This window comes from Prionailurus viverrinus, chromosome C1 (assembly GCF_022837055.1).
Source record: "Prionailurus viverrinus isolate Anna chromosome C1, UM_Priviv_1.0, whole genome shotgun sequence".
In the NCBI taxonomy this organism is placed as follows: domain Eukaryota; kingdom Metazoa; phylum Chordata; class Mammalia; order Carnivora; family Felidae; genus Prionailurus; species Prionailurus viverrinus.
The window spans coordinates 202,138,988-202,418,036 of NC_062568.1; the positions used below are offsets into that span (position 1 = coordinate 202,138,988).

Below are 279,049 nucleotides of genomic sequence, written 5' to 3' on the forward strand. Positions count from 1 at the left end.
CAGTCGGAACCCACGCCTCCACAGCTCCTTGCGTGTCCTGCTTGTAACCCGGTGCCGGCCACCTAGGAAGTGCCCGGAGAACCTTCTTCGTTCCTCCTCTTCGAGTTTTGCACCAAACCGGCCTGTCCCCAGAGCACCGGCTCCATTAAAGTGAGATACGATGCAGAGCACGTCTGGGAGGAGGAAGTGTCACTTCCAGCTCGCCTGGCGGGTGCACCTCCCTGGGTCACAATCATTACATAAGCGGTGGGTCCAGCCCCGAAAGCCACGCCGGCTTTCCCCAGGAGAGTGGTGTGGAACCGAGGCATGTGCGTGCAGAAATGGCTTTTGCCATCCGACGAGTCGGGCCAGTTCTCGGGTGTTATCCCCAAAGTGCTTTTCTAGCGCAGCGCGACCTCAAGAAAAACCAGTTTCACCCACACCACACCTAGGATCACATGACGCAACCCGATCTCAGCATCTGGTTGCATCAGTGTTTTCTGACGCCTCTGTCTTCTGCGCTGGCAGAAAGCTTTATAATGGGGAAGGAGAAAAAAAAGAAAAAAAGAAAAAAGAAAAAGGCTCGCGGGCTGAAATCTAAAAGTACTATGAGTATTTCTCCTAATTGGCCACACAGGGTGCTTGGAGAATAAACACCCAACCGACCACGGAGGCCTGGCAAGCATCAGCACGCCATTTCCTGAAGGGGACTTGATGGCATATTTGGGCAAAATGCTTTTCTGGTTCGTTCTACTCCTGTTTTATCTGAAAGCATCAAGGTGGAATCTCCGAAATCTTTTCTTAATGCGGGTCTATTAAGAAGAGGTTGGGTGGCGCAGTCGGTTAAGCGTCCGACTTCAGCCAGGTCACCATCTCGCGGTCCGTGAGTTCGAGCCCCGCGTCGGGCTCTGGGCTGATGGCTCAGAGCCTGGAGCCTGTTTCCGATTCTGTGTCTCCCTCTCTCTCTGCCCCTCCTTCGTTCATGCTCTGTCTCTCTCTGTCCCAAAAATAAATAAACGTTAAAAAAAAAATGTTTAAAAAAAAAAAAGAAGAGGCTTTCAAAGGGTGTTTGTGTTCCCTGTCTTGACCTATCTGAAAAATCTCTGGAAAGTACCAGTTGGTTTCTCATTCCTAAAGTCGCTCCTGGCTCCCCGGACACAGAGACTTTTGACGGATCAAACCCCTTAGATTTGGGCCCCTTGGTTTCTCTGCTTTGCTTTAGACATTTGTTGCCTCCTGACTCCTGCTTCTTGCTCTGAGGATTAAAGAAGGAATTAATTGCAAAAATCCTAGAACTTTTATCCATCTTTGGGAAGTTGTCTAAAGACGAAACTTCCTGGTAACAGTCTCTGCCTAAGACAAAAGGAAGCAGAGTTGAAAATCCTCAGTAGGAGACCCTGTGCTATTCAGATCATATCATAGGAGGGGAGACTAGGACATCATCCCCCTCCCGGGATGAGCAAACAGAGCTTCTAAGAAAAATCAACCCTTAGTATGGCTCACCAGGTGCTACAGGATCTAGCTCTTGCCTACTTCCTCCTCTCTGGCTACACTGCCTTTTCTTGTCCAGCTCCACTCTCCCTCCACATGGTCTCTCAAGGTCCCCGGACTTTTGTCTACACTGTTCCTCCTCGTGCCCTGGTCTTCGCATCACTGTTTGTCTGGCGAATCTTACCCACCCTCAAAGTCACTCGGCTTAACCTTCTAAAGGAGGCTTTCCCTGAACTCAGAAGAGGATGAATTTCCTTGCCATGAAGTTCCCACACGGGTGTTACTCTGCAATGCTTACGTTGGAGAGGAGAGAGCTTTCCTCGACCTTCTTTAGGGTTCTAGGCTGGGTCCGAAAATCATGCCGACAAAGGCAGCTTCACGGGAGAAAAGCATACGAGTTTATTTTTGCTTTGAGTTTATTGAAGTCATCTCTACACCTAATGTGGGGCTTGAACCCACCATCCCAAGATGAAGAGTCGCACGCTCTACCGACTGAGCCAGTCGGGTGCCCCGTGAGTTTAAGTTTTATGTGACATGAGAGCCTTCATGAGGATATGAAGACCGAGAGAAACAGACCCGTGCATTTCCCGTCATGTTTGATGGCGAGTGGACAGTGTTGGAGGACCAGCGTAGGTCAAAGAGTATGACGCACGTGTAGGTGACTGGGGACACTAAGCAAAGGTCACTTATTGGGACTCTCCCTGGCGTTCTTTTGTCTTCAGAGAGGCTGGCTGTTCCTTTCCTTCTGGGATGTGGAGGGCACTTCTCACCTGAGGGCTTTCTGACCTGTTTTAGGCAAGAGGGGTTTGGGAGGGAGGGGGTTGGTGGGGGCTAGGGGGGGTTCTCAGTGACTTTCTGGCTTCTGCAGGTTTTCTTAAAACTCGTTTAGCTGACAATATTCAACACACCGAGGTACCATGTTTCGGGGTAGCGTGTCCTGAACACCTTAACTTATCACACATGTGATTACTTGTTTAATGGTCTATGTGTCCTGTTCGACACCATGTTTCGCTAGGACAGGACTCTTGTCTTCTAGCTTTATATCCCCAGCACCTAGCACCGTGTGCCTTACGTGCCCCGGGGACTTAGCAAATATTTATGAAAAATTTCCATCAACACTAGCGTCCTTGGCCTGCATACCAATCACTGGCTAATTCACTCATAGGGCAAGTCTTCACGTAACTCTACCAGGTAACGGCAGCTTGCTACATACTGGGGACGCATCCGTAGGCAGCCAAAGCGCAGCTTCTCTCTGCACAAGAGATTATTCAAATTGTATTCATCCTTCATTCCAATCACTCAATTAGGGCACGTCCCTTGTTGGCTGATGCGTGAGCAAAGTAACTATTTTCCAGCGAGTGTCCTCAGGTGACCCGTCTAGACGTGCTCGGGGAAAAACAATCCAACATGTTCCTAAACCCCAAGGAAACCTCTGGCGCGCAGAGGACGCGCCGCGGAGAGGGCCCGGGGCCCGCGGCGCGGCCTGCGTTAGGCGCAGGACCCGAGCGGGTGAAGGGTGGCCGCGTGGCGCCCGGCGCAGGCTCGGGTGGGCCGGCAGTCCCCCCGGCGCGGGCGCGGGCGGGGGCGGAACCGGGCCGCCGCGGGGTCCGCCGGCCGGCAGGGGGCGCGCGCGCCCCGGGCCCCGCGCCGCCCGCTCGGTCGCGCGCTCGCTTGCCGCCCGGCAGCACATGTGTTTCTGTTTTGTGTTGTAGCATTTGTTCTGGAAGCTCGTATTTACATTTTAAGTGTATCTGGTGAGTGGGCTGGAGCCCTGATCTGGGCCGGGGGGGAAAAAAAAGCCCTCCGGTACGTCTTTTAGTTGCTCCTCTTCCGTTTTCTCTCCGGTTTCTCATCACTCCAACCAGGTAGGGACTGAAAATCAAAATCGACAACGTTCAGTTTGCGGGATCTGGGAAAGTTTTCCCCCCTCCCTTCCCCCCCCCTTTTTTTTTTAAAGGAGAAAAGGTAAAAAAAAAAAAAAAACCCTGAGAAGGGGGGTTGGGGGATTGAATGAATAAAAAGGGAAGGAAGGCGGATCCACGTGGTTTAATCGGAGACAGACAGAGATCCCATTGTTCAAAATCAATAAAAAAAAAAAAAAAAGCAGACAGGGCGAAAGCGCAGGGACGCTGGGGGAAAGTAGCGGCGGAGCGGGGCACTTTGCAGCCGGGATCGGAGGGACCGGCTGGGCCGCACGGTCGGGGAGGGGCCGGGAGAGTTGAGCACCATTAAAGTTTTTATTTTTCGTGTCTGTGCGAGCAGGTGTTTGGGGCTGGGGGCCGGCTTTATTCGCCCCCCTCTCGCCGGGGGCAGCCCACCCCGAGGGATTAGGCTAATTAGAGCCAGAGGTCGGAACCCCCGGGCTGGCGCGGAATTGGGGGCTCGGGCGGGGGAGGGGGACGGCAGAGAGAATTGCATTTAATTGAGTGGGCTTGGGGAGGGGGGCGCGGAGACAAAAGCAGCAGGTGGGGCGGCCCGGGGGGGGGGGAGCGCTTTCAAAGGGGGATCTTTGAAGTATCCCGGAGCCTTCTCTAATTAGAACGTAGAGGATCGGAGGCTGCTTTTTCTTTCCCTTTACTTTTTCGGGGACCAGGCTGCAATTGTGATGCGTTTGTAGGCAAACCTAACTTGAGGATGGGCCGGGGGGGGGGGGGTCTCCATTTTTTTTCTTTCCCTACACGGATTGCAGTCGGAGACCTGGGCTCCCGTGCGGGATTCCCCGGAGGAGGCGCGCCGGGGCCCGGGAGGGGCGCGATTTCCTCCCGGCTCGCCCCCTCTCCGCCCACCCCGCGGCCGCCACTTTGGGGAGGGCAGGGGAGGAAGTGGAGGCCGGTGGCTCGGCTGCGCTCCCCTCCCCCCGCGCAGTTTATAACCCGTCCATTGTGCGCCGCTGCCCCGTGTCTCCTCCAGCGCGACCATGCCCAGGAAGAAGGCGGCGGCGGCGGCGGCCTGGGAGGAGCCGAGCTCGGGCAACGGCACGGCCCGCGCCGGGCCCAGGAAGCGCGGCGGCCCGGCCGGCAGGAAGCGCGAGCGGCCCGAGCGCTGCAGCAGCAGCAGCGGCGGCGGCAGCAGCGGCGACGAGGACGGCCTGGAGCTCGACGGGGCCCCCGGCGGGGGCAAGCGCGCGGCGCGGCCGGCGGCGGCCAAGGCGGGCGGCGCGGCCGTGATCATCACCGAGCCCGAGCACACCAAGGAGCGCGTCGTGAGTGCGGGGCCGGGGGGCCCGGGGGGCCGCGGCGCGTCACTGCGCGTCCTGGCCGGGGGCGGCGGGGCCGGCGCAGGCCGCGGGCTGAATCATCGCCGCCGCCGCCGCACAACAAAAGGGCGCGGGCCGGGGGCGGGCGCGGGCCGCGGCCTAGCCGACCCCGCCGCCCCCGCCCGCGCGGCAGTTGGCCGTTGGGGCGCGCGCCCCCGGGCCCCCGCCGGGGGAGGGGCGGCCGGAGCCCGCGCCCGCCCGCCCGCGCGAGGGGGTCATGGCCCCGCCCCCGGCGCCGCGCGAGCCGACTCCCTCCGCCTCCCCTCCCCCTCCCGCCCCGGGAAGGGAGACTTTTGCAAGTTGTCTCGGGCCGGAGGAGGGGACGCGCGCGCGCGCCGGGTGCGGCCCGCGACGCGGCGGGCCCTCGCCGCTCCCAGCCCCCTCTCCCCCCACCGCGGCTGCCGCTCGGCCAGGGCGCCGCCGCGGGAGGGGGCCGCCGGGGCGCTGCGGGGAGCGGCGGTTTGCGCCGGGGCTTTGAGGTTCCCGCCGCCTCGGCTCCGGCGCTCCGGGGGGGCGGGGCCTGGCGGCCGCCGCGCATGCCTCGTGTGGCCCTGCGCCGTCTCGCGCCGCCGGGGAGGCGGGGGCGGTCGGCGCCGGGGCGGGGTGCGAGGGCGCATGCTCGGGAGAGCCCCCCCCCGCCCCAACCCCCGCCGTCGGGGTCGGGAAGCCCCCGGGGCTGAGAGGTGTTTGGGCTTTGTTCGCCGCTCGTAGTCCGAGGGCGCGGGGGCTCCGGGTGGCGCTCCCCCTTCCCCCGGGAGGAAGCATCTCCAGTGCCCTGAGCGGGGCTGAATTCGCTGGTTAGCGTGGGGCCTGTAAGATCTTAGTTGAGGTCGTGACCAACTCAACTCCTACGCCTGCAAGACCCTGCGGAGCCGGAGATCTCAGCCCGGGGCCTGCGATCCTCGAAACCCACAGGCTTCTTGTGGGACGTGTGTTTGGGAGAGTCTCAGAGCTGACACCGGATTTCAGATAACCTCCAAAGAGTCAGAACTTCCGCTTAGGGTGTAGACGCTCTGGAGAGGCCTTTCGATGTCCCCAAAGGGCGTGTAAGGGTTAACAGTACCGGAGTGCTTTCCCCCAAAGGCGCTCAGTGTTTAAACGGTTAAAAATGATGCATTTCTTCATCCACTTAACTGATGAGGAAACTGGGGCGCAGAGTTTCAAAGAGCCTCTCCCAGCATCACAAGAAGGTGGATTTCCACATGGGCTCCGGTGTTTTCTGATGGCATCCTTAACCCCTGTGCAAAGGGGTCCCTTGAAAATGTTTTATGACTGCCCTCTCATTGAAAGGGTCAGCCATCAGATGGTAGGGGAGAGCCCGTGTCAGTGGAATGTCTCACCTGGCGTCTGGGACCGGGACGGTGCCAGGAACTAGCCACAGCATTGAGAAACTGGGGCACAGGAACGGCTTTCCCTTGACAGATCTCATTCTCTGTGTGGGACTGTAGCCATTGGCCGCTCCAGTCCTGGTGTATGAGGAGGAGACTGAACAAAAAGGCCAGCTGAGCTCTGCCTCTGCTGCGTTCTCTGTGCCTGAGTTCCTTCAGCTGCAGGGCTCCACTCCGCCTGACTGAGCGCGAGCTTTCTGGTCCTGAAGGAAGAGATTCTGACCCCAACACCAAGGTTCGCCCAAGAGTGTGGTCCCAGAGGCTCAGTCCTCAGAGGACCTGGCTCAGTCGGTCAAGGGTCTGACTTCCCCTCAGGTTGTGATCTCTCAGTTCATGAGTTTGAGCCTCGTGTGGGGCTCCGGCTGGGCTGACAGCTCGGAGCCTGGAGCCTGCTTCGTATTCTGTGTCTCCCGCTCTGTCTCTCTCTTTCTCAAAAATCAATAAACATTAAACAAACAGAAAAAGAGTGTAGTTCCAGGGAGAGTGTGTGCAAGGCACACATGACTCTCCACCAGCACTGTGCGTGGCTGGCTTGTCTGGTGGGAACGGCACTTTCTCAGTCTCACTGAGCGACTCCTTTGATCCCTGGGGGTAGACAGACCGGACAGTCCCCCGCAGCTTGCATTTGCTTTGTATTTACATCTCTAGGATCTTTCAAATTCTTGGTTCTTCTGTACAGATCTACGTGTACCTTCCCCCATCCCCTTAAAAAACAAGGGGCCTGTTAAGCATTAGAGCAGTTTCCTTTGGGCCAGTCCGCACCCTCCTAGGCTCAGCGCGTCTAGGATACTGAGAGTTCAGATGCCTCATGGAAAGTGAGTACGCCGAGGTTTAAGTTCTTGTTAGCATCTTTTGGGTTGGGTCCGGAGTCCAGGCCAGGCCCTGGTGGGTCTCCTGCTTGGCCCCAGGTTCCTGGGTTCCAGGGGAAGCATAAGGTCGCCTTCTGCTAAGCTGTCCCGCCCCAGGCTGCCAGCAGCCCCTAGCTTGTTTCAGAGAAGGTTTTCAACCGCTGTTGAGGGCTTCCTGAAGGAGGTGTGTGTGAGAGCAGCTGCCAGGAGTGGTCTGGAACCGTAAGCTGCATAAGTTGGACTCCTGAAAGGTGAACCCAGGTGCTTGTGTGGTCGAGGGGCAAGGTTGCCGTGAGTAAGTAAAGGTGTTGTGTTTTTGTAAAACATCTCATAGGATTTCAGTGTCAGGAAATGCTCTCTTCGGGGTTTGTGTGCAGTGCTGTGAGGTGAGCGTTTTATGATGGTCTAGGGTCGATGGCTTGTGAGCTCCACAAGCCCGTAGGTGACTCAAACAGCCTTGGCAGAATCCTGGAAAACAAGTGAGTGTCCCAAGCCGTCCGGGTCTTTGTAGTTCCTTCAGTGTTGGTTTGCTAAGGTTTTGTAGACCCTGAGACAGGTCTGCTCCATCTGAAAGGGCCTGATAAATACGACTGAAAAGCGAGCTTGAAGTCTGTTTCAGTTGATAGCCCGTTAGGAAATTTGTCATTGCTGCCATTTCTCTGAACCATCTTCTCTCTGCCAAGGGTAGCGCTTTTTTAGAAGGATGTATGTGAAAAGGTTGACTCTCAGCCTCATGAACATGCTCCCTGCACTTGGGCAGTAATTCAAAAATCGCTTTGAACCGGAAACCCCATTTTGTTGATCAGAGAAACTGTGCGTTTTGCTGCCATGGCCATTCATCTCGGCCCAGCTTATGGGAGGCAGCAAGGTGAAGTGAAATTCACTCATCCTGTTGGGGAGACTGTTTGACTGGCTTCATAGCCACCTGGCCTTTAGACGCAAAAAGCAATCTCTTGGCCCATCAGGGAGGGTTGGATCATACCTTGCAGGGTCACCTAGCCTCCGGCTCGCAGCCCTGACAGCCATGGGGGGGTCCTCTGGCTGGGAGCCAGCAGGCTTTGGGGTCTTTCCTACCTGATGGCCTGGCTCAGGTCTGTGACCAGGAGGGACATGGGCTGTGATCTAAAGGGCATTAGGAGTTGTCATTTTAATTTTTTATTTCTTGGAAGGTAAAGGGGAGAATTAAATTATGGACAAAGTTGGCGACGGATGGCAAACAACTGTGTGGATAATAGCAGTGAAATCAAGTCTGTTACTTTGACCTCATGTGTGAGGACGTAAGGCCCGTGATGTAAAAACCTGAGTAAGATGGCAGTCTCTCTGTAGGAATCAGACCACAGAGACTGGAGTAGACTCCACTGACCGAGGCTTTGCACACACCTCGTATCGGGAAGGTGGGAGTTTTGTGTGAGCACGTAGCTGGCTTGGTGAGCCAGTATCCATGGGCACCTGCTCATCCGTGCAGTTGCTGGCAGGTGCGGGTCACAGAGGAAACCCGTCCCTTCCCCCGGCCAGGGCAGAAGGTCCGGCCATCTGATGGAGTGGCAGAGGTCCGCAGGGGCCACCTGCGAGCTATTGCTCTAGCAAATGCCTCTCGATGTCACGGGTTGATGGTCACATTGTTCCCCCCCCCCCGGGGCTCCTCTGCCCGCCTGGCCCGGCAGCTCGTCCCACCGTGCTTTAGTGCCCTCCTTGGTCTCTGCTCCCCTCTCCACGCACACCTGAGAAGTGGTGGGGAGCTGGCCGGTGACCTGGGCAGAGACCCAGGGCCGCCCCTTCCTTGGGGAGCTTGACGAAACCCACTGGCTGCTGCTCATCCTCTGCTGTTGTAGATCTGTAGAATGTTCCAGCCAGGCCCGCCAGCTAAACAAAGAAGGGGAGATAACCAAGGGAAACTAGGCTCCCATTCAAGTAATCCGAGTCTGTGGGTGCCGTGGGGTGGGACTGCCCTGCGATTAAGGTCGTTCTCTAAATAATTTAAGCCTGGTGAAGCCCTTCTCCATTCATGGCTGTTTGGCTCCCCTTCGCGTGCTTTCTCTGCCCGCAGGACATGTCCTGTAGACGGGCTGGTTTTCTCCAGCCCCGTAAACGTGGGTGAGCATGGCGGGGTCTGTTCTGTGGCGTGTCCGAGGCCTCGGGTTTGGGTCACGCTGAGTCCCCGCGAAGGTGCGTTCCTCTTAAAAACGCATGCATCGTGTGGCCAAATGTCCCGCCAGGGCCACCACCGCCTAGACGTTATGATGACTGGAACCGGGTGGCTTTTTTTCATCAGGCCTTCCACGAACAGCTCTGTAAATAGGAAGAAACTGTTCTCTTCAGTGTTCTGGGCTTGGTGCGGTAGGGAATGAGAGGGACGTCCCCTTCCCCGGCCCGTAAGGAACCGACCAAGGCGTGGTTCAGAAGTGAGTCTTTACCTGACTGCTGTTTGAAAACGTGCAGCAGACTGCTGAGGATATTCTAACGAGGGCCACCCCAAACTGGATAGTGGCCTTTTAAAGCAGTGCGTATTCCCATCGACGGCCCAAGGGCCGCACACGCTCTGTGTTGGGCAGCTGAGGGTCTGGACCGGAGTACCAGGGTCTGGAACCCTCCCTGTCCCATTCGCTGCCGCTCCCCAGGCTCCCAGGCCAGCAGTGGGGACAAACCCAGCCCCATCGAAGCCAGGTTCTCCCATGTCACACGGTGCTCTGATGATTTCCCCACAGAAAGGCGCCTGGCACCGCGGGGCAGCACCCGGAGGGAGGGTCCGACATCACCGGTGACTCGGGGCTCCCAAGGCTTGGAGTCACGTGCAACACCGTGTTGGCCGTGGGCAAAGCAGACCTAGCCCCAAGGTCATCCATTGTAATTCTTCCTGTGTGCCACCGTAGGCCTCCCGCGAATACCCGTATAGGCAGTTGGCAGGGTGGAGGGGAATGCCATTTGGTTGATTTTTTTTTTTTTTTTAATGTTTTTTTTACGTTTTTTTGCGAAAGATCGTTCTCAAGAGAAATCAAAGGGTAACAGTGAGCCTGGGCATAAGGAACGAGCTGCCGTGGGCAGGTTTGGGGTTATGCACACTGATGAGGCAGTGACCACCTGAAGCCACCGTTCGCTGTGCGAGCTGCGGGGGTGGGGGGCGGCGGGGGGGGGGGCATGCGAATAACGAATTCCTATTTTTTTCTTTTGTTTCTGGCTGTCATTGGACAGACTTAGAAAGCTAGAAGCCACGTTGCAAGCTAATACTTTTTCTCTCTCCCTGTCTCTGTAGAAACTCGAAGGGTCTAAGTGCAAAGGGCAGCTTTTGATTTTTGGGGCAACCAACTGGGACTTGATTGGTCGAAAAGAAGTGCCTAAGCAACAAGGTAGGAGGCGTGGTTTCCGAGTTCTCCCGCGTGATTCTGTGATTCTGGGTGATTCTGGCGGGCGTCTGCCAGGTGGGTCTCCTTTTCATTTACAGAAGCGATCAGAGAGACCAAGCAACCTGCCCGAGGCCACAGAACCCCCCTGGGGGCTCCCAGAGAACCCTGGTCTCCCGCTTCGCAATTCTGTGCTAACAAACCCGATTGCATTTAGGATTAAACGGGAAGATTATAAATAGCCACCAATAACATTGACCCCTTCTTTTCATTCTCCTTCTCACGTCAGTTATTTTCATGAAAACAGAGAGGCTGGTCAGACATCCAAGACATTTGTCACGTACCGCATGTCAGACTCCTTAGATGTTACAGAACTGAGTTCAGTTCTTTGTTAGCCGTCAAATTATTGCAGGAGCTGGTCGGACAGAGCAAGTGACAGTGTGTGGAGTGGAGGGAGCAGAGGAGTCCCAAGAAAGCAGCTTTTGGTCCCCAGTGGCTTTTAGTGAGTTGGTATCTTTCCTCAGGCAGCTACTGGCCCGTCGTGAAGCTGGCACATCGCCACATTTTATGGCTTCTTGATTTCATTTGGAAAGATTCCCAAAGTGCTTCCCAGCATCGCCCAGTGAACAAATATTTGCACACTGACACTCCCTGGTGCCTCAGGACGGCCAGAGAGGCCAGAGAAGGTCGTCTTATTCCGTGAAAACGGCAGGGGTTCCCGACGGGCAGGGCCCGCCTCCACCCCGCGGCTGGGGGGCCAGGAAGCCCCTCCTGAGGGGTAGCTGATGCCTCTGCAGCCCTGCCAGTGGGCCACGTCCCTTCGCAGTGCTCTTCCGGCCGGTGGCCCGCTCACGGTTCCACATCAGGCCCAGGGAGGGGAAGTAGCCGCCGGAGGAGAGCAGAGCTTGGGCTGTCGTGTGGGGCGGGATTGCCGGGCCCGGCTCGACTCCCCGCACCCCTGTGAGGCAGAGAAGGTAGGGAAACCAGCCTGTGGTTGGAGATCCGCTTTCACGGCCTGGTTCAAGGCACTCTGGGCCTGTTTTTAGGCGTGCCTTTGTGTCCTTTCCCTTTCCGGCTTTTGCTTCCCTGATGGGTCTCCCTTAAAATGGAGTTTTATGTAATTAGATTGACCAGTGTCGGACCTTTGTAAGTATCTTAAAATACCTCTTGGCCCTCCGTGACCTTGCCGGGGCACTAAATGCAAGGGCAGGGCGTTTGTTTTACCACTGGTGCAAAAGCCGGAGGAAGGAGGGCCTCCCTTCTGTGTCTCCTGGCCTCCTCGGAAGGCGAGCTCGCCAACCCCCGTGTGCAGGCTGCCCAGATCCCGTTGGATCGGCACGACGCCCACTTCATTTACAGATTGACACGGCGACTTGTGCTCCCTCTCCTGACCGCCAAGGGCCTGGCCGAAGAGCCGGGACTGCGGCGGGCCACTGACTGTGGCTTGGATCGCCCTCCCAGGCTTCTCCGGAGGCTGGGCCCCCGGCGTCTTGGGCACAGGTTGCCCCGCAGCTGCCGTAGGGAAGATGCTTTGGCGAACCCGAGCCATCTGGCCGCCTGTGAGGCAGGTCCACTCAGCGACGCCGGGGCAGCTGCCGTACCGCTCACCTCCGCGGTGTCCCCGCGCGCTGTGTCTTGTTCCCAGAGGTGACACACGTCAGTCGTGCCCCCAATTCATTTTGCCTTCACGATAGACAGACTTGAACATAACCCGCGAAGGCTGTCATTTTCGGTCTGCTCTGTCGCAGGGAATTGTTGGGTTTTCTTCCCCCTTTGAGTAGCAGGAGTGTCTCAGGGCGGAGAAGCTCAGGGACTTTGCTGTGTGCCTTTATGACCCCAGGGCCCCGCTGCCTGATGGGGGAGGGACTTCAGCGTCCCTTTGCCTAGGCGGCCTCTGCAACTCGTGAGGATACGCTTGGCGCCCTCTGCTGGTGGGGCACGGGCAGCGTAGGTTCGCAGATGCTTTTCCTCCGGTGCCTGATAACTGATCAGCCTCCTAATCAGCTCGGACATCGAGATGAGTGTGACGGTTGACGTGGCAGCGGCTAGCGTTTCATAATGGCCCCCACGGGCCTAGAAACGTGTTCATGTCTCTGTCCTTGAGAACCCCAAATTAAAAATACTAAGCACAAAATTGGCCACACCCTGTCTGTCAAAAGGGAAAAGAGAGGGTTTTGAAGGAGGCAGCTGTTTTCTCCTGCCCACACACCCTCCAGTGTTCCTGGGTGCTCCCTGGGTGCCAGGCACTGGTGAGGCCCTCAGGTTACTAGGACCGTGGAAGGCACATGAGTTCAGTAGGCTGAGTGCTGCGATCAGCCTCACGGTTCTCGGGGAACCACAAACTGTAGGGGGATGTGGTCAGGGAGGGCTTCCCAGAGGAGAGGGTGCTTGATATGAGGTTTTAAAGAACAAGTGGGGGGAGGGGAGGGCGCCTGGGTGGCTCAGTTGGTGAACGTCTGACTTTGGCTCAAGTCATGATCTCGTGATTTGTGAGTTTGAGCCCCGCATCGGGCTCTGTGCTGGCAGCTTGGAGCCTGGAGCCCGCTTCAGATTCTGTGTCTCCCGCTCTCTGCCCCTCCCCCACTCACACTCTGTCTCTGTCTCTCTCAAAAATAAATAAGCATTAAAAATTTTTTTTTATTTTAAATAAAAAAAAAAAAATAAAGAACAAGCAGGGGACAGGGAAGGGCATTCTGTGGGAGGGAGTACACGGCAAAGGCAGGGGGCCATGACCTGGCCACTGCGGTGGGACCCCTGAGGCAGGAAGCCACGTAGGGGGAGGGGTGTCAGCCGTTCCCCCTGCACAGAGCCTGGTAGGTGTGCGAGGAGGGCAGGTTGTTCTGGGGAGGATGGGGACACTCAGACCCCAAATGGAGCCTCTGGCTGCAGGCGGGGAGGCCGAGGTGGAGAGCAGACGAGGGAGGGTGACGCTGGGGATTGGGGGGAGGAGACCGGGGGTCCACCGCCAGCTTTCCTGGGTTGGGCTCCCAACAGGAGGGAGAGCACCGTGCCTTTCTGGCCAGTTGCACGTGGACGTGCTCGGTAGCCGGTGCGCGAGGGTCTGAGGTCCCTGTGGTTTGGGGGCCCAGACGCAGGTGGAGCAGCACCAGTTCTGGCGCCGGTTGGAGTTGCAAACTTTCTCCTTGAGCGGCCTCCCGGCGCCGGGGGGGATGCCGCGCCCCCAGGGTTCTGTGTCCCAGGAGACCGAGCCCTCGGTGGCTGGCGACGTGTCTCGGGGTGCTTTCCGCCAGCCAGTCCCCGCGGGCGTCTGATTTGCCTTCCTCCCTTTGCAGCTGCCTACCGCAATCTCGGTCAGAATTTGTGGGGGCCCCATAGATACGGCTGCCTGTCGGGGGTCCGGGTGCGGACGGTGGTGTCGGGTTCGTGTGCTGCCCATAGTCTCCTCATCACCACGGAAGGGACGCTGTGGAGCTGGGGTAAGTCCGGGCAGGGGCGGGGGCGGGTCAGGGTGGCTCATGGAGGCGGCCCCCCACGGGGCTGACTTCCTCCCCCTCCGTCTGGTCCGCCTGGAAGGGTGGCCTTCTTGCAGCCGCATTTGCTCCGTCTGATTTCCAGCCGGTCCCTCCTGTTTCCCGCCAGTGAGTGCAGCCCCTTCCTCCACTGCCCTGTCATGCGCTTGTACACGGCCACCTAATTCTCGGAATCCTCTTTTTTAAGCAACCTTTTCCTGAACGTTCTGGCTGAATCTGGATCTTTCTGATCTTGAGGCACCTAGAATTGAATTCCTATTTTAGGCACGTCGTCCCCTGGGCAGACAGCCCCCCCTCCCCCCCCTTGCTTTGTGGCTCAGTGTTGACGTAAGACCTGTGTTCTTGCCACTTGAAATGCCATGGGCCGCGTCACGGCATCGGCCACTGTGTCCCTGCAGTCCTGTGCCTCTGTTTCCGGGGATCACAGGCCCACAGGCTGGGTTGCTCGGTGCCTGTTTCTTACTGGATTTCCCGACAGCTGAGCGTGCTTTTTCTCAGCCGGGCCGATTTCCGGCTGCTGGACCCCCTCGTGTGCGCCCCTCGGCGGTGGTGTCCTTGCCGTCCTCCGGTGTCCCCTCGGGAAGGCTTCCACGCGCTGCCACCCCTTTCCTCTTCCAGATTGTTGATCCAGGTACCGACTAAGGCTCAGTTTAGCCCCACGCCCTGTGGTAGTTCCTGGAGTCTTCTTCCAGCTGGGTGTGTTGGCAGTGGTCCCCACCCTTTGTTTCTGGTCCTTTGGCTAGCTTTTAGTCCATATGACTCCTTTTTTATTTCGGTCTGTTTGAACGATTTTTTGCAATTTCATGAGCTGCTGTACCAAAGTCCAAATATATTAACATCTGTTGTCTTCGCTGCACTCTGCTAATTTTGTGATTCTGTTGGGGAAAAAAAAAAAAACCAGCTAACAAGGGTGTCTGGCCCAAATTTAAACTTTAGTCTCTGGATGCCGTGCTGACACGGCCGAGGTTTTCATTTTCTCCGACTGGCACAGCGGCGTGTCCTCTCCACCCCCCACCCCACCCCACCCCCAGGACCCCTCCTGCCTGGTGTTCTGACACCGAAACACAGCGGTCTGTCAGAGTTCCAAACTTGAAATAGCGGATTTCTGATCTCTTCACTGAATTTCACTTACGTGGTGCTTCTAAAACTGTCCCCTGTGCTGACCCTGCGGGCGGGGCATGATGCTGGAGGCTGGCCACTTAACTTGGCCCCAGAGCAAGGACCCGTGTCCCGGTGAGCGGACTTGGTTGCCGCCGAGGGTGAGGGGCCGGCCGGGGGGGGGGGGGGGGGGCACCCGGTTCCGCAGTCAGCCACAGCCAAAGGCACGGGGCGTTGTCCAGTGTCTGTAAGCGTCAGGGCTCAGCCCGTCGTTCTCGAGGGGTCCACGCCTGCCAGCCCCCCAAGCGTCTCGGGTGGCCGAGAAGCCGCACCCAGCACCCGTGCTGGGTAGAGTGCCCTTCCCGGTGAACTTGGACTGTTCCCGGTAGAAGCGGGGTTCTGCCGCTCCTGCTGGGGGGTGGGGGGGGTGCTGGGATCTGTGCGGGTTTGAGGGTGGAGTTTCTCATAGCCGGCCATTAACTTCCTTCTCAGGCCCTTAGGAGGCTTGGGCCTCACCTTCGTGGCTCTGCTCTCCGTGTTTCCTGTGACAGAGGTCACGTTCGTCGTCAGGGAGGGTGTGAACTGCCCCTCCCTCCCAGTGCCCTGACTCTGGCCCCGTAAAATCTCCCCGATACGTGGCTCCCACCGTATGGCTCTCTTGGCCAGGGGGACGACCCGTGAGGGGCCCGCAGAGTTGTTTGATTTGGAAGCTGTCGTAGCCCGTGTTGGAAACGAGGGCAGGTGTAGGGGCCGGAGCCGAAGAGCTTGGAGCCGAAGAGCCTTGCCAGGGGCGGGGGTGTCTTGTGGAAGGTTCTGGCAGGGTCCGGCCCCCTCGGCCCTGCCTCCCCGCTGGTTCACAGCCTGCGGGGCTCCAGAGGCAGAGGCAGCCCCGTTGGCAGGAGGGGCTTGTGGTCCGCACAGTCCTGTCCTTTGTCCGAAACCGAGGTTCCCGCGGCTCCACGGCTAAGGGCCCTGTGGAGGGCGGTCCGTACGAGGTGGGCTTGGCGCTGTTTGGTGGCCATCGTTTCCAGGGCAGATAAAAGGAGAGAAACGGCGGGCAGAAATGCTCCAAATGGCCCATGGAAGATGCCCAGGGCACTGAGGTAATTAAACTCTTGTGAGGCAGGTGTCGAAAATGGTTCCTCTTAAAATCCATCTCGGAGAGAAGGGGACGAGGGAATTGTTGTCTGGCAGGTGGAGCGAGGACTGAGTTTCCGTGAGCTCATCTGCTTGTGTTGGACGCCCAGGGCGAACCGAGCAGCAGAGCCTCAGAAAGTGCTTCGGGGGCGGGGGGGGCAGCTGCCGTCACAGAAAAGGGGGTCAGAGAAGGTGAAGTAGATGGCAGCGGCCCGAGGAGAGGTCCCTGGGGAAGGCACCGTGGTCACCCGACCGCATCCGAGCGGGTCTCGAAAGGCCGGCCGTTGACAGAGGAGCCGGACCCGGACCTTTCCTCCGCCTCGATCTCCGCCACTGAGTGGAGGGCACCTTCTAGGGGACCCACACGTGCCTGCCCCTTCCGTGACGCTGCTCTGGCCACCCTCTCTTCCCTCTGCGTCTCGCTCTTGATCTGCAGGTCGAAATGAGAAGGGGCAGCTGGGCCACGGTGACACCAAGAGGGTTGAGGCCCCCAAACTCATTGAGGGTCTCAGCCACGAAGTGATTGTGTCTGCGGCATGTGGGCGGAACCACACCCTGGCGTTGACGGGTAAGGAACGGCGGGCTCCTTCTGCATTTGGCACGAGGCCACAGGATCCACCTTGGGCACGGGGACAGAGCTGCCTCTGTGGCTCTCGGTCAGGATCAGAAAAGTGCCCAGAGTGCCCCAGGGGTGGGCCTCTTGAAGCCGCTGGCCGCCTCAGCTGCCTGCCTGCCTGCCTGCCGGTGTAGGAAACCCGTCCGGGAGGCGGAGGCCGGGGCCGTGCCCTGTGTGCCTCTGCACTCTCATCCCCGGCTGTGCAGGGGTTTTGCTCCGAGCTCGTCCGCTCCACCGCTCAGGACACCGTCTCAGTTGTGCGCTCTTCCTGGCAAAGGAGCTCTTTTTATTGTTTTGGAGCCCTTGGCTCCAAATCCAGTTCAAAACCTTCAGTGTTCTTTGGCCCTTTAGTGATACTGTTCTCTCCTTCCAGAAACAGGCTCCGTGTTTGCATTTGGAGAGAATAAGATGGGGCAGCTAGGCCTCGGCAACCAGACAGATGCTGTTCCAAGCCCGGCACAGGTACCCGCTCCGGTCTTGCGGCCTTTCTCTTTGCTGTTGTGCAGAAATTTCTGGGGTGGGACCAAATACGTCTCCCTGCAGTGTAACTGATGTCTCGTAGAAACCGAGCCTAGAGTCTTTGAGTGGAATGCACACGTTACGGGCTTTAAAGCAGATTTAATATATGCTCACGGTTGAAACACACACCGAGAACGATTTTTCTCTCTCACGGAGAGAGTTTGTTACAGAGGCCTTGTTCTTCAGCCTGTACTATTCCAAAGAAGGTGGGAGATGTTCTAGGGATGGGATTTGTCGGTATCTGCAAAGACTTGTTGAGTTTTGACCTTGTGCGAAGTCCCCTGCCAGGTGCCTAGAGCACAGACCGGAGTCCGTCTTTTCTTCCTCAGGAACGGAGGGTTAAGTTGGGGAGGGAGGAATCGCACCTAAAACGTGACTATGAACATAAAACAGCCAAGTGCTAGTGAGTGTCTGGTTTAATGATGAAGGCAGGGACTCAGATCGCTCGTCCCTTAAAAAGAGACCGTGGGCAAACTTAACCTGTGGTTTGAACGATTTGTGGAACGTCTCCGTTTCATCTGCCACCCGCTCCGAGGAGGAACAGTTTCTAAAGGAAGCCAGGACCGACGGGCAGGGCCCAGGGCTCACGCTTCTTGGCGAGGGCTCTCCCTGACTGATGAGTGCAGTAACACAGTTTCCAAGTACTGTCTTAGATGTGTTTCCCGAGCCCACGCTAAGTTCCTCGGGCCTTGGCTGTCTTCGTATTGGCTGTCTTTGAGCCATTTTATGTCTCCTCCACACGGTGGAGACCAGTCAGGCCATTATCCCTGCGGAGGGTGAGGGAAGTGTGAGAAAGTTCCTCTCGAAAGTTGAGGCTGAGCTGCTAGTGAGTAGGTGAGGTCTGGGGGTCACGTGTGGGTAAGTTTCTGTCGCTTTCACCCTCCTGCCCGTGCTGGCCGGCTGAGGAGTGAGTGCGTTGACTGGGCACAGTGTTGGGCATCAGGAGGGATACAGGGATCGGGGCACCATCAACCCTGTCTTGGGATTCAACTCTGCTGGGAAGGTGGGGGTCACAAGGGTGTTTCTTAACCTGCATCCTAAGCTTTCGCCTTCAGAATTGCTGAGTCCATTAAATTTCCTTTGTAATCTAGTAATTGTTTCACACTGACCTACGAGAGGTGGAGGCTTTTTATCAGTCTTTTAAAAAATGTCTGAGAGTCTCCTGTCTTGTCTTTTCAGATAATGTACAACGGCCAGCCAATTACCAAAATGGCCTGTGGGGCTGAATTCAGTATGATAATGGACTGCAAAGGGAACCTCTATTCCTTTGGGTGCCCTGAATATGGCCAGCTGGGTATGGAAACATTTTTTTTAAAAGCTCTGTAATCTAACTGCGTATCTGGAGCCAGAAGTCGGTGTGGGCCTGCACACACATGTTGGAAATGTGGGTAATTGATCGCAGATAATAGCCTTGATCCATTAAGTGGATCTCCCATTTACTGGGACAGCATGTCCTAACACACAGGGTTGTGGAGCATCACAGTGGCTTGGCCTTAATGAGTAAGTCAGGCTCAGTCTGACAAAGGATTCTTTTTTCTGATAATGGGAATTCATTTATATGTAAAAGGATTTCAGAGTTGTAAAAAAAAAGGCGCCTTCATTCGGTTTCATATTTTAAAGATTTGCCTTTATTGAAAGTGAGAAAATTACACAAGATTAAGTCTGCTCTGCAAACCCTGGTCTGGGCGATTCTTTCAGGTACACACATGAGCCCCATTCCGGGTAAAGTGCCTGGGATCCCTCCTGTTTTCGTCCCTAAACAGAACGTACTCCTCCAGAAACACATTCACTTCTATCTCATTGAGTAGAAAGGGAGAACTCAGAAAGCGGTTCTCAGTAAGTGGAAAATGTCTCTCGATCCTGATTTTACAAGGTCTCCATTTTCTTCTCCCATCTGACACCAAAGTGTTTTTTTCCTTCTGGCGCCTTCCCACACCCCAGCCCTTTGCGAGTAGGAGGTGAGGAGTGGGCGCCCTCTGCTGGCTCCCTAGCTGCATGCCACCCCGGATCCGCCGCGGCCCCCGGATCTGGGTTGCTGGGTCCCCACGTCATTAAAAGCAGGCAGATGGAAGAAGGTATAAATAGAACAAGGAGCATCTCGCTGGCCTTAGACTTTAGGGAACAGTGACTTTGTGAAACTAAATATACCTCAAGTCAGAAGTGAATAAGAAAGAACAGCCCCTTACGCACATTCAGTGTTGGTTGCCAGGGAGTTGCCAGAGGCTGTTGGAGAAACCGTTTCCATGGCCACAGGCCCCGGTGCCATCCCCAACCCCGGGCAAAACACCGGAAGTGTGGTTCCGTTCGGCTTCCGGAAATGTGTCTGCTCCCCTGCTGCCTCTGGCTGCCCCAGGTCTGCAAGCAAGCAGGTGGATTTTCCTTCAGGGAGAGCCACACGATCTCGATGACCATGATAATGGCTGATCGCTGAGCAGTTGCTGTGGGCAGGCCGCTCTTGGAGCACTTTGTACGGACTCCCCTTTCCCTGGGACATCCTTCTTCAAAAGTAGTTTGAGATACTGGCTTTACGTGTATCTGTGGAATCCGCTATACCTCTCAGCTTTCTTTGAAGCCCGCTTGGAATCTCCTTGTCCAAATCCAGAGAGATCCCTTTTAGAATTAGAACATACGAGTGTAACCTTGGAGAAGTGCATCCCGGCACATCCGCTCACCCCCCCCACCCCCACCCCCCATGACGCGTTTACTGGGTCAGGCAAGGCAAAGACGAGAACGTGCCATTAACTATGTTGTAACATCGTAGTGCTAGATCTAGGTTACTAGTAAGTCATAGAACCTCAAGTCTCAGGTTGTGTGTTGAACTTTTTCTGTCCGTCCCCCCCCCCCCACCCCGGGGCCAAGTGGGGCACAGACCATACTCAGTAGACCATTCCTTCGAATTGGGAGCTTCTGACTTTGACCACAGCTGACATTAAGGTCTGTGTTACAGCCCCTTCACGTTAGAGCACGAGCAAAGAACTTTTACAAAACAACGTCCTTGTGTGGACAGTGTCCTTGGGTGTTCCCTATTCTGTCCTACTCGTTTTTTTTTTTTAATTTTTTTTTTAACATTTATTTTTGACACAGAGACAGAGCATGAACGGGGGAGGGCCAGAGAGAGAGGGAGACACAGAATCCGAAACAGGCTCCAGGCTCTGAGCTGTCAGCACAGAGCCCGATGTGTGGCTCGAACCCACGGACTGGGAGATCATGACCTGGGCTGAAATCGGACGCTTAACCGACTGAGCCACCCAGGCGCCCCTCTGTCCTATTCATTTTTAAAAAATAATTGGTTTCAACCTCTTAGAATCGATTTCATGATACTGAGTGGGTTGTGCCCCAGATGGAAAAGCATTACCTTGGTGGGCAGCCTTGTCCCGTGAGGCCCCAGTGCCGGGTTGGGGCGGGGTGCCGTCAACTGCTGCTTGACCCCTGGCTCTGGTCGCCCCAGGACACAACTCGGACGGGAAGTTCATCGCCAGGGCGCAGCGGATAGAGTATGACTGTGAGCTGGTGCCCCGGCGGGTGGCCATCTTCATCGAGAAGACGAAAGATGGGCAGATTCTGCCAGTCCCAAACGTGGTTGTACGAGATGTGGCCTGTGGCGCTAACCACACGGTAAGACTTGGGGGTTTCTGGCTTTTCCTCTGCTTCCCGAGCCTCACCTCCGTGGGGAGGCTGTGTGTGTGCTGTGGTGTCCCAGCACTTGGCTTCGGCTGGGACTTCCTTCATCCTGGGAGTCCGAGACCTCCTGCCCTTCTCCCCGGGCTTTGTACCACTCAGGTGGCTCCGGGGTGGATTTTCCTTTTTTCTCTTTTCTCTTTTTTAAATTTGTTTTGAGAGAGAGAGCATGAGCGGGGAAGGGTCTGAGATGGAGAGAGAGAGAGAGAGAGAGAGAATGAATCCCAAGCAGACTCCACACTGTCAGCACAGTGGGGCTCGAAGTCACGAACCCTGAGATCACGACCTGAGCCGAAATCGATTCAGACGCCCAGCCGACTGAGCCACCCAGGCACTCACCCCCCCGCCCCCCCACCCCCACGCCACGGGGTGTAGCTCTTCATAGTCTCTCCGTAACTTCTGTAGACGTAAAGGACAGACTTTTTGGTCGGACTCATGGTGTCTTTCTGGTTTTGGCCTTTGTCCGACAGCTTCACAGACTTCTTTTTCTGATCCCCCGTATGGAGGGTGTTGAATGGTTTTTAACCGTGAAGGCTGTGTCCTTGCAGATCACTTGGGATAGACGGCGATACAGTTTTTGGATATGCGTCTTTCTGTCTGTACTGCCTTCTCACGGTGGTTTTGCCCAAGGATGCCTGCGAGTCAAAAGTTGGCTCTCTCCTCTGTTGAGAGAGCACTGGGCTGGGAGTCCGGAGACCAAGCTGGTCTCCTGCTGTGTGCGGCTGACTGGCGAGTGACCCTCGGGCACGGCCTCTGGGATGCTTTGTCTGCTGCTCAGTGATGTGGACCGCGAGATTTCGGTCCCCTGGAGTCGAAAATCCGTGGTTCTCTTCTGCCCAGTGTCGTCTGGGGAAGCAAAGGTGGATCCCGTGTTGGCCTCTTCCGTCACATGGTTTTGATGGGCTGTCCGTTTTGAACGTTGAAGGTGCCGCGAAGGAAGGAAGTTCGGCCTTCAGTCGTTTCAATGAAATTAAGTCCATGTGGTCCCGGCACCAGTGACCAGATGGAGACCACCTGCGAACGGGGCGTCCAAACCAGAGTCCCCGCAGGCAGGCCGGCCTTGCCTCTCGGTTTTGTGCGGTTCTGTCTCCACCGTGGAAGGAAACAAGCCTGCTCTCTGGAGACCCACCCACCCTTTCGCTTTTGATGAGGCGTGAAGGGGACTTGAGACTTAAAGTAGGAATAATTACGGATGAGAAAAAGAGCAAATGCCCTGTTGCCTCCGCCCCCTCTCCGCCCCCACCGTGGGGGCAGCTTCAGATTATCCTGCCTTTTATACCACCAGGCGCAGCAACAGGCTCTCTGGAACGGAGTGATGGCCCCCTCGGCCCCTCGGGTGGTTAGGAGGCCCGCTCCGAGCCTGCGTTTTCTCTCCGCCCGCAGCTGGTCCTGGACTCTCAGAAGCGCGTCTTCTCCTGGGGCTTCGGCGGCTACGGCCGGCTGGGCCACGCGGAACAGAAGGACGAGATGGTGCCGCGCCTGGTGAAGCTGTTCGACTTCCCCGGGCGCGGGGCGGCCCAGATCTACGCCGGCTACACCTGCTCCTTTGCCGTCAGCGAAGTGGGTGAGTGACTCCCCCCCGCCCCCCCCCCCCCCCCCCCCGCCCTGTTCCCCCATCGGGGCCTCGAGAGGAGAGCGTGGAACCAAGTCACGGCTTTCCGTGGCGTGGCGGGTGGGCAGCCCCGTAGTCCTTGGCACGTTCCCGGGCCGAAACCCCCGCGTTCTTCCGGCCAGAACGCCCCTCTGTTGCCAGCGGCGTGCAGTGTTCTTGCCTTGCTGATGTTGCTGGAGAGGGGAGTTCAGTTCTTGGTATGTGTGCCTCTCCCCAGGCGGTCTGTTCTTCTGGGGGGCCACCAACACGTCCCGTGAATCCACCATGTACCCGAAGGCCGTGCAGGACCTGTGCGGCTGGAGAATCCGGAGCCTGGCTTGTGGGTACGTGGCAGTGTCTCCTGGTGGGCGGGACGTGTGTCCCCTTCCTGTCCCCTTCCTGGGCCCAGAGGACACAGTGGGAGGGCGCCTCTTCCTTTGAGCCCCCCCCCCCCCCCCCCCCCCCGTCCCCCAATCAGGGCATCAGACACACCAGGGTTCGGGGCGGGAGGGGCTGTTTTCAGGCTCCGGGGGTTGGTAGGTCCTAGAACAGAGGCTTTGTCTTGCTGCACCCACAGAAAGTTCCCTCGTAGGGTTTTACTCCTCAGGGGCTTGGTGTGCTTCGCTCGTCTGTGCAGGTTAATGGGATTTTAGCTGGATGTAGTGGTAGGATTTTGGTTACCCCGGCGCACGGAGAAGAAACCGTCTTTTAAGCCCGTGCTTTTCGGTTTATTTTGAGGACACCTCAGACGCCGTTGAGTGAGGCAGCGCTTCTTGGTGAGGAGTCCGATTATGTTAATAAGCTGCCGGGTCGTTGGACGGGAGCCGTGTCTCTCGGGGCTATGGCTTTAATCTGCCCGGATGTCTAGCCCCGCCCACGTCAGTTTTTGTGGCGTTCTACCCGCTTTAGAGTCAGCTCTCTGCCCTGATCTGATGACCTCTTTTCCCGGTGTGTTTTCCCCGCCCCAGCCCTCGAACCAGGCCGGGGTGAGGTGGGGGGAAGGCCTGGGGCCCCGGTTCCTGGCACCCTCTCGGGCCTTTGCTCTGGGGCCCGCACGGGACGCTGTGGAGGGCCTAGAAGCCCGTTGGCCCGGCGCGTGTTGCCGGGAAATGAGTACCTCTCGGTGTTTAATGGGGGGACTGGACTCTGATGCTCACGGGCCACACCCTGCTGTTGAGCGGGCAGCCTGCAGGGAGGGTCCGTGGCGGCTGGGGCTGCCGGCCGCGCTGGCGACATCCTCTGCCTTTTCGCAGGAAGAGCAGCATCATCGTGGCCGCCGACGAGAGCACCATCAGCTGGGGCCCGTCGCCGACCTTCGGGGAGCTGGTAAGCGGGGGGATCCGGTCTGGGCTCTCTGGGGCTGCCTCCCGCAAACACGCAAGAGGAAAACGGGCATCTGCGTGAAAGGCCGAGACGCTCCCTAGTCTTTGGTCACGTCGGCTTTCAGAGACCCTTCGGTGCCTCTCAAGTAATTGTGAAAGTCTTTCGCATCCCCGTCGTAAATGTGGAAATAGGGAAGTTTCGGGTCCCATTTCCCCCTCGGTTTTGCAAGCCGTGGTTGCATATGCCGGTGATGGGGGAGAGGGGTGGTTTCTCTCGCTCCCTCCAGGAGGGTTTAAGTCAGCAGGCTCAGCGGGTCGTTGGGCCCCACGCGGGCGGTGGTGAGCAGGCGTCCTGTCTTCCTGGTTTTCTCCTGCAGCCACGGGGCCAGCCTCGCAGGTCATTTGGGGACGTTCTTCTCTCGTTTTTCCTAAAAAAGTCAAAGTCTGTGTTGCCTGCTTTTAATCTCCGTTGCCTGCCTGATGAGAACTGATAGCCCTCGGTTTCTCACACGTACTTGGCCTTCCCCAACCAACTGTCTGATTCTTAGGTTCTGGTGCCTGATGAGTCTTTAACTTTTAATTTCTTCATCAGGAACAGCTTGGCTGTGGAGCTCGGCTGGCGGTCTGCCCGTTCTAGCTGCGATTTGATCCTCAGCCTGACTCTTTGTTATTTCCTGCGGGGAAGGCGGTCTGTTTCCCTTCCCGCCTCGCTCGTGGGAGGGAGAGGAGGGAAGGCAGGGCTCCTTGGTCCCTAAAGCCGTCTCCGGGGCTCGGTGGCCCGGTCCTCGGTGTTCTGCACCTACTTTGGGTCTGGGGCTCCCTGGGGGCCCATGTGCAGCTGCCCCTCAGAGTCAGCCCCGGGCGGAGCCTCGAAATCAGGACACTGAACCTGGCCCGGGTTTCACGGCTCATTCTTAGAACAGGACAGATGTCTCTAGGGCCTGTCAGAGATGGAACCCGTATACCGATTCAGCCACCAGAGGGGACTGAGGGGGACTTTGGGGCAGCTTCTCGGGGTTGAGGAGGTGGCCTGGCATCTCGGAGGCAAGCCTTCACTGAACGGGAAGGTGTGAGAGGGAGCCTGGTGGCAGAGATGCAGCCGGGAAGGGAGGCCCTTCCTCCCCAGCCCGGTCAGCCTCTCGGTTTGACCTGAGGGGTCTGCTTGGCCCTTAAAGGCCCCCGTGTCCACGCTCTCTGCGTGACGCCCTCTGCGTGGTCCTCAGGCAGAGCCTTCTGTCTCTGGTGTCCTGGAGTCTGGCGGCGGGTGGGGGTGATTCAGTCTCCAGTCTGCGGGGCGAGGGTGGGGACGGCCAGTGTTGTTGTGACCTCATAGCCCGAGGGCCACAGCAGCCGACTCTTCCTGTGCTCGTGACGGTGCTGTCTCCTCAGTGACAACCCCCCGAAGGTGCTCACGATAGCATAAACCCCCAGAGGTTGTCAGGGTCCTCAAGTGGGGAATCAGCCCCCTGTGCACAGCACTCTTGTGGGAAGCTGTCCTCCCCTCGTGTCACGCGTGGCGGGGCTCTGGTGTGGGGTCCCCCAGCAAGGTCGCCGTCGTCCCCTTTGTGGACCGTGCCGCAGCGAGCCCAGTCCTGTGTCTCTCCGCTTTGCCAGGGCTACGGGGACCACAAGCCTAAGTCCTCCACCGCGGCTCAGGAGGTGAAGACGCTGGACGGCATTTTCACGGAGCAGGTGAGCACGCACTCCCGGGCCAGGGGGACGCGAAAGGCGCCCGTGGAGAAAGTGCCGCCAGCTGGCACCCGACTTTCCCGCTCCCGGTCTCGTTAGCCTGGCCGAGGCTTGTCTGATGGCTCCTCGAGCGTCTTTTCTGCTGCTTTGTGCTAGAGGCCAGCAGTAGGAGGCACGGGGGTGTGCCAGCCAGGCTCAGTGGCTGTTCTCGCCCTGAATGACTCTGGCCACAGGCCAGCCCCGGCAGACTTGTTCTGGGGACGAGGGCATCGCTCACGTCAGCTTTGTACCTTCGGCGGAGCCTGCGCCCCATCGGGCCTTAGGGCAGATGGCGGGGCAAGTCCCCTGCTGTTCTGTCCACCGGCCTGCCCGCCCTTGTCTGCCGATACACAGATGGGGCGGGTGCCCTCACACAAGGCGGGATTGTGGTCCAGAGAGGCCCGGGAGCAGGATCCCCGTGTCCCCGCCAGTCTCTGCTGACCGCATTGAATCCCTGCCTGGTGGCAGGCTGGAAGGCTTTGGTTTTGGCCAGGGCTCTTTAGCAAAGGGCTTTTGTGCGGCCCAGGGTGGCCGGCCCAGCTTACGGACGGCCTGTCGTCCGCTCCCCCCTCCACGACGAGCCGGCGGGCTCCGCTTACACCCCAGCCCCGATCTCTTCCCCCAGGTGGCCATGGGCTACGCCCACTCCCTGGTGATAGCACGAGACGAAAGCGAGGCCGAGAAAGAGAAGATCAAGAAGCTGCCAGAGTACAACCCCCGGACCCTCTGATCGTCCCGGAGCCTTCTGCAGCCCCACACCTCTCGCGGCAGCTGTCGGTTCCACGTGCACTGGGACGGGACGTCGAACAAGGAATTTTCAGAAAGCAAAAGTTGACCGAAGGTGCATTTTTGTTAGACTCCCTGCGGTTCCGTTTTATAAGCGATTCAACGTCAACTACCTTTTCTGTATGCTTTCCAAAGTGGTTTTTTTTTTTTTTTTTTTTCCTTTTCATGTTGAATTAAAATATCTGCTCATAGTTGACTTACCATTCCTACAAAAGAGGCAGAAACTTTGAGCAATCTAGGGGTTTTGTTTTTGTTTTTGTTTTTCTTCCTCCCCTGAATCCACTTCTCAGAACACCCCTTTCCAGCTGTAACTAGCGTTGCGATCCGGGCGGGTGTTCCCTGAGAGGAGTCCCCGTGGACTCAAAGAAACGTCCCTTCTGGGAACCGGCGGCTGCAGCTGGGCATAGACAGTCCTGGTGGCGGATCTCCATCCAGAATCACGGCCGCCCGCTTCGGGAGCATCGGGTCACTATTCCTGCTTCTTGTAGACCGGCTGAGGCTGGCGTTCTGTTTCTGTCCTTGGCTGCTTGTAAGCCCCATCGCCTTTTGGCTGCAACATTAGTAGAATCTGCCGTTTCCCCCCTGGAGGGGGCTTTGGGGTCTGTGTTTAGCCATTTTTATCTACTTTAGCTGTAAAAGAAGTCCAAATGAAAATCAGGTGATTGTGGACCCAGTGGGGACTTGGGGGGGGGGGGTGGGCAGACGCGGGGACAACGTCTCTGGTTCAAGGGCGGCTTCCAGGCTCCTTAGACGAGCCGGGGCCGCCTCGCCAGCACTCGCCATTAGAGATTGATCAGCCAGCAGTGAAAAGTGCATTCTGGAGTCCTTGCAAGGAAGGCTCAGCCCTTTGTGTACCAGCCTTTACCACCTTCGTGCTTCTGTCTTTCTCCCCTGCCGGATCCTGCCGGAACGGGCCCCGTTTCTGAGACTCGGGCTCCTGTTCCACTAACCCAGCTCTCTGGTCGCATTGCTTGGCCGTGGTACCAAATAGTTGGGATTCCTGAAGAAGTCCCCCTTCCCCGCGTGTCTGCGCAGACCTGTGACTGCCACCCCCGTTCCCGCCAAGTGCCCTCTGCCCGAGCTCGTCACCGGTGTTGCGCTGCTCTGCGTGAGTTACGAGGTGCCTTTCCCGGAACCCCTCCTCTCACTTGGACCCAGGAGAGGCGACAGCTCTGGCTGGGGCTCTTGTTTTCGAGAGGGTCTGGACTGGTTTGGGTGCTTTAAAATAGATTTTTTAGTTCCGTGGTGCTTCTGGGGGGAGATGGGGGTAGAACTTCAGTGTGAGACTTGGGTGGATGGGGAAAGTTACATATTGGTCTTTTTTTATTCTTTGCTTTGCCGTTGTTACCACTTGTCGGTGTCTCGATGTTAAAATGCCAAAAATGATCTAGTCGTCGTTGCTTTCTTCCCCTGCCCGTCCCCCGTCACGCCTTACGGCGGCCTCTGCCTTTTCCAGGGCGCGTGACAGGCTCTGTCCCGGCCGGTCCCACCGCCTCGCGCGAAGAGACCGGCCTGCATCCTCCTTAGTCTGACTTCACGCTCATCACTGGCGTCCCGTGTCCGTAGTCCAGGGGAGAAGCTTCTGCACCCTTAGAGCTTTTGCCACACCGACCTGATTTGTCCAAATCACCCCAAAAGTACCATCTCTCTCGCTTCCGTGCGTAGAACCCGTCCGTTTTCCTAAACACCAGTCTCCTTCCTGGAGTGGGGCTTAGGCGCCTCGCCCCTGGTACCCGCATACCTGCCCCCACCCCCGGGTCGGGTCGTGCGGTCCCTTTGCAGGAGCCGCCCTTGGCGAGGCAGGGCTCCGATCTTCCAGGGGACTAGTCTGAAACCTGCCACCAGCCTATTTAGGGCCCCCGGCCAGGGACAGAGCAGCCTACACATACCTTCAAGTGGAGACGGCCCCATTCTCTGCCACAATCACTCCTTTGGGCTTAGAATTTTAAAATGAACTTCCTACTGGCGGAAAAAATCATGACAAGTGCGAGGGGGTGGTCCTGCACCCCAAGAGAAAGAGGGGCCCGGTCTGGGCACGGACTCTGCACCAACCCCTCGGGCATCTGACCTGTCTTCCAGCTCAGGAAGGAGCCTTTTGGGAGAAGGGGTTTAGGGCGAAGGGGGAGAACCCGAGAAGAGGTTGTGATTTGGTCGAAGGTGCCTGGTTTAGTGCTGTAATTGTCTTATTTTTTTTTTTTATATATATTTCTTGGAGTAAACATTTTAAATAAACGACATCATTGTTTACTCTGTTTTGGCTTTCGTGCTTCTTTTTCGGACACAGCAGCTCCGTTTTTCTCTGCTCCCTGCAGGTGCAGCCCCAAGGCTGAGGCGCGCACGAGAAAGATGGGCTTCAGGGGAGGTCGGGGTCGAAGGGGAGCAGAGCTCCCCACTCTCCCTGGAAACCCGTGCCCTTCAGGGAGGGGTCCGCCCTGCACTTGCCCGACTCAACAATGGCATTTGTATCGGCCCCGCTCGAGCGTTGGGGAGGAGAGACCGGGCGTGGAAAGCACCGGAACAGTGGTAGGTTTCATAGACCAAGAAACACGTGTTCTCCTTTCCCACCACCCATGGGAGCCTGAGCTCCCGTGGGAGCCTGAGCCCTAGTGTCCCACAAACCCTGGTTGAAAACGTGCCCCTCCGGGCCCCACGTGGGCCCCTGGCTGGCAGCCAAGTGTCCACCAGGGGGCACTGAGGAGCCAGGCAGGTCTGCAGAAGCCCCAGGCACCTCCTGGTGTGCCCAGGCTGATCCTGTGTCCTGAGAGCGGCACCCCCAACACACACACACACACACACACACACACGCGCGCGCACACATACAGGCATTGCCCCCTTTCCAGTGGAGCTTCCCCTCAGCACGAGGAGGGGCAGAGCGGGAGCAGCAGTGGTTGGTAAAGCAAACGCTCCTCTGAGGTTTAATAGCATCTTTGTGCCATCAACCCAGGGGGCTTTGGAGGCCAGGGTAGGCATTTTCTGTCTCCCGGACACTTCAGGCGTCATGGGAGGTCCCCCAGGCCTGCCCCTGCTGTAGCCTGTCCCTCAGGCCCCAGCGATCCCCGCTGAAGCCAGCTGCCCACAAGGCCCAATCCCTCCCCACACCCCACAGCTCACGGCTCAAGCAGGTAGATTAGCTGGTCTGAGAAAACTCCCAATAGTTTGCGTCCGGCCCTGGCCCACTGCAAAGACAGGGATGGGGGAGAAGGGGCGGGGAGGAGGGAGAGGGCAGCCTTGTCCCTGCCCCCCCCCCCTCCCAGGTGGGAGAGCCTGCCCCAGGAGTCCCTTCGCTGTTACCCCTTCCTCAACACAAGGCAGCTGCTGCCAAAATGCATTCAGAACAGCTCGAACTTTAATGGGTTCTCAGCTCAAGACCGTTTTCTGAGGGGTTCAGGCTGGCAGTGTTGGCCATCGCTCTGGATACTGAGGGACAGGGTGAACAGGTAAGGAAGGGGTGCAGTACCTCCCAAAGAGGCAGGGGATCCTAACGCTGGTGAACGGTAATGGGCCGTTCCTGCTGGGGCAGGGCTGGCACGCTAGGCCTGGGGCTCCGGTACCATCCTCCACCATTTGAAGGCAAAGGGCACCCGGCGGATGTTGGCACAGGCACAGAAGTCCCCGACTTCAGTCAGGTAGCAGTCAAAGTCATCAATGAAGGTGCACTTGAAGCCCAGGGGCTCTAGCAACTGGCAGATCTTTTTTTCCAGGCAGCAGGTACCCTTGATCTGGGGCCCAAAAGGCTTGGGGATGCCCAGATTTTTGCCCATCACCATCATCTGCAGCTGTCAGACAGGATGGACAAGGCCTGGGTAGGGTGTCAGAGCCATGGAAGAAAGCCCCACCCCCACCCCCACCCCCATGCAGGGGGAAACGCAGCTGCCTCTGTGGTCAGGGCTAGACCTCCAGCAGCCCACACAGGGCACCTCACTATAGGCTCTGCCCCCTGCAGACATCACCAATCACCCTCCGCAAAATCCAACTCCCCTTTGCCTAACCCTCCTAGGGCCCAGCCGTGTTTCGGCGAAACCGAAATCCTGGCTAGCCAAGGCCTGCCTCTGCAAACCTCCCCGGTTCCTTCCTCTGTTGTATTTCTCTTACACCGGGCGTGAGGTCTCCTTCACACCGTAGTCTTGGTGCCTCTCCTGGAATGCCCTCCCCGACCACCTCTGGCGGTTGACTTCTGTCCACTTCTCATTTCCTCAATCGCAGCCTCTTTTCCCCAAAGGCACTCCCCCCACCTTCACCCCTGCCTGCTCCCAGGAGCCCTGTGTCATGCCCAGAGGGCCACACTGATGTGGTGAAATTAAAAGCTACCCGTGTGTGACTGATGAACGCAGGGCCCGTGTCCCTGAGACTTGAGGGGGGGGGGGGGGAAACACAACTCCCTTCTTCCAAGTTTGGGGACCAGCCCAGGGCCTGGCCTATAGTCACTGCTTAGCCAGTCACCCGGTCTGGGACCTGCGCACGTCAGGGGCGTTCCCTACCTGAGGAGGGAGAGAGGAGCTCCCACCTCCCTTCCTCTCAGGCACCACTGTCTGCCGTGCCCGTGCCTCTGGTCCAGCACCACGGACGTCAGGAGACCAGCCAGAGCGGGCGGAACGGACCCCCTCCCCAGCCCACCCCTGACGCTCCTCACCAGGTCAGGGAAGTACGGCCTCGCGAAGAACTTCCCCGTCTGCTGGTCGGAGGGGACGTTCGTCAGCTGCTCCAGGCAGAAGAGCTGTGGGATGTCGATGATGTCCCTCTCGGCCAGGCCCAGCTCCTTCTTCACGATGTCACGGTTCAGGTTAATGCACTTCTGCGGGTCGGCAGAGGGCAGTTCGTGGGGAATTGAGGAGCCCGGGGTATTGGCCTGATGGCCGCCATCTTGTCTTCATCGCTCACCCTGTGCTGGGAGCCTTTCGTGGCCTGCCCGCCCTCTGATAACCGTGCACACGGTTCCCTTTCTGAGGGGCGGTGGGGCTCAGAGGAAAGGCCAGGATCCAACGGCTGGGCTGGGCTGGGCTGGGCTGGGCTGGGCTGGGCGGGACAGCCACCGGTCCTAATTCTGTAGCATGAAGGCCAAAGGGCCTACAGTCCTGGCCAGAGTGGAGGCTCCGGGCAAGGTCAGGCGAAGAGGAAGTCCTGCCTTGGCAGGAACCCTGCTTCTTCCTTAAGGGATGGGAGCAATTGCGCTGCCCCCGTCCTTGGGGGCACTTCCTCTCTCTGACCACCTGTTTCCCAGGTCTAGGCATAGGGTTCGTGACCTCCACCCTCAGGATAGGAGTCCCCAGGGCTGAGATGCGGTTCCCACCCCGCTGTACCAAGAGGCCTTCCCTGTTTAGCAAAGGTCGGCCCCTGTCGCATGGAGGCTCAGAATACCCCCCCACTAGGAGCCGTGAGGAGCCAGTGGGCAACGCTGTTTGGGCTGATCCTGTGACCTTGGGCAAGCCCGTGGCCTCCCCCAGGCCTCTGCTTCCCCCCCCCCCCCCAGACAGTTGGATGATCTCTTCTGGGAAATTCTTCTCCCCACAGCCAGGGGTTCACACCTTGAGACCCGAGGTGCTGAGTGACCCAGAACAGCGCTCATGGGCCACTTGAAGCATGGAGATGGCCCTCAGTCCAAATCTCTTGAATTTGGAGCTAAGTTCTTAGGGGATTCGGGGATGGGGTCTCCTTCATTTTCTGGTCAGACACGGGGCAACTTGAGTGGCAGAGAGAACAGGCCTTGGGATCAAATCCAGTCCCCCAACTCATGGCTTAGGTTTGCACCTGGCCTCTTATGCCTCGCTCTCCTCAGTTGCTCGGTGATCTCCGGGATCATAGTGTCTTTCTTGATGCTTGGGCTAGAGTAGCTGCTCAGTTAGGACCTGGTCTACCTCCCCCCGCTTTTTGGGGAGGGGCCTTCACACCCTTGGCCCGTACCTCCACATATTCGTTCTGCTTTCTCATGTTTTCATCAGCTAGAAGTTGATGGATGGTATTGGCCTCCCTCCCTGTAGGAAAAAGGAGCGGGTGGGCAGGCTGTAGGCCAGGGAACGATGCCTTCAGGGACAGGCCGACCCCCCGGGCCCAGCTATCTGGGTACATCGTTGCCCCGGTGACCATGACAGATGGCCTGGCCAGTCTCCGAAGACCAATCTAAGGCCACATGTCCCGTCTGGGGACTGACATCAGGTCACTGCCACCAGCCCCTCGGGCCCTGGGGAGGCAGCCGGAGCAGGTGAGCAGGTGACTTGAGCCCCCACTCACCCCTCACCCGGGCAGCTCCATGCATCACTTGGCCTGAACAACCCATGACCTTGACCAGATTATTTACTCTGCGCCCCCACGGCTTTGTCTTTAGGAAAGGGATGCCCAGTTCCAGTCCCCAGCTGAGGGAACACAAAGTCATTGCATGTGGTGTGTGATTCGTGGTTCACCCTTCCCGGATGTCACCTTCTAGAAGTGCTTCTAGGACCGTGTGATTCCTGGGCCCCACCCCAAAGGTTGATTCACCAGATCTGGGCGGGGGAGGGCGGGGCTGAAATTCTGCATTTCTAGAACGAGTTCCCCCCCGTGACACTAAAGCTGCACTTAGGGTAGCAAAGGTCTAGAGAACCTCCCAGCAACCCCCTCTCCGGGTTCCCTCAGCATTTAGAACAGAAATGCTGTGCACCAGTGACGCTATCTCTGTCCACTGAGGTTTTCCACAGGGGTGACCAGGGGACCCCTGAACTCCCAACGCCCAGGCACCTAACTCCACATTCCCTGAGTGGATCCAGACAGGAGCGTTGGTAGCGCCTGGTTTTGCCTCCCCCCCCCCCCCGTCCCCCAGAGCCCTCTTTGCATATACTCCAGCCACCCCTCAGCCACCTTAGGACTTCTGCCTGCCTGGTCTGTATGCCCCAAGACAGAACCAGATGTCCCGCGGTACAGGTTAGGCTTTTACGCTTTCCTGAGGCTCTTTCAAGCAGGAGGAACAGAGGAAAACCAGCCCTCTGGGAAGGACCCCTGGGAGAGAAGGAGCTGGCCTCTGCCCCAGTGCCAAGAGGCTCTCCTTACCGTTGGAGAGGAGCTGATCCTCTCTGACCTCCTCAAACAGAGTCACGTCTCCATAGCCCTCTCTCTGTTTCTCCTCAAACAGCCTGTAGCAGGAGCTGGGGCTGGCCAGGAGCAGCCGGAAGCCCTGGAAAGAGAACTAGGGTCAGATGCGAGCTAGCTTCCTCTCCAGAAGCTTCCAAGGGGCTTTAAAAGGTGGGAGGCCCCCCTCTCCACCCCTACCCCCACCCCCACCAGACCTTTTCGCCCTCACTCTTGTCCTGTGTGGGGATAAAGCACATGAACTCGTCTATGTGGCCGACCATCAGCCAATCCGAGAAGAGCTCCACCGGGGCCTGGACTCGCTGGGCGTAGAGGAAGTCCCGGAGGGCCTTACTCATGTCTCGGCCCTCCTTGCTGAGGGGAAGACGGAAGGAACGGCCCCTGAGCCAACGTGGTGTGGTTTAGGCCACCACCTACTCCCCTTGGGCTATGGTAGTTGCTCAGTGAGGACCTGGTCTACATCCCCCCCCCCACCCCTCTTTTGGGGGAGGGGCCTTCACACCCTTGGCCCATACCTCTACATGGTCATTCTGCTTTCTCAGGTTCTCATCAGCCATCAGGCTCCCCTTCTGCTAACTGGCTGCTCTAACCATTGGGCTCAAGTGACCGGTCCATAAACAATGGGCTAAGAATCTCTTACTCCGGCCCAACTCAGGACCGACGCCAGAGGTTTCAAGCTCGAGAAATTCTGACCCCTGGGACACAAGCATCTCCTGGATGTCGATTAACGGCCACCAAGAAGTCCACACCTCTTGTGGGAGGAAGCTCCTAGAGGTCACTAGGCCAACCAAATTCAGCATCCTAATCTAAACCCTGGAGTCAAAAGGATGAAGTTTGTCTGCCTTTTCTACCCGGGGTCTCCTGGGACAACCAAAGGCTCAAAAGTCCTTTCTGGGCAGTGTTAAGAATGTCCCCGAGCAGATGATCTGCTGAGTCGTGTGGAAGTTCCCTGCCAAGAGGCCACCGCCTGGCCTCGTGCCTCACCTGGGGTAAAAGCAGCTGCCAATGAGGATCCTGCCTAGGGGGTATTCTATCCCTCCCACCTTGACCGGCGGGGACACCATCAGGTTCCCAATGGAATCCATGCTGGCCACCCTGTGGTCCTGGGTGCACTGGATCACGTAACCGACCCCTGGGCTCTGGAAGGAGACCCAGTGGGGCAGGGGTGTTAGGAAGGACGGGCTTTAGGCCCCAGTCTTGCCCCTAATCCAGACTTCCGGGTAGGTTCCCACCTCCCCACCCCTTCCCCAGGAGGCCACTTGGGACCTCCCCCTCGGCACCGCATCACTTCCCGGCAGCCGCCAGGTCCGACAGGTGGGACCGAGTTCAGATCAGCCAAACTGAGCCCCACACCAGTGAGTATTTCATGGGGAAGTCTTCCAGCGTGAGGGCCCGAGGGGTGTCGAGGACAAAGGAGAGCGTCTTGTGGGGAGCCTGGGTATAACAGAAGGCCATCTCGTCCTGGAGGAGACGGGAAAAGGAGTTGAAGATTGGCCCGCCAATCACAATGCTTCCTGCACCCAGGCCACCTCTAAGAAGGGGCACAACGGGAACCCCTTCCACCCACTCCTGCTTGGCCCTCGACACCCAGCTCAGGCATCCCCTTCTCTGGGGCTGGCCCAGACCCGTTCTCCTACTCGTCACGTTTAAAGCCAGAGTCACCTCAGATCCCTCCTCCCACCTTCCGCACCCCGTCCACGAACAAGCCTCGTTTCATGTCATGGGGACGGGGCGGGGGGGGGGGGGGGGGGAGCTCCTCTCTGGCACCCGTCAGGGGAAACCGCCACGTTCTTGTCCCCAAGCCCTGCAGCCAGTTCTCTTTGATTCTTGCCCCTTCCTAAGACCAGTTCTGTATTTCTCAGCCAGAAGGGACTTTTCAAAACCTAAATCAGAACACTTCACTCTCGATGCCCTCCCATCTCATTGTGAACTTGTTTCTACCCCTTAACCTTGGCTTTAAAAAAAAGGTCCCTAATATAGGATCTGGCTCTTCCCTACTTCGGACCTTGTCGCTTTGATCCAGCCCCCACCCCCGCCACCCCAGCCCTTCTGTTCTCCAAACCCTCCAAGTACATGTCCACGTTCAGACCTTCACATCAGCTGTGCCTCTGCCCAAAGAGCCCTGATGTCTAATCTAGCACCTACCCCCAATCTTTGTCTGGCCAGCTCAGTTTCCTGAATTTGAAGATTTTCCCGACTGTCTAGAGACTCCCTATGGCATCATCTTCACAAGGCTTAGAGAGTCCTGTGTCCTTGCTAGAGCCGGGCACGATCTGGCCCATTCTGCTTTATCTCCAGCACTCAGATCGATGCCCAGCCTAGGGTCATCACTCAGCTGCTCGTGGGGAGCAGAGCACCGGACCTCGGGTCCTGCCAGGTCGAGCTGGACGCTGAAGCGGGGAGCCCTGCTCTAACCACCAACATGTGAACGTGCCAGACCCATTAGCACCTGGGTGTTCTGTGGTCTCGAACATGTGCGTTCTCGAATGGGAAGAGAGTGGGTTGCCCCGGGGGGGGGGGGGGGATTACCTGGAGCCACCTGCCCAGGCGATTGGGGTCCTCGTAGACAGATGCCACTTGGCTGTTACTCTTCTCGCTCAGCTCCATCACTGTGTTCACAAAACCTTGGACCTGCAGCTCTCTGCCACGGGAGAGAAGCCAACCCTGGGGGATGCCTTCAAGACTCCATCACGGCCTCACTGCCCCAGGGCCGGGGGTGGGGCACCTCTTTCTGGTCAGAAGAGAGGACGCCTCCGGCCACAAGGTGAGCAGAGCGGCCCTCTCCTGCCTCCTGGAGCACCAGCCGGTGCTTACTGCGCGTCTCGCTTAGCAGCACTCGGCGCATGGTGGAGTCGGGTCAGAAACTGCCAGCGTTGGTCCCTGCTCTGGTTCCCTAGGACCCTGCTTTGTCCCTGCCCTGCAGTCACACCCTGCGCGTGCCTTCGACCCCTGCCCCAGGCTCTCTCACCTCAGTCTACCCAGAGGAGGCTGGATTTTTCTCCCAAGAAGCCAAGCAGCTCAGCGCCCCCTTGGGAGGGCCAACGAGGTGGTCACATTAGCATGGTGGGTGGGGGTGGGGGTAGACCCTGGGGTCTTAGCGCTGTCGTGCACAGCAGCAGGCTTACGGGACCATGAAGTTCCTCGTTGGAGATGCCCAGTGATGTCTGAGGCACGCATTAAGACCACTCATTTTATAGACAGATCCTCAGGAGTTGAACACCAGCAAGGTCATACTGTCGGAACTGGACCAGAGTCTCAATTCTGACGCTTCCCAAGCCCAAGACTTGCTTTGTTCTTCCATGCTCCCCAAGAACCGATTTCTTAGGTCAACACAGACAAGGCTGCAGGGAGCTCAGAAGCCCGACGGGCGCCCCTGGCAAGGCCCGGAACAGTCTGCGGATGCATGCTGGGGGGAAGAGGTGTAATCGCAGGCCGGCGGCTAAGCTGGATCACGCTGTGCCTGCATACCTCCTCCGTGGGAGAGTCCTAGGAGACCAGGCTTTCAGCAGATGCCTCTTATGTAGTGAACGTCAATCTCCAAAGACAAAGTAGAAGGGTCTAGGGTCTGGGGTCTGGGGTCTGGGGTCTGGGGGTCTGTCGTCAGCAAGATTCCTTAAGCTCTTCCTTTTTTATTCTGAAGGGCATTCCTCTGGAGAGCCCTACTCCGTGGAAGCACCCCCACCCCCACAGAAGGGCTATCTGCTATCCCCCCCTGGGCGCAGAGGAGGTAGAGATCCCCCTCGCCACGAGGTATCGCACTGGGGCACGTGTACCACCTCCAAGATCTCACTCCGGCATCCGCCAGGTTTTGCCGCCTCCATTTCCGGCTCACCCTCGCCGGGACCTCTGGTCCTCAGCGGCTGTCTGAGGTTCTTGACCTTTCTCCTCCGTTGGCTTGGAGTCTAGGATCGTCATCATTAAACCCTCGCCCCTGTGCTTGGGGCTGACTCACGCAGCAGAACCCCACCCCCCAACCCCCCCAGTTAGCCCAGTTCCGTATTTCTTCTTCCCTAGAACTCCAGTCACTGAAGACAGCTGGAGCAAAGCCTCTGGTGACAACCTAACCTGGTCCTTAGCACCGGACGGCCATCCTAGGACATCCCCAGTCCCTTTGGTCTGTTCTCCCTCCTGGAGCTGCGGGCGAGCGGTCCTTGTACCAGACCTGTGGACACGTCCTGCCGGCTTGGTTCCTGGAGCTGCCTTTTCCCTCCTGGTAGACCCTTCTCTGCTGGATCATTCCATCCGTATTGCTCTTGGTTTCCCACCTTAAAAAAAAAATGGCCTTCCCTTGCCCCTCCCCCCCCCCTTCTTGCTTTCCCCGTTCAGACCATTTCCTTTGGAGTTTTGCTAAGTCCTCCCTTCCCAGTGTCCTTCAGTCCTTCCGCACCCACCGTTCAGGGGTTCTTGCTGCACAGCAGGTGCCCTGCCTCTTGCCAAACCCGATGGCATCTCCTCTCTTCCTCTTGGGGTTTCACCCGGTATCCCCGCCTCCCTTAACGCCTGGGTCTCCACCCTCTGGGCTTTTAATCGAGCTTCTCTTCCTTCTCGGTTGCCTTTGCTAGATTCTTGTCCAGAGCGAAGTGTTCGATCCGTCCAGAGCTCACTGCTCAGCCAGCTCTCCTGTGCGCACTTGCTCCTCAGCTGGGCGTGGCCAGTCCCGTGGCTTTGAACATCCTCCACCTGCCAGGCCCGCCCGGACTGGTCTCGAGCTTCCAAGACGGTCCCTTGAGCTCCAGAAGCTTAGAAACTCAACAGGTGCCTCCAGGTTCAAGTCACCTGAACCAAAGCACCCATTCCACCCCATGTCACAGCAAGGACGCCACCATTCACCTTACTGCAGACCCCAAACTCAGGGCACAGTCTCCTTTCTCTGTAGCCTGTGCATCAGCTAACCTGGTCGGGGCAGGGATGGGGTGGGATGGGGTGGGGTGGGATGGGGTGGGATGGGATGGGGAGGTCTACCTTCAGTACACCCCTGAGTCAACCACTGTGCTCCCACCCGCTGGCCTGAGCCACTGCTGTGTCCTATGTCCGGCCTGTGCCATTGCAGTGGCTGTACTCGTCCCTGCCTTCTGCTGGGACCCCTGGTTTTCCATATGGCCGGAGCGATTATACACACAGGACCGTTGATGGTTTCCCATCCGTTTTACCAGCCGGGGTCCTTGGCCCCTTTCTCCCTGTCCTGGCTTCCCCATGGTCAGGCGCGGCCCTCTGCAGGCCAATGAGCACACGAGAAGCGGGTCAGGAGACTTCCAGGCCTCAGCAGCGACAAGTGACAGCTTTGCCTGGGCTTTGTCTCTTCTGCTCTCCTGGAGGATGGAGCTCGGAAGTGCCCGGCAGGCGGGGGAAGGGGTCACCGCAAGACTGAACGGAGCTGGGGCCCCTGAGAAACCGCGAGCACGCTGTTGCCCTCCTACCCGTGGGCATCCAGGTGGGAGAAAGTGGACTTCAAACCACCGCATTTGGGGTCTGTCACAGCCCACGAGGCCCTGCTGCCTTGGCCGGGTCCTCTCCTACCTGCTCTCTCCTGGCCCTCCAGGTCCCCTGGCTGTCCCCGGAGCACATGCCTGTCCTTACCTCTCTGCGTCCTTCACCCTGCTTGCCAACCCAGGACACCACCTGAAGTCGTGCCGCTGTCTCCCCAGGACGGGGGAGGGACTGTCACATCCACTGCTCTAGCATCACGCGCATTTAAACGGGACTTTTGGTAGGACCGTCCTGGGGAGAGGACTGGGCAGTTCAGGCAGAAGGATCTCACTTGGCCGGGGAGAAGTCTCTAGTCCTTTTTACCCCCCTCAGCACGCAGACACAGAAAAGAGTACCACTTACGGCAAGGACAGGACACAGGCACCCAAGGGCCTCTTACCTGCACAGGTAGACCTCTAGAGGCATCTGCGTGCTGGGAACGAAGACGCAAGGGGCCACCCGGAATACCACGGTGTCTCTGTATACCAGGGTCTCTGGAATGGACTGAAACATCCGACACGGTCCCGTCGGTGACCTTGTTCGGCATCCACCCTCCCCCAGCACCCCTGCAGGCCGCCAGCCGCCCAGCTCAACCCGCCTCCGGCCCTCACCCGTCCCCCGCTGCTTTCTCCCAAAGGCGGCAGGAAACCCGCGCCCTCCCTTGCCGAGCCTGGCCTTCCCCTGTCCCTGCCCACCTTGAGGGAGGTCTACCTTCCCCCATAGTCCCCGGTGCGGGGGCTGCTGGTCTACACCGGGGGGACGTACCGGGTCTGGAGATTCTTGCACCAGGGAGACGGAGTAGGAAATCAGGCCCGAGAAGTCGGCAGACGGGAATTCCGCAGCTTCGACGTAGAAGGTTTCCTTCAGGTGGTTCTCGAGGGGGGCAAAGGTGTAGGTGTGCTGGCCAGGCCCCAGCAGTACCTCAAAGGTGCTCGAGCTGTCTTCTGAGGAGGAGAGAAGGGACAGGCCAGCTGCTGACGTAGCCTAGTGCCGGTCTCCACATCCGACGGTCAGGGTACCGGCTCGTTCCTCTGGTGGGAGGGACAAGGCGCTCCCAGCCCCAGGAGAACGGGAGCCGAGCCGGCTTTTCTGTGCCCGCAGTTCTGGCGACCGTGCAGGAGGTCGCAAACGAGCATTTGTTCGCGAACGAGGGCCCCCCCAGACGCTGCTCTCAAAGCCCTGTCACACCTCGAGGGCTGGGGCTCAGAGGAGGACGGCTGTCTTCGAGGCGCTCGGTCCAGGGTAAAGGCTCACGGGAGGTGGTTCTCCCCTTTGACCCCCTTCAGGGAAGATATCCTAAAAAGCCTTAAAGGGGCAAAGGTGAGCCTGGCAGCCTCGTCTGCAAAGTCGGACGCTGCTTAAGTGAGCGCTAGGAAGGCGTCCGTGAGAACGGCCTGTTGGCTGGCCTCCGAGGGTTTCCTGAGAAGCCAAGGAAAGTTCCCATCAGCGGTGTGGAGCCCACCTCCTCCCGGCTTCTCAGGTTGTGAAATAAGCCACGCACGGGAGAGAGAGAGAGAGAGAGAGAAGTTGACCGCACCCTGTGGTTGTCTCTGGTTAACTCGATCCCCGATCTGTACAGCAGGTGCCGGCTGCCTTGGCCTCCGGTTCCAACGTGCCAGCAGAGGGCCGCTGCGGCCACTGCCATCCCCCGGGGCACAGGCACGGCTCCGGCTCACTGGCCTCTCGCTCTGGGTCACGGCACTGCCGTGGCCTGCGTAGGGGCCGTGCTCCTCCAGACGCGGCCCAGCTACTGGTAGGTCTGCAAGAAAACCTTACGGGCACTGACCGCAGCCGCCGGCCCCGGGTGCTCCGGCTTCTCCTGCCGCCGGCCACTTACGAGCTGTGCCGGCCGGACAGCTCGGCTGGGAACGCTCCCGGGGACCCCTGCCTCTCTGGTCCGCCCGAAGGCTCCTTGGCTGGCCCGGAGCCAGGCCTGGAGGCGGCCAGCCTAGACAGGGTGGGTGGGACCCCCGAAGCTGCCCAGCACAGCCCTTTTGACTGGATGCAGAGGTTCACAGCTGGTGCGCTCGAGCCCCACGGGGTTCCCAACCGCACACACCGGATTGTTCCGGCCACCACGTGGCACCCGACAGCCGCCTCTGCGGGCCCGGCCCCTCCTGCTGCACCAGGGCCCTGGGCTCCCCATGGCCGCTGCACCCAAAGGGGACTCCCCACGGAGTGCTGGAGCGAGAGGGTCCACCGTAGGTGCCCGTGGACGCCCACGCACCCTCCTACCCTTTGAGGCAGGTGCTGTGACCACCACCCTTGTGAGGAGGGAGAAAAGGTGCCTCACGACCCAGACAGGTGCCTTCCTGCCCTGTTCCCACTCCGTTCTCCGCTCCACTACCCTTGACCTCAAGCCACCCCCCCCCCCAGCCCCTGCTTGGCCTCTGGCTGTCTACCCCCAGCAGGCTTCGAGAGCAGGGAGCGAACACGTCCTTCCAGAGCAAGAGCCCCAGCACGCAGAGTCAACGCTGATCTGAGCTGTGCTTGCTCTGTCTTCCATGTACCACGGGGTCTGTTCTTCGAACCTTCCAGCCCATTTCTTCATCCCGCAAGAATCCTCGTCCCGTGGAAGGACACGATCGCAGATGAGGCCCCCGGCTCCTTCCTTTCCACGCCCAACTGCCCCCCTCAGCCTCCTCCGTGGACTATTTTAAGCACAGACTCGTCGCCACCACTATAGTGGCCATGGCTGGTCACACCCTAGACCAGCCCATCCAGCCAGTCTGCTCTCTCCTTTGACCTCACTTGCAAGGAGCCAAGGCTCTGTGCCGCCCCAGATGCCAGTCTCCACGCTCACGGCCCGGACATCACCTCCACACAGCTCGTTGGCACCTTCCTGTCTTTTTAGCTCACCTAGACCCCGACCTCTGCAATCCTTCAACCCAGCCCCCACCCTGCCTACCGCCGACTCCTCTTTTCAACCCCCCACACACACATTCCGGGAACCATGGCTAAACCCACTCCCTTGCACACGCCATCCGCTCCCACACCAAGACCTCAACTCTGGTTAAGCCAGATCCATCAAGCTCTCTTGGGGGCGCCTCGGTGACTCCGTCGGTTAAGCACCTGACTCTCGATTCCTGTGTCTCCCTCTCTCTCTCTGCCCCTCCCTCTGCTTGCACTCTTCTCGTGCTCAAAAATAAAGAGAAAAATAAAGCTCTCTTGCATCCACGCAGCCAGAGGAGCCACCATGCTGAAAAGACCCCCCACTGGGAGAGAACCAAACCTGAGTCACCCTGGACACTACCCACTAGACACTGGTGTCCCCCTCCCGTCCAGGAGGGCTCCCGATTCTCATAGTCTCATCCTTAGATGCGCTCCCTCCCCTCCGCTGGGTCAGTGCTACCCGCACGGGTGTGCCGCGTTCTACGGTCTTCAGACATCCCCCCACCCCAGCCTCCCAGGCACTACTTCCACAAGGTCCCCTTTATGGTGGAGTCCGCGGCCGTAGACCCACGGCCTGCCCACTTTGCCTTGGCTCCTGGCCCCACGGCTCTTAGCAGATCGCGAATGACGGTCGTTTTAAAAACAGATTTTGTACCATTGATTTGATCAGCGACACCATCAGCCATGGTGGATCATGGCCCCCACGCAAGGCTTCCTTCCCTTGGTTTCTAGAACTTCAGCTCTGGCTGTTGATTTTCTCCAGAAGTTCCTCCTCGGACTCCTTTGCTCTAGCGTATAGAGAGAGCCGTGGTTCTCCCACTGGAGCCTGCTGCAGAATCCCCTAAGGGTTTGTGAAAACGCCACATGCTGGGTACCCCTGCCCGGTAGGTTTTAAATGCATTTTTAAAAAACTGAGCTCCGCTCCCAGGGTGGGGCTCAGACTCGCAACCCCGCAATCACGAGTCACACGCTCCACTGACTGAGCCAGCCTCGCGCCCGGTTCCCCTGGATTCGTGAATGCTTTAAAAACAAGACAAAACGCCTTCATCTCTCCCCCCGACCTGGGGCTCCAACGCCTGACCACAAGATCGAGGGTCGTATGCTCTACCAACCTGGCCAGCCAGGTGTCCTTCGACAACCAAACAGAAACTTCAGTAAGACCCTGACAGCCTGATACAGGGGATGGAGTCCATCTCCTCGGGCTAGACAGATCACTGCCTCCGTCATCCACATGCGGCGGGCAGCCCCGGGCAGAGCAGTCCTCATGGCCCAAACCAGGCTTACACCCACGGGTCTACGGCTCACTCCCAGCCCACGTGGGGAAGGACCGCGTACAACCGACGTGGGCGGCCTTTTCTGGCCACTCCCACGCCACTTCCAAGTTCAGCTGCGGTCTACAGAAGAGACGGAGCAGAAGACCGCGCCAGGGCCCCTGCGCGCAGGGGAGGAAGCGGCCGAGACCTGCTCTCCAGAGCCGGACGCCGAGGGATGCACGTTGTACAGAGAGCAGAGCCCTGCCCGGTCGCCCAGCCGAGCGAAACTTGGCTTTAAGAGAATGAAACACACCGGTACAGGCCTCCAGAAGCAGCGTGAAACCTCAGCTTGAGGAAGCTGGAGGCACGGAATGCCAAACCGGTGTAGGTAGACCAGAAGGCTGGTTTGTTCTAGGAGGTCCTGCTGGAGGTGGACGCGTCCCCTTTCTAAGCAACAGTCTGTGTGCCTTTACCTATAGGACAGGGATGTGCCACCCGCCTTCCAGGCTGCAAGGGCTCCGGCTGGGTGGGGTGGGGCGTGGTGCCTGGGGCAAACATGCTAGCACATGCTACTCTGCTCCTTGGGCTCTGAGTTCTGGAAACTTCATACGGTGGGCTCTTGGAAGAGGAGGGAAGACAGACTCTTCCGGAAGAAGTAGCTGGGGGAAGAGCTTATCTGATCTGAGGACATGAGGCCCGTACGCATTGCTCCCCTCCAGCTGTGGAAACCCCATGGGGTGGGCACTATCGTCACCCCTACTGGGGGAAGGTGGCTTGGGGGCCACGTGGGTGACTCACCCACGTGTACAGACTTAGTCTTTGGAAGTGGCAGCCAGAGAGTCCCCGGGACACACGTGTGGCCACACCAGGCCCCGACCAGCAGCCCTGGGTCCCAGCAGCCCTGGGTCCCAGCAGGCCTGCTGGGAGCGACGTGGCTGCGGCTGCCCCCGGCACGATGGAGGCATGGGCGAAGCCAGAGCTGGTGCAAGAACACTCACTTTGGGGCCGGTAGACTCTTGCCTTCTCTGCCTCTTCCTTGGAAGTGTGGAGAACCAGCCGGTATTTCTTTAAAGTGCAGCTGGGCCCTTGAACATTCAGGGTCATCTGGGACAGACTCTTGATCTCTGGGCAAAAAGACAAAGTAAAAGGTGGAGGGGCCTCTGCAGGCCAGCGCTCCAGAGGCGGAGGGAGGCGTGGTAAGGCCCGCGGTTGGGGCTTGTGGATCGGAGCGCTGGGGACCTCGGGGCTCCCGCTCTGGCCCGGGCCTGCCGTAGGTCTCGGCTACCTGCTCCCCGCGTGGCCACAGGCAACCGGCCAGCCTTGGGGTCCGCTTTGAGTTAGGACAGCACTCACCCCACGCGGTTGGGGGGAGTGCACGGCCCCCGCAAACACCAAGAATAGGGTCTGGCACGGCCAGTTCCGTGTGGGTTCCCCTCCAGCCTTGGTGAGAACCAGGGCACCCCTTTATACCGCCAAGACCTAGAACGTTGGCCCCGACCTCAGGTGAGGACCAGATCCAAGACTGCTTTTGCGTAAGGCAGGCAGGGATCCTTCCCCAGGTCACGAGAGGGTTTTTAGGGAGATGCTCGCATACCCCTCGTGTGTGTTCACTTAGACTCAACTACTTCGTGAAGCCATTTTACAGATAGGGAGAATGAGACCAGGGAAGTTAACACGCTCAAGTCTGTGGCCAGGAAATAGCAGTTTGTTATCCAGTATCAGGACCCACGGGGCCAGGTGGCCTCTTTCTTCCTCGCTACAAACTTCAAGCCTCTGGCAAGTCAAGACTAGGCGCAGGGCGTCTGGGTGGCTCAGTTAAGCGTCCTGCTTGGGCTCAGGTCACGATCTCCTGGTTCGTGAGTTCAAGCCCCGTGTCAGGCTCTACGTGGATGTCTCAGGGCCTGGAGCCTGTTACAGATTCTGTGTCTCCCTCTCTCTCTCTCTCTCTGCCCCTTCCCTGCTTGTGCCCTCGCTCTCAAGAACAAACATTAAAAGAGAGACAGACAGACAGACACGGTTTAGGCTCAGAGGGGGACCTCAACCTAGAATCTGCGTTTGCTGAGGGCTGTGGCAATGAAACCCCAGGGAAAGCTGGGTGCCACGAAGCAAAGGTGGCAGGGGTCCCAGGACAGCGAGAGGCCAGCTCTTACCCTCGGGAAAGAACACCTTCGTGGTCTTCTTGTCCATGCTCTGGCCCTTGTCGGTAGGGCTGCAGTTCACAAGCAGGATGGCGCCCCAGCCACTGGGTCCCCAGACCCAGTTTTTCTGCAAACGTAACAGGAATGCTGATTCAGGAGGAAGCCGGGTAAATCCTGCTTCCCAGACACGCCCCCACACATCAGGAGCAGAGCCAAGACTTTCTCCAGGGGGACAGGGACCTCTTTGCCAACGCAAGTGCCTAATAGGAGAGGGTGAGGTCAGGGGAGTGAGTCGAGAGGGAGGGAGGAAGCTGGATGTGTGTCACAGCTCCCTGCCTGGTCTCAGTGCCAGGGGAGCAGGGATACAGGCAAACGAGAGGAGACCCGTCCCGTGCAGAGGGGCCGGTCCCAGGTAACCGCACAACCAGGCTAGGATGGGGGGCCAGCGTCCCCAGACGTTTTCGTTTTGGGGGCAGAGCTAGAAATGGACAGGATCAGCTCTGACTATATTGCAGGAACGGGACTTCAGAGGCGTTAGGAAATCCAGAGAGAGTCTGTGGGCCCACGCCCTTCCCCCGGCAGCCTCACCTTAGCCTGCTTGTCACTGGCCACCTCGACTTGCCCGCTGCGGTAGATGTCCACGTCTAGGGAGACCACTGAAACGAGAGGGAAATTCACCACCACCCCCTAGACCTGCCGGATGGAGCCTCGAGGCGGTAGGTGATCCCAGCGCTGCCTGAAGCTGGCGTCAGGGGTCAGGGATGCCCCACCTTCCGGGCATGCCGCCAGCTTCAAAGAAGAAAGCTCCTCAGAGGCCGACCGCCTCCCGTGAGCAAGCCTGGAGAGGACCGGTATCTGGGCGTCTCCCCCAACCTCCCGGCAACCCCCAGAACGATTCCACCCTGGTCCTGATGCGATCTCACACCACTTGGCCTCTACCCAGGTGATGCCTACCTAGAGGGCCCACTCTCCAGCCTTCTGGAAAGCTCTTGACACTCTCAGACTTAGGAAAGGCTCCATACGTGGCGATTCCAAGCCCCTCAGAACTTAAAGATCCAGGCTCTGCCCAAAGATCACCACCGAGGCTCGTACAGTTTCTGCGTTCTCCACCTTGTACGCCTCCCGCCACACCCTGGCCACCGTGTGCCTTTACCCTGGCTGTTTTTATTCATAGCTCCCATCTGATGTGCTAGGTCCCGACCGGAACGTCAGGGCCACGAAAACAGACCACGATGGCCGCATACACTTAGCGCCTGGTATGGATGCTCAGGGACCAGACACTATGAACCTCGTCATCTTCAGTCTTAGGGAAGAGCGTGTGAGCGTGTGCATACACAACTACCCCCCCCCCCCCCCGCCCCAACAAGGGGTGAAGACGGAAGTAAAATGCACATCCTGCCCGATGGTAGAAATGCCATAGGAAACGGGAGCAGGTGGAGGGATAGGTTTTAGTTTTAGGTCATCAGAGGAGTCTCCCAAATTGAAACGTGAACAGAGGCCTGAAGGAGGCATAAAAGTGATCAGTGTCCATATTTAGGGAAAAGCAATTAGAAGAGGAAGTGCCAAGTGGCAAGGTCAAAAGTCAAGCGGCCAGGGTGCTCTGGGCACCCACAAGACCTGGGTGGGAGGGAGGCCAGCTCTGACCGGGGTATGCAGAAGCAACAGAAGGCTTTGATCCACGGAGACCTTATCAGATAGCCTTCTGGAGACGCACCGCTCTGGGGGCCAGGTCAGGAGTGGACCTGTAGAATGGGAAGGATGAGGCAGGGAACCCACGCAGGGACCCAAGCAAGAGGAGGGTGGCTTGGACCAGCCAACAACATCCAAGTGGCCTGTGGCCGGATTCCAGCCAGCTTTGAGGAAACGGCAGCAAGGTACGGGGATTGACGTGGGCACAGGGGAGAAGGAAGGGGGACATCCAGGGTTGGGGCCTGACCAGCTAGAAGCACGGACCATGGTCCACGGTGATGGGAAGACCGTCAGCAAGGTAGGCACTGGAGGGAGAGAGAACGAGTTCAGTTGGGGTCCTCCTACTCCGCCATCTTCCCCAGAAGTAGAACCAGTTCCATTTGGGATAGATTAGGTTGGAGACCTTGGTTAGACACTCAGGAAGGAACACTGGGTCAGCAGATACAGGGGTCAAGTTGGCGGGAGATGCCTGGCCGGAAGAGTTTGAGGGGGGGCGGGGGGGGGGGGGGGGAGTCCTGACCGCAGAGCCACGTGACCTGCTGCCTGAGCCTGAGGCACTCCCACCAGGCTGGGGTGGGCGGCTGGGTGATAAAGGATCCAGCAAACAGGACCCGAGAAGGAACAGCCGGCTGGGTAGGAAGGAAACAGAGGGCAGGGTCCCCGAAAAGGTTTCAAGTACAAAGTGTCAAAGGGTAACCGGTTGTATTAAGGCTTCTGTCAGGTCAAGGCAGGGGAAGACAGAGCAGACTATTGGGCTTAGTGAAGCAGAGGTCGTTCAGGTCCTTCCTAAGGGCAGTGGGGGGTCGGACTTGACAAAGACAGACAGGGGGTGCAGAGTTAGGGGAGTGGAGCTCGAAGAGGACACAGAATCAGATCTCAGAGAGCACAGGTTAGTTACATCTTGTTTCTTAAGGAGAATAGGCATCACAGCCTGCTCCCATTAAATGAATGGATGGGATGGGCGGGGCGCCTGGGTGGCTCAGTCGGTGAAGCATCCGACTTCAGCTCAGGTCATGACCTTGAGGTTCAGGAGTTCGAGCCCCACGTCGGGCTCTGTGCCGACAGCTCAGAGCCTGGAGCCTGCTTTGGATTCTGGGTCTCCCTCTTTCTTCACCCCTCCCCTGCTGGTGCTCAGTCTCTCCCTCTCTCTCAAAAATAGATATTTAAAAAAAAGGGGGGGGTAGCATAGCTTGTTCTGGAATGATCCAGAAGAGTGGAGAAAGGGGAGTGGCTTCCTATGGCAGCAAGTTGCTGAAGGAAGGTTCTGAATGAGAGGGGGAAGGATCAAATGTGAGCATTAACCAATCACCAGACCTACCACCAGTGGTACCCGGGGAGGTGGGAGGCAGGCGCCGGCCACGAGTAGGTATGGAAAACGAGGAAGCCCAGGGAAACCCCCAGGTCTGCTCTCCGAGAACGAGGTCAGCAGTGACTGAGCTCTGAGGGACCGTGCGAACAGGCATGTCGAGTGAACCCCTCCAGGACCCACGGGAGACACCTTGTTGCCGGGAGAGCCCCACTGCTCCCTGTCTGGGGTGGGAACATACTCACCAATGCCAGTGAGGCAGAGCACAGCCGTGGCCACTGGGACTTCCCCATCAGGCAGATAGTAGGAGACCAGAACCTGTGGAGACAGCAGCCAGAACCCACGGGAGGGGAGGGGACAGGAACAGGACTTCGGCTAAGTACCCAAGTCCAGCCACTCGACTTTGCTCTCCTTACAGCTTCTGACATCTGGGAGCTGGGGCAGGGTCACAGTCCCGTCTAAAACCTGCCACGACCCCACCAGGCACTTCCACACGGCGGCCCCACCACACCCCATGCAGGTGGGCTCTACCCCAAGGTCAGAGAGACCAAGGCACTCGGCCCTACATCGCTCCACTAAGAAGGGGCAGCACAAGGTTGAAGTTCCAGGCAGCCTGGCTCCAGAGGTCAAGATTTAGGGGATACTCCCCGTCCTCCCCACTTTCCACCCACATGCCTAGTAGCAGTGGGCCAGCATCCCCCAACCATCAAACTATTCACTCAAAAGGAAGCAGGACACCCAGGGTGGGGACTGGAATCGGAACTTGGTCTTTCCCACGTCCTGCACCAGACTGTTTCCGGGGGGGGCCTTTCTACTTTAGACAAAGACCTGCCCTTTGGCCACCGGTGGCCTGGGCCACAGAGCTTCGTGACAAACCAGAGAACGAACCAGTAGCTGGGGCCATGCTTTCGTGCCTGTGACCCATCACCTGTTCCCAAATGGAAATTTAGGTCCTCCAAGGTCTAGCGTCTCCCCAGCGGGCCACTCCTGATGGTTCTGGAGGCTGAGCCCCGGGCAGAGAACGCTTCTCAGGTCCTCCGGGCTCAGCCAGGATAGATCGCGGCCCTGGAGGTCACCTGTGAGCCATGCTGCGCTCAAGCATGCCACCTGCTTCCTAGGGAGTCGCCAGCCCTGGGCACAGAGCACGGAAGCGGGTGTGTACCACCCTCCTGTCATCTGTCAATTACCAGCGGACCACTCCAGCAGGTTCTGCTGGCCGAGCGCCCTAGTCCTGAGCGGGCCTCACCTGTGTTCTCACCCTCACCTCACATTGGAGTCACCTGGAGGGAACTGTGACCCACAGAAGCCAGGGGCTCTCCCCCAGAGGCTGACTTAATTGGCAGGGGGTGTGGTCTGGGTGGGGTTTCCAATCACCCTGCAGTGCCATCAGCTGCCGTTCCAGAACCATGGCCAGTGCCAAATCTGTGAGGAGCCTGCCCTACAAGGAACTGATCCCCCCCCCACCTGACACCACCGGGGCATTAGGGAGACAGCACGCCCAGGAGAAAGAGCACGGTCTTGGGCTCACATTCTAGATCTGCCCCACTCGGGTTCTGTCATGTAGGTCGAGAGCAGTCCTTCTGTGCCTCAGTTTCCTCGTGTGGAAGAGGGGGGGGGCAGGCCGACCTCTCGAAACGTGATTCAAGATACCCATTACACATCATGCACTTAACACACATTAGCTCTTACGTTCCACTAAGATCTGCACACCCAGCAGAGCAGCCTTAGCCAGAAAGCCCATCTGAGTTTTGCTGCTAGAACCTTTGAGCCGGACTTTAAAAGCAGCTAGCTGGGAAGCTAGCCGGGTGTCTGGTCAGGAGCACACAGGGTGGAGACAGACGTGCTTGAGCTTGAATCCCGGTTCTGCGGGTCACTGGCTTGGGCAGGGTGCTTCCTCACACCCAGTGAGTCTGTTTGCCTGTCTGTATAATGGGGTCACCGAGGGCCCACCTCGCAGGTTTGGCACAGGCATCGAATGTCATGCCGAACACCTGCACTGCGTTTGTCACGGACTCCGGGCCCAGGAAACACCAGCTTTCAGGAGGGAGACCCCCGGGGGGGGGGGGGGCTGTGTCAGCTCCCTCCCCTGGGAGATTCCCCTCCCCCGCCTCCCACCCCCAGACTTACCTTGTCACCATCGGGGGCAGAGCTGGGGGAGATCATGTTCACCAGGACATCCATGGGATCAGACAGAGGCCACCGGGTCGTGGCCGTCTCCTCCTTGGTCATTAACGGGGACGTGTTGTGGATGTCAACCAAGACCCCCGGAGAGCCACTGATGGTAAATGACTTGCATTTCTCCGGGGCACACCTGCTGGGCCCGACCAGGAGACAGACTCTAGGGCATAAGAACCTCAGGGGACGGCCCCTCACCCTCTCTCTCCTTAGGGCACCTTTGTGGTCCTCACACAACTTCAGCCCCACTCCCACCGCCCCCCACTGCAAGGAGCCCTGTTCTCCCACGGAGGCTCTAGTCTGGATCCCACCCTCCCACGGAGGCTCCAGAAGTTACCAAAGCTGCATCTTATTTATAAACCCATGGAGGGAGGAGCGGCTTAAGCTGGAAGGGATCCCTACAGGGGAAGAAACATGACCTAGTCCTGGGGATGGGGTGGGGAGGCCACCCCTAACTAAGTCACCGCCCCCCAACTAAGGCTCCAGGTCACAGGAGCCCCCCTCACTCAATCCTTACGGCCTCCTGGAGAGCCAGCCCCACCCCTGTTTCACGGGCAAGAGGACAGAAGAGGCAAGGTGCTTGTTTCGCTAAGGTCCCAGAGCCCACACGGGGCAGACGCAGGAATGGGGTCAGAACCCCGCAGCGTCAGGACCGGGGGGGCCCTTCGACACCCACACCTGGCTCCCTGAGATGAGGCAGGACCCGAAGACGCAGGGAAGGGAGGTGACCCCCGACCCCCACGCAGCCTAGGGCCAACCCCAGCGTGGGACGGGGTGGGCGGGGGGCGGGGGGGCAGGCACCAGCCTCCCTGCTCAGACCCACCCCCGGAGCCAGTTCCTCACCCACTGAGATCCAAGCAGATGTCCACACCCAGCACGCAGAGGGCATGGACGGGGCCGTCCAGGGACAGGTGGACGAGGCTCTGGAAGGACATGCCAAAGGCCTCCAAGGTGGCCGCCCGTTCGACAACCCTCCCTCAACACAGCGGCCTCAGATAACCCCGGGGTCTCCCCCCACCCCCTGCCCTCCCCTCTTAAGGGCTCAGGGCCTCTCCGGCCCACCCCCTCCCCCCCACCCCTGCCTTGTTAAGGCTTCAGCAGCTGCCCAGGTGTGACTGATTTGCTCCACTGGGACTTGCCGATGGGGGGTGGGGGTGGGGTGGGGTCTGAGCCCCGTCGTCACTAACCCATCAGGCAGCCAGTTCCCACAGATCCAGGGCATCTGGGGCTGGCTGCTCAGGTCTCTGGCCTTCAGCTGGGAGCAAGGGGGGCGCTGGGAGGCTGGCGTGGGGTGTGGGGGGGGGTGGGCAGGCTGGCAGCGCGTGGCGACATCGCCCGGCTCTGGGGCCTCTCGGGCGTGTGTCTGTCCTGGCAAACGAGGAGCGGAGCCCGGCCAAGCGCTGGACCAGCGTTTCCCAGGCCACACGCTGGTTGCAAAAATGATCGGGGGAGGCTTGTTAACGTTCTAGATGCCTGGGCCCGGCAGGTCTGGGGTGCGGCCCATCCCCAGGTGGTGAGGGGGTGGCGGCGGCAGGGGGGGGGGCCGGTGCTCCTTGTCCACAGCGGTGTCAGCCGCTCCCAGAGGGAACACAGCGAGGGCCTGGATGGCACGCGCGAGTGGAGGGGCCCCTGTGGAGCCCAGGTCGCCAGCCGCTCTCCATCTTCCCTGAGCTCACTGGGCAAAGAGCTCCTCCCCCGGCCCAAGGGACTCACCAGCTGACTTGAAAGCTGTGTGTTCGTTCCACGTTTGACGTTTCATGTTACGGGTTATTTTTTTTTTTTTTAACATTTATTTTTGAGACAGAGAGAGACAGAGCATGAACAGGGGAGGGTCAGAGAGAGGGAGACACAGAATCTGAAACAGGCTCCGGGCTCTGAGCCGTCAGCACAGAGCCCGACGCGGGGCTCCAACTCACGGACCGCGAGATCGTGACCTGAGCCGAAGTCGGCTGCTTAACCGACTGAGCCACCCAGGTGCCCCTGTTACGGGTTATTCTTAAACAGCTACCTCGTTCACACGGGCCCGAGTTCAAAGAGGCTTGCAACAGAGGGTGCCTCCTGGGCGGGACCAAGCGCACACGTGTCCGTATCCTCCCCCTCCCTCTTATTTTTATGTAAACGGCAGTGGGTGCTCCGCAGGGTCCGTATCCCGCTGTTTGCACTGGATGGTGGAACTCGGAGGGAAGCGCTTCCTAGCAGCACGTGAAAAGCATCCTCACCCTTGCTCGTGGCTCCGTAGTACTCCGAGCAGGGCCACACCGTTCTCTGCAGACGTATTTGGGTTCGGGCTTTTGCCCTGACGCACAACGCTGTGATGCGTGACCCGTGTGTCACAGCCCAGGGGGCGCAGGCTGGGTCCTGAGTGGAGACTGCTCGGTCAGCCAGGCTTGTTAGATTCAGGACTGAGAAGGAGAAACCTCCCTCTTTGGAAGCCGGAAGCTTGCAGCGTAGCTCTCAGGGGTGGCTTTGTTTAGGGGGCTCTCGGAGGCAGCGGGTGGGCCAGGAAGACCCCCCCAAGGCTCTTCTGGTTGGGCTGAAAGCGGCAAAGTTAAACAGGCAGGGTGTGCGCGGCCCATGTATGCACTCACCCCCACCCACGCACCTCCCCGCCCTTCTGCTCACACACACGCTGGCCGGGAGGGGGGCTGGAGGGAGGGGGTGGTCGGACGAGGGAGGGGTCGCTGAGGGCTGGGCTCTGGGTTCTGGAGCCAGACAGCCTGGGAGCTCTGCCCTCCTCGCTGCCCTGGGGTAGCCCAGCCTTGTGCGGGGGTTCTGAGCACCGTGAGGACGAGCGCTCCCGGCCTGGAGGATGGAGACCCCTCTGGGCATGGAAGGGGCTCGGAGAGATCTAGAGTGGACCCTGCTTCCTCTCCAGGGGCTCCCTGTTCACCACTGAATCTCCAGCACCCGCAGAAGCGTCCTGGACATAGCAGGTGCTCAATAAATTCTTGCGATGTGCACGACTGCGTGACCCCTGCGGCCCTCGAGAAGATAACCGAGTGGGCTTCTGACCAAACCGAGCCTAGTTTACCTGGACTCCCACGGCTCCCTACACGCTTGCTCAGTGTAGACGGTCTAGGTGTCAGCTGCCAGCTGCTCACAGCAGCCCCCACCCCCGAAATCGTCCACGCCAGGGCCCAAGGCCGTGTCCCCTCTCTGGGGGGAGCTTCCTCCAATGGGAGGGGGGACAAAGGGCAGGCTGCTTGTCTTAATTCAGGCCAACCCCGAGGGCCTCTCCCAGCCCCAGAGCATCTCGTGTTTTACCCCCAATCTTTGTGGCCACCACATCCCTGTGCATTGGCTCCTGCTGCCCCCGCCCCCTCCCTCCCCTGTCCCCTGTGGTTCCTGAGGGCACCCCCTCCCGGTCCCCATCCACCACCTGCGGGCACATCTCCCTCTCCGAATCCGTTTCCGGAAACCAGACGTAAAACCGGGCCCCGGACAATTTCAACGCAGAAGTTCAAAAGCCGAACCCCACACAAAAGGAAGCCCTCCGCCGTGGTTTTACAAGATGAAATCTGCCCCCACAAAGAAGAAATGATAATCACGTGCCGTGATGGAGGCCCTGGCTGACACCACGGTGGTGATCATTCTGCTGTATAGATCAAATCAACACGTTGCACACCTTAGCCTTACACAAAGTTACGTGTCCTTTAGCTCTCAATTTTTCCAAAGCGAAGTCTTGTCCCTTTCCCGTCAAGGTTTAACGCACGCGCAGAGCTGCAAGCTGTGGGCAAGGGATGCCCTGCTTCTCTCCGCCTCTTCCGCCTCCGCCTCCGGAAACAGCGGTTCCTAACCTGCGGGAGGTTAACACGGCCCCCAAAAGATGTCGGGTCCTGATCCCCGGAGTCTGTGACCACGAGACTTTGAGATGGGGAGATTGTTCCTGGCTCTTCTGGGAGGACCCCAAATGCAATAAGTGTGTTTGTAAGAGAGAGGCAGGGGGAGATTCGACGCACGCAGAAAAGAAGGCAGGCTGACCACGGGCAGGGACCGGAAGCATGCTAGAGGCCACCAGGAGCCAGACGAGGAACTGACTCCTCCCAGAGCCCCCGGAGGGGACACGGCCCTGCCCACCCCTTGATTTCAGCCCGGTGAAACCGATTTTCGACCCCGGGCCTCCAGACCCGTGAGGATAAATTTCTGTGGTCTTAAGACGCCCAGTTTGTGGTAATCGGTTACAGCAGCCGCAGGAAAGTAGCTGGGGGAGGGAGGGGAGACGGCCCGAAAGTTCTGGCTTCCCGGGTACTGCCCTAGGACGGCTCCGTGCTCTGTGGGGCCGGCAGGACTCCCAGCCGGTGCCTTCTCTCACGTGGGCTTCCCTGGTCCTTCGCAGAGGTTCTCACCCCCCAAGGGTGGCCGGGGGACGCTCCCCTGCACCTGTCTTGGTGCCAAGGTCTGCTTCAGCCACCTGCTTGTCCCTCGGTCCTTCTGCAGCCCCAGCAATGCAGCCAAACATTTCCCTTCCGTCTGCTGAGGTGGGTGGCAGCTCCAGGCTGCTCTAAGGTGTGGGGACAACCTCATACGGGACTCCCCCTTGTGCACGGTCCTCTTTCTGGTCCACAGAAAACACGTGCATTTTTGCCCCAGCCATTCTGGAGGGGAAGCAGCTGACTCTTGTCAGAGGAGCACATTTTGACCCGGGTGTTTTTGGGGTCCCTTTCCGCATAGTCTGAGGGAAGAGGCTTTGGACGCCCTCCTCTTCCACCGTCACACGTCCGCCACGAGCACATGAAAACTCTGGCGTTTTCTTAGTATCTCGGACGCTAAGGAGCCAAGACCTGGCCTTAATTTTTATTTATTTTATTATTATTTTTAAGCTCATTCATTTATTTTTGAGAGACAGAGAGTTGGGGAAGGGGCAGAGCGAAAGGGAGAGAGAGAGAATCCCAAACAGGCCCTGTGCCGTCAGCTCAGAGCCCGATGCGAGGCTCGAACTCCTGAACCGCGAGACGACGGCCCCGCAGGGCACAGCGGAAGGAAGCAAGCCGCTGTCTTGGAAGGCTGCCACGCCCAGGGGGCCAAAATGTCCCTAAGAGCTCTCGCGATGCCACACTGCAGGGGATCAGAGTGTCCGGCCGGGAGCTTCGGAAGGAAAGGATGGGCGGGGGGGGGGGATGGGCTCAGGGCACAGGATGGGGTGGGGGGGATGGGCTCAGGGCACCATGTTCCACCACTTGAAGGAGAAGGGCCGCCGGCGCACGTTGGTGCCGCAGTGCACCTCCCCGTGCCGCAGGTGGTACGCGTAGAAGTCGTCGATGAAGGTGCAGCGGAGGCCCAGCGGCTCCAGCAGGGACCGCACCTTCTCCTCCAGGCAGCATTGGCCGTCGATGATGGGCCCGAAGGGCTTGGGGATGCCCAGGTGCTTCCCCAGCACCAACATGTTCACCTGCAAAGACGCGGGGTCCCCGGGTCAGGGGCGACGGCGTGCAGCCCGCCATCACCCTCCGAGGGGCCCCCTTTTCTTCTGACCTTCAGCAACAGCAGCCCCACTTCGCAGAGGGGGAAACTGAGGCCCAGGCCTCATACCCAAGTCTGGCAGACTCCAGGACCCGTGCTCTCGCCCATCTGCCACCTTCTGGAAAACTCTCTGCGACTCAAGGGCCAGCTCAAATGCCACCCGCTTTGGGAAGCCGCCCACGAGTCCCTGAACTGCGGCACTCGATGCTCCCCCTCTGTGCTCCCACAGCGGCCGGCATGGCGCCTGGCATAACAAAGGCACTTGGGAAATACCTGTCGAACGGACGCATAAATGACCACCTTTTTGGTAGCGCTCTCTGTATATTGCAGTTTATGGAAATGACTGTTTCCTCCACTATCTTGGGAGGTGAGACAGGACAAAGGTGTTGACTCCAGGCCAACAGAGGTTCGACTCCCAGCCCTGTTACTCAATAGCTGTGTGACCTTAGGCAAGTCACTTTCCCTCTCTGAGACGCAGCAGCAAAAGGAGCCCAAACACACTGCCGCTGCCGTGACAATCAGACGTCAGGCTCACGGGGCACCGTGCTGGCACGGAGCAGGTGCAGAGTCGGTCTCCAGGGCTCAGGAGTCGTGGAAAGGCATCTCACTCCTTGGCACCACTCAGACACAGCCCGTGCTGGGGGTCTCGCACTCTGAGTTTCTCTGCCTGTTCCACACCCACGCCCTCCCCGCTCCCACCGTGGGCTCCCGGGGCGGCGGGGGGGGGAATCACGACTCTTGCTCGGGGCCTCGAACAGCGAAGGCACCCACGGTCGCCGGTCTCACTTCATTTGCGATGCCTCGCCCCCCGGCTGGTGGCATCCACCCTCTTTCCTGCCTGGGGAACCTGGCTGGAGTGACAGGCAGAAACAAATGCTCGGGGCCAAGGGCTTTTATTCAAGGTGCCCCTTCCTGCCTTGTTGGTTTAGCCACGGAACCTCTTCTTCTAAATAAAATCTTCTGTAGTACCTCAATGCCTAGGACGGAAAAAAATCCCAACCGCTGCCTTGGAACCCCAGGGACCCGGGGAAACCAGTCTGACGTCCACTGTGCCGGGACTGGCCCAGCCCCAGCAGGACAGGGTAGCTGAGGGCCCCAGCTGGGGTTTCTGCCCGGCCCTCGGGTATCCTTTGGAGAGACAGAGGAAGGGCACGGGGATAGTAGAAATACCGTGGATGGCTTTAAGATGGTCTTGGGGTGGGCAAGGAGGGGGTCACAGTTAAAAGTTCTTGACCAGGGTGGGATCCCCCCCGCCCCGAGTTCACCCGTCAGAGGAGTGAATCCACCCAGCCCAGGCAGTGCTAGCCTCATGGCCTGCCTGGACCACCCAGTCTGAAATGGTGCCCCCGACTTTTCCCCTTCCCAATGGGACTTGAAATGGAGAGCAGCTTGTAAGTTGCCTGCTCAAGGGCACACCTACACCGGCCCCCCGCCCCCCTGCCCCCGCCGGGAAATCCGTAGCCGGCAGTGCCTCAGGGGTCAGGGTGTGGGCTCTGCAGCCAGACCCCTGGTTCGAATTCCAGCTGTGTGTCCTTGTGCCGGAGGCCCGACCTCTCTGTGCCTCATCTGTGAAGCAGGAGCCCCACACCGTCATGGCTGTGAGACGCCCAGAGCCGCCCTGGGAGCGGCACACGGCCACGCCAGCCCCGAGCGGACAGCCAAGCCCCCTGGACCCACACCCGGGGGTCCTGACTTGAGGCCACTGGCAGAGGCGAGCCCAGCCAAAGCCCCCCTCCTCACCATGTTTGGGAAATAGGCTTCGGCCTTGAGTCTCCCTTGGAGGTCATCCTGGAGCTTGAAGAGCTGGGGGATGTCCACGATGTCCCGCTCGGTCAAGCCCAGCTCCCGCTTTAGCACCTCCCGGTTCCAGTCGATGCATTTCTAGGGGGGCGGGGGGGCCGACTCAGGCAGGGGTGGGGCGGGCAACGAGGGGGTGGAGGGGTGGTGAGGGGGCGGTGGGCACGGCGGGGTGGGGAGTGAAGGAGGGGTGGGGACCGCCGCGGAGGAGGACAGTCTGGGGCTGAGGCCTGGCCAAGGGGAGGACTAGGGACGAAGTCGGGGAGGCAGTGATGGGCCCCTCCTTTTCGTCGCTCCCTTCCTGCTCTGCTCTGCTCAGTCCCTCTGCCTCCTGCTTCGGCTTGTGCGTCCCTGTCTTTCCGGTCACTCTAGCACTTGGCCTCTCTCCTGCCTCTGTCCCTGTTTCTGAGAGCTCCCGCCCCCGTCTTTCTCTGGTTCCAGCTTTCCCGATTTTGCTTCCCCTCTTTTCCATGCATCACTCGTGTGTGTTCCTGCAGTGGTGACTGAAGTCTCTCTCTCTCTGTCCCCCACACATTTACCCGAATCCCGGAGCCACCTGCCACCAAGCCTACAGGCAGCTGGTGGAAGGCTCCGCCCTTGTGCCTCTGAGGTTAGGGAAGGTGGTGGGGGCGGGTGGGTAGGTCTGCCTGGACTGTGGCGTCTCCGGCACCCAGGCTGCTACCTGCACGTACGAATTATCTTCTCTCAATTTCTCGTTGGACAGAACGTCCTTTATTTTCTGTTTTTTTTCTGGCATGGAGAAAAAGAAAAAACAAAAGCAGGTGAACTCGGAGGTCAATTTCCGTCCTCCTGGTGGGCACGGTGGGGACTCAGTTTTCCCATCTACAAAATGGGGGCGGCTAGAATTCCTAACAGGTAGGTTTGTTGTGCGCAGCCGGGAGGCACGCGCCTTAACGAACGTATTTTCTCAGCGCGACTTCTCCTTAAAGGTGTGGCTCTCACCCCCTTAAATTATCTCCAAAAAATTCCCATCCAGCGAACGGCAAACAGAGGTCTCACCGTTGCCTGATGCAACACGACATACTACGGACACGACGTAAAAACTCTCAGCCGTGACTTACTGACCTCTGACACCAGCCCCTATCTGTGGACTTTGAGATTACCTCCAGCCAGACTGAACTTTCATGCGGGTCCTCAAACACATTTCACTTTCTCCTGCCTCTGAGCCTTCGCATTGACGGTTCCCTCTGTCTGAGCTACCTCTCTTCCTCTCATCCCGCCACCCCACTGGGTGAACTCCTGCTCATTCGTCATGCTCCTGCCTGGTCTTTGTCTCCTCCAGGAAGCCTCCCTCGGACTCCTCCCAGATACCCTCCAGCCCCCGTGCTGCGGCTGTTTTCTTGACTCGCTTCCCCAGGACTGCGGGCCGTTGCAGCAGCAGCAGGGAGCTCGTCTGCCCTGTTCACACAGCACCCCTGGCCCGGAGCACAATGTCTGGCGCACAGCGGGTGCTCAGAGGACAGGTGTTCTAGGTGCCCCCACCTGGCAACAGGAGGCCACGCAAAGGCAGAGAAAGGACCCCGGGTGGAAACGCAAGGCCCAGCCAACTTACTCTTGACCCCTTCAAATAGCAGAGCCTCGCCGTGGCCCTCCTTCAGCTGCTCCTGGAACAGCCTGTAGCAGGACCTGGGGCTGGCGAGGAGCAGCCGGAAGCCCTGGAGGCATGAAACGCTGGGGTCAGAGGTCAGCTTTGCCCCTGGGGCTCCCAGAAGGGCGGGCTTGGACCCCGGCTGGCCCCCTCCTGGGGTTGAGGGAAAGCTAGTCCGGCACGTGAGGCCAGGCGCCCCCCCCCCCACCCATCCCAGGCAAAGCACGGAGCAAAACCTGGGAGCCCAGGGCGGAGGTGTGTGCCTTCCTCCAGGCAGCCCCCCACATTGCACCTTGTGCACCGGGACGAAGCTCAGGAACTCGTCCACGTGGCCCACAAACAGCCAGTCGGAGTAGAGCTTCACGGGCGCCTGCACCTGCTGGGCACTGAGGAAGTCCTGCAAGGCCTGGTGCATCTCCTGGCTCTCGTTGCTGCCGACACAGGATGAAGGGGGCGTTATGGGGGGCGGGGGGCAACAGGGAGATCTCCGAGGGCCTGGAGGCTGGGCAAAGGGGTCGGGGGTCTTCTTCAGCTAGGGAAGGGATTCAGAAGCCTGGACGCCTTTAACTGTCTCCTCAAACACTGGGGGACTTTACGAATTGCCATCCCGGTTGTGTTGGGGGAAACTGAGGCACCGAGTCAGTACGGCAAATAAGACCAGAGCTTAGCCTCGGGAAGCAAAACCCACTGGCTCAGCCCAGATGCTGGCGTTGTGGGTAAACATGGCTCACAGCTCCGTGGAGAGCCGGCCCCGTCTGAGCGGATGATCTCTGATTAGCTGTGTGGCCTTGGGGACATTCCTTCACCTCTCTGGGCTTCAGTTTCCTCCTCGCTCTGGCCTCCATGGTCCTTCCTGATCTAGCCCTTTGCTCTCTCTCAATCTGCTCTAGCCCCTCTGGCCTTCTTGAACACACCCAGTTCAGTCCTGCCTCAGGGCCTTGGCACATGCTCTTTCAGCTGCCAGGAGCCCTCTGTCCCAGATCTCCACGCAGCCATGTCCTTACTGTCGTCAGGCCTTCGCTCAAGAGCTGCCTTCTCAGCGAGGCCTTCCCCGACGACCCCCACAGTTCCCAAGTCCCTGGAGTCTGTCGAGGCCCTGGGGTCGGAAGCAAGTAGGGAGGGCTTCCACCGTGGCCCTGGGGCCACCCCTCGCCGCCCCTCCCCTCCTCACCTGGGGTAGCAGCTGCTCCCAATGAGGATCCTGCCCAGAGGGTATTTCTTCCTCCCAACCTTGACCGGGGGGCTCACTTCCAGATTTCCAAAGGAGTCGAGGTCAGAAACCTCTCCTGTTTGGGGCCCTCGAGTCACGTAGCCAAAATCGGGACCCTGGGATGGGAGAAGCATGTACCAAGCGTTAGAGAACACGGTCCCCGCGTGAGGAGAGGGCGGGAGCTGAGTCACGGGAAGGATTCGGGAACGGTCAGCGGCCGGTACAGCCCAGGCACCGCTGTCGCTTGAAGATGCAGAAGGGGTTCAAACCAGCTGGTTAAGAAAAGGGACCGGCGTTTGTCGAGTGCCTCATACGCGCCCGCTGCTTTTGCAAACCTTAACTCGGCCGTAACAACGTGATCTGCAAAGTATCATTTTTGCCCTCGTTCTGCAGAGAAGAAACGCAGCTCAGAGCAGCGTGTGGCTTCATCAGGTGCCACGGCCCGTCGGTGGAGGGACGCAGATTCGAGCTGTCTCTACAGCAAGCCCTCTTGCACCACGCCACACTGCATCCTGACCTCGGGCTGGAGCGGGCCTCGCCGAATGGCCGCGACGTCCCCGCGCGGGTCTCTGCGGGAACAATCTCCTGCCCCGTGCGAGTTCACTGTGGCTGCTGTAACACATCTAGTGGCTTAAAACAACACGCGTTTATCCTCTGTCGGCTCTGGGGGTCAGAGGTCTGAAACCGGTCTCACCAGGCTAATATCAAGGTGTGGCAGGGCCAGTTCCTTCCAGAGGCTCTGAGGGGAGAACCTGTCTCCTTGCCCCTTTCGGCCCCTAGTAGCCGCCGTGGCTGGTGGGCTCTCCCCCCAGCTTCAAGGCGCATTGCTACATCCTCTGCTTCCATCATCAAGGGCCTTCTCCCACTCCGTCCTCCCTCTTCCAAGGAGCACCACGATGGCACAGAGCCCGCCAGATAACTCAGGGGCACCTCCCCCATCCCAGAGTCCCCAACTTCATCACATCTGCAAAGTGCCTTTTGCCACAAGATAGCATCAGGTCCTGGGGATTCGCACGGGGCCGTGTTCGAGGGCCGCCATTCTGTCTACTGCACTAGCCCTAGCTTTTTACAAATTCACGGGGGCCACCGACTCCCTGCAGGTAGGTTCCAAATTGTGAGCTTCCGTGCATTTCTCTGGGAAGAAGAGTCCTCTCAAGGAGGTCTATGACGCTCCCAGTTTAAAAGCCGTCATTCCTGGGGCGTCTGGGTGGCTCAGTTGGTTCAGTGCCTGAATCTTAATTTCTAGCTCAGGTCACGATCTCCTGGTTCGGGAGCTCGAGCCCCATGTCAGGCTCTGTACTGACAGCACGGAGCCTGCTTGACATTCTCTCTTTCCCTCTCTTTCTGCGCCTCCCCTGCGCACATGCACCCTCTCCCTCTCTCTCCCCCTCTCTCCCAAAAATAAACAAACGTCAAAAAAAGGAACCCACAACAACTCCCCAGTTTCCCAGAGCTTAAACCAACAGCCCCCGCGTCATCCCCATCACCTCCCTAACAGCCAGCCTCTCCTTCCTCGCTCACTTCTTCCCCGCACCCCCACCCGCCCAAATCAATACGCCTTTTAGTGCATCTTTAAAATATGCCAAGTAGGTCTGAAAAATTATCTGGCATCTTGTAGTTTCTGTAGCTGGACAACTTAGTCCTTATTCATCAGCCTGCCGAACCGTTCCTTTTTTCAGAAACCTCGCCACCATCCCCAGATTTCCTGATGTCCTTATTTTTAATGCTTGTGGCCTGCTGAATCAAAAGCAGCTGAGTTTCGATACAAGTTCAATGTCATTTCCTTCAAGAATGAACTCATCTTTCTGGGCCTGAGATACCGAACAAGCGAACGCCTGGCCTCATCCGCACCCTGCGGGGGGGGGGGGGGGTGTTTTTCACCCGAGAGATTTTGGATCTCGACGAGAGCGCCATTCTCCCGAACGATGACGTCGGTGGAGGAGCGAGCGGGCACGGGCCTCGTCTTGTAACGGAAGCCCCGCGTGACGCCCTTGACCATGTTCTGCACACGACTACAGATGGTGCGAACGGTAGCCAGCTCTCCAGTTTCCCACCATGCGTCAACTCAGAGCTCTTCGTTTTCCTTCCAGGGAGACTGAGCTCTACACTGATGTGGTTGAAGTCCCTCCGCAGGGTTCCTCTGGGGCCCTTCGCAAATAACAGTGCCTCTCTTCAGAGTGATGGCGACATCTTCCGGAATGTTGACGGTCTCATTGCTGAGAAAGGCCTTCGTTCTCCCACCAGATGGGGCCAAGAGCTCCCACCCTTCCTCTTGCCCACTCTGCTTCACCCCTTCTGGCCTCTTCACGCTTCCCTGAACATGCCAGGCATGCTCGTGCCTCAGGACCTTTGCACTGGCTGTTTCTTCTGCCTAGAACACTCTTCACCCAGACACCCACATAGCCGACTCTCTTACCTCTTTTGAGTTTTTGTGCGTGTGTCTGTTTCTCAGAGGCCCTACCTGACCATCCTGTTTAAAATTGCAGTGTAATCTTCCCACTACTCTGGCGCCTGGGAGCCTCTCGATTCTGTTCTGTTTTGTTTTTTTCACCTATAGCACTAGGTCCCACCTCCCAACATACAACATAATTTATTTATTGTTGTGCTTAGCTTATCGTCTGTCTTTCCGGGCTAGAATGTCACCTCCATGAGGGTGGGGGCCTCTGCAGTGCTCACTGATATACTCCAAGAGCCCAGAACAAGGCTGGGCACGGAGAATGGGCTCAAAGAATGTCTGATGAGCGAATGATAAATTCATACAAGTCATTGCCTTGGCCGTTGCCATGAGAGGGGCTCAGTGTCACAGGCTGCAGGTTTGGATTCCTTTCTTCTTTATTGATTTTAGAGAGAGAGCAAGGGTAAGCAGGGGAGAGGCAGAGAGAGAGGGCGCGAGAGAGAATCCCAAGCAGGCTCCCCACTGCCAGCACACAGCCTGATTGATGTGGGACTCGAACTCATGAATCACAAGATCATGACCCGAGCTGAAATCAGAGTCTGACGCTTAACAGACTGAGCCGCCCCGGTGCCCCGTGGGTCAAGGCTTGGATTTCTGAAGGCCAGTGAAGGCGTGCCCAAGGTCTGCAGAAGTACCCCCCCCCCACCCCCAGGGAGTGGGATGGGCAGGGGAAGCTCACACGTGTGACCCCAGCTGATCCGGCTTCTAGCACAGACTTAGAAACATGTCGCCCGCTTAACTCTCCTCTAGTCTTTCTGGTTCATCAAAGACCCAGAGTGTGCAAATCTGTCCTCAAAACCAGCCCATCTCCCCCTTTAACAGCCAGAGAACCCATCTGGGCTTCCTGCTTGTACTCCTTGGTACCGAGCTGGCTTTAGTAACATTATTTGCTTTAATCCTATTTACTTTCACGGTTGCCTTTCTATTTACAGTAAGCGCTGCTGGTTTCCCACGGATGGGTGTCCAAAATTTACTGGCGTTGTCTTTTGGGAAGAACACCCACCACATGTGGAGCTGTGTGCTAACTGGCCTGTGCACAGTGATGGGCACCCCGGCCTCAGGCTCCGCCCTCCTGCGGCTGCCTGTCTAGCAGGGAAACAGACAATAAAACGGAAGTAACAGACAATAAAACGGAAGTAACGAGTCAGTGACTTGTAACAAAACACTCCGGAAGAAACCAACAAGGTGAAACCAACAAGAATGCGAGGGGCTGGGTGGGGGGGGGAGTCCTGCAGGGTCAGGGATGGCCTCACCGAGGAGGGCACTGAAGCAGACCCAGCCAGACGTGTGAAGCGGGAAGAACATTACAGGCAGAGGGAACAGCATATGCAAACGAGGTGAGTACAAGTTGGGTGCATTGGAAGAACAGGAAGGAGGCCGGTGAGGTTGGAGCTGGCTGGGGGACAGGGAGAGTGGCTCGTGATGAGTCTGGAAAAGCAGATGGGGTTGTTGCCTGGTGACAAGTTTGACTTTTATCCCAATTCTTTTCCTGAGTGATGGGAGTCGGAATACCGCAGATGTGCTTGCCTAAGAAAACATCACAGCCCATGGGGCGCCTGGGTGGCGCAGTCGGTTAAGCGTCCGACTTCAGCCAGGTCACGATCTCGCAGTCCGTGAGTTCGAGCCCCGCGTCAGGCTCTGGGCTGATGGCTCGGAGCCTGGAGCCTGTTTCCGATTCTGTGTCTCCCTCTCTCTCTGCCCCTCCCCCGTTCATGCTCTGTCTCTCTCTGTCCCAAAAATAAATAAAAAAACGTTGGAAAAAAAAAAAACATCGCAGCCCCTTGTTCAAGGCCGGGTGTGGGAAAGGATGAGGTCACCCGTGCTGAGGGGTCTGTCTGCCCAACAGGACTCTGGAGATTTCGCTTGTGGCATCAGAGAATCTGACCTTTGTCACACTCAGATTACCAAAGTGAGAGGCCCCTGAGCAGAGCGGAGCAGGGCTGAAAACAGACAGAGGGACGAAGGTCCCAGTGGCAGCTGGCTCGTCTGTCCCCAGGGTCCTGAAATAGGATTAGCCTGATGCCACACAGACAGACACCGTGGACCCACAAAATCTCTGCATCAGCCCCACTCAGCCCAGGAGAGCGAGAGGGACTCAGACGAGGTGCTGAGTTGAACTCAGATTCCCTTTCAAAGCTTCCTGTGTGGGCAGACCCGCTTCCCCTTCCCTGGGGTTCAGGGTGCTCCCGGGAAAGCCATTCATCAGAGCAAACCTTACACCCCACACTCCTTCCTCCATCCCTGGAATCCTGGAATCAGCCTGGAATGAGGGCCTGGTGGCCACAGAGCTCCCGGAGCCGGACCCACCAGCCTCTCCTCTCTCCTTGTGTGACCTTGGAAAAGCTGCTTCACCTCTCTGAGCCTCAATTTCTCCATCTATATAATGGGCCTAGTGACAGCATCCACGGGCTTGATAAATGTAACTATTGTTATCATTATAAGTCTCTGCTGAGTTTACACAAACCTGCCAGGCTAGTCCGGCATGATTCACCAATATGTCACCCCCACCCCCACCCCCAAACACACACACGGTCACATCTAGGAAACGACCGCCCTGATCCCCAAACCCACCCCACACCCCAGATGGAACACCCCCCGAGGCCAGACCCCACCCAAAAGACAGATCCTCCAGACAGACACCGGGGAAGGTTCCAGTCCTGGCTCCACCCCCCCCACCTTGCCACAAGAGCATCTTCAGAGGACCAAGGATGCCCAAGCCTGACCTACGTCCTTGGCAGGGTTATTCTGAGGACAGGCTGAGCTCATGGCTGGAAAGAGCTTTGGGAAAGGAAGGGCCAGATCCCGTCTCGGCAATGACAAAAATAACACGGTCCACCTGCGTGATGGCGGCTCAAGCAGGAGCTGCGTCTACGGAGCGGGTGTGCTCAGCCACGGGGGCTGGCGGGGGAGGGGAGGGGGGGACGGGCAGTGAGGAGGGAGACCTGGGGCAAGGGGGTCTCAGCACTGCCGGCCCCCCCAGCACGTACCAGCATGCACTTGATGGGGAACTCCTTCAAGCCTCTGTTCCTTGGAGAGTCAAAGACCACGGGCAGTGTCTTGTGCGGGGCTTGGATGTAGCCAACCTCTATCTCGTCCTGTGTGTGAGTGAGTGGAAGGAAGGCTGAAACGCGTGCTCTCTGGGTTGTGACACCCGGTGCAGGGATCGGGGGGTGGGGGTGGGCGCAGAACCATCCGTCCCCCTCCCACGCCGTGGTCAAGGGCAAATTCCACCCCAGAGAAGGGGCTCTGAGGAAGCGGAGTTTATTATCCTGTGTTTGCCCCAACAAGTTCACCCCCACTCCTGGTGAGTGCTGGGACCGAGTGCTACAGGTGCCGGGGACCTGGCGAGCGAGCCTCAGACCCTGCCCTCAGGAAGCCGGGCACCTCGCACCCAGTGTGAGGTGCTGGGCGGGGAGGTGAGGGTCTGTGGGGACACCCAGGAGGGGCTCCTGATGCTCTGCTAAGCTGAGGCCTGAGGTGGGAGCACGAGATCCCGCCCCCCAAAAGGGGGCAGGTCGGACCCAGCCCCGCCCGTGGGGCAGAAGCAGAAAGGGCTTGGCAATGAACCCAAGTCCTGCCCGCGTTCTGGCGGACGGATGAGACTACTTTTAGGCTGAACCCCCCGGAATTACCACTCCTGTAGGTCAAAAATGTGCCATCAGCAATTTCGTGCCGTTGGATCCGACTCAACACAGAACGACACAAGAGGAAGGGAGGGTTTATGCGTGGGGTTGGGAGAGGGATGGGGAAATTGGGTGAGGGGAAGCTTTCAAGCCGAGATGGTGCGAGTGTGACCCGGACGCGGGGGATGGGGACGGGGAGGACAGTGGCAAGGGGCCGCGGCAAGAGCAAAGGCACTGAGGCCAGAGCAGGGCGACCGACCGGCATGGCAGGGCAAGGAGCCTGAGAAAGCAAGGGAGGGGCAAGGAGGTTCGGTCCAGCCCGCCGGCTGCCCACAGCCACTGCCCCGTGCCACGCGCTGGGTGCTGAGCTGAGTGAGACTCAGTCCCTGAGCTCGGGGAGCTCACGGCATGAGCGGGGAGCCTGGCACAGAAGCAGAATGGAGATACGGTGCGGCCGGCAGGCTGGCACCAGGTAAGGGGCGGCCAGGCTGGGAGGCCAGGCTGGCGACTGCGTCCAGAAACCTGGCTTGGAGGGAGGGCCACTGGAGGGACCCGCTGAGCTCCAGCCCCCTGAGCTTCGCGTCATTTCCAGACGCCATCTGAGTTTTCGGGCAGGCAGGTGGTTTTCATCTTGGTGAGCACGGCAGTTTAATCGCTGGCCTGGGCCCCCGTATGCGGGGACCCTCAGGGGCTCCTCACTTCCTGCCTCTCTGAGGGACGGTAGCCAGTGAGCCGCCGGGCCCAGCCCCAGGAGCCTGGGTCCCCCAGTGTCGCTTGACCCTCAGGAGCACCCACCCCGCGTGTCCCAGCTCCCCTGGCCCACAGGGCTGCACACCTGCATCCACCGGTCCCCCACACTCTGTTCCCTGGTGCACACGGTCAGCTGGCACTTGGCTTCCTGGGTCAGCACCGTCACGGCCTTAAGGAAGTCCTCATTTTCAAGCATCCTAGAAGGAGCAGAAAAGAAGCCCCTCAGGGCTCTGGATTCAGCAGCCGGTGGCCTTGGCCAGGCTCTGAGGGGGCAAGCTGGGCCCCCGGAGGGTCCCCAGGGGTGGAGCAGGAGCTCGGGCCCGGATGGAGTTGGGAACAGGCACAGTGGCTGCTGGGGAGATGCCTGGGGCCTGGACGGACATGCCCGGCTCGCCGGGTCTCCCTGCTCCTAGCAAACATCTCACTGAACTCTTGCAACAATCCCTGAGAGGAGCCAACAGGTACCCCCTTCCCTTGAGGAGACGCCAGAATGAGGAGGTCAAGGCCCAAGGTCATGCCATCCGGGGGCGAGCACCCAATCTGAACCCAGGCCTCGCTGGCTTCCAGCCCGCGTCCTGCCCACGAGGTTACTCCCTCACCCCTTCTGCCTGGAAACGACTGGAAGAGGAGAGGGGAGGGTCCCCTGAGACCCCAGGATGCTTAACAGGTGCGCTCAGATGGCAGGGTGGATGCTGGGGGGGGGGGGGACACCCAGAGCAGCTTGTTAAAAGGCAGATGGGCCCCATCCCCAGACCCAAGACCCCGCGGTTCTGGGGTTGGCCCGGAACATGCATTTGAAACGGTTTCTGGTTCGGCAGAAGGTCCGCAGGCCGCACTCTCAGCAGCCCGGGAAGCCTGGCTCGCCGACTGAGGGTTTTCATCTGCCGGGCCTAGCGAATTCTGCAGTCCTTCAGGAGAGAAAGCCGCACTCGGCGTGCATTAGGGCAGGACAGCGAGGACAAAACAGTAGCCACGGTAATTCCCAACCAGCCGGGAGCCCTCAGCACGCTGTGATAAGGGTCTTTTCCCCCCATTGGCACAGCGGAGATGCGGGGCGGGGGGGGGGGGCCCTGCAGCCAGAACCCAGGGCCCCTCCTGGCGTACCTGTGCCCCGCCCGCTGGCACCCCAGAGCCCTCACCTGCACACGTACACCTCCTCAGGGGGCTGAGTATTGGGGGTCATGATCCAGGGGGCCACACGGAAGACCACACTGTCTTGGAAAACCAGGGTCTTGGGGAGCTCCTGCGAGGTGTGGGTGGGGGAAGGGCTATTGCAGCAGCCAGTGCCTCCTTCCTCGCAGACACCTGCTTCCTCCCAGAGGCTGTGTGAGCCTCCTCCCCGGCTGGCTCTGCACCCCCACCCCCCGCCTGGTGACTCAGCTTCCCCCTTGGGCTGCTCTCTTGGCCTACCGGGTTGGATGTGTCCAGTAGGGAGACGGCGAGAGAAATGAGCCCCGGGAAGTTGGCGTCTGGGAAAGCGAGGCCCTCCACATAGAAGTCTGTGCTGTGCTGGCCCCCCGGGAGTTCCAGGGGGTGACAGGGCTGCTTTGGCCCCAGGACCTCCCTGTACCTGGAGATCTGATTGCCTCCTAGAAGAGAGAAGGGAGGCCCAGGTCTGCCTCTCCCCGGTGCTGCGATGCCTTCTCGGGGCCACCGCTGCCATGAAGACATGTCACAGCCACTCAGAGAAAGAAACCTAAAGTGTCAGCTGGGACATCGCCCCCTGGCTGGGGCTCCAGGGATGGAGTGACCGGGGCGGGGGTCCCTGAGCCATTCCCGAACATATACATGCAGGTCCACTATACATTATGGTTCGTTCATTCATTCATTCATTCATTCCTGAGCCCCAGCTCTCGGCTGACACTGGAGGAGACCAGGGAGGTGGTCACAGTCTCCTGGGTGAGTGACGAGGAGCAGAGACGGTCAAAATCACAGATGGTAGTAAGTGCTGTGATGGGGGGGAAACCCAGAGGGCCAGGGAAGGCTTCCTGGAGGAGGTGACGCCTCAGCAGAGGCAAAGAATTGGTTTGTCACCAAGTCAACGTCAGTCTGATCACCTTGGTCTAGAATGGAAGCAAGTCAGATCAGGCTGTGCCTCTGCCGAGAGCCCTCAGATGGCCTCGGCCGCCTCCCTCAGACTAGAAGGCAGAGTCATTCCCCGCCTGCCTGAGCCGGCCCTTCCCCTTCCTTCACCCTCCTCTGCCACGTTAACCCCGAGTCCTGCACTCCAGCCTCACTGGCCTCCCTGCCTTCCTCAAGCCCACGGGCACCATCCGGCCTCACCCGGGGCCTTTGCTCCTGCGGTTCCCTCTGCCTGGAGTGCCCTTCCCCTGAGTGTCTGTGTGGCTGTTCCCGCCCCTGCTGCTCGAGTGACACCTTACGGAGGAAGCGTTCCCTAACCTCCACTCCTCACACCCCCAGACCCTACCCCTCATCTACACCCCCTTCCTGGTGGCGTTCTCCTGCACAGCCCTCACACACCAGCTGCTTCACTTACTTATTTTATACGTTGTCTCTCAACCCACCAAGAGGAAAGCGACCTGGGGGCAGAGGTGTTTTTATGTGCTTTGCTCCGGGCCCCGGGCCTCAAACAAGCCCGGCGCTCAGGAGCAGGTGCGAGCTGCTGCGAAGCTAATGCTGTCTTTGGTCAGGAGGATGCCGGAGGACCAAGTTTGATGCCGTCAGCTTGGGCTCGACGGTCCCCGTAAACCAGAGTCCTCTGTGTGCGTGCGTGTGTGCACGCGTGTGTGCACGCGGCAGAGGGGAGGAGACAGACACAAACACAGCAGGCCTCGGAGAGGGGGTTACTTCCTCAGTGCTCCCCAGCACCAGACATCATGTTAGTGTTTGTCTGCACATCATCTGTGTGTCCTTTCTAGAAGGTAGCGGCATGGACGTCCACCTTGCTCGCTGCTGCATCCTTGGCCCTAAGAACGTGCTACCTAATAGGGGCTCAGGAATCAGTCGTCAAAGGGGGGTGCGAAGGGGCTGTCCCGGGGGGGGGAGGGGACACCAAGGTGACAGCCAAGGGTGACTCACGGCTGGCTTGGAACACCCTGACTTTGTCCATCTCCGACTTGGCCACATGGAGCAGCAGCTGGTGCCTGGCGAAGAAGTCCCTGGGGGTGTTCGTGTTCAGGGTCACCAGGGACATGTCCTGTAGGTCTGGACCGAGAAGGGAGGGGCCTGAGACGCAGGCCCCTGAGACCCTCTTCTCCCCCGCTGCTCCCCTCAGGCCCCCCTCTACCTGGTCGCCTGGTTTCCTTTTCCTTATGCTCTTTCCAGAATTTAAAAGATGATTTTCATTTTGGAATGAAAGCTAATTAAGTTTTTGGTCTTCTCCCGCAATAGTAAGCTTAGCGTATAAGCTCCGTGAAGCAGGGGCCACAGCTATCTTGTTTAAAATTTTTTTTTAATGTTGGGGCACCTGGGTGGCTCAGTCGGTTGAGCGTCCGACTTCGGCTCAGGTCATGATCTCACGGTTGACGAGTTCGAGCCCCGTGTCGGGCTCTGTGCCGACAGCTCAGAGCCTGGAGCCTGTTTCAGATTCTGTGTCTCCCCCTTTCTCTGCCCCTCCCCCATTCATGCTCTGTCTCTCTCTCAAAAATAAGTAAACGTTAAAAATAAATAAATACTTTTTTGATGTTTATTTTAAGAGAGAGAGAGAGAGAGAAAGAGAGAGAACAAGTGGGGGAGGGGCAGAGAGAGAGGGAGAGAGAGAAAATCCCAAGCAGGCTCCTGCTGCCAGCTCAGACCCCAACATGGGGCTTGAACTCACCAACCATGAGGTCATGACCTGAGCCGAAATCAAGAGTTGGACGCTTAACCGACTGAGCCACCCAGGCGCCCCAACACAGCTATCTTGTTCGCCGCTCTGTCCCCAGCTCCTAAAGCCTAGGAGCACCTAGAAGCACCTAGAACAATGACGAGTACATGGCAGGTTGCTCGATAACTATTTGTGGAATGAAGGAGCAGCTAGGTTTCTCCCCTGGGCCCGAGTGGAAAGTGGACCAACCTGAAGAGTGGGCGAACAAAGGCATGGGGAGAGCGCGAAGCTAGACGGTAGTCACCACTGGGCAACAGTCAGCGGGTTACGAGAATAGGAGTCGGTGGGTTTGAGCCCCGGATCTGTGTGAGCCTGGGAGTTATTTCAGCTCTCACTGCTTCCTTATCGGTAAACAGAGCTGAGGGCCGTGCCCACGAGCAGGGAAGGGTGAGGTCACACGTGCAAAGTGCTTACTGTAGCAGCCGGGGTCCTGGGAGTGTCCACAAGGGGTACTGGCTATTTTGATTATTACTCTGTGCCAGGCACGGCATAGACGCCGCCCCTTGGCATCAGGCCGAGACAAGTGCACGCAACTTTAAAATGCATCTGTTTCTGGGGCGCCTGCGTGGCTCAGTCGGTTAAGCATCCTGACTTCGGCTCAGGTCACGATCTCGCGGTTCGTGGGTTCGAGCCCCGCGTCGGGCTCTGTGCTGACAGCTCGGAGCCCGGAGCCTGCTTCGGATTCTGGGTCTCCTCCTGTCTCTGCCCCTCCCCTGCTCATGCTCTGTGTCTCTCTGTCTCTCAATAATAAAGAAACGTGAAGATGCGTCTGTTTCTGTGCTCTCCTAGCCGCTCCCTCGGAAGGCCACCCCCTTAGCGCCCTCCTCCCACCCCAGCCACCTCAGAGGGGTGCCAGCAGAGACCCCGTGCCCACCTCCATGCTTGTGCCCTGCTGTTGGGATGTCTGGGTTCAGATCCTGAACCTGTGACTCACTGGCTGTGTGACCTTAAGCAAACTGCTTAACTTCCCCATCTGTAGAATGGGGTGAGGACAGCATGTACCTCCAAGCCTCAAACTGAAGGATGAAACGAGTTAATGATTCTGAAGTGGTCACAGCGGTGTCCAGTGGGCGGCAGGGGCTCGGGGCTGCTCTGACGTGAGTTTGGGGGCGGTGGGCTTTCATTCTGAATGATTTCAGGTCCCAGGTTTGACCCAAGAGCAGAAATTTGGGTTGGGCAGCGGACCCGAGCATGGGGCCCGGAGGAGGCACGGGGAGACGCAGCACTGGTCCCAGGGGTTATCTGGCTGCTGTGTGACCGTGGGTGCGTGGCCTGCCCTCTCAGGACCCCTGTCCACTCCTTTTATTCAATGGACAAGCTAACAAGAACGTGCTTCCAATAACCCATTTCTGAGGGCCGTTCCAAAGCTTAGGCTGCATAGACAGAAGGGCTTGACACACAGACAAAGCTCTATTTCCATTAGCTCTCTGGGCAGGGGGGAGGCTGGGGGGGGGGTCCTTACCTTGGCTGTCAAGCACCCTATCATCCCTGCAGTCTATGGTGGAAGATTTGGGGTTGTCCTTGTCACAGTTCACCAGCAGGATGGCGCCTTGCCCGCGGGGGCCCCAGGTCCAGGCCCTCTGTCGACGCCAGCAGAGATGGGGCACGTTTAGAAAACCTGTGCGTGTCCCTCCACCTCGTGGGGGAAGCAGAGCCACCTTTCCCCAGCACCCCAATAGGCTTGTGCAGTTTCCACATCTCGCTCCCACATCAGGTCAACTCTTTAGTCCCAAGAGGGGATTTTTCCTGCTCCAAAAATCCTAAACAAATTCCCTCCAAATGCAATGCATCCACCTATGGAAAGGAGCCCAAGAGGGGCGCCTGGGTGGCTCAGTCAGTTAAGCGTCTGACTCTTGACTTTGGCTCAGGTCATGATCTCACGGTTCGTGGGTTCAAGCCCTGCATGGGGCTCTGCGCTGACAGCGTGGAAGCCTGCTTGGGATTCTCTCTCTCCCTCTCTCTCTGCCCCTTCCCTGCTCTCCCTCTCTCTCTCAAATAAATAAACTTTAAAAAAGGAGCCCAAGACAGTAAAATTGATTTCGATGGCTCTAAGAAACTGTCTGATTGGCAAACCAAACTGAGCTAAATATTTGTGCCAAGATTCGAATGTAAATGGTTACTCTTATGTGAACTTTTTTTTTTAAATATGAAATGTATTGTCCAATTGCTTTCCATACAACACCCAGTGTTCACCCCAACAGGTGCCCTCCTCGATGCCCATCGTGAACTCTTTACTCCTTCACCAAAGTGTGGGTACAATTCTTAGCAGCTCGTTGCTGCCTGTCCAAAGATGAAAGCCAATTAAGCAGCCCCTCCCGGGAGGGACCTATTGGCGATGACGTCTTCTGTTTGCAGGTCCCACCCCCAGGGAGTGACTGGGTTGGGATGGGACAGAAGCACGAGTCCACTGCTCAGATGGTAATTTTTCCCTCTGCCTTTGGCTGACCCCACAGAGGGATCTTCATCTTTGGACAGGTCCTATCCTTCTAAAGGGCTCACCAGCATTAAATCGGGCAGGCAGCTTTGGGATTTCAGTTGCTCCCTGAGCTTTATCCTCTGCAGACCCCAGTTAGGACAGCCTGCGTGCCTCGCTCGGGCTTTCAGCATCACACTTTCCCCACCCCCACTTGGCTCCTTCCCTCTCCTCCCCCCTGCCAGTCCTTCCTTTCTCTATTCATCACTCCCCACCAGCAGCACCATGGGAATCTCTCCCACCAGTCCAGAGAGCCCCCAGTGGGAGGGTTTTGTTTGTTTGTTTGTTTTTTTGTTTTTTGTTTTTGCCAGAGTTAAGAACTGCCCGCATTCACTGGATGACTCTGTCGTTTCCAATTTGTAGGACAACACATGCTCTGAACGCACAACGGGTGAACATCTAGCTTTGCAAAAGAGACGGGGAACATATGCATCAAAATGGACATGGGGATTGTCGTTTTCTTCTCTCCCTGGTTCTTGCTAGAGGGACAGGCGGCCATTCGTGCCATCACCAGCAGGGGGCGCCAGAGGAGAACCCAACGGAGTCAGGGCGCAGCTGGAGCGTCCAGAGGCTTGAGCCTACCTGGCCTTTCTGGGCTCCGGCAGGCTTCACTTTGCCAGTGCGGGTGATGTCCGCGCTCAAGGAGATTTCTGAAATCCCACCAAGAGGAGAGGGTTGGTGAAGGGACAAGGTCAAGGCACTCAGCCTGGCCCGGCGGGGGGGGGGGGGGGGGGGGCGGGGCAATAATCCTTTCCCCGGGAGATTGTCTGCATTGCACGGCTTCAGAGGAGACACAAGTTCAAAGACGCCCCCATGTCCCCCAGGAAGACGTCTGACTGCAATTCAGACAGCAAAGCTGGAGCTTCTGACCGCACGTACTTTCCTTTTGCAGGGGAACTTGTCACAGCTGCGATGCTACCCAGACCCTACACATCTAGCCACCTTCAGGGGTTCAGAAAGAATTGCCAGCCACCCCCAATGGGATGCTTGGTGCAAAGACACCTCGCCGGGCTCCCAGAGACCTCTGGCCTCAACTCCAGTCCACAGTGACCTTGGGGTGGGGGACCCAGCCTCACCAGGCTCTTCTTTATGTGCATTATGACTGTGCTGGGGACAAATCGTGGCCCCAGACATACCCCTCTCTATGCAAATGCCAAGTCCGAGAAAGCATACACCTGTTTCTAAATCCCTCCCACCCTCTCATCAGCACGTGTGGTCACATCTGCAAGGTGTTACATAGAGTGTATGTAGTGACCTTGTGAGCTCACAGTGTGAAGTTGACCTGGATGACCTCTTAAACACATCCACGGCCATGTGGTAGTCGGGTCAGAGCAGCATAGAGTTGAATGCTCTGCATTTCCCGGCTCCTTCACTAACCGGCTGCAGGAACTTAGGCAGCTCTGTCCGCCTCTTGTGCCTCAGTTTCCTCATCTGTCAAATGGGCTATAACAGTACCAATTTCATGGATTGTTATATGGTTTAAATGTAAAGTCTCAGCACAGCGCCCGGTATAGAATTAGTGCTATATCGTTCATATTATTAAAATGCATACTCATGAAATAAGTGTATGTCAATGCATGAAATTGATTTGTTAATGAATGAAACCCATTAATGAAATGAAACGTGACGTTTCACATGCCGTTCATATATTTAATGCGCGTTTAAATGGCAACAACAATCTTATAAAATTATCGTTTATGATGAGGTCAAGTTAGAAAATATACTTTATTTAAAGAAGACTATTAAATAAATATGAGTCTAGGCAGATCATCGGTACGGCAGAATGGCAAAGATGGGACGTAAGTCGTGGCATTTGGGGGACATTGGTCTATCTATTATTGTATAAGACTGTCATCATCTGCTTTTCTTATAAATATTTGAAGTATCAAAAGGTATAGAGGCTCATATATGGAAAATATATGTAGCACTTCCTAAGTTGAGAAAATATTAACGTGTCATTGCACACTCTGTAAATGCCTTCCCTCCCCTACCCCTCGGTGAATTTCTTTATGGTTCACTGATGGGGGAGGGGATATTTATGAACCACCAGATGCACAACTAGCCAGAGATTGTCCCTTTTTTTCTGCTCAGTCTAAAGTAAGATCCAGTGTGTAGTTTCTCCCGGAGAGATGCCTTGCAAGGGTGGTGTGTGTGTGTGTGTGTGTGTGTGTGTGTGTGGAGGGGGGCAGTGGGACCCCAGGATCCTGGTGTTCACTTACCGACACCAGTAACATAGAGCAGGGCTTGGATCGGGCTGGTCTTCGATCCATAGTATGAAATCTGGACCTAAAAGGCAGAGCAAACCATGAATGTCTTCTCTTAGTCATTCAACAAACACTAACTAGACCCCTGCTCTGTGCCAGCTCAGGGTGGGATGTTGCAGAGACCAGGATGAACAAGAAGGGATCCCAGCCTGGAAGGAGCACCCCAACTGATGGGAGGAGAGGGGGCAGCAAAGTACTCAGATGACCACAATGCTTAGAAGTGGGCCCTATGGGGGGGGGGGTGGCGCCTGGGGGGCTCAGTCGGTCAAGCGACCGACTTCAGCGCAGGTCATGATTTTGCAGTTGGTGGCTTCCAGCCCGGCGTCGGGCTCTGTGCTAATGGCTCAGAGCCGGAGCCTGCTTCAGATTCGGTGTCTCCCTCTCTCTCTGCCCCTCCCCTGCTCTCGCCCTCGCTCTCCTCTCTGAAAAATGGATAAACCTTTAAAAAAATTGTTTTTAAAAGAAGGGGGCCCTATGGGATCCCAGAAATGGAAGGGCTGAGCCTGCGGAGGCCATATGGGGGGGGGGTACCCTGTAAGGTGGACCCTGGAAGAGGAGTAGGGGCTCCGCAGCTGGAGACGTGGTGGAGACGGCATCGGAGAGAGAGCGCTGGCTGTAAGCCACTCAGGGATGCGAAGAGCCAGACCTTGGAAAGGCTGGAGCCCGACCCTCGACCCTCGGAGGATCTGAGAGGGGGGAGTTTTAGATGGGAGCCGGTCTCTTCCATCCACCCCGCCCCCCCTCCCCACAACGTGCCCAGGATTCAAAAATCCAGGAAGAGTGGATCTGATTGACTCACCCTGGCCATGGGGGGGCGGAGCGTCAAGATTGACACTTTTGAGCAAAATGGCAGAGGGTTTGCTCCCCAAAGCAAACCCGCAGAGCTGTGACCCCAAGAAGCAGTGCTCTGAGGGGATGGCCTGAGGTGTTTGGGTCTGTCCTGTAGATAGTGGGGATCCAGGGAGGGGTCACAGCCGCCATCACCTCGCGTCTAGACCGGGGCATCAGCCTCCAGTCTACTGCCTGGATCCAATCTACTCTGGACGCGGCAGCCAGTGGGGACTTTCTAAGACAAATGCAGACTTGTTACTGCCTGGATGACAGGTTGTCACTGGCTTCCTGTTGCCCTCAGAAAATGAGGTGCCTGATGCCAAGCCCTCTGACGCTGGCTCCCTCTCTCCCCCGCTTTCCTCCTCACCCTCTTTTCTTGCCATGTGTATCTTCCTCAGTTTCCCCAACACACGCCTGACCATCTCCTCATCTAGAGGGTGCACACAGGCCGCGTATCCCGTGTAGAGTTCCCACTCCGCTTTCCCTCTCTTAGGCAGGTCATTTCTACCATCCGTCAGCTTGCCACTTCTTCCAGGAAGTTTTCCCTGATTGCACCCTCACCGACCTACTTTAGGGCCCAAACTCTCTGCTCCGACGGCAGGCAACAACGCTCCATCCCAAGGGGACGACCGCTTGGCCTGTCCTTCTGGAAACAAGTGCTCATTGGCCCAGATCTCTTGGGGAACCCCGGAGGCTCCTCCTGAGCTCATCTACGGTTAAAGGGGCGTGCAGTGGGTTGAATGGCCGTCCCCACAAAGATACGTCTTGGAACTTGCGAACGTGACCTTATGTGGAGAAAAGGTCTTTGCAGAGGCAATTAAGTGAAGGGTCTTGAGAGGAGATCCACGTGGATTATCCGGGGAGCTCTTAAATCCAGTGACAAGCGTCCTTCTTAAGAGTGAGGCAGAGGGAGATTTGACAGCCTGAGGAGGGGGGGACGAGACCACGGAGGCAGGGACTGGAGTGACAGGGCCACAGGTCTAGGAAGCTGGAGGAAGCAAAGAACGGGGTCTCCCCTAGAGCCTCCGGCCGGAGGGCAGCTGTACGGACACCTTGATTTTGGACTTCTGTCCTCCAGAGGGAATAGATTTCCGTTGACTTGAGCTGATACAGTGCGCGGTCATTGGTTCAGCAGCCACAGGAAATGAGTGGGCACGGATCAGAGCTTCCTAGGGCTGCCTGGCCGTGGCCTCCCAGCACACGCTACCGTTCCCAATTGCTTACCTGTGTTTGATCTAGCTTGTAAGCCCCGTGCGGTCTGCAGCCTCGCCTATCTTAATCCTTTCTGTGTCTCCAGTGCCCGGCAGTGCCTGGCATGTAGTAGGTGAACAGTAAACATTTGCTGAACAGACGGATCGAATAAAAACCCTGGCCTCCACAACCCCCTGGCACCCGTACGTTGTGAGGCTGCCGTGGCCGGGGCGGTCATCATAGACACCCGGGGAGGAGGAGGATGGAGACGCCTGCCGGGGCGGGGGCTGGGGGTCAATGCGGGACAGCCTGTGAGTAGCAGACCTGATGCCACTGGCTGGCCTCCTCCCACACGTCCCACCCCCGCCCCTGCCACACTCACCTTTTGGTCGCCTGTGCTGCTGCTGGCATCTCTCACCCTCAGGCTCACCTCCAGCCTCGGGTCCAGGGACCACTTGGAGGAGCCCTTGGGTTTCTTCTTGGCTGGAGGGCCGTGGGCAACGTCCACGATCACTCCTGGGGAGGCACTGATGCTGAAGGACGTGCAGCCCGTGGGGGCAGAGCTGTGGAAGAGACCGTTGGGGAGGACAGGGGGGTACAGTGAGGCGGGCCTGGGTCACCAATGATGCCCCAGCATTCTCCCTTTCCCCCAACAGGCGTAAACGCCAGGTGGCAGCCAGTCGGCCCTGACCACGGGGCAGGGCGGTGGCGGGGGGCGTGGGGTGGGCACCGTGAGCTTGCCGGGAGGTGGTGAGAAACAGAAAAGCCCCTGAGCCGAAGGGCTTACACTTGAACTAGGAGAATCGCAGAGGGATGTGCCCACCAAAGGCACACACACGGATGTGTGCGCACAGGGGTTTACACCACGCAAGCGCGCACACGTGGGCTTGTGCGTAGATAAACGATCACGCGGACTCCTGCTTCTGGAATACGGCCGACCGGTACTCGGAAGGACCTTCCTCTCACGAAACAAACGGATCACGATTGAGATATGCTTTGTAGAGGGGCGCCTGGGTGGCTCAGTCGGTTAAGCGCCCGTCTTCGGCTCAGGTCATGATCTCGCGGTCCGTGAGTTCGAGCCCCGCATCGGGCTCTGTGCTGACCGCTCAGCACAGATTCTGTGTCTCCCTCTCTCTCTGACCCTCCCCCGTTCATGCTCTGTCTCTCTCTGTCTCAAATAAATGTTAAAAAAAAGTTAAAAAAAAAGATATGCTTCGCAGAGCATCGCTGAGACATAAGGGAGATCTCCAAGGACTCCCTTCTCTGTGTGCACGTGCACACACATACACACCACGTGCTTAAATTGAGGAACACCCAAACCAAGGAGAAGATGTGAAAGGTATCCAGAAAGAAAAGTCAGATCATCTACAAAGGAATAATTATTAGATTGAAAGCCGGCTTCCCGGTCGCAACAATAAAGTCCGGAGGACAGTTGAATAACAGCTTCAAAGTACTTTGAAGAAATAACCGTTAACGTAGAATTGTGTGCCCCACAAAACTATATTTGATTTATTATTTTTTTACATTTCTTTAATGTTTATTTATTTCTGAGAGAGAGAGAAACAGGGTGCAAGCTAGGGAGGGGCAGAGAGAGAGGGAGACACAGAATCCGAAGCAGGCTCCAGGCTCTGAGCTGTCAGCACAGAGCCTGACATGGGGTTCAAACGCGTGAACCATGAGATCGTGACCTGAGCCAAAGTCAGATGCTTAACTGACTGAGCCACCCGGGCGCCCCAAAATTATATTTTAATAAAGACATTTTCAGATGAAGAAAACAATTATTTAAAAATACTTTCATCGGGGCGCCTGGGTGGCGCAGTCGGTTAAGCGTCCGACTTCAGCCAGGTCACGATCTCGCGGTCCGTGAGTTCGAGCCCCGCGTCAGGCTCTGGGCTGACGGCTCAGAGCCTGGAGCCTGTTTCCGATTCTGTGTCTCCCTCTGTCTCTGCCCCTCCCCCGTTCATGCTCTGTCTCTCTCTGTCCCAAAAAAATAAATAAACGTTGAAATAAAATAAAATAAAATAAAATAAAATAAAAATTCTTTCACCAATGCCGCTTCTAAAGATGTACTTTAAGAAAAATAGGTCTGATCCCAGAAAACTGGTCTGAGATGCAAGAAACAATGGTAAGCAAATAAAATGGTAACTATTTTGGTAAATTGAAACAAATATTGTCTGTATTTTAAAAAGGTTATGAAAACATACAAGTTGTGGGCTTAAAAAAAAGCAGGATGTAAATTGGGAGGGTTGATGGGAGTTTAAGCATTCTGAGGTACTTGATTAAAGATGGAATTAAGAGAGTGTTCAATTCTAGATTTTATAGAGTTAAAACTTTGTGATTAAAATGTAAAGGTATTCACCAAAATAAGATAAATGGAGTTCATAAATTTCTACATGTGCAGAAAAAGTGTTACTAAAAAATGAACAGAAAAAATCCATTCAAAAAGGAAACGAAAGAGTAAAAAGGCAACAGAAAAAAATCATACAAATAAAAATGCAAAAAAGGCAAAAATAAATCCAGATATATAAATAATCAAAAGAAATGTCAAGGTATCAATGCTACTAGTTAAAAGAGAGTTGAGTTAAAGAAACAAAACTCAGTTATGTTACATTTGTAAGAGATACACCTAAAATATAAGGAGCCAGAAAAGATGAAATTTAAAGAAAAGGAAAAAACATACATTAAGCCAATACTGACCAAAAGAGAACTTGGGGTGAGTATATTAGTATCGGGCTAAATTAATTTTTATTGATTTATTTGTTTATTTTATTGTTTTTATTTTTATTTATATATTTACTTGCTTTTTTAATGTTTATTTATTTTTGAGAGAGAGAGACAGAGTGTGAGCGGAGAAGGGGCAGAGAGAGAGGGAGACACAGAATCCGAAGCGGGCTCCAGGCTCTGAGCTGTCAGCACAGAGCCTGATATGGGGCTCAAACCCATGAACCTTGAGATCATGACCTGAGCCGAAGTTAAGTGACTGAGCCACCCAAGCATTCCTATTTGTTTATTTGAGAGAGAGAGAGAGAGAGAGCGAGAGAGAGAGAGCATGAGCAGGGGAGAGGGGCGGGGGGGGGGGGGAGAGAATCTCAAGCAGGCTCCAGGCTCAGTACAGAGCTTGAGGCAGGGTTTGATCCCACAACCTTGGGATCATACCTGAGCTGAAATCAAGAGTCAAATGCTCAACCCAGTGAGCCACCCAGGCACCCCTAGATGAAAAGCACACTATTAGCAATAGAGAGGATCACAGCCTATTAATTTAAGGTTCAACTCACTTAGAAGATATCTTTTTTTTTTTAATTTTTTTTTTCAACGTTTATTTATTTTTTTTGGGACACAGAGAGAGACAGAGCATGAACGGGGGAGGGTCAGAGAGAGAGGGAGACACAGAATCGGAAACAGGCTCCAGGCTCTGAGCCATCAGCCCAGAGCCCGATGCGGGGCTCGAACTCACGGACCGCGAGATCGTGACCTGGCTGAAGTCGGACGCTTAACCGATTGCGCCACCCAGGCGCCCCATGATATTCTAAAGTTATATGCACCTAACAACATAGCCCCAATATACATATAAGGCAAAATTTGATAGAAATACAGGGAGAAGCTGACAAACCCATCATCATAGTTAAAAACTTCAAGTCTTTCTCAGTTAACAATGGATTAAGCAGACAAAAAATTAGTAACATGATTAACAAGCTTGATTTGGTAGACATACCTAGAATTCTTTGCTCCACAAATAGTGAATATACATTTTCCCAAACAAAGCACACATGGAACACCAAAAAAACATTAATCACATCATTGGCCACCAAAATAAGGGCAACAAATGTTAAAGGATAGGTCACATACGGGGTAGGTAGCATATTCTTTGATCAGAACGTAACTAGGTTAGGAGTCACTAACATAAAGTCCATTGTTAAAAGTCCCATACATTTGAGGGGTACCTGGGTGGCTCAGTCAGTTGAGCTTCCTACTTCGACTCAGGTCATGATCTCACAGTTTGTGGGATCGAGCCCCACATTGGGCTCTGTACTGGCAGCTCAGAGCCTGGAGCCTGCTTCCGATTCTGTGTCTCCCTCTCTCTCTGCCCCGCCCCTGCTCGTACTCTGTCTCTCTCGCTCTCAAAAATAAATAAAATATTTAAAAACTTACCAAAAAAGTCCCATGCATATGGAAATTTAAAAACCAGACTTCTAGATAACTTACAAGTCAAAGGACAATTAACAGAAATTCAATTATAATACTTACAGCAACAGTTAACATGCCATATTTCAAAACTTTTGGGGGAACGGAAGGTGTTGCTTTGTGCCTTACAGGCCTATATCTCCAAAAAGAAGAGAAAAGCTAATAAGTAAGTATTTAGAAAAAAAATAGACAAATAAAGTAGAATGTAATTTCCCAAAATAAAGAAAATAAAGATGGTGGAAATCTGAAATATAAAACAAGTAAATCAACAAAGCCAAAATAGACTAAAACAACCGATAAACCTCTGGCAAGATTGATCAAGGAGAAAAAAAAAATTTGAAAACTAAGAAAGAAACATCACGACAGGAAAAACAGATTATTTTGTAGATAGTTAATAAAAGGTAACAAAAACTTCACGGCATGATTATCTGAAGCCTCCCCCAAACGTTTTAAAATTTAAATTCAAAAGAAATACAAAGAATGTAATAAGATAGTGAGGTAGAGAGGCAAAATTCAGTTGCATTTCTGGACACCAGCAATAAATAGTTAGAAAAAAATAATTAAAAAAATAATTTTAAATAATTTTATGGAGAAAAACAAGCCTATTGAAAGCTTTAGAGAAGACCCAAATTAATAGAAAGAAGTACCACAAACATGGGTAGGAAGGCCTAATATCATTACGATTTGAATTTGCTCCAAATGAATTTATATATTCAATGGAATTGCAGGGCTTTTCATAGAACTTGACAAGTTGATTCCAAGATTTATGCAGAAAACCAAGGGGTTAAGGTAATCAAAATATTCCTCACAGACAAGAAGCAAAATGTGAGGAACTTTCTCTACCAGATATGAATTTACCAGAAAGCCAAGGATGGCACTATAACAGCTCAGGCAGGGACAAATGACAGTTGCAACTTGAGAGAGATTCTACTTGACCTGTGACACAGTGGTCTTGCAGACAAGTGGGCAAGGTAAGATTTTGTAAGATTATGTAAGGTTGTGCAAATGGTGCTGGGACAACTGAATGCCCATATGGAAAATAGTTAAATGGGATGAATAATGCAGTCGATCCCATCCTCACACCATATACAAAAACAAGCTGCAGGGGGATTTAAGACTTACATACGAAAGGCAAAAATTTGAATTTTTTTAAAAATAGATTTTGTTTTTTAGAGAAGTTTTAGGTTCACAGCAAAATTGAGAGGAAGGTACAGAGATTTCCCATATAGCTCCTGCTCCCTACCCCTACATACAGTCTCCCCCATTATCAACATCATCCACTGGAGTGGTACATTCATTAAAATTGATAGGCCTCCATTGATACATCATAATCACCCAAAGTCTACAGTTTAAATTACATTTCACTCTTGGTGTTGTACATTCCATGGTCTTAAACAAATGTATGCACAATGACATGTATCCCCCATGATGGTATCATACAGAGTAGTGTTGTTGCCCTAAAAATCCTCTGTGCTCTGACCAATCCTCTGTGCTTCCTCCCAACCCCTGGCAACCACTGAGTTTTTACTGCTGCCGTAGTTTTCTCTTTTCCAGAATGTTACATAGTCGGGATCGTATGGTAGGCTTCTTTTAGATTGGCTTCTTTCTTAGTAACATGAATTTAAGTTTCCTCCATGTCTTTTCATGATTTGAGAGCTCACCTCTTTTTAGCACTGGATAATATTCCATTGTCTGGATGTACCATTGGTTTATCCATTCACCTACTGAAAGACTTCTTGGTTGCTTCCGAGTTTGGGCAATTATGAATAAATCTCCTATAAACGTCTGTGTGCAAATTTTGTGTGGACGTAAGTTTTCAACCCCTTTGTGTAAATACCAAGGAGCGCAGTTACTGGTCTGTATGGTTAAGCGTATGTTTAGTGTTGTAGGAAAACACCAAACTGTCTTCCAAAGTGGCTGTACCATTTTGCATTATCACCAGCAATGAAATGAGAGTTCCTGTCCTTCCACATCCTCTCCAGCATTTGGTGTTCTCCGTGTTCTGGATTTTGGCCATTCTAATGGAGTGGCATTAGTGGAGTGGCATCTCATGATTGCTTTATTTTTCATTTCCCCGATGACATATCACGTGGAGCATCTTTTCACACACTTACCTGCCATCTTTGTATCTTTTTTTTGGCCAGGTGTCTGTTAAGAGCTTTAGCCCATTTTCAACCAGGTTGTTTGTTATTAAGAGTTCTTTGTATGTTTTGCGGGGCGCCTGGGTGGCGCAGTCAGTTGAGCGTCCGACTTCAGCCAGGTCACGATCTCGCGGTCCGTGAGTTCGAGCCCCGCGTCAGGCTCTGGGCTGATGGCTCGGAGCCTGGAGCCTGTTTCCGGTTCTGTGTCTCCCTCTCTCTGTGCCCCTACCCCGTTCATGCTCTGTCTCTCTCTGTCCCAAAAATAAATAAAAACGTTAAAAAAAAAAAAAAGAGTTCTTTGTATGTTTTGGATAACAATCCTTTACCAGATATATCTTTTGTAAATATTTTCTCCCAGCCTGTGGTTTGTCTTTCAATCCACTTGACAGTCTTTTTTAGAGCAGAACTTTTCAATTTTAATGAAGTCCAACGTGTCAATTCTTTCTTTCCTGGATTACGCCCTTGGGGTTGTATCTAAAAAGCCATTGCCAAACCCAAATTCATCTAGATTTTCTCTTATGTTACCTTCTGAGAATTTTATAATTCTCTGTTTTACATTTAGGTCTATGGCCTGTTCTGAGTTTATTTTTGTGAATGATATAAGGTCTGTGTCTAGATTCCTTTTTTTGGAGGTGGATGTCCAGTTGTACCATTTGTTGAAAAAACTACCTTTTTTCCCCTGTTGTGTTGCCTTTGCTTTTTTGCCAAAGGTCAGTTGATGTATTTATGTGGGTCCATTTCTGGGCTCTCTATTCTTTCCATTTATTTATTTCTCTGTTCCTTTGCCAATACCACACTGACTTGATCACTGTAGCTTTATAAGAAGTCTTTATAATATAGTGTCAGTCCTCCAACTTTATTCTTCTCCTTTAATACTCTTTTGGCTATTCTGATTTTTTTTACCTCTTCATATCAACTTTAGAATCAGTTTGTTGATATCCACAAAATGGGATTGCATTGAATCTATAGATCAAGTTGGGAAGGACTCACATCTTGCCAATATTGAATCTTCCTATCCATGAACATGGACTATCTCTCCATTTATTTACTTCTTTGATTTCTTTCATCAGAGTTTTGTAGTTTCCTCATATAGGTTTTATTAGATTTATAGCTAAGTATTAAATTTGGGGGGGAGTGAAAATACAGATGGTATCATGTTTTTAAATTTCAAATTTCACTTGTTTGTTGGCAGTATGTAGGAACATGATGGACTTTTCCTCATTAACACTGTATCCTACAGCCTTGTCATAGTTCTAGAAGGTTTGTTTTTTGTTGTTATTGTTAATGTGTTTGGATTTTCTACAAAGACGATCATGTGACCTGCAAATGAAGAGAGGCTTATTTCTTTCTTTCCAATTTGTATCTCTCTTCTTTCCCTTTCTAGTCTCATTGCACTTGTTAGGAATTTTAGTATGATGTTGAAAAGCGGTGGTAAGAGGGGACATCTTCACCTTGCTCCTGATTTTGGTGGGAAAGCTGCAAATTTCTTACCAATAGGTGTGATGTTAGCTGTAGGTTTTTTTGTAAATAGTCTTTATCAAGCTGAGGAAATTCCCCTCTAAGTTTACTGAGAGTCTTGTCATAAACAGGTGTTTGATCTTTTAAAAAGAGATGTTGCAGCATTTTTATACCATTTCTCAAACAAAACACAAAACTAATACATATTAAAGATTGTAAGTTCAACTAAATGAGAATAACTGTCTTCTGTTTACCAAAAGACACCATGAAGTGAAAAGACTAGCATAATCTAAGGAGAAGCTATTCATGACATAAAACCAAAAAGGCTTAGCACCCACAATATGTAAAGAACTCGGGCTAATCAATATGAAAAAGATAACGCAATAGAAAAAAAATGGCCAAAGACATAAACAGGCATTCACAGAGGTTGAAACAGAAAAGGATGATAAACATGTGAAGACTCACTCCATCTCACTAATAAGTAAGGAAACAAAAATATCCAGGCCGTAGTAACACAGGAGTATACACCCACCTGACTGGCGAAAAATAATGCCATAGACAATATGGTTCAAAGTCCACTCTAACACACTGCTTATGGGGGTGTGAAGTTAACCACTCTGTCAAACAACTGGGTGTTCTCCTATGAAGTCAGACATTGGCCCCTCAAACCCAACGATCCCACCGCTAGACAGACACCCCACGGCATCCCTGGAGCATGTACCCCAGGAGATATGTCTGAGAGTGTTCTGAGAGGGTACTTTCTGTACCAGTGAGTGACCCACAGACCATGGAAGGACTAGTAATGGCAGCAGATTCAAACTATGGAAGGCTCCCTGGGGAGCCTGGGGAGGGAAAGCTGCCTCCACAAGGTCACAAGGATATGAGTGTTATGATTGCATTTTCCATTTTTATTTTTGTCATAAAGTTCTCCTTCTCTGTATCAAAAGCTGCATGTATTCCTTATAGAGAATTAGGAAAAGTACGTGATAGGCAGTCTTTGAACATGGCCCCCAATAATTCCACCTCTGGTGCTCACGCCCTCCTGTAAATCCCTCCTCCTGAGGGTGGGAAGGGCCTAGTGACGGCCTTCTAACCAATGGAAAATGGCAAAAGCAATGGGTTGTCACTTCTGTGGTTGAGGTTACAAAAGACTTTCTCTCTGCCTCTCTCCCTCACCCCTCTCTCCTTGGCTTCCTCACCTTGAGAAGTCAGCTGCCATGTTGTGAGCTATGGAGAGGCCCAGATGGCAAACAACCGAGGGAGGCGTCCAGCCCACGGGGAACCGAGTCCTGCCAACATCTATGTGAACAGGCTTGCTAACATGACTATGGCTCCACTGACACCTGGACAGTGTCTCTGTGTCCCCCACTGGTGCCCCAAAGCGGAGGACCCAGGAAGCCACACAGGAGTCCTGCCCCACAGACAAGGCGAGAGAATAGACGATAGTGTTTCAAGCCACTGGGTTTGGGGCAATTTGTCCCACAGTGATAAATCATTAATATGAGGCTAACAAGGAAGAAAGTAGGGGAGAGACAGACAGAGGAAGGAAGGGAGGAAGGGAGGAAGGAAGGGAGGGAGGAAGGAAGGAAGAAAGGAAGGAAGGAAGGGAGGAAGGAAGGGAGGAAGGGAGGAAGGGAGGAGGTGGGGAGGGAGGGAAGGAGGGAGGGATGAAGGGAGGAAGGAAGGAAGGAAGGGAGGAAGGAAGGGAGGAAAGGAGGAAGGAAGGGAGGGAGGAAGGGAGGGAGGAAGGGAGGGAGGGAGGGAGGAGTTGCCTAGAAGAGAATGGAATCTTACCAACTTAGAGACAATCATTGACATTTTGATATTTTCTTTCAGGAGATTATTTTTTTTAATGTTTATGTGTGCATGTATTTTGAGAGACAGTGCACGTGCACGCAAGCAGGGGAGGGGCTGCGAGACAGGGAGGGAGGGAGAATCCCAAGCAGGCTCCACGCTGTCAGCACAGAGCCCAACCCAGGGCTGGATCCCACAAACAGTGAGATCACGACCTGAGCCGAAACCAAGAGTCGGACCCCTAACCGACTGAGCCACCCAGGCGCCCCAGGAGGAGGTCAATTTTTGAAGTAAGTTTCGCAGGACCGAGAAGCAGCAGATGAAAAAGAAACTCATCTTTCCCCCAACGCTCCCCTGGTCTCTGTTCCCCAGTTTCCTTCTGTGGGCTGTTCACCCTGCGCGGGCCCTTATGCCACCCCCGCAAAGTCAACCTCAAGTTCTTAGCCTCCAAGGACGGCGAGCTGGTCATCTCAGCCGCAGGACAGGAGAGGGGCACACTGGGCGTTCGGAACAGCAGGAACACGAACAAGGGACTCAAACGACAACGGGCAGGCAGAGCCGGGGGGCCAAGCGGGGGGTGCACGCAGCCCCCGGCCTGCGGCGGGTTCCCCTCGGCTCGCTCTGCCCCACGTGGCTTCCTCGCCAGGGGCAGGAAGATGGGCGCAGACAGGGAGGTCTGTGGCCTAACAGTCACCCTCTGTGCCAGATGGGGAAACGGAGGCTCAGGGCAGTGAGGCCCAGCTGGGAAGTGGCACCACTGGGATTGGACCTGGGATGTACGTCCTTTCCTTCGGCTGTGTTTCAGACCCTCTCGGGTCCCTGACCGAGGGGCTTCCATAAACACAGAGGGGTTTTCACTGTGAGTGGGGGGGGGGGGAGCCGCCGTGTGTGTTGCTTTAAGACAACCCAGAGCTGATCTCCGTGCGATTTCTACCAGCCTCTGCGGAGACAGCGCTGAGAGCTGGAGCCCCAGACAAGCGACCTCTGGATCCAGCTCCCGCATCCGGCATTTGCTTCCCAACGACCCCCGGGCCACACAGCGCTCAGTGTCTGCAAGTCTTGAATTCGGGAGATCACGCAGTCTTTGCGGGAAGGGGGACCAAATTACTTGTGTCATTTGTAATCCTCGCCACGCGCCGGCAGGGTGGATGTTAACGTTCCCATTTGACAGACGGGTACACCGAGGCTCAGACAGAGACTCGCCCGTGTTCCCCGCTGTCACACTGAGTGGTCACCCGTTGAGAAGGAGACGCTGGGGGGACAGTGGAATTTTGTTGGAATACCATCAGTGTATTTCCCATTTTACAGGAAAACAGCTTTTCCAAATGCAGAACAGAAATTGCAAACAGCGTTTGTTAAGAGCAGCTCTGGAATATGGGGCCTACGGCCCCGGGTCTGCTCCTGCCTCTACAACCCTGTCTTTTTTTTTTAATTTTTGTAAGTATTTATTTTGAGAGAGACAGAACAAGCCAGGGAGGGGTAGAGAGAGAGAGAGGGATGGAGAGAACCCCAAGCAGGCTCCCCACTGTCGGCACAGAGCCCACCGTGGGGCTCGAACTCATGAGCCGTGAGATCGTGACCTGAGCCGAAACCAAGAGTCAGATGCTTAGCCCGCTGAGCCACCCAGGCGCCCCCCCGGCCCTGTTTTTCTCACCCCGGGAGCTCTGAGCCCAGTGGCAGAGGGCTCGGCTTGAGCTAAGGGGTGGAGGCATGCACGCGGCAGGGGGAGGACCAGGGGGCTGGGCTGGGGAGGAGGGCGTGTCTCAAGAAGAGAATTCACCTCCTCTTTCCCCTCCCCCCCAACCCCCATCCACCCCCAGTTTGTTCTCAGGGGGAGGCGGGGGTGGGCATCGAGGAGGGCGCACCTGTTGGAATGAGCCTTGGGTGTTGTATGGAAACCAATTTGACAATAAATTATATATCTATTTATACACATATGAAGAGAATTCAGACTGCAGTCGGTGCGGCGGCTGCCCAGGAGATGGGAAGAAGGTCCTCGTGAGGCAGGGCTGGGCGGGGGTGGGGGGGGCTGCGGTCAAGGGCAGGTAAGAAGGGAGAGGGAGGAGTCCCCAAGCCAGGCTGCCTGGGTCTGAATCCCAACTCCCTCACCTCTGGGCTGTGTGGCTTCAGGGGGGTTACTTAACCCCTCAGAGCCTCAGCTTCCTCTTCTGTGAAATGGGAATAGCAGCACCGCCTGCCTTCCTAAGGCCGTTGAGTGAGTTGTGTGTGGACAGTGGGAGGGAAATCTGGGGCATCACTGTGTGAGACGTCCGGGGGGAGGGGGGCGGTTGGTAAATGACAGGGCTCTGTGTCTCAGAAGGAGCTCACTCTCAGAGGGGGCAGGTGGCCTCAGGTGACACCAGCCTCTCTTTTCCCTTTCTCCCTCGGCCTCTCGGTCTCCGGCTTCCCCTCCACGTCTCCGGGAGGCTCCCCCTTTGGTGCTGCTCTACCGCGGTCCAGGTTGAGGCAGCGGTGCCACTTTGAAGGAAATGTCCCAGACAGTCCCGTGGGCACCATCGAGGACCACAGATGTCCGGCCTGGGAGGGAGGAAGCCGGGGGAGGCCGCTACCTCTACTGACGACAACGACACCGACCACGAGCACTGAGCGTCCCTAGACCGTATCTTGTTTAACCAGAGCCTGGGGCCGGCTTGGCACATAGTAGGTGTTCAGTAGGTATTTGTTGGATGGATGGATGGATGGATGAAAACCACTAACAGTATGTCCAGCTCTATGCTGAGTTCTTACACACTTTCATCTTTAATCCCTCTACCCGCCATGTGAAGTGGATCTCATCCCCATTTCACAGATGAGGAACCTGAGGCTCAGTTGGCCTTGGCCTCAGCCTCTCCCACGCCACAGCCTGTCCCATCGCAGATGTGTTCTTACGCACACCTGGAGGGAGGCTCGGCTGAGAGGTGGGGGGCTGGCAAACGGCCCCTTGAACCAGGTGTGGGTTGTGAAGTCCAGGGCCTTCCTTCCAGGGCCGTGGGCCTGCTGTGTGCCGTGAGGCAAGTCACAGACCCTCTCTGAGCTCCGTTGCCTCAACGGCGAAAGGAGAGGGTCCTGTTGGCCCTGTGGTCATTCATTTGCGGTGAGGCCCTAGGGAACCCTCGCCTCGAGTCCAGGCACATCCCGGGGCCACGCAGCTCTTCCCCTCTGGCTTCTCCCTTGGGCCAGAAGCCCCAGCCAACCACACATCCTGCGTCGGCAGAACCTGCTCATCCAGCATCACTGGGCCCGTCCCCGCCCCCGGCCCCGAATGTCCCCGCTCACCTGTAGACATCCAGCTGACTTTCGGTGCCCAGGACACACACGGCATAGGTGGGCTCCTCCGGGGCCACATGGATCACCGTGCCCTGGGCCATAGTCCCTCCCGCCAGCCCGTCCCTCCAGCTGCAGGGAGCCCCTCGGCTGGTTCCTTTATAAGGCCCGGCCGGGCTGAGCCATGAGTCAGCACCTGTGGTTTGCGGGCCGGTGGCTTAGCCCTCCCCACGCAGGCCCCGGGGCGTGTCCTCTCCACCCTCCCCAGCCCAGGAGCTGCCCCTCAGGCCTGTATGAGTGACGATGCCAGAATCAGGGCACTGACGCCCGCGGTCTCCTGGGAAGGGCCAGGGGCTCAGGAAGCCTGGGGGTGGGGAGCGTAGGTCTGAATCTTCACATAACAGCCCCGTGCACACCTGGGGCCCTCCCACCTTGCCTCCCCGTGCCCAACACCTGTATCAGGAAGAGGCGAGAAACGCAGGGGGCTCGGGAGATCGTCTCCAGGAGGTCACGGCTGGCTCGGGACGGGTCGCCCCGGGCTGGTCACCCACGTGATGGCCCACTTGCTATGTTCCGTGCGTCTGGCAGCCGTCTCTGCCCCTCGCATGGAATGACCCGCTGAGGCAGGCCCGTGGGGGGAAACACAATCGTGATTCCCTCGCTTTGTTCTCACGGCACCTCTCGGAAGTCAGTGTCGTTATGATTTTACGGAAGAAACTGAGGCACAGGGAAGCTAAATAATACTCCCGGGGCTCCGCCGGCCATAAGGAGGAGACTTCTTGGGGCTCAAAGCCCATTTCCTGAGCCAAAAGCAGATGCGGCCGGACCTGATGCTCTGACCCGTCCACACTGCTACTTGCACACGGCAGGTCTTAATAAACCCAATTTCCCTGGCTGGTCATAGGGTTAGGACTAGTTTGAGTTTTGGAGGGAAGCCGAGGGAGGGGGCTGTCAACTGTCAGACTCGAGAAGGCCCTCGTCACCAGACCCGGTCATCCTGTGGACGGGAGACTAGGCACGGAGAGGGCTATGACATGCCCACTCTCACACAGCAAGTCGGTGGCAGGGTTGGGCTCTACCCCCGAGCCTTAGGTCTCCTGGCGTAGTTTTCTTCTTTATCCTTCTCCCCCTTTTTGCTTCAGGATTTTAGGGTTTACATTTGCTATGAATAAGCTACAGAGAGAACAAGCCCAGAGCACTTGTGTTAATTCAACAAACATTTATTGATTGCTTCCTGTTTGCCAGGCCCTGCTCTGGGCACTGAGGATACAAAGAGAACAAAACAGACAAAAGTCTTGCTTTCATGGAACTTTCTTGTAATAGAAAGAGAGAGCCAGTAGGCAATAAATATAATAAGTGAATTATATAACATGTGAGTGTTATGGAGAAATGAAACAATAGGGCAGGGCAAGGGGTAGATTGCAGTTTCCAAAACGGTGATCGGAGGAGGTGACATCTCAGCCGACTGGAGGGAGGTGACAATGAGAATACCTGGGGGGAGAACATTCCAGGTTGAGGGACCAGCCAGTGCAGCTAGTGCAAAGGCCCTGAGGCAGGGACGTGCCTGGAGGGTTCAAGAAAGGGCAAGGAGACCCGTGCGGCTGGAAGGCAGCAAAATGGGAGGAGGGCTGGAGGGCAGTGATAAGAGGCCGGTGTGGAGCACAGAGAGCCTTGCGGGTGTTGTGAGGACTTTGGCTTCTACCCCAAGTGACTTGGGGAGACAGGGGGACATTTTGAGCAGGGCAGGCCCATGGTCTCATCTCTCTGGCTGCTGGGGGGAGTCAATCACAGGGAGAGCAGCGAGGAGGCTGCTGCTGTCCGGGAGGTGGTGGATGATCGGTGCTGGCAGTGGAGGAGGTGAGAAGCAGTCAGATTCTGGACATAGCCTGAGAGTACAGCCAATAGGATTTGCAGATGGGCCAGAAGGGGGGCAGCAAGAAAAGTGAGGAGTCTAGAAATCCAAGGTCCAGGGGGTGGGGGGGTGGGGATGAGCCCCTGGAGGGATAGACCTGGCACCCACTGCGGGGGGAGGGCTGGGAAGGGGCAGCTGCAGGCGGTGTGGCCGTCGTCGGGAGTTTGGTCCCGGCCATGCCGAGTGGGAGCTGTCTGTCCGAGTCTGTGTGAGGACGTCCCGTGGGCCTTGGGACACATGATCCCGGAGTTTGAGAGGATCGGGCTTAGAAATGACAAGTCTGCCAGCGTCTAGAGCGTCCCCAGGGAATGAGTGTGGACGGAGAAGGGAGAAGCCTCAGGACCCTGCACCAGAGGCTGAGAGGGGCTACCAGCAGGACGGGAAACAAAAGAGGGTGTGTTTTGCTATTTCACAGGGTTGCGGTGAGCAACCAGCCTTGTGACACACACACACGCGTTTCCACACGCTCACACGGGGAAAGCAGCCGTACTTGGGCGCGATGCCCTTTTGCAGACTCCCGTGCCCTCGTGTGGCAGAGTAGGGATGAAAGGCTCTGCAGTGGGCAGGTGGCCTGAGGGCAGAAAGACCTGGGGGTCGTTGGGGCACCACCCGCCCCAGCTGCGCTATTGCCCGGCTGCTCCCTGTCTTAGCTTGGCTGCCATAACAAAAATATCCTGGGCCGAGGGCCTTAAACAACAGAGATTTATTTTCTCACAGTTCTGGAGACTGTAAGTCCTGGATCATGGCATCAGTTCAGGTGCGGACCCTCCTCCTGGCTCACACACAGCCGTCTTCTTACTGTGCATGTGGCTCAGAGAGAGAGAAGGAGGGAGAGACAGAGAGAGACCCAGACCGTTAGTTCTCTGATGTCTCTACCCTCATGATTCATCTAACCCCGATTACCTACCAAAAGCCGCCTGTGCAAATACCACACTGGGGGTGAGGCCTTCAACTTACGGATTTGGGGGGAGCCATGTGGGACGTGAAGGCTGTTTGCCGATTTCTGGTGTAAAAACCATGTTATGATACACAATTGCATCCAGGTCTGTGGCTCCTTGCAGGGATTTTGTGGATTGATCTTTCCTTCTCTTCATTCTCCTACAGGGCATTTTGGTTTTTCCTGAAATTTGTTACAGCTTATTATTAGGTGTGTGTGTTCAAATGTCTATCCCCCAATCAGCCATGAGAGCAGGGCCTCTATAGGTGTTGGCTGCACCACCGGCACCTAGAATAGCTTCCAATTCATCGTAGGTGCCCACTAAGCCCTGTGGCTGAAGACTGCAGTGTTCTCCAGCACCCAGCCCGGCACCGGACCCTGGGGTGGGGCCGCTGAGGACAGCTTCCTATGAGGATCCTTCAGAACCCAGCCTGTTATCTCCAAAATGGCATCGACCTTGGGAAGTTTGGGAAGTAAACGGTCTGGCACAAGAGAGCAGCTGACTCAAAGCCCAGACCAGAACCGCTACAGGAAGGGGCCCCTCTCCCCACTGAAAGGCAGAATCACCAGCGGGGCTGCTCACAGCTTACAGGAAGTAAGGCGACGTTCAGAGTTGCCTGACGCCCCCTGGCACCTGAGCTGATGCCCCAGCAACTGGCCTGGATATATGCCCTTTCTCCCGGTGGTTGTGATGATGTTGTTTGGGGAAGAGGCCCTGGCATCAGGGACTCTCCAAGACGCAGGGACGGGTGTAGGGCAACGTTATGTTCGGGGTGGATGGCCGAGCCATTTCTCCAGGGTCGTTCGTTCACAGATAGAGTTCAGATTCACTTACTCGGTTCTTGACTCAATAAATACTTATCAGATGCTTCCTAAGTGCCCAGCACTCTCTTAGAGGCTGTTAAGCTTTGTTGAAAATAGATTTACAAGGACCCAGGGTGATAACAGAGACCGCAGTCTATTACACGTGCACTATGTTCCACACTTGCCTCCAGGTCCTTGGGTATATTATTTCCAATTTGCACCCTAACCCAGCAGGCAGGACTTAGGATCTCGTTTCTACAGAGGAGTGAAGCCCCGTGCTCAAGGTCACCGGGCCCCTGCATGGGTTTCAAACCCCGCTTTGCCCAACATGCTCTGCTCTCTGGTGCGGCCCCTGCCCAGGCCAGGCCACTGACATGACCTCATCTCAGATCCCCACATCAACCTTAATGTCTGAGTTATGCTCTCCCCACTTTCCAGATGAGGAAACTGAGTCTTGGAAGGTTTAGGTAACTCGCCCAAGGTTATGCAGACAGCAAGTGGGGACACTTGGGCTTACCTTCGCCCCTTGTCCCACTCTGCCCACCACACAGCTGCCTCCTGGTCAGGTCCCTCAGCCGATGAGCTCTGAAGCCCGGGTGTCCAGATCTTCCAGATTGGCCTGACGAAGGGAAGACCCCTACTAGTCATCGATGGGTGAGCATTACGTCTGGGCAGAGCTGGGAGATGGGACACAGGTCTGCCTGCATCGAAAGCCTGTGACCTTCCACTATTCCATCTTTGAGGAAAGAGGGGGATCCAGCCAGGTGCAAGTCTTTTCTGGAGCCGCCTTCTACCCTGTCTTCGACCCCAGGTGCCCACATCCCTTCTCCAACACCCAGAATTTCTCTTGGGGACCATGACCACGAGAATGTCAACGCCCCCAAAGCAGGGGCTTGCCTTTGTGATCATTGCTGTATCCTTAGTACTGGTACCGAGCAGGTGCACAAGAAATTCTGTATTTTGTTGAACTGAAAACTGTTTAAGATACATCCTTGCTCCATCAACCGTTTGTTGAAATGACGATCCTTCCTCCGTCGAATCACCTTTGCATCGTTGCCCAAAAATCAGTTGGCCATCCTTGTGTGGGCTGTTTCTGGGTTCTCTGTTCTGTTCTGTCAATCGACGCGTCTATCCCCCAACCCCCAAGCACAGTCTTGATTACTACAGCCGTGTCTTGAAATTGGGTAGACTAAAGGCTCCCACTTGATTCTTTTCCAAAAATGTTTTAGCTATTCCAGTTTCTTTGTCTTTCCATATAATTTTAGAAGAACCTTGCTTATCTCTACAGACAATCTTGCTGGGATTCTGACTGCAACTACATTAAAACCCGGGCATCAGTTTGCTGAGGACTAACACTTCACTATGCCAAGCTTTCCGACCCACGAACACAGCATCTCTCCACTTATTTAGAGCTTCTTTCGCCAGCCTTTTGGAGCTTCTAGAATACAAGTCTTGCGCACGTTTGTTAGACTTCTATCTAGGGATTTCATTTTGGTGGGGCGGTCGTAGATAGATGGTCTTGTACTTTTAATTCCAGTATCCACGTGTTCATTGCTAGTATATTAAAACACAAGTGATTTTTATGTGTTGGTCTCGTATTCTGTGACCTCACTGAACTCACTTATTAGTTCTAGGAGGGCTTTTTTTTTTTTTTTTGGTAGATTCCTTGGGCATTTTCTACATAGATAATTATGGCATTTGCGAACAGAGGTAGGAGGTAGTTTTATTTCTTCCTTCCTCGTTTGTACATCTTTCTTTTCTTGCTTTGTCACCCACTGGCTAGAACTTTCAGTGCTAGGTTGGATAACAGTGGTGAGACTGGTCATCCTTATCTTTCTCTCAATCTTGTGGGGGAAGCGTGCAGTCTTTCACCATGAAGTATGTTGATAACTGCAGATGTGGTTTTGTGTTTTTTTTTGTACATGCTCTTTCTAGTTGAGGAAGTGCCTCTCTACTTCCTTTTTTTTTTTAATGTTTATTTATTTTTGAGAGAGAGGGAGAGAGAGACAGAGTATGAGCGGGGGCGGAGCAGAGAGAGAGGGAGGCCCAGAATCCGAAGCAGTCTCCGGGCTCCGAGCTGTGAGCCCAGATCTCGACGCGGGGCTCGAACCCACGAGCCGTGAGATCACGACCTGAGCCGAAGTCGGAGGCTCAACTGACTGAGCCCCCCGGGCGCCCCTGTGCCTCTCTCTAATTTGTGGAGAGTTTGAATCATGAATGTCTATTGGATTTTTTTCAAATGCTCTTTTGGAACCCATTGAATACGACGGTATGAGTTTTCTTCTCTAGCCTGTTACATGGCGGATTCCGTTGGGTTTTGTCCAGAACACCAGGCACCGATAACCAACGCCGGGGGAGGACACCCACTAGATGGAGGACAGCAAGATCATCGCAACGCCAGTCTCTGCGAATACAAGTCCAAACGCTTCTGCCCAAGGCGGCTGACCTCGCTCGCCTGCCCCACAACACTTTCGGGCCAGGCGGCGGGGTGGGGGAGCGCTTCTGCCATTTTGACGGTGGCATTTCGTGTTTCTTTCGCGCCTAATGAGGTGGCTACACGTGCCAGATGTCTGCCATCCAGGTGCCAACGTTGTCGATGAGCAATACCGTTCAGGAGAGACCTTAGGAGCCAGGGGCTGGAGCCCCGCAGGCGCCTTATGTCCTCACAAACCCCTCACCTTGCGCTTTCTGGTTCGACCGCGATTGCTTCTCTCCAGCAGCGACTTGGAGGTTGCACCTGGAGCTACGTTAAAATAACACGGCCGTAAAAACTTGAACCCAAGCGCTGGTTTAAAATAACACTGACACCTCACATTCTTCTCAGCCAGGCTTGGGTGATGATCTTCTGCGGAATTTGTTTGCTCAGTGGACTCACACCCAACGGGGAAGCCAAAAGGCAGGGCCGGGTGACTCTGTCACAGAGGTCTTGGCCAGGCCAGCCAAGACCTCTTCCTCCTGGTGCTCTAGACCCCTTATGCGTCCCTCCTCACTAAGGACTGTCCAGGCATCTTCAGCTGCCACTCGGGGGCCTTGTGGGTTTAGCCTGAACGTGCCTCTCGGTCCTATAAACGGAGCCGTAATGGAGCCCAGGATGACTCCACCGGGAAGGCATTTTGCAGGCAAGGAAGTTGAGGCTCAAAGAACTTGACCGACCGGCACAAGAGCACCTGGTGGTAAAAGAAGTTAGGATTTGAATCCAGGTTGAGCGGATGGCAAAGCCGTAAGCACAAGGCTTTACTGGCCACTTGGGGGGAGAATAAAAGCCCCCAGACTTTTGGGTCTTCTGATTTCTGTTTATTTTTCTTAAAAAAATGTTTCTTTTAATCTTTATTTATTTTTGAGAGAGAGAGAGAGAGAGAGCCAGAGTGAGAGCGGGGGAGGAACAGAGAGAGAGAGACACAGAATCGAAAGCAGGCTCCAGGCTCCGAACTGTCAGCACAGAGCCGGACGTGGGGCTTGAACCCACGAACTGTGAGATCGTGACCTGAGCTGAAGTCGGACGCTCAACCGACTGAGCCACCCAGGTGCCCCTAAACCTTCTTATTCTTATAGCGTGCAGATTCTTTTGGATTTTTCTATATCTGTAATCATTCCTTTCTGGTCCTTAAAACCTGCACCTGTACTGCATGAACTTTCTGCTCAATGCTGAATAGACGTGATGACCATAGTGCTCTTGTCTCGCCCTGATCCTCTGATCCTAGGAGGGTGGTTTCAACATTCCCTCATTAAGTGTAATTGTTGACGTGGGTTTCTTGTAGACCGGTGGTTCTTGAAGTCCAGCCACACTAGAGTTACCCGAAGGGCCCATGCAGACACAGCCCACTGCCCCTGTCCACACCCTGACCCCAGAGTTTCTGACTCAGTAGGTCCGGGGGAGGCCCGAAGGCTTCGTTTGGGAGGAGTTCCCTCTCAGTGCTGCTGCTGCTGGTCTGGGGACCACACCGTGAGACCATCTGCTGTCGATATTCCTCATCAGGTTAAAGCAGCTCCTTCCTGGGGACCCTGGGTGGCTCAGTCAGATAAGCGTCCGACTTCGGCTCGGGTCATGATCTCACGGGCTCTGGGCTGACGGCTGGGAGCCTGGAGCCTGCTTCGGATTCTGTGTCTCCCTCTCTCTCTGCCCCTCCCCCACTCATGCTCTGTCTGTCTCTCCCTCCCTCTCTCTCAAAAAATAAACATTTTTTTAAAAAAAGCAGCTCCTTCCTTTGCTTAGCTTAAGTTTTATTTTAAGCTAAAATAAATATTAAAATAAAACTTTCCATTTTAATGGAAGTTTTGTCAACTGTCTTTGTCTGATTTATTGAGATCACTGTGTAAATCGTCTTTGATTTATGAGGCCATCGGACTGATTTTCTAAGGCGATCTGGGATCGGCCTAATTTGATCCGATATTGTATCCTCTTTGCATTTAGTTTGCTGAAGTTTTGCTTACAATTTTCGTATTTATGAATTCACTGCTGTGCCTACAGGCTTCCTTTTCCATGCTGCTCTCATCGAAGCCGGGACCTAGCTCAGATTCAGGGCTAACAAACGGACGTTCCCATTACGACCTGATCGTTGTATATATCCTGCCATGCTGCCGTTGCCCAGTGGCCTTGCTTCGCTCCTCACCTGTGAGCTTCGTAAAGGCGGGGTCCACATCTGCGCATTCGCTTGCCCGGAATCTACCACGAGGCTGGACACGCCGCACGGATGATTGCGCCCGTATAAAACAGGGGTGAGGATTAAGTGGCTGCTACGGAGAGGATGAATGAGGCACTGGTCCTGCAGGGTTGGAGAACGGAAAGTCAAGAAACGAACGTTTGCCAGCTGCTCCCAGTCTGCCAGGCCTGGGTCTAGTCCTCCTCGAAGGATCCGGGAAGACAAGCATCGTCCACACTTTACAGATGAGAAACGGAGGCTCATATGTAGGAGATCTCTCGTCACATTTGCCGCCACAGAGGGTTGAAGGCAGCGACCTCTCCACGTCCTTTTATAAGGGCCCACGTGTGGCGGGGATCACCTGGCACGTTGCCTTCCTTCCAATAATGAGAACAAGATGGCTGATTCTGCTTCCTGTTTTTGCACGGTCTGCCGGGAAGCTCAGATCCCAAATCTGAGCTTAACCACACTTTGATATCTTTGTTTGTCCTTTCTTCCTGTGGCCTCTATTTCTTAAAATTTTCCTGCTTTGGTGTCTCTCCCTTCCTCTATTTTTTAATCATCAATTTGCTGACTGTTTCCTTACGACAAATGGTCTCAAATCCCTTGAAAAATCATTCCCATCAAGGGAATTAAAAAAAAGAAAAGAAAATATGTAACTATAAGGGCTGAGTGGCCCTGTACCTTCCTGGGTAGTGTTACATAAAAACTCATCTCTGAGTCATGCCCTGCCCAGCCCTGCTCAGGCCCCTGCTTGCCGGAGCCCTGGGAATTACCCGGGGCGGCCGTCATTTCTGTGATTGAGATGTTTCCGATTAAGATAATTACCGCTGAGATGCAGCTTGGCAGGATGCCGAGGCACTTAAAGGCCCAGAGAGAGTTCAAAGAAGCAAGTGCAGAATGAACTTTAATTCTGGCCTCGAACTCTTCAAAGACAGCATTGCTTCAGGAGTCGGCTTAACGGCCGCTTCTTTTCATCTGCTGGGTGAGGACACCCACACGTCTGCGGGGCGCTCACACCAGCACCGCGCACCCTGTGTTTTCGAGCGCGCGGTCCTTTCTAGGAACTCCGAGGGGGACTCCCGGCCCCCCTCCCCCCGCCCCGGCATCCCACCAAAAGCCGTCTCAAATCCTCGCCACCGACGTAACGAGAAAACGCTTGGAACCAGGAGGCCCCAGCCTTGGTGCCCCGACGGAGGAACGGGGAGCCAGCCCCTCGGGACCCTGGCCTTGTGACAACTTGCCCACTACTTACTGACTTCAGCTTCAAGTCAGAGGGGAGTGGCCGTGGGCACATCGTTGTGGGCACAGGGGACCCTCCACAGCCCGTCCCCCGGTGGGCGGAGGGTGTTTGCATCTACTCTGCCCATCACAGCGTTGGCTGTAGCCAGACTTCTTAAGCATTAAAAAAAAAAAAAAAAAGCTTATTATCAGGAGAAAGCGGGTAAGGGACTCCTTAGGTGGCAGTGCAGACAAATCGGGGCTTCTGAGCTAAACCACACCTGTCTTTCCGATGACCTCAAGTTACGGCTCCCGTTTACCGAGCACCAGGCACCATGCCAAGCACCTTAGACCATCTCTTACTCTGCTCACAGCACCAGCCCGAGATGGGGACTATTACCATCCCCGCCTTACCAATGAGGAAAGTCAGGCGCAGAGAGGTTAAGCGACCTGCCCAAGGTCACAGAGCTGGAAGAGCCAAGCCAGGAAGCGCACCCTGGCGGCCTGGCTCCCGATGGGCTCCTCGCCGGGCTACGGCCATTGCCGCATATTGCCTGGGCACATAGCACGTGCTCAGGAAACATCTAACAGGCGAGACGGAAGTGTCTCTCTCTCTCCGTCGGCGGAGCTCTCGCCCAGGAGCAACGGGCAGGTACAGGCGGGCGGATGAGCCTCAGTCCGCTCCCGTGTTGGCACACCAGTCGCTCGAGCACCGCAAACAGGGAGGCAGGAAACACAGAGGCACTGCACGCCTCCATCGGTCACCGGGTCCTCAACGCGGGACTTTGGCCTGCTTGCACTGAAGGTACCCTTGACCCCTTCATCTCTGTCCAGGAAGCTATCAGGAGGGCCCGGTGTCCCAAGGCGGGGGGAGGGAGGGAGGTGTAGGAAGGAACAGGTTGAAAGCTCACCGCTGGGACCTGGGATGTCCCTTCCCTGAGGGATCTTTCTCCCGGACCACTCTCTTTCTCCTCTGGGCTCGGGAAGCCTAGCGAGCAGCCTCTTCCCTCATCTGTAACGTGGATGTGACTCGGCAGGCCACCTGCCCTGGCAAGGACCACGTTCCCAGAGTCCCTGGCACCCACACGCGGCACTGAGTTCCCACGGTGATGTGTGTCCCCTCCGGCCTGATGTCGTTTCTCCTCTCTCTCTCCTCTTTTCTGCCGGCTCGAGGCCATCGCCCAGGGGGACCTTGGACATCACGGCGGCAGGGCCTCCGCCAGCCTGGGCCCCCGAGCGACTGGGTGGAGCAGAACTCTCTAGTCCACCCGGCGCACCACACATGGGGCACACAACGCCCACCTCAGACTGTGGGCACGAGCAGGAAACAAACACGCGCTGCGTCTGAGCCGCGACCCGTGTTACCGTCTATTCGCTGGAACCGCGAGCCTCCCCGAAACGAACGCTTCCCCACGTCCCCCAAAGGACCCATTTCCCTTTCTCCTCCACCGCATCACCATTTCCCCAGTCAAGGAGGCTAGAGACCGTCTAGAGGCTTCATCTAGAGAGACTCGTGAATGTGCACACCCGGGATCATCCTGACAATAACCCCGTCGTTGGTCACAGCAAAAAATTTTTTTAAAAAATGGAAAGGACCCAAGACCCCTTGACAGAAAGACATAACCGAACCCCATTCACGACACGGAATACTACGTAGCCGTGCAAAGGGACGGTGGCGATAGGCAGCGGGAAGGAATCTCACCAACACGGTGTTGCATGAAAAGAGCAAGACACGGAGTAACGGGAACGAATGTGGTTGGAAGCATCTAAACTCTAAAAACGGGCAGCGCTGAACAGCAGGTGGTTCCGAGATGCCGCCGCGAGTGGTGAAATCGTAACGAGGGGCGGAGTGATGACAAACACAACGCTCAGGGTAGCGAGAGGCCCCGGGTGTGGGAGGCGGGCGGGAAGGGTCACCCGCAGGACCGCGGAGGGGTCTGCAATGTTCTCTTTTGCAAAGAAAACAGGGCCGCGTAGACCCGGGTCCTGTCGTAATGAATCCCTTAAATCCTCCAGGAACATTATAAAGACTTTTTTGTAGCCGCGATCGGCTGCGTAGTAAATCGGTGAGTTAACAAGCCTGGAAAGCTGGCAGTTGCCCCTGACCCGCCTTGTTGCCTCGGTTCTCACACAAACGGGGAGTTGAACGAGGTCCTGCTCTCCGGCTGACGGCGGCGGCCCTTTGACCCCGTCTTCGAGCCCGCCTCAGTTCTTACCGCCAAGCCGGTTCCCCGTCTAGAACGTTCTCTTAAAAAATCTAGACCAAAGCACATCGCACCCTGCTCAGAGGGCTCCCCCTGCTTCAGAGCCACAGCGAAGCTCGTCCCTGTGAGAGCGATGGGGACCCGCCTTCTCTCCCAGGACATTCCCTTGCGCCAGCTCCCTCCATTCCGACACCGGGAGGCCTTTGGCCAGGTTCTAGAACACACAGAGTCAGCCCCCCATTCGGGGCTCTGGCCCCCGCTGCGCTCTCCACTGTGGCCCCTTCCCACTCTTTCTATCCAGTCTGAGATACCACCTCCTGGAAGGCCTCCCTGACCACTTGTCTGAGGTAGGTCCCCTGGGGCTCCCAGCCGCACGCCCCCGTTTGTTTCCTTCGTGCCCCGAGTGTTATTTGGGGCTGGGTTACCGCCTTGTCTGCTTGGGACATCAGACTATGAGCTCCGTGGAGGAGGAACCTCCATTGTGGTCTCAGTGGTGGGGGGCGCCATTTTCCCCCGTCCACTCTCCAGAAACTTCAACTTGTACTTTGACTCCCCAGCGTGGCCACAGTCTTTGGCCCAAAGCTCAGCTCATTTTCACTAAAAAAAAAAAAAAAAAAGGGAAAAGAGTTTGAATATACACACACCATGTGCAATTCTAATACATAAATCACGCAGGTAGTCGAATCATACCCACCTCGTAGCGTATTTTTTTTTAATGGGCACATTTTTTTTAAGGGTTTGTTGGTTTATTTATTTCTACAGAGAGACACAGGGAGAGAGAAATCCCAAGCAGCCTCCATGCTGACAGAAGACGCAGAGCCTGATGTGGGGCTTGAACCCACACACCGTAAGATCATGACCTGAGCTGAGACCGAGAGTTGGCCGCTCGGCCGACGGAGCCACCCAGGTGTCCCCGCGTGGTGTCTTTTTTATCCCTTATGTATCTGCTTGCCTCCTTCCTCCTCCCTGCCACCATGGTAGTCAGTCTGTGCTTTCTCCATGGTTGTACAATCATAAAGCAATGCACACACACGCACGCACAGCGGGGGCACTTTTGAGGGCACCGTGCCCCTGCTGACCACAGCGTGTGCACGCCATTTTGGGCTTCGGGTTTCTCACTCGCTGCCTTATGGAAACCCCTCCACGTCAGTCGGGATCATTCCCATTCATTCTTATTAAATGACATATAACAGTCCCAGGTATGGACGACCACAGAATTCAAAGACACCTTCTTGGCGCCTGGGTGGCTCAGTCGGTTGAGCACCTGACTCTGGATTGGGGCTCAGGTCATGATCCCAGGGTCATGGAATCGAGCCCCGCATCGGGCTCCATGCTGAGTGCGGAGCATGCTTAAGATTCTCTCTCTCTCTCCCTCTGCCCCTCTCCCCCACTCACTCTGTCTCTGTCTCTCTCTCTTTCTCAAAATTAAAAAAATAATAACATCCAAAGACCCTTCTTGATAAACGTCCACACTATGTCCAGATGTTCTGTCATGATGAACAGGAAATCATTGGAATTTTTAACCCAGAACCATCAGAACCATCTGGGAAGTTTACAACATCCCGATAGCCAGGCCCAGGGATTTGGCTCAGGGGGCCTGGCCTGACGGGTGAGCGTGGCCAGAAATCTGTATTTTTAATGACTCTTCCGGGAAATCCTGTGTGCACGCTAAGAGCCACTGGCCCTGCAAGACAATTTGAAAGTAGCAGGAGCTGTCTGGTTGTTGGAGGTGCCACCACAGCCTGGGTGATGTGGGGTCCCACAGCCCCCCGAACTTGCCGATTCTAGGTGGCGGAGATGGCGACCAGGCAGGGGCAGGGGCGGGCAGGCTTGGGAAGGCGGTATGGCCTGGGCCACTGATGCTCTGCTCTGGCTGCCCGTCAGAATCACCAGGCAGCTTCGTGCAACATCCCAAGGTCCAGACCGACCTTCCAAGGGCGGAGACTTTGCCCGGCTAGTTTCCAGCCTCCCCGGGTGACTCTTAACGTGCGGATGGGGTGAGGATCTGTACCGTGGCTGCATAAGAACCCAGGCTACGGAGGTCCCCCATCTGGACTCAAACCTGTCCTCTCCACCTAAGGGCTCTGTGACCTGGGCAAGTTCCTGCATGTCTCTGTGCCTCGGTTTCCTTGCCTATAAAGTGAGGGTGATAATAGTAACCACCTGCCAGCCTGCTGTGCAGAGCAAACGAGACGGTTATGTGGCAGGTGCACGGCACCTGCTGGCACACGGGTCACACTCGCCGACCTTAGGCCGTGGGAGACGCGCCATGACGCCGATGGTTTAGGAAACGGTGGCTTCTACTGACTGCACCCAGTCGACCAGAATTCCTTCCGGGCCATCCCGGAGCCCCAGCTGCCCCAGCCTGACGCTCCGTCCTCCGGGGCTGCCGGCCGAGGCGTAGGAGACCACGGAGTTGGGCAACCTCCTGCCAAGGCCCTGCAGTTACCGATTCGTAATTCTGAAGAAAGCACGAGTCAGGCGGGTCCAGTGCCACGGAGCGTTGCCAGTTCCCACAGGAAAGACAGGCCCTCGCTTCCCGTCTGGGCCGGAGCCTGGTCAATCCCACGCAGCTGGGACCAGCGGGCTATCATGTAAAAGTTGCTGGGCCAGCCCTCCCGTCCCTTCCTCCCAAATCTGACCTCGGGGCCTCAAAGGGTCTCCGTCCCCAAGACGAAGGCAGGAGTTAGGAGCTCTATACCCAGCGGTGGCCTGAGGAGGGTCTGTTGTACCACAGCAGGCATTATTTATTGAGCACTTACTATGTTCCAGGAGGTGTGCTGCCGAGCATCTTACTGAAACCACGTGTGAACTCTCTGAGGCGGGCACAATCATTACGCCCATTTCACAGAGAAGAAAACAGACTCCGAGAGGTTCAGAGCCGAGAAGCGCCAAGTTCAGCATCGGATCGTCCGACTCCGAGGCACTTGGCCTTTCCGCTGCCCCACGCTGCTTCACCCGAGGCCTGATGTGCGTGGGCAGAGCGTCTGGACACACTCTTCCCCCATCCTGTCTACACCCGGGTCTAGACCCTGGGGTGGGGGGAGGGGCAGTGTGCTTTGAGATGGCGCCGTAGGGCTCTGGGAAAACGGGCCTCGTCCCCACTCACCCCACTCCATACCCTTACCCCGTCCTGGTCTTCTTTTGGTCCTGCTATGCCATGGACGCTCCCCTCCCTTCCCTGCCTCCGGGCTTCGTCCTGTCCCCACGCCCGGAAGCTTGTTCCCTCGCTGGCCGATCCGTGACATTCTTCAGCCTCAGCCCAAAATAGCTCCTCTGCTGGGAGGAGTCTGTCACCTTGCAAAAGCAGCCCCCGCCTCGCTTCTCTGCTCCTCATGCTCCGCTGCATGGCACTCGCCATCATTTCTAGTGATCTCTGTCTCTTTACTTGCTGCCTCCCTAGATGTGAACTCCCGAGGTTGGAGATTTTGCCTGGCAAACAGTAGATCCTCCCTGAATAGATTTTGAGTGAAGGGATGAGGGATACAGAAGGGTGCTGGGAAGACTTTTGCTGGGGCATAAATAACTGGCCCAACCTAGCAGCCTTCAGCCTGCCTTAGAGCACCCAACCTCACCTTCCCAGGGTCAAGGCTAACCTCTGTGTCGGAGAAAACATAGCGCGTTCTGGGGGAAATGGCCCGGGGGCCCCATCCTCCTGGGGGTTTCCAGGCCCTGGAAGGGAACACGCAGTGCAGCACAGGCAGCTGTCTGGGGCGGGAGGCAGGGGCTGGTCCTCAGGCTGGATGAAGCAACCCCTGGTGCTCTTAGGAACCACCAGCCTGAACTCAGGGGATCCCGGGTCTCAGCCTAGTGCCCCCAATGGTCCAGGACTGAGCACCAGCCCTGAAGGGAGGGTCCACAGGTAACATCTTTCTCCTGCTGACCCCGTGACTCTCATGGAGCAGCCGAGCTAGATTTCAGAGGGGACATGTGTGGCCCAGCTCACGGAGTCCAGAAAGCCCAGTCGGGGAGGGGGGTGGTGGCTAGCTGGCCGTGGTAGGCATTAGAATCATGCCTCCACCCCCCAAAGATGTCCACATCCAGGACTTTGTCTTGTGTCCAACCTGAGGGCATCCGGCAATGGGGGGGGGGGGCGGAGTGGTGAGAAAAGCCTGCTTGCAAACTCACCCCAGTTCTCCCAATTCTAAGCACTTGCCTTCTAGAAAAGCCGCATTCCCCACCTTTCACAAAACGGGATTTTCTCAGCAGAATCTGTGCCAGCTTCCCTTGGAGGTGGGCTTATTCTGATAAAAATCTGGCCACACAGGGGCACTGGAAGTCTGTTCAAGAGATTCTAAGTAAATCGTGGCGAGGAGGGGGCTTGGAGGGGGCTTGGAGGGGGAGGCTGAGCACCTTCTCTAACCACCCAGAAGCAACCCAGCCCTGGGGCCAGCCTGGGTGTGTTTCTGTTCTGCACCTTGCGGGGGTGGGGGGCGGTTGGAAGGGTGCTGAGCAGAGGGAGTGATTTCCTGGGGCTCCAGAACAAGGCCACCTGGCCTTTTGTGGGGCAGGAAGGACGCTGGTAAGGGCACACACCTCAGCTTCCCCCATTGCCACACTCACAACGCAACCTTCCGGCCACAGCCCAGACCCTTGCCCTGCTGCACTCGCTTGGCCCCAGCAGCCTAGCACTTGACCCCTGGGCTTGCATGTATGTGGCTGGATCACTGCCCGTGGCAGCCCTAACTCATCCTGTGGCCAAGACGGAGCAAACTCACCGCCTTACCAAACTTTGGGCCTGGCAGCCCCAAATTCTGCAGGGGCCAGGCAAGCAAATGCTTCGGCTGCAAGCAACTTCTCTGTTCTTACCGACAGGCTCTAATCCCGAAGAAGGACCCAAATTGGACTCAAACCATTCGTGTTGCTGCAGATTTATTAGCCAGTGGTAGAAACCCAGCTGGGCCCATATGGGACACACGTGTAACTGGCACACATCTGGAGAAAACCTCCCACCCCTCGCCCCTCCCCTCGCGCTCAGAGCCGTTCATTCCCAGAGTGTCCCGCTGTGAGCTATGTTGGTGGATCTGCCCCTTTGGGCTCCCTCTCCTGAGGCACAGCAGGACATGGAAACGTTGACCAGAGGGCAACAGAAAGCCTAGGACCTATTCTACCAGGGGTCTCCCCTCCTGCAGAACAAGGTGCAAGGCCAAGGAAGCAGCCTATGCACCGTGGAGGACATCTCACCCTTGCGCGTGCAGGCTTCCCAATCTCTGGGAATTCCCAACATACTTTCTCTTTTAAAATTTATTTCTAAGTAATCTTTACACCCTATGTGGGGCTCAAACCCACAACCCCGGCACACTCCACCGACTGAGCCAGCCAAGTGCCCCCAACTCACACTATCACCTCCAAGAAATTCCAGGAGGTCTTTGGACAAAGCCAGATTTCTGGATTCAGATGATGGGGCAATGATAAGGCTAAGGGCCAACATTCATTCCTTCGAGACACATCTGGAAAGGACCAACTATGTGAAAGCTCATGCCGGGCACTGTGTGGGGTGTAGAGTTCAACATCTGGTCAGAAGCTTGGCAGGTAGACGGATGATCCCACCTTGATCCAAATGGGCCCCACCTCCTTCCCTCTGGGGGAAGCTATGGGTAGACTCTCTCCTGCGTGGAGGGATCTAACGTTAGGGCTGCTCCCCTGCAGGATGAGAGGCAATCACACCAAAGCAGAAGTGTGGGTCCTTCCTCCATTAGGACACGCAGGCCAAGATGGCAGATGAGATGCACGGATGTTTCTAGACCCCAAAGTGCATGAGATCTCAAACAGAGGATTTGGGGGTGAGAAGGGGTAAGTTTGGAGGAGTCCCCATGGGTCTTGTCCACATGAGAGGCTTTCAAGAAATGAGAACTTTCTTCTTGAGAGGCCAACAAGAATCAAGCCTGAAAACCAAATGGGTTGCAACACTACTAGGGAAAAGGCTTCCGAGAGAGACAGTCACGCTCGGCATGCTATCTGGAACCTTGGGGTCTCTTGACGCTTATTGTTCAGGGCCCCCCGATGTCCCACCCCAGGGGGAGACGACAGTGGGGCGGGGGATGGGCTCAGGGCACCATGTTCCACCACTTGAAGGAGAAGGGCTGCCGGCGCACGTTGGTGCCGCAGTGCACCTCCCCGTGCAGCATGTGGTACGGGGTGAAGTCGTCGATGAAGGTGCAGTGGAGGCCCAACGGCTCCAGCAGGGACCGCACCTTCTCCTCCAGGCAGCATTGGCCGTCGATGATGGGCCCGAAGGGCTTGGGGATGCCCAGGTGCTTCCCCAGCACCAACATGTTCACCTGCAAAGAATAGGGGTCCCGGGTCAGGGGCGACACTTCCTCATCAGCTCCACGTCAACACCTGCACCATACCTGGCCGGACCTGCGTCTGTCTTCCAGGCAACCCTGAAAACAGCTCCTCACTCTTGCACGCAGGGGAGAGGCACCGCGGCGGGGGAGAACTCTGGCCAGCTGTGCATTGCCAAGGGAGCAACCGCTGAGCTCCCAGGGACAGCTTATTTCCCCAGCGACCACCCTCCTCACTGGTGGATCGTGGCCGCGGCCATGTTTGTGCCGCAGAAGCCCAGCTTCCTACGTTGGAGCTGATTGGACCAGGGCAGACATCTGACCCACGCTGGACCAATCAGATTCTCTCTCTCTCTCTCTCTCTCTCTCTCTCTCTCTCTCTCTGGTGTTTGAAGATGACCCGAGTGGCCGGCCTGGTAGATCTCTGCCTACCTCTGTATCCGTGTGTATGTTTATATTCCTCCCCAGGAACAGAGAAGCAAAGGAAGCCAAGCTGGGGCAAGGGAGGGGGGAGGGAGCGGATGATGGAGAAGCAGAGATGAGAGATGGTCCCAGGCCCTCCTGAAGCCGCCACTGCAGCCATCCCTGCCCTCAGCTTTCATGGCATCCTTGCATTAGACCTCCTGCTCTGGCCGAAGCCGGCTCCCGTGGCCCCGTGTCTTGCAAGCACCAGAGGCACTTGCATAATTGCAAGCCTGCCTTAAACATGAGAGGAGGGGAAACTGAGTTTTGCAAATGGGGAAATCGAGGAGGGAGAAAGGTCAGCCAGAAAGGGGAAGGGAGATGGGGGAGATGTAGCAAGGGTGGTGTGGACAGGCCCCCTGTGAGGCCCTGATGATGGGAGAGCTGAGTTCCTCTGTGGGGGGATGGAGGTGGATGGGGGCTGGAGGAGGGGAGTGACAGGAGGGGAGGGGAGGGGAGGGGAGCTGGGTCATCTACAGCCACGCTACTCAAAGTGTGGTCCCCGGAGAGCAGCCTGAGCGCCACCTGGGTGCTGATTAGAGGAGCAGCAGTGTCTCAGGCCCTGCCTCGGACCTGCTCAATCAGAACACATGGGGTGGGGCCCCAGCAGTCTACCTAGTCCAGAGGCAAAGCCCTCAGGACTCAACGGAAGACCACTGCTCCCACGAAGCCTTCTTGGATTGCCAGTCCTACCTCTCAGGCTGGAAGTGCTTTGTCCCACCTCTCAACTGCCACTTGGTTTTATTATACAAAAGACATCATTGGGATATGCCCTAAGAGAGGTGGAGAGAGTTTCTCTCTCACTAGATCAGACTCCCTCCTTGAAAGCAGCAAGCAGCCTTAATCATTTCTGTGTCTCTAACAGTGTACCCTAAATATATGGGGGACGGGGGTACAGCTGCGGGCTCAGAGAGAGAACACAAGGGACATCTGAGCTTTCAGCTGACCTGCACTGTGGGGCACACACGACCTCATGCAATCATTGGTTCACTCCACAAATATCATGTAGGTCCCTGGGGGAAGTGAAGGGCCCTTCCCTGATGGCCCCTGAACAAAGGGCTTCGCCAATGAACATCCCATAGTGGCCAGGACAGTCAGCCAACTAGAGCCCTTCTGGGGCCCATCATGGGACCCCTGATTCTCTCTGCCACCCCCATCAGTCACCGTAATCCCAAACACGGCAGCAACCAAATGTCTTGCCCCTCTGGGGAGCAGAAGCGTGGAGCCTAATCTGATGAAGCAGATTTAAGTCATGAACAGGGGCCTCACCAAGTCAGGGAAGAAGGCCACTGCCTTTCTCCTCTCAATCTTGAAGAGCTGAGGGATGTCAATGATGTCCTGCTCGGTCAGGCCCAGCTCCCGCTTGAGTACCTCCCGGTTCCAGTCGATGCAGCTCTAAGGGGGGTGGGTAGAGTTGGAGAGACCTTGCCAGCATGCGTCGGGGGGAACCCAAGAGGTCATGTCTGGTTAAGGAGACAGGCTTCCCAGTTGCCCGTAGACCAGCTCTCCACACAAAACGTACCTGTCCTTGGGTCCCACCCCTCACAGGCCCAGCCGACTCGCTGGGTCAGCTCCAGAGTTTTCCAGAGCGTTCCATCTTTGGCCCTCTTCCCTTCTCTAGATCTTTCACGCTTTAGGGGCTCTCCTTCAACCTCATGCTTGAAAATACCACCTAGACACAGACAACTCCCAAATGTCTGTGTCCCAGCCACTCTCTAGAGCTCTCTAGAGTTCTCTTTCCGGAACTCAGATTTACACATACAACCACCACTTGGCATCTTTGCCTGGATGTCTAATTGGCACATCAGATAGAACGCATCCAAAGACAAACTCTTCATTTCCACTCCCCTCTCCAGGCACCGCCCCCCCCCCCCCCGGGGGGGGTCCTTCCTTGCTGTCGTGCCAGTGACTCCTTTCCCCTCTGGTCACACCCATCTTCAACAGGTGCCGCGGGCTCCACCTCTAGAATCTGTCCCCAGTGTGACCTCTTCACATCCCCTCCACCGCATCCACCTGGTGACAGCCACCCCAACCGCTGCCTGGTTGACAACAGTGGCTTCCTAATTGGTCTCCTTGCTGCATCTGCTTTGGGGCCGCGTGGCAACCATCATAATGACCTCCAGCTGCGTTAGTAGACTTGACCAAGGGCCTTGCTGCCCCTCTGAAACCCTTCCTTTGTTCCCGCCCGAGGCCACACCTCCCTCCAGTTGCTAACAGCCAATGGCGAGTACAACAAGGACACTAAGGCAAACCTATTTCTGGGAGACAGGGGACTCCTCTGCTGGCCAACAGCGGCTTGGGGAAACCTCCACGGCTTTGCTAAACTTGTCTGAGACTGCATGGCAGGGATGCCCCCCTCGGCCTTCCTCCCCTCCGCACCACCCCCCCCCCCCCCACTCAGGGTCTGCTTTCCCAGGTCCCTCCAGCTCCCTTCCTCTTTCTCGGGGACAGGCACTGTCCCTAATAGGATCTCTGCATGTTGAACCCCGTCTTGGCATTTGCTTCTTAGAAGAGAGTGTGTTGGTATTCTGTTTGTCCTTCCGGAACCCCTACGTACCCTTCTCCCCTGCTCTGTGCCTTGGGAGGCTGGTCCTTGGCAATCAGGGGCTCCCATGCCCTCTGGCTTCTGGTCGGATTCAGCCAATGGGGCACTGACAGGAGGTGGGGGTGATAGAGTGCAGTTGGGATATTTGCTCCTGCACCGACCTCACTGCCAGGTCACTGCAGGCTGGCCAGGACGGTCACAGCTCCTGTCTCACAGCCCTCTTTTCATGGTGACCCATCCCAGTTCCAGTAACATGATACCCCCCCCCCAACTAATTCCTTCAGGTCTAGTTGGCACCACAGCTCCCCTCCCCTTAGCCTGGGGACACTGCACAGTCCCCTAATGACTTCCTCCAATCCTGCCTGTGCCTTTGTAAATATTCCCTTGGTAAAGCTGTTCCACCGTTATCCAGCTTGAAGCATTTCCTGCCGGGATCTGATGTCACCCCACCCACCCCTGCTATGAAATATTGCTATATTGTCAACACAGCAGCAGAGAGATCCTTTCAAAGCATAAATCAGATCGGGTCCCTCCTCTGCCCAAATCCCCTGGCGGCCTCATATCTCTGAGCCATAGCCAAAGTCCTTGTGGTCCCCTCCATCACTTGATGACCCAGCCTCCCCTCACTCCACAACCCCCCGGCTTGTCCCCAGACAGTCCATGCCCCTGCATTCTACCTCAAGGCCATCGTGTGGGCTGTTCCCTCTGCCTGAATGCACATCCTTCCCACATGCACACAGCTTACCCTTCATTTCTCCAGGGGCAGAGGAGGGATTGGAGCCCCTCTGTCTGGGCCAGTTCCAGCCTGGGCTTCCACAGACCCCGAGCCTCAGACTCTGTCCCTGTTGCTGTCCCCAGCCACGCCCACCTTCCGCTCACAGCCCTTGGCCCTGTACCTGCACAAACTTGTTGTAGCTGATGAGGTTTGCATTGGAGAGGACCTGGTTGATGGAGACGGTGCTGATCTGCTTGTCACCTGTGAGGGAGAGACCGACACTTGACGAGGGGCAGGAACAGTGCCAGCAGTGAGGGTCACCTGCTCTGGGAGGCAGCCGGGCAGAGGCCAAGTTCACAGCTACTGGTCTTGTGAGACCAGCTCTCTGGTCTTTCTGGACACTGGGTAGGCACCACCCAGCAGAGCTCAGCCTGGCCACTGTGCAAGCCTGGGCGTGGGAGGGGTGGGAGGGACAGGTGACCACAGCACCGTGCACTTTAGACCTTTCTTTGAGTGCATGGGAAGTGGTGATGACTTTTACTGGAAATGCCCACCTGTTCCAGGGCACTGGGTGGCGACTCCTTTCGCCGAGGGGTGGTAGTGGGGCTGGTCACCCACCTGCCCATCAGTGCCAGCCCCGATGGACACCACTGGACCCTGTCCCTGCCCTCCACAAGGCAACCGCCTGGCAAAGGGGCTTCCCGGAGGCCCAGCTTGGGGTCAGCCCGCTGGGGTCCGGTCCCAGCTCCGTTGCGTTCTTGCTGAGCCCCCTGGGCCAGTGACTTCCCCGGCTTCCCCATGTTCTTGGGTATGGAGCGGGAGGGGACAGTAATCTGTGAGGTCAGCACGGGAAAGGGCATGGAGCGTGGCCTGGGGCGTGGCACACGGCGGGGGGTGACTGATGAGCTGTGCTGGGCCTCCACGGCCACTGCTCCACAGGATGGGGCAGCACGGTGGCTGCGGGTAGCCTGACGACTGTGAACGGCCACCGTCTCCTTCCTAGCTGGGCGGCTGGAGTAACCGCTCGGCCTGTTCCTGGGTCTCGTTCACGGTCAGTGTGGTCCTTCCAGGAAAGATAAACATGATCTTGCCTCCACCTGGTACATAACACCTGGATTTGAGGCTTTTTAAGGTTTGGGCTCAGAGGCATTAACCATGGTCCCTATGGGAACAACGGGGCGGGGAAGACTATTCCTTTCGTCTTACAGCTGGGGCTCCAGGGTGGTGGCGGGAAGGGGATGAGGATCTTAAAGTGCAAACAAAGGGACTGGAAAGTTCTACCTGAGCGCTTCTGAGTTCTGCAGAAGCTTTTCTCTTGGAGGTAGGTTTGGCCCAGGATATCATTTACCACCTACGAGGCCAAGAAAATCTATGATCCACCCCTGCCCCCCAGCCAAAGGTTTTTGCCCCGAGACCCCCAGGGACCCTGTCAGAGAGGGAGGTCCCTCTAGGAGCCACGCGGTCTTGGTGGGGAAAGGAATTTGAGCCAACAAGCTTGCCCATCCACTGTGGCCCACGCCAGCAAGCTCTCTCAGAGCTCCTTCTAAGCAAAATGAAAATGCAGGGCCCTTTGCTCAAAGAGCAGAGGAAAAAAAGCATCACCAAAAGTACTAAAAATATAACTTTGGCTTTCCTCCGCGGTCTCCCTCCTGCCCTAGCAGGTGGTGTGTTTTTTTTTTTTTTAATTTTTTATCTTTATTTACTTTTGAGAGAGAGACAGAATATGAGCAGGGGAGGAGCAGAGAGGGAGACACAGAATCCGAAGCGGGCTCCAGGCTCCCAGCTGTCAGCACAGAGCCCAACGCGGGGCTCGAACTCACGAACCGCGAGATCGTGACCCGAGCCGAAGTCGGACGCTCCACCGACGGAGCCACCCAGGCGCCCCGCGTGTTGGTTTTTTACTTGCTATCGGATATGGCGCTCCCTCGGCTATGGGATGCCTGCGTGGTGGGCACGGACCCTCGCAGCAGCACTGGGACCCCCACCTGGAACTTCACACGTGCTGCCACACATCCCAGCCCGTAAGCCACAGACAGGGCCAGACAGCTTCCCTTCCCACAGGCCCACCATCCCGAGCCATGGCCAACAGGTGCTCTCCAAGGGCCAGGGCAGCCTCTGCCCGGTGGACAGGAGGCTCACCCTTCCAAGCTGCCCACCACTTCCCCTGTGGCACTGCTAGTCCAGGACAGGGACAGTTAATGCCAGCACCCCCCTCCCAGATGCCAAGGGGCGTGTGCATCCAGGCCTGCCCACTCCCGGCCTCCTGCTGCAGCCATCAGTGGGCAGGGGCAGGGAGGGGGAGGCCCGGTAGGCTGGGGCTCCGGGGAGCGAGGGGGGTACAGAGGGATCTCATCCCTGGGAGGCAGCAGGAGGATTCACACACAAGGCACAGATTATTAAGAATTTCAAGAGAGTGAGAGCAGAGCATTAAACCTTCTGCGGGGAGGGCCCTGTCCGGTGACACTGGTGACGCACCCACGAAGCTGGCCACATCTCCGCCCCAGCCCCAGGCAGTGGGGGCTGGGGGGGCAAGGCGCGCGGTGGCAGTAAGGCTCTTGAGTTTTAGGGGACGGCCCTGCTCTAGAATTTTCCATCCCTATCTCAAGCCCGATGACGTGTCCTGCTTTAGGTGAGGGGGCAGGAAGGCTGGGCTGAGGGACACGGCCCTGGTGCTTACCGACAACCCCTTTGAACAGGAGGGCCCTGCCGTGGCCCCACTTCTGCTTTTCCTGGAAGAGCTTGAAGCAGGCGCCAGGACTGGCCAGGAGCATCCGGAAGCCCTGCGTGGAGAGGGCAGACCCGCCTGAGCTCCCCTGGCCTCCTGGAGCTCATCCTTTGACTCAGACCCCCGGGGACAGGCCGGCAACCCCGCTCCTTACCTTCCCGTCGGGGGCAGGGACAAAGCTCAGAAACTCATCCACGTGGCCCACGGCCAACCAGTCCACAAAGAGCTCCACTGGGGGCTGCACCCTCTGCGCGTGGAGGAAGTCCCGCACCACCTGCGTGACCCGGCGGCCACTGGACCTGCGGCCCGAGGGGTTAAAAAGAGTTGTTTCACTTTAAAAAGTCCATGCAGAAATGGAATGAAAGAGTTCAAGGTTTCTGCAATATCTGAGCTTTTAAAATTGTATTTATTTTGAGAGAGAGAGAGAGAGAGCGAGCGAGCAGGGGAAGGGTGGAGAGAGAGAGAGAGTCCCAAGCAGACCACGCTGCCAACAGAGCCCGATGCGGGGGCTCGAACTGATGAACCGTATGATCATGACCTGAGCCGGAGCCAAGAGCCGGACGTTTAGCCAACTGAGCCACCCAGGTGGCCCGCAAGGTCTGATTGTTGTTTGAAACGAAAAGACACGCACCGTTTTGTAAGCGGGAGAGACAACAAGCACGTACTCTTTCAATTCTGCTCGGGGTGAGCTCTTGTGCAGGGGCGGGACAGCTCGGTCCCAGTCACCCGGCGGGTGACCCGCCAGGTCTTGCCATCCAGGCACATGCTCCGAGCCGCCCTCAGACCCACGCTCACGTTCTCCAAGGGCCTGATACTCAACCCTACCCCGCGCCCCGTGGCCAGGCGGCTCTTCTTTGAGTTTAACTTGGGTCTCTCTTGCTGGGGCCTCACCTTCCTGCACATCAGTGGGAAGAGAGGTGGACAAGGTCACCCCAAGAGGCCCCGCAGCCCCGGCCTCTTATGCTCGCGAACGTAAGCCCCGTTCTTCGTTTGCCCTTCTGCAGAGGTAGCTACTGGCATGGCCCAAACTTCCTCTTTCCGTGGGATCCCGTGCTGAGGACAGTTAGTCCCCTCCAAAGCCTCTTGCTTCGCCTGTTATTTGACCTCAAGTCTGTCCTAACTGCCTTGTTGAATTTGGTTGGCCCGATGTCTTGGTCAATGCCGCAGCCAATAACCATTACCACATCATTCCTTTTCTTTCGCATCCGTATCTCTGTCACATGTGGAACAACAAATAATCTGTTATTCTGTGTGTGTGTGTGTGTGTGTGTGTGTGTGTGTGTGGTATGACATCTCATTTTCTTTTCTTTTCTTGCTTTTTTTTTTTTTTTTGGACATCTCATTTTCCATGTCTTATTCCTTCCTTCTCCTGTTCTCAGGAAAATACCTGATAGTAGTCATTTACATCATAGTATGAACAAGCTCTTGAAATAGAATTTCCCCAGGACTGTTGAGACTTGAGGCTTCTTCTTCCATAACTATTCATTAATAGGTTGTATTAGCAGTATCGTTTATTTTCGGAATCAGAAGACCTAAGTTACATCCTAACTGTGCATTCTGTGTGGCCTGTACCAGGTCATTCACCCTCTCTGGGCTCACTTATGAAATGAAAAAGCTGGACTGAATGGTCTCTTCGGTCTATGCCAGTTTGGCCTTTTCAAACTCCCCAGGGGGAAGTACAGTGTCTGGTGAACAGCCCGCTGTACCACCATCCCCACATCTAGAACTGGAATTTTATCTGTCCATTCCGGTTCTCTCCCAGGAACAGAATGGTCCCTCACCACCCCAGCCACCGTCGCCGCCCTCTACCCCCCACCCCAGGAACACCTCTCCCTGCTCCTCTCTCACCCAGGCAGGTTGCCCCCGATGAGGATCCGCCCCAGGGGGTACTCTTTCCCATTGGCCACCACTGGGGGGCTGACCTCCAGGTTCCCGAAGGAGTCCAGGCCACTCACAGAGCTGTCTTGTGGTTCCCGCGTCACATAGCCGAAATCTGGACCCTGGCGAGGGGAACGGAGTCAGGCTAGCGGGGGGGGGGGGGGTCACCAGAAAGAGCTTGAACCACCTTGCTGGGCTCTGAGCTCCTTGAGGATGGGGCAGGAAGTGGCTGCCCATTCTTCAGATGGAAATACTGAGTCTAAGACTCAGTCTGACCTATTCAATATATTTTTTTAATGTTTTTATTTATTTTTGAGAGCTAGAGAGACAGAGCATGAGCTGGGGAGGGACAGAGGGAGAGGGAGACACAGAATCGGAAGCAGGCTCCAGGCTCTGAGCTGTCAGCACGGAGCCCGACATGGGGCTCGAACTCACGAACTGCGAGATCATGACCTGGGCCGAAGTCGGACGCTCAACCGACGGAGCCACCCAGGCGCCCCCTGACCTGTTCAATATTTCACATGTACGCAGGGTCCTATGTTGGGAAACCTGTGAGGCCAGGGCTATAAGATCATTTTTGCTGATGAAGAAACTGAGGCTCGGCGCGGGGAGGTGACTCATGAAAAGTCACATGCATATGAGTAACCGAGCCGGGTTGTTCTGATTGCAGAGCCTGTGTTCTTAACAGCGGCACTGACCACCCCCCACTCCCTTACCTAGGGCCACCGGATTTAGGAAATAAAAATACGGGATGCCCAGTTACATTTGAATTTCCGATAAACAAATATACTTTTAGTATAACTAGGTCCCGTGCGATGCTTGGTACGTGCCTATACCAAAAGGTTACTCGTTGCTTATCTGAAATTCAAATGTAACTGGGCATCTCTCATATTTTTTTTCTGGTCACTCCTGTCCCTAAAGAACGTGGTTCCCAGTGCAGCCCGCTAGACCCTATGCCCTACACCCCAGTGTGGCTCTCGGGTAATGTCCCTCGGCCCTCAGAGCCGGGCAGCAGCCTGCGGCCTGGACACTCACCAGGATCCTTTTGTAAGGGAAGTCCTGTAGTTCTCCGTTCCTGGGGGAGTCAAAGACCACCGGGAAGGTCTTGTGTGGCGCCTGAACATAGCCCAGTTCCATCTCGTCCTGCGAACAAGAGAGACGCCGTGTGGAACCCACGCTCGTTTGGCACTGAGAACCTTGGAGAAGACTGTTCATGCGGGTCCTTCGTCTCAGGCCGGCCTTGCCCTTTGGGGTGAGGAGGGTAGGGGTGTATGATGCCTGCTGGCTGGAGGAGGGGCTGGAGGCTCAGAGAGGGCACGCTTTTGCTCCGGTCACACAGCAAGACAGGAGGGAATGAATGAGAAGGTGGATGTGACCCTGGGGGTGTCCCTGTGCCAGATCGGGGCAGAGTGGACACAGAGAGGGGCTCAGGGTGGCCCGACTTGCACAAATAAGTCACTGGACATCAGCCAGCACCTCTGGCCTCCACATGTGGTCGTGAAGGAAGGGCTGGCAGCTGGACAGGGCTGAGGGGACCCAAGGAGGTAGAGATCTGCCTCCTTCTCGATCGCTCAACATTCAACCCAGTTCAATCCTAAGCCCTCTGGTCCTGGAGGCAGAGGTGGCTCAGCACCGATGAACTCTATATCTGATGGGAAGCTCACTGGTACGTGCCTGGCCCTGCTCTAAGCTCCTTATAAATATTAATTCCAGGAATCCTCATCATACACCTGCACAGAGGCACTATTGTTACCCATGTGACAGATGAGGAAAGCGAGGACCAGAGAGGTCTAATTTTTGTCCAAGGGCACACAGCTAGTCAGTGGCACAGCCAGGCTCCAAACCCAGCCCATCTTGCTCCAGACTCCTGCCCTGAGCTTCCACCTCACTGGAGGACCCTCCAGCCACGAAAGCTTCTGAGCTTGGCATTCAGGGTCTCCAGCTTCAGCGCCTCCCTTCATAGGACCTTGGCCCTGGCCAACAAGAGTGCAAGACATTCTTTCTCGTGCCTCCCCTCTCTGGGCCTTTGCACATGCTGGTCCTCGCAGAGGACCAGCATCGCGGAACCCTGACACGGCCCTTACCAGCTCTGTGGCTCTGGGCATTTGCCCCCCGAGGGCTCCTCAGGTGGGTGACAGCAGGGAGGTGTCGAGAAGGTGAAAAGGATACCACGCATGACCCCCCCATAAGCGCTTGATAAACGGCAGCACTCATCGCCCATCCGGTCCCGCCCAGGTGTCCCTCCTCCGGGAGGTCTTTACCCATCCCCCAGACAGAGGTGATGCCACCATCCCCCAAACCCTCGGGCACTTTGCCGACCCTGCCCTGCCCTCCACCCCCCCCCCCCCCCCCGTCTCCGCTGCACCTTCAGCTACGGGAGCGGGGGCTTTGTTGCAATAATTCACCACATCAGGGCTTCTCAGCCGCGGCACAATTGACACTCGAGGCCGGATCATTCTTTCTTGTGTATTCCCTGCAGGATGCTTAACAGCATCTCTGAGCTGCACCCACTAGAAGCCAGTAGCACCTCCGCCCTGGGTGTGACAGCCCCACAGTTGCCCAGATGCTGCCAAATGTCCCTAGGGGGACAGAGCTGCCTCTCGTGGGGAACCACAGGCCCAGGCTGCTGAGGGCAGGGAGTGTGTCCCACACCACCGCCATCCCCTTCAGCGCCAGCCCCGTGCCTAGCCCACATCCTGTGGGCGAATGGGAGTTCAATCTAGTGTCAGGGTGTGCCTGGGTCTCCGGAAAGTTCTGGAGAGAAGGAGAGAGCTCTAGTTCTAGCAGGAGAAAAAGGAGCACCCTGGGGAGGACACTCAGAGCCCCCAGGTCCTTCTAAGAATTCGTAAGTGACCTCCTCCCACCCGCGCTTGGGATGCGCCAGCCTCGCCCTCCAAGACGCTGTCCATGGTACCTGGATCCAGCGGTCATTGCGGTTCTCATTCTGCGGGCAGATGGTCAGCTTGCAGCCAGCCTTCCTGGCCAGCTCCGCCACGGCGTCCACAAAACACGTGTTGTTCCTCACGCTGCAGACAAGCCCAGGGAGAGGGGCTCAGGACACAGCCACGTCTGGAGACCAGAGGGGCCTCCGGGGTCAGAAGGACACCTGCTGCCCCCCCACCCCCCACCCCACACACACACTCACCGGCACACGTAAACCTCCAGGGGCGGCAGGGTGCTGGGCGTCATAATCCAGGGCGCCACACGGAACACCACGGTGTCAGTGAAGATCGGGGACTCGGAGAAATCCTGCAGGGGGGAGGAGCAGAAGGGGAAGAGCGCTGGCCTCGGAATCCAGAGGCCCGGCTGAGTCAAGGACCACGTGGACCCTGGGCAAGCCGCTGGCACCTCTTAGTCTAGAGAGGCACCGCGGGGTGGTGGAGAGGTCTGGGACCCTTCATGCCAGCGGAGCCCCTCCCCCCAAGGACGGAGCCCTGGTCCCCCCCCCATCGGCCACCCCTACCTCGTTGGAGTCGTCCAGCAGGGTGACGTGGAAGGACACGAGCCCCGTGAAGCTGGCGTCAGGGAAGGAGAGCCCCTCCACGAAGAAGCGCTCCTCGTCACCGTGGAAGTGGGGCACCTCGTACGACACCTTGTTCTGGCCCAGCACGTGCCTGTAGGCCTCGCACGAGTCCTCAGGACCTGGGCGGGGACGGAAGGGATGGCCGTGACTCCCAGGTGGGCCCACAGAGCACCGGGGGTGCAAGAAGAAGCCGCCACACCAACCTCCCCAAAGAGCCTCAAGCCAGACCGCAGCCCCCACCTCTGCCCTCCCGCCGGCAAAGGAGCAACAGGGGCTCGATACCCAGTGTGGGCACGGCCCGGGGAGAGGCCGTTCCTCCCTGAGATGGCTGTTCAGACCTTCCGCAGGACGATCTGGCAACATCTCACACAGTCCCGTCTACTCCTAAGAGAGCAACCCCGTGGCCAGGAGTTGATGGAAATCTGTACGTACAAATACACGTACAAGGGGGTCCGCTGGTTCTTTATCCGGTCATTGAACAAATATTTACAGGGCACCTCCTCGGCACCGACAGGGCACGGTTCTAGACTCAGGAGCAAACCGGGAGCAAGGCCCGTGCCCTCGAGGCGCCTGTACTGTTGCAAAATCAGAACACTGCCAACAACGGGATGTGCAGGGCACTAGATGTGTTATGGCACATCCACGCTTTGGAATACCACGCAGCTGTGGGCAAGAACGAGGAGGAGCCGGATAAATACAGAAAGGGGTGTCGGGTATATGATTCCGTGGGAGAAACCGCTGGGAAAGCAGAAGACGCGCACGCCGCGCACAGAGACAAGTGACGAAGAACACAGAGCAAATTGTTAACGATGAACACGCGTTAAGAGTCAGGTTTAGGGGTGAGGATAGGGAACTCTCATTTTTATTTTATCAACGTTTATTTATTTTTGGGACAGAGAGAGACAGAGCATGAACAGGGGAGGGGCAGAGAGAGAGGGAGACACAGAATCGGAAACAGGCTCCAGGCTCCGAGTCATCAGCCCAGAGCCCGACGCGGGGCTCGAACTCATGGACCGCGAGATCGTGACCTGGCTGAAGTCGGACGCTTAACCGACTGCGCCACCCAGGCGCCCCTCATTTTTATTTTTAAAAAATGTTAAAATTTATTTTTGAGAGAGAGAGAGAGAGAGAGAGAGAGAGAGAGAGAGAGCGCGCGAGCGGGCGGGGGAGGGGCAGAGAGAGAGGGAGACACAGAATCCGAAGCAGGCTCCAGGCTCCGAGCCATCAGCCCAGAGCCCGACGTGGGGCTCAAACTCACAAACCGTGAGATCATAACCTGAGCCGAATTCGGATGGGAGCTCAACCTACTGAGTCACCAGGCGCCCCAGGGAACTCTCATTTTTTTAGCCACATATACTTCTATAGTGTTTGATCTTGTTAACAATGAGCATTTTATTATTTGCATGCGTGTGTATCTTTAAAAGATATTTTATGTCCTTGTTCGTACGTGTGATAAGAGCATCGTGGCTGTGTGAAGAAAGTCATTTTTTTGTGGGGGGGGGGAAGATGCACGCTGAATTATGCAGGGGCACTAGCCATAGTGTCTAGGAGTGGCTTTAAAATACTTCAGCAGGGGCACCTGGGTGGCTCAGTCAGTTGAGCGTCTGACTTCGGCTCAGGTCATGATCTCACGGCCCGTGAGTTCCAGCCCCGCATCAGGCTCTGGGCTGATGGCTCAGAGCCTGGAGCCTGTTTCCGATTCTGTGTCTCCCTCTCTCTGACCCTTCCCTGTTCATGCTCTGTCTCTCTCTGTCTCAAAAATAAATAAACGTTAAAAAAAATTTTTTTTAATAAAATAAAATAAAATAAAATAAAATAAAATAAAATACTTCAGCAGGGGCACCTGGGTGACTCAGTCAGTTGAGCATCTGACTTTGGCTCAGGTCATGATCTCATGGTCCATGAGTTCGAGCCCCGCATCAGGCTCTGTGCTGACAGCTCAGAGCCTGAAGCCCGTTTCAGATTCTGTCTCTCTCTCTCTCTCTCTCTCTCTCTCTCTCTCTCTCAAATAAACAAATAAGGATGCTTGGGCGGCTCAGTCCGTTAACTTCGGCTCAGGTCACGATCTCACGGTTCATGGGTTCGAGCCCCGCCTCAGGCTCCATGCTGATAGGTCAGAGCCTGAAGCCTGCTTTGGATTCTGCGTCTCCCTCTCTCTCCGCCCCTCCCCTGCTCCCTCATTCTCTCTCTCTCTCTCTCTCTCAAAAATAAAACAAACATTGGGGCACCTGGGTGGCTCAGTCGGTTAAGCATCTGACTTCAGCTCAGGTCATGATCTCACAGTTCGTGGGTTCGAGCCCTGCACCGGGCTCTGTGCTAACAACTCGGAGCCTGGAGCCTGCTTCTGATTCTGTGTCTCCCTCTCTCTCTGCCCCTCCCCATTCACGTTCTGTCTCCCTCTATCTCTCAAAAAATGAATAAACATGAAAAATAATAAAATAAAATAAAAACACTTGAGCAAACAGGATCAACGGAGTGAGAGAGGCAAGACAGCGGTAATTGTTGAATCTGAGTGGTTGGCCTGTGAAGGTCCATTACTATTCTCTCTACTTTTGTGTATGTTTGAAAGTTTGGGTAATAAAAATCTCTGAACGTGCTTGAAATACATTTTTTAAATTGATCCATCCAATCAAATGGCCTTGGGCCACAGCTGCCCGGGGACCCCAGCAGACCTGCTTTGAAGTTCCCACACCTGACTGCTTCCTCTGACCCCCAAGGCAGGCTGGAAGCCAGAGCAGGGGCTGCCCTCTGGCCCAAGGTGGGGAAACTGAGGCCCCCGTCCCCAGCAGTGGGGGTGTGGGGGATGGGCATGAACTCACCGCAGGTGTGGAAGACCCGGGCCCACTTGGCATCATAGCTGGAGGTGTGGAGGATAAGTCTGTGGTCGTTGAAGAGGGCGGCGGGGCCTTGGGTCCGCAGGACCATGACTGACATGTCTTCCAGGTCTGTGGAGCCAGACAGGGGCAGCAGCTCAGGGGGCCTGTGACACTCTGTCTTCTCCTCCTGCCCACCGCGCCCCCTAAGGGCAGAGGGTGCCAGGACCTGGGTGTCCGAGCCCCAGCTCCGCCCACCCTGCGAAAACACTGGAAACCATGAAGACGCCTCCATTTCCTCACCTGCCCAGAACTCTAGAAAATGCAGAGGGGCCAGCCCAGTGCCTGGCACGTGACAGGTGAGAAGGTGTGGGGTGGGCAGGTCACCTGGCCAGGTGCAGGGGAGGGTTCTGGTCTCAGTGCCCCAGCCCGTCACTCCCTGCTGGCACAGACAGGCCCCTCCCTCCCTGAGTCTCAGAGCTCCCCTCTCTGAAAGGAGGGACAGATGCGTCCACTTTCAGAGAGGCTGTGTGCACCCATGTGTAAGGCGCCTGGCCCGCACCCCAGACAATCGCCGAGGCCTTCCTCACGGGGCTGTGGCACGCGGCGTGGGACAGACTTGGAACTCGGGACGTCCTAAAATGCAGGCCAGGGATAGACGCCCGGTGGGGAGGCCGGCCTTGGGGTCGGGAAGCTTCGGACCTGCCACAGGCGGGAATCCCGGCAGGGAGGCGGAGCGGTGACCCTGGGCTCCCCCTCACCTTGCAGGCAGTGCACGTGCTGGTCACAGTTGTCCTGGTCGTAACAGTTCGCATCGTCCTTGTCACAGTTCACCAGCAAGATGGCTCCATAGCCACTGGGCCCCCAGACCCACTGCCGCTGTCCATAGCAAAGCATAGCTGGTGATGGGGCTCAGACCAGACCTGAGCCCCCGCCCCGCAACTCCTAACCCCACCTCTTCCTCTTCACCCTCCCTGTGAGGGTAGGTCCACTCTCACTGAAGCGCTTCCTGCACCTGATGTGGCAATGGCTCCCTATTGCCCACACCCCCAAGTCCAAACCACGCAGTGGTCTTTCATGGCCAACTGTGATGTGTCCCCAGCCAACGTCCCCTTCCTCAACAGGCAACCTCCTGATGACAGATCCATTCCTGGCTCCAGGCCTTGGCTCCTTCTATTCCCTCCACCCGGAATGCCCTCCCTCTTGTATTGCTTTAGAGCCTAGCTCACATGGGCTTCCTTGCTGATACGGCCCACCTGGACCTCCTGCTTTGACCTCCCAAGGCATTGAGTGCCACCACAGTCCAGCCCCAAGTCCTTGAACAGTTTCATTCTTGTCAGAGTTCCCTTCTCACCTAGATCAGAAGGCTGGCACGCCATGGCCCGTGGGTCCCAGCTAGCCCACTGCCTGTTTTTGTAAATAAAGCTTTATTGGAACAGTCACACCCGTTTGTTCGATGTTAACTATAGCTCTTTGACACTACAATGACAGAATCGAATAGTTGCAACAGAGACCCTTTGCAATGCCTAAAATATTTAGTATCTCATGTTGCAGAAAAAGTTTGCTGATCCCTGACCTGGATTGAAATTCCCAAAGGACTTTTTGCCACTAAGCGAGGCCCAGCCCAGGCCTGGGCATCTATATAACCTGATAATTCTCGGTAACGTTTTTGTTCTCCTGGTAAAAGAAAATCCCCAGTCATGCCTGGCTCCCATTTGGCTCTCGTGACCTTGGCAGCAGCAGGGAGGCAAGGGGGATACCTGTCATGACCTCGCCCCTCTTAACCCAACCTAGGTCAACTCCAAACTCCAGGCCCCTTTCTGGGCCCAGATCGAGATGCCCTACCTTGTCCACGAAGCTCCTGTTCTGTCTGCCCTCACAGTTCAGGTCACAATCCAGAGCGATGTCTGCAAGGGGAGGGCGGAGATTAAGTTACTAGGGGGTGCCCAGGAGTCCAGCACAGGTCTGTGGCCTCTGTTTCTCAGCCTCAATCTCAGGACCCATCTGGAACTGGGCAAAGAAAGTCATTTCTAAGAAGACACTGTCCAGAGGTAGAAGCATCTGAATGAAGCCCCTTTCCTTGAGCTGGGGAACGAGGCCTTGGGGAAGAAGGAGGGTAAGAGGAAAGGGTCAGGTCAAAGGGTGCCCCCCTCCGGGAAGCCTTCCCCGACTCCTCCCTCTTCTGCATCCATACAGCCCTCACTGTCTGGGGCCCACCCTATACTGAGCCCAGGTTCTCCTGGACATTCTTGGTCTCTATGAAGCTGGGGATGGGGCAGTGAGCCTGGTCGTTGGTGTTAGACGATGAAGATGTGAATCCGGGCTCTGGCACCTACTGGCTCTGTGGCCTCTCTGAACCTCAGCTTTATCCTATACTCCCCAGTCCCAGCCCCCATCCCACATTCTCAATGTTTCTCCCTAGAAAGCAGGGAGATCTTACAGCACAAATGGAGCATTCGAAGGAGAGAAAGAGAGAGAAGGAAAACTCAAAACGATTTTTAAATATGCAAAAAGATACCCACTCACCATGCAACAGGTGGGTGAATCTCATAAACATAGTGGAGGCGAAAGAAGCCCAACCCCAAAGAATATGTTCAATATGGTTCCATCCACGGAAAACTCAAAGACGCAAAAATAGACTATATTCCTTATATATGCATATCCAAGTGAGAAAACCATAAAGAAAAACATGGAAATACTTATCACAAGATAGTGGTTAGCTTCAGGGGAAGGAGGGAGTTATAATCAGATTTGGGGACTTTGGGGTGCCGGTCATGTTCTAGTTCTTGACCAGGGTGATGGTTGTTCAAGTGTTTCCTCTGTAATTATTCACCAGCTACACGCGTGCACATGCATCCACCCCCCCCCCCCCCACACACACAGAGGTTTATGCACTTTTGTGTGTGTATATTTTCCAGGGGATAAGGGTGTGGGTTTGGGGAGGGATAGGCAGGGAGATACCCAACCTCAGTCCTAACTAAAGGAAGGCAAACTAAAGCCAAACAGGGTAACTAACTTCTCAGCCCGGGCAAAATGGAAAAGGCTGACAATGCAGTGTTGGCGAAGGCAATCTCACATGCTGTTGGCAGCTGTGTGAGGTGAGATGGTCTGTTTGGAGAGCAGCTTGGCGGCCTCTACCAAAATTCACAAGCCCTAGTCCCAGCGTAAACCCCCCAAATTTACAAGGCACATTCTGCTTCTAACAGCACCTCCTGCAGACAGAGCATTTTCAACTTTCTTGCAAAGTGCTCTGCAGGGACTTGGACCCACACCAACTCCCACCCACCGCCAAGGAGCTCCCTGGTTCCATATCCTTGGCAACACTGAGTTAAGCATCTTTCCATCTGGGTTCTGATCACTGAGGCTTTCTCTTCTGCGAATTGCTTGTTCATATTTTTTTGCCTGTTTCCATTAGGTTGTCTTTCTTTTTCTTAGGGATTGGAGTTCTCCGTAATCTATATGCACCGAATCAGCCATATGCTTTGCAAATTTCTTCTCTTGGTCCAGAGTTTGATTTCTTTTTCTTTTTTTCTTTTTTTTTTTTTTTAAGTAAGTTTAAGCCCAATGTGGGGCTTGAACTCATGACCCCAAGATCAAGAGTCTCATTCTCTACGGACTGAGCCAGCCAGGCGCCACCATATTTTGACTTTTTACTTGTCCTCTGTTATATACAAGTTTTCAATTTTAATAGAGTCTAATGTATCAATCTTCTCCCTTATGGTCTGTGCCTTTGTTTTGTCTTGTTAAAAAAACACCTTGCCTACCCTGAGGTGGGAAAGATATTCTCTTCTAAAAGCTTTACAATTTTGATTTTCATTTTAGGATTTTCATTCCATCTGAAATTTATTTTTGAGTATGGCGTGAAGTAGGGCTTCATGTCCATTTTATTCACATGTGATCACCATCTGAACACAGCTCTATGTCCAAGTGCTCCTCTGTCCCACTGGTTTGCATTTAACCCTGCATAAATTTCATACCACCTCAAGTACTATGGCTTGAACAAAGTCCTGATATCTGGTACCATGAATACCTCCACCTTGTTCTTTCTCAAAAACATCTTGGCCACTCTTGCCCTTTGCTCATTCCTATGCCTTTTAGGATCAGCTCTATGAAGATCTATAAAAAAGTCATGTTGGAATTTGGGGCCACCTGGTTGGCTCAGTTGGTTAAGCGTCCAACTTTGGCTCAGGTCATGATCTCGGGGTTCGTGGGTTCGAGCCCTGCGTCGGGCTCTGTGCTGACAGCTCAGAGCCTGGAGCCTGCTTCCGATTCTGTGTCTCCCCCTCTCTCTGCCCTTTCCCTGCTCATTCTCTCTCTCTCTTTCTCTCTCTCTCTCAGAAATAAACATTAAAAAAAAAGTCATGTTGGAATTTTAATGGGCACCTAATTGAGTTTAGATTGTTTGATACTGTTCCAGGGCTCTTACATCTGTTCTAATGTTTTGTTTGTTACACTCTTCTTTCCCCTCTCTTTTTGTTTCAGTTTAAGTAATTTTTGTTGCGCTGTCTTCAAGTTCACTGATTCTCTCTTCGGCTGTGTCAGGTCTACCAACAAACTCACCAAAAACAATTTTTTAATCTCTGTTACCATGATTTTTAGTTCTAGCATTTCCATTTGACTCCTTTTTATAGTTTTTCTCTCTCTGTTGAAATTCCCCATCTATTCATTCATGTTACTCATCTTTGCCTCTAGAGCCTTTAATGCATTCATCAAAATGAGTTCTCTTGTATGGAATTTATATATCCATCTGTGGATAATCAGCACAAAAAAATTTAAGGTGGAAAAAGCAAAGTCCAGTTCCATATCCACAGTATGCCTCCCTTTGCTTACAAAAGGGGGAATGTACAGATATGTGTGCGTCCACTTGTATGAGCACAGCAGATCTCTGGAAGGATGCTAGGCTTGGGAATTAGAAGCCTTAGGTTGGAGGGAAGGAGGTTTACTTTTCAATATATACTCTTTTGTACCATTTGAGTTTTCTAAATGTAACTGTCGTGTTTTAATTTTTATTTATTTTTTATTTATTTTTTAACGTTTTTATTTCTTTTTTGAGACAGAGAGAGACAGAGCATGAACAGGGAAGGGTCAGAGAGAGGGAGACATAGAATCTGAAACAGCCTCCAGGCTCTGAGCCGTCAGCACAGAGCCCGACGCGGGGCTCGAACTCACGGACCGCGAGATCATGACCTGAGCTGAAGTCGGCCGCTCAACCGACTGAGCCACCCAGGCGCCCCTTAATTTTTAAAAGAAAATGAGTTGATTTTTATAAAAAGACTCTCGCTCAATGTCATTCCCAACCATTCTCACTCTCGGCCGAGGCCCCAGCATGGCCCCCAACTTACCAACACAGGTGAGGTAGAGCACCGCATAGGCCAGGGGAAGGGGTTCGTGGCTGGAGTGGTAGGAAATCTGAACCTGTAGAGAAATGGGCCCGGAGTCAAGCCAGCTGAAGCCAACAGCCCCACCCCAAAGGACAGGTCTTGGGGAACCTAGCAAAGAAGAGAGGGAGTCTCGGGAACCTCTGTGCCCTGAAGTTGCGTTCACCAACCCAGCTCTTCCTTTAGCCTTCTCTGTGCCATTTATTCTTCCATGCCTTGGTTGGCCCATCTGCAAAATGGGAACCGTCTGTGAGGGAGTCCCTGGAGACCTGGGTCCCGGTGCTACCGGTGACTACCGTGTGATTTTCGGCAGGCCCCTCCTCCCCTTTGGATCTATGTCCTGCCATGTGCAAAATGAGGAGTTCTGACTGGGCAGGGTTTATGGATCCTCTCTTATCTGTGGGATTCAGACAGCCTTGGACTTGAGCCCAGCCCCTCTGGGTTCTGTGACCTTGGCCAAGGCCTTTCACCTTTCTGAGCTGTCTCGTTTCTTCATCTGCAGAACAGCGGCCATACGGGTCCCTACCATAGACGATCGTAGTGCCGCTTAGAAACAATACACGTACAAGACTCGCCCCGTAGGTAGTGCCCAAGAAATGCCAGCTATTGTTAATAGCGGCCAGGCGGCATTGTGTGAGATGGTGCGGGGCTCTGGGCTCAGATTCTGAAGCACCACTTGTGAGTATCCCCGGAAGAGTCACTTGTCCTCGGGCCTCAATGTCCCCTGCTGTCAAGTGGGGATAATGATAGTTCCCACCCCAGAGGGTTGATTGCAGGGTGTGACCATCAAGGAAGGAAGGCGTGTGATGTGCTCAGCAGCAGCCTTGCCTGCAGCAAGGGCCCAGTAGCTAAAAGGCCAGGCTGACAATGGCTGAGGATAACACAATTCAAGGCCCATGGATCAAAGCCCCTTCCACCCACAGCCCTCCACTTGCACGTTCCCTCCTGATGTGGGTCCCTCAGCTCAGCCAGAAGGTTCAGCATCTTATAGAAGCCATTCACTCCTCAGTGCTGGGAGCCCCTAAATCCTGCAATTGCTGACCCCACGTGTCAAGCCAGAGCAACGATGCTGGCCTCAGCCATACAATTATCTGGCTCCAGGCCAAAGGTGCGGGAAGGGGAAGGACAGGACGCTCCGACCCTCCGCGATCCCTCTTGTCCTTTGCATCTACACAGCCCCCCAGCTCAGCCCCTCTTAGGCGCCCTCTCAGGCTGGCTGGTCCTCTGGCCCTGCCCCAGGGCCTCTGTCCTGACCCTCACCAACTCTGCTCCCCACTAGATCAGGCGCCTTCAGGTAAGCCGCACCTCGTTCTCAGTTTCTTACACAAATGGGAAAAGACGTGGGGGTGATGAAGGGAAATTTCTGGCAGGTCTGTGTCGAATACTCGCTCTCTTACTGATGGGCTATGTGGCCCGGACAGAGTTACTCTGAGCCTTGGTGGCCCCACCTGTGAAACGGGGATCAGACCCCGCCTCTCCGAGCTGTCCTGAGGGCTGGATGAGGTCATGGTGCCCAGTATGTGGCGTATGGTCAATGGTCTTAAAAGGATCCTTCCCTGAAACACTGCTCCTGACATGGGGTGGGAACCTGCCACCCCCACGCCACAAGACCTGTCTCCCGTCACCCCTTTATGGGGGCATCAGCTGTGCCAAGCTCAAGGGCCACCCCATTTCTCCCATCTCTTATTCATTTTTTTAAGTTTATTTATTTTAGAGAGAGAGTGAGAGCAAGGGGAGGAGGGACAGAGAGAGAGAGAATCCTAAGCAGGCTCCCCACTGCTAGTCGGGAGCCCGAAGTAGGGCTCGGACTCACAAATCGGGAGATGGTGACCTGAGCCGAAATCAAGAGTCAGACGCTTAACCAACTGAGCCTCCCAGGCGTCCCTCTCCCATCTTGTAAATGCCCCCTGCCCCAGCCAGAGCACTGCCTACAGTCAGGGCTTGTTGAACTCGCCGTTGGTGGCTAAATGAGCCGAGAGGAGACAAAGGGAGGTTACGTGTCTCTGAGAAAGGGAACGGAGTCAGGAAAAGAACGGATTAGGAAAGATGAGGCACCCCGGAGAAGGGGGTCTCCCCAGGCGCCAGCATCCTCCTCCCATCTCTGCTCTCTCTCCTTCATCCAGAGTGACAGAGATCACCTACTCAGCCCTCAGCCTGCAGGTAGGGAAACTGAGGCCCGACCCAGAAAAGCTGGGACATCTCCCTTCACAGGGGTCTCGGGAAACAAGAAAGGAAACCAACGTTGGCTCGTGTTCTGCCCCAGACCAACACCACGAGGAAGGTGCGGTGATCATTCCCATTTTACAGATGGGGAAACCGAGGCCCAGAGGGCTGATGCGACTTGCCAGGAGACACATAGCTTATGCCTGTAAGTCGCAGAGCTGCCTGGTTCCAGGGCCGGGGCTTACCCATCATGCTACCCCGGCATCTGGGTAAGCAGAGGGTGCTGGCCCTTGTGGAGCTAGCTCAGCGCCCCACCCCCACCCCAGCCCAGGGGACCTGCTCACATGACTGTCATTGAGGTCATTGCTGGGCGAGTTCATGACCACGATGATCTCCAACCCCGTATCAAAGTGCCACCGTCTGGCGTCTGCACGCTCCCGGCCCCTCTCCACACTAGGAGAGATGTAGACGTCCACACCGGGGGTCCCGTAGACCTCGAACATCTCTGTGCCCTCAGGTACCGACCTGGGAAAGACAAGAAGCCATGGGAAGGGCCAGAGGGGGCAATACTCGCTCAGATGCTTGAGCTTTGGCACAAACTCTTGCTTCCTCCGGGAAGCCTTCCCTGACCACCCCAGGCCTCACATCCCCACAGCAAGTTCCTGGGAGTGAAGCCTGGACCCCACACAAGTGCATACACATTCCCACATTCTGTGTTCATTAACACTTCTCTCGGGAGCTTCTTTGCCTCCCAACAAAACTGCAAGCTCTTTGCAAGTTAGGACCAGTTAGGGAGCTCAGCGGACACCAGCCTGCAAACGGACCCCCTGCAATTCTGAGACCGTGGCTCCCTCCCCTCAGTCCCATTGCAGCCCTCTTTAGCAGGCAGGAAGATGCCCCTGGGCTCTTCTCCAGGGAAGGGCATCCAATTTTGTGCAGTGCCCGCTGCGTGCAGCACCTTGTTTCCTAGCTCCTTGTATTCTTCCAAGTCGGCCAAGTGAGCGGGTGGTATCATCTCTACTGGAAAGGTGAGAAAGCGAGGCTCAGAGAGATCAAGCCCAAGGTCGCACAGCAGCAAACGGCATGGGCGGCTTTGCACTCAGGGCTCCGACACAGAGCCCGAGTGCTTCCACGGCTCGGCAGGGTCACCGGGAAAACTTGGCCAGATCCAGTCAAGCAGGAGGGTCAAAAAGCCTATGTCGTCTGGCCCTGGGACGTGTTTCCCCCACTCCAGCTAGTCTGGTGGTCCTGTTCGAAATCATCCGTTCACCTTCTTACTGTCTATGGGGGGGTCTGGGGGCGCCCACTGTGCTCCGAAGCGTTGCCAGGCTGTAGGCAGGTACATTCACTACCCTCCCCACCGTCCCGGAACCTTCGATCCCGCCAAGGAGTTAAGGACAGCACTGCCCAGGGCAGCCAGAGGGGGCTCAGGCTCATGAAGTCATTGGTCAGTGGGATCCCAGGTAGGGAGAGGCCACTGTGAGCCAGAGGGAACAGAGTGCTTCCTGGAGGACGCAGCACGTGGGGGCACTGGGGGATAGCAGTAGCTGACCCTTGTTGAGCTCTTGCTATACAGCCGGCTCTGCGGAAGGTTCTTACGTGCGTGACATCACGCAATCCTCTCAATAAACCCAGGAGAGTTTATTGAGTACCATCACTGTCTCCCATTTGACAGATGGGGAAACTGAGGCTAAGTAACCTGTCCCAGGTCATGGAGCTAGTAAATGGCCGGACTGGGGTCCCAGCCCAGGCCTTCCGGCTCCTGAGCGCATATCCTCACCTACCACCTCCCCAGGAGTAACGTCAATAATCGTAGCCCCGGAGGCTGCACGGTGGCCAAGGCAGGTCTCGGCTAGGCTTTTCCAAACAGGATTTGAGTCGCCACCGTGGCCCTGGGAGGAGGGGATGATTGCTCTCACGTGCATGTGAGGGAACGGAGGCTCAGGATGGGCCAGAGACTTCCCCAAGGTTGCACAGCTGGCCGTTCGACTCCAGGCCCTTTCCTTGCCCCACTCCGCTTGGAGGAGAGCAGGCCTGCCCCAAGACAGCCTCTTTGCTCCTCTACCGGCAGGAGCCGGCTACTTCCCAAGGCGGCTTTTTGAGAAAAAGAGAAACAAGGCGAGCCCAAGCTCTTCTTCATCAGGCGGGTCCAGTGCATGACCCTGCCAGGCGTCCTCACCAGCCGACACACCTGCCTCTCCTCCCAGGCAGGGCAGCTACGTTGAGCAAATAAAAATAGAGAACACCCAGGTGGACTGGAATTTCAGATGAGCAACAAATAATTGTTTTAGTATGAGGATGGCCCGTGCGATATTTGGGACATGCTAAAAAAAATATATTAACTGCTTATCTGGGTTTCAAACTTAACTAGGCATCCTGGGTTGTATCTGACAACCATAGTTCCAAAGCCTGTAATTTCTGGGGCTGGTGATGCCCTCTGCCCTGTGATGCCCCCGGGTGTGTGGGCCAGCCCGTCGTGGGACATAGAGAAGCTGGACAGAGAGGCACAGGGACACAGAGACAGAGAGAGACAAAGAGATATGGAAAAACCCAGAAAAACAGAGAGCCACCAGGAGACACATGGAGACAGACCGGGTGTGAAGGGACTCGGCCACCCCAAGATGTACCCTGAGCCCCACAGCCCACGGCGCCTCGCCTCCAGCTCCCCGGGAGGCCCGTAAACTCTTTAGGGAAATTCTCCTGCCCGTCAGCTGCTGTTTGGACCCCAGGGGCCCACGAGCTGCAGCTGAGCACCTTTGATGGTCCTTCTGGTGTGGAACCCCACCCAGCTCCCTGGCCCCAGGCCCTGGGCTTGGGGTGTCTCAGCCCAGCCCCCTTGCACCTCCCTGGGTGGGACACCAGGGGATCCCTGATGAAGATCCCTTCTGGCCCGGGGGGGAAGAAGCTGGGAGCTCAGCGGTGCCAGGACCAGAGTCAAGAGTCAGGTCCTAGACCGGGCTGGGTCGCGTGTAAGCCAAGTGACTCTGAACAAATCACCTCGCCTCCCTATAAAGTGGGATAATGACACCGACTTGGTCGACCTTATGGGCAATTGCAAAGCTCAGACACGATGATGGGAAGGGCTTGGAAAACCGCCCACCCAGGACGCGGGAAGGGGTTCTTAAAGTAAATTAGGAAGCAGGAAATGGGCAAATGGAGGCAGTTTGAGAGGGTGGGCTGGGGGTGGGGGGTGGTTCTGGGGACAGCTTCCTGGAGGGAGGCAGGGGAACCAAAGACAAGGAGGAGACGTGTCTGAGGGGAAGGCATTTTCCCGGTGGAGCCTTAGGAGGTCAAGGGTAAGTGCGGGCTGTGAGGAGCTCCTTTCATTTCATTCCTTTGTAACGAGGATCCAGCGAAGGTTCTTGGTCAGGAGGGACTAAGCCTGCAGTTGCTGAACGTTCAAACCCCAGCCCCACTACTCGCCAGGTGTGTGACCGTGAGGGAGAGGCTCGGCCTCCCCCTGCCTCAGCGTCTCCATCTATAAAGCGGAGAAGATGAAAGGAGTCAGTGTGCATCCAAGATCAGCGAAAGTTGGGGGCGCCTGACCAATGCCTCACTTCACTCCGGAGAAACTGAGGCCCAAGAGAGAAGGGACTAGAAGGTAGGGCTCCAGACTCCTGGTCCAGTGCTCAGGCCCCATCAGGGAAGCTGTTAGGACGATCAAGGGGTGGCTGCTGGGAGAAGAGCCTGCATCAGACATGGGAGAGTCTGGATTTCCCATCGCGCGGAGGACAGGAGAAGCCCGAGGCTCACCCGGACGGAGTTCTTCCTCCGGTCGGGCCCCCTGCGCTGCCAGCATGCTGCTCTAGACAGTGCCCCAGCCCAGCCCTGGGGGCTTCGGGCTCGCCCCCGCAGAGGCCGTCCATGCCCAGAACATTCCAAGGCCTTTCCTCGCACACGGCGGTCCCGGCCAGCCCGAGGGCCCAACGACTCCGCCCGCACTGCCAGCCTGGGAGGTGGCGAATGGTGGGTAAAACGTTGTAGGGTGACCCGGGACCAGGTGCTTCCTGGGGCGCGGGACTTCCAGTGCTAAAATCTAGAAGGTTTGGGGCAAACCGGGACAGCTGGTCAGCCTCACGGTGGCCAACCTCAGACCCACCCTGTTGGAAATGCAGATTCCAGAACCAGATATGCTGTAGGCAGGGCCCTGGAACCTGCGCTTTAAGCCATGCCGATGCCCAGTGACGTCTGAGAACCACGGCTAAGGGTGGGCTGTGTCCCCACGCGTCGTGGGAATCACAGCGCGAGCCCACCCCCTCCTGGGAGTCAAGTCAGGTCTCCCTTGAGGCTGTGTGTCACCCCTTCAATGCTGAGGACACGGATGGTGACAGAGGCAGTCCCCACAGGCACACAACATCGGTACTATTATCCCCACTTTACAGATGAGGAAACAGGCTCAGAGATGACAGGTGATCTGCCCAACGTCACACAGCTGGCAGGTGACAGAGCCAGGACTCACATCCGACTCTGCCACCACCCCCTCGCCCCCACCGCTCCCCTGCAAACCCAAGCCCATCCTCTCCTTTCATGGGCCCAGGAGCCTTGGGCTCTGCGAAAACAAAACCAGACACTGCAGAGCCGAGAAACGGATGGGAGAGGACTTTGGGGCTGGAAACAGGTGGACAAGATGACCGCCACGGTCCCCACCGACACGGCCCATGGGGGCAGAGGAGACCAAGGCTCGGACGGCTCAGACGCTGGTGGCGGCACCAGCTGCCTCGCCCTGCTCAGCGGGGTCCCCAGATCCCACCTCCGTCGGCCTCGCCACCACCAGGGTCAAGAAGACCACCTCCCCTCCTTAGTCCCAAGTCCGTGCCGCCCCTGGGGAATGGCGGCCACATGAACCCTCTTCCCGAAGCCCAGCCTCCCGGGGCCCGGCTCTGCCCGGGCAGGTCAGCGCGCTCACCTAACACGAGCCAGTCGAAGGAGGAGAGCCGCTTTGTCAAACCAGGGGGTGGGGCGCTCAGACGCCTCCACGAGTAGAGCTCGAAACCCACTGATCTGTGCCAGCCTCTTCAGGGCACATGTGGGGAAACTGAGGCCCAGGAAGGAGCAGAAAGTTGCTCAAGGTGACTTCGCAAAGGGCGGCAGAGCTGGGACGAAAACTCGGGGTACCTGGCCCCCGGGTGCCCTTTGCCTTTTCACTCCATTGAACTGCCTCTGCTGAGCCAGAGGTGACACGAGTTGTTGGCTGGTCCAACTAGGGCAGCGGTTTGCCACCCTGGCTGCACATTTATCCCCGGGGCACGACTCACCACACCCATGTGTCAGTCTTCCTTCCCTTTCCCCACTGCCCTCCCCCCGCCCCCGTGCCGTGAAACCCTGCTCGGGAAAGCAAAGCCCCCCTTATGGAGTCTGGGCCACCTCCAACTCAATGGAAGGCAAGAAGACAGAGTTTTGTCCATTGCCACAGACAGAGTGCCCCAATGAGTCTTGCCTGTGTTCATCCTTCAAGGCTCTGGTTGGGACCCTTCCTCCGGGAAGCCTGCCCTGACCACTCAGTTTATGTTCATTCCTCTTGTCTCATCTCCCAGTTTGGTTCAGAGGTGGCTCCCTTGTCTATGGCACGTCTGGGGACACTTGAGGCTGTCCAAAGGGCCAGGACAGAGCCTCAAAATGATGATGGTGATAGCGGTGGCAGTTACCATGAATGAGTGTCCCCCACATGCCAGGCATCCCCAACATGCTCTACACACACGATCTCATCCCATCTCCCCACTCCCTTGAAGTGAAGGCCTAAGTGTTTGGGTTGCATCCTGGCTCGGCCGCTCCTCACAGGCTGTGTGACACGGGGCAAGTTACTTAACCTCTCTGTGCCTCCGTTTCCTCATCTCTGAAATGGGGATGATGATAGAGCATCCACCTGGCAGAATCGTGAGAATGTTACTATATATAAAGCGCTTGGGGCAGTGGCTGCTATGGAGCAGTCTGTAAGGATCTTCACTGATAACATTGTCTCTGTCCTCCGGAGGAGGATACAGAGAGGTTAAGTGATGCTCCCCAAGTCAGACAGCTGCTAGGTCCCAGAGCCAGGGCTGAGCCAGCACACCCACCGCCCCTTCCCTGGTTGGCCCACGGTGCGGGCACCCAGGAGGGCTGAGTCACGACATCTCCAAGCCGGAAGGGACATAGAGCTAAGCTGGTCCTGCTCCCCCTGCAAGACAGGAATCCGTCCGGGAGCGGTCCAGCCTCTGCAAGAACTCTGAAGGGACAGATTCTCAGCCAGCGGGGACCGTGCCTCCTTGCTCAGTATTGTGTCCCCGTGCCCGGCCCACACCAGACGCCAAAGAAGTACTTGATGAATGTGTGAGCGAGTGAACTGACAGCTCTCCGCCTGTCCCCCAAGGTGGCCCAGGCATAGAGGACCAAGAATCCTTCCTTTGAGGGTGCCTGAGGCACGCACCCTGGGGCCGTCCCCCCCACAGCCTCCTCTCCGAAGCCCAACACGGCCCGTCCATTCACAGAACCCCAAGACACTGCTGCCTTTGCCTCCTGGCCCTGATTCGTCCCCCCTCCTCGAAGGAGGCCCTGCAGGGGAGGAGCCAGCCCTGGCCTTTCCAGAGCAGGTCAAACCGGGGGCACATCTGCCCGATGGGCATGAGGCTGCCAACACAGGTGAGTCACCCCCATGGGCACACGGCGCTGGAGGAGGGGGTGGCGCCAGGCAGCGTGGATGCCCATCCTCCCATGTCACTCCTGACACGGCCCCTGTGGCTGTCCCTCCTCCAAATCCCCTTCCTAATTCTCACCCTCCACCCACACCCAACCAGGCTTCAACTCCTGGTACCTAGCTGTGCTGGGCCTGCTCCGGACTTGGTTCCCTCCCCTGACCAGCCCCTCACCCCTTTACATCTAATGTCCTGGGACCGCCCCCGTCTCTGCTTTCAACTAAGTCCGCTCCAATTCGTACAGTCTTGTTCTGGGATACTGGTCCTCAACTGGGATCGGTTCCCCCCCCCCCCCCCCCCACACACACACACCGGGCACTTTTGGCAACGCCTGGAGACATTTTTGGCCATCGAAGGTCAAGGTGTGCTTCTGGCATCTAGTGAGTAGAAGCCAAGGGCACTGCTCGACGGCTCACAGGGCAGGGTGGGAGACCTGAGACAAGGGAACAGTGACACGCTTCTGCCTCCTCCCCTCCCAGCCCCCTGACTACCTGTGTCCCCAGCTCAGCCTTGGAGCTGGGACCCCTGGAGACTCCCCAAAAAGCTAAGTAGCCAGCTCCCTGGGGGTTCCCAGAACCCAGCTCCTGAAACCCTGCCCAAACTCTCCTTTTCTGCCTGAGAGAGAGAGAGAGAGAGAGAGAGAGAGAGAGAAGGTGGGGCCTCACCTCCAGCCACTGGCTCTAAGGACACGGCCATGGCACACAGTAGGAGCCTAACGTGTGGGCTCTGAATGGCTGGAGGAAACCAGATCCTTCCTCTCCAAGTGGCAGACAGCTAAAAGCATAAGACACTTGACCATGGGAGTGGGGGGGAGGGGGTGTTAAATCCTGGCGTTGACGCTTAGTAACTGTTTGACTTGAGCAAATGGCTCGCCCTCGCTGTGCCGTAGTTTCCCCATCTGTCAAATGAGAAGCTAGTAACGAACGTAGCTCATGGGGTGTCGTGAAGGCTAGATTCAAGCGTTAAAGTTCGAGAAGATTGCCAAGCTTAAAACAGTGCTCGGCACATAGGAAATGCTACGTAAGCATAAATGATTTCTTAAAAAAATGACACTCGCTGTTTGCAGAGCTCCTAGGCTGGGGACCAGGACCAGGGGAATACACCTCTTCCTATTTGTATGTATCCAGCCTGCAGGGTCCTCCAACGTGCCCAGCACCCTCAAAGGCCCTTGGACCAGAGCTCAAACACTGCAAACCTCTCTGTCCCCCATGCAGTCTCCCACACTCAACTCCCCTGGCTTGGGGGAGGGAAGCCGAGCCAGGCCTGAGCCCTGAGGAAACCCTGCACAGCGCACCAGACGAGCCCAAGGGGCTCAGCACCAAGGGCCTGCAGACCCCCAGGCCTCTGGCTCTTACCCATAAATGTCCACGAGGGTCTCCACGCCAGCCACACACACGGCGCTGGTGGGATGCTCCAGGGACACACGCACAATCCTCTTCATTGACATGCTGGCCTTGGACCCGGACTTGAGCCACCAAAACCAACACTGCCTCCCAGAGCCCTTGGAGTGCGGGTTTAAAAGACCTTGGCCCCGCCTCTCCAGCCCGGGGTGCTAGCTCATTGGCTCCAGTCCTGGAAGCCCAGCCCCTTCCCAGAGCTAGGAGCACAGGATTGGCCAGGAAGAAGCCATCGTTTGCATATGAACCTGTTGCTCCGCCCCCAGCACGGAGGCAGTTAGTTTCTCTAAGGGAGCGTGTCCCAACAGGCACCTGGCCGGGGCACCGGGGCACTGGGGGGGGGTGGGGAAGGCAGAGAGGTGGAGATGACCTGGGCCTCTTTCTCGACTTTCCACGCTCTTCCTCCTCACCCCCTTTCCTGCCTTTTCCGAGATGATACGGTTTAGAGGGGAGCTTCTCTACCCTGCTGGAGGAGCCGGTGCAAACGCAGATTCCCAGGCCCCGCCTCCAGGTCTGACGCCGCAGGTTAGGGGTGCGGCCTGACAACTGGATTTTTTGTATAAACACCCCAAAGCATTTTGAGAAACTGAGAAACACCGGCTTTTTTCTTACGAGCATGGAGTGTATTAGCAGGACTGGATTTCAGCCCTAGGTCAACCACACATCCTTGCTGTGCGGCTGCGGACAGGTCACTTCATTGCTCTGTGCCTCACTTGTTGCTTCTGAAAATGGCTCTTGCGAGGCTTAAATGGACGACGTGGGTAGAGCTCTGGTGTGGAGCTTGGCATGATTCTTTTACCGGCGTTGTCATTATTTTCACATGCCAAACACTTGTGGAAGGGGTGGGTGGTGAGGGTTAAATCCCTCCCCGGCCAGGAAGAGCTTAGAATGTGGGCGTAGGAAGGCTCATTTGTCAGGTGGGGAAACGGAGGCCAGAAGGGGGCATTCGGCCACCTGAAACAGCCGGAGCAAGGGCTCTGGGGAGAGGAGCCTTGGGTTCGGATCCAGACTCCACCATGCACCGGCTCTGTGGCCTGGGGGGTGGGGGGAGGGTTACGTTCCCTCTTAAGCCTTGGTTTGCTCATCTGTAGAGAATGAGGCTGATCACTAGCCTGCTAGAGATAATGGCGGGGACACACCCTGCCCGGCCAGGCTCCAAAGGTGCTGAATAGAAACTTCCTCCCTTCTCTCTGGACATGCTGCCGGTCTGAGACAGGGCGGGGACCAGGACCTGCTCCCCAGGGTCCCCAGTGGGTGCAGTCCTAGCAGTTCACGGATCTCAGCGGGACTCTAAGCCTGGTGCTCTTTTACCCAAGAGTCTGGGAAGGACGTTCTCAAGAAAAGCTGTTGGGCTGCTGGCTTCAGTCACTGCGTTACTTTTTCGGCTACAAAATGGCTTGCTGGCCAACTCACCTCTGGGTAAGAGTCAGGGCTCAGGAGGAAGCCCCAGTCTCCCTACCTGCTTATGAACCTAGTTGGGAAATAGATCCAGAAAGTGGAGGCTTCCCCCTGGCCACTGGACCACTGTGCTGGGGGCCGGACCAGCCTCTGGCTCGGGGCCCTGTCTCTCCCTTTGGAAATAGACCCGTGCCTTCACCTCCCCCCAGTTAATACCAGCGTTTAGAAACACATCTGGCATTCATTCAGACTAAAGTGTCAGGGGCTGATAGGCAGCATCTTTTTGCCTGAGTCCACAACAAAAGGTAAAAGAAAGTGACTGAGTGAGTGAGTGAGTGAGCGCCCGCAAAGGGTTCAATCGAGGCAGGAGCCAGCGTGTAGGATGCGGGGGATAATACTTTCAGGCCCCTGAGATCAGACCGCCGGGTAGCTTGGTAACTTTGGAGGCAGGAATGAAAGGCAATCAGAGTGGCCTTTGGCCCTGGACACGGGTCCCGCTGGAGAATCTCCCACCTCTGCCAGTAGGGCCCAGCACACCTGTCCTCTGAGGGCTGGAAGAGATAGCCCAAGGAAGGGAGAAGAGGTGACGAGGTAGGACCCGCCCCTCGCCTGATGCCCATCTCAGCGGGGCAGTTGGCCTCAGAGCCACGGGCCTGTGTCAGCCATCCTGCTGAATCAGCCCGCCTGGCCGGCACTGGCCCCGGGGGTTGTCCCAGCCAGCAGAAGCTAAGCCAAGGAGCTGGCGGCTTGGGGGGGGGGGGGTAGGTAGAGCTAGGATAGGGCTCCCCTCCCCTCCCCACTCCTCCCCACAGCCCGACAAACAGAAGCTGAGGAGGCAGCCACTTGAAGAAACGCACGTTGACATTTTTATTAATCAGGTAGGAGGCGATCCATCACCCGGAACATTCTCAGAGGGGACATCGGGCTCTCCAACAGCTCCAGAAGCAATTCCAGGGCTTCCCACGCTCAGCGCAGGTCCAGAAGGCTTGCTCCCCACCCTCCCCATCTCTCTGCAACCTCCCTCCACCCACAGCCTTTCCCTGGGGAACCTCAACCCTGGCCGCATGCCCGTGGGCCCCGAAGGGCCTCCTTGCTGTCTTGGGTCATGGTTACGAGCAGAAAGTGCAAAGGTTAGACAAGGAGTTGGCATGTGGGGTCCCACAGAGTCTTCTGGAAGGGGAGGAACCCGGGTATACCCCCCGCCCCCCGCCAGCCACCTGAAACCAGAGCAGCTCTGTCTTATCCATCTCACGCGTCGGGTGTCCACGGCAGCCTGGCCAAGTGTTCCGTGGCTAACAGAGTTTGACCGTGGTGGGCTGGCTCAGTCTCGGTCTTCCCAGGGGCCACTGAAAATCTAGGAGGCGGAGGCCAAGGGCTGATAGCCACCGCGATGGCCGCAGGGGCAATGGCAGGGAGAGGGCAGGCTGGCCACCTCGCGCCCCTGCGTGCCTGGGACAGGGGTCACCTCTCACCCGGCACTGGCCAAGCCCGGCACGTCCCCGTGACCCCACCTGGGGCCAGGCTATTAACGTCCCCTCACCCCCATGGCAGCTCTGTGCCCTGTATGGGAGGGGACACAGGCCTGCCGTGGGGGTTTCCTCACAGGCGAAACCCAGGCTACGGGCAGGGTCTCCGGGTTGCTGAGAGCGACTGGGCGAGCCGTCCCTCCCACGGCCTGCAGGGCGAAGGGGAATAATTAAAGACTATTAAAGGAAATTAAACCCCACCCTCCGAGATAACCTAATGGCTCCCCCCCCCCACCCTCTTCTAACATCTGGGCTCCTATCCCCTGTGACATCTGGAACGGCCAGCCCCCTTCACATCCAGAGTCCAGAATCGGAAGCGGGGAGACCTAAGACACAGGGGCCAGGCCCCGCCGTTTGTCCTCATGCCTCGGCCCCCTCCACAATCCTGGCCTCCCGCCTGCCAGCCTTCCTCGCGTGTGCCCTCCTGAGGCCTCTCTCTGGCCTCTCAGCGTTTCGGGGCGGAAGCAGCCAGCACTCGTAATTAAAGGCCTTCTAAACAGGTAACAAGCACCCTTCTGAGGACGGAGTCAGGTATTAAAGGGTTTTTGTTGCCTTTTCTTTTGAAAGCAGGCCCCCAGATGCTAGGTTTTCCCGTCCTTATTTGCCTCTATAAATATGGCTGAGGGGTGCTGGGAGGTCACATCTTGAGGGTCCCCTACAGGAAAGGACAGCTGGTCGGGAAAAGAGGCTGCCTCGCCTCCCTGCGCCTGCTCTTACAAGAACCACAGACCGGGCCCCTGCCTCTGAGCCCAGGCCCCATGGATGCCGTTCCCGGTGCAGACCCGCGAGAGGAATATCAGAACAGAGGGAGAGCGACTCCAAGTGGGGCACAGCTGCGGCCACACGCGGCTGCCCTTGAACGTGCTGAGGCCGTCGCTCTTTTCCAGAACCTCTGGGAGTGGCGGATCGGGAAGAGGGAGGGAGGAATGAGGACGGTCCCTCTCGGGCTGTGCAGGCCACTCCAGAGGTGAGGGTGTGGGCGTCCGTCGCTGCGTCCCGGGGCCTGCGGTGGCCAGCACATTCGCAGGCACTCGAGGAGAAGTGCCCGAGGCTCCCCCACGAGGACAGGGGCCGGGTGGAAGTTCCTCGCCCCCTTCCCTGGTGGGGCTCCCTGGCAGGTGGGCAGAGGACGGCGGGTGGAGGGGGTCTCAGGGCACCATGTTCCACCACTTGAAGGAGAAGGGCTGCCGGCGCACGTTGGTGCCACAGTGGATCTCCCCCAGCAGCTCGTGGTAGGACAAATAGTCGTCGATGAAGGTGCAGCGGAGGCCCAGCGGCTCCAGCAGGGACCGCACCTTCTCCTCCAGGCAGCAGCGGCCGTCAACGATGGGCCCGAAGGGCTTGGGGATGCCCAGGTGCTTGCCTAAGACCACCATGTTGACCTGTAGACGAGAGAAGGCAAGAGGGAGACAAGAGGGGACCCATCCCCAGGTCCGACCCACCCTCCCCAGCATGCCCGGGCCACCAGGACCGGCGCTGCGTCAAAAACTAGGGTCCATGAAGAGAAGAAATGGATTGACGGTTGGAAGAGAGGATTCACACCAGGTAGGGCTGCCAGTAACATGCATGGCGACTCTGTACGAATGAAAGTCACCCCTTCCTCCCACGCTGTCTTCCACCCATCAGAAAGTTGTCGGGACAATTCAGGGCAAGATTTTACCTTCCTCTGCCAGAAACCTTGTACAGCAGCTATCTACAAGGTCGATGGTGTGAATGTCTTTCTAGGTTTGGTGCACTTGTACAGTGCACAGCCTGCTTCACTCTCCCCGGAAGCCCTGATCGTCGTTACGGTTTACCGAACATCTCCTGCGTGCCAGATACGTCATCACTATGCCTCACAGCCTCCCTGCGAGTCGGTGGCAGGGAAAGGTTAAGTGACATAATCCAGGCCACACAATCAGAGAATGGGGAGACTGAACTTTGACGTGGGGCCAACTCACGTCCAAACCCATGCTCTTCATATGCTGCCAGAGCGTGGCACGGTGGCTGCCTGGGGAGCTGAGGAGTTGGGACAAGGGGCTGGGAGCCCTTGGGGGCGCCTGTGTCTCCAGTGGCACGTCTGCTTCCCCGGCTGGGGGGCCCTAACACTGGGGAAGGGACGTCTCCCCGGGGCAGGGTATGGAAGTGTCTTAGAGAAAACCTCGGCCCCAGATGGGTGGCCAGAGGAGCTGTCCTTGGTGTTCAAAGGGGATACGCTGAACCTGCTGTCTGGAGGGGAGGGCTGGGTCATCTCAGCATGGGGTGGCCTGCCCTGGGCTCTGTGCCCTCACGCTCTCCATGCTCTGGCCCCTCGCCCTCCAGACTGCCCTGCAGGGCCATCCACTGCTGGGATCAACATGACCCTGGAGGGTCCTCTGGGGTCAGTCCCATGGGCTCTGCCCTGAGCTACCCAGTTGCCCCTAAGGGGCCAGAACGTGCTGGGTAGTAGTGGGACAAAGGGCAGGGAGGGGAGCCAGGTCCGTTTCTTCCCACATGAGGACTCAGGAGCCTGGAGGCCACTCACTTGCTGGATGACCTCAGGGGAGTCAACCACTCTCCTCTGAGGGCCCGTTTCTTCATCTGACAAACGGGTTAACTGAGTTCCCTGTGGGCTCTTCCAGTGAGGACATACCGGGCTCCTTCAGCAGGGTCTGGGTGGGAGCTGAGAGATTCCCACAGAGGGGGGCTTCCAGCCGGTGTGGGCAAGGCCACCGCCCAGAGAGGGCCGGCCAAGGTCATGGGCTCTGGCCAGAACAAGAGCCAGGCCGCCCCCTCAGCGCCTCCCTGTCCAATGGGGCAGCCACTGGCCACACGTGGCTGTCGAAATTTAAATTAAACAGAAGTATAAAGTTCATCCTTCGGCCACACTAGCCACATGTGAAGCCCCCCATCGCCACATGTGGCTTGGTGGCTCCCCTGTCCCATCGTGCAGACGGAGAACGTTTCCATCGTCCGAAAAAGTTCTCACAGGCAGCACCGCCTTGGAGGGTCGGTTCTCAACCAGGGCGATTCGGGCCCCAGGGCATTTCGGTTGTCACAGTGAGAGGAGAGCGGCTGACACCCAGCGGGTAGTGGACAGTGATGCCACCGCCATCCTGCGATGCACAGGACGGGGCCCCCACGACAAAGGAGTCAGGCCCAGACATCAGTAGAGCCGAGGTCCTGCCTTAGGGACCTCTACCAAGACCCCGCAGTGAGGAGTCAGGAGTGCGGGGTCCCGGCAGGGAAACCCTGCCCTGTCACCGTGCCTCCAATCAGGACCTCGGGACCCGCTCCCAACCCTTCGCTTGGCCGGTGCTGGTGCTGGGAGGGGGCAGGGGGGGCTCCAGTTACAGCCCCCAGGCTGAAGAGGGAGGGTCTCCCATCCTGGGCAACCAAGCCACGAGGGGCCAACAGCCTGACATCCCTTCCCAAAGGCGTTAATGGTCGTGCAGCCGATAGCATCACCAGGCCCCTCCCAGAGGCCACACGGGTGACATCATAGCTGTGCATCGGCTGTCAGCTGCCTGACTTAATGACAGCCAGGGAGGCAGCCACCGTGGGCCCGCCTGCCCGCCTCAGGAGCCGCACCGGGGAGCAGCCGGTGGGGTGCGGAGCAGAGCAGGAGGCTGGGGCCCCCCCCGCAGTGAGAGCTGGAAACACTGAAACCGAAACAGGCTTCCCGTCTCGACTTGGGAGGGAAACAAAAAGCCCTCAGTGGTGGGGGCCGCCCTGGGCACTGACCCATGTTCAACGGCATCCCCGGCCTCCACCCGCTGATGCCAGTAGCCACCTCCCTCCTTGTGGCAAGAAAAACAAAACAAGCAAGAAAACCTGGAAGGCAAAATCGCCCCAGTGGAGACCCCCCGGCGGAGATGTCCTGTACCTGCACAAAAAGCAAACACACACCGGGGCGCCTGGGTGGCTCAGTCAGTTAAGCGTCCAACTCTCGATTTCGACCCAGGTCGTGATCTCACGGTTCGTGAGTTTGAGCCCCGCATCGTGCCCTGTGCCGTGTCAGCAAGAAGCCTGCTTGGAATTCTCTCTCTCTCTCTCTCTCTCTCTCTGCCCGTCCCCTGCTTGTGCTTGCTCTCCCGATCTCCCTCTCAAACTAAATAAACTTAAAAAAAAAAAAAAAAAAAAAAAGGAAACACACACCTAGAGATCCGGCAGGCCCGCCCCGGTCTCTGTGCTTGTCTCTGCCCTCGGACAGGAAGCGCTTCTCCTCTGGAACCCCAAGTGACACCCCTGCGGACCCTGCCAGGGGGCCCCGGGGACAGCAAGTGCCCCGTCCTGCTTCTGCGCTCTCACCATGTCTGGGAAGAAGGCTTCCGCATGGGAGCCCTTCAGGAAGAAGAGCTGGGGGATGTCCACGATGTCCCGCTCGGTCAGGCCCAGCTCCCGCTTCAGCACCTCCCGGTTCCAGTCGATGCATTTCTGGGGGGGCACGAGGAGAGGCAGCGGACGCGCCCAGTGAGCCAGGGAGGCTCTCTGAACGCTCGCTGAACGCCGGCTGCGTGCCGGGCCCCGTGCAGAGCCCTCTCGCCCTCGTGCTCCTCAGGTCCTCCAACAGCTGGGTGCCACCGCCCACCCGCAGATGGGGAAACTGAGGCTCCGGTGACCTGCCCGAGGGCACAGAGCTAGGAAGCTGCACAGCTGGGATTTGGACCCAGGCAGCTTCCGGTTCCAAAAGTGTTTGTGGCCGCCCCCCCCTCCCCACACCCCAGCCACAACGCGGCTCACATGTCTGTCCATCTCAGCCGTCTCGGAGAAGGTGCCAGGCTCCACGCAGGAGACGTGAGGGGCCACTGCGCCGGGCCCTGCACCCCGCCCGTGGCGGGCGTCAGCCCTGCCCCTTCCGGAGACCTCCTCCCACCCGGTCTCCTCCTTGCCGGATCCCCTTGACTCCCACCCACCCCACCCCTCACCCCCACGGGGCCCCAATTTCTCATCTCACTCAGCTTCTCCGGAAATTCATCATTTCCCCCAGACCAGAGCTGGATCTCCCCTCATCAGACCGGGAGCTCCCTGGGGGCTCCTTTGTGCCTCCTCCGTCAGACTGTGCGTTCACGGCCGAGGCCTGGAGCTGAGCCCCGTACTCCCACTCCACCCCAGCGAGTCCTGGGGCTGCTTCCCCTGGGAGGACGGGGACCCCCCCCCCAAAAGCAAGCAGCATGGCCATATATCCTCACCTGTGTGTAGAGGCTGTCCCTCCTGAGGCGACTGTCGGCCAGCATCTCATTAATGCTTCTGTTCACTCGGTGTCTTAACCCTGCGAGAGAAGGAAGACAGTATGAGGGCTCAGGAAGGACCGCCCAGGGCCGCCTCAGGGCCAGGGGGCTGAAGGATAGAGAAAGCCGGAGACCCAAGACCCTGCTGGGCCAGGGTCTGGCTGCCGGTACGGCCAGGAATTCCTGGTGATGGAGCCCAGACTCTTCGGGAAGGGACTCCCGACTCGGGGCCTAATGATCACGGTACAGCTGCCATTACTGAGCACCCACCATGCTCTGGGCACCCTCCTAAATTATCGTTCATCTTTAAAACAACGCCAGGTGGGGTAATTATCACCCCCCCCTCCATTCAGAGAAGAGGAAACTGAGGCACTGAGAGGTTTAGAACGCGACCTTGATCTCCCAGCCATGAGTAGCGAGATCAAGATTTGAATGCAGGTCTTGAAGCTCTGCCACGTCCCTTCCAGCGCTCCAGTTCTCAGATGAGAACACTGAGGTCCGTGGTGGGGAAGGCGGAGGTGCTCAGGGGGGCCAGCCAGGTCCTGGGAAGGTCTGGCAAGCCCCAGAGGCAGGTCCGCAGAGGGGCCCCGAACACCCACCTGGCTTCTCACCCCTGCCACTCTCGAGCCCCCGGCCCTGCCGCATCCTGGTGACAGCCCTGGGCACGCCACCCCTCTCTGAGCCTCTGGGGAAAGGGGTTAGGGTGCGGGGGCGAGATCCCGCGGGGTGTGCACTGTTTCCAGTTGTCTTCCTCTCCTGGGGTGTGGCCAGGAGCCGCCCGCTCTTCCTGAGAATGTCACCTTCTGTGGGCGCCTGGGGCCATCCACCGGCCTCTTGGCCTCCCGGCCTTGGCCCAGTAAAGGGACAGCGCTCAACCTTAGCTCCCAGGTGAGCGTGTTGGGAGAATTAGTGATGGCCGGTCCTGAGCGGAGGGATCCAAGCGAGGCGAAGGGCCCGTAAACAGAGCACAGCCACGAAAGGCATGAGAGTTGCTCAGGGCTGGCGATCAGAGGGCAGAGGCCCCACGCACGGGGTGACTGGGTCATAGGCACTCACCGTCAAACTGGGCCGCCTCCCCGTACCCCTCCTCTTTCTTCTGTTGGAACAGTTTGAGGCAAGCGATGGGGCTCGCCAGAAGCAGCCGGAAGCCCTGGCACAGAGGAAGGGAGAATGGCTCGGTGGACGGGTTCTCCCCGAGATGCAGGAGACCCCAAACTCGGGAGGAGGCCAGAGCACGCAGGCGGCTCCCCTCTCCTGCTCAGTCCCACCCGCCAGCCACAAAGCACCCCCGGGGCAGCATCCCCTAATCCCCCAAGCTGGTTCACACTCCTGGGGCCTTTGTCCGAGATAATCTCTTTGCCTGGATGCCCTTCCTCACTTGCCTTCCGGGGAACTCGGTCACTGGTCACTGGGAGGCCGCCCCTCCCGGGCTGCGTGCTCTCTGAGGGCTGGGCCCCTCTCTGTAAAGTGGTGGCAGCTGAGCGGTCCCAAGCCCTCTGTCTGGGTCTGGGTCTTACCCTACCAGTAGCTGCCCTTCCGAGCCTCAGTTTTCCCATCTATAAAATGGGGTCAGCGAGAAGCGTACCCGCCTCACGGAAGTGTCAGGAGATCAAATGAGTTAAAACACACGCACATCATAGGTGCCGAATGTTACCAATTACTATCCGTGTCATTCCTGGGTCTAGGCTGAGAGGTTTGGATCAGGGCAAACGCCCAGCAAGTGTGAGGATGGGTGTATGAGCAAGGGGGCCGACAAGTACCCTCCAGAGCTGAGCTCTGACCTCCTCCAGGAAGCCCCCTCTGATTAACACCGCCTGGCTCTCCGGGTGCCTGGACTCTGAGCTGACCACGGACACGGGCGGGGAGCTGACTTCAAGTGGCTTTGCCCTATCCCATCCCATCAGGTCGGGGAGGAGCAGAGGGGGCTCAGAGAGAAGGGACGCACCTTTTGGTCAGAGGTGGGCACAAAGCTCAGGAATTCGTCCACGTGGCCCACGGAGAGCCAATCGGAATAGAGCTCCACGGGCGCCTGCACCTGCTGGGCCTGGAGGAAGTCCCGCACCACCTTGGCCATTCGCCTCCCACCGGACCTGGCCCAGGAGGGAGACAGCAGGGTCACCAGTGCCTGCTGACTGCTGGCTCCCTGCAGGCCCCTCCTGAGCATCCCACCTCTGTGCAAGCCTCACGACAACCCTCTGAACGGGTCATCTTTGGGCCCCGGCCCCCAGGTGCTCCCAGGAACTCACTGTCCCTCCGGACCATCATTCCAGAGAGTTCATTCCCTCCTTACACTAAGGCTGGGAAGGCCCTGCCCGCTCCTGCCCACTAAAATGAGTCAAATGAGAGAGCTCCGCTTGTCAAAGACCCTCACCTCCCATCCCGGGACTCAGAGACATTGACTCTTTACCCAGGATGCCCAGTCTCTGGGTCAAAACACAACCAGCACCTGGTGAACCCCTCCCTTAGCCCAGCGTTCCCCAAAGTGTGGGGCCTGGACCACTCGGGGGGCAGGCTCTGGGGGGGGGGCGGTGCTTGTTTACAAGGAGGGGTCTTGTAGCGTCTGAGGGGCTCAGTCAGTTAAGCATCAACTCGGTTTTGGCTCAGGTCATAATCTCACCGTTCCGTGAGTTCGAGCCCCACATCGTCTTCCTCACGGATGGTGCAGAGCCTGCTTGGGATTCTCTCTCTGGCTCTCTCTCTCTCTCTCTCTCTCTCTAAATAAATAAACTTTACTTTTTTAATTTTTTTAGTGTGTATATATTTTTGGTGGAGAGAATTGACAGAGTGTGAGCAGGCGAGGGGCAGAGAAAGGGAGACAGGATCGGAAGCGGGATCCCGGCTCTGGGCTGTCTGCACAGGGCCCGCCGTGGGGCTCGAACGCACCAACTGTGAGATCACGCCCTGAGCCGAAGTCGGACGCTTCACCGACTGAGCCACCCAGGCGCCCCTACATAAATAAACTTAAAAAAATAATAATGACTCATGCGCAAGAGAAGCCCTGTCACCATCATTTTGTGTTCAACACGGTCTGTCTCGTCCCCAGCAGTTCCCGAAATGAGCTCTGGGCATTGGCAAACCACCCTTTACTAGCAGAAGGAGGGGCTGGGGTGGCCTAGGACAGGGAGCAGGTCTCGGGAGCCGGGGTCCCAGAGCTGTGGGAGGAGTCGTTACCCAAAGCTGCCTGCGCCTGTGTGGAGCTCGACCCCGCCTCAGGCAAGGCCATGTCCCCATTTCGCAGATGAGGCAGCGGAGGCCCCGGAAGTTCAAGGGGGTGACTTTTCCAAAGTCAGAACAATGCGTTATATACTCTGGGCGCTTGCCACCTGCCCCTGGCACAGGTAGCCATGAGGAAACACGCATACGTATGTATAGAGATTTCTTCTTTCAATACGTTTTACCAAAAAAGGCATCACATTCCTTGACCTTGCCTGCTTGTCATGGACAAGCTCCCCAGGCTGCATCGAATCTGGTGCCTTCTACCGTAAACAGAACACCGTCCAGCCCCTCCCTCCTCCCCTTCTGCCACCGTCTGGCCCAGACACCCCCTCCTCTAAATAATCTTAGCGGCTTGCCCCTTTCTCTGGTCTCTCTGCCTTCACCCTTTTGCTCTCCCGCAGTCTAAACGGATGGAGAGTTTTGAAATATGTCAGATCGTCTCCCTCCTCCGGACAAAACCCTCCCACCACTCCCCTTCTCCCTCACCGTAAAAGCCAAGTCCTCACGACAACCCGCACAGCCCCTACCCATCCCTACCACCTCCCTCGGTCCACCCTCCTCTTCATCTGCTTCGTGCTGGCCATGCTGGCCTCCCGCTACCCTTTGCACATACCAGGTACGTTCCTGCCTCAGGGCCTTTGCACATGCCGTTCTCTGCACCAGGAATTGTCGCCCACTCCCCGTCTGTCATGGCTCACTTCCACCTTTCCTCAGGTTTAACTCAAATGTCACCTTCTTTCTCTATGAGCCCTCTGAAAATTACAACCGTCCCTCAACCCCCCTCCCAGATTTATTTTTCTTCTTGGCATATTTGATATCTCATTTATTGTCTGGCATCCCACCAGAATGTAAGCTCTGGGTGGGCTGGGATGTTGTCTACGTTCCCTGCTGTATCTCCGGCACCTCTTACATCATAGAGGCTCAGCGAATGATTGTGAATGATGTGCTTCTGAACAGCTTTTTTCAAAATGCTTTTTTAAAAAAAGTCGTTTTTTTTTTTTTGAACAGCTGTGTAATAATCCCTGGTCTCTACCACTCAACTATGTCATAGACAAAGATTAGAAGGGAGACCTGACAAACAGTGACAAATGACAACACTGATTTGACTTGGGGGATAAGAGCGTGACAACTATTTTTCTCGTATTTCTGTTATGTTGGTAGAGGGCCGGCAATTTAAAAAGTTCTTAAACACGGTGAGATGATGGGCGCAGAGTGGCAGGCATCAGAAACACATACGGTTGGGGAAGGGACAGAGCCCCGCGTTGTGCTGCCCTCTGCCTGGAGGCTGGTGGGGGCGGGGGTGATGGGACGGACCGGCTCTTCAAGTCACATCAAAGCCACCACTAGGGGGCAGAATTGCTCAAAGATGATTCTAACCATGGGGAGAGGACTGTGGAGAACCCAAGCAGGCAGAGAACAGACCTAGGTGCTCAGCGAATGATTGTGACACTTACTGAGCACCTAGTGTGTGCCTGCCTGAGGCTCCTCCCACTAAGTATCTTGCTTAATCTCCATGATTCCTCTCGGATGTCCGTACAAATAACAGGCCCAGGTCACGATCTGGACTCTGCCCTGCTAAGCTCTCTGAACTCATCTCCCATCAAGCCCCTCCTTGCTCATGCTCACTCTGTTCCAAACCCCAGGCCTCCTTGCTGCTCCTCTAATGTCTCCGCCACACTCCTGCCTCAGGGCCTTTGCACTGGCCATTGCCAGTCCTTTGCACGCTTTCCTCCCCAAATACCCCCATCTTTGACTCCCTCATTTCCTTCAGGACTTTATTTAAATGGCAGTTTCTCACCAGGGCTTCCTTGATCTAACACACTATATTATCTACTTACTTGTTGAGTTTGCTTACTGTCCGTTTCTCCCTGTTAGAATGAATGCAGGCTATCTGTTCACTGCCAAGGTCAGAAAGAAGCCAAGACAGGAACACAGGACAGAGGGTTACATTTGTTTGGAGTCCAGGGAGGAGACCTGGATCCTGACTCTTCCACTAACTCGCTGTGCGGTCCTAGCCGGTCGCTGTCCCTCTCTGAGCCTCAGGACCCCTTCTGTTTACCAAGGACCTTGTTCCTGGTTTTCAATACAATGGTCAATGGACTGGCTCACAGCTGCACTCGAGGCCCCCACTGTCCCATCCCTAGTCCTTGCTCTGACCCTGGGAGCTTCTAGATTGTGTCTTTTATCTAGAGCTTCTAGATTGTTTCTTTTATCTCGGCCTGTGGGAAGTCTCAGTAAATATTTACTGAATTGGCAAACGAATGCGTGAATGAGTGCACTCACTTCGCTTTTCTGAGCCTCGGCTTCCTCATCTGTCAAATGGGAATAACAATCGTCCCAGCCCCATAGGACGGCTCTAAGAATTAAATCATAGTAGGTGATCGATAACTTCTGTCCGATAAGTTCCAACCTGCTTCAAAGCAGACCCACTGCTAGGGGCCCGGCTAAACAATACCTAAACTAGTGGGGGATTCTTTATCCCCACTAGTGCTGATTCTATAGCCAGCCCAGAGATTCTTAATGGACCCATTTCACAGACAAGGAAACTGAGGCATGGACTATAAACTAATGTGTTCATTTGATAAAGTATCTGCTGTACACTGATGTATATCCCTAGTATCTTCAACAGTGCCTGGCACATAGTAGGCATGAAATAAATTGCTTCGAATGAATTAACTGAGCACCTATTGTGTGCCGGGTATACCCAAAACCACATGGCTAGTATATACAGCAGGGTCAGGACTCGAACCCAAGTCCAACTGTGCTCCTTCCTCCTGGGTCCATCCCCGAAGTCCAGGATTCTACCCAGAGGCCCCGGCGTCCTCCCGCCTCCAGGGCTGTGGGCAGGATCAGATCGCAGAGTGGTGTCTGAGCCTGAGTCACCGCCAAGGCGAGCACTCCTCTTGCTCTAGCCGACCTTAGCCCCAGGCCCCCCGCTACATGCCTGCGGTTGGTGCCAGGAAACCTCGCCTCACCTGACCCAGAGCCCTGGGACCACCAGGGTCAGCACTGGGGGCTGGGTGACCTTGCTATGACTGCCTGGCTGCTCTAAATAGTCAGTCAGGGCTTGGGGACTTGGGGAGAGGAGCAAGCTGGGCTCACCTGGTTTCCATGCCAACCCCACACAGACGAGAAGGGGCTCCGGTGCCTGTAGCGGGCTTCATCTCCAGGCGGGAAACAGGGGACCCCACCAGGATCCCCGCACAGCTCACCCCATTCTGTGGTGGCCCCCAGCAAGGTGGGGACCCATTCAGCAGGATACTGTCACCTGTCTGAGCACTAAATCCTGGGCACCTTGTTTCCTGCCTGATGACAGCTGTCGGGGGGTGGGGCGGGAGGGGGCGGGCACCCACCAAGTCACCTCTGTCACCCGGGTCTCCTGACCAGCCACTCATTCACCAGTAGCCACAGGGTGACCCCGGGGCTTTTTAAGCTATTGCTAGAACAGCAGCTATTTTGACCTCCTGCTGGGAGAGGTTAACCCGTCCCTCTCCCGCCTCTGCTCCAGCTGGCACATCACCTCCCCAGAACCCCAGTGTTTCTAAAGAAGCTGAAAATCTGGGATTTTATGGAAGGCCTCCCCGCACATACGGAGTCGGCGACTAATTACGCTCACGAAATACTACGCAGGCCAAGAGACCGTGGGTCAGTCGTTTCTGAGTTTTCCCCCAAGATTCTATGACCTTTTAAATCTAACATTCCAGGACTCTGGGTCTTTGACTCCAGGACTGAGCGTGGGAGTTAAGACCACCTCTGAGCCTGGAGACCCGTACTGGTGGTGAGGGAGCTACAGGTGGGCGCCACGGCGGTCCCCGCGCCCTCCCACCCCCCGTCAGGGCCTCTCACTTGGGGAAGCTGCTGCCGATGAGGATCCGGCCCAGCGGGTACTCCTTGCCGCCCACCGTGACGGGCGGGCTGACGTCCAGGTTGCCGAAAGAGTCAAGGCTAGAGGCACCAGCGAATAGGATCTCCCGGGTTACATATCCAAAGTCGGGACCCTAGGGGAGGACCAACAAGCCCCCCCACCCCAGAAGGAGGGGTCAGTTAGGACAGGAAGCGACAGCTCTTGGCAGGGGTTGGGGCGGGGGGCCGATTAACGTCCAAGTCCACAACAGGATAACTAGAAAATCCCCAAACGCTGAGAGACCAGGCACCACGCTTCGAAAGAACGCACGGGCCAAAGAAGGAAGCCAGGTGGAAACGAGGCAAGACTTTGAAGCGAAAGATGATAAACGATACAGCACACTAGAACTTGCAGGATGCTCGTGAAGGTGCACCTGCTGGGGAGCCACCCGTAGGTCCGTACGCATAGGTACGGAAGAGGAGAGGTCGGAAAAATCTTCTCTTCCGTTTGCAGCTGGGAAAAGAACAGCAAATGAGACCCAGAGAAGTGGAAGGGGGGACAGGGTAAAGACGAGGGCAGGGTGCCTGGGTGGCTCAGTGGGTTAAGCGTCTGACTTCAGCTCAGGTCGTGATCTCAAGGTTTGTGCGTTCGAGCCCCGCGTCGTGCTCTGTGCTGACAGCTCAGAGCCCAGAGCCTGTTTCAGGTTCTGTGTCTCCCTCTCTCTCTGCCCCTCCCTGTCTTGCTCTGTCTGTCTCTATCTCTCTCTCAAAACTAAATAAACATTTTTTTTAATTGTATAAAAAAAAAACCGATGAGGGCAGGGATCAGTGGAGGAAGCCCTGGCCAGGTGAAGCCTGGGGTTGGGGTCGAGCCCTTGGTCGATTCAGAGTCACCCCACAGGGCTCATTGTCACCTGCGCTGGGACTGGTCTCTTGGCCCCTCTAGGCTGAGGTAAATGCCCCTGCTCTGTGTGCCCACAAGTTCCCGGGCATCTCCCTCCCAGCCCCCACCCTAACACGGGCATTGTCCTGGCGGTGGGGGTATGGGAATTGGTAAACAGGCTGCAGGCCTCGGGCCCACCTCGAAAGGCAGTTCAGCCTGGAAGTAGGGGTATGGAGACGGCCCCTCTGTTTTGCACCTTGGTCCCATAGCTGGGTGGCACGGGGTCCGTTACCTAACCTCTCTGAGCCTCAGGAAAGAGGGGATAAAGACAGCAGCTAGCCACAGGACTGTGGATTGGATGAGTGACCATGTAAAGTCAGGGCCGCACGGTTGCTGGGGCTGCTCTTGTCCCCAGCCTGAGCAGAAGAGGCCACATGGGGCCTGGCACGCAGTAGGTGTTCAGAAAAAAGTGTGTTACCCCAAAAGAGGCCCCACCTCGTAAAAGCAAGAGTCATGAGGGCTCACTACTGGTGCCTTTCCCCCATGAGGCGGTCTCCCCAGGACTGACCCCTCTGTCGACTCCCCAGTGGGGGAGAAGGGTTCCCCAGGACGACTTTGCTGGCCTGCCCCACCCAGAAGGGGGAGGAGGATTTGCATGTTGTTTGCATGCTATTTGCATGTTCTGTCCCATCCCCCCACTGTCTCCCCGTTTCCCCACCACTTGTGTCTTTTTGGCCCCCGCTAAAGGACCAGGACCAGGGAAGACTGATTACAGGGTCCTATTACAGAGCCACCCAAGGGACCTCCCCTCTGCCCTTTGCCACATACCAGGACCCGCTTGTAGGGGAAATGCTTCAGGCCTCTGTTTCGGGGAGAGTCAAAGACCACTGGGAAGGCCTTGTGAGGGGCCTCGGTGTAGCCAAACTCCATCTCGTCCTAGGAGGGGAGAGGAAGAGATCACAGTGGTATCCCCGGCGTGGTTTTCCTGACACGGTGAGCTCCACCCCTAGACCTCGCTCAGGGCGGTGCCACAGATTTCCCCCAAGACCTGGGGGCACGGGGGCCAGGGATGGAGGTGAGGCCTCTTGGGACCCCAACTGGAAGAGGACTCTGTCTGGGACCCGAGCATTCGAGGGAACAGGAGAGACTGGAGTGACACAGGCAGTGGGGAAGCGTTTCCGGAAGCTGCCTGCGCCTCGCCCCGCCCCCCACCCCCCTGCCCTGACCGAGTCTTGGCTTCTCTAGGGAGACCAAAGCTGTGCAGGCTCCATTTCCCAAAGTCGGGGTGAAGGACAGGGGCTCAGGCCTCCCAGGCCACCCACCTGGATCCAGCGGTCATTTCGATTTTCAATCTGAGGGCAGATGATCAGCTTGCAGTTGGCTTTCAACGCTAGGTCAGACATGTCTTCCAGAAATTTCTTATTCGAGCCATGGGAGTCTACCACACTGCAAAACCCAGAGAGAGGGGAACATAATGGTGACCTCTGGCAGTGGCCTGGGTCCAGTCGGCGCTGGGCCCCATGTGGCCCCTGGGTTTCGGGGTTCGAACACAGCCCCCGCTCTAGAGAAGTCAGGTGATGTCCCCAGATCATATCCGGTGGTAGGCGCAAGGGGCGGGGCAAGCCCAGGTGGGTGGAGTGCAAAGGCGCCCAGGTGGGTGGAGCCCAAAGGCACCCAGGTGGGTGGAGCCCAAAGGCGGGCCACCAAAACCAGGTGACAGCCACGGAGGAGGTGGCCCCGGGGACTGGGTTAAGGTGGCAGCCAGGGGGCAGGGAGCCCCTTCTACTCCTGCCCCTTTGGCCTAAGCAAAGGAACCAGGGTGGGGTTCGTGAGCAAACGGAAAGAAAGAATTCCCCTCCAAACACCCACAGAGCAAACCTGTTTCTCTACACCATCCCGGCCTTGTGACTTATGTTCCAAGTCAGCTGCGGCCCTTCCCACTGGTCTGACCTCTGACACAGGGGCCTCGAGTGGCCTCGCCCATCAAGGCCCACCTGTCCATGAGGGGACTGACGAGGATTCTGGGCCACACAGGACTAGGATCCCAGGCTGGGCCGGGGCTCACGGCAGACACCAGCAGCTGGGTCCCGTGTTCTCCTCAGCCCCGCAGCACCCCACGCCAGAGCGAGGCGAGGACTCCCGCAACCCCCGGCTGCCCGAACAGGGCCTGGTCTCACCGCCCGGACTAAGTCTGAGCTGTTCCAGGGCTGCTACAGGAAGGACAGGGTAGAGGCAGGGGTGCTGAAGCTGGAGCCGGTGACCTCAGCTGGGGGCCTTAACCGACCGGCCCAAGCCAGCCTGCTGCTATCCCGTACCCAGCCTGCGCCCGTGGGTGCCCTCGGTGAATCCATGCAGTGAGTGAGGGCCCAGCCCTGGACGCGGCATTCTGTTCCTGTCTCTACCGGTCCAGAGATGGTGGGATTGCACAGGAGGGTGAGGCCTCACCTGCACGCGTACAGCTCCAGGGGGAGCTGGGTGTTGGGGGTCATGATCCAGGGGGCCACGCGGAAGGCCACGGTGTCTGTGAAGAGGGGCACCTCAGGCAGAGTCTGGGGGGCGAAACGAGGACTAAGCGGGCCCTGCGGGGAGCCCCATCAGGCCTCAAGACCCCCCAGCCCCCAGCCAGCCCGGCCCCGGAGACTCCAGACTGGTCCCCCGAACCCTCAGCCCCCATCCCAGCCACCGGCGCAGTTCCTACCCCCGTGTCCACCAGGCTGACACTGAGGGAGACCAGCCCCAAGAAATCAACGTCGGGGAAGGCGAGTCCCTCCACAAAGAAGCTGATCTTCCGCTCCCCCGGCTGCCGCTCAACTTCGTAGGACAGACGCTGAGGTCCCAGTACCTGCTTGTAGTCCTCAAGGGAAGTCCCACCTAGGGGGAGCCAGAGTCAGGGGCCAGTGCTGGGACAAAGGATGGGAGGAAGGACACCAGAGGCCCGGAATCCAGGGCCGCGCCGACTACGCCTTCGTGTTAGATCTACTTGGCCGCTCCTCTCTAGCTCGGCCACGCGCAAGCTGTGTGACCTTGGCTCAGTGACTCAACCTCTCTGAGCCTCCGTTCCTCGCCTATAAAACGGCTGGCAGCATCTCTTGGGATCAGCATAAGCTTTAAGTCAGATACGGGGATAAAAGCAGGCGCCACAACAGGTGCAAAATACCCAAATGCCCATCAACGGAGGAATGGGTGAACAAAATATAGTATGTCCACACAATGGTATGTTTTTCACCCATAAAAAGGAATGAGGCGCTGACACCTGCTACGATGCGGGCGAACCTTGAAAATATTATGCTGAGTGAAAAGCCAGACGCAAAAGGCCACATACTGGATGACTCCGTCGACAGGAAATGTCCAACATCGGTAGATCCGTAGGGACAGAAAGTGGCTAGATCAATGGCTGCCTAGGACTGGGGGCAGGGGAGGGGGAGTGACAGCTGAGAAGTATGAGGTTTTCCCTGGGGGGTGATGACCCTGTCTTGGAACTGGACGGGGGTGGTGTTTGCACAGCCGTGAGGACGTGTCAAGGGCCGCTGAATTATCCACTTTCAAATGGTTAATTTTGTACGATGTGAATTTCACCTTCATTTATTTATGTATTTTTACTTTTTTTTAATGTTTATTCATTTGTGTGTGTGAGAGAGAGAGAGGGAGACAGAGCACGAGCAGGGGAGGGACAGAGAGAGAGAGAGAGAGGAGGACACAGAATCCGAAGCAGGCTCCAGGCTCTGAGCCGTCAGCACTGAGCCCGACGCGGGGCTCAAACTCACAGACCTCGAGATCGTGACCTGAGCCGAAGTCGGACGCTCAACCGACTGGGCCAGCCAGGCGCCTCCCGCCCCCCCACCCAGCCCCTGCCTTCATTTATTTTTCAAAGTGCCTGGCCCATAGTACTTCTGTCCTGCGCCCCTCTGTCCCCCCCGAAGGTGTCTGGGAAATGTCACCCTGGCATGCTCTCACTCACAGCAGGAAAGGCTATCGGTTGACTGACTGAGACTTTGCTCATGTTCCCGTATCACGGTGTTTCCGAGCGGGGCATCTGCCTGAACTTCCACCAGGGGGACACGAGGAGGAACGTTCTGGCTCCCGCCAGGCTCATTCAGCCACAACAACAAGTTCTGGGTCAGTTTGAACAGAGGACAGTAAGGAGGAAGAGGGAAGGGAAGAGGAGAGACCTCTTGCCATTTATAAAAAGGAGTAAAGGCAGCTCAGGGTTAAGTTCACCCAGCCTGGACGGAGCTCACCCCGTGCTGACCGACCGGAGGAGGGGCTCTGGAGACCTGGGTTTGAAGCCTGCTCCACCCCAGTCGGCTGGGTGACCTGGACACGGTGGATGCGCGCGCCTGAGCCTCAGTTGGCCCCCTCTGTAAAACGGGACTCGTTTCGGACCCTCCTTCTTAGGTAAAATGCGGCGAACCGCTGGAAGATGCCAGAAGATGCCGGAAGATGCCGGTTATGGAAGATGCCGGAAGGGAGTGGGGATAGGGGTCAGAGAAGAAAAGAGCTTGGGAAGCAGAGAACGAGTGGAGCAGGGGGGAAAGCAGCCCCACCAGGCCACTCACCCCTAGCGCAGAAGACCCCCACTCTTCTGGAATCAGAAAACGGCACATCCAAGACCAGCTTGTGGGTGTCGAAGAGGCTGTCTGGGCCGTCGCAGCTCAGCACCATCGGGGACATGTCCTGCAGGTCTGGAGAGAGTGGCACCTGGAGACCACTCTCCCTGCACCCCACCCACAGGCTCCCCCCTCCACCCCGCAAGCCTCCACCACCCCACGCCACTACCCTGGACACCACCCCCCCACCCACGCACACACACACCCCAGTCACACACCATCCAGTGTTGCCAGCTGGCTGTTGGTGAGGTCGGGCCCCGCGGACACGACACTGTCCCGGTCACAGTTCACCAGCAGGACAGCCCCATAGCCCTCAGGGCCCCAGCGCCAGGTTTTCTGTGGCAAAACAAGAGACTGGGGGGTCAGTGGGACCCGGATGGCCTGGGAAGGGGCTCTGGAGCTGGCTAGAGCTGGCTGCTTCTTTAAAATGGAGACTGCTGTATTCTGGGTTTGCTTAAAGATTTAAAGAGGCATCGTAGATGTGGGGACTGGAGTTTCAGGTGTCTAGACCCAGATCCACCCCACTCTTGTATAGTGAACAACCTGGGCAACCATACCCAGGGGCCTCACCCGGCCATCACACTGGAGGAGGAAGGGTGGTGTCGCCATATCCAGAAACAACCTCCACCAACCTGCTGGGCTTTGGCCCTGCCTGGGGGACAGAGGCTACCTCACCCCGACCTTGATGGGGCTGGACAATCCCAGGGAAACTTTCTCCATCTCAGCACTGTCCTGGGCCTGTCGCATAGACATCTCTGGCACCTACCCTCAGTCCTGCAGGCCCTGCAAAGAGGTCTAAGCTGAGGTGGGAAAGATAGCTGGAGCCCCGCCTCTGGTCGCAGCTCTCCCTGACACACCTCCACTTAATGCGCACCAGACCCCACAAGGCACGGCTCACTTGCCCCATTTCACAGAGAAGGAAAGAAACGCTCTGGGAAATGAGCCTTAAGTCCCATAGGTCAGATTCAAACTCCTATGGGCGACTTCAGAGGGCCATTGCTAACCCATATGGCACTCTTGTCCACCTTTCTGGGTAAATGTTGCCCTGTGCTTGGGCACTAGACATGACTTGTATCATAGCCCCACTCACCCGCTTAGCCAAGCAACCTTGTGCAGTGAACAACCTGCGCAGCCATCCATGGCTACCCTTCCCCATCTTGTCCTCAAAGCCTGTCCCTGTGGCCCAGGATTTCTCTCTAGGGTCTTTCCCTATAAAGTATACCTTCTACCCTTCCAGGATGGCTTCTAGATACTTGCCCTGCGGTAATGTCTCGAACTCACGCCACCCTCCTCCTCACTCTCTGGGGTCTAACTGAGGCTGTCACCCCAGCCTCCTCTGTCAGAAGCCTTCAGTCAGTCACTCAGCGACCTTTTATGAAGCACCTACCACGTTTGGGGGTCCAAATACAGCCAAGGAAATAGAAGGCGCATCAAGCAAAAGGCCCAATCCCAACTCCAAAGTGGCACAAGAGAGGCTCAGAGAGGGTCTCACGGGAGTCACGCAGCATGTCGATCGCACGGTGGAAGTGACGCCCACCCGCGCCCGTTTGGCAGGTCCCCACATGGGTTCCCTACACTCTCGGCTACCACAGACCCTAGGACCCACCACCCCCGGGTTTGCCTGTCGACCGCGCCATCTGGGGGAGCCAGGAGACTGTCACCTTGTCGTCATGGTTCCTCTTCACCTTGCCCGTGCGACCCGTGTCGACGTCCAGGGACACGTCTGAAAAGGGATGGAGTGGGGCTGCCAGGGGCTCACCCGCTCCCGTCATCAGACCCAGGACATCCCGGCCGAGGCAAGCTTTGCTCATGAGACCCAGGAAGCCCTGTTCTGGGGACCATACCCAACGCCTGGGAGGCCGGGGGGCCGTGTGGCCGCGCCCCCTGGTTCTGGATATTGGAGGGACCCAGTCTCGGGCTCTTGAAGTGCACGCTCCAGGCGGCCCTGACTCTGGCAGTTGGGACGAGGCCCGGCTTCTAGGTGCTGGCCCTGCGGTCCTCGGAGCCTGCTGCCCGGGCTCTGGCCGAGGGCGGCTCGTGGCTCAGGGGATCTTGGGGTTCCGACAGCGTGACATGTGGGAGAAAGGCCTCCAGAGAAAGGAGGCCTATGGTGGGTCTAGCTGGTGACCTGTGGGCAGTGCAGTTTCTAGATTCTGGTGGCCCTAAGTCTTGCTGGGTCTCCGTCCCTGAGGTTCTAGAACGAATGGAAGGCCTCTGAAGAAGCTCCTTGCTGGTGGAGGAAGATGGCCATGGGCCTTGCACTGAGGGGTTCCCCTAAGACCCTCAGGGGGGCAACAAGGAGGGGGGAGGGGATATAGGGGAGCAGGGGGGGGGGCAGTACTTACCGACAGCGGTAAGGTAAAGCACACTGTGGCCCAGGGCGCCAGCCTCCTGCCTCCCGAAGTAGGAGACCTTCACCTGTGGGGACACCGTCAGCCCTGAGCCAGCACGGCCACCCCTTCAGAGGTGGCAGTGGCAGAGGGAGTAGGAGGGACGGTCCTGCTGAGAGGTGGGGACCCCTGGGCACCCCAAGACGCTCCCCGCCGCAGAAGGCCCAAGATTCACAGTCTCCCGGCTTGGACTCAGGGCTGCCTTCCCCGCTAGAGAGGCTGTGCCTGGCTCCCCGGTCCAGGGCCGGGCTGAAGAAGCAAGCAGGGCCCGGCCGTGCGGGGCGCATCCCAGAGGGAGCAACGAGACCCTCGGGAATCCGTGGAGACGTCAAAGAGGACAAAGGAGGGAAGGGGCCGCCGACGCCATTGACGGAGGCAAGTTACTCGGCCTGTCTAGCCTTCTGTGTCTTCATCTGGAAAATGGGACATCCCCCCAATAAAAGCCCATGGTCACGGCTTCTCCCACGGCCCGGAACGCACGCCAAGGGCTCCAACATGGCCCCAGGAGTCCAGGCCCATCCACAGTGGGGCCACTCCGGCCCCCTCCCCCCCTGCGGACATGCAGCTAGGAAGCAGAGGAGGTAGGATTTGAACCCTTGGCAGGCTCCAGGGCCCCTGCTCTGGAGGGGGAGAACAGCCGCACAGCCTCTGCCTCTTGCCTGTCGGGGGAGAAAGGGCCAAGTCAGTGACCCAGTGGATCGCCGTGCGTGCCGTGGGTGCCCGGGGGTGAGTGACGAGGGTGTGACCCGTGAAAGAGAGAAGCCTTCCAAGGCACCTGCGTCTGCGTGCACGCGCGCATGCGTGGGCCCGCGGTGTTGCTGCGGGGTCCCGCCCGCTACGGGGGCTTGTTTCCGGGTCTGTGTGTAGGCCGGGCACGGGGCTTAGTGGGGAGGTGCCTGTGAACTTGAGGGGACGCGTAGGCGGGCTGTTTTTATGGGCGTATCCATCCGCGCGTGTACGTGTGACGTTGCGTGTACGGGGTGTCTGTGGAGCTGGATCGGGACGCGTTACGTGGACGGAGGTGTCAGAAGGTGATACGTGGGTGGCGTTGAGCTTGCGTGGGGGTTGGGAGATGCAGCCTCTGACTGTGGAGACGAGGGCGGGAAGGGGGGGCGGGTCGCTTACCTTGAGATCATGTAAGTCCTTACTGGCCGCGTCCACGGATACGGTCACATCCACGTTGGCGTCCAGGGGCCAGCGGGTCTTGCCTGTGGGCACTGTCACCCGTGCTGGGTCATAGATCACGAACACCTCCACTCCGGGGCTCCCGGAGACCCCGAAGGTCTCGGCACCCTTGGGCACATCACTGATAGAAAGGAGAGAGGGCGGTTTCCGGGGGACTCAGGACGGAGGCCGCAGCAGGGTAGTGGGGGCTGGGGCAGCCAAGCGACACAAGCCTCAGCACCCCCTAACCTGCCACTGGCCAGGAGACCTGCCCAGCTCCCCACTGATTCCCCAGGACCCCGCCCTGGGCACCTTGCCCTCTGGCCTCAGTCTCCCCGACTGTAACCTGAGGGGTTGGAGCAGAGCATTGGCTCTAGTGACAGGGCCCCTTCAGCGGAGCCCAGGTGGAATCCAAGAGGCCGCGGGGCATGGAGCTGAGCCACGGTTTAAACCCCCGCACGCTGACAGTGGTCCCCGAGGCTCCAGAGAGCGGAGACGGCCAACCTCTGGAGACCCCACCCCCCACCCCAAGGCTTCCCGTTCTGATACTTGCAAATTCTCCAACCCAACAGGGAACCCACTTGGCCATCCACCTCTCACCACCTGACGGCCGGGCAGCCTCCTCACTGGTCTCCCTGGCCCCACCCGTGCCCCCTCTGTTCCACACACAGCACACTTGAGCAGATTGTGCTGTTCCTTCGCTCAAAAGCCGTGGCTCCTGTCCCACAGTAGCTTACCAGGCCCCCTGTGATGTGCCCCCTGCCACCTCCCTGACCTTCTCCTCCCCCACTCTGCTCCCCCTCATCCTCTCTGCTCCAGCCACATTGACCTCCCTGCTGTCCATGCAGCTGCCAGTCTGTCATGCCTCAGGGCCTTTGCACTGACTCTTTCCTCTGCATAGGATGCTCTTCCCCCAGATATCCACAGGGCTCATTCCCTTACCCTCTTCAGGGTTCTGCTTAAAGGTCGCCTTCTCACTGAGCCCCCCATCACTCCATTTAATGTTGCACCTTGCCCCCACCTTCTCCCCCTCCACCCTATCCCTCTCACTCAGCTCTGATAGCTAGGCCCCAGGGTTCCATGAGGCTCTTGGCATGCGGAGCCCATACCCTAGAGGGGAAGTTGAACAACAGAACTATGCGTCAGTGTTTCTCCGTCCCCCTACATGTCAGGGCTCTTCCCTGCCGTTCCCCAGGACAGAGCCATCAGCCTCAAGGCTCAAGGTCAAGCCCACTTGCAGACGTCCGCCTGTCTGCCAAGATGCTGGGCCAGAGGGGTCCTGCCTCTATCCTTTCCTGGGCTGCTGAGAACCCAGCCAGATATTAAACCCTCTGGAGAAACCAGACACCCCTCCGAAACCGCCACCATGGTCACCTGCGCCCATCAAACTGCCTCCATCGACAATGTTGATGGGGGTTGTAGTTATAAGAACCCCAAGTCCCACTCAGTGCCTGGCTCCTTGATGCTCAGCACGGCCCTGCAAGGCAGTTATCACTCTCCTCATTTCTCAGAGGCAGCCAGGACAGAGAAGAGACTGGAGCCCTGCAGGCCGCTGGCCAGACCCGCCCCCGCCACCCCCACTCGTCCCCATGAGCCATGGTACCTTCGGGAACCCCCATCTCACACGCCCTTCGTCCTCGTTTAAACAGCACGGGAACCCAAGTACCCCCTGATCTTCACCCCCTCTGATCTGACCCCGCCTCCCATCCGCCCCCACTCCCGGACCATCCCATGTGTCACCAGGTGTGCGGGGGGGGGTGGGGGGGCTCATCTCATCTCAGAGTGTTTCCTTGACCTTCCTGCAGCCTCAGAAACCTGCTCCCCACAGTGGGCAGCGTCCCCTTGCAGCCCTGTCAACGGTGGCCAGTTCCCCCTCACTCCCCCCCGACCGGGCCCAGAGGTGGGTGGGGGTCCTGCGTGCTCTTTCTTCCCTGTCACTTCCAGATCGTTGTCACTCTGCCCTCATTCCTGGAGGGGGCCGACGTCTGCCACTACCTACAATTTCAGAAGCCAGGTGGGTGATGGGCCGGCACCGGGCATCCCAGTGCCTGACCTCCTTCCCCAGCGACCCTGTCCTCCACCCTCTCCCAGGGCAGACCCTAGACTTTGTCATCACTGAGAACTGCGCCCACCACAGACTCCCCTACCAGCAGCCCGGGGATTCCTCCTGCCCACCTGCCAGCTCCCTCCCCTAACACACCAACCCCATGAAGCCCCCAGCTCCGCAGCCACTGAAGGGGGAGCCCTCACCATCCCCCCTGGGCAGCCCAGGGCTGCCTGTTCTCCCTCCCGTTCGCAGGCTCAGAGTCCCTAGCCTGTGTCACAGTCACTCCCCGGCACCGCTTGACTCTCTGTGCGCCTTGCTCTCCATCCGACGGCCTAAGCACCGCCCCCGCCCCCGTCAAACTGCCTCCCTCCCCACTGTGCACCTGCACCCACACAGTTGACCGCAGCCCACCCAGATTCGCCATCACTGTCCTCAAGGGACCCTTGTCACTGCCCAGCAGCCTTACAACATTTCTGGGGGCTGGACAGCCTGGGAGGGAGGGGCTAGGGTGTCAGGCCGATTTTGGGGTTCCATCTCCAGAGTTCCGGCTCTGAGCCCTGGGGCCAAGCTTTGGGGCCTGGGCTCTGCGTTCTGACGTCCGAGTGGAACCTGTGTGTGGCCCTAGAATGACCTGGTGCTCAAGATGGGGACAGGACTGGGCCGCCCCGAATTTCTCCCCCCGCTTCTTGCCTACGACCCATCTGCCTGAGGTGGAGGAGCCTTCGTCTCTTCAGCTCCCTTCCTTTACAGGAAAACGCCTCAGAAGTTGAGTGTGCTTGCTGTCCGACTCTGTCTCCCTGTGGTCCCTGTGACCTGCCACTAATCAGGGACATAAATGTGGATTGATGTTTTCATTTGTGTCCAAGAAGAAAATGGAAGGAGGGGCGCCTGGGTGGCTCAGTCGGTTTAGCGTCCGACTTCGGCTCGGGTCACGATCTCACGGTTCACGGGATCGAGCCCCACATCGGGCTCTGTGCTGACGGCTCAGAGCCCGGAGCCTGCTTCGGATTCTGCATCTCCCTCTCTCTCTGCCCCTCCCCCGCTCATGCTCTGTCTCTCTCTGTCTCAAAAACAAATAAACATTAAAAAAAGAAGAAGAAGAAAATGGAAGGGAAGCAGTGAAGACTTTCACTCCGTCGGTGCCTCGGGCAACCTCTTTGCTGAGTCAGCTAATGCTGGACTAACAGCTTCCCCCCCCCCCCTTTTGTGCTAATCTCAACCTAACACACCTTTAAAGTTAATCTGCATTAATCTCCTTTCCTTCATCAAAGCAATAAATGTGAGTCCTGGTTTGTAGCCTTTGCCAATTTCTGTGGTACAGAGGCTTCCATCAAGAGCCACATTCAAGTTGCCAATGTAACAACAATGAATTCAGAGTTGCAAAGAAATACACAATCACACCTGATGTGTAACTAGTTCTACCGGACGGACGGACAGACGGAGGTGAATGATGTCGGAGCACAGATCGCAGTAGAGTCCAGTAACATCGTAAGGAAGCGGTGCGTTTTGAGTTGTTACCGTTGTTTTAAATATAATTTACTTGATTGCAAACATGTAGAGTTTCATTTTAAATACTGTCATGGCTGTGTTTAGCAGCAGGCTGGTAAACTTCCTAAAAATGGGCAATGAGGTGCTCTTAGGGAAGGACCCTGCCATACTGCTAAAAATAGGCCCTGTTCACCTCTCTCCTAGCCTTCTCCAAAGGAACTCACAGCCCTTACCAGGTGACGTGCCCTGGGGAAAAGGAAATAATCAGACTTTTCTGGTTTTAGTAGACACTGGCTCTGAACTGAGGCTAATTCCAAGAGACCCACATGTCACGGCCACCTGCCAGTCAGAGCAGAGACTTTTAGCAGTCAGGTGATCAATGGGGTTAGCTCAGGTCCAGCTCCCAATGGGTCTAGTGGGTCTCCAAACCCATTCTATTGGGGGGTGGGGGTTATCCCCAAACCCATTCTATTGGCTGGGGGTTATCCCCCAGATCCGGAACACATAACTGGAGTAGACACCCAACGACAGGCAGGGCCACCTTACAGACATTCCTATGAGTGTGTCCCAGGGGGCTCCAGCCCGCGTGGCCCCAGGGCTTGGTGCTCAGTCCTCTCTGGTGACACTCATCCGCTTGATGATCTCCACCTGCCACACTGAGATGCTTAGAAACCCCACTTTCCATCTCCAGACCCTTATAGTGAACTGTTTTTGAACATCTCCCTTAGGTGAGTAACAGACATTTTAAATTTAATGTGTCTGTATATAAGCATAAAGGGAACAATCCAGCAAGAAGATACAATTTTAAATATTTATGCCCCAACATGAGAGCACCCAAATACATGCAGCAGCTAATAACCAACATAAAGAAGGTAATTGATAGTAACACAATAATAGTAGGGGACTTTCACACCCCTCTTACACCAATGGACACATCATCCAAATAGAAAATCAACAAGGCAACAGTGGCTTTGGATGACCCATTGGACCAGATGGATCTAACAGATATATTTGGAACATTCCATCTTAAAAGAGCAGAATGCACATTCTTCTCAAGTACACATGGAACGTTCCCCAGAATAAATCACATATTAGGCCACAAAACAAGCCTCAACAAATTCAGAAAGACTGTAGTCATACCATACATCTTTTCTGATCACAACACTATGAAACTAAAAATCAACCACAAGAAAAAATCTGGAAAGAACACAAACACTTGGAGGTTACATAACACGCTTCTAAACAAAGAATGTTTCAATGAATGAAACAAGAAATCAAAGAGGAAATTAAAAAGAAATACCTAGAGACAAATGAAAATGAAAACACAACTGTCCAAAATCTTCAGAATGCAGCAAGAGTGGTTGTAAGAGGGAAGTTTATGGCAGTACAAGCCTCACTCAAGAAGCAAGAAAAATCTCAACTAAACAATGTAACCTTACACCTAAAGGACCTAGAAACTAAAAAACAAACAAAACTCAAAACCAGTAGAAGGAAGGTAATGATAAAGATCAGAGCCAAAACAAACAAAGTAGAAACTAAAATGACAATTGAACACATCAGTGAAACCAGGAGCTGGCTCTTTGAAAAGATCAACAAAATTGATAAACCTTTAGCCAGACCTAAAAGAGAGAGAGAGAAAACTCAAATAAACAAAATCAGAAACAAAGAGGAGAAATGACAAGGGACACAACAGAAATACAAAGGATTATAAGAGAATGTTATGAAAAATTATGTGCCAACAAACTGGACAACCTAGAAGAAACGGATGAATTCCTAGAGATATACAACCTACCAAAAATGAAACAGGAAGAGACAGAAAAATCGAACAGCACAATAGCCAGCAATGAAATTGAATCAGTAATAATAAAATAAAATAAAGCTCCCAACAAACAAAAGTCCAGGATCAGATGGCTTCACAAGTGAATTCTACCAAACATTCAAAGAAAAGCCAATACCTGTTCTACACAAGAGAAAGGGAAAAGACCATATTATCGTTTCAAGAGAAGCAGAAAAGGCATCTGACAAAGTTCAACATCCATTTGTGACAAAACCCCTCAACATGTAGGTTTAGAGTTAACATATGCCAACATAATAAAGGCCTTAAATAGAAACCCACAGCTATGATCATACCCTATGGGGAAAAACTGAGAGCCTTTTCCCTAAGGTCAGAAACGAGACAAAGACGTCACTCTCCCCACTTTTATTCAACATAGCACTGGAAGTCCTAACCACAGCAACCAAGCAACAAAAAGAAAAAAGCATCCATATTGGTAAAGAAGAAGTAAAATTGTCACGATCCTCAGACAACATGATACCATGTATTTAAAACCCTAAAGGCTCCACCAAAAAACTACCAGAGCTGATAAATGCATTCAGTAAGGTTGCAGGCTACGAAATCAATATACAGAAATCGGTTGCATTTTTAGACGCTAATACTGAAGCAGCAGAAAGAGAAATTAAGAAAACAATTCCATTGACAATTGCACCAAAAATAGTAAAATACCTAGGAATAAACTTAACCAGGGAGGTGAAAGACCTGTAGTCTGTTAACTATAAAACACTGATGAAAGAAATTAAAGATGACACAACCAAATGAAAAGATATTCCGTGCAGCTGAATTGGAAGAACAAATCTTGTTTAAATGTCCATACTTTCCAAAGCAACCTATGGATTTAATACAATCCAAAATACCAACAGCATTTTTCACACAATAGAACAAATAATCCTAAAATCTGTATGGAACCACAGAAGACCCTGAATAGCCAAAACGATCCTGAAAAAGAAGAACAGAATTAGAAGTATCAAAATTCCAGATATCGAGATATACTACCAAGCTATAGTAATCAAAACGGTGTGGAACTGGCACAAAAAGAGACACGTTGATCAATGCAACAGAATAGGGAATCCAGAGGGGCGCCTGGGTGGCTCAGTTGGTTGGGCGTCCAACTTTGGCTCAGGTCATGATCTTGCGGTTTGTGGGTTCGAGCCCCGCGTCGGGCTGTGTGCTGACAGCTCAGAGCCTGGAGCCTGCTTCGGATTCTGTGTCTCCCTCTTTCTCTGTTCCTCCCCTGCTCATTCTCTGTCTCTCTTTGTCTCTCAGAAATAAAATAAACGTTAAAAAAAATAAAAAAAGAATAGAGAATCCAGAAAAAAAAGCCCACAATTACATAGTCAATTAAACTTCAACAAAGGAGGCAAAAATATGCACTGGGGGAAAAGAGTCTCTTCAACAAATGGGATTGGGAAAACTGGACAGCAACATGCAAAAGAATGAAACTGGACCACTTTCTTACACCATCCACAAAAATAAAATCAAAATGGGCTAAGGACCTAAATGTGAGACCTGAAACAATAAAATTCCTAGAAGAAAACATAGGCAGTCATTTCTCTGACATCGGCCTTAGCTGCATTTTTCTAGATATGTCTCACGAGGCAAGGGAAACAAAAGCAAAAATCGGCTCTTTGACTACAGCAACATAAAATACTTCTGCACAGCAAAGGAAGCAATCAACAAAACTAAGAGACAACCTACTGAATGGGGGAAGATGGTTGCAAATGACATATCTGATAAAGGGTTAGTATCCAAAATATGTAAAGAACTTATACAACTCAACCCCCCCCCCAAAAAACAAATAATCCAATCAAAAATGGGCGGGAGACATGAACAGGCATTTCTCCAAGAAAGACATCCAGATGGCCAACAGACAGGTGAAAAGATGCTCCACATCACTCATCATCGGGGAAATGCAAATCAAAACTACAGTGAGAGAAGCTCCTGGGTGGCTCAGTCAGTGGATGTCCAACTCTTGATTGTGGCTCAGGGCATGATCTCAGGGTTGTGGGATCGAGCCCTGCATTGGGCCCTGAGCTGAGCACGGAGCCTGCTTAAGATTCTCTCTCTCCCTCTCTCTCTTCCCCTCGCCTGCTTGCTCTCTCTCTAAAAGAAAGAAAGAAAGAAAGAAAGAAAGAAAGAAAGAAAGAAGGAAAGAAAGAGTAAGATATCACCTCACACCTATCAGAATGGCTAACATCAAAAACACAAGAAATAACAAGCTCTGGCAAGGATGTGAATGCGAACTTTTTGCGTTTTGGTGGGAACGCAAACTGGGGCAGCCACTCTGGAAAACGGTACGGAGGTGAGTCAAAAAAACTAAAAATAGAATTACCATAGGATCCCATCATCCCCCTATTGAGTGTTTGCCCAAGCAACACGAAAACACGAATTTGAAAAGATACACGCGCTGTCGCAGCATTATTTACCAATCGCCAAATTATGGAAGGAGCCCAAGTGTCTATCACTAGACGAACAGTAAAGAAGACGTGCTATCGACACGTGTCGTATACGCATGCGCACAGTGGAATATTAGCGAGCCATAAGAAAGGACGAGTCTTGCCGTACGCGAACGTGGCTGGATCTAGAGAGTACAACGCCAGGTGACATCAGGGCGGATACCAAACGATTTCAGTCATGGGTGGAATTTAAGAAACAAAACAGAGGAACAAAGAAAAAAAAGAGAAAGAAAGCGAAAAAACAGACTCTGAACACAAAACCTGATGGTTACCAGAGGGGAGGTTACCCGTGGGGGGATGGGGGAAATAGCGGATGGGACGGAGAACATACTTATCGCCCGGAGCACTGACGGGCGTACAGAATTGTTGGGTCGCTGTATCGTGCACCTGGAACTAGCCAACACTGCATGTTAACTATACTGGAATAGTTAAAAGAAGGGGAAAAAAAGACCTCCTACTCTAGAAAACGATACTAATAGAAATAAATAAGTAAATAAATGTAAAGCGTCCGAAACCGCACTCCTACTTCCCCACCCCCGCCCCGTCCAAACGTGCCCAACACCTTGCACTGCCTCTCCGTCCTCAAGTGCATCCTGGGGTGCCCCGCCTCCCCCCTTCCCTCCCACTCACACCCAGCACCCCAGCAGACCCTAACGCCTCCACGTCCACATCATCTCCAGAGCTGACACTCTCACCTCCTTCACAGCTAACGCCCTGGTGCGGACCACCAATTGCTTTCACGCGGATTTTGTAAAATGGCTGATCTGCCGCCCTCGGTCTGTTCTCGACACGCTTTTCTTTCTTTTTTTTTTTTTTTTTAAGCCACGGTGTCCCTCCTGCTTGTAAGCCTTCCACAGAGCCTCTGTGGTCTGCCCGCAACTGGCTTCCTGGCCATGTGACTCCTCTCCCCCCCCCACAAACCCACCTCCTTGCTCCCCCTCCGGCACGCTCGGCGCACTCCCACCCCAGGCCCTTTGCACGTGCAGTTCTCGTTAATCACAATGTTCGGCTCGCAGATATCCACTGGGGCCAGCTCCTTCTCCGAGACGTCGTCTCTGCCCAATTTAGGACAGTGAGATAGAGAGGACACCACGAACCCCATGCTCCCTAGCCCCGTGACCCAACGTCATTGCCCATTTTGACATACTTGCTTCTTGCCTGCCCCTCCCGTTTCTCCCTCTAGAATGCAACCGTTTCCCACCCCCCACCCCCAACTTGACTCTCTCTAATGCTGCTGTCACCTGAGCACCCAGCTCAGCGCCTGGCCTGGAGCGGGAGCACAATGAGCCCTTGTGTTCGGGATAAACCCCGGAACCCAAGACTGCCCTGGATTTGAATCCAAACCTCCTGGCCCCAGAGCCTGGGCCCGCTCATCCCGAGAGTGAGTAGGCGTGAGCCCCAGGCCCCCAGCTCGCGGCAGAAAGGTTCCCGGCTCGTGGGAGCCTCTCAAGGGGAGCGGGGTTCCGGGGGGCCAGTCCCCGACTTTGGGCAAAAGTTGACATTTCCAAGTCACGGCCCTGGCGCAAAGCTCCCTTATTTGGAGTAAGAAATAATAGAAACAGTGAGGACAACAACGGGGACAAAAGAAGAGGGGCGAAGAGCGGACCTTCCGAGCCCAGCCTGCTCCTCGCCCCCCACCTTGCTCAGTCACTGCGTCTCAGCGCGCAATCTCCGGGGTGCTGGGAGATCGGGCTCGGTTTCTCTCCTCCCTGCAGGTGGCAGATGAGTCCCTCAACGGCCGCCTCTGCAGGTCTCCCCTGCCCTGTGCCCACCCACCCGCCTTCCAGGTTCTGTCACTCACATCCAGGCAACCTCCCGTGCCTGGGCTGCCTCTCGGGATGGAAAAGGTGTAAAAGAGCCAAGGCTATCCCACCAGGAGCTTCGCAGACTGGGAGGGAGAGGGAGAGGAAGGGAACCCCCGGAGGGGCTGCTGTTTCTCCCTGGTGCCCACACTGGGCAGGTGACGCCAGGCAGGCACTTGCCGCCTCAGATTCTCATTCGATGCCATCCGCCACCCACGAACCCGAGCCCCGGGCCTCGATGAGAGGGTCCGCAGCGCCCTTTCCTCATCGCTCAGGCTCCCGGATCTGCGGGCGGGGCCGTGGATGCAGGGCGGCTCTTGGGGGTGTCGCCAGCGGGAGTGGGAGGTTGTGGCGAGCTCCGGGCCCACCCGCGGCGGCGGCAGGAGCCTCTCAGGTCACACCTGCCTGCCTGCTTGCCTCCAGGGGAGTCTCACCCCGCAGCCCCCAGATCCAGCCCAAACTCACAGTCAGGTGAGGTAATGGGTTTGAAAGCACCCCTTAGATCAGAGGGTCTGAGTCATTACCATACCTGTAACCACTGTTGTCTTTATCATCATTTCCGGGGCCCTGCCCTTGCCCTCTGCTTCCCCAGCGCCCTCCTCCTGTCTCTGCAGGGGCGGGGGATGAGGACGGGGAAGGGGGGGGGGAGAAACCTGCGTGCTCGAAGACCCGTTTCAAATGCCACCCCTTCGGTGGAGGGAATTGTGGGCTCTGTGCGGAGCGTGGTGGGCGTCCTCAAACCTGGTCACTCCACTGCCCTGGGCCTCTATTTTCCCCCTCTGTAAAATGGGCTTGATCCAAAGAGCTACTCCCTAGGGCTGTTGGAGGGATTCCATGAGATGATGCATTTAGAGCGCTTGGCACACCGTGGGTGCCTAAGAGGCATGAGGTTGCCCTTGTCACCGTTACCTTTGCCCCCCCCCCCGAGCCCCCTACCAGCCCAGGCCACTCGGGCCAGATCCCGGTGTCCTCTCCTTCGTGTTCCCACGGCACTGGTTCCCACCTGCCCTGGGGTCCGTTCACGGTTCGTCGGTGTCGCCCAGAGCAGCGTCCTGCCTGACTCACCCTGCACGTCCCCGCACCCCACGCCCCAGCCCGGGCCCGGGGGACCAGGTTAATAAAGAGGCTGCAAGGAGAACAGAGTAGATTCCTAGAGAATCTCGCAGAAGGAGGCGCAGAGGGTGGGACGAGGAATTTCAAGTCAACGGGCAATTCCCCGCCAGGCCCACCTGCTCTGGCAAGGCGTGTGCCCACCCCCCTGGTAGGGCGTAAGGGTGGCATGTGCCACAGGTAATACTGAGGTGGGGTGGATCGGGGGTGGCATTTTCAAGCACCTACCATGGGCCAGGGACGTGCTCAGTGTTTGGTGCTCATGATCTCATCCGTCCTCGCAACAACCCTCCCCTGTATGTGCTGCTGTCCTCATTTAGCAGACGAAGAAACCTCAGAGAGGTTAAGTAACTTTCTTTCCCAGGGTCACACAGCTGGCAAAGGGAGGAGGGAGCAGCAGGTTTGTCTTCTCTCTTGTGCTGTCCTGGCTGACGTTAAAAGGAACGCGGGTGCCCTGAGCACGTCCCCAGCGGGGACCGGAAGGATGAGATCGCTGGGGAAGAGACAGGAAGGGAAAAGGAAAATGTTGAAACTTTGCAACATGAGCTCCTCGGTATGGTTCCTCGGCAGTGGACAGGCGAGGCCTAGGGCAGCATGTGGGGCACTGAGTCAGGAAAGTCATGTCCCCTCCTCCCACACACGCACCTGAACTTTACAGGGGTGAGGTCAGGGAAGGCCAAGAGGGCAGCACCCGGGAACTCCTGGCTCCTGCCTGCCCTAAAACAATGAGCCTGTGAAGTATCTGCATAAGGCTCGGGTCAGAAAGGGATCTGGGAAATCATCTTGGCCCGCCTCCTGCCCGTGGTAGGGCTCTATGCTTGAACACTTCTTATGACAGACAACTCACTCTCTCACACCCCTTTGTGTTTTGACAGCTCAGGTAATTAGAAAGCTTTTCCTTTTGCTTAGCTGCACCCTGCCTCCCAGAAGCTTCCTCCCACTGGGGTTCAGCAGGCCACACCTTCTCTCAGCTACTCAGAAACTGACTGCCTGACCTCTAAGGACAGGAGAAACACGGCAATCCTGGACGAGTCTCTCCCGTGCCCTCCGTCATACCTGCCACTTGGACTTCACCAGCCCCCGGGGATAGAGTTCGGAGGTCTGGGGCCCCTCTTCCCAGCCTAGGGCCCGGGCAGGAGGGCAGAGTGGTGCTGACCCAGTCTCCGGGGATGGGAGCATCGTGGCAAAGGACCAGTGCACCCTGGAGGGTGGCCCAGGGCCCGGTGCTGGGGAGAGGCGAGGGCAGGAGGGGAGAATAATGCAGAATTGGAGGGAAAGGCTGAAAAGCAAGGCAGCGGGCAGCTCTCGAGCAGACCAGGCCAGGCAAGCCTCACGCCCGGCCAGCCACCTGCCCACTGGATGCCCCCAAGGTGCCACCTTCCGGACACCCTAGACTTGAAGTTTTCTAGACTGAAGCCACGAGAGATGCCACAGGGCCAGCCAGCAGGACCCAGCAAGTCCCTTCTGATGCGGCCAGCTCTGTGAGTGCTTCTGCTGGGAGCCAAGAGTCCCACAGAGCTGGCCGGCCCCCACGGGCTCCAGTCCTAAAGGACGGCAACTCGCCAGGGGCGCACGGAGCTTCCTGTGAGTGCTGCGGGCTGCTCGGCCTCAACACGCATTCCCTGAGCACCTGCTGGGCACGGGGAGGACGGAGACGGGTCACCCCGGCCCTGCCCTAGGGGGGGTCCACACGGCACAGGTGATCCACAGTCTGCACCACATTTTGACCCCGTTCTAATCCCATCCCCACGGCCCCCCGCCTGCTGAGCTCCTCTCTTCATTTGACAGAAGACGTCTTGAAATTCAAAGGGACCCAGCGCATGAGCTGAGATTGGACCCCACTCGGGGCCTGACTCCAAAGCTCAGCCTCCGTGTCGACCGCCCCTCCGCCCCTCGAACTGACCCAGCAACACAGAAGATTCCCAGCTGACGAAGCCTTTGGGGGTCGAACTCAGAGAATCTAGGGCCGGGCACACCTGGATTCAAATCCCAGCTCCAGCACGGGAGGGCCGGGTAACTTTGGGCAAGTCTCCCGACCTCTCTGTACCGCGGTTTCTTTGTCTGCAAAGTGGGGTTCGTAGTTGCCCGCGTCTCACAGGCTTGCTGTGACATTTCACTGACTATAGTCCTGCCCACGGCCGTTACCGTCACAAAGAGCGTGGGGAACGGGCGGATCCTGGAGAGAGGGCTGGTGGCTAAGAGGATCCTGGTACCTCCCTTCACTCGCCCACTTGACCGAAACTGTGGATTGTTAACATCCACGTCCTGAAGTCCTTTTTGCCCTCAGACTAGTTTGGGGAGCCCCTCGCCGGCGGGTACGGGCTGGATCGCCTCCAGAGTCAAGGTCGGCGTGGAGCTGTTCCGTAACATCTGTTAAATGACCGCTGTGCGCCCTTGGGTAAAAGGCCACAGAGGGTCCTTCAACTTCCCCACCCTGGTGTGGCTTTCTCCTTGGACCTCCCGGGGTGCTGGCAGTGGCTGGCAGAGGTCGGGGAGGGCAATGACTGGCACCTTACAGACCCCACGTCACGGGCAGGCATTTTCTCCTAAATCTAGGGTGCGGCCGTATCCTCTCCCTCTTTCCTTCCTTCCCAGAGATAATGATTATGGGTAAATTCTGCTCTGTCGTTGTTCAGGGAGGACGCACCCAGGGCCTGGAAGGAGGCCCCAGGCTGGGTAGGCCTTCTTTCAAGCGGGCCCCTGCCTTCCTGGGAGTGGGAGCTAGAGGCGGGGAGGGGTGGACAGCTGTCACCCACAGGCCTCCCAGCAGAGGCAAACCAGGGGCAAACCTCCCCGCGAGAGAGCCTTGAATGGGGAGTCAGCCGTGAGTTACTGCTTCCCTGTCCCCCGCAGGCCCCCCGTGTGCGGAAGGAAAAGCAAGTGTGGCTGTCCTTATGCGTGTTGTGGACTGTGGAATTCCTCATCTGTAAAACGGGGCCCAAATCGCAGGTCACAGCAACAAAAAACGTTACCCCCACCTAGCATGGGCGAAACAGGCGTGGCGCTCCCCGGGGGGCCGCCGTCCTAGGCTGGGTGGCGATTTGCCAGTTCCTTCGAGCCCCACATCCTACCCACCACACCTTCGAGCATCAGGGCCACCTGACAGAGCTGAACAGCTGCTTAGCAGCCCCAAGAGAAGGGAGTGGATGCTTCTCTGGACGGAGCAAAGCTGAGGACATGTCGCAAGGAGACCATTTGGGGGGGGGGGGGTCAAGAGGAATCGACCTCACACGTGAGCAACACCCCCATTCCTTGTGTCTCAAGTGTCCTCTCGGGGTCCCCGGCTGGTCCGCCCACCAAGAAAGGAAGGGCAGGGACTGGGAGAAGGGACAGCGGGGGGTCGGAGGTGATGGGAGCTGGAAAGGCAAGAAAAGGTGAAGAATGAGAATGGAATTCCAGGGCCAAAAATGATGGGAGGGGCGGGGAGGGGAGGGCAGAGTGGCTGATAGGGAGGGTCCCGAAGTCTCAAACGGCAGGTGGCCAGGGGGACCAGGGAGGCAGGGGCACCTGTAGGGTTAAGGAGTGGCTGACCTCAGAGGTCCACCCAGATGCCAGCATTTTCTGTTCCAAGAAATCACCCCCCACCCTTGTCCAGACAGCACGACACGCCGGCCCGTCACCCCTCCGTGGAACACAGGGAGGACCCTGGCCTCACATTCTCCAGACACCTCACACTTAAACTGTGAGATTACTTCTAATAAAGGAATGCCGTGTGACACAGGATGCAGCCAGGAGGAGAGAAGGTCCTCACCCGGCTTTTAAAGCCAGGTCCCAGCCTGGCTCTCGGAGCCTGTCAGTCATGACGAATTAGTGTCTGCATCAATCCTGTAATTATCCCATGAGCAGCACAATTATGCTTCATTGTACTTCTGTGCAAGTTAAAAGCATCAATTTACTCCATGTAAACACTAAGAATATATATGTGTGTATATATATGTGTGTATATATATATATATTCCACCACAAGTTTCAGAACTCTGTTCTGGCGCTTTCCTTCTTTGAAATACACAGAACCGCAGGAAAAAGCAGCCAGCAGCCTGGGGCCTCACGCTGGCTCATCAGAGAGGCCCTGCAGAGTGCCCCCTCCCTGCACACCTCCAATCCTACCCGTCCGATAGGAAGCGTCTGTTTTGCTTTGATGCTTTTGTGCAGGGCTCGGGGAGGCTCGGGGAGGCTTGGGAGAGATCCAGGAGAATGTCTCTGTCCCCCCGCCAGCCAGCCTTCTCCTCCATTCCAGAAAATAAACATTCATTATGGCCTCTGGGCAGACAAAGAGACCAGACCGCACCAGGCATGGATTCCCCACACTGCCCACCCCCTCTTGTTTGGTCTGAGTCCTCCAGGGGCCACCTCTGAGCAAGGACAAGGACCACCAGGGCAGTCCGACCAGACCTGGAGGGTCAGGGTGGTGAGCTAGCCCGCTGGGGGGGGGGGGGGGCTTGGGTCAGGGCAGTGAGCTAGTCCATTGGAGGGAAGGGAAGGGGACAGAATCTGTAGCACATGCTAAGGCAGGGTGTTCTTTTCTTTAACGTTTGATTTCTTTTTGAGACAGCAAATCCGAACAAAGTGGGCACTGCTCTGAGAGCACCAAGCCCGACGTAGGGCTCGAGCTCACGAACCAGCTGCGAGATCACGACCTGAGACGAAGCCGGACATTCGGTCCGCCGAACCACCCAGGCGCCCCTGAGTCACGGGATTTCTAAAGCTTCCTTGGGCCGGGGCGCACAATTACCTCGAACACAAATATTTCTCCAAATAACCAGTCCACGCAGCACCGGGGGGAATTAATCACTTCCCGTGATGTCACCCCACATGCCCATCGCCACCGGCTCTGCCAGAGGGCTTAGCTCCTGGGCTGCACTGGCGACTGAAACACCCCCTCTTCGGGAGGGCTTTCCCCCTTCGACCAGTAAGGCTAAGTAGAAACCCCTTGCTTTTGGCCTCAGCCGGAGCCAGACAACTGGCAATGGGGCAGAGGAGCCCCAAGTTCATCATGGGGTGGAGTCCCCTCTTCCTGGTCAGCCCAGGCCCTGGGGGACCTTCAGGCTTCTTCTTCAAACCTTCCCAGGCTGGCAGTCCCATGGCCCTTCTCCGTCTATCACAGACCCCATGGGCAGGAAGCCCTGCCTTCAGTCTAATTTTCAGCCAGCTTGCTGCAGAATAAACTTTTGTTTTCTAGTTTCGAGACTCTCAGTGGCTATGTCCCTGGTCACTACCTGTGCCCCGGTGAAGGCTCCTGAAAGGCTCTTTGGTGGGGGGGGGGGGGCTCTCAAAACGCTCACTCAGGATCCCAAAGTAGCACCCCCTCCCAGAGTCAACCAGAGGCACAGCAGCGCGGGCCAGGCTGGGCAGCTTCCTCCTGCCCCACGGCTGGGCCAGCGCCCAAATCTGAGGGTGCCAAGATGCTTGGTGATCCCGAAGGGGTCCCCAGACAGCACTGCCCTCCGCTCCCACCACACATGCCCCAATCTGTCCTCTGTTCTTCCCGCCCTCTGAGACGTGATGGCAGGGGGAACCCAAGTCCGTCCAGCCCCGCAATCTGCGCACTCGACCTCCATGCTGAACTCAAGAGGGGCTCGGCTCACCTTGTCGGGGCTCGGATGAGGACATGAGGCCCAGCAAGGGCCAGTGACTTGGCCCCCTGCCAGACAGCACGTGAGCATCAGAGCCAGGACCAGAACCCGTGTCTCCTGGCTCCCAGTAAAATGCCTCTGGCCTTAGTCAGCAGCACTACGTGCGGCCCAAGTTTCTGAAATGACCTTCCATCTCCTCCAGCAGGGATGGAGACCATGGACAGTGTCAGAGCTGGAAAAGCCCCACCCCCGAGGTCCCCAAGTCCAGCTCCCTCAGTGACCAGGTTCTTGTCCTCTATTAACTCCTTGAATCATCTCTCTGACACTCCCCTCCTGATCCCAATCACCCGGGCTGGCCTCCAAGGATCGAGATGCCACACACCCCACACCTCCTTTCAGACATACGGGTCGTGGGCAAGAAACAGAGGGCGGAATTCGGGACGACCCGGTCTTGAGCCCCAGGTCATTCCGCCATTGCACACGAGTTCTGCTCGGATATCACAACGCACCGCCCAGAGCTGGAACTCTTAACCACGGGCTTGAGGAGAGACCTGACCCAGGTGCCCAGGAGACAGAGCCCCAGGATGGGCCTGATACCCTAGCTCCTCCCTCCCAGACTCTCCATCCCACTCCCCCTACTCTGCCGTCAGAGCAACCTCCTACGAGCACCCTCCAGCGTGTTCGATCTGTCCACCGGGCACCCACCCCCCCTTGCCTTGGGGTCCTCCGGGGTGGCCCGGCCCAATGCAGCCAGGTGGCTGCCTCTATGTTCTCACCTGTGAACGTCCACGTACGTCTCGACTCCCACCACACACACGGCATAGGTGGGCTTCTTCAGGGACAGCTGCACCGCTCTCTGCGGGGCCATCCTGCGCCCCTGGCTCCCGGCCTCGGCGCGCCCGGTCTCCCCAGCTCCTCTCCTGGGCACCAAGTCACCAGGAAGGAGCGCACATTCTGATGGGTCGGTGATTTCCTCCTCCCTTTTAATTTCTCTCTGTGACCTGATTAGCTGCCTAAGCCGAGTCCCCACCTCCTGGCTCCGTGCCCAGCCCTCCTCACTCAGGCTACCAATCCAGGAGGCCGGGAGAGGAGGCACCGAGGTCCCTCAGAGAGATGGGGGGAAATGGAGGGACCCCGAGGGAGGAGGGCTCAGCAGTCAGCGGGAGCTCCCCATCAGCCCAGCTTTGCCTCTGTTCTGAGACTCCTGGCTCTGAGAGCCGACCAAGTACCGGGTGGAGATCTTATCTCACGGGCTAAGAGATCAGGTAGCATATACAAAGCACAGTGCAGTCAGACCTCCGGGGCTCGAGTCCCCTTACAACCTAGAGCCCCTTACAACCTATGCTCTCGGGCAGTTACCCCACCTCTCAAGACTTTGTTTCCCGTTCCCTTCGACTGGTGCGGATTCTCCAGAGATGGCAGAAGCCTCCCCTTCCCCCCACCCCCCGCCGGCGAGCACCCCTGGCCAGCCCATGGCGAGGGCCCCTCAGAGAGAGCTCAGGGCAGTGGGCTGGGGACGGCTGATTCGTTTCTCAAAATCCCTTCTTTGCAGCTCCAGCAGGTGCCCGTCCCGCCTGTTGTCAGGGGGTTTGTGGAATCTCGGTGGACAAGCATTCACTGGGCACCTACTCCGTGTGGGGCCCCCCTTTAGGCGATGGGGATGCAGCTAAGAGTGAAACAGACCGCAGACCCTGCCCTGACAGCGTTTGTATTCTGGAAGACACGATTAAGAGTTGAGACGCCGGTGGCTTGGTCCTAGGGGCGGGGGAGGGTGGCTGGCGGACTGGACCCGGGCGAGAGAGAAAGAGGGGAGTCTGGGATGACAGGAGTGCTTCGGGCTGCAGCCGCTGGAAGGATAGAGCTGTCATAGAGACTTGGGGAGGGCTGGGGGTGGGCAGGGCAGGCAGGGGGCTCGGCCAGCCCATGTTGGACCAGTTAGACAGGAAGTGTCTATTAGGCCTCCGGGGGAAGCAATGCTTTACGAGTAACGTGCTCCCTCCATACTGGGCATCGAGGAGGAGGAGGAAGAGGAAGAGAATTCCCTTGAGAAGCACGGGACACCCCCTTGGCCACAGCGTCCCCTCGTTCCCGGCAGCCATCGCACAAGGCAGAATAAGGACGCACAACCAGAACCCCCACCGTCCACAGGCCTGGGTGAAAGGATAGCAGAAAGAGAGAGGGAGAAAGGAGGAACACGCTTGCCTGGGGGATGCCAGTCAGATGGGGCAGGAGGGGGACACAACCCCTGCTCCAGGAACCCCCGGCCTGACTAGGAAGACAGGAAGCATTAAAATGGCACAAACATTTTTCTTAAGTTTATGTATTTATTTTTGAGAGAGACAGAGACAGCGCACAAGCAAGGGAGGGATGGAGAGAGAGGGAAAGAGAGAGAATCCCAAGCAGACTCAGTGCTGCCAGCACAGAGCCCAACATGGGGCTCAAACTCACAAAACCATGAGATCGTGACCTGAGCTGAAACCAAGAGTCAGACGTTCAACTGACTGAGCCACCCAGGTGCCCCTCAAACATTTATTTGTTCAGTTTGATTTTGAAGATCTTCCTGAAATGTCTTTCTTTTTTTATCATTTTTTATGTTTATTTATTTTTGAGAGCAAGAGAGACAGAGCACAAGCAGGGGAGGGGCAGAGAGAGAGGGAGACACAAATCCGAAGCAGGTTCCAGGCTCTGAGCTGTCAGCACAGAGCCCAATGCAAGGCTCGAACTCATGGGCCTCAAGATCATGACCTGAGCCAAAGTCGGACACTTAACCGACTGAGCCACCCAGGCGCCCCTGAAACATCTTTCTTTATTGCCAACATATCTGATTACAAATGTTCTTAATCTGCAAAGTTCTTTATACCCAATGGCACCAACACAGAGTCTAGGTTTACTCTGTGGACACAGGACCTAGCAACACAGCACAGGGGTCTCCAGGGGGGCACAATGGTTTCCACCCCACCCCCAGCCCCACTCATCAGAACATGAGTCACTTTGTTCATATGTAATGTAATGTGGGGTGTAAAAAACAGGTTCCCAAAAAGCACATGGGTATATACCCATTAGAGAAGGATGGATGGATGGATGGATGGATGAGTGGATGGACGGATGGATGGATGAGTGGATGGATGGATGGATGAGTGGATGGACGGATGGACGGATGGGTGGATGGATGGATGGATGGATGGATGAGTGGATGGATGGATGAATGGGTGGATGGATGGATGGGTGGATGGATGGATGCATGGATGGATGGATGAGTAGATGAGTAGATGAGTGGATGGATAGATGGATGGATGGATGGATGGATGGATGGATGGATGAGTGGATGGACGGATGGATGGATGAGTGGATGGATGGATGGATGGATGGATGAGTGGATGGACGGATGGATGGACGGATGGATGGATGGATGGATGGATGAGTGGATGGACGGATGGACGGACGGATGGATGGATGGATGGATGAATGGGTGGATGAATGGATGCATGGATGGATGGATGAATGGATGGATGCGTGGATGGATGGATGGATGGACGGATGGATGGATGGATGGATGGATGAGTGGATGGACAGATGGATGGACAGATGGATGAATGGATGGATGAGTGGATGGACGGACAGATGGATGGATGGATGGATGGATGGATGGATGGATGGATGGGTGAGTGGATGGATGGATGAATGGGTGGATGGATGGATGGGTGGATGGATGGATGCATGGATGGATGGATGAATGGATGGATGAGTAGATGAGTAGATGAGTGGATGGATAGATGGATGGATGGATGGATGGATGGATGGATGAGTGGATGAGTGGATGGATGGGTAGATGGGTTGGTGGATGGATAGATGGTGGATGGATGGATGGATGGATGGGTGGATGGATGGATGGACAGATGGATGGGAAAGAGAGAGGAAGGGAAGAAGGCAGGTTGTTGCATAAGGAGCTATTTGCAAAAATGACAATGATCATGGTGACAGTGATAAGGAGATGCTAGCAAACACCTGCTTGGCACTCACCATGTACCAGGCACTGTTCTCAGCCCCTTCCATGTATTCACTCACCTAATGCTCACAATAATATTAGGTGGCAGGCACCAACTAAGCTGAGAATCCCAAGTTCAAATGGACCACAGCATGGGTGTACAGGATGTGCCTTTTGCAGGTTGTGGGCAGGGCAGGAGCCCGGGTAGGTCAGGGTGTCTTAAAGGAAATGTTCTCACAGCCAGAGGAAAGAGGGAGGGAATAGAAGAGAGGTGGCAGAGAGACTGAGAGGAACATCAGTGCATTCCCATTTTACAGATGAAGAAACCGAGGCACAGAGAAGTTAAGGGACCTTCTCAAGGTCTGAACCTAGAAAGCGGCAGAGCCAAGATTCGAGCCCTCGCCATCTGACCCTGGGTTGGCTTTTAACTGTTGACTGGGTCCCTGAGAGATAGAATATCTCAGATTTGGGGTGTGTTTTTTTTTACCTTCTTCCTTATGCTTCTGTGTATTATTTGAAAGTTTTGGTAAGCAAATATTTTTACTATTGGAAAAAAATGAAGTCTCTCTTGGGGGCCTGGATGGCTCAGTTAGTAGGTCATCTGACACTTGATCTTAAGATCATGAGTTCTGGCCCCACATTGGGCATGGAGCCTACTTAAAAAAAAAAAATGAAGTCTCTCTTTAAGAAAATATAAGAGGAGTTTCCTGCTCTTGGCTTCCCTGCCCACCTTCGGCTCTTTGCCCATTGCCTCCTTCCCTCCTTTCCCGGGCTTTTAGAACATTTCCTTTAAGACACCATGACCTGCCCGGGCTCCTGCCCTGCCCACAACCCGCAAAAGGCACATCCTGTTCACCTATGCTGTGGTCTATTTGAACTTGGGATTCAGGCTTGATTGGTCAAATTTGGGAGGAGCAGGGGTGGGGGAGCTGAATGACCTCATTGGGTCAGGAAATGAGACACAGTGAAGCAGGGTAGAGGGGCAGAGGAGGAGGGGTGCTGTTTGAGTAGGCTGATCAGGGAAGAGCTCACTGGAGAAAGGACATTGGAGCAGAGACCTGAAGAGGAGACCCTCAGGGACCTTCAGGGCTCTTCCAACCTCGGGCAACCTAGGATTCCATTAACCCAGGAGCCCCCACCTCCCATCCCCCTTTCACAAAACGGGGTTGTTGAGCTAGAGCAGGGCTTCCAGACTCAGATGCCTTCAGGGGTCTGGCGGGTAACGTAAGTGAGGGAAGAGCCAGGAGCATCGCAACAGGGCAAGTGGCAACTGGTGAAGGGAATAAAACCTGCTTTGCCCAGTGCATTAAAATTCAGTATTTCTTAAAAACAGAACACTATAGGTCAAGCAAAACCCATTTGTAAGTCAGAACTGTCCCCTTGGGCTATTGTTTGAGACCCCAACATGGACTTATTTTAAAAACTGGTGAAGGGGCACCTGGGTGGCTCGGTTGGTTATGCGTCCGACTCTTGGTTTTGGCTCAGGTCATGATCTCGTGGTTTGTGAGATCGAGCCCTGCATCAGGCTCTGTGCTGATGGCTCAGAGCCTGCTTGGGATTCTCTCTCTCCCTTTTTCTCTCTGCCCCTACCCTGCTTGCTTGCTCTCTCTCTCTCTCTAAGTAAATAAATAAACTTAAAAAAATAATAAATAAAAACTGGTGAATAAGGAGGGTGGTGGAAGGAAAAAGTCAGGCTGGGGAAGTCATTTGATGCCCAGGAGGGTAAAGCTACCTGGTCCCAGGTAAGCCTTGGCGTCATTGGGGCAAGGAATCCGTCTGCCTCAAGCCTGGTGAGAAGTCAGAATGGGTTCTGGACTGCTCCCATATGCTTACTGATACCAAGTGTGGGCTCTTCTCCTCGGGAGACCCCTCTCCCAGCCCCCACACACCACCTGTGCCTGAGCTTACCTAGGATAGCCATCAGGGGAGGCGGCAGGGGGTGACGGGGCTAACAGAGCCCAGTTCTCTGGACCCCCTGCCTGCGGCCTTTCTCCGCTCCCGGCATCCCTGAGTGCCACAGGGTCAGTTCCGCCTGCCTTCCAGGATTCTCCCATTTCAAGCTGGAAGGGCTTCTGAGAGCCCCTTAATTTTCCAGCTGGGGAAACCAAGGCTCGGAGAAGGGTGATGACAGACACGAAACAACAACTGTGGAGTCACAGGAGGCCAAGTCTGGATCCAAGGTTTTCATTCATTCATTGAAGAAAACATCTCCTGGGCTCTTCTGTCTACATTGCTGTTCTGGGCATCAGAGTGGTCACCATTAACTCCTTATATTGACTCACCCCTCTGGGATCTTCCAGGGTACCCCAACCGCCTCTCCCACCCCGGGCACCCAGGACAGGATCCTGGACCCCCTGTGGGCCTCGGGGGCTCTGACTCAACTCGCGCAAGAAAGCAGGGGACCCACCGATACTGCACAGCCAGAGAGCCTGGGGCCAGTGGCTCTAATAGCAGGAAGCGGCAAGGGCCATGAGTCACCCAACTCAATCCACACATCCCCTCAGAGCCGGAAACACAGGCCCAGGTCTCTGCCGGGCACCACGGACCTTCAGGAATCACTGACTCCCTCCTCGGCTCTGGGACGTCCCAGGCTCCGTGGGGCAGCGTCAGAGGCTTTAATGGCATCACGTGCAGGGCTGGGCTGGGCACGTACAGGCCCGGGGGGCTTGTGGTCAGGTGGAGTCAGCCCCACCCCCACAAGTGGCCGACTCAGCAGCCCCCCAGGCACATCACCTCCTTCTCTGCCCCCAGCTGGCTTTGTCCCATCTCAGCAAATGGTGTGGCCTCCAGCCCAGGCAACCTCTCTGGTCTTCCCCTCCCTCGTCCCCAATATCCAGTCATCCCACCTGACTCATCAGCTCTAACTCCCAAACCCCTGTGGCCCCCTGCACCTTGACTCTCACCCCCACCCCCATCCTGGTCCCGGCCACCAAGTCTGGGCCAAGACCTGAGCATCCCCCCGCTCTCCCAGTTCCCAGGATCACTACACCCCACACCACAGGTAGCAGTGACCTGTCTGAAACAGGCATCTGATCTGGCCTTCCCCCTGACAAGGCTGCTCCAGCGTCCCGAGGCTCCCAGGTAAAGGAGGGTGGCTGGATGGGAGACGGACCCTTCTGTGGTTCCAGTCTGGGCTCCCGTCTGGGCTCAGCCATTTCTTAGATTTCAGAGCCCTGGGCAAATGATTAAACTCTTTGGAGGCGTAGTGCCCTAATGTGGAAAGCCTAGAATAATGTAGAAATTTTAAATGATGTATGTAAAGTGCCTGGGATATAGTTGATCATCAAGAAATAGAAACTGAGCCTGGTGTTCAAGGCCCCCCCCAGAACAGGTCCCTGACAACCCCTTCTTCACTCAGTGCCGGACTCCTGTTCTCGCCCCCACCAACTGCCTGCCCTGGGGCTTTGCTCCCTGCCCTGGGGGGTCTCCATAAACCTCTGCCCATCCCCAGCCCTCCTGCCTTCCCCTACAACTGCCCCCCAAACTCAACACTTCTAGTCTTTCCTGGACTTAAAAAATTTTTTTCTTAACCTTTATTTATTTTGGGGAGAGAGAGAGAGAAACAAAGCACAAATGGGACAGGAACAGAGAGAGAGGGGGAGACACGGAATCCAAAGCAGGCTCCAGGCTCCGTGCTGTCAGCACAGAGCCCGACGCGGGGCTCAAGCTCATGAACCGCGAGATCATGACCTGAGCCAAAGTTGGAGGCTTAACCGACTGGGCCACCCAGGGCACCCGGATGTCTTTCTTGGATTTTTATCCCATGTCCTAATAGAAAGAATTTGAGCCTGCTTACAAAATACACCCTGAATAAGATTAATTTTTAAATGAGAAAATTAAGTCAGAGAGTAGGGGAAGAAAGTAAAAACACAGGAATGGACACCTACTGTGCTTGGTAGATCTAGCTGAAGGCAAAGAGGCCCAGAGAGGGAGAGCAACTTGCCTCAAAATACACAGCCTCATAGAAGCAACATGAAGTAGAAGACAGGGAATCAACCCCAGAGTTAGAAACTTGGATTCTCAGGCTGCCGGATAGGCTTACTTAAAAATCTCTTCTAGGGGTGCCTGGGTGGCGCAGTCGGTTAAGCATCCGACTTCAGCCAGGTCACGATCTCACGGTCTGTGAGTTCGAGCCCCGCGTCGGGCTCTGGGCTGATGGCTCGGAGCCTGGAGCCTGTTTCCGATTCTGTGTCTCCCTCGCTCTCTGCCCCTCCCCCGTTCATGCTCTGTCTCTCTCTGTCCCAAAAATAAATAAAAAACGTTGAAAAGAAAAATTTTTTTTTAATAAAAATTAAAAAAAAAAATCTCTTCTTTCCTGGGTCTCCCGGGCGGCTCAGTCGATTAAGCGTTCGGCTTCGGCTCAGGTCATGGTCTCTCGGTTCTTGGGTTCGAGCCCCGCGTCGGGCTCTGTGCTATCAGCCCGGAACCTGCTTCGGATCCTCTGTCCCCCTTGGGCACCTACCATGGGCCAGGCCACGAGTAGAGGACCGAAACCCGACCGCATCCCGCCTTATAGGAGAGCACGGTTAAGGGGGCATGCAGGCGTATGAACGCTTTGTCACAAGGAAGTTTTCCAAGAGCCACGACAGGGAAATGTGCTGAGGCCTGGGGACACACGCAAGGAGAGAAAGATAGTAATGATCGCAGCCTGCATTTTTTGAGCACTATCTTTCATTCTTGTATCCGACCTAGGCAGCGAACTGCTGGGAGAGGGGGCAATCTAGTCCGAGGGAGTTTCAGGACACGTCCCTTGCTCAGGAGGGTGGAAACGGAGCCGCAGCCCCACCCGGGCACTCAGAGCGTGTGTGTTAATTGCCACACTCTTCTGTCGTCGGTGCTTCCAGGCTGCAGGGGCCGCTGGCCTCACCCCTCCTGTCACATCACACGCACCCCCAACTTCTGCCCTGGGGAGGCAAGACTGTCCTGTGTCTGACACAGAGACCAGACGGCAGGACTCAAGAGACACCCAGTCCAAGATGCCTCACACCATCAAGGCCAAGTGAGCCCCAGCCACCCAACTCTCTCTGGCACCTTCACACCCTGGAACCTTCCGTGACATGGGCCCTGGCCATCTGGCCCCCGCTGGCCCTGGTCTGACTTGAGCCCTGGGGCTGGGGGACAGCCTGGGGGCAGACGCCCACCTCAGAGAGGGCCCTGCTGGCTGGGGTGGGGGGGTGGGGGCACAGAGACTCCTAAAAAGTCAGGGAAAGAAGAGGCTTTAGAGATAAGCTGGAAGTTTCAGGGGGTTACATTTAAAACAGACAAAAGAGACAAAGAGACACTCAGGACCAAGTGAGGTGGGGGCCCAAAGCCCACCTGCTCACCCTTGCCCCCCCCCCCAAGCCCTTGATAAGGAGCCTAGGGCTCCACAGATCCTCTCAGAAAGCCAAGTGCCTGACTGTCACCAATAATAAGCCCAGAGAGGGCCAGCAATTTGTCCAAGGTCACACAGCTCGTCCTGTTTCTCCCACACAGGGAAGGAAGAAGGAGGGTGTAGGGAGGTCAGCAGTCGGACAGGCTGTACAACAGTGGACAGAGCGTGGGTCCAGAGGGCAGGTCCAGCCCTGGACCATCATTCACTGGCTGGGTGACCAAGCTTGACCCTTCTAGGACTGCTTTGGCCTCATCTGCAAAATGGGGCTTGTTACGTGTGCATTTGGTCCAAGAGCTGGGCTTTCCAACACGGTCCCCTTGATTCCAACACGGTCCGCTTGACACCTCCCAGGTGGTGGCTGTGCTTATCCCCACTGTGCAGATGAAGAAACTGAGGTCATGTTTACAGAGCACTCAGCATGGGCTGGGCCCCTGGCGGGCACTCTACATATCAATTCCCCCGCTGGCCCCTCGAAGTCCACTTCCTCCAGGAAGCCGTCCCCACATGCCTCTGGCCCCCAGGGAATGTTCTGTTGTCTAAGGAGCAGCCCCAGGCTCTGCTCCTGGAAACCACCTGTTTTAACCCCATTTCTCTCATCACTCTAGCAAGACTACATATTTCCGAGGGCAGGGACGGGGAGTGGCCAGGCCTTCAGCTCTGGGGGATCAGGAAGCCGGCTCGAATGAAATCAGTCACCAAGACGGTAAAGGAGATCTCGGCCACCCACCCGCAGCCAGTTGGGCAGCCGCCAAGTTCTCCAGGCAGGGGGTCCGGCCACCCCTTGACAAGCCCTTGTGCTCTATCTCTCGACCCTGTGGCCTCGGGGAGCCCAGCAGCGTCTAAGGGGCTGAGCTCCAGCTTTCTCCCCGTGCCAGCCTGGCCCTGTGGCTCAGTGAAGCCAGGCAGTCCTCCGGAGAGGAGAAGTGGAGGGAGAGGGGACAGAGAGGTGCACAGAGACAGGAAGAAACCGGGAGAGACAGAGACAAAGGAAGCCCCACAGAGAACAAACGGACAGAAGGAAGACACGGAGAACGGCAGGGACAAAGACAGACAAACTGCAAGACAGAGGGAGGGACAGAAACCAGGGAGAATAAAAGGCAGACACGGATGGAAAAGCAGAAAGAGCTGGGGCCAGGCAGACGAGAGCCCAGGAGCTCCGTGAGACCCAGAGCACAGAGGGTCCCCCTCTCAACTCCCTGCTTCCCCCAGGGGCTCCCTTCCCCCAAGCCTCCTGCTCCCGCACTCAGACATGTACCCATCACCTACTTAGCACCTGCCCTGGGTCCTGTGGCCACACGATCCCACCCCACCCCCCCTCCACCACCACTGCGACCTCTCAGGTAGTGGCCGTGTTTATCCCCACTTCGCAGATGAAGAAACTGAGGCTGGGAGCCATCAGGTTACTCAGTCAATTAAACTGGATCCACCACTGCCAGGATACAGGAGGAAGTGCAAGGGGCAGAGAGACCGAGGCCCAGAGAAGGGAAGTGATTGGCTCTGGGTCACACAGCAGCCGGCCACAGAGCCAAAGGTAAAAGCCGGGCCCTCTGGAGCTTTGCCTGCTTGCAAAGAAGACACAATAAATCTCACTAAGTCTTCATGAAGCCAGCGGGACCCAGGTCTTATTAGATGGCCCGCCGCCAACACCCTAGAGGCTGTCAACACACCCCTGCCACATCCTTCTTGGTCTCTCCTGCTATCGTTCCTGGGAAGTGCAGCTCAGGAAGCCCCCAGACTTGTCATCTCTGCCAGGAACCAGGATCAGGGCATCTCCACCACCACCACCCCCACCCCCTTCCGACTCAGACTGCCACACAGAACTGGCAAGAGACAGGGGGGCTGTTCCTAACTTTTGCTGACATCAGCTAAGCGTGTCCTCAGGCTCCCCACCAGGTCCCGATGGGTCCAGCCATAACACGCAAAACCAGGGCAGAACCCAGGGGAGCGAGGTCAGCAGGTGAGCACATGTTCACCCACTGGGACTTGCAGCGTCAGGGAAACTTCTAGAAGCAGTACTCACTGCAAAGGATATAAAGACCCAGCCCAGAAAACAAACACAGGGGAACCTCGTTTGTTTGTTTTTTTCACCCCACCTGGGTTCTGAAGAAATTCTCCTTAATAAAATGTTTGTAAAGAAAATCCTATCAGCTTGGTGAGAGGCGTTGGCCTCTTAACAGCTCTTTCTTTCTCCTTCTGAACGTCTGTCTCCCCCGGAGGGGAGCTCTCAGGAGGGCGGGGGCACAGCACAGGCCTCGGCACCAATGGGGCCTGGCCGGTCGTCACCGACGCTCCTGGAACGACCCATGGCTGAGGGAATTAAATTTTCGTGTGCAGGAGAAGATACTCATTATCTGTCTGACAAAAGGCCCACATCCGGGATACATTAAAAATGGCCTATAATCCACACGAAAAACAGAAACCACCAGCCCTGCGTAGTAAGCCGAGTAGAACACTCAACATTCACAGGCCACAGATGCCAAGCGGGAACCTTCGGGGAGAGTCCGTGCTCACAGCTGGCTTCCCCGGCTGGGACCCCTGGGCCCCTCGGGGGCCTGCTTCCACGGGTGCCTTTACTCAGGGGTCTATTTTGCAAAGTCTCATGGAAAGAGGGGCCCGGTTACAGAGCCAGAGAATAAAGGGTGAAAAGGGAGGAGGATGGGAGACCCCCGGAGCAAAGGTAAGGGGAGCAGGAAGTCTCCCCAGATGGCCCCCCTCCCCCCCCCAGTCACCCAGCTCAGTGCTAACATGGGGTGTGTGGGGAGGGTTCTGTTCGCCCCCAGATGGGCGGGGAGGCTCCCCAAGAGTGCAACTGCATGAAGCAGGCAGGCAGGCTGGAAGAGGCACCGGGCCAGGCGTCAGGAGCCCAGGGATCCGGGGGCAACACGCCGCGTGCAGACTGGCAGGTGGCTTCGGGCACCGTCTCCGTGACCTCGGTCCTTACGTCTGTACCGGGAGAGGAAGGGGTAGCTGATCCTCGGAGCGCTCCCGGCACTGACCCTGAGAGCTGGTGAGGCCCGCGCCTCCTGCTACCCCTCCCCCACCAGCTCCCCAACAGCATCCCAGGGCCCCCAGCCCCAGCGACGCCCCCAGGGAAGCCACAGTGAGGCCGGTCAGGGCTTGGCCGAGTCTGAGAGCCAACCGGCCCCAACGCGGGCCTGAAGGACCCAGCCTGACCCCGGCCTCCTGGCCTGGGAGTGCCTGGTGACCACGTGGCCTGGCAGGGCGGGCACCTCGTTCGTTCTGAGCCACCGCTCAGCTTTAGCGTGCTCTTCCTGCTCCCTGTGCTTCCTATTTCCCCCGAGTCCCCGCGCGGCCTCTTTCTCCCTGACGACCAGCGACCAGCGCTGGTCCCCAAGGGCCAGCCACGCCCACAGCAGCCGCCCACAGCACAGTCCTCCTGCGTGCTGGCTGTGAAGGAGCCCCCGGTCTGAAGGGGTAGGCACAGCCCGCACTCTGTGGGGTCCCCAGACCGAGTGTAGAGCCAAACTGCCTGTCCGACAGGAGTGTCCTCTCCGATGGGGGAGACACAGCCCCTACCCTTGGGAAGCTTCCGATCGGATGGGGAGGCACAGCCTCTGACCGTAGGGATCAGCTAGTCTGATGGGGGAAACACAGCTCCTACCTTGTAAGACATAAGAGTTAAGCAAAGCTCCTCTCTCTTTATCAAGCCTTCCCATCTAAAGGGGGAGGCACAGTTCTGTCCCAGAGGAATCTCTAGTTCGATGGAGGAGCCCTAAGGAAAGCCTTCCTGGCTGTGAAAGGGACCCGTTCTACCACGAACGTCATTCTTAAACCCCACACTTACTCAACTTGTGGCAAAAAGCTTTCACATATATACCGTCTTCCTTGACGTGCTTCCTTGACGTGCTTGATGTGTTATCACCACGCGGAAGCAAGGCCAGCCAGGGACTGGCCTCCCTGTTTGACAGATGAAGAAACTGTGGCCCAGAAGGAGAAGCAGCAGGGCCAAGGTCACACAGGAAGACAGGATTAGAGCCCAAGTTTATCTCCAGAGGGAAGGAGGGGAGGAAGGAGGCAAGAAAGAGGGATGGGCGCCTAAGGGAGCTGATGTTCCCATACCCTTGGCCCAGAAGGCCCCGGCAGCTAAACGCCCCGTAACCAGTGCCCCTGTGACGGCTGACTCAGGGGCGCCCAGAGCTGGTTTTTCTCAATCCTATTTGGGAAACATTTTTTATTCACGAGAGGCCTGCCGTCCCGCCAGGCATTTATGAGCCTGGTTTATTGGTCTGGCCCAGGGAGCCTGGGGCACGGCTTCTATGTGAGCCAAGGCTGGGCAGGGGCTGGAAATCGCCAATGGTCAGAGCCAGAGGGTCCCCAGGGCTGAGTTAGCCCCACTCCTGCCTTTTAGAGAAGGGAACAGTGAGGACCAGAGGAAGGACAAGGACTTGCCCAAGGTCACAGAGCGCCTCAGCAGCACGGCTCGGCCCCCTAACCCTTGTCGGGCGCTCTCCCAGCCTGGGGCCAGGTAGAACAGGTCTGCACCTCAACCTGTCCTTGTGGGAACAGCCCAGGTGGCAGAAAAATCTTCTGCATTGGGGATATTTGGGGACTGGCTTGGGGCTGAACCCCCTTCCCCATCCCTGGCTCTGTACTCCCCCAGAGCATCCCCTGAGGAGGCTGACCCAGGTTCTGGCCGTGGTAGGGATTTGCCTGGTGGGGGTGGGGCGTAGGATCACGTCGTCCCTCCCTCCAGCCCCCCACCATCAGCCACCAGGATCCCCTAGGGAGGAGAAGAGAAAGCCAGGGGAAGGAAGCAGAGGAACATACTATTTATGGAGCGGCTCCGGTGCACCAGCCCCGAGAGAGCCCTGGAACATGAGCTCATCACAACCGTTGTCAGGCTGGGCCCGTTTACGAGAGGAACTGGAGGTTCACAGATGTTGAGACACTTCACCCAAGGTCATGCAGCACCTGTGTGGGGAGCTGGAATGCCAGCCCGGCTGTCTGCCTCTGAAGCCCACGCTCTAGTTCTCCGTTGTACCCGCAGCCTCGGGAAGGGTCCCAGGGGCTGCCCGCCTCCTCTGAGCTGTCTACCTCACAGGATAGAGGTCCCGTGGAGGCAGGGTTCTAGCCGTGGCCCACAGCTGACCTTGCCGCCTCCCGCCGCATGCTGCAGCCTTGGCCTGGAGCTTCCTGAGCAAACCTAAACTCCCTGCAGGGAACAATGGGGCAGGCCTAGCCACAGCTGACCTTGGGGTATGTTTGACCCCATGGGGATCCCCAGGCAGCACGAGGGGCCCCGCTGAAGAGGGCTCGTGGCCACACTCAAGTTCATACAGCTCCAAGCCTGGGATAGGAGTTCAGAGGCTCAGGTCCCAGTTGGTCCTGCTGTGTGACCTTGGGCATTTTGCTGGCCTCCTCTGAGCCTCAGTTTCCAGATGCTGTTCGCTGACAGTCTGCTGATGCATGAGTCCACACATGCCTGATGAGGCTCAAAGGTTCAGGCAGGACCACTGCTGAGCAAGGGTGCTTAGGAAGGGACCAGGCCAGCAGGAGGGGTGAGTTCCCAGACTGTCCCTCTCTGGTAGGACTCTGTCATCCCTCACGAGCTGCGGCATGAGCAACTCTATGAGGGTGGAGGGTGGCTTGGTGGGAAGTCACGTGCAGGAAGACACGGCGGGTGTTTATGCCTTGTGTCACAGCTCATCGGGGTGCTGGAGGCCGGCTCCGCAGAGTCGCAGAGTCGTCGGGGCACCTCTCTTCGACCTCTGTCCTCCGCGATGTCTCACGGGGAGCTTGAAACCGGCCCTGGGGGAACAGTTATACCGTGGAAATTGGTTAAGTGCGACCAGCAGGGGGTTTGGCTTGGGTGAGGGTGTGTTTTGTTGGTCTGGAAAGCCAATCGTGTAAAGCATTCACCAGCACGCCACAGTTGTATGGAGAAGCTGTATTTTTCTCGAGATGTGTCCATTACGTCTAAGCCTTCACGTTTGTCGGCAGACGTTTTTCCTTTCATGTAAATTTAATTTTCGCCACGAAAGAAAGATGAATTGGGCTTCGTCAAAATTTAAACCGTTTGTGCTTCAAAGGACGATATCCAGAAAGCGAAAGGCAATCGAGAGAGTGGGGGAAAATATTTCCAAACTGCCATCTAACAAGGGCCTAACATTCGGAACATATCAAGAATTCTTACAGCTCAACGGTGAAAAGACAACCCGATTACAAAACGGACACAGGATTTTTGTCTTTAAGTGTATGTGTTTATTTTGAGAAGGAGAGACAGCGGGCGCGAACAGGGGAGAGGCAGAGAGAGAGAATCCCAAGCAAGCTCCGCGTTGTCAGCATGGAGCCCAACATGGGGCTCGATCCCACAAACCGTGAGATCATGACCTGAGCCGAAATCGAGAGTCGGACGCTCAACCGACTGAGCCACCCAGGCGCCCCTACACAATGGACGAAGGATTTAAATGACATTTTTCCAAAGGAGACATCCAGGTGGCCAACAGACACATGAAAAGACGCTCAGCATCACGAGTCAGTAGGGTGAGAGAGCACCTCACACCCACCAGAATGGCTACTATCAAAAACACGGATGCGGCGCCTGGGTGGCCCCGTGGGCTGAGCGTCCGACTTCGGCTCAGGTCACGATCTCGCGGTTCGTGGGTTCGAGCCCCGCGTCGGGCTCTGTGCTGACAGCTCGGAGCCTGGAGCCCGCTTTGGATGCTGTGTCTCCCTCTCTCTCTGCCCCTCCCCTGCTCGTGCTCTGTCTCTGTCTCTCAAAACTAAATAAACATTAAAAATATATATTTAAAAAAAAACAGATAATGACAAGTGTTGGCAAAGATGGGGAGACACCGGAGCCTTTAGACAGCTGGTGGGGATGTAAAATGGTATAGCCACTTTGGAAGTCAGCTGGGCAGTCATAGGGTGATTTGACAGTTCTGCGATCACCCCAGGAACGGGCTCCCGCCCTGGGGGCTTCCGTCAGAGAGGAAGCAGAGGCACCTCCCTGGAGGCCTGAGTTGCTTGCGTGTTTGCAAGTGGGACCGAGAAGCTCCCAGAAGCAAAGACCCGTTGTAGCGGAGCCCACTGGTTTCCAGATGTTGTCTTCCAACTATTGTTTGGTTCCTAGTTTCCTTTGACCGACAAGTTATTGAAAGGGCCGTGTTTGAAAATTTCCCAACGAACGGGTTTTTCTCACTCTCCTTCCTGAGCTCTAAGTTAATTGCAGTAGAGTCAGATGCGGTCTGGATGATACGATTTATCCCGATTCTGTTGAGACTTGCCTTATGGGCAGTGTTCACATGGCCAGTTTTCACTTACATTCCTGGGCTTGAGAAGAATATGCGTTTGTCCGTGATTAAGGTTCAGAGCCTCAGATCTGTTGAGCGGATGGAGACTTATTTGTGTTTATCAAACTTTCTTTTTTTTAATTTATTTTTGAGAGAAAGAGAGAGGCAGAGAGAGAGGGAGACACAAATCCGAAGCAGTTTCCAGGCTCTGAGCTGTCAGCACAGAGCCCAACACGGGGCTCAAACTCATGAACCAAGAGATCATGACCTGAGCCGAAGTCGGACGCTCAACCGACTGAGCCACCCAGGGGCCCCCTGCGCTTGTCAAACTTTCTATTGGCTACTGATTCCTCATCCGCCTCATCAATTAGTGAGATATGTTAAAACCCCTCCCCAATTCATAGATCTGTCCAGTTCTCAGAGTTCCCTCCATTTTGCCTTCATATATTTTTGTGACTTTTGTGTTTTTTTTTTTAAATTTTTTTTCAACGTTTATTTATTTTTGGGACAGAGAGAGACAGAGCATGAACGGGGGAGGGGCAGAGAGAGAGGGAGACACAGAATCGGAAACAGGCTCCAGGCTCCGAGCCGTCAGCCCAGAGCCTGATGCGGGGCTCGAACTCACGGACCGCGAGATCGTGACCTGGCTGAAGTCGGACGCTCAACCGACGGCGCCACCCAGGCGCCCCGACTTTTATGTTTTTATATGTGTGATATTTTGGGGCGCTTTGGGGCCCTTCTTTTCCTAACTTCTCACAGTGGGAGCTTGGAATATTGATTTGAGACTTCTACATCTCCTTTCTAAATGAGCATTGAGTGTAGATCTCGCTCTCGGCACTGTGTTCACTGTGTCCCATACATTTTGATATGACGTATTCCAATTTTCATTCAGCTCCGTGTACTCTTTACTTCTCTTGAGACTTCCTCTTTGACCCACGGATCACTGACAGGTGCATTTTTTAGGCTCCAGGAGTTTGGGGGTTTTCCTGTTACCGTTCTGGGATTCATTTTTATTTTAATTCCATTCTGGTCAGGGAATACGCGTGGTATGATCTCAACTCTTTTCCATTTTGCTGCTGGGATGATCCTGAAGACAGTTCTGTCTGCGGTGTTCAGCTGGAGGAGAGTGGTTTATTATCTAAGAGGGTCCTGTGTTCCCCAGCTCCCTCCTTTCCGGTGCTTTGGCTCAAGAAGATAGACTTTTGTGGGACTTTTTTTTTTTGTCTGTGCCTGTTGATATTTCTGGGTTACTACCTTCTCTGGTATCCAGTCTGGGATATTCAAAAGAAAGGCAAAAAGATGGGGCACCTGGGTGGCTCAGTTGGCTGAGCATCCGACTTCGGCTCAGGTCACCATCTCATGGTTCATGAGTTCGAGCCCCGCGTTGGGCTCTGTGCTGACAGCTCGGAGCCTGGAGCCTGGTTCATATTCTGTGTCTCCCTCTCTCTCTGCCCCTCCCCGCACACACTGTCTCTCTCTCTCAAAAATAAATTTTTGAAAACATTTAAAAAAAGAAGAAAGGCAACAAGAAAAGCCAGGAAACCCAGCTTTATATATTTTGAACTCATGTCAGAACTGTTCCAGCTTTCCAGTGTGCTGAACCTTTTAACATGATGTGGCAAGCCCCTTCATTCTCTATTTATTTATGTATAATTATTCTGTTATTATAAACAATCACAGTGTTGTTGCCTCATAATGGTTTATCCACAACTATTAAAGCCACACCAGTTTCCTCTAGGTTGACATTTCTTTTCATCTGTCTCTTTTCTCTTCTTCTACTCTTCGAACTTTCTGTGATTTAATACTAGGGGGTTTCTGTTAGTACAAAGTTGTGCTTTTTCATCCACTCGGACTATATATGCCTTTAAAATGGATAATATATTGGGCGCCTGGGTGGCTCAGTCACTTAAACATCTGACTTCGGCTCAGGTCATGATCTCATGGTTCGTGAGTTTGAGTCCCACATCGGGCGAGCTCGAGCCCCGCTTTGGGTGAGCCCCACTTTTCTCTCTCTCTCCCCCTCGTGGGATTCTGTCTCTCTCTGCCTCTCGTTCACTTGTGCCCCCCCCCCCAAAAAAAGTAGATAGTATAGTCTACTTCCAAGTATGGTCACTGTTGACTCATCGGTTTTGTACATTCGAATATTCAAGTCCCTGCTATGAGCCAGGCACTGTTCTAGGGGCTGAGATATGGCAGTGAACCAGGGAGCCAGAATCCAAGCCCTAGGAGACAACAAACACATGACTAACACATATATTGTCCAGGGATGAGAATTCCAAGCAGCTTATGTAGATACTCTGCCCTCAAGGAGGTACAGCCTAGTTATGGGCGGCACATAATGACTTTCTTCCAATGCGCAGAGCATGGAAAGGGGGAAGAAAGAGTGACTTCACAATGGGGTATATACTTTCCGGGGCCGCCGTAACAAAGTACCACAAACTGACTGTCTCAAATTCTGCAGGCTGGAATTTTGAGATTGGCACATCCAGAGGGTTGGTTCCTTCTGGTTCTTTCTGGTTGGTTCCAGTCATATTGGATTGGGGCCCAGCTAACAACCTCATTTTGACTTGCTTCTCTCTGTGAAGACCCTAGCTCCAGATCAGGGGGTTAGGACTACAGCATATGGATTAGGGAGTGGGGTGGTACACAATTCAACCCACAGCAGGTAGAGGAAACTGACGAACACACACTCAGCCAGGTGATCAAGGTTAACGCCAACAGCAGTAAGGCGTGGTGCTCAACACCATAGAGCAGGGCCAGGCTGCTGTTTTGTACAGGGGTCAGGAAGCCTCTCTGGCCGAGTGACATTTGAGTAGGGACCTGAAGGAAGCAAGGGAACAAGCAGTGAGGATGTCTAGGGGATCTGAGTGCTGGGAAGGGGAACAGAATGTGCAAAGCCAGGAGCTTGGTTAGCACATCCAAGGACCTCCTGGGAGGCCAGTGTGGCCAGGGGTGGAGGAAGAGGGACAGGGTGCTAGGAGATGAGGTCAGAAAGTGGAAGGTAGAATCGTGTTGACCTTGAAGGCGGAAGGAAGGGTCTCACGCATCCGCATGAGATTAGGAACCACGGGAAGGGTTTAGTTGGAGGAGACATGATTTGGCCCAGTTTCTACCACAATCCCTCTGACCGCCTTGCCGACCACAGATCATGGCAAGCAAGGGTGAGGCAGACAGACCGGTCAGAGACGGCAGTAATAATCCCGATGAGAACCCAGCGGTGGGGCAGGTAAAAAGTGGTCAGATTGAAACTGTTTTTTGGAGGCAGATCCGACAGGTTCACCGATGGATCACGTGTGGGCTGTGGGAGAAAGAGAGGGGTCAACGGTGACTCCACGTTTAGGTGTGAGCCACCAGAAGCCTGGGGCTGCCACTGACTGAAAGGGGGGTTCTGGGGGAGGGGCAGGCTTGCGGGGCTGGAAATCCGGAGGCCAGTTTTGTAGGTGTTGACAGTGAGGTGCCACTTAAGCCTCCAAGAGGTGATGCGTGGGGCACGGATAGTCCTGCTGGGGCTCAGAGGCCTGGCTGGGCTGGAGGTGGGAGTGTGGGGAGTTGTTGGGCTAGTTCAAAGCCAGGGCCCTGGCTGAGCGCTCCTGGGAGTGCAGACAGGAGAGAGGAGGCTCCAGGCCGATGCCCTGCAGTCCTCCGACAACCAGAGTTTGGGGAGAACAAAAGAGCCTGAAAAGGAGCAGCCAGGGAGGTAGGAGTGGGTGTGTCCGGGAGAGAGGGTGTCTCAGGAAGGAGCACGATCGGTTGTGTGAAACGCGGCACATGAGTCTAAGAAAAGGACTAAAGGGGCGCCTGGGTTGCTCAGTCGGTTGAGCGTCCAACTTTGGCTCAAGTCATGATGTCACGGTTCCTGAGTTCGAGCCCCGCATCGGGCTTGCAGCCGTCAGCACGGAGCCTGCTTTGGATCCTCAGATCCTCTGTCCCCGCCACTCTCTGCCCCTTCCCCCGTCGTGCTCTTTATCTCAAAAATAAATAAACATTTAGAAAGAAAGAAAGAAAGAAAGAAAGAAAGAAAGAAAATGAAAGAAAGAGAAAGAAAGAGGAAGAAAGAAAAAGTAAGAAAGAAAGAGAAAGAAAGAAAAAAGAGAGAGAGAGAAAGAGAAAGGAAGAAAGAGAATGAAAGAGAAAGGAAGAGAAAGAAAGAAAGAAAGAAAAAGAAAGAAAATAAAGAAAGAGAAAGAAAGAAAAGAAAGAAAGAAAGAAAATGAAAGAAAAAGAGAGAAAGAAAGAAAGAAAGAAAGAGAAAGAAAGAGAGAAAGAAAAAAGAAAGAGAATGAAAGAGAAGAAAGAAAGAAAGAAAGAAAGAAAGAAAGAAAGAAAAGGACTAAAGATTGACCCCAGCCAGACCTCCCAACTTTTTCCATATCATGGCTCACCGAGAAAACACCAATGTGGGTCTGGCCACCCGGAACAGACAAGGCTGCTCAGGGACATACAGAATGTGACAGACTCAGCATCTCCGGCCACCCTGGGCCCTGCCCGATGCCCCACGAGCTGAATGAACCCACATCTGGGCATCCAGGACCCTTCCCTGCACGGCACCCCGGTCGAGAAGCTCTGGATGACCGGGCTCAGCCACAGGGACGTTGTTGGTCACCCTGACCGGAGCTGGGACAGTGGGCCACTTTTTAACGTTTATTTATTTATTTTGAGAGAGAGCAAGAGACAGAGAGAGTGCAGGAGGGGCAGAGAGAGAGAGGGAGGCAGAGGATTCCAAGCAGGCTCTGCACTGTGGGCGCAGAGCCTACCATGGGGCTCGAACTCACGAACCATGAGATCATGACCTGAGCCGAAATCAAGAGTCAGATGCTTGACCCACTGAGTCACCCAGGCACCCCACCTTTTTTCCCTTTAAACTGAGTTTGCTCCTCATTCCGTTTTCCCCCTCCACTTAGACGTTATGTCCTCTGTCTGTCTCCTTTCAGTAGTTGTCCGGAAGCAGAGGTCGGCAAACGTGTCCTACGAAGTGCCCGGTAGTAAAAATTTCACGCTTCACGGGCCATACTGTCTGCGAAGCAACCGCTCGACTCTGCTTCGGGGGGTATCGTGAAAACGACCCTAAACGAGACCTCAAGGAAGGGGCGTGGCTGTGTTCCAATAAAACTTTATGTATAAAAACAGGCACGGAGCCTAATTTGGCCCAAGGGCCCCAGTTTGCAGACCTCTGTCCTACACGCATGTGCGTAAGTCACGTTCCTGCAAAACAGCAAAGCCACCTTAGACAACGTTAAACCCCGTCACCACCCCCCCGCCGGACTCGACGTGCTACCGTTGTCTGGTGTTTTCACCGTATTTTTTCAAGCCCCCAGAACAAAAAAGACATTACTACCACTAATTATAGATTCGGTGTTTAATTAGATTTAGCCACATGTCTGGAGTGTTTATTACTCACAGTTCCATCTGCGGCTCAGACTTCCCTTCTCAGATCGTGCTCTGGCTTCCTGAAGCACATCCTTTACCATCCCCTCTAACCGTGTCTCGTTGGGAACTACACTCGCAGCTTTTCTTGATCTGAAACAGCCTTAAACTCCCTCTCACGCCACAGAAATAGCTTTGTGAAGCATCCGGGTCTGGCGGAGAGAGCTGTTTTTCCCCTGCGCTTTCTGGCTCCCGCGGCCTCTGGCTTCCGAGGTCTCCGATCAAAGGTCAGCTCTTAGCTATCAGCCTACCTTCGGGTCTACTCTTTATCCTTCCAATTCCAAAATTTCAATGTAATCGTCGAGATGGGTATTTCTTTTTTCTTTTTTGTGTTTATTTATTTTGAGAGAGAGAGAACACAAGCAGGGGAGGGGCAGAGAGAGAGAGAGAGAGAGAGCATCCCAAGCCTGCAGAGCACGGAGCCTGACGCGGGGCTCAATCCCATCAACAGAGATGGTGACCTGAGCCACAATCAAGAGTCATACCCTTAACCGACTGAGCCACCCAGGTGCCCCAAGATGTGCCTTTCTTTTTCTTTTTCCTGCTTGGGTTTCTGAGTTTGAGGATTCGTCTCTCCTTAGTTCTGGAAAATTCCCAGCCTTTATCCCTTTGAAAAACGTTCCTCCCTTTCTAGAATGCCGCGTCCGTTTGTTTTAGATGTTTTCACGTCTTCCTTCGCGTCTCCTCACCTCCTCTTTGTAACCGCCATCTCGTTGCCCTTCTGTGCCGTGATCTGGGTGTTTGCGTAGCAATCGCTTGGTTGATCGAGTCTCTTTTCAGTGTTGAATCTACCACGCAACCTCTCTGTTGTATTTTCTATTTTGATTTTATATATCTCATCTCCAGAAGCTCAGCTTAGGTCTTTTTCAAACTGCCTGTTTATTGCTTTTATTAAATTAACTTTACTGAAGTATAATTTACCAAGGTGTAGTTATGCTGTATAATTTGCATACAGTAAAAGCGTCAATCTGGAGTGCACGGTCTGATGAGTTTTGACAACAATCAATCAGGGTGTAGAACGTTTCCATGATCCAAAAAAAAAAAAGCGGCCGCCGATATGCATTCTGCCACCATAGATTAGCTTTTGCCTCTTCGCCAAGTTCCTAATGGGCCCCTGGGTGGCTCAGTCGGTTGAGCGTCCAACTCTTGATTTTGGCTCAGGTCATGATCCCAGGGTGGTGAGATCGAGCCCCGAGTCGGGCTCCGTGCTGGGTTTGGAACCTGCTTAAGATCCTCTCTCTCTCTCTCTCTCTCTCTCATTCTCTCCCCCACCCCCCACTCATGCTCTCTCCCTCTCTTTAAAATAAAAATAAATAAAAGCTCCTAAAATGAAATCGTACAGTTTGTCACTGCATCTAGCTTCTCCCTCCCCACGTAGTGTTTTGGGGATGAACTCAGGTAGTTGAAGGTGTCTGTCGCTCCTTCCTTTTTATTTCCAGGTAGCGTTCTGATTCATCCACCTGCCTCTGGATGGACGTTTGGGCTGTTTCCAGTTTGGGGCTATTAGAAGCTGTCATGAGCGGGGCGCCTGGGTGGCTCAGTCGGTTAAGCGCCGACTTCAGCTCAGGTCACGATCTCGCGGTCCGTGAGTTCGAGCCCCGCGTCGGGCTCTGGGCTGATGGCTCAGAGCCTGGAGCCTGTTTCCGATTCTCTGTCTCCCTCTCTCTCTGCCCCTCCCCCGTTCATGCTCTGTCTCTCCCTGTCTCAAAAATAAAATAAACATTTAAAAAAAAAAAAGAAGCTGTCATGAGCATTCACACACAAATCTTTTTCCAGGACGTATGTTTTCATCTCTCTTTGGCAAATACCTACAATATTATAAGAAACCATGCCTGGTCGCTCTTAATAGTCTCTTGTTCTATGTTCATACTGTCTGTACTTTCTTCTATTTGTTTAAATCATTCGGCCCCTTTATTTCCTCACAGGAATGCTCTCATTCCCATGCCTGACGTATTTACAGATCTGATTCTGCCGCTTTTCGTGTCTATGAGAAACTTGCTCGTGGAATCTTGGGGGTTTGTGCGTTTTTAAAAATATGTCATTGTGAGCTCTTGATCATTAGGACTCTATCTGTGGGACTTTTATGAGGTTTTGATTGATAGGTTTTCCTCCAGAAAGGATGTTAGTTTGCTCTTGCTGGATACCCGGAGTAGAATTCACCAGGAACTATTTTAATTCTCAGCTTGAGGTTTCTGGACCAAGCGAGAAGTAGGAATTTGGGCTCTGGTCTCCCCTGAAGGCTGGCTCTGGGAAGGGTTCCTCCCCCACTCCGTCCTGAGTCAAAGCCAAGGCCAACACTTTTCCTGCCATCTTTGGAAGACAGATACTTTTCAAGTTTACCCCTTCACTGAAGATATTGCCTGCAGAAGTTCTGACTTTACGGGGGACCTCAGATCCCCCTTTCTACATGGTCAGGTCTAGGGCTATGTCTCCTGTCTCATGTGTATGTGTTAATTTTTTTTTAATGTTTATTTATTTTTGAGAGAGAGAGAGACAGAGTGTGAGCAGGGGAGGTGCAGAAAGAGAAGGAGACATAGAATCCGAAGCGGGCTCCAGGCTCTGAGCCGTCAGCACAGAGCCCAATGCGGGGCTCGAACTCATGGACCATGAGATCATGACCTGGGCTGAAGTCGGACGCTCAACCGACTGAGCCACCCAGGCACCCCTCATGCATATGTGTTAAAAGCAAAGGTCCCTGTCATTGGCACAGCCAATTTGGAAAACAGTTTGCAGTTACTTATAAAGTCTAGCACGTGTGGATCATACAACCCGGCGATCTCGCTCTGGGTTCTTTACCCCGATAAAGTGGAAAACCTACATTCCCACCATAACCTGTACGTGAGTGGATGTAACAGCTTTATCCGTAAGCACTAAAAACAGCAAACAACCCAGATGTCCTTCAACAAGCGAATGGATCGACAAAATGTGGTGCGTCCACACCATGACATAAACTAGCGCCCCACACAGCAACATGGTCAACCTTGAACGCTTTATGCTAAAAAGGAGCCAGCCACAAAAGGTGACCTACTATATGGTTCCATTTATATGACATCCTGCAAAAGGCAAAAAACAGATCAGTGGGCAGAAACAGATCAGTGTTTGGCAAGGGCTGGAGATGAGAAAATAGGTTGACTAGAGAGGGACACAGGGAGAGTTGAGAAGAGAGAAAACTTCTGGATCTTGACCGTAGTGCTGGGTATAGAACTACGGTTGACTTTGAATGACACAGTTTGAACTGCACGGGTCCACTTGTACTTAGATTTATTTTTTAAAAAATGTTTTTAATGTTTATTTTTGAAAGAGCGAGAGAGAGAGAGAGCACGAGATGGGGAGGGACAGAGAGAGAGGGAAACACACAGAATCCAAACCAGGCTGCAGGTTCTGAGCTGTCAGCACAGAGCCCAGTGAGGGGCGCGAACCCACGGACCACGAGCTCATGACCTGAGCCAAAGCCGGATGCTCAGCGGACTGAGCCACCCAGGTGCCCCAATGCTTATACTTGGATTTCTTTTCGATAAATACAGGACAGTACTGCAGACGTATTTTCTTTTCCCTACGATTTTCTTAACATTTTCTTTCCTCTAGCTTACTTGACCGTAAGGACGCGGTATACAATACATATAACATACAAAACGTGCATTCATTGACTGTTACATTATCAGTAAAGCTTTCGGTCAACAGCGGGCTGTTGAGTTTGGGGAGTCAGAAGTTATGTGAGGATTTTCGATGGCATGGTGAAGGAGGGATTGTCGGCATCCCTGACCCCCAGGTCGTTCAAGGGTCGGCCGTATAAGCATTTGTCAAAATTCAAGGAACTTTACACTAAAAGGGGCAAATTTTACTCTCTGTAAATTTGGTTTCAATTGCAAAACCCACAAACGCTAGTTTACAGGCATCTTTTCAGGGAGCTGCCCGTGCAGGGTAGTTCATGTCACTGTATGGACGTACCACATTTTGTCGATCCGTTCGCTTGTTGAAGGACATGTGGGTTGTTTGCAGTGTTTAGTGATTACGAACAAAGCTGTTATATACATTCGCGTGCAGGTTATGGTGGGAATGCAGGTTTTCCATTTCACTGGGGTAAAGAGCTGGGAGTGAGATCGCCCGGGTTCTATAGTACACAAACCTCTTGACGGGCATAGACATTCTTTAGTTTTCATCTTTTTTTGCTTATTTTTTGCTTTTGAGTGCTTCTTTTCCTTTCTTGCCAGCTCGGCCATGCATTTTAAAACATTCTTTTGGAGTTTTTGTCCAGAGTTGCAGCCTGAGGAGGGAGACACCGTCTTTGTCCTCAAAGGGTTCCTAGTCCAACGGAGGAAGACAGAACTGGCCGGCAAGGAAGAACCCCCCGTCCCAAGCATCCACAGAGAGGCGCTCCCCTCGGGGCGTTTCGGGGCTTCCTGGGCCGGCACAATCACGAACCTTTTTCATCATGACAGTAATGGCTGTAATTAACTGACATCAAAATGTGAGGCTCCGTAGGCAGCCGGCCGGGCTCACAGCCAGGGAGGGGGCACTGTGTGACTCACGCCGCTGCCCGGGGCGGCGGGGGGACAGCGAGGCAGGCCGGAGAGGCAGGTGGCCTGACCAGGCTCCAGAGAAGGACCTGCAAATGCACAGACATTGCCTCACACAGAAGGGCATCATCAAGGTACAGAACTCTGAGGATGGGCCTGACTCAGTCCTACTCAGCATCCAGAGGGTTCTAGGGCCTGTGTTGCTTCCCTCTGCAAAGGAAATAAATGCCCCCTCTTTGATTTCACTGGCTGTTTTTGTTGCTAATGCAGACTTAACTTTTTAATTTTTTTTTTTTTAAGTAAGCTCTAAGACCAGCGTGGGGTTTGAACTCAAAACCCTGAGATCAAGAGTCGCATGTTCCACTGACTGAGCCCGCCAGGCGCTCCTCCCTGGCAACCCTAAGTGCTGAGTGCTCCCCAGGGTCACACCCTTCACCAGCATTACCGCGCGGAACCCTTCTGTGCCTGTTTCTTTTTTTTAAAATAATTCTTTGTAATGTTTATTTATTTATTTTTTGAGAGAGGGACAGAGAGAGTGTGAGTGGGGGAGGGGCAGAGGGAGGGAGACATAGGATCCGAAGCGGGCTCTGCGCTGACAGCAGTGAGTGAGATTCGGGGCTCGAACCCGTGAACCCTGAGATCACGACCTGAGCCAAAGGCAGACGCTTAGCTGACAGTCACCCAGGCGCTCCTGTGCCTCTGTGGCAACGGTACCTGTCTCGCGGAGTGACTGAGGATTCAGTTGGCCAAGTGCAAAGCACTTGGCAGGGGACTGTCACTCAATGAATGCGGGCCGTGATTATCACCTCCCCCTTTAAACAGAGCAGGAAACTGAGGCCTCGTGCTGTTGAGGGACTTGCCCAAGGCCACACAGCTAGCAGGCTGCAGAATTGGGTACCCCTGGATCTAAAACTTCATGGGACAACCCTCCCGGAGCAGGGTCACGGCTAGACAGAAATTTCTAACCCTCCAGTGGCACTGCCTTTAAAATATTCCAAGGAGAGGGGCACCTGGATAGCTCAGTCGGTTAAGCGTCCGACTTCGGCTCAGGTCATGATCTCACGGTTCATGGGTTCGAGCCCTGCGTCGGGCTCTGCGCTGCCAGCTCGGAGCCTGGAGCCTGTTTCGGATTCTGTGTCTGCCTCTCTCTCTGCCCCTCCCCAGCTCTCGCTCTCTCTCTCTCTCTCTCTCAAAAATAAATAAACATTAAGAAGAATTTTTAAAAAATATCCGGGGGAGGGCAAAATGACACCCCTGAGCCCTTTCCACCCAGCTCTGAGTCTCTCTGCCCTGTCCTCATCACCACTTGAAACGTTTACTGAACACCTACTGTGTGACTGGTCCTGAGCTGGTCACCGGGAACAAAGATGGCCAGGTCACAGCAGTGCCTGTGTGGGGGAGGCAGCCGAGCCAACTGATGCCGGTGATGGTGGGGATGGCGGTGACAATGGGGATGATAGGTCCAGTTTGTCAAGGGCTCACCGGGCGCCCAACACCGTGCTGAACACTTGACATGCATTAACTCACTAATCCTCGTTACAGCCCTATGAGGTAACAGTAATTATTTTAATAATGGGTAACATTTACTACTTACTAAATGCCAGGCACTGTTCTACATGCTTTACAAGTGTTCACCCATCTGAGGCTGGTACTATTATCGCCCCTGTTTTACTGGGGAGGAAACTGAGGCACTGAGATGTTTAATAACTTGCTCAGGGTCACACAGCCAGTAACTGGCAGAGCAAAATGCATTTGCTTTGGTGAAGGAAGGCTGGGGGTGCCTGTGGGGCATAGAGAGAAAGGAGTCGGTTCCTCCCGGGCAGATCAAGGAAGGCTTCACAGAGGAGGCGACTTTGAAGCCAAGTCTTAAGGGATTAGCAGGGGTTCGCCAGGGGGACGTGGGGGAAAGGGCATTCTAGGCCAAGGACAGTGGAGCAAAGGCCTCAGAAGCAGGGTGTGGTTTGGGGACAGGGTGGGGTTCAGAAGAGCTAGGGGGTTGGGTAGGGCTGCTGGGGATGGAGAGATGGGAAGAGACCAGGTCACAAAGGGCCCCGGGGCTGAGGGGAGGGGAGTGTGCAGGCTGGGGGGCTTGGACTGATTGCAAAGACCGGGGAGGCTGCGGGCCCCTGGTCGCTTCCCTGAACTGCTAAAACTAACCTTTAACCCTTTGAGGTGTGGAAGCGTCAGACCTTCCTTAAACAGGCCCAATCAGCAGCCTCCTCCTGCCCTCAGAGGACTGTGGGCCCTGCCACCCCAACGCTGTTTCTCTCCAGCACCATGACCTCTGCACCTGTCCCCCTGCCCGAATGCCCTCCACTCTCCCAACCGCCTCTCCGCGGCCCGTTTCTCCCTAGGGCTTTGCTCAGGGACCCCCTCCTCCAGAAAGCCCTCCCAGATCACTCTAACCCAGGGCGAGTCTTCATCCTAAATGCCAAGATGCTTATCATGGCCGAAATTATGGACTCCCAGCTTGCTTCTTACCAGTCCTGTCTTCTCAGCTGGAATATAAGATCCTTAAGAGCCAAGACCACATGCTATAATTAAGCATACAAGGTAGATGCCGTTTTCTGAATGCTGTGTCCTGTGCCCAGCGGCATGACCATATGAGGCTGTGTTCTGAGCTCACTTAGTCCTCAGGGCCAGCTTGCAGCCTGAGGAAACTGAGGCTCAGAGAGGTGAGGGGATTTCTCCACGGCCACAGCATCAGGATCTGACCCTAAGCGTGCCTGACTCCAAGTTCCCGATAAGCAGCTGCCTCCTGCGTCTCACCAAGATCACCCCCTCCCCACGGTAGAGACTCAGAGACTGATCCAAAGGCTGATGTAACCCCAGGAGGCACCCCCTACGCGAGGTCCTGCCTTGCCTCTGTTCTTTCAGATGGGGCGTTCCCGAAGGGTCGCTGGCTGCCCTCCCAGTCACTGCTGGGGGCACTGGCCAACAAGAACACTGAGGTCTGGGTGGCCCACAAGTCCCGGGAGGTGGAGCCTGAGACTCGGCAGTTCTGAACTCTTCCATCAGATACCGGCTCAGACTCACCCTAAAAAGCCAAGGGCAGGAATCTGAATCAAGGCCTAAAAGAAACCGGCAGGGTGGCAAACACAAGTTCCTATCACTCAGTCCTGCCAAATTGCAGCCAGATGATAACAGTCAGCGTCAACACGCACTGGGCACTGCCCCTGTGCCAGGCGTGGGCTGAGCCCCTCACAGACATTTCTGATCTCTCCTCCCAAATACCTAAAGAAAGACAGTCCCGTGACCATCCCCGCCGTACAGATGAGGATGCTTTCACGCATTTACTCCACTAGCCAGTCACTGTATTTATCTGAAAAACATATGTGTATATATATCGAACCCACTGGCAGAGAGGGAAACTGAGGTCCGGAAAGGAAAGAAGCGGCCCAGGGCCACACAGCACGTCGAGGAGATGGCGGAGCCAGCCGGCCCACGCCCCGACAGGGGCAGCTCCCGAGTCAGCAGATTCCTCAGTGGGTCGTGTGGCTTCTTCATGAGGCCCCATCATGCCCTCGTGACTGGCACCCAGGCTGCTGGGCAGTTACTCACGGGCTTGTTACAGAGGCTCGAACAGACGGGGGAGAGGGAGGGCAGGAGAAACTGGCCTGGGCCTGGGCCTCCAGCCAGCTCCCTGCTCAGCTTTTGCCCTCCCTTGGCTCCCCTCCCACCGCGTTTCTTCTTTCCTGGGGCCCTGGCATCCGGGTTCCCCACTGCGGACAGCAAGGGCTGGGCCTGAGCCCCCCACGTTATGCTGGCATCTCCTCTCAGGCAGGGGCTGTGTCTCCCGTCTCCACACCAGGAGCTTCCCCAGGACCCCCCTCTCAGACTAGCAGTTCTGCCCGGAGAGAAGCTGGGCCTGCCCGTCAAAGTAGGGGCCTCTCCAGGGTGGCCCTGTGTCTCCCCCATGCCCTGGGGACTCCCTGGACCCCTGCTCCGGGACACTGGCCAGCCTGGCCCTGGCAAACCTATCCTCTCTCTTGGGGTCTGTTCGGTCGCTTCAGGGCCTCATCCTGACGAAGGCCTCGTGGTGAGGGACAACCTCCAGACTCACACTGCCCCGGGTTTGCGACCCACGTTGCCACCTCCCAGCCCTGGGACCGAGGCAATTTACTTAACCTCCCCGAACCTCTCTTGCCTCATTTACAAAATAGACAGTGACAGCCGCCTGCCTTGTGGGGTGGGTACCAAGTCAATGGCATAATGTCGGTCAAGTGCTTAACGCGGGCCCGGCACATGGCGAGCGGGGCGCAAACGGACCCTGTCATCATTGTAATAAGAATCACGAGATGAGCACACCCTCACGGTGCCCGGCGCAAAACCGTTTACAAAGCACTTTCATCCTTGGCGGCCCGGGAGGGAGCCTTGAAGGAGCCCCTGCGCTGACGGGCAGAGGCGCCCTGCCTGGAGTCACTGAGCCCGTCCTCCAGGCTCTGGCCTTGAAGTCCCGGCAAAGTCAGTGCTACCCATTTAAGTGTTCGCTAAGTTAACTTACTGAGCAACTACTACGTGCCGGGTGTTTCACTTAAAACATCACGTTCAGGGGGCGCCTGGGTGGCGCAGTCGGTTAAGCGTCCGACTTCAGCCAGGTCACGATCTCGCGGTCTGTGAGTTCGAGCCCCGCGTCGGGCTCTGGGCTGATGGCTCAGAGCCTGGAGCCTGCTTCCGATTCTGTGTCTCCCTCTCTCTCTGCCCCTCCCCCGTTCATGCTCTGTCTCTCTCTGTCCCAAAAATAAACGTTGAAAAAAAAAATTAAAAAAAAAAAAAACATCACGTTCAGGGGGTGCCTGGGTGGCTCAGTCGGTTAAGCATCTGACTTTGGCTCAAGCCATGATCTCACGGTTCGTGGGTTTGAGCCCCACGCTGGGCTCTCTGCTGTCAGTGCAGAGCCTGCTTTGGATCCTCTTTCTCTCTCTCTCTCTCTCTCTGCCCCCCCCCCCCCACCGCTGGTTCTCTCTCTCTCAAAACTAAATAAACTTTTTAAAAATCCCATTCAATCCTCAGAACAATATTATTTCAAGTTTACAAATCCAGGGAACAGGCTTAGAGTCACTCCCGGGGAAGCAGACTCTGAGAAGGAGATTTGGACGCAGGAGTTAGCTGAGGGCTGCTCTCAGGATGGATCCCTGCAGGGTGGTGGGGGAAATGGAGCCAGGCTGGGTGGAGGGAGAAGTTGGGCTGCGGTGTATTCCCAACAGAGACCTCCGCCAACCCCACCGGAGACTCTGCAGCTGGAATGTTCAGAGATGTCCTCCACTGAGGTGGGGGTGGGGGGGGGCTCTGTACCCCCACCCTGGTGAGTTGCTGCACATGGGCTGCCCCAGGAAAGGGGCACGGCCTTGGGCAAAGTAGCTCCTTCCCGCTAAGGCCAATTCCGGGAGAGGGACTCGCCCGAGGACTCTCAGCCACCAAGAGTCCTGGAAGCTGGGGCACATGTGTCTTGTCTCGTGGGGAAGGGGAGCATCTGGCCAGCACACAACAGCATCCCCCACAGAGGGTTTCAATGACTTGCCCTAAGTTTCCCAGCCAGAAAGTAGCAAACTTAAATGCAGTATTTAAACCCAGATCAGACCCTCATTCTTCCTTCTACATCACACTGCCTCCCGTCAGACAAGGAAGGGAAAAAAAACACATAAAAATGGAATCGGCAGTACAGGGCAGAATGATTTCACCAACGACGGAAGAAACAGAGGAATACTGGAAACCATCCAGGAGGCCGACGGCTGGACGCCCCTCCCCCAGATCCACTCGCTCCTTTTAAGAGTAGACACATGGCTGCCGAGGAAAGACTCCATTTCCCAGCATCCCCTGCAGCCGCCGTGACCATGTGATGTCCCAGGGGATGCCCCAGTCATGTGACGGGAAGTGAGGCGTGCCAACTTTTGGATCGTGCCCTTAAAATGAGAAGAAACAAAGAAATCTGCCCTCCCTTTCCCGTTCTCCCTTCCCACCGGAGAGAAGGCAGATGTGAGGGAAGGACCCGGGCAGCCAGATGAGATCATAAGGTGGAAGCCAAGGATTGGGGAGGGTGGAGCGACAAGTCAGAAGGGGCCTGGGCTCCGAAATGTCCGTCAGCTCCGCCATCGGTCCCAGACTGCGTATGTCCTGCCCGTTCCTGGAAGCCACTGCTTTTCTGGCCGCGGTTACAGCGACGAAACCTGTGTGCCCAGGTGGCCCCATCAAGAGGAAACCTCTATTAACCTTGGATGTCTCTCCTTCGATTCTTTTTCCTGCATATATCGATATAGTCATGAGCACTCACCTGTTCGCACGGGCATGTGCGTTGAAATACGCACGGAGCGGAGCGAGGGCCTTCCCAGGACACAAACTCACATATGCAAGCAACATTTTGTTTTTCTGCAACTGAAGGTAGTTTACGTCTCAAGCTCCTTGTTCCCTGCCGGTGGGAACCTCACCCAGCCAGTGGGTAACTTGAGTCATTTCAGATTAATTTCAGCCAATTAGGACTTGCCGGCTTTGAGCAAATTAGAGTGCATTCCGTCAATTTAGGGTTCTTCCTCCCCGTTCCTCATTCCTTCCTCCTTCCTCAGTAGCATTTAAGTTCCAGTTCATAACTTAACTGTAGCGTTGTAATACTGCGACCAGGGCCGGGGTCATCCGGCATTTGGGTAGAATCCGAAGTGGGCATCGTGCCACGGGGCTCACGGCCATCCTGAGGGATCTGCATCCCTGTCTGCTTTTCAGCTGTTGGGGGGGGGGGGTCTCAGCTGCCCTGACCCAGGTCCACCTTGCCATGACCCCACAGTGCCGCTGCACACCGTCCTTAGAAGTTTCCGCTGCCCTGCACCTCATCTGAGGTCAGAGACCTCGGGACGCTGCCTGGAAACCCTCCCTTCATCACTGCTTCCCAATTCATGCCCTGTCTGTTCTTGATCCCCTAACTTCTATAGTCGCCGTGCCCTCTGAGCCCCTCTCACGGCGTCAGGGGGACTCCATCTGTCACGTGTCTTCTGAATCTCTCTGCCTCTTGTACGGTTTGGGGGCAAGTGGCCTCCGGGAATGCAGGAGGGTCAAGGGGTTGAAAGGAAGTACACTGAAGGACAGGCTCTCTTCTAAAAGATGCTGCCAACCGGGGCACCTGGTGGCTCAGTCCGTTGAATGTCCCACATCAGCTCCAGTCATGATCTCACGGTTCGTGGGTTCAAGCCCCACATCAGGCTCTGTGACAGCAGAGCCCGCTTCAGATCCTCTGTCCCCCTCTCTCCACCCCTCCCTCCCCTGCGCTCTCTCCAAAATAAACAAACATTAACACACACACACACACACACACACACACACACACACGTGCTTCCACCCCCTCCCCCACACACTCTTGCTGGCACAGAGGACAAAATCGTGAGAAAACACGCTCCCTGGCAAGTCTGAGTTGAAAAGTGATTCAGAAAAGTTGGACTCTGAATGTGAAGATGTTTGAGGAATATCCTAACCAATTCACTCCTGTTTCATTAATATTGTCCTTGGAAAGCATCCACAGGACTGATTTATAGTGAAGAATGTTGTCTAAAAAGAGCTCTTTCGGTAAAAATAAGATATAACCTCAGAGTAAGGAAGCACCGTGTCCTGGCCGGCCGCCTTCTTTCTTTCTTTACGGGACATAAAATATTGGTGTTGGGCAATTGATGGTCTTAGATTTGATGAACTTTGGTGGTTTCTAATAATATCCCCATCCTGCAGATGAGGAAACAGGCCAAGAGAGGTGAAGTCAAGGGCATGCAGCTAGGAAACGGGGGCGATGGGACTTGAACAGAAGCAGTCTGCATCCTAACCATGAGGCCGTCCTGTCTCTGTGGGCCGTCCTTCCCTTTCCCCTGTCGAATTTGATCCTCATGGTTTTTCTTGAAAAAAAAAAAGTTTTAATGTTTATTTTTGAGAGAGAGAGAGAATGCAAATGGGAGAGGGGCAGAGAGAAGGAGACACAGGATCCAAAGCAGGCTCCAGGCTCTGAGCTGTCAGCACAGAGCCCGACACTGGGCTCGAACCCATGGAGCGTGAGATCATGACCTGGGCTGAAATCGGAGGCTCAACCGACCGAGCCACCCAGCCGCCCCATCCTCATCGTCTTGTCGTTCACAAACATCGCCTAAAAAAGACAAGGACCAAGGCGAGAATTGCTCCTGTTTTACGGTTAAGGAAACTGAGGCCACCTGGGGGAAAGTGACTTGGCCCTGGGGACCCATCTAGGGACAAGTGGAGCTAGGTGTCCTCTGGGGAGGCCCCAACCCTGTCCAGTGATACTTCCGACACTCACAGACCCCTCCCCCCCCCCCCGAGATACACACACACACACACACAAAACACACACACAAATGTGCCTCCACACACCTATACACAGAGCAGAGCTGGTCTGACCTCCTCCCAGTGGCTTCGTCCCAGAAGACAAAAATCATTACCCTGCGTTGGCGCCCTGCCTTCCTCTCTAGGCAGCTTTGCCCAAGGGGAAAGTGGACCGTCAAAGCGGTGATTAATTCTCCGCCCCAATTACCGATGGCAATTTGAGGAGGGCCCGTCGGCTCCCGGAGCCAGGAAGGACAACATCAAATGTGGCTCCTAAATTCACCAGAAGGAAGTCTGGCCCATTAACCAGAAGTAGCTACTGTGGGGCAGGAGAGGCCCAGGGTCACACCGGAGAGTGCCGAAGGCTCCAGGTCCCAGCTCCCCCACCGTGTGGCCTTGGGAAAGTCCCTACCCACCTGACATGGGCACCCCTAAAAAATGCTAACAACAGCTTCTTACACCTCGAAAACTCTGGGCCCTTTGGGTTAGGGACCCCATCTTGCTTGCCCATCAGTAGATCCCCAGCAAGGCACTTGGCACACAGAGGTGCTTAATAAAGGATTGTTGAATGCTTGGATGGCCACCCCTCTCTACTTACACACTTTTACAAACCGCCTCTCCCTTAATGTCATGATGCTGGGATTCATTTCCCTATTTTATAGATAAGGAAACTAAGGCTTACAGAGGCAGGGGCAAAGTACGAGCTTGTGATGTTAGTTTCCAAGTGCCAATTCTCCCTGGCTCTATCCTCTGTGACCTTAATTTTCTCTTCTCCCCCATTTCTTTTTCATTTGAACGCCACCCTCCCAACCCCCACACATATACACACAAACATAAGAGCCATGGTATCCATAGTTATAAATGTGCCCATTACTCCGAAAGAGCAGAGGTGTGTGTCCTCACAAGGAGGACACGATGATGACCGGAAGGGCCACACCATGGACTCCCCAGCATCCATTCTCCCTACCTAACGGAACCCCAAGTTTGCCAACCTGGTACTCTAAGAGAAACTGACCTCACCTCCGGCGCCAGAGGCAGGCACCAATTGGCTTAAGTCAATGTCTCATCCTTGGAACCGTAGCTATTGACTGGGAGACGGTCAGATGACCCCAGGCAGGCCGACTAGAGCCAACACACCCATTCCAGAACCCTTTTGAAGTACCACAGAACTTTCTCTTCACTACTGAATTTGAATCTAGAAATATAGAGTCCCAGAAATTTCTTCAGCCCTCTTAAGAACACACAGGGAGAGGGGCGCCTGGGTGGCGCAGTCGGTTAAGTGTCCGACTTCAGCCAGGTCACGATCTTGCGGTCCGTGAGTTCGAGCCCCGCGTCAGGCTCTGGGCTGATGGCTCAGAGCCTAGAACCTGTTTCCGATTCTGTGTCTCCCTCTCTCTCTGCCCCTCCCCTGTTCATGCTCTGTCTCTCTCTGTCCCAAAAATAAATAAACGTTGAAAAAAAAAATTTAAAAAAAAAAAAAAAAAGAACACACAGGGAGAATGTGACTGAGAACAGAGCTACAGAACGGAGCAGATATGAGCTGCTGGATCAAGCTGTACCTGAAGGTTAGACTACTTCTGGCTTTTTTAGTGCCATGAGCCAATAAGTTCCCTTTATTGATTGGGTTGGGTTTTCTACAAACCCACTGTAGCTGCTGAAAAGTATCCTAACAAATCTAAATAGCTTCCATAATATCTCCACAAGAAATACACTGTTTTCATAGGGCTCTCATGACCCCACTTGTTATTAAGGTAGACGGTAGGAGAACAGGAGGGGGGACGTGGCTACTCATCCTCCAGCTCCATCCACACTGCCACAGTTTTTGCTAAATCAAACCTCATGGTTATACTCCACGAGGCAAATCTAGGGCGAAGTCCCAGAGGCAGCTTGGTTGGCACGGAGGCGGAGCTGAAGCGCCTGCCGTGGAGGACATTGGTCGGGGCCGGGCCAGTCCTCCCACCACATCTCTCACCAACAAGGTCCCGTCTCTCACCAGCCTTGGTAGAAAGACTGACTCTTCACGGGCAGCAGTGACACTGGGGGTTCCAATGCCTCCATCCTACTTTCGGCATTTCTGTCCTCCTACTAAGGGTATCTACTGAGCACCTGTCTGTTGAGACTTCTTTGTCTCTAAAGTGATTTATGCACTTAGAAGGCTCCTGAAAGCTTTGAGTAAACCTTCACCCAGTCAACAGAAGTTAGAACCAGAGGGCAGAGGACCACGGTAGGAGAGGTCGCTGGGATTTGGCGCCTGGGGGGTTGGGTTCAAGTCCTAGCTCTGCCCCTCCTAGGCTGTGTGGCTTTGGACAGATCACTTAGCCTCTCTGTTCTAGGCAAAATAATGTCCCTCCCGAACAGGTCCACATCCTAACCCTGGAACCCACAAACAGTGGCAGAAGGGGCTGTACAGATGTGATCAAAGTTAAGGATTTTGAGATAAAGGGTTAATCCTGGATTATCTGCTCTGGGTGGGCTAATCTAAGGACAGGAATCTTTAGGGGAGGGCCTTTCCTCGCTGGGGTCAGAAGGAGGCATGACTGCAGAAGAAGGGTCATGGAGCTGGAGCTCTGACTCTGGAGCCGGAGGAAGGGGGCTGTGAGCCAATGAACGTGAGCAGCCTCTAGAAACTGGGAAAAGCAAGGAAATGATTCTCCCCCAGAGCTTCCTGAAGGGAATGCAGCCCTGTCGATGCTTTGATTTTAGCCCAGTGAGGCTCACATCGGAATTCTGACCTCCAGAACTATAAAATAATAAATGTGTATGGCTCGGCCACCATCGTTGTGGCAATTTGTTACAGCAGCCGTAGGAAACCAATACGGACACTGGGCCTCAGTTTCCCCATTTGGGAAATAGGTGACGGCACCACCCTCCCTGGACTCCTGGGAGCACTACAAGTTGAGAGCCCAGCCCTAAAGTCACAAAGTCCAGGGTTCGAATCCAGACTTACATGGGGTCTCACTTCTCCCGAGCGGGCAGGGCAAGGGCTCACCCCGCACCTGACTGAGGCACGTTGCCCGAACACCTCCCCAAGCTCTCTTTGGGGCCTTTGATTTTGAGCCAGCGCACCTGGTCAGGCCAAAGCAGAAAGGATTAAGGGAGAGTCTTGGGAGGGGCCGGAAGAAACAGGGGCAGGTCCTGGCCCAGATGCTGGATGCAGCCAGGGTGTTGGGGGAGGGAAGAGGCTCAGCTTCTGACTGTGGGACCCCCAGAAAGGCAGTTAGCCTAGACCTCACTCACCCCATCTGGGAAATGGGGAAGAAGGGTTCTAGAAACTGCCGGCTCCCATTCATATGCACGCTTTTTTTTCCCCCTACCCCACCTCCCCTCCCTCTCCTTCCTTCCCTCCCTCCTTCCACCCTGTGCTCTGATTAATACTCTCTCCCAGAAGCAAGCAAAGGAGAACCTCTGACCCCACTTGAGTCCAGACCCAGTTTAGCCTCCCTTCTCCCCACGAGGCAGTCACTGCTCTTTGTCCCCAGAGACTTAATAAGAGGAGACAGTATCACACAGCAGGGCAGAAAGGTAAAGCCAAATCCCAGGTCAGCCGCCTGCCAGCTGGGTGAACTTGAACCAGTGACTTCATCTCTCTGAGCCTTCATTTCCTCACCAGAAAAATGGGCATAATAAGAGTGCCTCTCTCACTCAGAGCTGTTTATTGAGCACTAAGTGAATAACCATGTGAAGTATGCAGCGAGGATTAGAAACATAGTAAGTACTTAATAAAGGCTATCATTAAATTCCCTTTATAGATGTAAATAAAGAAATTAAAGATTTTATACGTACATATAAAAAAATAAATTCCCTTTAAGCTCCCCTTCCTCCTCCCCGCCCCCCAGCAACAAGGGTGGGGTCCACCTGGACTAGAGGAACGCTTCTTTTTTTTTTAATGTTTATTTATGTTTGACAGAGAGAGAGAGACAGAGCACGAGTGGGAGAGGGGCAGAGAGAGAGAGAGGGAGACACAGCACCCAAAGCAGGCTCCAAGCTCTAAGCTGTCAGCACAGAGCCCCAAGCGGGGTTCCAACTCACGGACCACGAGATCATGATCTGAGCGGAAGTCGTGTGCTTAACCGACTGAGCCATCCAGGAGTCCCTGGCCGAGTGCTTCTGAATGAAGTCCTGTGTGTGAGGCCCTAAGGGCGGTGCAAATCGGAAGACACGGGCCCTTTCCCTGCTGGGGGACAGGGAGAGGAGACAGGGGTCTCTGGAAGGAGGGAGGGGAGTCACAACCCAGAGGGGCAGGCACTAGGGCCGGGAGCTGCTTTCTGGGGAAGGGGAGCAGGCAGCAAAGGCCAGATGTGGGAGCCTCTTAGGTTCCACTGGCCTTAACGGACTGGAGGGAGTCCTTCCTCTGTTCCGTTGTTCTGTTTTGTTTGGGGGGCGGGGGGGGGGGGCTGTTAGTCTTTTTCATTTCTCAGTTGCTTGACCCTCACAACAGCTCTCTAAAAGCACAGTTATTCTCCACATTCACAGAGGAGGAAACTGCCCCCCTGAGTGTCCTGCCCAAACTTAGCAGGTGGTAGGAGGCAGACAGGGTCTCGCAGAGACTTCAGAGCGCGCTGGAATCTCCTGCGGATCCTGGTACAAAGCAGGCGGCTGGCCCAGCGCGTCCGACTGGGGGTCCAGCCTCTGCATTTCCATCAGGCGCGCCGGAGACGAGGGGCTTGCTCGTCCACGGACCACACGCAGCTTCCACGCTCTACATGGGCTCTTAATAAGTGCTCGCTGACGAGTGTAACCACGATCCCGTAAGGAAACTGGACCTGGGGGGGGTGTAACTGGTCAAGTCACGGAGCCCGCCAACCGCAAAGGCGGGATTTGAACCCAGGGCTTACGATCGCGCCAGCACACCGGGCTGCCACGAAACGGAAGGAAGCCTGGGACCACCGAAAAGTGGCTCGCAGATTTCCGCGAGGAGCCAGGCTGGGCGGGACTGGGGGGGGGGGGGGTCTGTGCGGCGGGACCCCAAGGCAGAGACGCCTGCAGATCCCGGGGAGGGCTGGGGGTGGGGCGGGTGGGGCTCGCTCACAGACTTGGCCAGCCCACCCCCCCCCCCCTCCGCCAGCCAATGGGCTCTGGCGTTTCTTCAGCGGCCCCTCGACAGAGTGAGACCAAGCCTGTGATTGGAGGAGGGCGTGGCCCTTCCCTGGGCGCGCCCCGGGGGCGGGGGCTCGGGCCGCGAAGGTGCCGCTTAGTCACTAAAGTGCTGGCCGTCCGCCCTAATCCCGGGCTAATGCCTCGCTAAACCCTCGCTGCCGGCTCGCTCCCGGGCCGGGCTAGGCGGTCACGGGTCAGGGCCCGGCCGGGCGCGCCTCTCCCGCCCCGCACACGCCACACGGTTCGCCCCTTCCCGCCCCTAGGCCCCCATCAGCAACCCCCCCCCCCCACACCCCGTGCATTACACCGCAGGCCAGAACAGCCCCCGCCCCTGCAGTTCTTCTGGTCCAGGCCAACATCCCCGAGTCACAGATGGGGAAACTGAGGCCCAGCAAGAAGGAACTTGGCCAAGGCCAGCAGAACTGGACTTCCTCGTGGAAACCCTGGTCACCGACTGTCATTGCCTATTGCTGTCTACACTGAACTCCGGCCCTTACGCTTAGGCCAGGCCCTTGTACACAATAGGTGCTGCGTGAACCTGGGGCCTTCGGGGTCATTCCAGAACTCCACATTGAACTGGATGGAGAAAAAGACAAGGCCGTGGCCTGAAGACTTAGTGGGAGAGGTGGAAGGATGGCATATTCTGGAAGGAGTGGAATAGACCAGTGAAGTGTGCCCATTTTATACGAGTATTTGCTAGGAATTTGGACACTAGTGTCCTTGGAACCTGACTTTGCTGGGCTTGCTTGCTTGCTTTTTCCCTTCCACTTTGTAAAATGGAAGCCCCTATTTGCATATCTCATTTAAACCTTTGAGCTGGAGATTATGTTATTCTTCTTTTCAGATGAGGAAACTGCATGGAATCAGAGAAGTTAGGTCACTTTCCCAAGGCCACACAGCTGGAAAGAGATAGAGCTGATGTTTGAAACCAGGTCTGTGCTCTTTTTCCAACTGAAATGAAATGAAAAGTCTGTTGAGGGCTTTCAGACCTGAGGTTCTGTGGCTCTACTGTTAATATTTAAGTTTTCCCATTGATCTTTTTGAAAAGTCCAGAGTCAGGTCTCCTGCAGCCTGACGCCTGAGTCTGTTCTAGCCTTTCTGCCCAGGTCAGCCCACAGCTGCCAGGAAAAGGCATTAATCCAGTTCCCCCTCTGGGGGCTGTTCTTTGATAGAAAAACTCCCTGGAAACATGCAACCTTCTGTGCACCAAGCGGCCACTTGTCCAGTTTTAACAGAACACAAACTTGAGGCTCAAGCACTGGGCGACTGATCTCACACAAGCCAGTTCCACAGACTGTCCCCAACACTGTGTGACAAATACTGTCCTGGGACGACGGAACAACAGATAAGATTCTTCCACTCTCTGTTCTGTAGGCTTCCCATCTGTAAACCAGCAGCACATGACTAGGTCAGAGATGGCAAGAAATACAGTGTACAGGCCCCTTCCCTGCCTTCTAGCACCTGGAACAGACCCTGCTAACTGATCACAGCACACTTTGCAGCTGAAATACATCTCAGCCTCCAATACACAACTCCCAGCAGCCACCAAGCACCAAGGATAGCGGCCCCGGGGAAGATGAAACCCTTTGCCCTCCCCGGACTAAGGTAGCTCGGACTCTCCCCAGCTCTGCCATTCAGCTCAAGGCCTTCCAATTCCCCCGGAGTCCCCATCCCTGCGGTTTCTCTGCTCCTGGAAAGAGTACTCCCCTATGAGAGGTGAGACGACCAGGCCAGGCCAGAGAGCCACAGGGCCGGCCAAGCCTCCCTCTGCCTCTTTCCTTGTCACGCAGAGAAACGAGACTTGACCAGCCCCCCAAAGACCTGCTGCCTCAAGCAGCACCTCCCAGCAGGGCTGCCTCCCAGCCCTCTGCAAGGAGGAGGCTGGGCACTCAGTCACACGCCAGCCACCTCCCCACCAAGACCACCTCGGCTCAGGCCAAAGTCGGGAAGGGAGAGAGGTTTCAGTGGCCCCCATCTCCGTTGTGTTGCTGCGGTTGGAGGGGGAAAAAAACCCAGAAACACCTCAAGGCAACCTGGCTACACGTGTAGGAGACAACATCCCTCATGACCTTGTAACATGAGACCACTTAATCAGGCTGCATGTTTGTGAGATGGGAGACAAAGAAATAGAAAATGTATTTCAAGAAACTATGCCACGTGGCGTTCGGGGCTCAGTTCTTGGGTACGAACCCAACTGAGCGGTGCCGGCACAAATAAAGTTGCTTCCTGGAAGGAAAAGCCTCGGGTGTCAGGGCTCTCGGTGCACGAATCTCCAAGCCTCTGCGCCCGCACCTCCCTCTCTCTGACTGCCCTGCCCCTTGTCTGTCCAATAAACGCCTATTCTCTTTATTCCCTCCAACCCTTTCCGATGTCCTCTCCTTTGGGAAGCCCCTCTAGGCAGCCACCCGCTTCGTGGGTATGACGTGTGTGGCTCCTTGCACACACGCGTGCACACACACACACACACACACATTTCCCCTAGCCACTGTCGTGATTTCTGTACTCGTCTCTCTCCCTTTCCGGACTGTCAGCCCCTCGAAGGCAGAACTATTTTGTCAGGGCCAAGGTGCAGAGAGGGAACTCAGTGCACATTTGTGGACCTGTCGGTCCCACCAAAGCCTACTACCCAAAAAGTTTAAAACACCCCAAGCTGACGAGCCAGGGACAAACATCATTATCCCCAATTTGCGAGTGAGTCAGCTCAGGCAAAGAGACATGCCAAAAAGTCACCTGCTCGTGCCATTCGCTAAGTCAGGGCAAGGATCTGGGAGCCCAAGCTCTTCAGCATTCCAAGGAGGGGACACGGTCCCTCCCTCTGATTCTGCACATGAGTTGGCAAACCCTAAGTGTCCATTAGTGGGGTTTGTGGGGGTTGTTTCACTCTGTATATTCTTATTCTGAGGCTGGAGCAGTGAATCCCAGTGGTTAGAGCTCACGCGACCATAGTCAAAAGTTTACAGCACTTTCAGCAAAAACTTTTTTTTTCTTTCTTTTTCACGTTGAACGAGCACTTTCTTTCTTTTTTTTTTCAATATAATTTATCGTCAGGTTGGCTAACACACAGCATATAGAGTGTGCTCTCGGTATTGGGGGTAGATTCCCGTGATTTACCGTTTACCCACAACACCCCGGGCACATCCCAACAAGTGCCCCCCTCAATGCCCCTCACCCATGGTCCCCTCTCCCCCGCCTCCCCCATCAACCCTCAGTTTGTTCTCTGTACCTAAGAGTCTCCGAGGGTCTGCCTCCCTCTCTGTTTTAAGATCGCAAAAGACGGAGTGATAACATCCTTAACAAGCCAAGAGCTCTTACGAACAAATAAGATAATAACGCAGGAGACAAATAGTAAAAATCAGGAAGGGGCAAGCCACACGATTTAAAATCAACTCAACAATGATTGAGCAAACCACTGTAGGTCAGGCACTGTTGTAGACACTGGGGGTACAGGGTGAACAAGCCCCCCCCCCACACTCTTGGAACGATCCAGTAGGGGGGCAACAAGCAATAACGAACAAACACGTAGACCTCGTACGGCAGGCAGCGAGAAATCCTACACAGCCAAGCAAAACACGATGATATGAGGGAGGTGGCAGGGCTGCTATAGGTGGGAAAGATCTCTCCGGAAGGTGCTGGTGTCTGGATAACAAGAATGCCGCTCCTCGAAGGTGGGAGGAACAATAGAGCGTCCCCCAAGCTGAGAAGGCACTTTGAGGCCAGAAAGCAAAGCAGGCGACTCCATACAGTTTGCACGGAGTTTTGTTCAGCGGAACTGACGGACGGGGGGCGGGCATCGGGCAGAGGATGATCCGTGGCAGCCGCACAGCCTTCTCCGCAAAGTCCAGACCTTGGTCCACAGATTTTGTAGAGCAAAGGGACACACAGAAGGGCAGGTGGTGAGAGCAGAGGGTTCCCACGCACCTGACAGCCCTTCATTAGATCCTGTGGCCCCATCTCTGTGCCAGGAAGGGGAGAGACTAGGTTATCTCTAACAGACGCATGGGAGGCCAAAGCAAGCCTCCCCCATCCCAGCCTCGGCAGGCATTCCTAGGGTATGTACATTAATCTCCAAGGGCCCCAGAACACACAGCCCCAAGAGAGGTCGTCGAGTGATCGTGAACAAGATGGAGGACCAAATATGGAGTCAGTATTGACAGCACGGAAGGGTCAGGGGGAGAAGCCCTCCAGGGGAGGGGCTGATGAGGTAGGGCAAGGTCTCCAAGTGGGAACGAGCTCGAGTGTTCAAGAAGCCAAAAGGATGCGAGTGGGGGGGGGGGGGGGTGGCGCCTGGGTGGCTCCATCGGTCGAGCGTCCGACTTCGGCTCAGGTCATGACCTCGCGGTTTGTGAGTTCGAGCCGCGAGTCGGGCTCTGCGCTGACAGCACGGAGCCTGCTTGGGATCCTCTCTCTCCCTGCCCCTCCCCGACTCTCAGTTTCTCTCTCTCTCTTTCTCTCTCAAAAATAAATAAATACACTTAAAAGAATAAATAAAAGATCACTTTGGGTGCTGTGTGGAGAGGTGGCAAAAGTGGGGCCAGGGCGGGAGCAGGGGGTCCAGTTAGGAGGCACTCACACTGCAGGAGGACCGATGACGCCGTGGAGGCATGGGGGGCAGGGAAGGCGCAAGGACTCAGGATGTTTGGGGAGGAACTGACAGGATTTGCTAATAGGACCCGGGGATGTGAGAAAGAGGAGGGAAGGATACTGCGTATATTTCGCCTTAAATACTGGGTAGATGGTGCTACTTTTTCTTCGAAGGAAGAAATGGCAGAAAGGGGGAGACAGAAGTCTTGGGTTTGTTTGTTTTGTTTTAAGATGTTATTTCAGTAATCTCTACACCCAACGTGGGGCTCGAACGCACAACCCCAAGATCAAGAGTTGCACGCCCCACCGACTGAGCCAGCCAGATGCTTTAGAAGCTTTAAATAATGGCAATAGCTCACACTTTCTGAGCTTTGCCTCTGTGCCTGGCGTGCTTCACGTCAGGGATTCCCAACTTTGGCACGATTGATCATTCTTGGTCCTGGGGTCCTCTTGTATACTACAGAATGTTTAGCAACATCCCCGGCCTCGACAGACACACACACACACACACACACACACACACACACAGAAGGACAACCCAAACTGTCTCCAAACACTGCCAAATGGCCCCTGGGGTGGGGCGGAGGGGGGGGTGCGGGGAAATCACTCCTCGTTAACACGGCTACACAGGGACTGTCCCACAATAATCCCCACAGGCACCCCCATGAGGTTGGTTCTGTTATCATCTCCATTTCACAGATGAGGAAACTATGGCCCAGGTTGGTTAAAGAAACCAATTCGAAGTCATGAGATCTTTTTTTGGCCAAGTTGGGCTTGAGGGTCCACTGGCCATCCGTGAACAGACAAGCAGGCAGGCGTATGGCCATGACTGGGGTCCAGGGAGGCAAATAGGCTGGAGAGGAGCTGCCATTCGGAGTCACTGGTGTCCGGCTAGGATTTACACCAGGGGACTGGAGGAGGTCACCGAAGGAGACTGTAACGTCCCCTCTCTTCTCATGATGGACGTTACTCCTGCTTTCTCTGCCCTCTCCTGGGCCACCAGTTTCTTCCCCTTTCCCGAATGTCCCCATAAACAAACACAAGGAGTGTCGCCCTCCTCATAAGCTGCCCTCCAGGTCCTGCCCCATTTCTCCGCTGCCCTTCCTAGCAATACTCCTGAAAAACTGGGGATGGCCTGTCTCTCCAAAGCATCACCTCCCCTGCTCCCCCCCCCCACCCACCCACCCACTGTGGTTAGGCTCCCATCTGAATACGCCACTGCCACCATGGCCTCCGTGCCACCAACTCCAGGGGTCGCTCCTCTGTCATATCACCGGCCCTCTCAGCTGGCCTCCCTCCTTCCTGAAGCACCTTCTTCCCCTGGCTTCCTACACGCCATGCTCTCTGGCCTTCCTTCGAGCTCTCTGTTCCTCCTCCAAAGGGGCCCGGGATCTGGTCCCGGCCACCCTTCACTTCCCTACTCACACAGAAGAAGAATACAGATGGCCAACACACAAACACAAAGGTGCCCAGCCCCAACTGTAAGAGGTGCCCCATAAAACAAGTAAGATAGATATTGTCTTAATTATTTAATAGGATATTTATTTATTTGAGAGAGAGAGAGAGTGTTGGAGGGGCAGAGAGAGAGGAGAGAGAGAGAGAGAGAGAGAGAGAGAGAGAGAGAATCCCAAGCAGGCTCCACCCTGCCAGTGCAGAGAGCCCGATGCAGGGCTCAAACTCACGAACTGTGAGATCATGACCTGAGCCAAAACCAAGAGTCAGACGCTTAACCGACTTAGTCATCCAGGCGCCTCAAGGTATATTTTTAATCTATCACAACGTCAGAGGTTCAAAAGATTATTAATGCTCAGTGTTAGTGGAGATATGGCGGGGGGGGGGGGGGGGGTGGTAAGCCCTTTCATTCACCATTGGTGAGAAGGATAAAGGGTATGGTCTTGTGTTGGAAAGGAACTTCTCAGTATCTACCAACATATAGATAAAATGGAATAGAATGATTAACACTATGTTGTAAACTTTTATTACTGACATAATTTCTGACTTACAGAAAAATTATTGAAATAATACAAAGAATTCCCAATCTAGATTCCCATCTAGATCAACTAGATTCTCCAAATATTAACATCTTACTACATCAGTGCTCTCCCTCTCTCTATATATTTATTTGTGTTTTATATATATATATTTTTTTCCCAAACCACTTAGTAGTAGGCTACAGGCATGACGTCCTTTTACCATAACCATGTATTTGTTTAAGTGTTTCCTAAACTAAGCAATTCCCTTACATAACCACAGTACAATTATCAAAATCAGGAAATTAACATCAATGCAATGCTATTCTCTAATCCACGGATCTTACTGGAATTTCACCAACCGTCAGAATAATGTCCGTTTCAGCAAAAGAAAATCCAAGATCAGGTGTTTCATCCAATCACCAGGTCTCTTTAGTTTCCTTTCATCAGAAACAGCTCCTCAGACTTGCTTTGTGTTTCATGACATTGACCTTCTTGACGTTTTTTTCATAGAATGCCCCTTAGTTTTACCTGACACTTCCTCGTGATTAGACTGAGGTGATGCACTTTGGCGTAAACTTTTGTGTTTCTCTTCCCTCTGCCTGAAGCTGGTTGCCTGGCTTTGCAGCTGGTTTCTTCTCCTCCTTTGAGTCTCACTGCAAACATCACCTCCTCCAAGGAGCCTGCCCTGACCACCCTAGGTAAATAGGTCTCTTCTGTTTTCTCTATGACAGCATCATTGCTTATTTCCTTTATAGCACTTCTAGTTCCCTGTAATTATTTATACATTTGTTTGCTTGTTTATCATTTGTCTCTTTGTATAAAGTGAGCTCTGTCTGAGCAATGACCTTGCCTGACCTGTTTTTTGCTTTCATCCCAGAGCCTAACACAGCTGGGAATCCAGTCGGGTCCCCAACAACTATTTGATGAACAAATGCATAATGGTCATGTACAAAAAGCAAGTTGCAGAATAAGATATATGATGTTAATTTGATCCCATTTGTGTTGGGGAAAAAAAATCATACAATATGGCTACAGATATCAGGGATGCTCTAGAAAGATTCACAGCGAATGGCTAAAAGTGGTCAGCTCTGGGGAGACGGATTATGGGGGAGGGGGAACTTTTACTTTTTTACTTTATATAGTTCAGTATTGTTGGATTTTTTTTTTTTACAACAGACATGCATTATCTTTGCAATAATTTTTTTTGACGTTTCTTAAAATGACTCACCCCCTCTGGGAAGCGTTCCCTAGCCAGGTCTCCCTCCTCCGGCCCCTCCCTGGGAACAGTTCATGATATGCCAGGAAGAACCGGCAGAACTCAGGCATCCTCAAGGTCAGGGGCTTCCAACCCTCTCTCCTAAGCGCTCTCCTGCCCCACTCTCCACAGGTGCTATAGCTGAATAAGCAAATGGCTAAATGAGCAGGATTCCGGACCCGGGGCCAGTGCGCCAGACCCATTCCTTGGAACGTTCTGGACCGCTCACATCTCCAGAGTGCACACACACACCCCCGCCCCCTCCTCTTTCTTCTGCCTGGCAAACTCCTCCTTGCCCTTCAGGACCCAGTTCAAACACCACCTCCTCTGGGAAGTCCTCCCAAACTCCCACCTGTTGCTGCTTCCTTGGCTCTTCCTGCTATAGCAGGTACTGGGTTGAAACCTTGTATCAGTGTCCCCGTTTGGAGCTCCTTGAGGCCAGAACCCGCCCCTGTGCATCTCTGAATCCCAAGGGTCCAGCACAACGTGGGGGTCTCAGGTCTTCAGCCAGCGTCCATGAAACCGTCACAGGTGGCATATCAGCTTAAAGGGAGGGTAAGACCTCAGACCCTTCACAGGGTCCACGCTATGGCCAGCACAGTCCCCAGCACATAGTAGGTGCACCTCCAGGGTCAGGACAGTGCCCAACAGATAGTAGGTACTCCGTAAGTATCATCCATGGAAGGAGCAAGTGTGTTTTGGTTAAGGATGATTAGCACATCCTGAAAGGGATGGGAAGTGAAAGTCACCCCGGAAAGCAGGCTTGAAATTCTCCTATAGCTCCAGAGCAAGATGAAGTCCCCTTGTGGAAGAAGCTTCTCCCCCCCTCTCATTCCCAGGGAGATCTGTATCCACCCATGTCCCTCTTGGGAGACAGGTTCCCAGGGGTCCTAAGAGCCTCTGCACCTTCCTCCTGGTTCTGCCAGTAAGGCAACGTTCTGACTGTTCCTTCTCAAGGCCAAGTCTCAGGCTCGTGTCTGCAGCAAGCAGCTGAGGATGAGGGGCTATCAGCCCCTGGGACGAAGCAGGCTTCCGCAGATTCTTCAAACTCAGTGTGCCTCTACTGATGCCTGTGCTACCCCCCTCCCCGCTTCCTTTGGGCTCTTTCTCCAGCCCTCCTCCCCGGTGATCCCCCCCCCCCACACCCCAACCTGCTCTTTCTACCACCCATCTCCTCCTCCCTTCGTCCAACCAGCAACTAACGGGAAAGGAACCAACAAAATCATTCACCCTTAGGTATCCAGTTCCGATAACGTTCTCAGAGTAACCTCGTCCTGGAGTAATTAACACATTAAAGGCAGGCCAGGGGGTCACGCCACTGTCTCCCAATGTGTCAAAAGTGCCACAAGTGGTCCCCCAGGTGCTTTTCCGGGGGGCGCAGGGAAATGAACACAGCATCAAGTAGCACCGAAGTTACTCCTTCCAGAATTCTCTTCGTGTCTTCTGGTCAGCTCAAGGACAGAGTATCAGAGTCGGTGCTAGTCTTCTCTTTAACACTGGCCAATCTCCCTCTCAGGCAAGAAGAGATCAGGTCTCGGGCTCTCTGAACCCATGCCAAGCTCCTGTCTCCGGCCTGACCTTAATAAAAATGATTTCACTTTCCTTATATGTATTTTATAGGAAACTGCTGAGGGCAGGTCCTACTGGTTTTCCACTAACGGCAGTGACACAATCGCCCTTCTTAAATAACTTTATGTTGAAAAAGTGAGTGAAAGACCAAAAGGTAAGCAAGTAACAATTCAAGTAAACAATAATTCAAGTAGTAACCGTGTCATAAGTCACGGACGTGGCAGAAACTGCCAGGTTAGGAAACATGCCACAATTTGGGGGATGGTGTCCCTGACCCTGGGATTGGAGGGCACGCTCCGGGCCTCCCCGCTCTGTCCCACCCTAGCCCTCAGCCACATTCAGACCCACCTGGTACCTCCTGGTCGCCGAGCGCACATCTTGGCCTGCACAGAAGAGGCTCTGTGCTTGAACAATGAAGATAGAACCACCCACAGTGGATATTCCCTCTTAACCCATTTCACAGAGGAGGTAACTGGGATTGGAACCAAGAGACCCAAAGCTACCTCACTGGTGGAGGGCACCGATGAGCCTCTGCCCCCAACATCCAAGAGTGTAACGGCTCCTCTTTGGGACATAGTCTTTTTTTTTTTTATGTTTACTTACTTTTGAGAGAGAGAAACAGAGCACAAGTGGGGGAGGCGTAGAGAGAGAGGGAGACACAGAATCCCAAGCAGGCTCCAGGCTCTGAGCTGTCAGCACAGAGCCCGAAATGGGGTTCAAACCCACAAACTGAGATCATGACCTGAGTTGAAGTCAGACGCTTAACTGATTGAGCCACCCGGGCGCCCCTGGGACACGGTCTTGAAACCCTATCCTGCCCCTGATCCCCTGAGTTTCTCCCCCAGGGGGCTGACCTGGACCACAGTGTCCCAGCCTGGTGTTTAGAGCACCAGGAGTCTCTCTTCCCCGAGAGAGAGCTATCAGGCAAAGCGGCACCCAAGCAGCCTGAATTCCTCCCTCCCCATGGAGGCAGAACAGAACTCCCTCAGAGCAAACAGGCCAAAAGTCAATCCACCATATGATCAATTCTCCAAGGAAGCCATTGACCAAATTATCAAGAAATCTGATGTGTTAGAGCAGAGGCTGACCAACGACAACTCACGAATCAAATCCGACCCATGGTCAATTTGCCTACAGCCCACGAGCTAAGAATGGTTTTAACATTTTTTTTAATGTTTGTTTATTTACTTGGGGTGGGGGTGGGGGTGGGGGTGGGGCAGGGGCAGAGAGAGAAGGAGAGAGAGAATCCCAAGCAGGCCGTCATTGGCAGAGCCCCCCGTGGGGCTCGATCCCACGAACCACGAGATAATGACCTGAGCAGAAATCAAGAGTCAGATGCTTAACCGACTGAGCCACCCAGGCGCCCCCGTTTTAACATTTTTTCATATTGACTGGGGAGGGGGGTGGGAATCAAAAGGAGAATGTTTCATGACAACACACACAAATTAAATGAAGTTCTATTGCCAGGTCCGTAAAGAAAGTTTTAACGGGTCAACACCGCGCCTATTCGCTACACGCTGTCCAGGATGCTTTCCCCCCAAAGACAGCAGACCTGAGTTGTTACAGACCCACCACTCTCTTCACCGCTCGGGGCCACTCAGGGCACAACAAATCACAGCCACACAGCTGTTAAGGTGAAGCGTGCGTATCGCCACGGTGCATCCTGTTTTTTCAACCGATCCTCGATACTTGTGTCAAAACAGGGAGGCACGGAGACTTCAAATGTCGCAACTTTTTTTTTTTAATTGTGGTAGAATCCACCCAATGTGAAATTTACCATCTTAACCATTTTTTTCTTTTTTTTTTCCTTTCTATAATTTATTTATTTTTTATCATTTACATCCAAATCAGTTAGCGTCTAGTGCAACAATGATTTCAGGAGTAGCTTCCTTAGTGCCCCTTCCCTATTTAGCCCGCTCCCCCCATACCCCCTCCAGTAACCCTGTTTGTTCTCCATATTTATGAGTCTCTTCTGTTTTGTCCCCCTCCCTGTTTTTATGTTATTTTTGCTTCCCTTCCCTTATGTTCATCTGTTCTGTGTCGTAAAGTCCTCATATGAGTGAATCATATGATATTTGTCTTTCTCTGACTAATTTCACTTAGCATAATGCCCTCCAGTTCCATCCACGTAATTGCAAATGGCAAGATTTCATTCTTTTTGATGGCCGAGTAATACTCCACTGTGTATCTATACCACATCTTCTTCATTCATCCATCGATGGACATTTGGGCTCCTTCCATACTTTGGCTATTATCGATAGCACTTCTAGAAACATGGGGGTGCATGTGTCCCTTCGAAACAGCCCACCTGCATCCCTTGGATAAATGCCCAAGAGTGCGATCTGCTGGGTCGTAGGGTATTAACCATTTTCAAAGTGTAGGGTTCAGTGGCACTATTCACACTGTTGTGCAACCAGCACCTCCCCCCATCTCCAGAACTTTCCATCCTGCAAAACTGAAACTCTGCACCCATTAAACGCTAACCCCCGCACCCCGTTGCCTCCTCCCCTCCCCCGGCCCCCGGCCGTCACCACTCTACTTCTGACTCTATGGATCGGACTACTCGAGGGACCTTGTACAACTGGAATCATACGGTATTTGTCCTTCCGTGACTGGCTTATGTCACCTAGACTAATGTCCTCCAGGTCCATCCATGCTGAATTTCCTTCCTTTTTAAAAGGCTGAATAATGTTCCGTCATATGCATTTACAACAGTATGTTCTGATGGTCAAATATCACACTTTTAAGGCACAGGGGAGTGTGTATCATTTTGTTATCGAATTCGATGGCAAAGCGTTATACTTAGTACACGACGACGCTATACCCGTGCTAAAAGAAAACAATACATATCTTGGTCTGAAAAGCCTAAAATATTTACTAGCTGGCGGTCTATGGAAAAGGTTGGCCCACCCCCATTTTGGGCTTATCCTGGCTTCACAGCAGCCATGGGGCTGGACACTGCACGCCGGTGTCGGTATGGTTCCCATCTCAAACACAAGCTCAAATGCTCAACCTTCCTCTGTCACTTTGTGTGGACTTCCCCCGCCCTTTCCCCCTAATTGTGCCAACGCACACCATCCCTAACCCCTGCACCTGGCCCAGAACCACCCCCAGCTCTTGTCCTTTCTCGCCCAAACATTCAGTCATTCTGTAAACATTTCCTGATTCCGCTTCTGTACCCGGCCCTTAGGGGGTCGGTGCGTATATACCCGACTTGTGCCTGCCTCCCCCGCCCACATGCTCAGCGTCTTCCTGGGGTTAATCATCGAATCTGCAAATCACGGGATCTAAGATGCAAAGGGATCCCCAGCAGGTGCGAATTATAGAATCTCTGAGTTACTAAGCTCTTGCTTTAGTAGAAGCTTGGATGGAAGAAACGCATGACCTTAGACCATTAAAACGTCAGGATCAGGGACTCGTAGGACACTACTTGTTCAAAATAACAAACACGAAAATGTTAAAATGGTGGGCTCGTTTAACCTAGGTGCATGACAGCCACAGAGTTTTGGGACAGTGGAAGAATAGCACAGTGTTCTAGGTGGAAGGGACCTTCCAGATGGTCCTAGATGGTTCTAGCTGGTCAGGACCCACTTCTTCCCTGGGACATGACTCCCTTCCTGACCCCAGCAGCCTTCCTCCCTCTGCCTGATCTCAGTCCCAGGGTCTCACTGTCTGGTCATGCTGTGAGCCCCCGAAACCCACCCTGCTTACCACCCACCCCTCCACGCCCTCTCCAAAGACACCCAGAGAGGTTCGTGTCTTCAAGCCTGCCTCGCATGGTGTCCTCTGCCCGGCTCATCCTCCCCTCTCTCCTCACCTCCCTATCCCTGCCTGTTGACAGGCCAGCCACTTGTCAAGGGCCCCCCCAAATGTCCCCTCCACCAGGATACGCCCCTTCGTTCCCCTGCGCACAGGTCACAGCCCCTCCAACCTCAAGTTTACCTCAAGCCTGAAAGTCACTGTCATTCTGAGAGCCTCAGTCTCAACAACTGGAAAATGGAAAGAATAAAAGTACCCGCTCCCGGCAGGGTTGCAGTGGGAACAAAATTGGAGAAAGCAGAAACGTTAGCATAACATTAGCTGGGACACTCTGGCTTCAGAGCGCCCGCTGAGCCCTGCAGCCTCGAAGCCCACAGCCTCCCGAGGCAAATGCAGAACCAGTTGAACGCGGTGTTGAACCTGAGCCCAGGAAGAAGGGGAGTGTGCACCTGGCAGGGAGGTGCCCATCCAGGAAGACTCCCTGAAAGGAGATGGATTGCCCTTGCCAGAAAGCATTTAGGGGATGATTGATGAGGGTCAAGCGTGGGTGAGGCCAGCACATGATTTCACCCAGCACTGGAGTGAATGACAGGTCAGAGGGAGGGGCTGGAGTAGGCATGGAGGGGCCAATCGCCCAGCCTGATGAGGGGTGAAGATTTTAGCTGAGAAGTCACCCCAGGAACAAGGAAAGAAAGAGTGCATTTATTGAGCGCTTACTGTGTGCCCGGTGTCATGCTAAGTACTTGACCTGGGCTGGTTTGGTCCTCACCAAGGCACCCAGCATTGACATTTAATAGAAGAACCAGACGGACCTGCATTTAAATCCCAGCTACTCCGAGGTGATGTGATCTTGGGCGGGTCCTGTCCCTCACCGCACATCTCAATTCAGAGGAGCCACATTTCAAACGCTCAGTAGCTCTGCGGGCCAGTGGCCGCCTGCCACGTTGAACAGCTCGGCAAAGAGACCGGGGCGGCTTACTCCGGCGCCCTGGCAGCTTTTCAGAGATTTGGCCCGTTACACACATCTTCTCGAGGATTTGCCTCCGCACCTCTGTTTTAGGGGTGTCGAGGCGTTTATCCAAGTTTCATCCTCCCATTGAGCTGGGCTTGAATCTCAACGATTAGGGACGGGATGCTGTGCTGGGCAAAAAGTCATTTTGCCCTTTGCAAGGTAAACCGAAGGCAATAAAGAAACTTACCTCTGAGGTTGTAGCGGGGATCGCTGGCAGGCAGTCGATGCTCCAGAGATGGTGACCTCATGAATCGAAGCCTTAGCCCCCTTTGTGGTGCCGTGATGGTTAATTTTATGGGTCAGGGTGGCTGGGCTGTGGCACCCAGTTGTTTAGGCAAACACCAGAATAGATGTCGCTGTCAAGGTATATTTTTTTTAGATGTGATTAACATTTAAATCAGTAGACTGAGGGGGGGCTCCGTCGGTTGAGCGTCCGACCCTTGATTTTGGCTCAGGTCATGATCTTGCAGTTCATGGGCTCTGTGCCTAGAGCCTACTTGGGATTCCCTCTCTCTCTCTCTCTCTCTCTCTCTCTCTCTCTGCCTCTCCCCTGCTCACATGCACTTTCTCTCTCTCAAAATAAATAAACTTAATAATAATAACAACAACAATAATAAACCAGTAGACTCTGAGAAAAGCAGAGCACCTCCACGCTGTGGGTGGGCCTCATTCAATCAGTTGAACACCTTCAGAACAAAGACTGAGGTTTCTCCAGGCAGCAAATCTGCTTGAAGATTGCAACATAGCAACTCTGCCTGGGTTTCCATCCTGCCGATTTCACACTCCAGACAGCAATAGAAATTCTTCCTGAATTTCCAGCCAGCCTGCGGTCCTGCTCCACAAACTTCAGAATGGCCAGCCGCAACAATAGCACGATAACATGAAGCATTCCTTAAAATAAATCTCCCTCTCTCTGTATACACACACACACACACACACACACACACACACACTTTCATAGGTGACAGTAGCCCTGGAAAGCGTTCAAGTGTGAGTCTCACTCTGAATACCTATGATATTAAAGGTGGAATGACTACATTGTTATTGTTCAAGCCACTGTATAAATGTAACAACGTATAAATGTAACATCTCAGCCCTTCCCTTCCCCTAAGTGAAACGGCTTGCAGGACCCACGGCTGAGGCAGAAGTGGAATTCATGTGCCGTCCCAGAGCCCCTCCTTCACTGGCTGGCCAGAGACCCCCTTCCAAGAAAGTGGGATCGCAGGGTGGGCTTTGCTGGGGGAAAAGGGATGTGAGGAAGCAAGGAAAGACCCAGAGTGTGGGGAGCTGCTCTTGGGGGCAGAGGTGGGGTGGAGGGCAATCCCTGGGCATAAAGGAGCTGCTTTGAGGATGGACGGCCCATCACCTCCCCGCTCTGGCCTCCTATCAAAATTCCTGCCAAATTTGGCTCTGCAGTGATTTTCCTAAAGCTTCCGTCATATCATCTGTCAGTCCTTGTGAGGCTTTCCTGTGACCTTAAGGTAAAGCCAAAAGTCCTTCCTGTGATTTACAGGGCACTGTGTGACCTAGTCCTGGCCAGGCCAGCCCCTGCCCTACCCAAACCTTGGCCAGATGGAACTCACTAGACCCTCACACGTGCACTTGCCTCTGTCTGAAACACTTTTCTCATCTCCAGACCATCCTCCAAATTTCATCTCATTCTACAAGGCGGTCCTGTTCCCCTCCTCTGGGTCCCCAAGGCCCTGGCTCAGTGGCCTCTCCAGAATTTCTGTATAGGGGCGCCTGGGTGGCTCAGTTGGTTAAGCATCTGACTCTTGATTCGGCTCAGGTCCTGATCTCATGGTTCGTGAGATCGAGCCCTGCATCGGGCTCTGTGCTGATGGCTCAGAGCCTGCTCGGGATTCTCTCTCTCTCTCCCTCTCGCTTTCTCTCAAAATTAATAAACTTTAAAAAAGAAGAAGATGTATTTCAAAGAAAAGAACTTCGGGGCGCCTGGGTGGCTCAGTCGGTTGAGCGTCCGACTTCGGCTCAGGTCACGATCTCACGGTCTGTGAGTTCGAGCCCCGCGTCGGGCTCTGTGCTGACGGCTCGGAGCCTGGAGCCTGCTTCAGATTCTGTGTCTCCCTCTCTCTCTGCCCCTCCCCCACTCATGCTCTGTCTCTCTCTGTCTCATAAATGAATAAACATTAAAAAAAATTTTAAAAAAAGAACTTCTGTGTAGAAGAGCTTTAGATTCAGGCATCTGCTTGCGAGGGTTTAGGGGGCCACCCCAAAATATGTCTCTTTGGCATATTGATTACCTTAAACTGGTTATTTTTTTTTTAAACATTTATTTATTTTTGAGACAGAGAGAGACAGAGCATGAACGGGGGAGGGGCAGAGAGAGGGAGACACAGAATCCGAAACAGGCTCCAGGCTCCGAGCCGTCAGCACAGAGCCCGACGCGGGGCTTGAACTCACGGACCGCGAGATCATGACCTGAGCCAAAGTTGGACGCTTAACCGACTGAGCCACCCAGGCGCCCCTAAACTGGTTATTTTTAAGAAACCACAGGCACAAAAGAGGCTCCGAAAACCAGTAGAAGTTACCATTTCATAAGAGACATTTAATATGCATACGGGAAATCTTTATGCGTAAGGGTGTCTCCCTCACCATGCCAGGAAAAGGGGGAGGACTCTAAATCTCTAGACACTCTATCCACGCAGAAGGCACGACTTAAATCTGCATAACAACCTGCCCCTTATTGACTGTGCTTTTCCCGGTCACCTCCCACAACTGACTCCCATTTTCTTTCTTTAATTTTTTTTAAGTCTTCTCTACCCTCAATGTTGGGCTTGAACGCATGATCCCAGGATCGAGTTGCATGCCCCACTGACTGAGCCAGCCAGGCGTCCCTCTTCCTTTGTCTTTAGCCTTAGATGGTATTTCAGGTGACGGCTTCAGCCATTTCCGGAGTTACTCCGTTTTCCTGAGTCTCCCCCATGTAAACAGAAGGTATACGTACTATTAGACTTTGTTTGATTTTCTCTCGTTAATCGGTCTCATGCAGTTTGATTCGTAGACCAGCTACAAGAACCTTGAAAGGTAGAGAAAAGTCTCTCCACCCCAGCAGTGATCAAGAACACTCCCCTGCTCCTGCCCTCTCCTTCCTAAGAATGGCCACAGCTGTCTGTTTTTACATCTCCGGCCACCTGGTGCCTGGTACAGCCAGGCACACAGTGACGCTAAATATCATCCACTCCCCACCCTGCGTTCTTCCATTTGCTGGCTGGCTGGGCGACCTCGCTCCAGTCCCTTCCCCTCTCCGGGCCTCCTTGGGGAATCAGAACCTTGCTTTAATCTGCAAACTCTGAAGTTCTGGGCAATAGGAAGGGGGAGCGATGATCGCACCCTAGGAACGCATGCTCTTGACAAACCGCAGAGAGCTTTCAAGTGTGTTATAGAACAGCATGTACACTCAGAAGCCTGTTTTCACAAAAACTTAAAATCTATTCATATATTTTAAATGACGAGCCCTGAGCCAGGAGCAGGAGCCCCGAGTGTGTGGGTCCACTGGATCCAGGTTGGAGTTAATATATAACACCATCTATCGGACTTAGTCTGAGCTGGGCTCTGATACGCTAAACATTTTCCTGTGTGTATCACCTCACTATTCCTTACAACCTTGTGGGCAGGGGACCCCCAGTTTCCCTATAAGGAACAAGAAGCTACGGTTCAGAGAGGTCTCCTAGCTAGCGAGGGGCAGAACTGGACTTGACCCCAGGTTTGCCAAGTCCGAAGGCCATGCGTGCTTTTCACCGCCAGACCAGTTGGTGCCTCTGTGCAAATTGGGAATAATAATAGCTCCCGCCTCACAGGGTTGTTGGAGGATTAAATGAGCTAAGAGGTGCAAAGCCCTCAGAGCGGCTCCTGGCAGAGCCTGAGGGCTCAGCCAGTGCGGTCACCCACAACAGCAACGGACCGCCTCTGGGCGGGCCCTGCAAGACCTTCCTCAAAAAAAGTTCACGGTGATGTCTCCGGGCCTGAGGTCATGGGTGATCATACTTGTTTTCTTTTTCTATGCTCATCAGGTATTGCTTATATATTTCTTTCTTTTTAAACTCTAACGTGAATGATGCCCTCAGTGAGCTCAAAGCAGGCCCATGAGACGTCTGCGTCACCTCCCCAAGGCCTGGCACAGGGGGGCACAGAGACCCCCAGGAAAGGATCGTAGCACAGAGCAGCGCAGAGGAGCCCTTCCAGCCCAGACTCTCCAGCCAAATGCTTGGCAGGAGCCGGACTCAGGGGTGTGGGGTGCGGGTCAGTGCCAGGAACTGGCCCACGCTAAGCCTGTCCTTTGTTGGCATTCCCCAAAAGGCACAATGAGATGCCTTGCGGCTCTTCCGGCCCCCAGGGGAGCGGTGGGAGCAGCAGGGATGCGTGAGACCTCCGGCCCTGAATCCACCAACAGCTGTGACCACTTCAGCTATTTTAAACCCTTGGGCACCGGGAGCACGCCCCCCCCCCCCCAATCTTAACACCAACCAGGCCCTGAGCCAAGGACAGGAACCCTGAGTGTGGGTCCACCGGGTCCCGGTTGGAATTTTTCAAGGAGAGGGAGTCTCATCTCTTGCTTTGCCTCGCACCAGGGACCTCGTGCTAGTGTTTTCCATACATTGTCTCATGTGATGCCACCCTCCCGTCGATGCGGAGAGAGCAGCCGTTCACAGATGACAAAACCGAGGGCTCCAAATGGCAGGGCGCATTGTCCCAGGCTCCACAAGGGGACTAGAACTTGGGTTTCCTCATCTACCAATTAAGAGCCGACGTTCCTTCTCTGCTCCCGCCTGCTCTTCCCCTGTCCCCCACCCCACCCCACCCCACCCCCCCCACCCCACCCCCCCAGGCCACACAAGTCCTACCCTGGCTCCGCCACTCTTGGGAGCTAGGGGACTGAGGGCAAATTCTTTAACCTTTGTGCCGCTCGCTTTCTTCATCTGTAAAGTGGCAGGGTTAATTGGGACGGTACGATGATCTAATTCTAATACATGAAAAGTGCCGCTGGAGCTGTGCCTGGCACACTCCAGAAAGAACGCATTAAGGGCCCGCTGTTATTTTCTGTCTGCTGGCAATCACCACCTCTTGCCTGACGTTATCACTATGCGGCTGCTGTCGTGACCTGCCGGGGCCTAGGTGGGGGTGCAATGTCCCTCCACCCCCCCCCACACACACACACTCTGGGCCCTAGTTCCCTGGTGGGTGACATAAGGGTACCATGCTCTACGATCCCCAGGAAGGCGGGGTCCCCAGCATGTGCCCCGTATCTGCCACAGGGTAGGGGCTGCAAAAGTGACTCCAGTAGAGGAATGCCCAGACAAGGTCCCAGCTGGGGGGACCCTCAAAGTCAGCGCCAAGGTGCACAAGGTAGCTCCCCTCGAGCTGTCTCCTGACTGGATGGTGCACTCCCTCAGCACTGCCAGGAGCCTATTAAAAGCTACCAGCGTCTCCCTGGGTCTGTGAGCCCTTTGGGGCACATGCCCCCCTCGCCCAACTCAGGCCTTCCCCTTTCGCCACCCACATTCCTCCCAGATCCTGCTCTGCCCACGAGCAGCTGGGCTCTACTATCTCCTAGTTTGGGCCACCTCGAGAAAGTTGATGGGGTCAGGGGCTGGGTGTGCCTCAGCTCTGGGCACTTCTAAGCCTCAACCCTCTCACTCAAGTGCACCCCCTCCCAGGGCTCCCCTGCCCCAGCAGTCCTGCCCCCTCCTCAAACACACACCCCCTCCAGCCTGCCCCCTCTTTCTTGTAACCTCTGTTCACTCCCCCCGCCACCCCCACCCCCCCCCCCAGCTCCTGTCCACTCTACCAAGGAACACTTACTCATAGCTGGCTGAATTATCTGAATAGGCATAGGCTCTGGCTCAGATTCGGAGCGGGGAGGGTCTGAGACAGGGGTGGGGACCGGTTTGGGCTCCCACTGGATGTTGTCCCACACCTCAGCCTCCACAAGACACGAAGTGACCCCTGCGGTGGCACCCGCCTTGGCCCCGCAGCCCAGACCAGCAGGGGACCCCTCACTGCCCTTCCCCCAGAACATCAATACCCCACAACCGCTGCTCACGTCGATCCCCTCCTCTCCGCCCCCCTCCCCTCACACAGCCCCAGCTGGGGTCTTCATCACCACCACCCCCCCACCCCCGTTGCCCCAGGGCACCTCCATCTTCCACAGCCAGAATGGCCCTTTTCGCTTCCACACCCGACCACTCCTCGCTGAAGACGCCACGCCAAGGCTCCCACCGCCCACCCACTCACCAATGCCTTGACTTGGCATCCTGACCCTGTAGGCTGCTGGGTTCCCCTGCCACCCCCTCCCCATTTTCCCTGATTGTCCGGTGGGCGGAGGGATGTCAGCTTGTATCTGGCTTCCTGGCGACTCCCCCGCCTCCCTTCCCCCGAGTTTGCAAATGCCTCCTTTAAGAAGGCTCGGTCCGGGGCGCCTGGGTGGCGCAGTCGGTTGGGCGGCCGACTTCATTCAGCCAGGTCACGATCTCGCGGTCGGTGAGTTCGAGCCCCGCGTCAGGCTCTGGGCTGATGGCTCAGAGCCTGGAGGCTGTTTCCAATTCTGTGTCTCCCTCTCTCTCTGCCCCTCCCCCGTTCATGCTCTGTCTCTCTCTGTCCCAAAAATAAATAAACGTTGAAAAAAAAAAATTTAAAAAAAAGAAGGCTCGGTCCGGCCCCCGGGCTGGGTTTGGGCGCCCACTCCCTCTGGGCTCCCGCCGCTTCCTGTCCTCTCCCCTCTGACCTCTGACAGCTGCACAGTTGCACTACCTGCCCTGAAAAACTGGGGGCGCCCGGAGGGCAGACTGGCCCCGGCGTCCTGGCGCCGGTAGCTGGGAGCCCACCGCAAGTGTATCGAGCCAGCAAAGCAGGCGTGGAAAGGAGGAAATTGGCAACCGTTGACCTCACCCGGATTACAGGCTCCGGGGGCGAGGGGGCGGGGCCGCGCGCGCGGGAAGGCTGGGGGCGTGGCCACGCTTGACGGACGGGCCCGCGGCCCACTGCGAGAGGAGGCCGGCCGGCCGCCCCGCCCACCGGCCGTAGATAAAGCCGCCCGGGCCCGCAGCGCCTCAGGCGGTTGGAGGCGACTCACCTGCTGCAGGTGCTCGGGGCGGACCTGACCTGGACGAGCGAGGACGGGCGCAGGGCCGGCCACTGGGGGACGATGCAGCAGGAGCGGACAGTGCGGCTGCAATACGGGAGCCGCGTCGAGGCGGTGTACGTGCTGGGCACGCACCTCTGGACCGATGTCTACAGGTGAGCAGGGCCGCCGCGACGGCCCGAGACCCCCCGCTTCTCGCCCCCCCAAATCCCGAGACCCTCACACAGACCCAGCAACCTCACCACCCCTTTCCCAGGGCCCCTCCCCTGTCCTCCAATCTTCCCACGGTCTGACCCCCCTCCAGCCCCTTTCAGGACAACCCCAGAGACACCCCTAGTCCTCCCGCCATCCTCTCCCCCCAGGCCCTCCCCTTCCTCTCAGACCCTCCCGACTCCCCACTCACCTCAAATCAGCTGAGCTTTCTCCAGGATTTGCTGGGGGAGGGGGGGAGGGCTGGGGCCAGGCCAGAGGGGAGCTGCCCTGGGGCGGAATCTGGCCCTGGGGGTTGCTCAGGCTCCAATTTCGCCCTGTGGGGGCTGCCCGTGGTTGCCTGTCCCCAGGCACTGGCTGTGAGCTCCTGTCCCCAAATGCCTTCCCCTGACTTCACCCTGGGGTTGAGAAGGACTTTATTCTGCCAGGCTGGAGGGTGCAGAGGTGGGGGTCTTTGCCCGAAGAGCGTCCCTGATTCTAGACCCTGTCCCCTCCCCGTCTTCACTTGCCCACAAATGTTGGCAGGGTGCAGGATTTCTGAGACAGCAGGCCGTCGGGTGGGGGGATTGAGGCCATGCCCCCCCAAAGCCCCCAGCCCCCAGGAAGCAGGCAAGGCCAGTGGTCCATCTCCTGTAATTCTGTGGGGCATCCTTGCGAAGGTGTGGCTGGTGTGAGTGAAAAGGTGGACGGGGTCCAGGTAGGATCATTCTGTGACCATTCTGCCATAGCAGCCCTCTATTCCAAGCATGTGAAATGTTCCTCGTTGCTAGAGTTTGGAGGGGTCAGTACCAACAGGAGAGAGCATGCCGGACTCTAAGGCGGGACCCCATGCTGATAAACTTAGGCATGTCCCCTAACCTCCCTGTGCCTTGAGCTGAGCTGGAGGTGCCAGTGTGACGTGTTGCTCCCAAATTGCCCTGTCATCTGGACCACCCGCCTCCCCAGACCCTTACGAATCCCATCCCTGTGTCTTCCCACACACCCTCCCCAGCCCATCCTCTGTCGTCTCCGGTGGCCCCAGCAGCCCTGCCCACCAGTCGCCTGCCACCTCTTGGGTAGGCACTGGCCACCCTGATACCGTTAAGCCCCAGCCTCCTTCCATGAAGGCGAAGGTCCTGGTCGCCACGCAGATGAGGGACCCTCCCCAGGCATCTGCCCCTGGCCTTGGTTGTCCACATGGAAACTCCAGGGGTAGTTTCTGAGGGTCATAACGCAGCAGTGAAGTGTGGTCCAGGCCTCAGTGCTTGGGAGAGCTCCCCTCTCTTCCCCACCCCCAGTCCTAAACTGAGCACTGCCAGGGGGTGGGCAGGTAGCCAGGGCACTTAGGTCTCTAAGCCTCAGCTGTCCCCATACCCGCCTGTTTGTGCACTGGGGCCCTTTTGCCGCAGCCTGAAAGACTGGCATGGTGCCTCCGGAGGGGGGATGGGGAGAAAAGAGAGGGGCCATGCTCAGGCCTCCTGCCCTACCTTGTCCTGGCAGAGAGAGGCCCAGCCCCGGGGCGGGGTGGGGGTGGGGCCGGCATTGAGTCGGGGAGGTGTGGACTCACCCTCCCTCTGCCAGGGGGCAGAGCTGTGATGATCCGCTTTGTCCTTTCTCAAGAAAGCGGCCACTGCCACCACAACCCACACCCCGCAACTGCACTTCCCTTAAGACTCCCCCACCCCGGAGAGAAGAGGTGCAGTCTAGACCAGCACCGTCCAGCAGAGACAGAATGCCAGCTACAAACTGAGCCACAAGTGTAAATTTTTAATTTTCTTGTGGCCCCATTTTTTAGGATTAAAAGAAAGAGGTGTGGGGCACCTGGGTGGCTCCGTGGGTTAAGCATCCGACTTCAGCTCAGGTCACGATCTTGTGATTCCTGAGTTCAAGCCCCGCGTCGGGCTCTGTGCTGACGGCTCAGAGCCTGGAGCCTGCTTCAGATTCTGTGTCTCCCTCTCTCTCTGCCCCTCCCCTGCTCATTCTCTCTCTCTCTCTCTCTCTCTCTCTCTCTCTCTCTCTCTCTCTCTTCCAAAAATAAAACATTAAAGAGGTGAAACTAATTTTCATAAAATATATTTTTAAATGTTTATTTTGAGAGAGAGAGAGTGTGCGCATGCATGAGTTGGGGAGGGGCAAAGAGAGAGGGAGAGGGAGAATCCCAAGCAGGGCCGTCAGCACAGAGCCCTGCCAGGTTTGATCAGCAAACCCTGGGGCAGCAAATGACAGATTACTCCAGGCTCCTGAATCAGAGAAAGGAGAGAGCAAGGGGGCCAAGAACTCCAGTGGTGATGGCCCGGAGCAAAGCTCTTGCCTAGTTTTTATTGAGAATCTTATCAGTGCATCTCAAAGGCTGCAGGGGAAAGAAATATGTAGTTTCAAAAGCAGGATCAAAGCTTGTTCCTAAGTTTTTGGCTGATGAGTACAATCAGGGTAGTGACGTGCAGGCAGGCGAGCGGAACGTGATGGGGGCAGTGTATACGTCACAGGAAGGGGGAATGTTGATCCACGGGCAAGGTCTGGCTGTTTCCAGGCTTGACATTGCAAAGGACACCTGGTTTTCCTGGTCTGCTTTGCTGCTTTTCAACCAGCTGTTTCCCAGGCTGCAAACATGTCTTCCTTAAATCTTAGCCAGCCAGGCTCTGTGAGTCTCTACAGAGCCCAACTCGGGGCTCTATTTCACAAATCCGTGAGATCGTGAACTGAGCTGAGACCAAGAGTTGGACACTCGACCGGCTGAGCCACCCAGGCACCCCAATTTTCATAATATATTTCATTTAACCCAATATATCCTAAATACTAGCATTCCAGTATGTAATCAGTATGAACCTTGTTAGCGAGATAGTTTACATTGTCTTTTTCATACTGAGTCTTTGAAATCCAGTGTGTGAATTTTATACTTACGGCACATCTCAGTTCAGTTTTCACCGAGCATCGGGTGCCCAGAGCCCCAGGTAGGCGGTTATCATTGTACTGAACAGCACAAGTCTGGAGCAGAGAGGTCCTGAACCTCAACGCCATTGCACTTGGGGCCAGATAACTCTTTGCTGAGTGGGGAGGGGGCTGTTCTGTGCCTCGTAGAATGTTTAGCTGCATCCCTGGTTTCTAACCCCAGTAGCAATGCCCCTGCAAGAGTGACAAGCAAAAATGTCTTCAGGTAACGCCAGGAGTCCCCTGGTGGGAGGACAGAATCACCCCCAGGTTTGAGAACCACCGGTCTAGTGGAAGGAAGCCCTTTCTAGAACAAAGGAGCTGGAGCTATTACTGCCGTTGTCACGCCTAATATCGGTAGCGTTACGAGCTACTGTCAGTATTAATAATGGCAGAGATTTTAGGGAGCACTGAGAAACCAAATGCATTATCTTGTATCTTCCTCATTGCAGACCTTGGGGGTCATGCTGAGATCATCCCATTTTGTAGATGAAGAAAGTGAGGCCCAGAGAGGTGTCACATAGGACTCCGGGCCAGGTCTGTCTGACTTAACTTCCACTCTATCCTGTGTGACCTTCAAACTAGCAGGTTGAACTGGGCGACCCTCTCAGCCTGTGTCCCTTCTACCCTCCGCTGCCCCCAGACACTTCACTCGCCCTCTTTCAACCCTGCACTGCCCGATGAGTCCTTCTGGATCCAGACACAGGTACTGACGCCAGACCCCACATGAGCCCCCCTCCCCCACGCCCCCGCCAGGGTCTCTGTGGAGGCATCAAGGGACAAGGCCTGGTGGACCCTGGGCCCAGTTAGTAAGGGAGTATTTTTGACTTCTCACTCCTGAGTGACAAAAGAGAATGAACAAGTCTCCACACCCACACCCCCTTTCCTAAGACGCACACGCGGCTCCCCTCCCAGACACACGGTGGGGGCCTACCTGCCCCGTTACTCAGCAGACCCTATGGTTGACCCCCCCTCTCCCCAGCCACACTGACCCTTTGGGGGTGGACGCCCTGACCCAGGCACGTTCTGGGTGCTGGTTCTAGTGAGCTGTGACTAAACACACAGAAAAGGGGAAGTGGGGATTTTTATCTAGAGATTTGCTTTGCCATGGTTATTGAAGGCACTTTCTGTTTCCTTCTCTCACGCCCAAGCATCTTATCTTAGGTCTGGCACAGGTACCCCTTGCCCGCACCATCTCCCCCGATGTTCCCTTTAGCTGGCAGCTGCTTCCTCACTGGGGCTGCCGGGGCCCCCGCCTGATCCTGGCTTGAAGCTAGTGAGGGCACAGAGCAGTGACATTCCCATGTTGGTTTCACCCTCCTCCCCACTCACCTTTGGTTTCCCAGCGGGGACACCCCCAGAGCTGGAAGGCGTTGGAGAAAGGGCAGCCGCGGGGTCAAGTAATGGGGTGATCACACTCTGCCTGACTCTCCCGCTGACCCGCAGACCAAGTTGTGAAGGCAGATTCTCCTACCCCTCCCTTTGTTTACACAGTCCTGGGGGGTGAGAGGCGGCCCCCTCACTCTGTTGGAGAAAGTTCAGGACCCGTATCCTGAAGTCCACAGGAACTTCAGGGCACAGGTGATGTGAACAATTGTCTCTTGCCTCTGCAGAGTGGTCTCCTAAATTACACTTGACCTCAGGATGAGAAGAGAGGTGGGAATGATCCCCGCGCCCTCCCCTGGCATACCCCAGGGCAGAGGCTGACCAGCCATGTCTCTTGGCAGGATCTTGACCATCACTTTCGGGCAGAAGATAGGAAGGAGGGTACCAGGGCGGGAGAAGCAGGCACAGTAAAATGTTGGGAAAATAGGGAGAGGTACAGATTTGTACCCCACTTTGGGGAAGAGCCCAGAGCCTCAAAATTCACCACCTCACTGCCTCGACTCTTCTCAGACTCCCTCCCTCCCTGTTCCTCGGTTGGTATGAGTGTTTTAGAAAGTATCCTTAGGACAAAGGCCAGGGAGGGTCTGCGATCCAGTTAGAAGCAATGGAGACTTGGTGTGCCATGATCTCCCCTTCCCTTAGAGTGCCAAGCCCTGCCTCTCCTGCCAACGACCCTGCACGCACTCCACTCTGGCCGCACTGGTTTTGTGGATCCTACTGGCTCTCGACCACACCAAGCTCATTCATACCACAGGGCCTTTGCACATGCTGTTCCCTCTGCCTGGAGGACCATCCCCCAGACCTCTGCAAGCCTGACATTTCATCCACCAAGGCTTAGCTCAGATATCACCTCCTCTGAGCAGCATTCTCCACACCGGCTGCCTTCCTCACTCCCATACACCTCCAGCCCTCGAGTCAATGAAGGGCTCCTTCATTGAGTAAATGAATGGATGGATGTGGCCAGTGATGCATGTAGACTGGCCTGTCACTGGGTTGAGCTCCCCACCCCCAGCCTCAAGGGATGAGCACCGTTGGACTGGCCAGTGGAAGGTCAAGGGCGTGTAGCCGAGCTTGGCCAGAGCAGCGCTTGCTCCTAAGAGAATGATGGTAGGAGGAATCAGGCCAAGTCAGGAGGCCTCATAAATTAGAACAGCACCCAGCGCTCTCAACCCTAAAGAGGAGGCCTTGCCAGGAGCGGTTCGGGGGCTCTGGTTTCAGGCTAGCTCCTGGGAGGGGTTGGGGGGAGGGGGGCCGCGTTCTAAGGAGGACCTTGTACCCTGTGTGTCCGGCCCAGCTTGCATAGCTGGGGTCCCCGAGAGCCTTCCCTCCTTGCCCTCAGGGCCCTGCATCAGGTTGGGAGCATGGTGACAGGGGCTCACCACCATTGTCCTCTCCTCTCCCCCCTCCCCCGGCTGGACAGACACCTGTTAGATGGGGCGGGGGGGGGGGGGGGGCAGTTTTCAGAGGCAGCTCTGCCTGTCCAGCCACGCCAGACTCCATGGCCAGGGGCTTTGACTATCTAGGCCACTCACCCAAGCCTTCGGTGTCCCTTCTCTGGGCCTCTGACCCCACCTACAAAATCAGCAGGGAGCTCTAGGGGTCCCTCAGGGCCTCTCGTTTGCTCTTGTCCTGAGCCAGGCCTGACATTCTCCCCTCGCCTTCCACCAGAGGACCTTTAGGGAAGACTGTAACCTGTGGATCGTCCCCCAGGAAGGGAGCCGCCAGACCCAGAGCTCAGAGAGCTTGAATTTACCCCCACGCTCTGCCGACACCGTCCCCGAGACTCGGAGCAAGTGCTCACCCTCTGCCAGTCTCAACATGCTCCCCTGTAAATTGGGACGATATTGAGACAGACCTCATGGGGTGTCGGAAGGATGGACCGAGATCCCGTGAGTCAAGGGCTTCCAACAGTGCCTGGCACGTAGTAAATACTCAGTAAGTCATTATCGTGAAGTACCGTTGGGCTTATTGTAATATTAGTAAGACGATAACGAGCTATGGCCTCAAAACATCCATGAGACTCATGGGAAAGAAATGTTGAGCATTTGTTTTAAGTGCCCTTGGAGGCACCAACAAAGCGGGGGGAGGGAGGAATCCTGGCGGATGGCATCAGGGAAGACTTGCTGGAGGAGGAGGCAGCCAAGCTGAAGGATGGACAGGGTGCACAGTGTGACCAGGACATGCCATGCAGGAGCAAAGGTACCTGGCAAGACAGTAGGGACCCACAGGGGCAGAAAGGCCATCGACTCCGTAGCCTAGAGCGTAAGGCTAGAGAGTCAGTGAGCTCAAGCCAGGGCTTTGACTGCCAGGCTCAGACGTTAGACTTTGTGACGTAGGCAGTGGGGAGCCACTGAAGGTGTCTGGGGAGGGAGTGACCACAGAGGAGACTGTTTCTGCCCTAAGGAGAGGGGCGGCTGGAAGCACCAGTGCCTACTGAGAGAGGCTGCTGAGGTCACCAGGCAGAGAAGGGGGTGGCTGAAGAGAGACCCATCCCCGTCCCCAGCCCCCATCATGCCAGCTTGAGGCTTTGCCTTCCTCCCATCTGGAGGGTGCTCGCCGTGGTGTTGCCTGCCAAGCTGGCACCCACGAACCCCCTCCCATCCTGCAGAGACCCGAGGGCAGGATGTCGCAGTCAGACCGCCAGGAACTGGGCTCCCTGTGGGGGTGATCCCCGCCTGGTGTTAACGAGGCCCGGGACAGGTGGATAAGCCGAGAGTTCCAGATGCCAGCTAGGAGCGGGCACGCCGTGCCCTCACGCCTGGGGCCGAGTGGGCACCCCAGCCCCACGAGGCCAAGCTGGTGACCCTTCCCTCTGACTGAGCGAAGATCGGAGAAACCGACTGGTTCCTCGGACGCCCTAAAACCTTCGCGGGGCCAGGCACATGTTAGGTCTCCGCAGTCCATTCCCTTGGGCCGGGCTCAGCCAACCTCCCTCTTCCACATCTGACACCGCATTCCAGTCTTGCTCAAAGCTCCTTTGTGTGACACCAGCCATGACTCTCCATTCCCACGGCCATCACCTTGTCCCACACCGCCATCCTGACTCACCCGGACAGCGGCAGTCACTTCACTGACCCCCCCCCCCCCTCCACTGTTGCCCTCCTGAAAGGCATTCCCCACCCTGCACCCTGGGCCCTCTGTCTACAGCGCAAAAACGATCATGTCACCGAAGCCTAGAAGCCATCAGTGCCCTCGGGGGGGACGCAGGGGGAAGGCCAGCTCCTCGCCATGAGCTAGGTCCTCTCCTCCCGCCACCCCCTCCCCTTTGCTCACAAACCGCGGCCACGCTGCTCTCCCTCGTTTCTCCCAACGCGCTCGGCTAACGTCCGCTTCAGCCGCCACCCAGGCTGCCCGTGCTGCCGGGAATCCTCTGCTCGTCTTCCTCTTCTCTGTGTCCAGTTCGTTGCTTCTCACACTGTGGGAGCTTGTTAGAAAGGCAGTCTCCAGGCTACACGTTCGCCGTATTAAGACCACGCGCGTGTCCCCAGACCCCTGTCCCTTCCCTGGTCCTGGTTTTGCAAATGCTGGTGACATACCCCAGGGATGCCTCTTAGGCGGGAAGGGTCTGTGATCCTAGGTCTCCCATTCACCTCGAGAAATGATAGCACCTTTGCTGTAATAACTTTTGAAGATAACCGTTGTTAGTTTGCCACTAAATGAATAACGAAACGAAGAAAAGACACCGGGCACCCGAGCGGCTCAGTCGGTTGAGCGTTGGACTTCGGCTCAGGTCATGGTCTCACAGTCTATGAGTTCAAGCCCCACATCCAGCTCTCTGCTGGCAGCTTAGAGCCTGGAGCCTGTTTCAGATTCTGTGTCTCTCTCTCTCTCTCTGCCCCTCCCCTGCTCACGTTCTCCCTCTCTCTCAAAAATGAATAAACATTAAACAAATTTTTTTAAAAAGAGAAGAAAGACATGCAGTTTCGTTCCACAATGTGTATGTCTAGCACATCATCATGTTGGACACTTTAAATATGCACAATTATATTTGTCAGTTGTTCCTCCATAAATTTGGGGGGGGGGAAGAAATGCAGTGTTTTTTTAAGTTTATTTATTTATTTTGAGAGCGCGAGAGAGAGCACAAGCAGGGCGGAGGGCGGGCAGAGAGAGAGAGAAGGTTCCAAGCAGGCTGCATGCTGTCAGTGCGGAGCCCCACGTGGGGCTCGAGCTCATGAACCGTGAGATCGTGACCTGATGGTGGCCGCCCCCAATTTCCCCACTCGGTCCCTCGATACTATCCTGGGCCCCTCCCTGCCTTCTCCAGGGACAATCAAGGTGCCCACAGCCCCTGGTTCTCGGGTTTCTGGGGGATGAGCTCTGAGAGGTTGGTTCTTTCTGGGGAGGGAGGCAGCCAACAGGATCTCCAGGGGACAGTGGGTGCCTTTGTTGCTTCAGCCAGAGCCGCTCCAAGAATAGCTGTTTGCTCAGCTCAGAGCAGGGCTGGTGCTGGGGTAGGAGAGAATGGGGCCCTGGAGCTCCAATGCCAGCCAGGGCCAGGCGTTAACCCCCTAAGCCTCTGGGGCCTCCTCCAGTTTCTCACTGGCCCCGAGGAACGAAGGTGGCAGGAAGCATCACTTAGAGCAGCAGTTGTCAAAGTCGGGTCCTAAAACTCATCCTGCCCTGTGAGTTTGTAAAGCATTGTTTTCTAAACTGTATGCAGAAACCCAACGTATAAAACCAGATGAAATCATCGTGGCTGTGCGTAAAGGGAAGTGGGGACCCAGCCGAGAGATCCCCAGCTTTTCAGTGCCTCCCTCCTCACCCCTGGGTGCGGGGCCTGCGCTCCCCCGGTGCCAGCCGCCTCCTGCTGGTGTCATGCTCCCATTTTCCATTTGGTGAAACAGAGGAAAAGTGCGTTGCCCAAAGCCATCCGGCAAGTTGATGGTCAAAGCTGGGACTTGGGCTAGAGGAATATTTTCCTGACCTGAGACCACAATTGCCCAGGCTTGTGCTTTTTCCCCCACACTGTATTGTACCTGTAGTACTGTTAACATTTTTCTTTACATCAACTCACATTTTATAACTTTATCTTATTTTAATTTTTTTCAGTTTATTTCTTTATTTTGAGAGAGAGAGAGAGAGAGAGAGCTTGAGCAGGGAAGGGGCAGAGAGAGAGAGAGGGGATGAACCTGATGCGGGGCTCGAACTCACAAATTATGAGATCATGACCTGAGCTGAGATCAAATGTCGGATGTTCAACTGACTGAGCCACCCAGGCGCCCCTAACTTTAAGTGGCGATCTTGCAGGGCATCTGGCTGGCTCAGTGGGTAGGGCATGTGACTCTCCAGCACGAGGTCTTGGAGCCTATTTTAAAAAATAAGTAAATAGGGGCTCCTGGGTGGCTCAATCAGTTACGTGTCTGACTCTTGGTTTTGGCTCAGGTCATGATCTCACGGGAGTCCGAACCCCAAGTTGAGCTCTGTGCTGACAGCTCAGGGTCTGCTTGAGATTCTCTCTCCCTCTCTCTCTCCCTGCCCCTCCCCCACTTGCGCTGTCTCTCTCTCTCTCTCTCTCTCTCTCTCTCAAAATAAATAAACTTAAAAATTTTTAATAAAAATAAATAAATGGAGAACTTATGTTATTACCATAAATGGCAATCCTTTATCAATTGCCATGAAAAGATAACGCTTTTTAAAAATTTTTTTTCTTAACATTTATTTATTATTGAGAGACAGAGAGAGACAGAGCATGAGCAAGGGAGGGGCAGAGAGAGGAGGAGACACAGAGTCAGAAGCAGGCTCCAGGTCCTGAGCTGTCAGCACAGAGCCCGACGCGGGGCTCGAACTCACGGACCACGAGATCATGCCCTGAGCCGAAGTCGGATGCTCAACGGACTGAGCCACCCGGGCGCCCCGAAAAGATAACACTTTTAATACATACATAAATCTTTTCAATTGTGCATCCATGTGCCACCTCACAGCGTCTTACGTGCGTGCCCTTTGGGCGATGCCGCCTGGCACTTCTAGAAGGCTCACCTCTGTCCTGCTCAGCTCCACCCTCTTTGCTGGGGTGTGTGTGATGTGCCCAGCCCCACGCTGGTCTCTGCAGGAGGCGGGGCGGGGAGCCCCTGAAGCCCTCGGGGGCTTGCCATCCAGAGAACAGGTACCCCGTGGCAACACCCTGAGACAAAACTCAGTCCCTGCCCTGTGACAGATGACGGACAAAGCCCGTGGGACAGGAGGGGTGGGTGGGTGTCTTCTGGGTGGGCAGATGGACACGCAGAAGGTGCAAGGAACACGCCCAAGCCTCCCTCGGCAACTCAGTGGCAAAATTGGGCTCAAGCCCACGTGTCAAGCAAGTGGACTCCCAATCCGGGTTTTTGCTGCGACTCTGCTTCTCCCAACCATGAGTGTGGACAGAGGACAGCAGCCCACCGCCAACAAGCGTCCAGCCTCAGATCAGCTCAGTGACCCCGAGATGGGCTCAGGAGTTCAGGAGGGGGCAGTTGGACAAGAAACAAGGTGGCCCTGGAGCTTTTTCAGGCTCCTTTCCCAGCCCCGGGCATGGACGGCCAGACCCTGACCCGCGCTCTCCTGCAGTGCCCCGGACCGGTGGTCTTGGCCAGCGGCCCCTACAGTCCGTGGCCTGGCTCAGAGACACCCTGCCTGGCAGCCTCCACAGACTCACTCACAACCTTGGTCACCCCAGGGCTCTAACCACCAGACTGCACTGCCGGGCGTCTAAACCAGTGGTTCCCTAGACCCGTGTAGCTCTGGAGCAGCATCACCAACAGGTCCCCGAAACAGTAGACACGCAGGTGGCTCAGTCGTGAAGCATCTGACTTGGGCTCAGGTCGTGATCTCACAGTTCGTGAGTTCGAGCCCCGCTTCGGGTAAGCCCTGCTTCTCTCTCTCTCCCTCTCTCTCTGCTCCTCCTGGGATTCTCTCTCTGCCCCTTGCTCACTTGTGCCCTCCCTCTCTCAGAAAGAAAGAAAAGAAAAGAAAGGAAGGAAGTGGTAGAAATGCAAAGTCTCAGGCCCCACTCCAGAGCGTCTGAATCTGAAACTCTGAGGAGGGCCCGGCGATCGTCATTTAGACAAGTGTTCCAGGTGATGCTGCTGAGCTTTGAGAACCTCTGCCCTAAACCTCTCACCCAGCCTCTGGCCGCTGCTCACCTCTGCAGCTGCCCCGGCCGGACCTCCGCTCTGCCAGCCAGACGCTCCGGGGAGAGGATCCGCAAATCTCCAGCCTTAAAAGACAAACCCTGAGGATTTAGACCGCACCCTCTGGTGATTCTGATGCCCAACTGTAGTGGAGAACAGCTCAGGAACCGGGAGTGCCGGGCCCTCGGGACGGCAGATGTGCCTTCAAAGCTGACACTTACCTCTATGTCTTAGTCCCAAAGCCCAGGGGAATCCCACCTAAATCCCTCTGAGCCCTCTTCAGACTGGGCGCTGGCTTTAGCAAAACTGTCCTCCCCGGACACCTTCCTCCCCCAGTCTCCCTGTCCTTCCTGTGGCCTCCCCTTAAACCAGTGTCTCAGGCAGTAACAAAATACCGCGGGTTGGCGGGCTTGAAAAGAGCCAATTCTCTCTCCCAGCCCTGGAGGCCGGAAGTCTGAGGTCAGGGGCCAGCGTGGTCGGGTTGGGGTGGGAATGCTTCCTGGCGGGTGGGTAGCCGCTCTCTGGCTGTGGCCTTCCTCGGTGCGTGGGAGAAAGATCTCTCTTCCCCTTCTCGTAAGGCGGCCAGCCCTATCAGACAGGACCTCGTGAGCATGACCTCATGTCACTTTAATTATCTTCTAAAAGCCCTGTCTTCAAATGCAGTCATGTTGGGGAGCAGGGCTCCAACATGTGTATCTGTGGGGGGACACAAATGTGCCTAGATCAAACCAGATCAAACCAGTTCGCTTCCTGCCCTGAAATCTTAATGGCTTTTCAAGAATTCTATATGTACCACCGTTTCATAGAAGGCCGCCCCAGAACCCCTAGGAATGACTGTGAGAGGGGAAGTTCCAAGGTGGGAAAGAAAGTCACGGCGGGAGGGGCCTTTGTGACAGAGCCAACCCACCCCTGCCCTTTGAGGACCCAAGTTCCAGGCTCCTTCCCTGGGCAGACCCCGCACTTGGGCGCCTGCTGCTTTGAGGCCTTTCCACCAAGTTCCGCCTGTAGCTCAGACACGGGAAGGGGGGCGGGCCCTGCCTTTGGAGCAAGTTCATTCCTTGGTCCAGGCCTCTGGGGCCTGGACCCGTAAGGTACCACACGGCTGCCCGTCGGAAGCCATGCGGAAGCCATTAAGAATTCAGAGCCGCAGGCCCCACCCTCGAACGTTCTGACTCAGTGGGTACGAGACGGGCCCAAGGAATCTGTATTTTAACCGAGGGCCCTCCTCACAACCAAGTGATTGTAGTGCAGCGGGGTCCTTTGCGGGGGCCCCCAGACCCGATCCCCCAGAAGGGCCCTTGCCACCTGGCCCCCCAGGAGTTTTTTCTTGGAGCCCCTTGTCCCACCTGTCCGGGGATCGCCTCCTCCGACCCGCTCTCCTCTCTCCCTCCAGTGCGGCCCCCGCCGAGGCCCAGACCTTCAGCCTGAAGCACTCAGAGCGCGTGCGGGTAGAGGTGGTGCGTGACGGGCAGGCCGAGGAGGTGGCCGCCAACGGCAAACAGCGCTGGCTTCTGTCGCCCAGCACCACGCTGCGGGTCACTATGAGCCAGGCCAGCACCGAGGCCAGCAGCGACAAGGTACCGCGGCCGGGGAGGTGCTCTGAGGGCGGCGGGGACCAGGGGCCCAGCTAGACCGCGCCGTCCCAGCGCAAAGCGAGTGGGAACCACACCCACCCCTTGCCCGTTGTCTAGTTGCCACAGTGAAAGGGCGAAAAGAAAGAGGTGGGCCTAATTTTCGCAGTGCGTGGCCCTTAACACCGTAGAGGACAGTCTTACGAGTTTGACGTGATACCAGCATAAAAAAAACTAAGGAGCTGGCTCACGTTCTTTGTCGTACCAAGTCCGTATCGCACGGCGCATGTCAGATCAGATTTGCCACGTTTATGTGCTCGGTACCCACGTGTGGCTGGTGGCTACTGTTTTGGAAGCTCCGTGCCAGACGGCCGAGTGATGATTTCGTGGAAGGTTAAGGCTGTCAGCTGCCGAGTGATCTATTAAATCGCTGGAAGGTACACCCCGCAACGTCCTCCGTCTCAGCGGGGTCTAAAAATGGGGCGCTGAGTGCCCCTGGGTGATTTGCCCGGAGCTGAGACCAGATGTCTCGTCGCTGGGTCCTTTGATTACGAGCTTTGCCGTGTGCCCCACGGCAGTGATGGCTCTGGGCGTTATTCAAAGCAAACAACCTCAGTCCTGTGCCCTGGTTGCTTAGCAGAAGCTAGCCATACGCCATGGTAGACCCAGCAGAATGCACCGGGGCACACAGGTAAGCAGTCAGCACCCCGGATGCCCTCTGAGAAGAGGGGAGGCCCCTGTCCGGTTGGATAATTGGACAGAAGCAGCCCCACAACCCAGGAATGCTTCCTGGAGGAGACGGTTTGCATGTTAGGGGAGAACTGGCCTGACAGGCCGTGAGGTATGAGTCAGGGAAGGGGGTCCCTGCAGACCTTGCTGCCTGTGATCTGTGATCTCTGCTCTTCTCTCCCTCCCGGTGCGCCCCTGCCTGCCAAGGTCACCGTCAACTACTACGAGGAGGAGGGGAGCATGCCCATTGACCAGGCTGGGCTCTTCCTCACGGCCATCGGTAAGTTGGTGCGGCTGTGGCCCGCGTGCCTTTGCTCCCCAGGGGCACCTGGCCTGTTTTCAGTGCCGCGGGCCTGGCACTCGGAGCTTCCTCTGAATAAGGCGGGCCCGAGAAGGGATGCACAGGTACCCAGTCCCTTCCGTACTGGGTTGGGGGGTGTCCTGCAGGAGGAGGCAGGCCCTGGCCCGCCAGCAACTCACCCCAGTGTTGGCATTCCCAGCCCGGGCTCTGTGGGCCACTGAGAAGAAAGAGCAAAGTCTGTTCCTCCCTTGCCTCTCCCCTGCAGCCTGCAGAAGAGTCAGCCTCTCACAGTGAGGGAAATGGCCTGTCTACAAAGTCTACTCTGTTCCTGATAATCCCAGCTACCCCCTGGCCCTCCCTGGACCCAGCCGTGGAAACAGAGATGCCTGGGCCCTTAACTCGCCTAGTCCAAGCCCTTCATTTGGCATTTGGCACAGCAAGGCCCAGAGAGGTTAGGGAACTTGTTCACAGTCACACAGCAACTCCACAGCAGGTTGAGTGCGGAGCTCAGGATTATTCCCCTCCCCGGGCCTTCCCATCTGCACAGCACTCCCCTGCCCGGGTGCCAGGGCACATGGGGTGGGGTCTTCTCCAGTCCTTCAGGTCGGCTTCTTCTGCAGTCGAGGTGTTCCACGTAGACGTGTATATGCTTTTTCCGGGAGGATAGTTCAGGGGGTCATTCTGTCTGTCCAGCCTTAATGTAGCATTGATAGAGTTGCCACATGGCAGGGGGAGAGAACCACCAGTTACTGAGAGTCAACTCTGTGCTGAGCGCTTTAAAAACAGTAATAATGTCTTCCATTTCTTCAACACCCACTCTGTGTCCCGGCCTGTGCTGGGTACTTTGAGGAGGAGGAGAAACTCCTGAGCTTTATTGAGCACCCACAGTGTGCCAGGCTCCAATCCTAGACGTTTTACTGTCACGATTGCCATCTACTCTCCTAGCTGTCCCAAGGATCGACGGGGGGGGGTCTCAGAACTGCCCCCAGAAAACAATTAATTCCCACGTCAGGGCCGCCTCCTCCAGCCGTGTGCCCGTAGCCACCAAAATGGGCTCAACAGCAACGCTCCCCTGCTTCTCACCTTTTCCCCAGTGGGTTCTTTTGCTGGTTACCCTGACCCTCTTTCTGCACCTCATGAGGGAGAGCCCAGCCTTGGGGTGGGGTCCTCAGGACGCCCTCCGCGGGGCCTTGGGAGACAGGCGCCAACGCCTCCCCTGTTGCAGGCGGGAGCCAGCAGGCGTGTGCACGTGAGGATGTCTCAGATGACCGGCCCTGAGGAAACCTAATCCCACAGAGACAGGGACACTGGTGACAAAGCAGGAAGGGCAGCGGCCAGAGGCCTGTCCAACGGGGGTGGTCCCAGAGGGCTGACCATGCCATTAGCGAGACATCTGCCAAAGCGAGGCACACAGAACAGATGGCAATGCCCCGTGAGGAGGCAGGACTGGACCCCCCTCTCCACTAAAAGACCCTGAAGCTTGTTTGCAGAGGGAGCAGCAGGGCCGAGACCCCAGAACATACTAACTACGCTTCCAGATAGTTTAGATTGCACGGGTCAGTAAAATTGTGGTTTACTCCAGTAATAAGCCTGCCCATTAAAATTGTTGTTTAATGTTTATTTATTTGAGAGAGAGTGACAGAGCATGAGCAGGGAAGGGTCAGAGACAGAGGGAGACACAGATTCCAAAGCGGGCTCCAGGCTCCGAGCTGTCAGCACAGGGCCCGAGGTGGGGCTCGAACTCATGAACCATGAGATCATGACCTGAGTCAAAGTCAGATGCTTAGCCGACCGAGCCACCCGGGCGCCCCCATTGAACCCTAGTTCTGTCCTGAGCCCACGCGGAGCAGAGAGAGCCCTGGCTGCGGAGTAGACAGAGATAAGTCTAAGTTCTGGCCCTGCCCCTTCAGCCACCTAGGGACCGTCACCCCTCTGAGCCTCAGGGCCCTCCTCTTCACGGCGCATGCTTGCGCTGTGCTCATGGGGACCCGATGGGATGCTGTGTGCAAAGAAGATGCTCAGTCAGGACTTTTTCTTTTCTCCCTTCTGCTTGGGGGTAGCCACATTTCTCCTCTGCCTGAGCAAAGTTGGAAGATCTTGATTGCCCCTCAGGCTTCCTCCTGGGATTTGGAAGTAAACCCATGGTGCCCTCGGCCAAACCGGGTCTCAGTTCCCAGTCCCGCCAAGGACTTGCCGTGTGACCTTACCAAGGAGCCCACCCCTCTAGACCTCACTTTTTCCCAGCTGTGAAATGAAGCCTTTGGGCCCCGCGGTCCCCGAGGGCCTTCGAGACTCCAGGTACAGCTGATTTGCAAAGCCCCCCCCCACCCCCCCAACCCCGTTGAGGGGAATGGGGGTGGGGGATGGGCTCCTCTTTGTTGCTATCCTGGCAACGGGAGCACGACGCGAGCCCTGAGAATTTTTAGCATCAACCTAAGGATCTCACTCCCTGTACCCCTTCCCCAGAGTCTAGGATGATTGCCCTAGTTGGCTGTGGGGGAGAAAGTCCTCCTTCCCCACCACACCCCAAGCTGCCCAGTTACGTAAGAAGGCCAGGCACCCTGCCACTGTCCATGGGGGCCGGCGGCCTCTGCCAAGATGCTCAGGCCTCTGTGTCAAGCCTCCGTGTCTTGATTCTCGGGGCAGACTACCTTGAACCCAATCCCAGTGACATTTCCCATAAATCTGCCCCACACCCCAGAGGCCACCTGACACCTTAGGGCTATTCTGGGGAGCTGAGGTAGGATTCAGAGCCTCTGGAAAATGTCGTCTGGAGCCTAGATGCCCCGAAACAGATGTCCTCTCCTCTCCTCCCTCCCCCCCTCCCTCCCCCCCCCCTCCCGGCCCCCGGGGAAGACAGAGCTATCCCAAGAGGGCAGAGCTCTGGGAGGGTCATGAGAGCCCTATTCTCTGTCCCTACAAGGATCATCCCGTCAGAATCTAGTTAAATTGAACTTTGGAGGAAGCTTTGAAGGGGGAGAAGTCCTCGGTTGGGCCGCGGGTGATAAGAGGGCCCAATCAGGTAATGCCTGAATATCCTAACAGGAAGTCAATGAAATGTGTCTGAAGTTAACAAATCAAGGAAAAGCAACAGAGATTGCCTCGGGCAGGTGAGGGGATGGGATGGGCAGGAAACTTATTTTTCTTTAGAAGCTGTTTGGTGCTATTTGATTTTTTTTTTTTTTTTGCATTATGTGCAAATATTATATCGATAAAATGTTTTAACTTAAGGAACTCATCATGAGGTAGAACACGATTAAGTGCTTCGTAATTTCTCTCCTGTGATCCGCTGCTCTCGTGGACCCGCCACTGCCATGGCGGGGCGCCACCTTGACCCAGAGACAACAGCCACAGGGGTGCGCCAGGGTGGGAATGTGGCCAGCCCCTCTGGGAGTGACCTTAAGGGGAGCAAATCTCCCCTTGAAGGCGGACTTGGGCTTCAGAAACAGCCCAAGGTGGAGATCAGCCTGAGACAGTGCAGGAAACAGGCCAAGGCCAGGGGCCTGGAGTCAGAGGCCCACCTGGGATGCCTGGCTCTGCACTCTCTGGGGACATCATGGTCACTTCCCTGCTGGGTGCCTCGGTTTCCTCGTCTGTGTGGTGAGGGTGGCAGGGCGAGTGATAACTCCTCCCTGCATGGCAAGTTCTCTGCCTCTGGCAAGGGGAACTGTGCACACAGGAAAGATTGTTACCTTGAAAAGCAAAGAAAGGGATTCCTTAAGGAGCCCGGGTCTGTGGCTGGTTCTCGGGGGCGGAGCTTCGGGAAGCCAACCTCGCTGAGAGGCCGCATTGACTGGGGAGTGTCCAGCTGGAACGTTCATGAAGGTCTGGGAGCCAAAATCAATACTGCTTTTCCATCTGAGACTTCGGTCACTTAACAGCAGCTGGGGGCACCCCCCTTCACCACTTTGTCCCCAGCACCCTTACTCTGCAGCAGCCTCCAGGTTATCAGCCCCATCTGCTGACAGGTGACACCTCTGAGGTTGGGTTTGCTCACCTGTACAACGGCAACAATAATATTTATCCCATAGGACCGGCGATTCCAGGGCAGGCACTATGCCCTGAATGCCCACTGCTGGGTCCCCATGCCTGGTATAGTGCCTGGAAATAGTAGATGACCAACAGTGATTGGCTGAGCAGATGGTCGATGGGAGAAGCTTACCTAATCATGCCCTATGGCACCTGGCATCCCTAGGGAGGCAGAGGTTGGGACCCTGGGGTGCTGCCTCTCCCAACGAAAGAGTACCCTAAAAGCTTCCCCTGCCCTGCCTCCTCCTAGACCCAGAAAAGCCACATTCAGGGAATCGGGCTATGGGCAAAGGGAAGACTTGAGTGTAATCCCCAGGGTGAGCCATCTCCGGAATGGTGACATCAGTGCCCTTCCTGTGCCAGGACCCTCCTTCCCACCCAAGCCAGGGAGAGAGCCTGCCTGCCAAGGGGACAGACCAGGAATGCATTCATTCCCACCCAACTCCTGCCCTCTGTCCAAGTCATGCTCAGCGTGAGGCCAAGCCCACGGGGCAGTTCTGGGACCTGGACTAGCTTGTCCCATTGTGTGACATCCCCATCACCTTGGGACAAGCTCCCCTGCCCCTCCCTGTTAGTCTCTAACTCAGGGGCCATTTGGCAATATCTGGGGACACTTTCATTGCTGAAATTGGGGGGTGTTACTGGCATCCAGCAGGTAGAGGCCAGAGATGCTGTTAAACATCCTCCAGTGCACAGGACAGTCCCCACAACAAAGCATCCAGCTCGAAATGTCAGCAGTGCCTACTGTTCCAATTAGTACACCTCCTCCGACTGGGAAGGGCCCCATTTTGCAGGTAAAGAACCTAAGGCTCAGAGAGGCTGCCTAACCTGCCCAAAGTCACACAGCTCGTAAGCAGAAAAGCAGGGTTCAAACCTAGCACTCTCTTGACACTAAATCTTGAGCTCATTTCACTGCCCCACACAGTTTCTGTGACACCTGTCCCCGGGACAGGCCTAAGGTCACCAAACGCCCCTTCCCCAAAAGAAAGAGTAAACAGGGACCTCACCCTGGATCTTCTATCTGACAGCCTGGCTTCTCAGGCACCCTGAGATCCAGAGGGGTTGGAGACCTAGTTTCCCACCCACAGTAAAACCCTGGTGGGAGGTGGGCGTTCTAGAAGAGATCACATACAAATGCACCACCTGTGTGTGCACCATCAGGACAGAAGACTGGGAAAGGCAGTCAGGAACCCCTATGAAAGTTTTTCAACTTTTTTTTAATGTTTATTTATTTTTGAGACAGAGAGAGACAGAGCATGGGCAGGGGAGGGGCAGAGAGAGAGAGAGAGAGACACAGAATCCGAAGCAGGCTCCAGGCTCTGAGCTGGCAGCACAGAGCCCAATGCGGGGCTCGAACTCACACACCGTGAGATCATGACCTGAGCCGAAGTCCAACGCTCAACCGACTGAGCCACCCAGGCGCCCTGCCTGTGAAAGTTTTTAAAATGTGAGCTTCAGATCTGACCAAACACGGTGTGTGTCCCAGGTCTGCTAATGCTACCTGTTCACTCACACAGGGTACACAATTTGGCCCCTCTGAGCCAAGGCTCCTAGACCTGTAGAGTGAGGTTCATCCCGCCCACCCCCCAGAACTGCCTGCAGAACAGTGAAGTATTGGGAGATCCCTGGCCTACCTCACCCTGTCCGGCAGGCTCAACAACTCATCCATGTGTCTGTCCCCAGAGATCTCCCTGGATGTGGACGCAGACCGGGACGGCGTGGTGGAGAAGAACAACCCAAGAAAGGTACCTAGTTACCAGGGCAGACGGGGCTGGCCTGGGGGGGGGGGGGGGGGAGTGCCTGGGGGCAGAGCCCCAGGATGGATCCCGTAGTTCTCCCAGCAGACACAGACACCTCCCCTTTTACAGAGGAGGAGACTGAGGCCCAGCGCAGGCTCCCACACACGGCGCACCCGTGGCAGAGCTCACGGGGGAGCCGGGCTCCTTAAAGCAATAGCTACAGGGCCCTTTCCTGAGTCTCAGTTTCCCGCCCCCCCCCCCCCCCCAGGATGGGACACTAGTTTGTGGAAATAATGACCGTCCTGCCACAGAGAAAGTGCTGCCAGAGCATCTGCTCCCATTATTTTCCCTTTGTTTTTTTTTTTTTTTAACTTTAAAACTGAACGAGGGGGACTGTCAGGAGGAAAGATTGCATTAATCGTTCTCAGTTCAAGTCACATATTTTTTCTCACTTTAGAGGAGAGAGCAAGTGGGGGGAGGGAGGCAGAGGGAAAGAGAGAGACAGAGAGACAGAGAGAGAGAGAGAATCCCAAGCAGGCTCCACTCTTAGCCCAGAGCCCAACGCAAGGGCTTGATCCCAAGACCCTGGGATCATGACCTAAGCTGAAATCAAGAGTGGGATGCTCGACCGACTGAGCCATCCAGGCGCCCGTGCATGTTATTTTTCATGGTGCGCACACAACACCTCTCTTGTTCTACTCATCTATTCACTCATCATTCATTTATTCCCTTTTATCCTGCATTCCACACTCCCATTCTGCTCCCCCGCAAAGGGCCATTTTAACGGGCTCAAGGTGTTTCTTTCTGTTCTCATGATTCTTTTTTTTCCTTTTTAAATCGTCTTTATTTATTTTGAGAGAGACAGAGACAGCACGAGTGGGGGAGGTGCAGACCGAGGGAGAGAGAGGCTCCACACTGTCAGTGCAGAGCCTGATGTGGGGCCTCGAACCCACACACCACGAGATCATGACCCGAGCTGAGACCAAGAGTTAGACGCTTAACCGACGGAGCCACCCAGGCGCCCCTGTGTTCTCATGATTCTCGTAGAACGCACAGTGTGGTTCGTGCGCGTGTGTGTTTTAACTCGTGTCGAGAGCCTTGTGCTGTCCATTTCATGCTGCTTTCTCCTCTGCCCTCAAGCCGGTTGTTCAGCTCCACTGGTTTCGCCCTGCGTATATCCAGGCGGTTTGCTCCTACCTATTTTCCATTTCCTGGCCTTCTACGTCACCGATATTTTTGCCAGGGGCATATGTTACTTTCATATGCCAGTTCATCCCCAGAGAGGACGTGTACGGTGCCCTCAGTGTAGACCCAGGGCGGATGCTCAGGGCTGGAGAATCAGAAGGGCCTCCAGGAAGAACGGATGGCCGTGCCACAACCAGAAGGAGGAGTGGGGCTGGCCAGGTTAGGGGGACACAGGACCACGCAGTGAGCACAGCGACGTGCAAGGGCACAGGCCTGAGAGCTGAGGGAGCAGAGCGAGCGAGGGGGAAGGTGGAGGGGGGCTGAAGGAGAGCCGGCAGGTCTCGCCGGGCCTTGCAGCCTGCGGTGAGGGATCGGGACTTTATCCTAAGTCAACAGGGAGCCCCCGGCAGGGCTTAAAGCAGGAAAGCAACATGATCTGGTTGGAGCTCCTTCCAATTCGGCCCTGGCTGCAGCGTAGAGAGTGGATCGCCTTGCAGGTCCCATTTGGACCACTCAGCATGTCTGCAAACAGCTGGGTGTCTGTCCGTCCAGGCATCTCCCCGTGATCCCCTGTGGACTTCAGAGCCTGTCATAGAATGTCGGCGGGCTCGTTTCTCTGGCCTCCCTCCGTCTCCCTGCCTCCACCTCCTCCAGGCACAGGCACACCAGACACAAGGCTCATAAAAGCCCCGGTCAGTTTTCCTATCTCTGGGTCTCCCTCTGCCACCGTCCCCCTCCCGAGCTTACCTCCAGTGCTTACACTGCCCCTCTCCGGGCATCAGATGGGGGATTCGCATTTGCCAAGTGCCCCCTGCCCCTGATGAGCGGTGACTGCTCTTTCTGTCATCCTGGGGCTGTCTCTTTGGTGTCCCGTGGGATCTGCAGTGGCGCCGGGAATCAGCCAGAGGGTAGACACGAAGGCACTGACCTGTCTCCCTGCCGACGCAGGCATCCTGGACGTGGGGCCCTGAGGGCCAGGGGGCCATCCTGCTGGTGAACTGTGATCGAGACACGCCCTGGTTGCCCAAGGAGGATTTGAACGACGAGAAGGTCTACAGCAAGGAAGGTACCAGCGGGACCCACGCTCGGGGTTGGGGGCAGGGAGAAGCAATGGAAACACTTCTGCTCAGTCCTGGGCCGGGCCAAGGCAGAGGCAGGAGCGACCTTCAGTCTCCAGGGGGTGGTCGACTGAAGTATCCGTTCTTGCTAAAAAAAAAAAAAAAAAAAAAAAAAAAATCTACGAATGTGGTTCAATTGGAACCACATTTTTTAGGAGTTACACATACTCATACACCTAGGGAACGGACTGGAAGGAAATTCTCAAGAGGTCACAGGAGATCATGGTATTGGAGGTGATAACCGGATTTTATGCTTTTCTGCAGTTTCCACAATACGCATGTGGGGGGGTGGGGTGCGGGTTCTGTCTTGATGGGAAAAGTGAGGGTTATTTGCGACCCAACAGTCCAGCCGCATGTCTCTTAGTTCTAACCTCCTCGTGCATCCCCCTGCCCTGCCCCCCCCACTCGCCACAGACCTCAAGGACATGTCCCAGATGATCCTGCGGACCAAAGGCCCAGACCGCCTCCCCGTGGGATATGAGATCGTTCTCTACATTTCCATGACAGACTCGGACAAAGTGGGCGTCTTCTACGTGGAGAGTGAGTGACCCCTGCCCTTCTGAACGTTTCCGTCCCTTCAGCGCTCACTGAGCTAACCTCCCCGGGACCCAGCTCTGCCCTCCCCCTTCCCCAAAGTTATCCCCAGCTCTGCCCCAGGCCTTCCCCAGACGCCTCTGTGGAGTCTCCTGTCCTCCCACCCCTTAGCAGTTATGGCCCCTGCAGGTGCAGGTGACTGGAGAGGGCCAGGTTTGGCCTCTTAGAAATAGCCACTGGGAGCACTCTTGTCCTGTGACGTCACGAGGCCCCAGGGATGGGCCTCTCCCGCCTCAAAGGAGTTGGTAGTGATGCAGGTTTATGTACAACCTAGAGTCCCCCCTTCCCCATGAACCAAAGGAGGAAGGGCTTTTGAGGTCCATTTTTTCTAGAGCCACATCACCTTCCTGATATGCACCCATCACTTCCCTGGGTGTTTTCTGCCCATCTCGGACTTTCTGGAGCCGAGAACAACCTCTCTTTTTTTTTTTAATGTTTATTTATTTTCAAGAGAGAGAGCATGCGCATACACAAGCAGGGCAGGGGCAGACAGAGAGAGAGAGCGGGGACAGAGGATCCGAAGCGGGCTCTGTGCTGACGCACAGAGCCCCCCGCCATGGGGCTCAAACTCACAAACCGTGAGGTCGCGACCTGAGCCAAAGTGAGACGCTCAACCGACTGAGCCACCTGGGTGCCCCGACTGCCTTCTAACTTTTAAAGGGTCTCCAGTGAGGTTCTGGGCACCTTTGCAGAGCTGACCCCTTGCTCCTCTTGATGGTGACAGGGCACCCTGGGTCCCCGCTGTGCAGGGAGCTTGCTTCCACCACAGAACTAGCCCTCACAGCTGCCCGCTCTGTCTCATTCTTTCTAGAAATACACGTTGAGCCCCCTCAGTGCCAAGTGCCATTCTCAGTGCCGGGGTCCTGGCAGTGAACTCTGCAGTCCCGGCCTGCCGTGGGGGAGGCGATGGCCTAGTGAGGGAGACCTGATAAGGAACACAACTGGAGGGAACGATACCCACCAAGTAGTAGGGAACATCAGAGACAGAGGGGAGGCCTCGCTAGCCTGGGAAGGTCTGGGAAGGCTTCTCTGAGCAGGTGACATTTGAACTGAGACCCAAATCAACAATGGGGAGGAAATAGCCATTCATGAGCTGAGGGAAGAGTGTTCCAAGCAGAGGGAACAGCACATACAAAGCCCAGAGGAGCGGACCAGCTTGGGGCGTTGGAGGAGCAAAAGGGAGACCAGAAGTGGTGGCTGTGTTGGAGTCAAGGTCAGCGATCTGGGCAGAGGCCAGGGCATGCAGAGAGAGGCCTTGGATTTTATTCTGAGTGCAGTGGAAAGCCATTAGAGGGTTTTAAGCAAGGGGCTGTCAAGATCTGATTTATGTATTAAAAGCCTCTCTCAGCAAAATAGTTTGCTTTGCAATTTGCCATGATGTGGGGCGGGGCTTCCCCTGTGTGCCCAGCTGTCTGGGGGGCCCCAGATCTCCAGCCTACCTCTGGGGCCCACCTCTGGACAGGCTTGCTAGAACCACGAGGAGCTGGTCACAGGGGCCCTGGACCCTCACCGCGGGGGGTGATTTAACCAGGACAGCAGTGGACAGCGGCCACCCAAAGCCAGTCCTCCCTCTGATCCACCCTGGGCCCAGACAGTGAGCTCACACAGGTTGGAACGTCCCCAGAGACAGGCAGGCTCTGCTGCCCCCAGGGGGCCGGAGAGGTTGATGTTTACCCCGTCCAGTCCAGGGTTGCCACAGCGACAGGGGCTGCCGGCGGGACCGGGCCTCCACCTGTGCCTCTCGACCGTGACGTTGAATTGTAACACGGGATGATTTGCTGGCGGTGACACCTGCACGTTATCCAGAGGGCCCTGTTTGGTAGTGGGAGGGGGTCGCCATCTGGCCCCGCGATCACATCGCAGCCCCTCGCTTGCCATCCGAGATGGGCCCTGAGTAGACAAGCACCTTGAGGCTCCGTCGCCCCGTCTGTCTTATCTGGGCTGCTGTCCCGAGGGGCGAGGGGGGCCCATTCCTGACACGGCGACGATTCCAGAATAGTTCCCCACAAAATGTGGAATCTTGGAAAGAACAGGTGGGGGGAAGGGAATAATCCATCTGTGACGGTTTTCTTTCTTTCTGGGCAAAGATTTTCGGGTTTGGTCAAAATCTGAGTACGGCGATGGGTGAGAGCGTGTTGTGTCACATGAATGCGGTGTGTCACCTGTGTCCCCCAAGGGCTGGGGGCCGGGCTGGAGGCCAAGGGACCCCAGGAGGGAACTCCGGAGCCTGGGAGGTTCAAACCCCGCATCTGGGCAAGTCTGCTCACAAGCCCACGCCTTGTGAGTTCATCTGGGACGTAGGGACGATGAGAGGCCTGACCATGTCCCTGCTCACGGTGGGGATTAAACAAGTAACAGGTGTCAGGTGCCCAGCGCAGCAGCCGGCCCGTGGAATGCTTCTAAAGGTGGCACTTGTTGCTTCTGTTGGGATTATTCTGACGATTATTCATTACAATCATTGCCATAGACAGAGGTCCCCAGTACTGTCAGGCAGACACAGGTATCTGTGTTTCAGCCTCAGATTCTGCCCCAGGACCCCAACGTTGGGGCCTGACCTCGTCCTCTAAGGATACAGTGACCAGCGTGCCCCAGTCTGCCCAGGACTTTCCTGGCTTTAACACAGAAAATCCCTCCTCCTGGAAACCGCTCAGTCCCCGGCAAACCAGGACAGTTGGTCGCACTATCAAGGAGCCTCCTTGGGAGGTGGAGTGGCTCCAAAGTGACCAGAAGGGTTATGCCAACCCATACCACGCGCCGGCCGGTAGGGCCAATGCCTGGGGCCAAGGAGAGGTCAGGGTGGCTGGCAGGCCCAGCCCGAGGCATGTGGGCTGCTCAACAGAAGGGCATTGTGGAGTCCCGCAGGGAGAGCCGGCCATGCCCAGGCAGCCCGCACCAAGCTGGGGACAGGGGGGGAAGGAGGCTCCTTGGGACAGTGGCTGGATTGTTCCCACCAAGGAATCGATCCGCCTGGCGCTGACCCAAGTCACCAGAAAGAGAGAAACATAAATTGCAGGCCTCGAGGGGGAGAATACCACCTGCAGATGGGCAAGAAGGTGTCCTGGCACCTGACCCAGCTACCTGACCAGACCCCTTCCCGGCCCAGGCCCAGGCCGAATGCCCAAGTGCCCAGAGTCCTGGGGAAGTTTTGGAGCTTCCTGTGAAGACAGGTCCGCTTCTAGGCCTGAGCTCTCTCCCCTGAGCATCAGTGCAAGTGCAACCTGGGACATACGGGTAGGCCTGAGTGCCTGGAAGAGAACTTTCTCAATTACGCACACCCATCTGGATCTACTTGGTGATCGGGAGGTACTCAGGGCGCACGCCGTCGTTTCCGGGTCGGGCCGTGACGAGCTCCTTGGCACATCCGGTGTCTGAGTCTATCTGCCTCATATCTTGGGCCCACCCAAGGCAAGGTGAGGTGAGGTATTATTTCTTCGCCTTCTGTTCAGAAGCCGTTCAATGAGAAGGCCCTGAGGTTCGCAGGAAGGTCGGTGCCAACTCACTGACGGGCTCTTGTAATACGAATGCCAACAGGCCCCAGCTGGGTTACTGATGGTTACCCGGGGTTACTGGGTTTCCCTGAGTTACCGATGCTGCATCCTTTTATCTTGCGACGACTTTGTGGCGTCGGTGTTATTATCCCCATTTAACAAATGAGCGAACTGAGGCTCAGGGAGGTTAAGTGAACTCCTTAAGGTTTTGCTTGTGAAGTTAGAGCGGTATTTGAACCCAGGTCTCTCTGACTCTGGAGGTCATAACCACTAGGGTCACCTGCCCTCAGCGAGATGAATAGGTTAACCAGACCTATACCAGGGTCTAGTTGAGCATATTGTCCTAATGTGAGGAACTGTCCTGAACCCGGGCTTCTGAGATTCCTCCATTTAATTTACAAGGGTTTTTTTTTAATGTTTATTGATTTGTGAGAGAGAGACAGAGTGTGAGCAGGGGAGGGTCAGAGAGAGAGAGAGAGAGAGAGAGAGAGAGAGGGAGGGAGACACAGAATCTGAAGCAGGGTCCAGGCTCTGAGCTGTCAGCACAGAGCCCGACGTGGGGCTCGAACTCACGAACCCTGAGATCATGACCTGAGCCGAAGTCAGATGCTCAACCAACTGAGCCACCCAGGTGCCCCTTAATTTACACGTTTTAATCAAGCACCCTATTTGTACCAGGACTGTCCCGGTGACACGTTCTAACCCATGGCTGACTGGTCATTAATCATTACCATTGTTATTGACGATGAGTATTAAGCTGAGCCTGATTCTGCCCTTCCAGCTCTGCAGGGCATAAAGAAACTCCTTCTGGAAGCTCTGCATAGGGTCCTACCTCCATGCCTTTGGCAATGCAAGTATCTCCTCTCCTCGCCACACCCCACCTCTGCCACCCTAAAGGGCCTCTCAAAGTCTCCCTTCCTCTGCTCGCATGCTTCCTGCCCTGCCTCCCTTCCCCTACCCTCCCTACCCCAGTAACTGCCGGGATCTCTCTCCTGTGGCTCACTTATGACGCTTCCCACACCCGCGTTACCTTCTCGTTGGCTGAGCACCGTGCGTAGACCGAGAGAGATGCTACATCCCGACCATTTCTATCCTTCCCCAGAGGTCCTTGCCCATGCTGGCAACACAGTTGTAATTCAGTACGTGTGCTCTGGCCTGAAAAATCTATAGGGCATGGCGCGGAAGCCATTGGTTCATTTGGTAGATATTTATTCAACATGAGCATGTGCCACATTGGCTTTGTGCCCAGCCAGGCCTGTCTCTGCCCCCAGGTGGCAGTCTCTCAGGGCCGACAACTAGCCCCCAAGATCGTACTCCCTCAGAGAGTCTGTGATGGGCAAGGAGGGGGGGCTGCAGACGCTCCACACAGAGCCCCTGCCTTGGTCTCTGGGGGATCTGGGCATAATTCCCAGAAGGGACACACATCCGGGCCTGGAAGGAAAGGAACAACCATTCCCAGTGGAGGGAAGAGCCACGAGAAGGTACAGCCGGAGACCACGAGTGGTTCTTCATGCCAACGTGACTTCTGTTCCGCAGACAGGAATTCGGGGTGCAAATGGGCACGGCGACGTTTTGTTTATTAAGGGGGAAGGGAGATTGGGGTTCAGAATTACACATGAATTTGTGTCCCAGCTTGGCCACTTGCTGGCTGTGTGGCCTCGGAGAAGCCATTTCCCTATCCTGAGACTCGGGTTCCTTATCTGTAACTCAGGGACGTAATGTCCTTCCTCCACGCCGCTAGCTGCTCAGCCATTATCTGCTGTCATTTTGTGTATACCATGGCGGGGAGGGCAGGCTCATTTCATAGGCGAGGAAGCCGGAAGCCAGAGAGGTCGTCTGGTTCCATGCCACATGGCGAGCGGGCCACAGTGCTGGGACATCGAGCGGGCCATGGCCCTTGTGGTGGCGTTTTCTGCTTGTGCTTTTCTCCCTAAGTCTAGAGGACTAGTTACTGTTCCATCTCGCCCCCTGCCCCAGTGACACTGCCCCCTGGTGGGGGCGGGGACCTGACGTCGGCCCTTCTCCCTCCAGACCCTTTCTTCGGCCAGCGTTACATCCACATCCTGGGCCGACGGAAGCTCTACCACGTGGTCAAGTACACGGGCGGCTCCGCAGAGCTGCTGTTCTTTGTGGAAGGCCTGCGTTTTCCCGACGAGGGCTTCCCGGGCCTGGTGTCCATCCACGTCAGCCTGCTGGAGTACATGGCCGAGGTGAGGGCTCCAGGCCTCCAGCATGAAGGGCTGCCTCCGGGGACCAGGTGGAGTCCTTCCAGAGGGTCCGTCTCGGGGCCCCCACTCATTCCGCTGCCCTCCAAGCCTGGAGCACCCCAAGCTTGGAGACCTAGATGCCCCCCCCCACCCCCGCCAGCCACACGTGTCTGCGAGGGGCCTCGGAGCCGTGCGCTGGGGACCCTCCGGCTTGCCGCACCGACTCCCCAGGATTCCCTGTGCGTGACATTTCTGACATCCCCCACGTCTGTCCCCTGGTCTGCCCGCCCCCCTGCAGTAGCGTGGGCCTGGTTCCGAGGCGCAGATCCCTCCTGGTTAGCGCAGGGAGCAAACTGGGCCACACACGTGAGGTTTATCGACTACTCGTATGCCCCGCTTTTCTCTCCCCTCACCCGACTGTGGGTTACACCAACTCTGACCCACAGGCTGAACCCCAAATCCCAGCCCCAGGTCACACCCCCACCCTATGGCCACATACGTCACCCATCTTTGTTCTTGGTTTTGGGAAACCGGACGAGAAGGAGGGCACCTGCCCCTCGGGAGGAGAAGCGACCCTCACTTAGATGTATCCTGCTGACAAGGGTCTTAGGCCCAGACTCCCACCTCTCGGGCCCAGCCCGCTTTACTCAGATACAGGGAGGGACCTGGCTCTCGTGCCCACTGTCAGGTCCAGACCACTTCGGGCCAGGACACAATGGGCTCTGTAGAAGGTGAGGCTGGGGTCTAGCTCAGACTCCTGAGAACAGGCTCCAGAGTCAGACTGCCCGGCTTCGAGCCCTTGAGACACGGGGCGGGTGAATTTGCCCCCGGGCCTTCGTTTCCCCGTCTATGAAACAAGCGGCAAAAGTTTCTCCTTCTGGAGCCGTTGCGAGCATCCAAACTTGTAGGAACGCATTCCTCAGAATCCCTCAGGTCCCTCAGAAGAAGAAAGGCAGGAAAGGTGACGCTAACCGGACGAGGTAAGGAGAAGGCTTCTGTTCCCGCCTGTGCCTGGAGTAGCCTGACCATCGGGGTCTCAGACCGGCCCCCCCAGTGGAAACCAGCAGAGATTGAAAAAGCAGACCCAGGCAGGAAAGGCCAGCGAGGCCCATAGTCCCGTCCGCTCCCGCCTTCTCTGCCAAGGGCAGGCGCCGTTTCCTGTAGGTGTTCAAAGCCAAGTACACAAAGGAACCCTGGAGTTCGCTTGTTTTCGCTCAGGTTCCAGGCAAGCCTTCTGAACATTTCCTGAAAGAACAACCTGGACGTTGCAAAATTCCCCCCAAACATTTGAAACGTTCACCTGTAGAAAAGGGCAAGGTGCCCAGAGCAGAAGCAGAAGGCGGGGGGGGGCTGGCTCGGCCGTCCCGTGGGCCAATTTCAGGAAGTGGACTTCGATGGGGCAAGATCTGATAGTGGTTGTGTATGGCTGCAGCAGCCTGACCGCCTGGGCTCAAATCCAGGCTTTACCCCTTGCTGATCGCGTGCCCGTGGGCAGCTGCATAACAAGCCTGTGACTAGAGGTCTGTGACTCAGTTTCCCCACCTGCAAAGCAAGGGGTTATGATAGTATCTACCCCCTGGGGTTGCCGTGGGGCAGAAAGGAGATGGCACATGTGACGCTACCCCAGGGCCCGGCACGCGGCGCGTGTTCAACAAATGTAGGCTGGTGGTCGATTCCACCCGCTCTACGAGGCAGGCCTGAAACGCACCCTGACCAGACTCCGTGATCCCCTCCTTTGTCCCGTGCCCAGGAGATTCCCCTGACACCTATCTTCACGGACACCGTGGTGTTCCGGATTGCTCCGTGGATCATGACCCCCAACATCCTGCCTCCCTTGTCGGTGTTCGTGTGCTGGTAAGCAAGCAAGCGGCTAACGCTGGGGCTTTGGGGGCAGACAGATCTGAGTTCAGATCCTGGCTCTGTCATTTACCGCCCGTGTGACCTTGGGCGACCCGCGGGGCCTCTCTGTGCCTCCGTTTCTCTGAAATGCTGACATCACACAGTCACCGTGGGCATAAAAGAAGCAGGCAAAGTATTAATCCAAGGTCTTGGTACAGTTTGTGCTTCAAATACGATAGCCATCATTTCTTTTCTCATTCTCGCCCGTGTCATCTGGTTGGGAACCTCCCGTGGGTGTTCAGCTCATCTTAGGCAGCATTTTTTTTTTTTTTTCGAGCATCTATTATGTGCTAGGCACCTGCAGCAAAGGAGAGGCAAGGAAAAGCAGGGCCTGCATGGGTGCCGGTCAAGCCCAATGGGACCCTGAGGCCCCGGGCCCATCCCCTGCCTCTAAGCTAGACACAGCTTTTCTTTGGAAATCTGGGAAGGTGGGGGCAAGAGTCCCCTTTCTCGTGACCTTGGCAAACGCCGCGACTAGAGCAATTCGCTTGGCCTTGGCTCCACCTTTGCAAAGGTCACTATGAACGCATTTGTGGCCTCACCTGCCCAGCACAGCCCGGAGGTGCCAGCTGCTTGTTGCCACCTCGGTTGGACTGGCCCTTGTCCCTCCTCACCCTTCCTCCTGGCCTCCCTCTCTTCCCCCAACTTCTCAGCATGAAGGACAATTACTTGTTCCTGAAAGAGGTGAAGAACCTGGTTGAGAAAACCAACTGTGAACTAAAGGTCTGCTTCCAGTATGTGAATCGAGGCGACCGCTGGATCCAGGTGAGGAACCCCGGGCTGGGAGGGACGTGGGCATGGCTACGCAGGGAGAGTTGGCTTCATGTCAGGGCCCTGGCACCCAGCAGGTCCATGTATGAGAATTCTGCCGTCAACTCATACGTGCACATGTGCACAGAGATATAAATGTATAAGGCAGTTCACTGCAGCATTGCTCCTTATAGCAGCAAAAGACTGTAAAACAACCTAAATGTTTATCCACCGGCGACTGGGATATGGCATGATGGGCTAGCCTTACTGTGGAGTACTATACAGCAGCTAAAAAGAAGCCAACCTATATATACAGAATGCACTTCAAACAAAGATGTTACTTGCAAGAAAATGTACATAGGATGTTATTGATTATGTTTTAAGAAGTGGGGTTGATATGAGTACAAACGTGCTTGGAGCATGCAGAGACTGTTTGAAGAAGGCTATGTAAGAAACCACTGCCGTTGTTTGCTAATGAAAAGAACTGGGGAGGCTGGCTTGCCTGACAGCTCTCCTTGGTGTCCCCACAGGATGAAGTTGAGTTTGGCTACATAGAGGCCCCCCATAAAGGCTTCCCCGTGGTACTGGACTCCCCCCGAGATGGATACCTGAAGGACTTCCCAATGAAGCAGCTTCTGGTGAGATGCTGAGGGCCACCTTGGGGTGAGGGGTAGGGGAAACAATCCTGAGGACTCGTACAGCACAGAAAGGTCAGGAGACATTGGGCATCCTTGACAAATTAGACTGTGGCCCAGCACCTCCATCTTCTCCCCTGCAGAATGGGTCAGTTGGGATAGTGACCTCCAAGGTCCTTTCCTTGGAGAATTTTCTCATAGGAAAGTGCGACACTACCCCAGGGCCTGACACACCCCAAGTGCTCGATAAATGTTCTATTGTTATCACTTGCACCCACTTGGGAAGGCAGGAGTGAAAAGCACCCTGACGTGACTTTTTTGATCCCCTGGCTAAAAAGTTTTCTCGTAGGAGAGTTATCTCACAGGAAATGGGAGCTGTGGGAAAGAGGCGGGGCAAGAACCCTAACTCCTGCCCCTGCCCCACCCCCCACTTGCAGAAAAATAAGTTCCAAAGAGGAAAATTATAGTGAAGCCATTGTCGAAAATCGTGGTTCCAACTTCAAAGCTCATTGAAGCTGTGGTTTTTTAGCTTATGTGTGTTTTGTTGTTGTTGTTTTGTTTTTGTTTAGAGAGAGAGAGCAGGGGAGGGGCAGAGAGAGAGAGAGAGGGAGAGAGAGAGACAGAGAGAATCTCAAGCAGGCTCCACACCCAATGCAGATCCCAACACAGGGCTCAATCCTACAATCCTGGGATCGTGACCTGAGCTGAAATCAACCAGCTGAGCCATCCAGGTGCCCCAGTGTATGTGTTTCTTTAAAGCAATCCGATCCCCTGATTCTAGAGGCCATTACCACCCCACTTATGCCCTGAACCACTGGCACAATAAGGGCAGAACCGAAACCTGTCTCCTTTGTCCTCACCTTCCACCCTGAACAGGCAGGGGATGCTTGGATGGAGCAAGAGGCAGAGACGGGGATAGGTCAGGGGGCTTTCCCAAGGTCACATGCGTGGCAACCTCTCCTGGAGTCCCGAGAGGGCCACAGGGTCACACCTACTTCTTGAGAACCTTCCCTAACCTGGGGCCCTTGCCACGGTGAGATGGTAGAGACTGGCCTCGCGTCTTACCCTCCTCAAGCCTCAGTTTGCGCCTCTGTAAATGGGCATAGAAACCGTATTGTTGTGAGGACTGAAGGCACATCTGGGGTATCCTGCCGCACCTCATACGATGGTCATTATTAGCCATCATTATGGCTATCAGTCCACAGTCCTAGACATCGTCCTCGGTGAGGACCGTCCACTTCTTCCCACACTGTGAGGGGTAGAATCAAACTGGCCACCAGCAACGGTGGCCGCAGGCATGAGAACCGAGGCCTCCCAGCTCCTGCTCCCACACTCTTCCCAGGTCACCACCTGCCTTCTTTGTTCCAGGCTGGCCTGGTTCCAAGGCCCCGGGCTGCGTTGTTCCCGGAGGCCTGGGCCAAGCCCGGCTTTGTGCTGCCATGAAACCCAGCTGCTCCAGCTCCCGGCAAATCACACCTTGCCATCTGGGGCTCCCAGGCGAGAAAGCGCTAAGCTGCAGCCATCCACCCCACTGGGCACGGCTGTCCCTTGAGCCCTCGGCTGGGCCGGGGTAAGCCACATCTTCCCACCCCCACGGTATTGTTTTCTTTTCAAACAAGAATTTTTGTCAGGCAAGCTTCGTCCCGGCCCCAAGGCAAGTCTCCAAGCAAGGCCCCTACTTTTTCACCAAAAAGTCAGGGCAGGAGCCTTAAAATTCAAGAGTCACTAGGGCTATATTATGTGTCAACTCCAGTTTGTTGGAGCTCTGTGCTAAGAAGGACTCAGAGGCTGCCTCTGGGCTCAGTGAACAAATACGGTTGGCTGGGAATGGGTGGGATGGTCTATATGTTGCGTGTCCGTCATTTCCCGCATGTATCGGTCAGCTTTTCTCAGTAAGGCTGCAGTAACAAACAACTCCCAAATCTCAATGGCTAACGACTAACGGTCCATGTATTGCTTGAACTCGGCAGTGACTGTTGGCTGGTCACCTGCAGTCCGGCTTCCGCACACCTTCCGCCTTCTAGAGCCCCAGCTGCAGGAGCAGCCCCCAGCCTGGGAAATGCCATTCTCCTAGCACAAGGAGAAGAGAAAGAGTTGGCCGGCACACGCGGTGGATCTCACGGCTTCTGCTCTGCCCTGGCACGCATACTTCTGCTCACGTGCCAGTGGCCAAAGCAAGTCACATGACCAAGTCCAACACTAGGCGGGGAATTCTATTCCTTCCACGGGGAGCTACCCACATACCAGCCACGGCTCAGGATGCAAAGTCTTCTCACTGGGAAAAGGGTAGCAAGTTGCTGGGAACAACGGTACAATCTACCACCCTCTCTCTCCGGTGTCTAATTGGATGCCTCTTTTTTATAGCTTGGGAAACCGAGGGTCAGATAAATGAAGCAATGAGCGGGGATTTCAACAGCACAAAATGAGAACTAACTCTGAAGTCACCGATATGTCTCTGTGTCTGAGAAGAAGAGGCACATGCAGAGACCCAGGGCACACACACACTAATACACACTTGTATACCGTCAGGCACGCCCACCCTTACACCAGCGCGCTCACGAACTCAGCCTCCCCGTGCCCAGCCCCCGCTCTTTGGCGGGAATAAGAAGACCGTGGGCAGGGCTCTAGACGCTAAGTGTCAGATTAAAGGTGGTGAAAGAGTAGTCATCAGATGGTGGCTGAGAGGGGGCTGAGGACCTCGGGCTCCAGGAGACTAATGATGGGTGTGTGCCCCGTGCCCAGGGCCCAGATTTCGGCTACGTGACCCGGGAGCCCCTCTATGAGCCTGTTACCAGCCTCGATTCCTTTGGGAACCTGGAGGTCAGTCCACCAGTGACTGTCAACGGCAAGACATACCCCCTGGGCCGGATCCTCATCGGAAGCAGCTTTCCTCTGTAAGAGAAGCCAGGGCGGGGCTGGGGGGAGCGGGGGTGGAGGAGTTATTCTTTCTCTTTAGGAGTGGCCTGGGCTGCTCACGCGTGGAGTGATGGGCTGGGAGAACGAACCCCTTCCACAACTCTGAAAAGATGCAGACACGCTTGGAAATGAAACCAAGTTGGCCTTTGTATCTTAGCATGACTTAGGATCTAATATAAAACTAAATACAGAGCTCATCCCCAAATGGGAGGGTGTGTAGTGAGACTATAAACCAGGTAGGGAAGGGACAAAGGAGTCCGTAGAAGGTAATTGACAGAGAATGAGCGGGAGAGTGCCAATAAGTCCTTGGGGGTGCCCACACATAAAAGAGGGCTGTGAAGACGTGGCCCTACCCCAAAGCACCAGCCCTGGCTCCCTGGCCTGTCCATAACACCATCACTCCCTCCCCAGGTGACCCACTTGCCAGTGAAAAGGCAGATTCTTTCTTGATCAGGACAGTCAGTGGGAAGAGCGATTGGTCTTCATTTCACAATGAAGAATTATTGGCCCTCATTTCACAAAAGGGCTGCCAGGAACCTGCCTATATGGGACCAGCCAGGATTTGGCCACCAAGTCCCTCTGAGCCACACAGGATGCTCTACCTTCTGGGAGGAGGCCACTGGCCAGGAAGTGACCATTGGTCTAGCTTCTTGCCACCCTCCACTCCATAGTCACTCATCCATTCAGCAGGTATTTTCCAAGTAGCAGCCAAGTGCCAAGCCCTGTGCCAGTCATGGTGTTCTAAACATGAAGCCCAGCCCCGCCTTCAGGGAGACAGTGGAGATCACAGACACGAAACAGCAGGGGCAGAGGAGGGACATATACAGTGATAGACAGAAGCACAGGGAGCCAGGGGAACCCAAAGATAGGTCCCCCTCGGGGAGTTCAGGGAGGGCTCCTTAGAGACAAATACTTCTTGAGGGCCTCCTCTTCCGGGCACTGTTCTAGGCTGTAGGGATACAACAGTGAGCCAAATAGACAAAGCCCAGTCCTTGGGAAATTTTCAGCTAGGGTAGGAGGAGTACAGAAAATAAATAGCTTCTGTGGGTTTAAGGAAATGACTTGGGAATTGAGGCTTGAGGGAGAAGGGAACAGCCATGGGAAGATCGGAGAGAAAGAGCATTTCAAATAGAAGGAACAGCAAAAGCAAAGCCTTGGGGGATAGCGAGCAGAGCTAGTAGAGCAAGGAGAAAGGGAGGGAACGGAGGTAGCAGACCCGGGCAGCGGCCAGATCAGAGAGGAATTTTGGCCACTGCAAAGGCCTGGAGTCATAGTCTCAGGGTACTGGGGACATCGAAGCCCTCAGAGAGTCTAACAAGAAGCGCTTCCTGGAGGAGGTGTTGCTTAAACTGATTAAAGATCGAAGATCAGTAGAAGTTAATGTAACAAAGAGGCACATGGGCTAGGGCAGGTTTCGAACTGTGCCTGTGCCCTAGCCCCCTCCAGCAGTCCAGGCAGGACCCCTGAGCACAGAAGCTGGCCTCTTTCTACCCCGTGACACCCTCAGGAACTGAAGGGGCTGAAGGCTGGGCTCCGTGCCATCCATTCATACAGGCCACGGCCTCCTTCTTTGCCTCTGGGCACAAACGCCTTCCTGTGCCTGCCCCAGGATCTCTCAGCCCTGAGCCTCAGGCTCCTTCCCGTGACTTTGGCTGATGCCGCCCGCCCTCGATACAGACTAGGTTCCAGAGGCTGAACTCCTGCAGGCCCTCTGGTGAGGCAGGCACAGCGGGAAATCCCCTGAAGAGCTGCCTCGTCCCCACCCCTACCCCAGGTCCGGTGGTCGGAGGATGACCAAGGTGGTGCGGGACTTCCTACAAGCCCAACAGGTGCAGGCACCCGTGGAGCTCTACTCAGACTGGCTGACCGTGGGCCACGTCGATGAGTTCATGACCTTCGTCCCCATCCCAGGCACAAAGGTGAGCTGGCCGCTGAGGCCTGAGTGAGTAGGATAGAGGAGAACTCACGTGCTACCAGCTCTCGTCAGCAGAGGGCAGGATCTAGAGGTAGTGGACCGCAGAGAGGAAGAAGGAAGTAGGCTCAAGTTGGTTTGCACGTTGTCGCTGTGGCAGGGTCAATTTTTAACCCGATATACCAAAATATTAGCATTTCAACGTGCCATCAATCTAAAAATTATTAATGAGAGATTTTACATTTTTTTATTCATACCAAGTCTTCAGAATCTGGTGTGTACTTTACCCGGAACAGCACGTCTCGATTCAGACTAGCCACACAGTTCAAGTGTCCAATGATCACAGGGCTAGGGGCTACTGTAATGCTCTGGAGAGCTGTGGGGTGTGGGCCTGGGGCTCTTTTGTTTTCTGAAGGGAAAGGAATGGCTGCAGTGGCATACCCTGGGAATGTTATACAAGTGGCCCGGCCTCTTGGCCACGTGGAGAAGCTCTTCCATTCTGCCCGAAGCCACTTTGGACTCTGAGCTTGGACTCCATGGCATTGGGGAGAAAACCCTGCCAGGCCGTCTGTGCCACTTGGCACGGGGAGGCTTGAGACAAGAGGCAGACAGGGCTCCGAGTCCCTGGTGGGGGGCTCCCTCGTGCTCCTCGGCCACTTCCCTTCTGTGGACACCGTCCCTCTGGATGTTCTCTCACAGCAATTCCGGCTGCTCATGGCCAGTACCTCGGCCTGCTACAAGCTCTTCCGAGAGAAGCAGAGGGAGGGCCACGGGGAGGCCATCATGTTCAAAGGTGAGTGCCCACGGGCCCTTGGCGGGGAGTGGGGAGCTGAGCCCCCCAGAGAGACGCCCAGGAGGAGGGGGCAGAGCACTTTGCCCCTGAGCATCCGGCTCCAGTTTCTGGGGGTCCCGACGGCTCCGGGCTGTGAGGTCACCATGGTGGGAAGCAGCCCCGGCCTCTTGTGACCTTCGCCACGGTCAGCTGGACCATCGAGCTGCCCGCTGCTCCCTATTATCAGCATACACATTTAAAGTGGACACTTTAAGTGGCACCAGACCCCAAAAAGAGCTAACTGACCTGTGATCTGGATTTGAGGAGCTTGAAAGGGAGATAGAGAAAAATATACGTAATGCAGTTGGGGACAGGAAGAAAAGTGGGAACAGCCTGACATGATCTACAGCCAGACATCGTTACTGTCAGTCCCAGAGTGAGAAATTATCTGCTTAATTTAGGCATGCACTTAACTGGGACAGATGCAGACGGAGACTAGGTGTGCTCTTGAATTAATTATGGAAAGAGGGAAAGCTGATCGGCTGGAGACGGCGAGCCAGGTTACAGAGGGCGTAACAATTTCTTACACGTTTTTCTTAAATTACTTTTTGTCACTTTTCAGGTTGGTATCTCCAGTCTGCCTACTCCCAAAAGTCTGCGTTCCTAAGGCTCATTGATACTTACGTACATCACTGCCCTCCGTATCCAAAGGCAGTGTTCTTGATAGTGACTAGGGGCCAGAATAGACAAAGCCAATTTAAGACCACTGTCCTGTTTTTATTCCCAACCGATGGGGAGTTGTTTTTCTTGGACTGGCCAGCATGAGTCTGGATTTCCTGGAGGCTTCTTTATATAGTAAAAACACCCCCAAAACTACCCATAGGCTATAGGAGCCATTATCTTTATACGGACAGGTCCAAGCGGCACTGTGGAGGCAGCACAGGTGCAGGGTGTGACAGCCCCAATCTCTTTGCCAGTGACAGGCTGCAAGATTGGGAAGTGCGATGGACCAGCCAACTCTTCCCAGAT

The 279,049-nt window shown here is 55.6% G+C and overlaps 6 protein-coding genes, 1 long non-coding RNA gene and 1 other non-coding gene across 11 annotated transcripts in view; 3 read left to right on the forward strand and 5 right to left on the reverse strand.

Moving 5' to 3' along the window:
* Positions 1–3,164: 3,164 nt before the first annotated feature.
* On the forward strand, positions 3,165–28,513 carry RCC2 (regulator of chromosome condensation 2). Its single transcript, XM_047870022.1, has 13 exons — positions 3,165–3,335; positions 4,381–4,672; positions 10,213–10,306; positions 13,594–13,737; positions 16,463–16,594; positions 17,016–17,104; positions 18,341–18,455; positions 20,610–20,776; positions 22,223–22,403; positions 22,669–22,774; positions 23,684–23,756; positions 25,367–25,444; positions 26,106–28,513. The coding sequence occupies exons 2-13, from the start codon at positions 4,388–4,390 to the stop codon at positions 26,208–26,210; spliced, it is 1,569 nt and encodes a 522-aa protein (XP_047725978.1). The 5' UTR covers positions 3,165–3,335; positions 4,381–4,387; the 3' UTR covers positions 26,211–28,513.
* Positions 28,514–29,590: 1,077 nt separating this feature from the next.
* On the reverse strand, positions 29,591–51,253 carry PADI6 (peptidyl arginine deiminase 6). The gene is made up of 16 exons (XM_047870021.1): positions 51,085–51,253; positions 50,194–50,377; positions 48,312–48,384; positions 45,660–45,727; positions 45,084–45,198; positions 43,932–44,057; positions 39,554–39,732; positions 39,189–39,292; positions 35,852–35,963; positions 34,676–34,783; positions 34,307–34,461; positions 33,520–33,676; positions 33,284–33,407; positions 32,165–32,235; positions 30,897–31,058; positions 29,591–30,042 (listed from the first exon to the last, which is right to left on the reverse strand). The coding sequence occupies exons 1-16, from the start codon at positions 51,174–51,176 to the stop codon at positions 29,797–29,799; spliced, it is 2,076 nt and encodes a 691-aa protein (XP_047725977.1). The 5' UTR covers positions 51,177–51,253; the 3' UTR covers positions 29,591–29,796.
* A 3,812-nt stretch (positions 51,254–55,065) lies between these two features.
* On the reverse strand, positions 55,066–90,716 carry PADI4 (peptidyl arginine deiminase 4). Of its 2 annotated transcripts, XM_047872606.1 has the most exons (16): positions 90,582–90,716; positions 78,113–78,293; positions 75,664–75,730; positions 74,027–74,094; positions 72,434–72,551; positions 70,185–70,310; positions 68,556–68,734; positions 68,285–68,388; positions 67,231–67,342; positions 65,760–65,867; positions 60,279–60,433; positions 59,400–59,538; positions 59,072–59,174; positions 58,181–58,248; positions 57,442–57,582; positions 55,066–55,630 (listed from the first exon to the last, which is right to left on the reverse strand). In XM_047872606.1, the coding sequence occupies exons 1-16, from the start codon at positions 90,671–90,673 to the stop codon at positions 55,397–55,399; spliced, it is 1,995 nt and encodes a 664-aa protein (XP_047728562.1). In that variant the 5' UTR covers positions 90,674–90,716; the 3' UTR covers positions 55,066–55,396. The 2 variants fall into 2 exon arrangements, with proteins under 2 accessions (XP_047728562.1, XP_047728563.1); XM_047872607.1 differs by lacking the exon at positions 55,066–55,630 and having other exon boundaries at positions 57,446–57,582; positions 59,068–59,174.
* A 1,236-nt stretch (positions 90,717–91,952) lies between these two features.
* Positions 91,953–101,593, reverse strand: LOC125171838 (uncharacterized). Its single transcript, XR_007154441.1, has 3 exons — positions 100,118–101,593; positions 98,833–98,985; positions 91,953–93,601 (listed from the first exon to the last, which is right to left on the reverse strand). It is a non-coding gene; the product is annotated as an uncharacterized LOC125171838 (long non-coding RNA).
* Positions 101,594–101,801: 208 nt separating this feature from the next.
* On the reverse strand, positions 101,802–138,924 carry PADI3 (peptidyl arginine deiminase 3). Of its 2 annotated transcripts, XM_047871982.1 has the most exons (16): positions 138,800–138,924; positions 131,121–131,301; positions 128,578–128,650; positions 125,081–125,142; positions 123,997–124,114; positions 123,242–123,367; positions 120,363–120,541; positions 120,045–120,148; positions 119,814–119,925; positions 117,935–118,042; positions 116,870–117,021; positions 115,176–115,320; positions 114,974–115,076; positions 112,478–112,557; positions 110,306–110,431; positions 107,237–108,568 (listed from the first exon to the last, which is right to left on the reverse strand). In XM_047871982.1, exons 1-16 carry the CDS (start codon positions 138,889–138,891, stop codon positions 108,335–108,337), a joined length of 1,995 nt encoding a protein of 664 aa, XP_047727938.1. In that variant the 5' UTR covers positions 138,892–138,924; the 3' UTR covers positions 107,237–108,334. The 2 variants fall into 2 exon arrangements, with proteins under 2 accessions (XP_047727939.1, XP_047727938.1); XM_047871983.1 differs by lacking the exons at positions 107,237–108,568; positions 110,306–110,431 and adding an exon at positions 101,802–102,884.
* Positions 138,925–141,082: 2,158 nt separating this feature from the next.
* On the reverse strand, positions 141,083–180,518 carry PADI1 (peptidyl arginine deiminase 1). Of its 2 annotated transcripts, XM_047871985.1 has the most exons (16): positions 180,144–180,518; positions 163,019–163,199; positions 161,849–161,921; positions 161,165–161,226; positions 159,722–159,839; positions 159,453–159,578; positions 157,595–157,767; positions 157,342–157,445; positions 156,219–156,342; positions 155,725–155,832; positions 154,017–154,168; positions 148,900–149,044; positions 148,011–148,104; positions 146,916–146,995; positions 146,035–146,160; positions 141,083–143,147 (listed from the first exon to the last, which is right to left on the reverse strand). In XM_047871985.1, the coding sequence occupies exons 1-16, from the start codon at positions 180,233–180,235 to the stop codon at positions 142,914–142,916; spliced, it is 1,992 nt and encodes a 663-aa protein (XP_047727941.1). In that variant the 5' UTR covers positions 180,236–180,518; the 3' UTR covers positions 141,083–142,913. The 2 variants fall into 2 exon arrangements, with proteins under 2 accessions (XP_047727941.1, XP_047727942.1); XM_047871986.1 differs by lacking the exon at positions 154,017–154,168 and having other exon boundaries at positions 148,900–148,998.
* Positions 180,519–240,551: 60,033 nt separating this feature from the next.
* The window catches only part of PADI2 (peptidyl arginine deiminase 2), a 43,800-nt gene continuing 5,302 nt past the window's right edge, over positions 240,552–279,049 (forward strand). Inside the window, exons 1-13 of the mRNA XM_047870314.1 lie at positions 240,552–240,724; positions 253,569–253,752; positions 254,683–254,755; positions 260,489–260,550; positions 262,678–262,795; positions 263,262–263,387; positions 268,961–269,139; positions 270,887–270,990; positions 271,689–271,800; positions 272,316–272,423; positions 275,163–275,314; positions 277,111–277,255; positions 277,948–278,041. Coding sequence (XP_047726270.1) covers positions 240,633–240,724; positions 253,569–253,752; positions 254,683–254,755; positions 260,489–260,550; positions 262,678–262,795; positions 263,262–263,387; positions 268,961–269,139; positions 270,887–270,990; positions 271,689–271,800; positions 272,316–272,423; positions 275,163–275,314; positions 277,111–277,255; positions 277,948–278,041 — 1,549 coding nt within the window. The 5' untranslated portion in view covers positions 240,552–240,632. The remainder of the gene's footprint in view (positions 240,725–253,568; positions 253,753–254,682; positions 254,756–260,488; positions 260,551–262,677; positions 262,796–263,261; positions 263,388–268,960; positions 269,140–270,886; positions 270,991–271,688; positions 271,801–272,315; positions 272,424–275,162; positions 275,315–277,110; positions 277,256–277,947; positions 278,042–279,049) is intronic.
* LOC125174253 (small nucleolar RNA SNORA72) lies at positions 248,476–248,608 on the forward strand. The gene has a single exon (XR_007155367.1). It is a non-coding gene; the product is annotated as a small nucleolar RNA SNORA72 (small nucleolar RNA).

Excerpts from the sequence above, each read along its gene's own strand:
- PADI6 (XM_047870021.1), bottom strand. The coding sequence starts at position 51,176 with ATGTCCTTCCAGAGCCTCGTCCACCTGTCCCTGGACGGCCCCGTCCAT. Across the intron at positions 44,058-45,083 it reads GAAGGTGTTCTTTCCCGAGG|AGATCAAGAGTCTGTCCCAG; the intron begins GTAAGAGCTGGC and ends CTTTTTGCCCAG. Across the intron at positions 33,408-33,519 it reads ACAAGAGTGAGGGCGAAAAG|GGCTTCCGGCTGCTCCTGGC; the intron begins GTCTGGTGGGGG and ends TTCTCTTTCCAG.
- RCC2 (XM_047870022.1), top strand. The coding sequence starts at position 4,388 with ATGCCCAGGAAGAAGGCGGCGGCGGCGGCGGCCTGGGAGGAGCCGAGC. Across the intron at positions 13,738-16,462 it reads AGGGACGCTGTGGAGCTGGG|GTCGAAATGAGAAGGGGCAG; the intron begins GTAAGTCCGGGC and ends CTTGATCTGCAG. Across the intron at positions 17,105-18,340 it reads CTGTTCCAAGCCCGGCACAG|ATAATGTACAACGGCCAGCC; the intron begins GTACCCGCTCCG and ends TTGTCTTTTCAG.
- PADI3 (XM_047871982.1), bottom strand. The coding sequence starts at position 138,891 with ATGTCAATGAAGAGGATTGTGCGTGTGTCCCTGGAGCATCCCACCAGC. Across the intron at positions 112,558-114,973 it reads CCTGTTCAAAGGGGTTGTCG|GTGACAAGCAGATCAGCACC; the intron begins GTAAGCACCAGG and ends TCTCCCTCACAG. Across the intron at positions 110,432-112,477 it reads GCTACAACAAGTTTGTGCAG|AGCTGCATCGACTGGAACCG; the intron begins GTACAGGGCCAA and ends CACCCCCCTTAG.
- PADI4 (XM_047872606.1), bottom strand. The coding sequence starts at position 90,673 with ATGGCCCAGGGCACGGTGATCCATGTGGCCCCGGAGGAGCCCACCTAT. Across the intron at positions 57,583-58,180 it reads AAGATAATTCGTACGTGCAG|AAATGCATCGACTGGAACCG; the intron begins GTAGCAGCCTGG and ends CCGCCCCCCTAG. Across the intron at positions 55,631-57,441 it reads AAGCCTATTTCCCAAACATG|GTGAACATGTTGGTGCTGGG; the intron begins GTGAGGAGGGGG and ends GCGTCTTTGCAG.
- PADI1 (XM_047871985.1), bottom strand. The coding sequence starts at position 180,235 with ATGGCCCCGCAGAGAGCGGTGCAGCTGTCCCTGAAGAAGCCCACCTAT. Across the intron at positions 161,227-161,848 it reads GCTTTACCTTACCGCTGTCG|ACGTGTCCCTGGACGTCGAC; the intron begins GTAAGTACTGCC and ends ATCCCTTTTCAG. Across the intron at positions 157,446-157,594 it reads TCAGCCTGGTGGACACGGGG|ACTCTGCCTGAGGTGCCCCT; the intron begins GTAGGAACTGCG and ends TTCGCCCCCCAG.